At 45.7% G+C, this 244687-nt stretch overlaps 1 protein-coding gene across 1 annotated transcript; it reads left to right on the forward strand.

The window, feature by feature from the left end:
• Positions 1–37718: 37718 nt before the first annotated feature.
• On the forward strand, positions 37719–233082 carry PEX5L (peroxisomal biogenesis factor 5 like). The gene is made up of 15 exons (XM_056849561.1): positions 37719–37764; positions 162879–162944; positions 167806–167910; positions 182316–182427; positions 195231–195440; positions 198153–198279; positions 198819–198915; positions 207591–207686; positions 220203–220319; positions 222038–222181; positions 222883–222953; positions 226048–226245; positions 228010–228175; positions 228542–228699; positions 232878–233082. Exons 1-15 carry the CDS (start codon positions 37744–37746, stop codon positions 233080–233082), a joined length of 1893 nt encoding a protein of 630 aa, XP_056705539.1. The 5' UTR covers positions 37719–37743.
• Positions 233083–244687: the final 11605 nt, after the last annotated feature.

A 244687-nucleotide genomic window follows, 5' to 3' on the forward strand; every position in this document is an offset into this window, starting at 1 on the left:
GAGATAGGGTTGCCAACCTGCAGGTACTAGCTGGAGATCTCCTGCTATTACAACTGATCTCCAGCCGATAGACACCAGTTCCCCAGGAGAAAATGGCCGCTTTGGTAATTGGACTCTATGGCATTAAAGGCCCTTCCCCAAACCTCACCCTCCTCAGGCTCCACCCCAAAAACCTCCCACTAGGGGTGAAGAGGGGCCTGGCAACCCTATCTAGAGAGGGCAATTCCACACCACCCTCCACTCCATCTCTATTTGTGGAAAAAACACTGCAGGTCCAGTTATTCCGTAAGAAGCAACTATTCTTGTTGCTACTCTTTGACTTGTAGGCTGCTCTGAGTAGCCTAGCTCTCAGTCACTCAATTGTCCTTCCTTGGTGTGTGTTTTTTCTATATAGGACTTTAATTTCCTGATAGCATCTCAACCGCCTGCTTTGTTATCGCCAGCAATCTCGACCCACATTCACTTATTGTCAGTTCCTGTACCAGGAAGCAACCTGGCAATGCTCATTCAAAATTTGTACCACTTCCAACAGTCCCCATCACTCCGTTATCTTCAAAGAATGGTGACGCAGGAAATGCTCTGTGCAAAGAGAGGGATGTCATCTCCCTGGGAAGATGTGCATTTGAAATGGAAGGGACAGAGGAAAAAGGAGGAAAGGGAAAGAAAGACTGGCATGAAAAGTAATTGCATTTTTTTTAGGGTCAAAATCTGGCATGCTTATAACTAATCTGACTTTAATGAATCCTGTAAATTAAGAAGTCTCCAGCATTGCAGGGCACAACACATTATAACGGGAAAGTGCATTCCCAAGCCGTAGCATTGAACACATGATCACACGAAGCTGCCTTGTACTGAATAAGACCAGTGGTTCATTGAGGTCAGTATCATCTATTCAGACTGGCAGCAACTCACCAGGGTCTCAGGCAGAGGTCTTTCGCATCACCTATTACCTGATCCTTTTAATTGGAGATGCCAGGGATTGAAACTGGGACCTTCTGCATAACAAACAGATGCTCTGCCACTGAGCCACAGCCCATCCCCTTTCATCTGGTATGTACTACCATGAATTAAAGGGCCTCTATATGTATCGGAGCCCCGTGGTGCAGAGTAGTAAGCTGCAGTACTGCAGTCAAAAGCTCTATTCACGACCTGCTCTGCGCACGACCTGAGTTCGATCCCGATGGAAGTCGGTTTCAGGTAGCCGGCTCAAGGTTGACTCAACCTTCCAGCCTTCCATTTTGTGGCTAGGAACATTTGTCTGATTCTAAAGGATGAAATTAAAAACATTCTGCTATAAGAAGAACGTTGACAGCAAGGGCCTCAAAGTCTGATGGTTATGGTTGCCAGCCTCCAGGTGGTGGCTGGAGATCTCCCGCTATTACAACTGATCTCCAGGCGACACAGATCACCTGGAGAAAAATGGATGCTTTGGCAATTGGACTCTGTGGCATTGAAGCTCCTCCCCTCTCTAAACCCCACCCTCCTCAGGCTCCACCCCCAAAATCTCCAAGTATTTCCCAACCCAGAGCTGGCAACCCTACTGATGGTAGATATAACACTTGCCCTCCAAGAGCCGGCAGAGGTGTTCCCGAAGATTGACTTGAGAGACTACCCGATATACTGACTGCAAGAGGGAATGTGAAAACTCAGCATCATTATCTTTGCTCTCTGCCAAGTGGTGAGGTGGAAGAAAAATTAATTTCCCTGAAAAGCAGTAATGAGTCTGACACATCTGCTGATGAAGAAGGGAAGGACAAAAGTGAAGTGTAGTTCTGATATGTTACAAACTGGAAGACATTTATGGTCTGTTGTTGGAGTAAAAGTTGTATTGATTAGCTATAGCCTATACACAGAAGACTACTCTGTCTCTAACAGTGCAAATCTCATACCCTTCTAAGTCCGTTGATTTAGGAGGACATAACTGTCCTTATAATTGCATTGTTAAGTGTCTTATGTTCAAGACTATTGGCCGCTAAAGAAATGATTGACACATGACATCCACTAATTGGGTCTATTTTTGGTAAGAAGAAGAAGAGTTGTTTTTTATTTGCCAACTTTCTCTACCACTTAAGGCAGAATCAAACTGGCTTACAATCGCCTTCCCTTCCCCTCCCTATAACAGACACCCTGTGAGGTAGGTGGGGCTGAAAGAGTATGACTAGCCCAAGGTCACCCAGCTGGCTTAGTGTGTAGGAGTGGGGAAACAAATCCAGTTCACCAGATTAGCCTCCGCCGCTCATGTGGAGGAGTGGGGAATCAAACCCGGTTCTCCAGATCAGACTCCACCGCTCCAAACCACCACTCTTAACCACTGCACCACGCTCTTAGCCACTACACCCACAGTAAGGAGGTTGTAGCCAAATTTTCCTCTTGGGTCTACCATGACTGCCTAGCAATTTGGGACATACCAAGAAATAGCCACTCCCGGCCTTTTACCTCATGAGCACGGTCTCAGAGCAATGCTTAAGTACATCGCTGGGATCCCTTCACGGATCCCCCAGAAGGGCTATGCGTCCTTTCGATTTTATTTCTTAATTTGGCCTCCAACAAAGTTTGGAGTATTAAATTGGAATGTATTTCTCTAATTGTGGGGCCGAAGGGAAACACTGCACTGTCAATCACACCACTTCAAAGAGACCTCCATGCTGGGGGGGGGGAGGACACACAAATGCAAGCTCACCCCTCCCCCACCTGGGTGAAGGTGTGCCTGGGGGGAAAGTGTGTGTGTCTTTGCATCACTTCCGCCATCTGAATGCAGGCATTTGTAAAGATTGCACTCCTCTTTTTCACCTATGTGGCTTCCTCCTTTTGCCTGACAAACCTCATTGGACTTCAATCCCTGGACAAGGCTAATATACCTTTCTCTCTCCTTCTCCCCACCCCCCACTTCTCTTTAGACTCACTTTAAGTTCATACTCTTTGTTTAGGTTAGGATTTAGCAGAAGTTAGGACCTGTAGAACATCTCTTTAGTGCGTGCGCATGTTTCAAACTCTGTATTCAGTTGGCTAATTTCCTTTCCTATTATTCTTTTTCTTAATAAATCCTTAACGTATGCCATTGTCTGTTTATTCTGATAATCTGCAAACCCTTATGAGATGTCAGCTCAAGTCCTGGACTCTGGTATACATCAGAAAATACTTGTTATATGATATTGTATTCGACTAAGTCTATTTTTCCATTGAATCGGCTATATTGTTTTTGTATATCAAACGGTTTTTACCCTTTCCCTCTTTTCCCTTTTGTATCCCCTTAAATATAAAAATAAACCTTAAAAAAAGAGAAAAAAAGACAATATGATCCCAATAATATTTGCCCTAAGCCCAGATGTGTATAGGTTTCTGACCCCCTTAGAGGGAGGATGCTCCTTTGGACAAGGTATATGCACATTTGGGCCATTTGGGTAACAGGCCAAGACACACAATAGTCTCCAGAATGGCACAAGGTCAGTGGGCTTTTCTGAATGTGTTATTTTGCCTTTTGTATGTCCCTATTGCATTGTTTTTTTCTCTTTTCTGCATGTGTTTTGCTCCCTCTGGTGGTCGCTTTGATGTTTTATTACTGCATCACCAGTTTACTCCCGAGCACTTTAAAAGAGCAGGAGATACGGTGCTCTTATTGTGTAATAAACTGGAGATACGGTGATAAAATATCGAATCAACCACTAGAAGGGCAAAACAAGCATAGAAAAGCGGGGAGCTCAACACAGTGTGGACACACAAGTGATAAAAATAAAAGGTGCAGAAAAGTCCATTGTCTGAATTCAGGATTTAGTACAGAAATAACTTTGCTTTGATTTTGGTGCTATTTCTGCCAATACAGAGAGAGTAATTTCTCACCAAAATCAAATAAAATCTCCTCCCCATATATCTTTGTTAGAATAAACTATGAACGCAGACTGCTTATTTCGGTGAATGACAGAGGAAGGATTGCTGCTAATGATCCATGCCCGCTTTAGCAGGATTCTTATAAAGAAAAGAATCAAGATCTAGGGGACCATCCATCACAGTGTACAAAGAGATTTTGTTCAGATTTCCCCCCCAGAAAGTCCGGTGTTGTAAAAATAATTGCGAAATATGCCTTGGTGTGCTAATACTTCTATTCAATTACAATAAAATGTCATACTTCTAATATTAAATCTTCCAGCATCTTCCATTCTGAATTTAACGGTTCTCAAGTCATTGCCCAAATGTCATGTGTCCAATCTGTGTCCACTGGGTATCTAGCAGCTAGGACTGTATGTCCTTTTGGATAAACAACAGGTGCTTTAAATCTGCCTGATTCGTTGCTCAAGCCAAAGTATGAATTCAGAATCTGATGCAAACTGATGACGTCCCATGATGTTATTGAACAGTAAAATGAGACTCAGATTTGCTGGGGTTTGTTTTGTATTTCTATGACCTTCTAGGACTCTGCTTGCCTTTGACTCCGGTCTGCATTTCTTCCCTGCCTCTCCCACTAATGTTCCATTAAAGCAATCATGTGATGTCATTGAGCTCAGCATTTCCCCACCCCCACAAATGAAGTGACGTCATATCATGCTTGTCTTTTAGCTTGGCATGCAGAAGGTCCCAGTTTCAATCCCCACCATTGCCAGTTAAAAGGACCAGGCAATAGGTGATATGAAAGACCTCTACCTAAGAGCCTGGAGAGCTGCCACTCTACTCAGACACAATACTGACATCAAAATATTGTCGAAGGCTTTCACGGTCAGAGTTCATTGGTTCTTGTAGGTTATCCGGGCTGTGTAACCGTGGTCTTGGAATTTTCTTTCCTGACATTTCGCCAGCAACTGTGGCAGGCATCTTCAGAGTAGTAACTACTCTGAGTAGTTACTACTCAGTAGTTACTACTTCAGAGTAGTTACTACTCTGAAGATGCCTGCCACAGTTGCTGGCGAAACGTCAGGAAAGAAAATTCCAAGACCACGGTTACACAGCCCGGATAACCTACAAGAACCAATACTGACATCGATGGTCTGATTCAGTAGAATCTGTTGTAAGGGACCACCAGGGTCATCTAGTCCAACCTCCTGCAAAATGCAGGAAATTCACAACTACCTCCCCCCTCACACCCCCAGTGACCCCTACTCCATGCCCAGGAGTTGGCCAAGGTGCCCTCCCTCCCATCATCTGCTTAAGGTCATAGAATCAGCATTGCTGACAGATGGCCATCTAACCTCTTTTTTAAAAACCTGCAGGGAAGGAGAGCTCACCACCTCCCGAGGAAGCCTGTTCCATTGAGGAACTGCTTTAACTGTTAGAAAATTCTTCCTAATATCTAGATAGAAACTCTTTTGATTTAATTTAAACCCGCTGGTTCTGGTCCGACCTTCTGGAGCAACAGAAAACAACTCGGCACCCTCCTCTATGTGACAGCCCTTCAAGTACTTGAAGATGGTTATCATATCCCCTCTCAGTCTTCTCCTCTTCAGACTAGACATACCCAGCTCCAGAAGGTAGATTCATGTGTGATCATGTGAGATACATCAACTGGCAGCTTCATTTTTTACTTCTTTCCCTACTAATTCACTGCTGTATACATTTCTCATGAGGATGGCATGAATCTGAGTTAGAATTGAACATTATGTGTAGAAGCCCATGGTACGGACCTGTATGATTCCACATTGTAACATGCTATCTACAGAACCTTTTCCTATTGGTGAGTGAAGATGATCCCCTAAAAGGTATCACATTGATGACATTGTTTAGGGCAACCCAAACCCAAGATTCGGGCAGTTCTTCCTCTTTCCCTGCTGCTTTCAACTTTTCCTAGCCTTGTTGTCATTTCCAGTGACTCTTGTCTTCTCATAATGTGACCAAATTACAGTAGCCTCAGTTTAGTCAGTTTAGCTTCTAGGGAGAGTTCAGGCTTGATTTGGTCTAGAATCTGCTTATTTGTGTTTTTGGTGGTCCCGGTATCCATAAAACTCTCCTCCAACACCACATTTCAAATGAATCAACTTTCTTCCTGTCAGCTTTCTTCATTGTCTAACTTTCACACTCATATATAGTGATGGGGAATATCATGGTATGAATTATTTTGATCTTGGTCGCCAGCGACACAGCCTTACCCTTAAGGATCATTTCTAGCTCCTTCAAAGCTGCCCTTAAGAACATAAGAACATAAGAAAGGCCCTGCTGGATCAGACCAAGGTCCATCAAGCCCAGCAGTCTTTTCACACAGTGGCCAACCAGGTGCCTCTAGGAAGCCCACAAACAAGACGACTGCAGCATCACCATCCTGCCTGTGTTCCACCGCACCCTTCCCAGTCTTGATCTTCCTCTGATTTCTTGGTTGCGGTCTCCCTTTTTGGTTGATGATGGAGCCAAGGAACAGAAAACCTTGAACAATTTCTATTTCTTCATTGTCAACCTTAAAGTTGTATAATTCCCCAGTAGTCATTACTTTTGTCTTCTTGATGTTCAGCTGTAGTCCTGCTTTGGCACTTTCTGCTTTAACCTTCAGCGTTAGTTGTTTCAGGTCTCCACAGTTTTCAGCCAATACCGTGGTCCCATCTGCATATCTCAAATTGTTAATGTTCCTTCCACCAATTTTCACTCCACTTTAATCTAAATCTAATCCAGTTTTCCTTATGATATGTTCTGCACAGAGATTGAACAGATAGGGAGATGAAATACAACCTTGCCTGACCCCTTTGCCGATTGGAAACCATTCTGTTTCTCCATATTCTGGGGGTTACCGCACTTTGTATTCCCAGCAATGTATTAAGAGTTTGAAAATGTTATAAAAAACATCGCTTTAAAAAGGTTTTTGGATACTACGGCTAATAAATGGTCAGAAGACGTCTTCACAGCTAAAGGGGCCAAATAAAGTGCGAACTGTATTTTTTATAACGTTTTCAAACTCTTAATACATCAGTGGGAATACATAGAAAGTGCGAAAAGTATTTTTTATAACATTTTCAAACTCTTAGTACATCGCTGGGAATACAAAGTGCAGTAACCCGGGTTGTCCTAACAGTAGCCTCTTGTCCAGAGTATAGGTTGCGCTTCAAAACAATCAGATGTTGTGGCACACTCACTTCTTTTAGAAACAACCACAACTTTTCATGATCCACACTTTTCATGATCTGCGTAGGTTGCCTCTAATCCATGAAACACAAGCTGATTTTCTTCTGAAATTATCTCGTATGTAAATTTGCAACATAATCTCTAGTGCCTCTTCCTTTTCTGAATCCAGCTTGAACATTTCTCGTTCCATATATGAGTGATTATGCTAAATTAAATGGGGAAAGGTTAATGTTTAAGATTTTCATGGGCAGATTACATAGAAGCTCAACAGCATGCTTTATTTGATGTGTTTTGGAATACATTCAGGTCTTGACTGAATTTCCTGAGAATCTGAAACAATACCAGTCCAGCCTCATCACAGGATCTGGAACAAAACCAGTCGGTGCCAGCCATCTTTCGTGATCACTCACTTGCCCGGTTCATTGAGGCCTGGAAAAACGGACTGTTTTATAAATTAACCTAAAAAGAAATGCACACATAAGCTTTAAACCAAAAACAAAGGAACCCCTAGGTTACGATTTCACATCAGCAGGAAGAAGGGGGAAATCAGACTCCCTGTCTTTGAGTGGTTGAAAAGAGATGCTGCAAAATGCGTGATGTCTTCCAGTCTCTGGCTCGCAAAAATCCTATTTCTCAAATGTTTACCACTCTGCTCAGTACTGTATTGATTCTACTGCTTGGCTTTGTACTCATGAAGGGAGCTTGCCTTGAGAGCCAGCATGGTATAGTGGTTAAGAGCAGTGGTTTGGAGCGGTGGACTCTGATTTGGAGAACTAGGTTTGATTCCCCACTCCTCTACATGAGCAGCGGAAGCTAATCTGGTGAACCGGGATGGTTTACCCACTCCTCCACATGAAGGCTGCTGGGTGACCTTGGGCTAGTCACAGCTCTCCTAGAGCTCTCTCAGCCTCACCTACCTCACAGGGTGTCTCTTGTGAGGAGGGGAAGGGAAGGTGATTGTAAAGCAGTTTGATTCTTCCTTAAGTGGTAGAGAAAGTCGGCATATAAAAACCAACTCTTCTTTTTCTTCTTGAGTTAAGAGGACCAATCCTAGGAATGCTCAGTGTTGACTAGCACGATCCTTTGGGGAGGTTCATGAACACATGAATCAGACCATTGGACCATCAAGGTCAGTATTGTCTACTCAGACTGGCAGCGGCTCTCAGGGGTCTCTCCGGGGTCTCCGGGTCTTTCGCATCACCTACAACCTGATTCTGTGAACGTAGGCAGATCATGAGAGGGAGGGCAGGAAGGCTTGCTTCAGTGTTTGGCTCTCGTGGCCCTTTCTTGCATGTCCAGGGTAATGCTGATCACCACTTTGGGGTCAGGAAGCAATTTCCCTCCAGGCCAGATTGGCCAGGGATCCTGTAGGATTCATTTTGCCATCTTCTGGGCATTGAGTAGGGGTCACTGGAGGTGTGGGGGGAGGCAGTTGTGAATTTCTTGCATTGCACAAGAGGTTGGACTGGATGACCCTGGAGGTCCCTTCCAACTTTATGGTTCTAGGATTCTATAGCTTGGTCCTGCTGCGCTGTGGGCCTGATAAGGATTTAAATGGCCAAATTCTTCTCTAAAAGGACATTGGAGGCCACAGGTTGGATCTGTGGCAGCCATAACATCTCATTTCACTCTTCATTGTGCAGACCAGTAAGGAGTCATCTGTCCCACTCTTGCCATTTGGGTTAAGAAGATTTCCTTGGATGATAATGTACAACCCAAATTCCTGTTCACGTACAGCATGATCAGGAGGCCAGCTGTTTAACAGGCCAGTTTCAACATGTCATCAGGACACAGCCTGGAGACACTTGGATCAGTTTCAGAGGGAAGCCATATTGGTCTTCAGTAGAAGAGCTGGAATCCAGTAGCACCTTAGAGACCAACGAGATATTTGGGGTAGAAGCTTTCAAGAGTTAAAGCTCCCTTCAGCTCTCAAAAGCTGGGTTACCTTGGGCCAGTCACAGTTCTCTCTGAACTCTCTCAGCCCCACCTACCTCACAAGGTGTCTGTTGTGGGGAGAGGAAGGGAAGGCGATAGTAAGCCGGTTTGAGACTCCTTAAAAGGGAGAGAAAATAAGGGTATCAAAACCAATTCTTCTTCTTCCTCTTCCTCTATCCTATCCAGAAATGGAGTTCTTATAATAAATCAAATATATTAGCTTGAATAGATAAAAGGCTCTGAGTAATTCTGGTTCCTGGGCACACACAGAGACTAGATGGGCTTTGCTGCACTCAATAGCCTTTGAGCACTCTAATAAATTACTAAATTACCAGATTTTTATATTGAATAATCTAACAAGTTGCACACTTTATGTTCGCCTGTTTGCTTGTTACATTATCATGATGCATTTTTAACCACCGAGGGGCCTCAGGATCTTGACGAAGACCTTAATTTAACTCGGTGGCTTCTTGTGCTCCTGGGTGCTCCATCAGCAATCCCCCCACCGGACCTCGTCGTCATACAACCTTCATGAAGGCTGTGAAGTCTACAAGAAAAACTCGTCTTTGGGGTCAGGAATCGTAATGCTGTTTGGACTGGGGCCTCTCGCTTTTCCGCCCCAGCAGCCGGCAGCAACGTCTCCAGCACTCTTTAAATTATGAATGGTCGCGACCATAATAGATGAGGAGCTGCAGCTGAAATGCATTCAAGAATATAAATCACAGGGCCAGCGCTACTTAACAAAAGCTTTAGTTCATAATTCATGACGTGGCTTTTTTGCCCTCCTAAAGGGAAGATGTTTTAAAGTCTGTAAGAAAAGTAGTCAAGTAAAACCAAAAGCCCAGAACCAACATGGCTTTTTTAAAAATCATGGGGCAGAACTGGGCAGGTCTGGGTAGTGGGGAGCCAGCGTGGTTGAGAGCAGTAGTTTGGAGCGGTGGAGTCTGATCTGGAGAACCGGGTTTGATTCCCTGCCCCTCCACATGAGCAGTGGAGGCTAATCTGGTGAACTGGATTTGTTTCCCCACTCCTACACACATGAAGCCAGCTGAGTGACCTTGGGCTAGTCACAATCTCACAGCCCCACCTACCTCACAGGGTGCCTGTTGTGGGGAGGGGAAGGGAAGGCGATTGTAAGCCATTTTGATTCTTCCTTAAGAGGTAGAGAAAGTCGGGATATAAAAACCAACTCTTCTTCTTCTTCCTCCTCCTCCTCCTCTTCCTCCTATGTGAATCATTTACTCCAGTGCAGCTCTATTGCCTGTGTAGAAAAGCCCCCAATTCATAGGGAAGGGGGTCCCGCAAATCAGAGGGGCCAAGACCATGAAGGGCTTTGTACGTGATAGCCAATACCCTAAAATGAGCCTGGCAACTGATGGCAGCCAATGGAGTGTCTGCAGAATGGGAGTACTATGTATGCTCCATCGAGCTCCTGACAATAGCCAAGCCGCATAATTTTGCACCAACTGGAGTTTCCGAATTGATTTTGATGGGTGACCAGTGCATTACCGTAGTCTAGACTCGATCTTACCGTGGCATGGATCCAGGTGGCCGGATCAGCTACATCAAGGTGTAAGGTACTTCACCTAGGCAGAAACAACATAAGGCACAGGTACAGGATGGGAGAGAGTTGGCTTGACAACAGTACATGTGAAAGAGATTTGGGAGTCTTAGTGGACCACAAAATGAACATAAGTCAACAGTGTGATATGGTGGATAAGAAGGCCAATGCAGTTCTGGGCTGCATCAATAGGAGTATTGTGTCTAGATCAAGGGAAGTAATACTACCACTGTATTCTGCATTGGTCAGACCTCACTTGGAATACTGCGTCCAGTTTTGGGCTCCACAATTTAAGAAGGATGTTGACAAGTTGCAGCGTGTCCAGAGGAGGGTGACCAGAATGGTCAAAGGTCTGGAATCCATGCCCTATGAGGAGAGATTTAGGGAGTTGGGTTTGTTTAGTTTGGAGAAGAGAAGGTTGAGGGGAGACATGATAGCCATTTTAAATATTTGAAGGGATGTCATGTTGATGAGGGAACTAGTTTGTTCTCTGTTGCTCCAGACTAGAACACAGAGTAATAGATTTAAACTAAGAGAAAAGCGATTCCTAAACGTTAGGAAGAACTTCCTGATGGTGAGGGCTGTTCGATGGTGGAATGCACTGCCTCGGAGGGTGGTGGAGTCCCCGTCTTTGGAGGTCTTTAAGCAGAGGCTGGATGGCCATCTGTCGGGAGTGCTTTGATTGTGGGATCCTGCATGGTGGGGGGAGGGTTGGGGTCACTGGAGATGTGGGGGGAGGTAGTTGTTAATTTCTTGCATTGGGCAGGGGGTTGGACTAGATGACCCTGGTGGTCCCTTCCAACTCTGTGATTCTGTGATTCTATGATTCTAAGGTAAGAGGCCATCTTTTGGGCTAGGCTGAGTTGGAAGAAAGCCTTTTTTCGCAGCTGCATTAACTTGCTTCTCCAGCAATAACTCTGGGTCCAGTATGACCCCAAGGCTCTTAACTTATTCAGCAAGGGTCAGCTGAACTCCATCAAAATTGGGGAGCAGCACGTCCTTCAAGATCTCCACCTTCCCAACCAGCATCACCTCTGTCTTTTCAGGGTTTAGTTTCAGTTTGTTCACTCTTAGCCAATTTACCACAACAGCCAGGCAGAGATTTAGGACTTCTATTGCATCACCAGGAGACTTGGATAAGGATACATAGAGCTGGGTATTGTGCACACATTGGTGACAACGAACCCCAAAGCTACGAATGATCTGTCCTAAGAGCTTTACATAGAAAGTGAAAAGCATGAGGGATAGAATTGCATCCTGTGGAACTCCACAGGTTAGGTCCCACAATTATGATAACTGGCTTTCAGTAGTAACCCTTTGAGTCCAATTCATAGAATCATAGCGTTGGAATGGACCACCAGGGTCATCTAGTCCAACCCCCTGCACAATGCAGGAAATTCACAACTATCTCCCCCATCCCACCCCCAGTGACCCCTACTCCATGCCCAGAAGATGGCCAAGATGCCCTCCTTCTCATGAACTGCCTAAGGTCATAGAATCAGCATTGCTGACAGATGGCCATCTAGCCTCTTCTTAAAAACCTCTAGGGAAGGAGAGCTCACCACCTCTCGAGGAAGCCTGTTCCACTGAGAAACTGCTCTAACTGTTAGAAAATTCCTCCTAACGTTTAGACAGAAACTCTTTTGATTTAAGTTCAACCCATTGGTTCTGGTCTGACCTTCTGGGGCAGCAGAAAATAACGCGGCACCATCCTCTATGTGACAGCCCTTCAAGTACCTCTCAAGTCATCCGGGGAATGATTTGAATAAGTTCAGCACTCATTCCCTGATACCTACTTCTGCCTCCAAACATCCCAACAAGATGTTATGATCTACTGAATTAAAGGGTGAAGATAAGTCCAGAAACAGCAACAAAGAGGCATGGCTTTTGCCTACACTCAGACAGAGGTCATCAACAAAAGCCAGCAGGGCTGTCTCTGTCCCATAGCCTAGTCTGAAACCAGACTGAAAAGGGTCTAAAGCCGATGAGTTATCCAAGAAAACCTGGTGCTGTTCCACTACTGCTCTCTCAATCACTTTACCTAAAAAGGGCAGGTTAAAGACCAGGCAATAATTGTCCACATAATTTTTCTGTAAGGATGGCCTTTTTAGGTAGTGGACAGATAGCAACCTCTTTGAGTGTCTGAAGGAAGGTGGTATACATGTTCATCCTGCTATTGCCTCAAGTGAAACAGTGTTTGCAGGTTTTTGTAGTGCTTCAAAACCTGCTTCGAAGGCTTGCAAAACCTGTTTGTCCAGGGGTTATTGGAAGACAAACAAATGAATGTGTCCACTATGGACACAGATCACATCATATACCATTAACTCTTTAAGAAGAAGAAGAGTTGGCTTTTATATGCTGACTTTCTCTACAACTTAAGGAAGACTCAAACCAGCTTACAATCACCTTCCCTTCCTCTCCCCACAACAGATACCCTGTCAGGTAGATGGGGCTGAGAGAGCTGTGACTAGCCCAAGGGCACCCAGCTGGCCTTATGTAGGAGTGGGGAAACCAACCCAGTTCACCAGATTAGCTTCTGCCACTAGGGCTGTCGATTCGGTTCCATCCGACAAGAAAAACAGCCGAATTTTCCCTGATTCGTCAGTTTCTACTTCGGATAGAGCCGAAGTCAAAAAAGGCGGGAAAACGATGAACCGAACTTGGTGAGTTCGGGCAGACGCCTGATAAATTCGTACAAGTTCGGCGCCCCCAAAGCAGCATTCTCTCGTGGCCAATCGGTGGCCAAGCTGGGTCTTCTTCTGGCCAATCAGTCGTGGATGAGTGCGTGAGCCCAGCCGCTGCACGCCCGGGGGGAGAGAGAGAGAGAGAGTGTGTCTGTTTGTGTGTGAGAAAGATCCCCGTGGGTGGGTGGGGGTGCATGTGCACATTCGCGGCTTTCCGTGGCTCGGGGGGGGGGCATTTTTGGAGGTAGAGGTCCCAAACCTTCAGTGTAGCTTGAGGGGACCCTTCTTGCAAGAACCCCCAAGTTTTGTAAAGATTGGGTCAGGGGGTCTCGAGATATGGGGCCCAGAAGGGGTCCCACCCCCAAAATCGCCAATTGGAATAAAGGCATTAAAAACACATTTGCGGCTTTCCATGGCTCAGAGGGGGGTATTTTTGGAGGTAAAGGTCCCAAACTTTCAGTGTAGCTTGAGGGGACCCTTCTTGCAAGAACCCCCAAGCTTTGTAAAGATTGGGTCAGGGAGTCCCGAGATATGGGGCCCAGAAGGGGTCCCACCCCCAAATCGCCAATTGGAATAAAGGCATAAAGGCGTAAAGGAGGTAGTTGCGAATTTCCTGCATTGTACAGGGGGTTGGACTAGATGACCCTGGTGGTACCTTCCAACTGTATGATTCTATGATTCTATCTGTTGGGAATTAGTCTACGAGTTTTGTCTCTGCCAGGATTACAAAAAGAGTTAAATGTTTGTGTTTCGTTTACATTGACTCGGGGGATGGTGCTAGCCACCTAGTAAGTGTTGATTGGTCAGATCAAGAGCTATTGGTCATGTGATGTTCTGGCACGGCCCTAAAAGCTTCAGTTGAACTGCCATTTTGGTTAAGAAAAGACTTACTTCATTTCACTTCTTCTTCCTCAAGTAGATAATGTTAACTATATTATTTACTGTGTTTTAAGCCTTAGAGCCTGTTAGCCATGTGCTGGCAATAGTTTAGGAAAGGAATTGCAGATAAGAGTTATTAATTTATATTCCAAGTTAATCCTCTTTTGATTAGTAAACCTCTATGTTTTGTGAAGGAAAGCAATGTGTCTTGAATCTTTGTGTGTGTGTCTAATTTATGATCTACAAGATCATGATTTATCGCAATCTATCTAAACACTATCCCTCTGGAATTAACTAGTGGCGGGTAGTGGCGGTGGTGGAAAGATGACTTATAGTGACCCTGTAGAGTTTTCAAGGGAAGAGAAGAACAGAGGTAGTTAGCCATTGCCTGCCTCTGCATAGCAACCCTGGACTTATTTGGTGGCCTCCCATTTGGTGGTCTGACCATGCTTGTGTGTGTTGTGTGTTAAGTGCTGTCAAGTCGCTTCCGACTCATGGCGACCCTATGAATCAAAGTTCTCCAAAATGTCCTATCTTTGACAGTCTTGCTCCTATCTTGCAAACTGAGGGCTGTGGCTTCCTTTATTGAGTCCATCCATCTCTTGTTGGGTCTTCCTCTTTTCCTGCTGCCCTCAACTTTTCCTATCCTGATTGTCTTCTCCAGTGACTCTTGTCTTCTCATAATGTGACCAAAATACGATAGCCTCAGTTTAGTCATTTTAGCTTCTAGGGTCAGTTCAGGCTTGATTTGATCTATAACCCACTGATTTGTTTTTTTGGCCGTCCACGGTATCCGTAACACTTTCCTTCAACACCACATTTCCAAAGAATTGACTTTCTTCCTATCAGCTTTCTTCACTGTCCAGCTTTCACACCCATACATAGTAATAGGGAATAAGATGGCATGAATTAACTTGATCTTGGTGGCCAATGACACATCCTTAGGTTCTGAAATTTGATGAGATTGGGCTGGCCTGGGCCATCCAGGCCACGGCCTGGGAATTAAATAGGATAGCGCAAATTGAAGACCATTCCTGCACAGGCATCTCCATTCAGTTCACTGGAGAAGACAGATCCATGAAGGCCAACCCCTCCATTGAAGTGAATGGAAACATCTTCTGAAGAAGCTCCACGTGTGCATTGGATTACTTCACAGGAAACGCCCCCAAAGAAACAGGCTGAACCGTCTCCTGTGCAACTTTGATAAACTACAGATACAAGCAGAAATGTCATGCCTCTGGCACAGCTACAGGGCTCAAATAAGTGAAGCCTTTGGTTTTTTATTTATGACAAAAGAAGAATGCTAGTGTCCCAGCAGCAGCTGCTGGGGACTGGACTTCTAACCAAATGCCAGAATGATAAAAGTCTCTCCACCCCAGGAGGTATGGACATAGAAAGAGGACAGGTTTCCTCAGCAACCAGACACTACCCACTATTGACTGCTCACAACTTGTATGCAAGACTTGTTTTTTCTTGTGAGATTATTTTTTCACTTCAGAGAAATGGACCATGTCTAAGAAGAAAAACAAATGCTGCTCTTCTCTCCGAATGGAATAGATACTTTAAAGGGGGTGGTGGTGACAAGATATTATTAGGCTACACGTTTGTTTCAGCCACAACTAGTCCCATGCAACAATATCCACAGCCCAAGAGGAACGTAGATCCATATTGTGATGCAGAGAGAGAAAGAGAGAGAGAGAGATGCACATTCATTTCAGATATTTCTATCTTGCCCCCGTGAGTTCAAAAAAACCCTCACAAGGCAGTTTATGACAAAGAAGAGTCAAACTACAAGGTCGAACAGTACTATTGTCCCGACTGCTGCTCAGTTAAAGGACCCAAATCAAATCAAATACTTTATTACGGTCAAAGACTAGCATAATTAAAGGACCCACAATTCTTTCTTCCTCTCCTATATAGTGCCAAGGTATTCATAGGGCATAAAGGGAAGGAGCCACATGAATGTCCTATAGAAAGAGCCTTCTCTTCCATTTCTTTTCTTCTGTAGGGTGACCTGCCAATGATGGGGTCATTGAAGGGAAGGCCCAGGGGAAAGCCAGGATAACCTGTGGCAGAAGCAGAGTTCTCTCCTCATCTCTTTCTATAGGGTGCCTGATATGAAGCCACCGAGAGGAAAGGGCAGGAGAGAACAGGCCAAATGGCAATGGAATAGGGTTGCCAGCTCCGGGTTGGGAAATATCTGGAAATTTGGGGGGGACGGAGCCTGAGGAGGGCGGGGTTTGGGGAAGGGAGGGACTTCAATGCCATAGAGTCCAATTGCCAAAGCGGCCATTTTCTCCAGGTGAATTGATCTCTGTCGGCTGGAGGTCAGTTGCAATAGCGGGAGATCTCCAACTACCACCTGGAGGCTGGCAACCCTACAATGGAAGGCAAATGGAAGCAGTCTTGTTCTCTCTCCCTCTCCTTCTGTAGGTTGGCTGGACTGGATGGAGGAAAGGTGTTGGATTTGACGAAGCTTCCTATAATGACAGTAACAATAATAATCGGCTGTCGAGTCCCAGCTGACTTATGGCAACCCGGTAGGGTTTTCAAGACGAGAGACATTGCTAGTTTGTCATTGCCTGCCTCTGCATAGTGATCCTGGACATCCGTGGTGGTGTCCCATCCAACTACTAACCAGGGCTGACCTTGCAAAGCTTCCCTGCATAGCGCTAGGCCATCCAGGTCAGGATAAATAAGCGAGCGCTGTCAAGTTGCAACCAGCATATGTTGACCCTTCATGGTGCCTTTCTCTGCATAACAATCCAGGTCCTCCCTGGTGGGTCTCCCATCTAAATACTAGCCATCCAGGTGCTCATTTGCTGGGCACACTTCAGACGTTCCAGTCACCTTCCAACTCTATGATGGTCCCTTCCAACTCTATGATTCTACCTTGTTGTCTGTGTTTTAGAACAACCCCTCAAAATTTAGTAACAACTTTAATCCCCCAGCAAGCAATGGAATGGGATTTATAAATTGTGATGACTTTGAATCCCATGGATTTCAACTGGAATCTTGGGTCATTCATTGCATTTCAGTGGGACCTCCTCCCAAGTAAGGGTGCATAAGATTTCAGACTTGGGTGATGACTGTCTTTTGCTAGCATCCACCTTTTTCTTTGATGTAATGTTGGAAAGAAATTAAGAAGGTTGTCAAGACCTTTGGAAGTTCATGTTTTCCTTCAGCATCTGTGCAAAAAAACCCCAAAACTGCTAGTTTTAAAGAAGTGTTCATACTGGAGAGGCAGTGTGGTGTAGTGGTTAAGAGCAGTGGACTCTAATCTGCTGAACTGGGTTTGATTCCCCACTCTTCCACATGAGCAGCGGACTCTAAACTGGTGAACCAGGTTTGATTCCCCACTCCTCCACATTAATGGTGGACCCTAATCTGGAGAAGCAGGTTTGATTCCCCACTCCTCCACATGAAGCCTGCTGGGTGACCTTGGGCTACTCACAGTTCTCTCTCAACTCTCTCAGCCTACTTCACAAGGTGTCTGTTGTGGGAGAGGAAGGGAAGGCAATTGTAACCCGGTTTGAGACTCCTTAAAGGTAGAGAAATTCAGGGTATAAAAACCAACTCTTCTTACTCCTCCTCCTCTTCTTCTTCCTCTTCTCCTCCTCCTCCTTCTTCTCCTTCTTCTTCCTCCTCCTCCTCTTCTTCTTCTTCTTCGTCTTCTCCTCCTCCTCCTCCTCCTCCTCTGTTGCTGTTTTTACCCTGTTTTGTCTTTGATTTGTCTCTGGAGATCAATGTGGACAGGGTCCAGAACAGATGAGCAGAGGCAGCCAGCAAGTTCAGTGTAGGAGGCACCGGAACAGAATAACAGGAATCAAAAAGTCAAGGAACAGCTTGTGTACATGCCTTAACATTAACATTATTCTTTGCATATGTTTGATTTGCCTCTCTCAAATTAGCTGAATTTCAGTGTCTGGAGCTCATTTAATTGGAGCCCAGAGGTTGGGCGTCTGGTGTCACCCCTTGGCCACCCCTGGGAAAGGGGTGGCTGAGTGCCAGATTGGCGTGAACAAAGTCCCAGGTTCAATCCCTGCCGTCACTGGTCAACAGAATCTGACCTTTTTGCCTACTGCACCTTCAGGTCCTAGCTCTTTCTCTTCCAGCTCCAATCTCAAACCCTGGCACAATTTCCCAATTGCGGTAGTGGACATCAAGGCACCTGAATCAGAACTGGACCCCCCCCCTCCCACACCCAGCATCCTTGGCCTGCATCTGAGCATGATAGCCAGTCCAGACAGAATTCAAGAGATCTGCAATTAGGGTCTCTCAAAAGTATTCTCCGCCCCTTTCCCCACCCCTAGCAGAGAGCCAGCGTGGTGTAGTGGTTAAGAGCAGTGGTTTGGAGTTTGATTTCCCCACTCCTCCACATGAGTGGCGGATGCTAATCTAGTGAACTGGGTTGGTTTTCCCACTCCTAAATGAGGCCAGCTGGGTGACCTTGGGCTAGTCACAGCTCTCTCAGCCCCACCTACCTCACAGGGTGTCTGTTGTGGGGAGGGGGAGGGAAGGTGATTGTTAAGGGTTTGGTTCTCCCTTAAGTGGCTACAGTCCTTATTAGGACTGTAAGATGAACAATAGAGAGCAGAGAAAGCTTTTCCATCTTCGATCGAGACAACCACGTCCCAACAAAAGGTCAGAAGATATGGGAACAGGGATCTACAGTAATAGCCTATGGCATCAAGGACTGAGTGTGGCCAAAAACAAGAAATTGTAATCGAGCAAGTTCCTGTGTACTTGCGGGAGGACCTTTTGCCGAAGACATTGTATAAATGGCAGTGTTGGGAAAGGTCCGCTGCGGTTTTATGGCACGAGAATATTAATTAACACAGGGGAGTTCCCATCAAGTTAGCCATTTTTATAAAGGTCAGGCGACATTTACGCATACAGCTGACCAGGGCCAGTTGTTCATTAATCAATTTAACCCCCAGAAAATAGCAATTTTGAGCCTGCAGATTCTGCAGGCTCCAGATTCTGATGCATCTTAATTATGATTTGTTATCTGCTCTGATTACAGCTTTTGGGTTTTTTTGTTTTTTTTTTACTGTATATAGATTTGGGACTAAATTTCTTCTAGTCTTAATAGAAATGTATGGGTAGGGATGTATGAAGATATCCTTTTTCATTTCTCCATGTATTTCTGTGTTGTCATTGCAGGTCTTTCCACTTCACACATTTTTCTTGCTGGCGTTCCTGATCTGTTAGTTTCTTATACTACAGTTTTGCCACATTTATTTGCCATTAGACATTATGTGCCATTGCAGCATTATCCTAAGTGGAGAAGAACCTTCATCCTAAGTCAGGGGTGGGGAACGTCAGGCCCGGGGGCCATATAAGGCCTGCGAAATCATTTGGTCTGGCCCTTCGTGAGTCCTGGCAGATTTCTAGCTCAGAAGGATCTAAGATTGGCGATTCGCCCCCTCCCGCAGACAGGAATAGCCTCTATTCAAGGTGGATGTGAGTTTGTTTTGCTGAGAAAGGAACCTTTTTTCCCCTTGCAGAAGAGTCGTTAGCTATGGAGCTGCTAGGACTGCCCAAGAAACTGTGTTAACCTTTTCCCACCCGAGCCATGGAGAAACTACGTGGCAAACACTCAGAGCCATCTCTAGTCGTGCCACTTGGCTAAATGTTTGACCGAATATAGCAGGCTAATTTTTAAGTTGATAATTTTGTATGGCCCACAAATGATGTTATAAATATCCAAATGGCCCTTGGCAGAAAAAAGGTTCCCCACCCCTGTCCTAAGTGGAGAAAAACCTATCTCAGAAACTTGAAGGGCTGTCATATAGAGGATGGTGCCCAGTTGTTTTCTGTTGCCCCAGAAGGTCGGACCAGAACCAACGGGTTGAAATTAAATCAAAACAGTTTCCGTCTAGACATTAGGAAGAATTTTCTAACAGAGCGGTTCCTCAGTGGAACAGGCTTCCTCGGGAGGTGGTGAGCTCTCCTTCCCTGGAGGCTTTTAAGCAGAGGCTAGGTGGCCATCTGTCAGCAATGCTGATTCTATGAACTTGGGCAGACCATGAGAGGGAGGGCATCGTGGCCATCTTCTGGGCATGGAGTAGGGGTCACTGGGGGTGTGTGTTGGGGGGGGAGGTAGTTGTGAATTTCCTGCATTGCGCAGGGGGTTGGACTAGATGACCTTGGTGGTCCCTTCCAACTCTATGTTTCTAAACTAGGATGTTTTAATCAGAATGCAACGTTCATTAAACTGTCATCCTAAGCAGAGTTATATTGTTCTACGTCCACCTGTCTATCCATGTCCTTGCTCAATAACACTGGCTGCTGGTGGTGGTTGGTGGGAGAATGGGGAACCACAGAACTTTGTGACATGAGGACATGGCTAAATTCTACTGGATGCTACAGAGAAGGAGAGGTAATGGGAAGGGCTTTTGGCTCAGTGGGAGAGCATCTGCTTGGCATGCAGGAAAGCACCTTCCCGAGCCCTTCCTTTATACCATTGCCCTACCCCCTTCAAAACCAGCATGTTGTACTGGTTAAGAGCAGCGGACTCTAATCTGGAGAACCGGGTTTGATTCCCCGCTTCTCCACACGAGCGGCAGACTCTAATCTGGCGAACCGGGTTGATTTCCTCACAGCTATGCATGAAATCTGCTGTGGGTGACCTTGAGCTAGTCACAGTTCTCTCAGAAAACTCTCGGCCCCACCTACCTCGCAAGGTGTCTGTTGCGGGGAGAGGAAGGGAAGGCAGTTATAAGCTGGCTTGATTCTCCTTAAAAAGGCAGAGAAAATCAAGGTATAAAAACGATCTTACCCATGTGTAGGCAAGGTACCTTCAGAAGGCTTTCCTCAGATGAGCAACGCTGTCAAGTTCTACCACTATTTCTGAGTAAATGAATGCAATTTATAGTGAGTGGGGCACAACCTTCAGCGATGTGTTATTGTGGCTGAGGGAAGCCACAGGGATAGGTTTGCCAAGTCCCTCTTTGCCACCGGCAGGAGGTTTTGGGGGCCGAACTTGAGGAGGGCGGGGTTTGGAGAGGGGAGGGACTTCAATGCCGTAGAGTCCAATTGCCAAAGCGGCCGTTTTCTCCAGGTGAACTGATCTCTGTCGGCTGGAGATCAGTTGTGACAGCAGGAGATCTCCAGCTAATACCTGGAGGTTGGCAACCTGACACAGGGAAGGTGTCCTCGGCTATAAGAACAGGCCAGTTAAAGGCATGTACCTGTTTATATCGGTGAGATGTTAGAAGGCACGAGGGGAGATAAAATCCTCACAGTTGCCAAAATCTTGGCATCCCTGTGTCTTTCGTAGCAGTGGCAATATGCCATGTTTTCAAACTGTTTTTTGACTCATAGCAGTGTGTTGTAAAACTCTACCATGATAAGCACTAGCCTGGTCCAGAACGCGGGGTGGGGGGAGAAGGGACACCCCCAACTCTGATTACTCATGGAGTTTTTAATTCTCTCCAATCCCACGTGATTCATGTGCTCATTTACAATTAACCCTGAAAGTTCTTACTGTGGAGGGAGGGGAAGCTCATTATTTCCATGGTTACTTTTTTTTCCTAAGAGGCCCATAATTTATATTAGGCACAAATGACAGATCTTTAATCTATTATTAAATTAAATGTACACTCGGTATCTTTAGCTCAGCCGACCGGAGACTCGTAAATCACAACCCCTAATATACAATATCTGGGAACGCCGACAATTTAATTCACTTAAGGGTTTTTGTTGTCGTGCTGAGCCAACAGAACGAAACATTGAGTCAGGAGAGTTGGTGGCAGCAATGCAACGAATTGCGGGCATGACAGGATTCCATTGTCGGCTACAGAAAAGTCAAGCGTTGCTCTATATCCTTTCTGAGCAGCCATTTAGTACCCTGCGTAATGTTCGATTGTGGTCTTCATGCTTCTGGCCAAGAAAAAGAAGGGGGGATACACTAGGGTTGCCAACCTCCCAGGTACTAGCTGGAGATCTCCTGCTATTACAACTGATCTCCAGTTGATAGAGATCTGTTCACCTGTAGAAAACGGCCGCTTTGGCAATTGGACTCTGTGGCATTGAAGACCCTGCCCTCCCCAAACCCCCATCCTCCTTAGGCTCCGCCCCAAAAACCTCCCGCCAGTGGCGAAGAGGGACCTGGCAACCCTAGAATACACACAGAAAACAAAAAAGTACCCCAGAATAAATATTCAATACATCCAGAGTATTTTGTGCATCATGTAAGGGTGGGGATGCCAACTTCCAGATTGGTGGAAAACAAAGGCTCAGTGCTGTAAAGATAATTGGAGCAACCAAAACAGCACAAAATACAATTTAGGAAAAATTGTGAAATTTATATAAGTGAATAAAGTGCAGAAAGTGACAATAAATATATACAAATTGTTGTACTTCATTTGTATATATTTATTGTCACTTTCTGCACTTTATTCACTTATATAAATTTAGCAATTGTTCCTATATTGTATTTTGTGCTGTTTTGGTTGCTCCAACTTCCAGATTGGACCTAGAATTCTCCTAGAATTTCAACTGATCTCCAACTACTGAGGGAAATTCCCCTGGAGAAAATGGCAGCTTAGGAGGGTGGAGTCCATTGCACCACATCCCCACTGAGATCCCTCCCCTCTTCAAACTCCACTCTCCCTGAGGCTCTGCTCCCAATTCTCCAGGAATTTCCCCAGTTGGAGCTGGCATCTCTACTTAGGGGGTGCCAACCTCCAGGTGGGGCCTGGAGTTCTCCTGACATTACAATGGATCTCCGCACTACAGAGATCAGTTCTCCTGGAGTAAATGGCAGCTTTGGAGGGTGGACCCTATGGAATCACATAATCGCCGAACTCCCTCCCTTTCCTAAACTCCACCTTCTCCAAATTCCATCTCTAAATCTCCAGGAATTTCCTAGACTGGAGTTAGTAACCCTATTTCACCAGAGCTAACTACTATTTTGTGTAGAGGGCTACGCATGTAAACTTGTGGACTCCTTGAGAAAAGGAGCAACTTGTGTTCTCAAAACAGGTCAGGATGAGTTCAACTATTTGGAGAACAGTTTGAGATTTTCCTCTTGTTTGTTTCCTTCAAGAGAATCCCCCCAAAAAAATTGTGGGACAAACTTTACTCTTTTAAAATGTGCACAGGGCTCATCTGGTGGAAGAATTGAACACTTGACTGAGACATCAGCCATGAAAGAAACCCCCCCCCCTAAAAAAAAAACTCCAGGAAATCCCTCAAAAAACTCTCTAGGCAGGGTGGTAATTTTTCCAGATGTGGCCAGACCTTCCTCCAGCCAATTAGCATTTAGGGGGTGAGGAGCTGGCGATAAGGGCAGTTCTCTGCTGGAGCCCCCAAACTCCTGCTTGGATTACCAAGACGAGGAGACCGGTGCCATGAAGTCAGAGCTTGGCTTGCCAGGGGCTGTCAATGGTGAAGAAGGAGGTGATGAACGGACTCTATGCCCATCGCCACATCCTACCATGTTGAACATTAAAAATCTACAACCTATTTCACTGGGTGATCTTGAGTTCTAAAGAGAGAGGGAGACAAATTTCTCTAAATCTATTTTCTCCCCACCATGCGTAATTTCATACTCCCTTCTCTTACACTCCCCTCCCCAAAACTAAAAAGCATTCAGCTCTTTTCTTCATAGACTTTTGTTGGCCAGCTCCAGAAATGTCAAGGGTTAAGCAGATAGGAAGTTAGATCTGGAATAGAGAGCCAGCGTGGTGTCGTGGTTAAGAACAGTGGACTCTAATCTGGTGAACTGAGTTGGTTTCCCCACACCTACACATGAAGTCTGCTGGGTGACCTTGGGCTATTCACAGTTCTCTGTGCTCCCTCAGCCTCACCTACCTCACAAGGTGTCTGTTGTGGGGAGAGAATGAGAAGGAGATTGTAAGCCGGTTTGATTCTCCTTAAAAGGTATCTGTAAAAATGGGAGTAACTATTGATCAGTATGGGAATTCCCATGTTAACCATTTTGAGGGATAGGGCAGGTCCTATGTCTAAAGTTAAAAATATCATTAACTTAAAATTTAGATTCAGAATAGTGTTGCTGTCCTGAAAAGGCACTTACTGAATCAGATTAACTTCTGAGATCTGATGAGATCAGCCTAGCCTGATCTTTCTAGGTCAGGGTGTTCTCATTCGACATTTCCCAAAACAAGGGAACGAATTGTGTACAGTTCATAGGATCAAAAATATATCCTACAGACTTGAAAGGCCATCTGATAGGCCGGGGGAAAATATTGAGAGGTTATTTTGTTCCACCCAGGGCCATGTCCCTTGCCGTACACCCGATTAATTAAATATGGTGGCATGCCACTTTCCTCTTTGCAAGAGATGCTTTTTAGACTCTCCATTCTTGATTCATGAAGGTTTGTTTTCCCTTCTGTGATAAACAACACTGCTGAAAAGCCGGTCACATCAGTGCCTTCAATATCAATGTTGCCACACAGCTAGCAAACAACAGCCAGGGAGACTTTCAAGCGCCGTCTGAAAATAGAACTGTTGACAATCACAACAACATTCCCGGAGATAAAACGGCCCCTTGTTATTTGCAGGATCAAACAGCAAGGTGGATGGGATTGGAAAGGTGCTTTTCATTTTTGAATTCCAAGATTGCATGATTCTAACATCAGCACAATTGTGTATGCGTGTGTATGAAGAATAAAGCATACGCTCATTTCACACTAGGGACAGATGAAGAAAGAAAAGATCTTGATGTTTAGTAAAGGGAGAAAAAAGAATTCCAAGGGACTGAGGGGGTCAATATCTATCTATCTATCTATCTATCTATCTATCTATCTATCTATCTATCTATCTATCTATCTATCTATCTATCTATCTGTATATGTGTGTATATGTGTATATATGTGTATATGTGTATGTGTGTGTATATATATATGTGTGTGTGTGTGTCTGTGTGTGTATATGTATGTATGTATTTATATGTATATGTATATGTATATGTATATGTATATGTATTTGTGTATGTATGTATGTATGTATGTATGCTTCCCCACTATTACTCATATATATGCTTCCCCACTATTACTCCTTACTTACAAAATAGCTCATCTCCTAGCAGTGGTGAACAAGACAGAGTGAAGTGGATTTGGGGTGTCATGCATGGTCTCAGAGTGGAAGACAGGTGGATTTGAGTCCCTTGACACAATTCACAGGGAAGTTAAGTCTCCAATCGAAAGGGCCAGGAATTGGGAGAGTAAAGGAGTGACTCAGCAGAAAATAGACTAACACAGCTACCCCACTGGAATGACTGAGCAGAGGGCAGTTTCAGGTATTCATCTATCTTTGCTGGGTGGGTCTGTGACTCAGTGCCTGAGAAGAAGAAGAAGAGTTGGTTTTTATACCTCGATTTGCTTCTACATTTAAGGAGAATCATACCAGCTTACAATCTCCTTCCCTTCCTCTCCCCACAACAGACACCTTGTGAGGTATATGGGGCTGAGTTCAGAGAACTGTGATCAGCCCAAGGTCACCCAGCAGGCTTGATGTGGAGGAGTGGGGAAACCAACCTGGTTCACCAGATTAGCGTCCGCCGCTCATGTGGAGGAGCGGGGAATCAAACCCAGCTCTCCAGATTAGAGTCCACTGCTCCTGACCACTATACCACGCTGGCTCTCGCTTTGCTTCACGCTGCATCTGCTTTGCACGCAGAAGGCCCAAGGTTCTGATCCCCAGCATCTCCAGTCAAAGAATGAGGTACCAAGCAGGTGGATGTGAAATACCTCTTCCCTGAGACCCTGGAGAGCTGCTACCAGTTAACACAGACAATACTGACCTTTATATGATGAGAGGGAGATATGGGGCCTGGAAGGGGTCCCCCCCCCCAAAATCGCCAATTGGAATAAAGGCATAAAGGCGTAAAGGAGATAGTTGTGAATTTCCTGCATTGTGCAGGGGGTTGGACTTGATGACCCTGGTGGTCCCTTCCAACTCTCTGATTCTATGATTTATAGACCAAGGGTTGGACTCAGTAGAAGGCCGCTTCATGTGTGTTCATTATCCCCATGCTAATAATGTTCAGCAACTCTAATTTATTCCATGGAATGAGCTGGAGACTTTCCCAGTGGTTTGTGTGGGAGCCTGTTCTTTGGGAGAGCATGCATTTAACTCTGGGGGGTGGGGGGAGCGGGTAGCTTTGGTTGAACACCATCCTTCTTTTTTACCTGAAATTGCACACATTCGGTTTCTGAGCAGCCTCTCTTTAATTCTGCCAGTTTTGATATGTTTTGATACCTAAAAGCTTTTTTGGATGAGATCTGATGGTATTCAAGGGTGAGGTTGTTGCTGGGCCCTGCTCTTAATTGGTGAGCACAAGCTCTCTCCATCTCTCTCAGTTAATGACTGTCTCCCTGACAATATCGCTGCTTGTTCTTCCGAGTGCTTTTTTAACAATGCGGGAGGGGAAGAAAGGGATGACAGCAGCATATTGATTTATTAAATGTAATTAATCAAAATATTTATACCCTGCTTCTTTTCTTGGTTCAAGGCAGCTTCGCCTCTAGAAAAGGCAAAAGAGGGGCTAAATATATGCAGAAATGGTAGTGTGTGTGTGTGTGTGAAAAGGAACTTAGGATCTTAATAGACCAAACACTGAACATGAGTCAGCAGAGTGATGCGGTAGCTAAAAAGGCAAATGTGATCTTGGGCTGTATCAACAGAAGTATGGTGTCCAGATCACTCGAGGTGATGGTATTGCTTTACTCTGCTCTGGTTAGACCTCCCCTCGAGTATTGTGTTCAGTTTTGGGCACCGCAATTTAAGAAGGATGTAGACAAGCTGGAACGGGTCCAGAGGAAGGCAACAAAGATGGTGAGGGGTCTGGAGACCAAGTTCTATGAGGAAAGGTTGAAGGAACTGGGTATGTTTAGCCTGAAGAGGAGATGACTGAGAGGGGATATGACAACCATCTTCAAGTACTTGAAGGGCTGTCGTATAGAGCATGGTGCCAAGTTTTTTCTGTTGCCCCAGAAGGTCGGACCAGAAGCAATGGGTTGAAATTAAATCAAAAGAATTTCTGTCAAACATTAGGAAGAATTTTCTAACAGTTAGAGCGGTTCCTCATTGGAACAGGCTTCCTCAGGAGGTGGTAAGCTCTCCTTCCCTGGAGGTTTTTAAGCAGAGGCTAGATGGCCATCTGTCAGCAATGCAGATTCTATGACCTTAGGCAGATGACGAGAGGGTGGGCATCTTGGCCATCTTCTGGGCATGGAGTAGGGGTCACTGGGGATGTGGGGTGGGGGAGGTAGTTGTGAATTTCCTGCATGGGGCAGTGGGTTGGACTAGATGACCCTGGTGGTCCCTTCCAACTCTATGATTCTATGGAGCAAGATATGGGAGAAAGAACTATTGTGTGTGTGGTTACATAAAAGTAAGAGCAGTCCATTTTAGCTCTTGCAACCATTGTGTGACTGTGATTGGGGCTGTGGCTGAGTGGAAGAACATCTGCTTGGCATACAGAAGGTCCCAGGTTCTAATCCCCGTCATCTCCAGTTAAAAGGATCAAGCAGTGGGTGATGTGAAAGACCTCAGCCTGAGACCCTGGAGAGTCGCTGCCAATCAGAGTAGACAATACGTGATGGACCATTGGTCTGATTCAGTATAAGATCGCTTAGGGTGTGTACTTACTTCTAATTGGGCAATTGGTTTCACCGGCAGAGTTGGAGCAGACAAGCTTGTGGAAGAAGGTCTGTTCAAATGATAGCTCACCCTACCTTGTTAGGTAGCATCTCAGTAAGTCCGAGATAATACAGTGATCCATTCTGAGTGCACAGGTCTAGAAGCAGAGGAGCATTTCTCTGAGATACCTTGTACCAATATATCTGAGATAAGCTTGTACTGCCTTCCTCATACCTTCTGGGGAGAAGGAAATCTTGAAGATGAAATGAACCAGACACTGACGAAGGAAAGCCTAGGTGTTCACCAGTCCTCCAGTCGAAACGTACAAGTCCTAAAAAAGAAAACAACTTATCTTATTCCTAATATATCAGACACAGTGCTAGGTGCTAAAAAAATTCTGTACCCAAGGCAGGACTGAAGGGGGCAAGGAAATCTACAGGACAATGTGGATGCGTCTCCTGACCATTGGGAACCTGAACCAGGCAATCCAGTTTCTAATATTTCTCCGGGAATTCTTGCAGCCGGAAGGGCTAGTAACATGCTTTTTTGATGCTGATAGAGGACCTTTACGTTTGCAACTTTTATCCCCAGGGGGTCATGTCAGTGGCACAATTGGAAACGCATGAACACATGAAGCTGCCTGATACTGAATCAGACCCTCAGTCCATCAAAGTCAGTATTGTCTACTCAGACCGGCAGCGGCTCTCCAGGGTCTCAGGCAGGGGTCTTTCACATCACCCACCTGCCTAGTCCCTTTAACTAGAGATGCCGGGGATTGAACCTGGGACCTTCTGGAGTGCTTAACCCCTTTCCTAATGCTAGTGTCCCAGTCCAAACTGGGTTTCAGCAACAGTAGTTTAAAAGGGGGGGGGAACCTTCTGGGACTCCATGGGAGCTGCATACATGGAATTCCTTTTATGAGGAACTTAGATCACGTTCTATTTCCCCCCTTTCAATATATAAATCTAATGCCTCTGTGTCCGATATAATGTCTTTTTTATTAAGCGACAGGGATCCCAAGGCTACATTGTCTGTGGCAAGATTTATTTCACTCCTTATATTTCACTTCAAACATTAGATTTAAAATTATGCTGTGGATCAAGGAGCTTCTAAGGGATAAAGGAAAGGAATTCCCTAATGCAGGGGTCCCCACCATGGTGCCTGCGGGCGCCATGGAGACTGCCGGCACCTTTCCTGGCGCCTGCCAAGTGCTTTTAGAAAGTGAGTGAGACCAGAGAGGGCTTTTGCCCAGCAAGACTTCTAGTTGGCCTGGCCACTGAAGGTTGGACTGGCTGTGCAGAATTTTTTAAACATTGCTGAAGCAGCAGCTTCCACCACTGCACAAGAACCTTCACTGAGTGACAGCAGTTTTCTGGCTGTGCCCTCTGTGTCATAATCCCAAAAGTGCCCGCAGGCTCGAAAAGCGTGGGGACCCCTGCCCTAGGGTTTCACCTGATTTTGCTGTCGTGCCCAGGAAGCTGGACTTCAAGGCCAGCAACCACTTCTTGTACGTTTTATGTGGAAATACACCTAGGGTTGCCAACCTCCCGGGACTAGCTGGAGATCTCCTGCTATTACAACTGATCTTCAGCTGATAGATTAGTTCGCCTGGAGAAAATAGCCGCTTTGGCAATTGGGCTCTACAGCATTGAATCATAGACTCATAGAGTTGGAAGGGACCACCAGGGTCATCAAGTCCAACCCCCTGCACAATGCAGGACATTCCCAACTACCTCCCCCCCCCACACCCCTAGTGACCAGAAGATGGCCAAGATACCCTCCCCAAACCCCGCCCTCTTCAGGCTCCGCCCCAAAACACTCCAGGTATTTCCCAACCCGGAGCTACACTATAGGCACAATCCTGAGTTTGGGTATCACCTAAGCCAGGAACATCGAACTCAAATGTTACGAGGGCCAGATGTGACATAAATGTCACTTGGTCGGGCTGGCCATGCCTCGCCAGCCCAGACTGGAAGTGAGGTGGTGGTGGTGGCTGCCTCGGCTGGCTCCCAGGCTGGATAAAAGCTCTCAAGGGGCCGGATCCGGCCCGCGGGCCTTATGTTTGACACCCCTGACCTAAGCCTTTAAAACGGAAGCATTCTCCCTAGTATGTTGGAGTCTGCCGGCTTTTAATTGTAGCATCCCAAATGCTTGTGTTAAGTATAACTTTTTTGTGGGGGGGAACATGAGTCAGCGTTAGGCAGGTGGCCGCTTTAGATTAATATAGCCAGAATTAGATTCCCATATGCAAAAAAAAATTAAATGAGCAATCTCTGGTCTGTCTGCTTTAAAATAAATAAATGCATGAATCCTCAAAAGCGCAGCAGAGTTGCTAGCTCAGCGGCTTAAACTTTCCAGAGCTATTAAACAAGTCTCCCACACTGGGTTGATCGAACACTGCCACAAAGCTGAACGTGAAGGAGAACGGTGGGAGAAACTGCAGTGGGAAATGTAATACTGGGAGACTGTTGTGGGTTTGGAGGATTCAACCATCTGAGAGCCATCCTAAGCATCACAGTTTGCACAAGCAGCCAAACATCTGACGGTAGAATGGCTATAAGTTCAAACTGGGGGGAGGGGGGAATACCATTTTAAAAATGTTATCTTATGTAAAAGCAAGAACTTGCTAGAAGAAAACTAGTGAATCAAGTAGAGAGGTTGCTGATGATCTAGTTTGTTTTTCCTTGGAGGAATTTTACGTTTGTGTTACATAGGACAGCGTTTCAAAAACGTGATACCTGGCTTTATTTAGAGTTTCATCCTGCTTTCCTCCCCATTGGGTTCCCAAAGTGGTTTACAACAGCATTCTTCCCTCTGCCAGATTACCCTCACAACAAACCAACGAGACAGAGAGAGTGACTGGCCCAACATCACCCATCAGGCTTCTTTGGCAAAACGGGGACTCGAACCTGGTTCTCCCATGTATCTAGAACGCAATGCCTTTTTAGATTTAAAATTATGCTGCTCAAGATCTGTGGATCAAGGAGCTTCTAAGGGATAAAGGAAAGGAATTCCCTAATGCAGGAGTCCCCACCATGGTGCCTGCGGGTGCCATGGAGACTGCCGGCACCTTTCCTGGCGCCTGCCAAGTGCTTTTAGAAAGTGAGTGAGACCAGAGAGGGCTTTTGCCCAGCAAGACTTCTAGTTGGCCTGGCCACTGAAGGTTGGATTGGCTGTGCAGAATTTTTTAAACATTGCTGAAGCAGCAGCTTCCACCACTGCACAAGAACCTTCACTGAGTGACAGCAGTTTTCTGGCTGTGCCCTCTGTGTCATAATCCCAAAAGTGCCCGCAGGCTCGAAAAGCGTGGGGACCCCTGCCCTAGGGTTTCACCTGATTTTGCTGTCGTGCCCAGGAAGCTGGACTTGAAGGCCAGCAACCACTTCTTGTACGTTTTATGTGGAAATACACCTAGGGTTGCCAACCTCCCAGGACTAGCTGGAGATCTCCTGCTATGACAACTGATCTCCAGCCAATAGAGATCAGTTCACCTAGATAAAATAGCCGCTTTGGCAATTGGATTCTATGGCACTGAAGTCCCTCCCCTCCCCAAACCCCACCCTCTTCAGGCTCTGCCCCAAAAACCTCCAGGTATTTCCCAACGTGGAGCTGGCAACTCTAAATACACCATAGGCACAATCCTGAGTTTGGATATCACCTAAGCCAGGGACGTCGAAATCAATTGTGACGAGGGCCGGATATAACATAAATGTTACTTGGTCAAGGCAGGCCATGCCTCGCCAGCATTCCTCCCTTCGCCAGATTACCCTCACAACAAACCAACGAGACAGAGTGACTGGCCCAACATCACCCATCAGGCTTCTTTGGCAAAACGGGGACTCGAACCTGGTTCTCCCATGTAACTAGAACACAATGCCTTTCATGAGGACCAGCCAAACGACACTGTTAAGTATCATTCGGTTGGTCCTAATTAAAATATTATGTGGATTGTGGTTTTGGTTTTTGGGGTTTGCTTTAGGACTAGCAGTGTCATAAAGAATTTCATTATCCTAGATTGTAGTCTAATACCCTAACCACTACGCCACACTAGCTCTTGCCTTTGGACTTGGGAGTCTGAAGTAGTGCATTCAGGACTCGTACCGTTTCATTCGGACTTCATTTCGCATCATATAGAGAACTAACCAGACATTCAGCAGAATGAAGCATAAATTTCTAAGACACTGTTTAAAAGGGATCTGTTAAAGGTCATTTTGAAATGAAAGCTGCGGTCCCTTCCATTGACGGTCCGATGCCCTTTTCAGCACTTCGCTGTTCTATCACCTTCTTCTGCTCCATGTAGAGCAGTGGTTCCCAACCTTTTTTTGACCAGGGACCACTAGGACTTTTTTGTTCGGTGCAGGGACCCCAAGGTTCAAAATAAAAATTCTGAGAATTTGAAAATAAACTTTAATCATAACTGTTAGTTAAACATTAAACTTAGAATAATATTTGAATATATTTTTTATAATAGAGAACTTTTAATTGAAAATATTAATTTATTATGGGTTTATAACTTTGTTTCGCGGACCTTAATTTTGTTCTCGCGGACCCCTGGGGGTCCATGGACACCTGGTTGGGAACCAGTGATGTAGAGACAAGGGAAGATGATAAAAAAGGAACAGCGTGTCGTGACTACGGCAGGAAAACTGGTGCTGCTGCCCCCTGTGTGTGTGTAAAGTGCCTTCAAGTCGCAGCCGACCCCCTTTTTGGGGTTTTCATGGCAAGAGACTGACAGAGGTGGTTTGCCAGTGCCTTCCTCTGCACAGCAACCCTGGTCTTCCTTGGTGGTCTCCCATCCAAATACTAACCAGGGCTGACCCTGCTTAGCTTCTGAGATCAGGCTAGCCTGGACCATCCAGGTCAGGCTGCCCCCTAGCAGTTGCATAAAATAAGACTACCATGCTTTTGTGAACATGCGGTTGGGAATTCTGGCCCAGTCAGGGTTCCCAGATATATTTCCATTGGGGGAGGAGTAAGAGGAGGAGGAGGAGGAGGAGGAGAAGAAGAGTTGGTTTTTATATGCCGACTTTCTCTACCACTTCAGGGAGAATCAAACCGGCTTACAATCTGCTTCCCTTCCCCTCCCCACAACAGACACCCTGTGGGGTAGGTGGGGCTGAGAGAGGTCTAAGAGAGCTGTGACTAGCCCAAGGTCACCCACCTGGCTTCATGTGGAGGAGTGGGGAAACCAACCCGGTTCTCCAGATTAGCATTCACCGCTCACGTGGAGGAGTGGGGAATCAAACCCGGTTCTCCAGATCAGAGTCCACTGCTCCAAACCACCGCTCTTAACCACTACACACTGCTGGCTCTCCAGAAATTGGCATTATTAATTAGTTTCTTGCTCCACCTTTCTTCTGTCATAGAATTCAAGGTGAGCTGAGACTCTTTTGGGTAGTTTGAGTGTCAGACTAGGATCTGGGAGGTTCAAACCCCCACTCTGCTATAGAAGCTGGCCAGGTGAACTTGGGCCAGTTGCATACTCTCAGCCCAAGCTCTCACAGGGTTGTTGTGAGGAAAAAATGGAGGACAGTGATGTAAGCCTCTTTGGGTCCACATTGGGAAAGAAGAAGAAAAATAAAAAGAGTTGGTTTTTATTCCCCACTTTTCTCAACCAAAAGGAGTCTCAAAGCAGCTTACAATCACCTTCCCTTCCCCTACCCACAACAGACAGGTGAGGCTGAGAGAGCTCGAAGAGAGCTGTGACTAGCCCAAGGCCACCCAGCTGGCTTCATGTGGAGGAGTGGGGAAACCAACCAGGTTCACCAGATTAGAGTCCACTACTCATGTGAAGGAGTGGGGAATCAAACCTGTTTCTCCAGAGTTTGACGCTCTTAACCACTACACCACGCTACCTCTCACGCTGGTGGGGTATGAATGAAGTAAATAAATAACTATTATAGGGTCAGAGTAGGACTGGGGAGACACAGGTGCAAATCCTCTGAGGGTTCCCAGAAGAAATACTGGGAGTCTGATCAAGGTGTCTGATATGGGTACCTGTTTATTCCAACAGCGCTCATAGCAGCTCTTTGGGGCTAATTCAGGTTGGGAAAATGATACAGAGTGTCATGCCTGACTTTTGGCGGCAGAAAGTGCTGTCAAGTCGCAGCTGATTTATGGCGACCCCATAGGGCAGGGGTGGGGAACCTTTTTTCCACCAAGGGCCATTTGGATATTTACTACATCATTTGCAGGCCATACTAAATTATCAACTTAAAAATTAGCCGACGAAGCCCCAAGAAGGCAGTTGCCCCAGATGACCCACCCCCCGGCGCAGGCAGGCATCCAACCGGCAGCGCACTTGCCCACCTGGTGGCACAAGATGGTCTGTTGCACCAGCCAGGCGTAGCTGTCCAGCCACATGCTGGAGTTGCTCCTGCTTCGCATGGTCGGGGCCGATTCTACAGCCAGCTCCTGCTACCTGTGCCTGCAGGGGTGAAATGAGGACACACCGGCTAAGAACTTGCCCTCCCCCGGGAATTCTGGCCCTGCCTCCTTTAACCCCTCCATTGTCGCCACTTCCGCCCCCAGCCCTCTTGTAGTACAGAGGGAATACGTTTCTCCACAGCCCGGGTGGGAAAGGGTTAACACAGTTTCTTGGGCGGTCCTAGCAGCTCCATGGCTAACAACTCTTCTGCAAGGGGGAAAAATGGTTCCTTTTCTTGGCAAAACAAACTCACATCCGCCTTGAATGGAGGCTATTCCTGTCTGTGGGAGGGGGCGGATCGTCAGTCTTAGATCCTTCTGGGCTAGAGATCTGCCAGGACCCACGAAGGGCCAGACCAAATGATTTCGCAGGCCTTAAACGGGCCTTAGACGTTCAGAGGTGGTTGGCCGTTGCAACCCTGGACTTCCTTGGCGGTCTCCCAAGTACTAACCAGGACTCACCCTGCTTAGCTTCCGAGATCGGAGGAGATCAGGCTAGCCTGGGCCACCCAGCCCTCAGCCATTCAACCTTCAGCCATGAAGCTCAGTGGCTGCTCATACTGTCAGCCTCAGTAGCCGACCTTACAGGGTCATTGCAAGACTTAAAGGAGCCACCGATGCTTTCCTGACTCCTTGGAGGAAAGGTGAGATAAAAATGTCATCGGAAGAAAGAAGATGGGGGGGGGCGGGGGGTCTCCTGATGATGCAACGTGGGCCCAACCATGAAATGGTTAAAAGGATTTGCCCTCTCCCCGTCTCTGCTCTTGTGTCCTTGACGGCTGCCCCTCAAGCTGAGATTTGGCATTTGCATTGCTTTCCTCATCACGGGGATAAAGCTGATAGGAAAAGCTTGGCTGATGAATGTAATTGTGTCATAGAATCAGAGCTGGAAGGGACCACCAGGGTCATCTAGTCCAACCCCCTGCACAATGCAGAAAATTTACAACTACCCTCCCCCCACACCCCCAGTGACCCCCACTACATGTCCAGAAGTTGACCAAGATGCATTCCCTCTCATCATCTGCTTAAGATCATAGAATCAGCATTGCTGACAGATGGCCATCTAACCTGTGCTTAAAAACCTCCAGGGAAGGAGAGCTTACCGCCTCCCGAGGAAGCCTGCTCCACTGAGGAACCGCTCTGTTAGAAAATTCTTCCTAATGTCTAGAGTCTAGACGGAAACTCTTTTGATTTAATTTCAACCCGTTGTTTCTGGTCCGACCTTCTGGGGCAACAGAAAACAACTCGGCACCATCCTCTATGTGACAGCCCTTCAAGTACTTGTCCTGCAGGAGCAGGGCCCTGCCACACGAGGCCCCTGCATGCTGGAAAAAGCAGGGCCTTTTGCCAGAGGTTAAGTTAGAGGGGGTTTGGAAGAAGCGCACTGCTGAGGACTGCCTGTGCTGGTTGCCGTCTGCCATACATAGTGCAAAGATCCCCTGTGGACCTGAGACGCTCAGTTATCCAGTCATCCGGTGGGACACGCTCAACATCGCCGGGAAGGTTGATGTTCAGCCAGCATTTTACCAGCCCCAACCCGAACAATTAGCCCGTTGGCAAGTTGCCAAACTCAGAAGACGCAAAGCTAGAGAAAGCCACCGCTGATCCGTCGCAGGTGCATGAGCCTGTCCGATAAGGTGCCAAGAGGGTGTGACTGGTTGCACATTGGAATGCTAGCGCATGCATGTTCTGCTGCCACATTGAAGGACTGCGGCAAAGGCTGGCTCCATTTCGGGGTGTGTGCATGTGCATTTGGTAACACTGCCCCCGTCTCCCGGCCCAGACTCTTATTCTCACTCCTCCTTGGCGTCTCCCTTCAGGCCAGGCCCTCAGGAGGCCCAGAATCCAACACTCCAGGCAGAGAAGGTGAAGGTCAAGTAGAAGAAGAAGAAGAGTTGGTTTTTATATGCCGACTTTCTCTACCATTTAAGGGAGATTCAAACTGGCTCACAACCACCTTCCTTTCCCCTCCCCACAACAGACACCCTGTGAGGTAGGTGGGGCTGAGAGAGTGTGACTAGCCCAAGGTCACCCAGCTGCCTTCATGTGGAGGAGCGGGGAAACAAATCCAGTTCACCAGATGAGTCGGAGGAGCGGGGAATCAAACCCGGTTCTCCAGATCAGAGTCCGCCACTCCAAACAGCTCTCCCATGTCAAGGGGTCTCGGTCAAGTGTTTTTGACCATTTATGCACGGGATGGTTTGCCTTGGGTTTGCCGCTCTCTAGATGCCCATTCCCCCCATCCGAATTCTCCAAACTCTGCATGGGGGGGCTTATGGTTGAGCTTTGAGACTATGGATGGGGAAATTGGGAATTATTAAGGGATATGAATTAATCTAATTCAAAGTGTCAGGAGTAACCAAATTACCAAAGTTAAAAAAATGTACTGTAAGATTGACAGCTTTGATTTATTATAATGAATGAGAATTGAATACAAAGAGAGAAACATGGATATTAAATGGACTGAGGAGGGGAGAGGGGAAGTTAAATATATGCATTTGTTTAGAGATAAGACAGGAATCTTTTATACTATGTACTTTATGAACTGAAAAAGAACTAAGATTGTAAACCAATCTGAAAATAATAATAAATTTTTTAAAAAAAGAGAATATGGATGGGGAAAATGTGCATCTGGAGGGCGGCAGACCCTAGGCAAAACCTCCCGTGCAATGGCAAATTTTAAATCAATGGGCAAATGTTGCTTTCCGCCGCGCGGGGGTTCTCGGCTCGAGGGCGAGCCGCCTTCCTGGAAGGGCGGGCCCGGGGGAAGGCGGCTCGCCCTCGAGCCGAGAACCGCCGCGCGGCGGAAAGCAACATTTGCCCATTGATTTAAAATTTGCCATTGCAAAAAAAAATTGCTTTTAGGAAGCAAAATTTTCCCATTGGTTTAAAATTTGCCATTGCAAAAAAAAAAAATTGCCTCCTCCTTTGCACGCCGGGCTTTGCCCTCTGCAGCAGCCAGCCAGGCAGCCGGCGGCCGAGCGCGCGCGCCGGGCTTTCGAACGAGGCCCGGATGGCGCGCGCTCCTCTCTGGGCGGAGGGGCGGAGGGAGGGGAAGAGGCGCCGTCCAGCAGCAGCAGCAGCGGCAGCAGCAGGGGGCGGGGGGAGGAGGAGGAGGAGGAGGCGAGGAAGAGCCATGAAGGAGCCAAGGAGGCCGCTCAAAAGAGTCCGCCTGAAAAAGCAGCCGGCAGAGTTCTGAAGGAGGCGGCTGCAGCCGGAGTTTGCATTGCAAACCATTGCATTGCAAACCCTCCTCATCCAAGAGGCTGCTGCTCCTTTTTTTTGCTTCTGCCTGCCCGGCCGGCTTCCTCTCGGGAGCCCCAAAGGACAGCTCGCCGGTGCACGGTTGCACGCCCCCCCCTCCACGCAAGAGGGGAGCCGGGCGAGCAGCAAGAAGAAGAGGAGGAGGAGGAGGTCACCCGCGAGCAACAGAGGCGGCCGGCTCCCCGGCTCCCGACCCCTCGCCTCTTTTGCACCCAGGACTCAGGCTTCTTTATTTTTTTCGTTTCTTGCAGTTGCAGAGGAGGGGGGGTCCAGCGCCCTCCTACTCTCCCCCCCCCCCAAGACCACGCTCCGTCGGCCTCGGGGGGACCCTGAAGCAGGCGGAGCAGAATGTACCAGGGACACATGCAGGTAAAGCCGGCCGGCGGGGGAAGTTTCTCCGGGGAGGGGAAGGGAATCGCGGGGGGGGGGGAGAGAACCGGCGTCGCCTTTTGCTGCTCCGTGCAACAGGTGCAAGAGCCCGGCTTCGGGGAGGTCAACTTTGCAAGCAACTTCGGGGGGGGGAAGGGAGGGGAGGCCGTCCCCCCCTCCTGGCGTGCACCCGCTGCCCTTGTCGCCGGGACGCACGTGGGGACGGGACGACGCGTCTCTTTCCCCGCGCCGCTTGGGAGGGGGGGGGAAACGCGATGGATGTCAAGTGAAGGGCACCGGATCCGGTGTGCGTGTCGCTTGGCCAGGGCTGCACGGGGGGGGGGGGGGGCTCCGGAGAAACTCCGCTTCGGGGTCCGGGAGGGGGAGGGGGCGACAGGGCATTGCAACCATTGCAACCCCTTCCCCCGTCTCTCGCTCAGACGGCCCAGCAAACAAACCCAACCCAACCCAAAAAACCCCAAAATGACTTTGGGAAGGGGTTTGCGCTTGCAAACGCTTGGGGTTGCCTCCCGATTCTCACGACCCCAAAGCCAGGGACGGCTCCTGGCTGACCCTCTGCCGGGAGAAACCGCTGTCCGCTGTGCCTGTAACCTTGACTCCCCCCCCACCTTCCCTCTTCACGTGGTCCCTTGTCCCTTAAAGAAAACCGGTGTTTTATTTATTATTTTTTATTTAGGGCGAAAACGCACGGGAGGTTTTGCCTTGGGTTTTGCAACTCTCGAAATGCACGTTTCCCCCCCCCCCCCAGCCAGATGATCAAAAGTCAATAAGCCCCCGTTGTTGTGTATGTATGACTTAACACCCATGCAGAGTTTGGAGAATTCAGATGGGGAGAATGGGCATCTTGAGAGCGGCAAAGCCAAGGCAAAACCTCTCGGGCATTTTTGCCCCCAGGAAGAAAGCCCCAGGATTGCTTCTCCTTTCCTGGACAGCCGATCATGTATGGTTCCATCTCCCCCTTTCCCAAAAGCAAATACTTCCCCCCCCCCACCATGACCTTTCCCCTGTGGCTCCAGATTTATAGGGAACGTGTGGATGTGTTTGCAGAAAGAGGTGGAGTAGGGGAGGGGGGAGATCTCGGTCCTCTTCCCCTCTTAATGGGCTGTCATTCGGGGCCATGCCTAAGCTTGTCCATCAGCCTTTGACCAGGGCGGTGTCAGCCTGCGGGATGCATAGGGAGGGTGAGGCGGGAAAGATGAACCGGCTTCTTGACTCAGCACATCTGGATTCGTGTAAAAAGGAGGACGCTCGGATAAACTCTCGTCTCAGCTAGGACGCTCGTATAACTCTTGTGGATAACATAAGGAGCGAAAATGTGTTGCGTGGGGATACTTACGGGAGGTCTTCCTGAAAAGGAAGCCGAAACGAGAATAAAGAGAGCCGAAATACCGGTCGTGTGTTAGGTTGTAGTTTAAAAGCGCTCCTTGCTTTGGCCATAATGAAAGCCTTCTCCGCTTGAAATCCTGCTACAAACCGGAGGATAGGCCTGCGTGTAGCACTGTAATAATTTAGACAAACCCACAAACTAGTTAAGCAGAAGTTTGTCTTTTTAAGCACATGGGGTTTTGCCTCACTGAACTCAGCGGGACTCTCTTCGTACAGAATCATGCCGCCAGCTAACATATTTCTGTGGATTTCAGTGGGTTTCAGTGGGTGTGTGTGTAGGGGGGGAAGTAATTTAACCACATTGGAGTTAGGGGTTGGGTTCGATATCTTGAGTCTGTGTAAACTCTTGTGAGTAGAGCATAAATCCTATTGTGAACTGAGCACATGGTATAATTACAGAGAGGAAATCTCATTATGTTAGTACATCTTAATTTAGTTGCCGTGAGAAAAAATAGTATTTCCTTCTTTTAAATGATGAGCATCTAGGTGTGCAGACCTGAATATATTCTTAACAGTTGGTAAACGTCAGCTGTTTTAAGTCGTAACCTATAATCCAGGTCTCAGAGGCATTTTTTTCTGGCGTCCAGAATAGTCTCGCTAAACAAATCGGATATTAAATTTTTCCCAAAAAAAAGTCAGCTAGGTTGAAAATGCCAGTCGCTCCCTTTAATGCACAGAAGGCAGCCGGGGGGTGGGGATGTAGTCTTTCTCAAAGTTATAGGCTGCCAACCTGTCGTGTTTATTGAGAAATGAGCAAGATTCTGGTGGAACTTTCTTCCGAGTAATTAAACTAACATTCGCAGCCGTCATTTATTTGTTTTCAGTTGTTGACCCAATGTAAAATGTTCAATAAACTGGAATAAATCTGCTACTTTAAAAAAATCCTTTCCCCCCCAGTTCATGTATAATGATACGTTCTTTAACTGTATGGTGTGCAGCTTCATAGCTAATTCATTTCCTGTAAGACAGTAATTGCCTTGTGCTTACCAATGCTGTCCTGGAATTGGGACTTCTTAACAGTTGGTGAGAGATTTGTGAAACCTCCCGTATATTTATCTCAGCCAGCCACAAATTCCCTGAGGAAAGGCACGTGGCTTCTAGGATCCAGTTCCTTTCAACAGTTTTTAGGTATTGATCCGTTCAGATAACCCAGATCCTTTGGGCTCCATCCATTCTTCCCAGTCCTTATTGCATACACAATCGGGCTCGGTTCTGTTTCTGTGGAGACTTTTCCGGAGTACCATGCTTGGTTTGTGCTTCGTAGTTCTGAGAGGAACAGGGACAGAGGATGTCGTAAAAAGGGCCCAGAGGAAAAATCCCGTGAGGACTGATGGGTTCCACCGCACGGCTGGGATCTAAAGGACGATCTCAGTTGGGCCTGGCCCGATGGGGCTTTTAACTTTACGAGAAACCCTCAAGATGTGCCATGAACCGCCCTGAGCAGGGGCTTGAGACGCACAAGTCAAAACCTTGGCTGGGTGTGCTGTGCTTGTTGCGCGGTCTGTTGGATCTAGGCACCGTGTTTAGCCTAGAAAGCTGGAGAGATGCTGGGTGTTTTCAGATACTAGAAAGAATCTAGATACGAGAAAGAATGAGGGCCAGCAAAGAAGCAGCGGCTCGAATTAGGGATGGGTAACTGGAGATCTGATGCACCTTTCTGTAAAGAAGGTGTGTTGTATCTGGTTCTCCAGTATAGTTCCAGATACCAAGTAAGCCACTCTTGGGCTCCTGCGTTCTCCCATGTAAGCCAAGACCTAGCAAAGGACTCGTGAAGTCTTTTTCCTCCATACAAACAGCAACAGAGACACGGAAGCCATCATGATATAGTGTAGTTAAGAGTGTCGCACTAGAAGAGAGAGCCAGCGTGGTGTAGTGGTTAAGAGTGGTGGCTTGGAGCGGTGGGCTCTGATCTGGAGAACCGGGTTCGATTCCCAACTCCTCCACATGAGCGGTGGACGCTAATCTGATGAACCAGGTTGGTTTCCTCACTCCTACACATGATGCCAGCTGGGTGACCTTGGGCTAGTCACAGTTCTCTGTGAACTTTCTCAGCCCCACCTGCCTCAGAGGGTGTCTGTTGTGGGAGGGGAAGGGAAGGTGATTGTAAGCCGGTTTGAGTCCCCCTTTAAGTGATAGAGAAAGGGGGCATATGAAAACCAACTCCTCTTCTCCTAGAACTGGGGAGGCCCGGGTTCAAATCGTGCTCAGCCATGAAGTTCACTGGGTGGTTTTGGGCCAGCCCCTCTCTCTCAGCCTAACCCACTTCACAGAGGTGTTGTGAGGGGAGAACAGGGTGTGTGTGTGCGCTTGTGGGGGGAAACCTTGTACGTCACCCCGAGCTGTTAGGAGGAAGGGTAGGATAAAGGTGTGATGGATCTGTGAGGGTTGGTCCAGGTTTACCTCAGACAGCCACGACTGAGGTGAGGCGGATTAGGAGGGACTCTGACCGAGCCTTTGTTTCCCTTCAGGTGGTCTTGGGTGGTGGTGGGGGGTGCCTGCCAGTGTATTAAAGTGGGATTGAGAAAGAGCCCTTTGCCTGTGCCTTGAAGTATTTTGCCAAAGGCTCTCCCGCTGTCCATACGGAAAGGGTTAAAGAGACCTTTGGCTGGTTCAGTTTGTGCTGCAGTGGGCAGAGTCAGTGTCAAGGGGGGGGGGTCCTTTCTCGGTTCGTAATGTGGCCCCCGTGAATCATTAGACCGGATATTTAAAGTAAAGGGATTGCAGATTGGAGTAAAGACTACAAAGAATGTCTTGGCACCAAGAGCCCTCCAGCGCTGGAATAAGATGCCCTGGAAGGTTGTGGAAGTTTTCAAGGAAGGTAAGGCAGATCTTGGGACGCTTTCGATATAAAATGTACGATTTTCTTTGCTCTGGTTTTAGTCCTGTTTAAATCGGTCGGATTAACTTTTATTTACATTGCCTCGACTGAGCGGATAAGGCTGACGGCGTCATTCTTCTTGGCTTGTGGAAAAGCTCTCCTCTGCCCCGCCTGTATTTGTTTTTGAATGGCTACGGTTTCTGAGAATGAACACCATCGGCTAAAAAGGACCTCATCAAAGATCTGCTTGCTGTCTTCATAAACTTCTCCAAAGCCTTCCAATCTGCAAGAGAACCATCGACTTAAAAAAAAAAATCCTAAGCAAAGTTAGACCTTTCTGAGCCCATGGATTTCAGTGGACTCTTATTTAGGATTGCACTCTTAGGCTCTTTAGTGTTAAGACTGTTATGATTAAGAGAGAAAGGAAATATGCATCCTCGACAGGAGATGAAGTGTTGAAAGAAGCCCATTGTTTACACAGATGGGTTGGAGAGCGAGCGTCAAACACTAACTTGGGGATTGGAAACTAATTTAGAAATCTTGGTCCGGCAACGGATTTGGGGGCAAGTGAGTATCTCTGGAAATGACACCCATCTTGATAAGCTGAGCTGTTGTGTGTAATCTCGCCTTATATTTTCAAAAACCCCAATTAGCCTGGGGGGACAGCAAATATAAAGGAACTGTAGGAATATTAAGGGATGGTAAAATTCCTTCCACTCTAGCCATTTTTCTGCTCAAAGTCCACAAGCCGTTTTTCTGTTTGCAGGGGAAAGAGACCCTCTTCCCACCACCATTATGTACATAGAATCATAGAGTTGGAAGAGACCCCCGGGGTCATCTAGTCCAACCCCCTGCACAATGCAGGAAATTCACAACTACCTCCTCCCCACACCACCAGTGAACCCTACTCCATGCCCAGAAGATGGCCAAGATGCCCACCCTCTCGTCATCTGCCTAAGGTCATAGAATCGGCATTGCTGACAGATGGCCATCTAGCCTCTTCTTAAAAACCTCCAGGGAAGGAAAGCCCACCACCTCCCGAGAAAGCCTGTTCCACTGAGGAACCGCTCTAACTGTTAGAAAGTTCTTCCTAATGTCCAGACGGAAACTCTTTTCATTTAATTTCAACCTGTTGGTTCTGGTCCGACCTTCTGGAGCAACAGAAAACAACTCGGCACCCTCCTCTATATGACAGCCCTTCAAGTACTTGGGAGATGGTTATCATATCACCTCTCAGTCTTCTCCTCTTCAGGCTAAACATACCCAGCTCCTTCCACCTTTCCTCATAGGACTTGGTCTCCAGACCCCTCACCATCTTTGTTGCCCTCCTCTGGACATGTTCCAGCTTCTCTACATCTTTCTTAAATTGCGGTGCCCAAAGATGAACACAGTACTCTAGGTGAGGTCTAAACAGAGTAGAGTAAAGCGATACCATCACTTCATATGATCTAGACACTATACTTCTGTGGATACAGCCCAAGATCGCATTTGCCTTTTTAGCTGCTGCATCACACTGTTGACTCATGCTCAGTGTTTGGTCTACTAAGATCCCGAGATCCTTTTCAGACACACTACTGCTCAGACAAGTCTCCCCCATCCTATAATTATGCATTTGATTTTTCCTACCTAATCGCAGAACTTTATATTGATCTTTGTTAAAGTGCATTTTATTTGTTTTAGCCCAATTCTCCAGCCTAAATGCTGTCAAGTCTCAGCTGACCCCAGCAAGGGACTTTCAAGGCAAGTGAGAAGCAGAGGTGGTTGGCCATTGGCTTCCTCTGCAAAGCCTTCCTTGTTGGACTCCCATGCAAGTACCAACCCTGCTTAGCTTCTGAGGTCTGAGACTGGGCTGTACCAGGCTACCCTCTCCCATCACCATTAGTGCCCCTTAAATTTGAAGCTTACAAAGGCTGCTTTTGGTTTAAGAAAAATGGCAGGGGAAAGATATGCAGTCCAGCCCCTGACCTGGTTACACTAGAACACCTGATTTCGGACCAAGGTTTCTACAGACAAGAAGTCTCAGTGGCTGGCACTTAGCCATTCCCATGGAGAAATGAACTGTAGATCACAGAAGCGGCTGGCAGCAATTCTACTCATTGCTTTTAAAAAAAATCTTGATGGCTAGAAACCGCTGCTGGCTGTTCCGATGACTGGGCAGTTATACAATATGATTTCTGCCTGAGATAATGGCTATTGAGTAATTTTAGCAGGGTGGTTAAGCCTGGAATCATGCACTGTGGAATAAAAGTATGAATCTTGGCACACTGAGACATTACCCATATGAATTATTTTTTGATGTGGTTCCTGGTAAGCCAAACTCCCTGATGGGCAGAAAAGCGAGAGGTATGTATTTTTGTCATAGGGTGTTTTTTTTTTCTTCTTGTTCTAACCTTATACTTTAAATGAAACTAGGGTGGCTAAGGTGTGTTAACTCTGCTCACTTCCCCAGGCTACGAGAGTGTTGTGAGGTGGGGAACTCCCAATCCAAACGCTGAACTGTATTGCCTATGGGGCTAGGATTGCTTTTTGGGAAGCCTGCAGTTATCTCTCTTAGCCTGCAGGGAGCGCTGCCATTTTCCATAGTTTGTGATTTAGGGTTTTCTGACAAACTACGGTTTGTCACAAAGGTAGCAGCGTTCAGTCATTGAACTGAGCACGAGGGAGCTGGAAGAAGTTCATGAATCTGGGCTCAGACTCATTCATTATGCTTGTATCTTATTTACATTGTTTCTAGTGAACGACTGGCATATTAGGTTTGCCAGCTCCAGGTTAAGAAATTCCTGGAGATTTGGGGGGCGGGGGAGCCTGGGAAGGAGTGGGTTCAGGGAGGGGAGGGAGTACAGTATAATGCCGTAGAGTCCACCTTCCAAAGCAGACATTTTCTTCCGGGGAACTGATTTTGTAGTCTGGAGACCAGTTGTAATTTTGAGAGATCTCCAGGCCCCACCTGGCTGTTGGCAACCATACGTGGCACACATATTTATGTTATTTTAAATGACATTGGGTGAGATCCATCATGGTGTAGCGGTTTGTGTATTGGACTAGGAATGGGCAGACCAAGGTTCAAGTGCCACCAAGTGCCACCTGCTAAGTGACTAGGCCAGTCATTCTCTGTTAGAGTAACTTACCTTGCAGGGTTGTTGTGAGGATGAAACAGAGGAAAGGAGAGCCCTGAGTTCCTTGGAGGAAGGGTGGGATAAAAATGTAGTTAATAAATATATGATTCTAAACTTTGTTGTGATTATTCACTTCCCTTATTTTTACTGTCTACGCATGCACATTTTATAGTTGTCATCTAATTTTGTTGGGAGCCTACAAACACTGGCCCCTTATGCTTGGTAATTAGCAGCGCATTCCAGGCTGAACCGTCACTCCAGACATCACTGCGAAGCCGGCGCATACCTGCTTCGCTTTTCTTAAGAGTCCCTTTAACCCAGTCTTTCGTATTTGCTCTGCCCCCGCATCGAGGCAGTCACTGAAGGAAGCATGCAGAATCACAGCTGCGGCTTAGCTATGCAAACTACTATTTTTAATGGCTATGCAAACGAAGGGGGTGGAATTTGTTTGACTTTCTCCTCTTGCATTCCGGACAGCGAATGGTCATTTTAAAGGTCGGGTTTAAAAAAGGAGCTTTGAGCGAGCATCAAAATCGACACTGCATAAATGGCCACTGTTTTGTGCCTCCTCTGTATGTAGCTAGTGTCCATAAGAAAACTGGGGGTGGGGGGAACAAAACTCATTTATTTCAGAGCAGGATTTAATGTGAAGATGGAACTGTATTATCTGACAAAGTGAGCTTTGACTCACAAAAGGTTCCAACCTAGAAAATGCTATTGGTCTTTAAGGTGCCACTGGACTCCAGTGTTGTTCTGCTTTTACAGATTAACGTGGCTACTTGCCTGAAACTGGATCCATATTAGGAAAGGTTTAAGGATTACCAATAGAGCTGTATATTTAGGAATTACCGCTGCACATCTGCAGCAAGTTTGATGCATTTAACCAAAAGTGCTCAGTTTGGTCAGAATTTGGTCAGAAATTCTGGCTTATCTTGCAGTGTACACTTGCAATGTACCTTTTCACTTTGATTCTAAATACATGTTGGAGAAAAATGCCATTGAAACCAACGGGATTTATCTCCAGTTTTCTTGTTTGACCATGTGGTATTAATTTACAACTTTGTCTACAAATGCTCTGCTCTATGTAATTAAAGTTGAAACCTTTTGTTGACCTTTTGTTTGGAATTAGATTTTTCAGTTACAATTTTCCAGTTGTTCAATTTGAGGATGTTTTGGGGGTAAAGGGATTTTTACAGTTGCTGTATTTGAATGCTTACTGCAATCCAGAAACAAAACCGAGGAGATCCCTGGTTATGCCATGTACAGGGCTGGTTCTCCAGCCACACCACCCAAGAAACTGCTTGGGGCAGTACAGTGAGTGGACACGGATGCGCTGCTGGGGTTCAACTTGCCCCCAGCAAGCCTGTGGTGCGGGAGGCGACGGGGTTTGCCTCCTGGACTTGAGCCACCACTGTCGATATTCAACCTAAGCCTCTGCATAAGAACATAAGGAAAGCCATGCTGGATCAGACCAAGGCAGTCCAACAGTCTGTTCACACAGTGGTCAACCAGGTGCCTCTAGGAAGCCCACAAGCAAGACGACAACAGCAGCATTACCCTGCCTGTGTTCCACAACACCTAATATAATAGGCATGCTCATCTGATCCTGGAGAGAATAGGTATGCATCATGACTAGTATCCATGGATAGCCCTCTCCTCCATGAACATGTCCACTCCCCTCTTAAAGCCTTCCAAGTTGGCAGCCATCACCACATCCTGGGGCAAGGAGTTCCACAGTTCAACTATGCATTGTGTGAAGTGTTGGACCCGGCCAGCAGAAGCATGGGCGGAGCCACGGGGGCAGGGTTACCTTGCTACGAGCCACAAAATACTGTCCTTGGCTGCTTGTCGGATCCCAGCCTATATTCTGCAAATAAATAATACAAATTTATTCCAGGATGATGCTGCAGTTAGTAAACACAAGCGCAATCCAGCAAAAGTGAGAAATTCCTGACTCTCATGGAAAGGAGTGGAATGGGTTTTGCGATGAACTAAAGAGTGGTGCTTTCAGTGGGACCGGAATCGCAACTAACCTTTGCTGGAGAGCAACCAAAATCCAACCACCGGCGTGGTGTAGTGGTTAAGAGCGGTAGTTTGGAGCAGCGGACTCTAATCTGGAGAACTGGGCTGGTTTCCCCACTTCTCCACATGCAGCCAGCTGGGTGACCTTGGGCTAGTCACGGCTCTCTTAGAGCTCTCTCAGCCCCACCTACCTCACAAAGTTGTGGGGAGAGGAAGGGAAGGCTATTCTAAGCCAGTTTGATTCTGCTTTAAAAAAAGGTAGAGAAAGTCAGCATATAAAAACCAACTCTTCTTCCTCTACTTTCCTGTCACCACCTTCAGATTCCTCTGGTATTTTGCCAGAAAAGAAACTTCCAAATCGGCCTCACCGTTCCACTTTCAGTAACACTGAATGGTGATTCTGTAATACACGTGATAAATAAATAACCTGATCTGTCCACAGCAGTAGGCTCTTGCGTGGTGCCCGGCTGGGAAGGAAAGCTGACTCCTCTCTCAGGGGAGCGAGTTGCATCAGCCTTTGTGACTGATTGAGTTTGCACTGCCCGCCTGCCAGCTAAGAATAAACCCGAAGGAAAAAAGGCAACTTCAAATGCATTATTTCGTGACCCTTGTCGGAGGGCGTTGTTGATTTTTGAACCCCTATTTTGAGGTGTGAGTAGATCAGAATTCAGCTGCCTTGCAGTTTGTCAGATTGTGCGTTGCGGGGAGAACAGGAGGGACCCTCTGATAAGAGCGGCTGATCCCAAGGGTCGCCTGACCTTCCCAAAGCATCCCCGTTGTCCTCCTCTGTCTGCCTCATTTCCCAATGGATGCTCGAGCATAGGAGGACACTGCTGGCCCGGGGCAGGTTTCCCCCCAGGGCTTTGGACATTGTGTTTCATTGCTGACTGCCTGCCATCTGCCTGCCCCGTCTTCTGTTTTGCGTATGAGAGATGACATTGGCACTGTGGTTAGCCCTTCTGCAGCTCTGGAAATGGCTGCGGTGCTCCGGCTTCCCTCTCTACCGCTCCCACTTGACCAAACGCCGCCAAGGACATCCGCGTGCGTTTCAGCTGCCCCAGGGGTGCCCCCACAAATGACCTCACAGTAACAAATCGTTCGCTCCCCGGTCTGTAACATTTAGCATCACTTGCCAGATGATCCTTGGCTGTCTCGTTTGTGCTTCCACGCTCCCCCCGCAATGATTCTTTTGGCAGTAAATTTGGGGGGGGGCGCTCATCTTCACCACAGAGAGGATCCCTGGGAGGCGAACTGGGTTTCGTAGTCTGGGAAAGCCTGTCAACATAACCATCATTCAAGTTTATGCACCAACTACAGATGCTGACGAGGAAGAAACGGAAAGTTTTTATGCAAGTGTTCAGGAAGTAATTGATCACACACCTAAATGAGATGTACTGATACTCATAGGTGACTGGAACACAACAGTAGGAAACAAAGCAGAATCAAACGTTGTTGGCAGATTTGGGCTAGGAGCGCGGAATGAAGCAGGAGAACGACTCAGAATTCTGTGAAGACAACAATTTGTTCATTGCAAATACATGTTTCAGGCAACCAAATAGAAGAAGAGTTGGTTTTTATATGCCGACTTTCTCTACCACTTAAGGCAGAATCAAACCGGCTTACAATCACCTTCCCTTCCCCTCCCCTCAACAGACACTTCGTGAGGTAGGTGGGGCTGAGAGAGCGTGACTTGCCCAAGGTCACCCAGCTGGTTTCGTGTGTGGGAGTGGGGAAACAAATCCAGTTCACTAGATTAGCCTCTGCCGCTCATGTGGAGGAGTGGGGAATCAAACCCGGTTCACCGCTCCAAACCACCGCTCTTAACCACTACACCACACTGGTGATGACTACATACATGGGCATCACCAGATGGCCAGTATGGAAATCAAATCGATTACATAATTGGAAGCAGAAGATGGAGATCAAGAGATAGATTGACTCTAAAAAGGAAGCCACGGCCCTCATTTTGCAAGATCTGAGCAAGGCTGTTAAAGCTAGGACGTTTTGCAGGACATTGATTCATAGGGTTGCCATGAGTCGGAAGCGAGTTGACAGCACTTAGCACACACACAGTCGAAATTTCCTCCCCACTCCTTTGACCCTGGAAGAATCCTTGCGACAGGAACAGGTTCGGCTCCGAGGAGGCTTTCTGGGTGTCGGGGTCCTTTTGGTAGTGAAGGGAGGCCGATTCCTTGCCCCCTTCACCGAAAGTGAGTAGGTATCTGGTGGACTGGGTGATCTACCTGGTAGGGTTGCCAGGTCCCCCCCCCCCCCGGCCACCGGCAGGGGATGGGGGGTAGGGCTGGCAGATCGAGGTTGGGAAACTCCTGGAGATTTGGGCATGGAGCCTGGGGAGGAAGGGGACCTCAGCGGGGTACAATGCCACAGAGTCTGTCCTCCAAAGCATCCTTTTTCGGCAGGGGAACTGATCTCTGTAATCTGGAGATGAGCTGTAATTGACACAAACCGTATCTGCTGCAATTCAGGAACTGATTTTAGAAACTGATTTTAGAAATTCTCATAATTAGGCAGGTGTTAAGTAGAATGTAGCTGAGGGAGAAATCCTCTTAACAATAACGGATCAGATGTTGGGAAATGGGCTCATTCCTGTCAAAAACATCACTCGGAAATCTTTTCTTTTTTCAAAGAAACTATGACAGAGGTGTCCGCTGTCTGTCTAATGGTTTGAAAATTAGGTTTGACTGTTATGGAGCAGGTTCTGGCTTGAAGGCGCAGTATGACGGAGCTGCAGAATGGGGTGATAAAATTTTGAATTGGTACAGTAGACTAGGCATCTTTGCACTACAGGTGGATGTTCCGTTTTTTTTGTTTTTTTCCTGTTCGTCTGGGTCAAAACCTTCCTGCGAGCTACAAAACAAAACAAATTTAGCCCTGCGAAACCAAGGAGAAAGGCCTGTCCCACTCCCAGCTGTATTAGTTTTCCACTTGCAAGGATGCAGAAGGAAATTTGATTTCCCTCCCTGCGGGCGGAAGTGGTCCAACCAACTCTACCCTCTCAGATCTTTACATGCTCATTCTGATGCAGGTGTGCAGCGGATCTCAGGCCTGACTTAAATGTGATGCCAGCAAAGAAAGAGAACTAACCTGTGGGTTGCTGCTGCAAAGCGTCTCGTTTGAAACCGACTTCTACCCTTTGCCCTGGTTCTTTTGCCTTACCAGTGTCACGTTTAAATCAGGCCATAGGGTGGGAACTTACAGAGCTAATATACAAAGACCGGGGTACACATTAAGTTTTAACCAGTAGGACCCCATGCTGAAGCTGGAGGGTGAGAGATTCAAAACAGGTAGAAGGAAGTATTTCTTCACACAACACGTAGTTGAATTGTGGAACTCCCTGCCCCAGGATGTGGTGATGTCTGCCAACTTGGAAGGCTTGAAGAGGGGAGTGGACATGTTCATGGAGGAGAGGGCTATTCATGGCTACTAGTCAAAATGGATGCTAGTCATGATGCCTACCTATTCTCTCCTGGATCAGAGGAGCATGCCTATTATATTAGGTGCTGTGGAACACAGGCAGGACAATGCTGCTGCAGTCGTCTTGTTTGTGGGCTTCCTAGAGGCACCTGGTTGGCCACAGTGTGAGCAGACTGCTGGACTTGATGGACCTTGGTCTGATCCAGCAGGGCCTTTCTTATGTTCTTATGACCCAGGTCAGCAATTAGTGTTTTTGAAGGACCACTATGGAGGAATGATGGGGTAGTGTTTCTACGGCTACTCTGCTGGCAGACTCTCTTAGTGCAGATACTACTTCATATTTTGTGTGTCTCCAGGACAGGGTCCCCCAACCTTTTTAAGCCTGTGGACACATCTGGAATTCTTATTCAGTGTTGTGGGCGCGGCTACAAAACGGCTTCCATAAGTGGCGGAGCCAACCACGATGTCAGAACGTGAGGTTATGCATAACTCTAATACAGTGGTTCCCAACCTTTTTTTGACCAGGGACCACTAGGACTTTTTTGTTCGGTGCAGGGACCCCAAGGTTCAAAATAAAAATTCTGAGAATTTGAAAATAAACTTTAATCATAACTGTTAGTTAAACATTAAACTTATAAAAATATATATTCAAATATTATTCTAATAGAGAACTTTTAATTGAAAATATTAATTTATTATGGGTTTATAACTTTGTTTCGCGGACCTTAATTTAGTTCTCGGGGACCCCTGGGGGTCCACGGACCCCCGGTTGGGAACCAGTGCTCTAATAGCACCTCTTCAACACTGCAGGCAGAAGCTCTGTTTAACAGGTTGCCTTTTAAAATGAACGTACTGTTTAAAAACATTTTTTTGCATATTCACACAGCTTACTTTTAGCCACTCCATGAAGATCCACCAGTTGTGACGGCTGTTGCTCCCAAACGATTTTTAAAAATCCGCCCAATCTGATCTCTAGGGGCCAATCGGAAGCCCTGCTGGGCAAAAGCCCCATCTGGCTCTGCCCACTTTCTAAAAAATACTTGGTGCTAGCAAAGGTGCTGGTGGGACCCCTGCTCTAGGTTATCAACAGTGTCATAGGGTTGGGGTGGGACAGGGGACAATTCTCCAGGGACCGTATTTGGCCCATGGACCTTCAGTTGCTAGCCAGCTGCGGGGGGGGGGGGGGAAGGAAACGGGGTGCAAAAAGAAAACAAATCAAGAAATTTAAAATAGCATCTAAAGCCACTAAATGCCGTAAAAAATGTAAATCGGGCCCTTCTGGGAAGGCTTGACGTCTTAAATCCTTTCTGTGCCTCTTCAGGTCTGTCAATTAATTCTCTCTGGAGCCGAGAGCTTACAAACTGCTCTGTGTAGCTTTCACAGCTTAGCTCTGGCACAGCTTATTTTGCTTCTCCTGGATAAGGTAATCTAGGGAGTCTCAGTGAAGAATGGTTTGGGCCCCAAGCCCGAGAAACTTAGCCGAGCCCTGTGTTTTTATTAAAACATCCGGTCATAGAATCATCAGTTTGTCACCTGGAAATATATCGCGTCCCATAAAACCCAGAGGCAAAGTGGAAGGCGGTTTCTCTCCTTCCTTCTTTCTACCATCTTGCCTCCTATGAGCCAAACCTGGAATCCTTTCACTACGTTTGGTGGGAGAGAGGGAGAAGTAGATGAAAGATCCCAGGAAGACAAGCCACAGTGGTTTTTCCTCTTGTTTCATTAGCAAATTCAGAAGATCACTGGGTTTCAACCTGGCAACTTTCCCATGTCGCAAAATTAAGAACAAGCTACAGAACTGATTTGGTGACCACGCAGCTTGTTCATTCTTCAGAAGGGAGGGGGAGAAATCAGATTTATCTGTGAGACACGGAGTTTGAAGTGGAAAAATCAAGGATAAAGTGAACTGCGGAGGGGCCGTGGCTCAGCGATAGAGCCTCTGCTTGGCATGCAGAAGGCCCTGGGTTCAATCCCCAGCATCTCCAGTGAAAGGGACCTGGCAAATAGACACATGAACACACATGAAGCTTCCTTATACTGAATCAGACCCTTGGTCCATCAAAGTCAGTACTGTCTACTCAGACCGGCAGCGGCTCTCCAGGGTCTCAGGCAGAGAGAGGTCTTTCACATCACCTGCTTGCCTGGTCCCTTTAAGTAGGTGATGTGAAAGACCTCTACCTGAGACCCTGAAGAGCCGCTGCCACTCTGAGTAGACAATACTGACCTTGATGGACCAAGGGTCTGATTCAGAATAAGGCAGCTTCATGTGTTCAAATGTGCATTAGTCACCTGGTCTTGGGCTGTATTTTCTGTCATGAGAGTGATGGGTAACAATAAAATTCTTTCAGGTAGAGGATCAGAGCATCACTGGTATGAAAGGCAGGGCAAGTCTTGATGTAGCAGTGTTAGCTTGCAAGATTTACATGCTGGAGTTAGATTCAAGTCTAGCAGCACCTTAAAGAATGAAATTTCTTAGGGTTTAAGCTTTTGAGAGTCAAAGTTCCCTTTCACAGTGGGTAGCCGTGTTAGTCTGTTTGCAGTAGTCAAAAAGGGCAAGAGTCCAGTAGCACCTTAAAGACTAACAAAAATCTGAATAAGTGAGCTGTGGCTCACGGAAGCTCATACCCTACCAGAAAATATTTTTGTTAGTCTTTAAGGTGCTACTGGACTCTTGCCCTTTTTGACTAAAGTTCCCTTTATCAGTAGGGTTGCCAACCTCCAGGTACTAGTTGTGATCTCCCGCTATTACAGCTGATCTCCAGGTGACAGAGATCAGTTCACCTGGAGAAAATGGCCGCTTTGGCAATTGGAATCTATGGCATTGAAGTCCCTCCCCTCCCCAAACTCCGCCCTCCTCAGGCTCCACCCCAAAAATCTCCAGATATTTTCCAACCTGGAGCTGACAACCCTATTTGTCAAATACTTTGTCTCTCAAAAATGTATGCCTTGGGCATCTTGTTGGTCTATAAGTTGCTGCTAGGTCCGAATCTTCTTTTTCTGCTGTAGGCCAACATGGCTTCGCATCTGAAACTATGCTGCACAGGGCTTTTTTGGTGTGATTTTTTTTTTTTTTTGCCATCAAGTCACGTCTGACTTATGGCGACCACCTAGGGCAAACCACCCCGTTAACGTAATCTGCCTTGGAGACCCAGTGTGATGTAGTGGTCAAGAGCAGTGGACTCTAATCTGGAGAACCTGGTTTGAGTCCCCACTCCTCCACATGAGCGGCGGACTTTAATCTGGTGAACTGGGTTGGTTTCCCCACTCCTCCACGTGAAGCCTGCTGGGTGACCTTGGGCTAGTCACAGTTCTCTCTGAGCTCTCTCAGCCTCACCTACCTCACAAGGTGTCTGCTGTGGGGAGAGAAAGGGGAGATTGTAAGCCACTTTGAGACTCCTTAAAAGGGAGAGAATGTCGGCATATACAACCAACTCTTCTTTTAGTAAACGTCGTGATGTGACGTCACCCCATGGGTCAGTAATGACCTGGTGTTTGCACAGGGGACTACCTTTACCTAGGGTTTTCAAGGCAAGAGATGTTCAGAGTTGGTTTGCCATTGACTGCCTCTGCGCCATGACCCTGGTATTCCTTTCTCCCATCCAAATACTTGCCAGGGTCAGTCGCTTTAAAAATAAAAAAATGGCCCTGCCTTCTGTGCATGACGATCAGAAACTTGGCAGGCACACTTTTCCTTACAGTGGAAGGAGAAGTTTCACATATTCATTTACTGCTTGTTACCCAGCTGATAAAGTTTTGGGATGCAGACAGTATGGAGAGAGAGAGAAAAGGTTCTGCTCCTTTACGAGAGGCTTAATGTGTGGAAACAGGCAGATGAAGTTTTTCCTGGCATGGAGGTAAATAACATCACCTGATAGATTATATGCCAATAAACCCTATTAAAGGGTCAGGACATTCTTACCAAGGCCTGTTGGCAAACTTAGTAAAGGCACAGGAGACCTGCAAGGAAAAAAAAGGTTTGGAAACCTGACGTGTTGTTTGGGAGACAGAGGTTGTATTTCTTGCATGCAGCATGTGGACGTACACACATTAAGAGAGAGAGAGAGAGAGAAATGCAAACAGGACGGGACTATTTGAAAAATTCAGCATTTTCTGGCATACACCCGGTGAAAAAGCAGGGACCTTCTTTTGAGCCTCATATCAACATTATTCCCCTTTGGATTCAGAAGAAGAAGAGGAGTTGGTTTTTATTCCTGGCTTTTCTCTACCTTTAAGGAGTCTCAAACCGGCTTACAACTCCTTCCCTTTCCCTCCCCACAACAGACACCTTGTGAGGTATGGGGGGCTGAGAGAGTTCTGAGAGTACTGTGACTAGCCCAAGGTCACCCAGCTGGCTTCACGGGGAGGAGTGGGGAAACAAACCCGGTTCTCCTTAGTGTCTGCTGCTATTTACCACTATACCACACTGGCTCTCTACTGTGAAATCTTTCTCCTTTCTGAAGACACCTGTTATTCTCAGGACAGTGATAGATTTCTTAATATAATAAGAAGAGTTGGTTTTTATATGCCGACTTTCTCTACCACTTAAGGAAGAATCAAACCGGCTTACAATCACCTTCCCTTCCCCACCCCACCCCAAAACAGACACCCTGTGAGGTAGGTGGGGCTGAGAGGGTGTGACTAGCCCAAGGCCACCCAGCAGGCTTCATGTGTAGGAGCGGGGAAACAAATCCAGTTCACCAGATTAGCCTTTGCCATTTATGTAGTGGAGTGGGGGAATCAAACCTGGTTCTCCAGATTAGAGACCACTGCTCTTAACCACTACACCACGCTGGCTCTCTGGTAGGGGTGGGGAATACTTTTGTCCCATCACAGTTGGATTTTAAGAGAACATTTCTTTTGGCTCTGAACGGAACTCCTGCTGCTTCCACCAAAAGACGCTGATTGCAGCATCAGCTAATTTATAGCACTGATGGATGGGCATTGTTGAAAATTACATCCTGCGTTTGGCCTAGTTCTCTCTGAGCTGGTAGATCTCTGTCTGGGCTGTAGCACGTCCGAGTTCCAGTTGGGACTCACATGCTCAAATGGTGCTCCATGCCAAAATATTCCCAGCACAGAGAGAACTTGACTTCTGAGAGAAGGCTGTCTGCTCCCTGACCTGCCGACCTACGTTGAGAGGGGGTTTGCCATTGCCTGCCTCCGTGCCACAACCCTGGTATTCCTTGGTGGTCTCCCATCCAAATACCAGCCAGGGCTGACCCTGCTTAGCTTCTGAGATCTCAGGAGATCAGGCTAGCCTGAGCTATTCCTGCCAGGTACCCAATAAAAAGGTAAAGGTCCCCTGTGCAAGCACTGGGTCATTCCTGACCCATGGGGTGACATCACATCCTGACGTTTACTAGGCAGACTTTGTTTACGGGGTGGTTTGCCAGTGCCTTCCCCAGTCATCTTCCCTTTCCCCCCAGCAAGCTGGGTACTCATTTCACCGACCTCAGAAGGATGGAAGGCTGAGTCAACCTTGAGCCGGCTACCTGAAACTGACTTCTGTCTGGATCGAACTCGGGTTGTGAGCAGAGCTTTTGACTACAGTACTGCAGCTTACCACTTTGCGCCTTGGGGCTCCCATTGGAGAGAAAGGCGGGGTATAAATCAAGCAAATAAACACCACTGCCCAGACCATCTCAGCAAGAACACAGCCCTTATGATCCACACCTCCCAAGCAGTCACCTTACTCCCTTTCGCTTGCCATTGGCGTGCTCAGCCCCGGTGTTAACTCGCTGAGAAGGTGGAATTCATGAGGGGGCATTTTAAATATGTTGGACTTCTTCTGTCCTAATGGAACCAAACCTGGTTGGGTGCCCCCACCATGTGGGGAGGGGCTGTGGCTCAATAGAAGAGACTGCTTGGTATGCAGAAGGTCCCAGTTTCAATCGCCTGCATCTCCAGTTAAAAGGCAACATGGAAGACGTCTGCCTGAAACCCTGAAGAGCTGCTCCCAGTCAGAGTACACATGAACACATGAAGCTGCCTTCTACTGAATCAGACCCTGGGTCCATCAAATGCAGTATTGTCTTCTCAGACCTGCAGTGGCTCTCCAGGGTCTCAGGTGGAGGTCTTTCACATCATATCACCTATTGTAAGATCCTTCAACTGGAGATGCTGGGGGTAGAACCTGGGACCTTCTGCATGCCAAGCCAATGCTCTGCCACTGAGCCACGGCCCCTCCCCAAGAGACAAGCAGAGGTGATCAGCAACCCCTTCCTTCCTTGGTGGTTCCCCCATCGAAGTATTCACTGTGGCCAACCCTGCTTAGCTGCCAAGCTGCGCTGAGCTCAGGCCAAACTATTCAGGTGAAGAGCAGACAATATAGAACTTGATAGAACAAGGGTGTTATCACTTCCTCTTAGGTTATATATCATAGATGCTTTCACACATGCTGAATAATTCACTTCCAATCCACTTTCAGCTCACTCTGCAACTGTGTGGAACAGCAAAATCCACTTGCAAATCATTGCTAAAGTGAAATTTAAGTGCATTATTCGGCATGTGTGAAAGTGCAGTTTCCAGCCAGTAAACTTGTATTATGTTAGCATCATTGTGGTCACCCCCCCCCTTTATAACTTGTCTCTTTCTCAAAATTTGAAATCCAAGCTCAATTCAAAGCATATGGCTGAATTTAAGCAAGAGTTGTTCTGGCTACAAAAAGGAAGACAGAAGAATGTCCAGATGTAGAGAAATGGGAGAATAATGGGTAGGGGCTGTGGCTCAGTGGTAGAGCCTCTGCTTGGCATGTAGAAGGTCCTGGGTTCAATCCCTGGCATCTCCAGTGAAAGGGGCTAGGCAAGTAGGTGATGTGAAACACTCAGCCTGAGACCCTGGAGAGCCGCTGCTGGTCTGAGCAGACAATACTGACTTTGATGGACCAAGGGTCCTATTTAGTATAAGGCAGCTTCATGTGTAAACTAGCAGAACATTCATTGATGGTGTGGCTGGCAAACCAAGTGAATAAAAGACCAAATGAAGAATTTCAAAACAACTGGAAGCTTTATTACTCATATGTTTGTTAAAATGTTATATAAGCAAAACTGAGTTATATGCTTACGTAAAGGAAGAAAGCAATAGATATTAAATTAAAAATAATGTTAAAAAGGTCGAACCAAAAGGTTGAACCAGAAACAATGGGTTGAAATCAAAAGAATTTCCATCTAGACCTTAGTTTGAGCGGTTCCTCAGTGGAACAGGCTTCCTCTGGAAGTGGTGAGCTCTCCTTCCCTGGAGGTTTTTAAGAAGAGGTTAGATGTTCATCTGTCAGCAATGCTGATTCTATGACCTTAGGCAGTTGAGAGGGAGGGCACCTTGGCCATCTTCTGGGCATTTAGTGGGGGTTTGTTGGGGAGGTAGTTGTGAATTTCCTGCATTGTGCAGGGGGTTGGACTAGATGATCCTGGTGGTCCCTTCCAACTCTGATTCTATACTCCCTGGAGGTTGGCAACCCTATCCAGGAGATATGCTTTGAGATACCCTGACTAAGCTGTCTGTGAAAGGTATATGGGCTTTTGGGGTACATAGTAAGTTTTCTGCTTCCCGCCTCACCATCAGCATTTTGTCTCGCCTTTTTTCCGTCTTGCTGAAAACACAGGCCCGTTCCTTCCCATCCCCAGGTTGCAGGCAGGTTAAACGTTGCACGCCGTGACCCATAGAGCGGGCAGAAATGAGAATGGTGCAGCGCGTTTTGCCTACACGCTCTATTCGTTTGGAAGCAGATGACCCAGAAAGATCTTGGGACCAGATAACCGGCTGCCTGGCACTGCATTCCGACACAGCCCCTGTTCTCGCCTGACCGGCTGCCTGTTGGTAAGATGCCCCGCGATTTGCAAACCCCCTCCCCTGCTGCCAGATTGGAAGTGATAAGTCAGGGCTGGTTCTCCCCCTGAGACACCCAAGTGACTGCTTTGGGCAGCGTAGAGAGGAGGCACCGATGCACCTCGGGATCTCCGCTGGCTTCCAGCCCTCGGTGACATGGGTGGTCGTTGGCATCTGCCAGAGAATAAGCTAGCAAGTAGAAAACAAAGAGGACCATATATTAAGAGGGTAGAGATGTGACATAATATACTATCTAAGTAGGATAGAAAAATAGTATGAATGAGGTAGTTTTATCAAAATGTTGTATTTCCACCCAGAACTTTTCTGTATTATTTTATTTTTAATTTCTGCTTATATACCAAAATGAAGAATAAAATATAAAAAATAGTAAATGGCTGCATTTTAGTTAAATTTGGTGAAGGACAGTTTCCATCTCAGTGAGAGCTAGGATTGCATACTGGTTGAGTGTAGCTGAAGGGTGCTTAATCATGGGAGTTTTACGTGGAGTTCGATGCTTGCTCGACCAACACTTTTCTGTTGCGAATCCTATGCACCAGCAAAATCACCCAGCTCAAATCCGAATGCATGAATCCCCACTCCTTGAAAACGCTGCTTTGTAATTGGCTGTAGTGCTTTCTGTGAGAAAAACGGCCAGTTCCCCTCTCCCCCCAGTGGAAACCCAAGTGCCATGTTAAAAACCACAAATTTTAAAAAATTTCTTTAAACGGAACGGAACCGGGGGGGGGGGGGCGGGAAGAAACCCAAGTGTAATTTTAAAATCCAGTACTGAGGCAAATGTCTGCTCAGAAAGAACTCCGAGTAGGAGAAAAAAATCAGGAAGCATTTGAGTCCCCAGCCCTTGAAATGCTGCTTTGTAATTGGCTGTAGTACTTACTATGAGAAAAACGTCAAACCCCCCCCCCCCGATTCCCTGCCCTGTGCTTTGGCTTATGCATGGAGATTTCACCTGGGCTGATCTCAGGGGAGATTGGACAATCGGGTTATAACAGGAACGGGAAGACCTGGGATTTGCAAGGGCTGGGCACAAGGTGGACAGAAAACTCATGCATAACTCCAAGGAACAACTGAGACAGTCCGTGGGCGAACGCGAGTGCAAGTATCCATGCATAAAGGATCGAAGTCTCCAGTTCAAATCTCACTTGGTTCAGAAAGCCATTGGGTGGCTTTGGGCAACCTATTATCTCTTGACCTCTTTGCAACATGGATATTATAATGCTAGCTGACATTAGATGGTTGGTGTACAGATGACTGGTTTGAACAACCTTGGTGAAACAAAGGAGGCTTGGGTTTTGGTTGCTGAGCATCAGGAGACTGCCCCGCGAGCTTTGGATGTGTTGCCTGAGAAAGACACAATGGAAATTTAGTAAATGAACAAACTTAAAAGACCTTACAGATGCTAAGTGGAGATGGGATGATAATTAAAATCCTGGTGATTAAAAAAAATCCTCCCCCGCCCCCATTTAATTGGATAGCAGATTAAACTCTTTAAACTCTTTTAATTAACTATTTTAATAAAAGCAACTTCCTTGGTGCCATCTTAGAAGTATTCCCCCTTCTCACAGAGCAGGGAATGTCTCTTTGAAGATGTAACCTGTGTCTGCAGGCATCATCAGAACTACCGGGTTATATCCTGCCAGCCACGAGTGCAGTGTGTTGGCGCATGCTGATCTCCCCTGTGTTCCCTTTCCTCCACCAACCCACTTTGACCCCCAGAACGCCAATGCTGGAAGTTACAGGACCCACATGGCTATAGGGATCAGGAGTCCGCAGTGAGGAGGCAATCTCAGGCAAAATTGTCCCCCTCTTCACAACTTCCATCCCCTCTTTATTTCGTGCCCCCAACCCATGAGGCTTTTTATCCATGTAGGTTTTGTGGACTCCAGGATCAGCTCTGGGAGTGGTGGTGGTATGAAAAGGAACAGTGTGGTGTAGTGGTTAAGAGTGGTGGATTCTAATCTGGAGAACGTGGTTTGGTTTCCCACTCCTCCACATGAACGGCAGGCTCAAATCTGGTGAACGGGGTTGGTTTCCCCACTCCTAAACATGAAGTCAGCTGGGTGACCTTGGGCTAGTCACAGTTGTTCTGAATTCTCTCAGCTCCACCTACCTCACAAGGTGTCTATTGTGGGGAGGGGAAGGGAAGGAGATCGTAAGCTGGTTTGAGACTCCTTAAAAGGGAGAGAAAGTTGGGATATAAAAACCAACTTCTTCTTCTCCTTTGAGAAGGGAAATACAGGGAAGATCTTGGCCTAGGTGTTTTTATTCAAATGCAAATTCAGATTTAATAATTTCATCAATTAGATGTTCAAAACTCATGATTAATCATTTGATTGGATTAATTGCACATTTTTATAAATGCACGACAACCTGAGTGCCAAGGATGGTGGTGATGATTTCACAAAAACCTGAATAAACTTTTGCAAATCTTCAAAATATATTTTAGCAGAAGCAAAATAAATATTCAAGCTGTAGTCTATATTATCTATAGCAACGAGGGCCCGTTAAAACTTCAGTCCTGTAGATCAGGGGTGCCCATGGATGCCCTGGCACCTGCTGACACCTTTCCTGGCGCCCACCAAGTGTTTTTGGAAAGTGGGTGGGGCCAGGTGGGGCTTTTGCAAAGCGAGGCTTCTGATTGGTGGTTGGAGAGCCAATTGGCCGGGCAGATTCGAAACAACAATGGTTCAGTGGCAGCTGCCACCACTGTGCTGGCTTTATTTGCTCTCACTCCTCTTTCCCACTGTATTTTTAAAATTACTCCTCTTCTCCCCTGCACCCGGGGCTTTCTTTATGTGGTTGGCTTCCTCCTGCAACAGCCATGTTGTGATTGCCCCCAGCACCCAGCAATTCCAAAGGCGCCCACAGGCTCAAAAAGGTTGGGGACCCCTGCGTAGATAGCACGGTTTTAAAGTTTTTGTTTGCAAAAAAGGAGCTGTTTCATCAAACTTTGGCGCACCTATCTGCTGCTTGCGTCACCAGGCAGGACGGCCTATTTTTGGAAGAGCTGACATTACAGAATGGACTGGAGTTGACGCCTCGTTCCAGATCGGGTATTATAAATGTAAATTGCGATATCTCCTTCTATCGCAGCAAATGTTTCATCAGCCACTGGTACTGTTATTGCCCGTACAATTCTAGTGTAATGAAATTCACCCTGTACAGCAAATTCCATGACAGTGACAGAGAACCCAAAGGGAACCGAACGATTCTCAAATAAAATAGGGACAGCAAGCTCTTGGAATTCTAGGTCACGATCGGATAGAAAACCAGTTCTGACGATCTGTTGGCCGTTTTAGTTGCTCATGCATGCGGCATATTAAAAAAGGGAATTAGGGGGATCCCAGCTGCTGTTTTCTGGACTAGAAATGCTTTTTGGAATGGTAGCCATGATCTTGTCCATAAACATTAATGCATGTAGACTGTTTGCTTGGGGAGTGATTTAGGTGAGTAAGATCGCTTACAGTACTGTCTCTGGTGTCATCAAGGCCGCCTAACCTCTATAGTGATATTCTAGGTGATTGTGTATAACACACATGAACACATGAAACTGCCTTATACTCAGACTGGCAGCGGCTCTCCAGGGTCTCAGGCAGGGGTCTTTCACATCACCTACTTGCCTAGTCCCTTTAACTGGAGATGCTGGGGATTGAACCTAGGACCTTCTGCATGCCAAGCAGATGCTCTACCACTGAGCTACGGCCCTATCTGACTTTTTTCCTCCTCCTCCTGATTCACTTCGCCAGTGTGGGTGGGTAAGAATAATCTCTGAAAGCCGACAGGCAGGGGGATCTAATTGTGTTTGGGGAACCTGCCCCCTTTTACTTGAGATAAATCTCCCCCAAAGCCCCTTCGCTCTAGGAAGTACATTGGGGGAACACAGGAACTTCTCAGTGTCTTTCTGAAATCACTGGTCCCTACCCTCATGTCAGAAACATTTGGATTGGTAACCAAGGGGTGAAGAGAGCCATCTTTAATAAAGCCTCTCTGCCACATATCAAGGATGAATGTGGGTGCAGAGTGGTAAGCAAAAATCAGCATTCGGTTTATCTTCATGGGTATATTTCTTTGCACGTCCCCACCATTTGGTTATTTCATTCACTGGTAAATTGAAGTAGACCAAAGCATGAAATAAGAAGAAGATGAAGAAGAGCTGGTTTTTGTATGCTGACATTCTCTACCACTTAAGGAAGAATCAAACCGGCTTACAATGACCTTCCCTTCCCCTCCCCACAACAGACACCCTGTGAGGTAGGTGAGGCTGAGAGAGTGTGACTAGCCCAAGGTCACCCAGCTGGCTTCATGTGGAGGAGTGGGAAAACCAACCCGGTTCACCAGATTAGAGTTCTCTGCTCATGTGGAGGAGTGGGGAATCAAACTCGGTTCTCCAGATTAGAGTCCACTGCTCTTAACCACTACACCACGCTGGCTCCTGTAAGGCCAAAAGATGATCGTAGCGGTTCCGTTTTCTCTCGTCGTTGGATGGAAATCCTTTGTTTCTTTCCAACCCCTCTCCAAATAGTTACCACCCTTTTATCATTTCAAACACCTGTTGTTTTTCTCCTGCGTCAACTCGATCCGTTTACCTTTTTCATCTCCTTTGTTTCTCTTGGCCTTTACCTTTGTTCCTCAGATCAGGGTCGTATCCTTGCCCGTCCTCATGACACTTCATGACGCAGGACTGGCCTTCCACATCGGGCGCCTCCCAATTGCAAAACTCAGTCGTGGCGTTATCAAGTCTATATCCCTTTGTTTGCACAAGATCAGAAGGGAGGGCCAAAGGAGAATTTGCGTGCTGCACCCAAGCATCAGCCTCTGAACAGCTTGCTCTTGGTTTCATGAAGGCAGGCTTGGAGGCTGAGATCTGATGCAGAAGTGTAGCTTAGTATTGAGGGAAGAGTTTACTTTTGGTTATTTGTCTACTCACTGTTAGATCAAGCAGCAGCTGGACAAACACTTGTCAAGGATGCTCTAGGCTGATCCTGATTGGAAAGTGAGTTGGACTAGATTGCCTGCATGTCCCCTTCCAACTCTATGTATGAATCTGTGCATAGGGAGGCAATGGCAAACCACCTCTGCTCATCTCTTGCCTTGAAAACCCTCTGAGGTTGCCATAAGTAGGTTGTGACTTGAGGGCACACATTATTATTATTATGTTTTCCTGATCACCTCTCAATGCTCCTGTTGTTCTTGTTTAAGTAGACTGAAAGAAACTCTTTTGAGATATTTTGCAGCGTGGTGTAGTGGTTAAGAGTGGTGGTTTGGAGTGGTGGACTCTGATCTGGAAACCCGGGTTTGATTCTCCACTCCTCCACATGAGCAGCGGAGGCTAATCTGGTGAACTGGATTTGTTTCCCCACTCCTCCACATGAAGCCAGCTGGGTGACCTTGGGCTAGACCTTGGGCTAGACCTTGGGCTCTCTTCGAGCTCTCAGCCTCACCTACCTCACAGGGTGTCTGTTGTGGGGAGGAGAAGGGAAGGTGATTGTAAGCCAGTTCGATTCTTCCTTAAGTGGTAGAGAAAGTCGGCATATAAAAGCCAACTCTTCTTCTTTCTTGGAAACAGCTTTGGGTGAGCTACCAAGTGTCAGACCTTAAGGATCCTTAGGTTTTCTTGGGTGTGTGTGTGATTTTTTACCAATTCCCCCCTTCCACTGCAGACCCCCATTATGCTGTTCCTAAGGATCTACTGACCCCCAGGAACAAAATATCAAGGGGCTCAGAGGATTGCAGTAGCCGTGGGGGTGGGAATAGAAATCATTGTCCCCTCTTGAGAGATTGTAAGGGCAATTAAGGTATCTTAACTGCATGGGAGGATTCAGGTTCACCCCTAGAACAGCAACAGAATGACGAGAAGTTTGTACCCCTGAGATCTGTGATGGGTGAGGCCGAAGCCGGGAGAGGGAAATTCCAAGCCCTGCCTCATGCCTGCATCAGGTTGCCAACTAATTTTTTTTAAAAAACCACAAAATTTCTAGCTCGCTCTTATACTTTTAGCATCAGCTTGATCAGTCGGTAAAGGATTTTTCAGAGCACCAAGAGAACCTCATCCTTTCGTTAATATCTGCAGCTCAGCCTGTTTGTCAGGGCAAATCTATCCCTCCCCGTAGGGAGCATTTCAGATGTTGGCAGCCCTATTCCTAGAAGGGCCAGGCTGAAGGCTTCTGGCGCCCCGAGCCCCCGAGAAATCCTTAGCCAGCCACTTGCGTTGATTAAAATTGTCAACTCTTCTTTGCGTTGGCCCAGGCTTTTATTTGCAGCCTGGCACATAGAAATGTAGTAGGTAAAGCATTTCCTGGCATGGAGACAAAATGAAGATAAAAGCTCTATAAATGCTCCGTCAACTGAATTTCTGGGTATCGGGCAGCTGTTAAAGGCGCCGGAGCAGGACCGGCGGGCCTGTCCTACTCTAACGCAGCCTACTTTGGTTGTGGAAATGAAGATCCCAGCATTCTGTCAACTTGCCCTGCTCGTCTGCTTTTCTGTTTGTCAGAAGGATGCTTTTGTGCATAAAAAGCCATCAAATTACATCCGACTGATGGTTACCCTGTAAAATTTTCGAGGCAAAAGATGAACAGAGGTGGTTTGCCATTACCTGACTCTGTGGAGCAACCCTGCTCTTTCTTGGTGGTCTCCCATCCCAAGTACTAACCAGGGCCAACCCTGCTAACTTCTGAGATCCGACGAGATCGGGTTAGCCTGGGCCATCCAGGCCAGGGTGAAGAATGTGTACTGCAAGAAAATGCTCTGCAGATGTAATATTATTCACATGCAGGGTTAACTAGTAGAGATCCCAACTGAAAGGCTCTTCTTCTTGTTTCTTCCTGTTCACTAATGAAGATATATTGTGCCTCCTTGTTCCTGATATCATAATAAAACGGGTTTGACCTTGTGACAAATTTCATGTCATTAACTCAGACATACAGAAATCCACCAGGCTACTTCCCTGATGGCCTTTAAGATGTTTAATCTCGGGGGCTGTTGAAAGAGGGAATAGGATACCAAGGACGTTCCATTTTGTTGTCTCTTCTTTTAAAGCAGTGCCATGTCCTACTTCAGCAATGAAACAAAACACTTTCCATCACTTCCTTGGTTAGCGTCCGAGTTAAGTCGCACAGTACAAACAACAGAGATCTGGTATGCAAGGAAATGGCTGGTTCTGGTCAGAATCTAAAAAACAGTGACGGGAGCCTAGAATATGCTTTTTTTCCTAATAAGCCATCTGTCTTTATAAAAGCAGGTCTGTCTCTTGGTCACACTGTTCTATGAGTGATGGGCACCTCCTTTTCCTGCAGGGCACGTGCAGGGACAGTATGTTTATGATAGGCGTGGAAGAGTAGAGAGCACAGAGACCCATTGCCTCTTCCCCATAGGATCCCTTGTTATTTTTGCAATATCTTCCTGTATGAAGGGCTGAATTTGCTTCCTCCAGTAGAAATCAGTGACCCTGCTTACTTCTTTCAGGAGGGTAGCTGTGTTGGTCTACAGTAGAAGAGCTAGATTCGAGTCCGCTAGCACAGGGGTGTCAAACATAAGGCCAGAGGGCTGGATCCATCCTGTTGAGAGCTCTTTTCTGGCCCACGAGCCAACAAGGCATCCACACACACACCACTCTCAATCTGGGCTGGCGAGGCATGGCATGGCCTGACCCGACCAAGTGACATTTATGCCATATCTGGCCCTGGTAACAATTTCACTAGAGATGCTGGTGATTGAACCTGGGACCTTCTGCATGTCAAACAGATGCTCTGACACTGAGCCATGGCCCCTTCCTGGCTCAGCATTTTCAGGACTCAGCGAGGATGAGGGAAGGGCAGACGGGTTTCCCATTCCCCAGGTTGCTAGGGCATGCAGCAAGGAAGGGAGAGGGGAGAAACAGGACCTTGAAGAACCAAGGAAGGGTTATACCCTAGGAATGAGACCCTGGAGGGCCATGGGGAAGAGCCGGGGCTCAGTGGTAGAGCATCTGCCTGGCATGCAGAAGGTCCCAGGTTCAATCCCCGGCATCTCCAGTTAAAGGGACTAGGCATGTAGAGCCACTGCCAGTGTGAGTAGACAATACTGACTTTGATGGACCAAGGGTCTGATTCAGTAGAAGGCAGCTTCATGTGTTCATCTGAATTTTGGGCTGGGATTTAAAGCAAAAGATATTGTGAATGCAGATCATCACTTCTCATTCTAGTACAATTGCAGGGCAGAATCTCAGACATCGAGAACAACTTGTTGAGAAGATGTAAATAAAGTACTCCAAAATTCCCATCTGTGGAATTTGCATCGCTCAGGTTTATATTAAGCAGGCAGCGGTAATCAGGAGCTAATTTAAAAGACCTGACAATGTGGGGAAACTATGACCGTATGTTGCATTCTGCCTCCTGTAGCATGGCACCAGAGAGATTCTGCTGTAAGCTGGGAAGTTTCTAGTTCAAATCTCATCCCTTCCAGGTGGGCGTGGAAAGTGCCGTCGAGGCGCAGATGACTCATGGCTACCCCATAGGTTTTCAAGGAAAGTGACGTTGAGAGGGGGTTTGCCATTGCCTGCCTCCGTGCCACAACCCTGGTATTCCTTGGTGGTCTCAAATCCAAATACTAGCCAGGGCTGACCCTGCTTAGCTTCTGAGATCTGACGAGATCAGGCTAGCCTGAGCTATTCCTGCCAGGTACCCAATAAAAAGGTAAAGGTCCCCTGTTCAAGCACCTGGTCATTCCTGACCCATGGGGTGACATCACATCCTGACGTTTACTAGGCAGACTTTGTTTACGGGGTGGTTTGCCATTGCCTTCCCCAGTCATCTTCCCTTTCCCCCCAGCAAGCTGGGTACTCTTTTACTGACCTCAGAAGGATGGAAGGCTGAGTCAACCTTGAGCCGGCTACCTGGAACCAACCTGTCGGGATCGAACTCGTGTCGTGAGCAGAGCTTGGACTGCAGTACTGCAGCTTACCACTCTGCGCCACGGGGCTCCTCAATAGGAAACCTGAAAAGAGCTAATAGCTCTCAGGCCCATTTGCCCCTTGCAATACAAGGATATTAATACTTCCTTTAGACAAAATTAAGAGTATGGTGCTCGCTGCTAAAGTGGAGACTCTAAAAGGGTTACGCCTGCGTACTTAGATGGGGTTGGATTGAAGGGAATCACCCCGGTAAAGAGTGTAGGGGCATTGTTTGGTCATTCATTTCTTTTAGAAAAACAGGTAATCGCTGTGGCGAAGAACACCTTTTACCAGCTACATTTTCCCTTCCTCTGTGAATCTGGCTATGCTGATTCATACTAATGTATCGATCAACCTTTATTAAAACAGTCATAGACCAACACAGCACAATTTACCACTGAAACCCTTAGTATAACACTCTACCCACAGGTTTGTTCAAATTACTCTAATGTATCTATTCATCATTTAGGATATTTCTATACTGCCTCTTCCGAGCCCTGCTCAAGGCGGCTCACGATAAAAAACATCACAATATAAAAAGCTGTTAAAAACAAGCCCTTAAAAACAAGCCACTGGACATGAGCAGCATAAAAAGTGCCATACAACAGACTGTTAAAAAACTGGTAAGATAAAATCTAATTAAAAGTCTGGGTAAAAAGGTGTATTTTGGCCCGGCACCTTAAATTAGGTGTCAGGTGAGCCTCAAGTGTTCCAGAGGTGAGATGCCGGCACAGAAAATGCTCTGTCTCTGATTGCCTAGAGGCTAGACTGTTACAATGTGTTCTGTGTGGGGCTGCCCTTGAAGACAATCTGAAGTCTTCGGCTGGTACAAAATAGTGTGGCTCACTGTTGGTTGGAGCATGTGAACAGGAGCCTACTACTCACATCTTAGAAGAGTTACACTGATCACCGGTATGTTTCTACATCCAACTCAAGATGTTGGCCATGACCTTTAAAGCCCTACGCCATCTGAACCGGCTTAGACGAAAGACGGCCTCTCCTGGCATGAGCTCTTTGCCACCCCAGGTCCTCACAGGGTCTCCTCCTTGTGAAACCCTCCTTCTGGGTCATTCAACTGGCCACACTGCAGGCCTCTGCTTTGGCCATGTTGGCTCCACCCTTGTGGAACACCCTGCCTGAGGAAGTGTACCAGCTGAGGCGAGCAATTTTTCATTCAAAATATAAAGCTGCCCCTTTAGGGCAGTTAATGGACAAGGAGAGCTGTTTTCGAAGGGAAAGTCTGCAGTTTTTCTGTTTAAATATTGGGCAGTTTTCTACCCAGAAGGCCAGGGGTTGTTTTTTGTCAGCCATCGAGGCCATGGGGGGAATCAGACCGATTAATAGAGAATAGGTCCATTTGTGCCTAACTGGGATGAATGAATGGGACTTCCATGGTTGGAGGTCTCATTATGGGGGGGGGGGAACAGTGAGGCCTTTGTGCTGCTATAGGTGTTGGTCCGTGTGTGAAACCGGATCACATGGACCATCAACCTTCTCCATCCCTGCTGAGTAAGGCTTTTCTTATGTTAAACATGATATGTGGAGCAGGATTGTTATAATCGCTACTTAATGTGCGTACATTTCTTTGAGCTCTCGGTCCCTATGAAAATACAGTGACCATTCCAATAATTTAGGAACGGGTGCAAGGGGGAACCGCCTTTCTCTGACTGCCTCCAGCGAGATTCCCATGACCGTTCGGGCATGTTACGACTTGGCTTAGCGTCCTGCGAGCCGGCCTGTCATAATGAGGACCTTTCGGCTGTGGATTTAATGCATTCCAGTGCAGATTTGAAAGCTCCCTCGAAAATCCGCTCTGTGGCTCTGTGCCATCAGACTTCCAGGTGGATTTTGCCAAAGTGTTGCTGGCGGTTCACCATCGCAATAAACTAAATGGATCCTGAAAAGTTGGGAGTATCTTTTCTCAAATTGCCAGAGTATTCATTTTAAAAACAGAGGATGGTCAGAACATTTTCTTGGAAGTGTCTTCTTCATGTAATCCCAAGGCATCATCTAAATTCGTAGCATCATTGAGGTTCTCGCCTGAGGGTCCCCAGCCTTGTGCAGCCTGTAGTCACCATTGTAATTGTGCAAAAGGGTGGTGGGCGCAGCCACAATATGGCTGCCACAAGAGGCAGAGCCAACCACAAAATGTCAAGGAGTGAAGTTATATGTACTTTTTCCATCTGTTGTTCCAGCTTGCTGAAGTGGTTAAAAGCGGCAGAGTCTAATCTGGAGAGCCGGGTTTGATTCCCCACTCCTCCACATGAGCAGCGGACTCTAATCTGGAGAAATGGGTTTGATTCCCCACTCCTCCACATGAGTGGCAGACTCTAATCTGGACAACTGGGTTTGATTCCCTGTTTCTCCGCATGAGTGGCAGACTCTAATCTGGACAACTGGGTTTGATTCCCCACTACTACACATGAATCCACCTGGGTGACCTTGGGCAGTCACAGTTCTCTCCAAACTCTTTCAGCCCCATCTTCTCTACAAGGTATCTGTTGTGGGGAGAGGAAAAGAAGATTGTAAGCCTGTTTGAGTCTTCTTAAAAGGTAGAGAAAATCGGGGTATAATAACCAACTCTTCTTCTCCTCCTCCTCCTCATTCTTCTCCTCCTCCTCCTCCTCCTCCTCCTCCTTCTTCTTCTTCTTGAGCCTACCATCCCAGGGAATAATGCGAGCACCAGCTGGTGTGAATTATGTACCAAGGAGCTGAATTCACAACACATAGTTAAATTGTGGAACTCCCTGCCCCAGGATGTGGTGATGGCTGCCAACTTGGAAGGCTTTAAGAGGGGAGTGGACATGTTCATGGAGGAGAGGGCTATTCATGGCTACTAGTAAAAATGGGACACTAGTCATGATGCATACCTATTCTCTCCAGGATCAGAGGAGCATGCCTATGATACTAGGTGCTGTGGAACACAGGCAGGACAATGCTGCTGCAATCATCTTGCTTGTGGGATTCCCAGAGGCACCTGGTTGGCCACTGTGTGAACAGACTGCTGGACTTGATGGACCTTGGTCTGATCCAGCATAGCCTTTCTTACGTTCTTATGATATTCATATTTTCTAACATTTCCAGAAAGACTCCTTTCCCTTCCTTTTAAGTTACAATGCTGGAGTGAATCAAAGTTTTAATGAATATAATTGACCTTTCTATAAAGAGGTTTCAGTTCAACCAGATTACTTGTGACTTAATCCAATTTCTTGTTAATTTTTTTGAGAATTTTGGCTATCAAGAATGTCTGTTTTATCAAAGTTTGGGAATAAAAAGACTCCCTACAATCACTATCAGCCCCATGCAGTGAAGCTGTTGAGTTGTTTATAGGGAGAATACTTGCAATTCCCTGTTTCAAACAGAGGGTCAGAAGGGGATGGAATCTTCACATCTAAAACTTCAAAAGGATTCATAGTAGCAATAGAAGATTTGGGAGATTCATCTAGTCTTTGTTTAAATGGTACTGGTTCTGGGGAATTATCTTCAGTTGGCCTCCTTTTACCCATACTTAATATTTTAATCAAAACCAATTCAATTAGTTTTGCTTTATATTACAACAGCCGGTTAAAAATCGATTAAGGGGAGACATGATAGAGGTCTATAAAATTATGCATGGTATGGAGAGAGTGGACAGGGAGAAGCTTTTCTCCTTCATAATACTAGAACACGAGTTCATCTGCTGAAGCTGGAGGGTGAGAGATTCAAAACATAAAAAGAACTATTTCTTCACACAATGCATAGTTAAATTGTTGGACTCCCTGCCCCAGGATGTGGTGATGGCTGCCAACTTGGAAGGCTTTAAGAGGGGAGTGGACATGTTTATGGAGGGTATGGCTTTACATGGCTACTAGTAAAAATGGATACTAGTCATCCATAATGGCCTTTCTTATGTTCTTATGTAGTCAGTCCTTAGGAGAGTTACTCCAGTCTAAGCCCATTCATTTCAATGGGCTTGGACTAGAGTAACTGCATAGGATTTTGCAGTGGTGGCAGCTGTTGCTGAATCAACTTTTACAAACTCTGCACAATCAGATCTTTAATGGCCCTGCTGGGCAAAAGCCCCACTGGACCCCAATCACTTTCTAAAAACACTTGGCAGGTGCCAGGAAAAGTGTTAGCGGGTGTCCCACCTCGGGCCCCACGTTGGGGACCCCTGTCCTAAATTCATTCTTGCAGAGCCTTTTCAGACTTTGTTGTTCTTATTCTGCACCCACATAAATATCATGCCGAATAACCTGATGTTGGTCGTCCTTCAGAAATAGTTCTCATTATGCCACTTCTGATGCCTCCGTTCCTGCCGGTGGTAGCTTTATTGCTCACTGAAGCATTTGTTTAGTTATTATATCTCCGACACGCAGGAGCTACGACAACAAGAGGTTTCAGATATGTGAGATTGCTACCTAATGACTTTTCATGCTCCTGGCATAAGCACAGTGATAAGAAGCCCTCCGCTTTATTAAAATACTAATTTAATCCAGCACATATCCAGAAGGCTGGAAGTTCTCGAAAAGTTCTGTTCTTATTTTCCCCCTCCCCTTCCTTTTTAGCAATAGCTGTGAGAACTATTAGTAATAATAACTGGTTTTTAATGACTCAGCAGTGGTTGTGAATTGGCGTTAATAGACTGGAGATATTCACCTTGAGGTCTTGTAATATATTTTACAGTGGCTGAGATCCTGCAGTTATCAAAGAATATAGAGTTGATATGTTGAGAATGGAAATTAGGACTTGGATACTGCTGAAAATCTCTGTGGATGGATTTCCGCCTGCAGAGCACGATTGTCTCACCTTTCCTACCAGCTGCGGGCCAAAATGCACCCCCTGCTGCTCCTGAGGGACGGGGGACCACTGAGGCAGCGTGAGCGAGAAGTCAGTGGTCTGCTGAAGGAGGGCAGAATTGGCAAAAATGATCTCCGCCTTGTGGATTTGATCGGCGGTATTGAACATGTTGCTTTTCCGGATCACATTCAGGTCTGTGTAGGTTTTATTTAGCGATCACGGCTAATAACCATTGATTGACATGGCTTCTCTGAATAATAAAGTAATGCATATATTTAGCTGCCTTCTACTGAGTCTGACCATCGGTCCATCAAGGTCAGTATTGTCTGCTCTGATGGGCAGATGCTCTCCAGAGTCCTGTGTAAGAGGTCTTTCACAGCGTGGTGTAGTGGTTAATAGCATCAGACTCTAATCTGGAGAACCAGGTTTGATTCCCCACTCCTCCACATGAATGGCGGACTCTAATAGGAAAAACCGGGTTGGTTCCCCCACTCATCCACATGAAGCCTGCTGGGTGACCTTGGGCCAGTCACAGCTCTCTCAGAACTCTCTAAGCCTCACCTACCTCACAAGGTGTCTGTTGTGAGGAGGGGAAGAAAAGGCAATTGTAAGCTGCTTTGAGAACCCTTAAAGGTAAAGCAAATCGGGGTATAAAAGCCAACTCTTTGGAACACAGGTGCTTTGGAACATAAGCAGGATAATGTGAGTTTCCTAGAGACACCTGCTTGGCCCCTGTGTGAACAGACTGCTGGATTTGATGATGAAGAAGAAGAGTTGGTTTTTTTTATATGCCGACTTTCTCTACCACTTAAGGATAACTCAACCCGGCTTACAATCACCTTCCCTTCCCCTCCCCACAACAGGCACCCTGTGAGGGAGGTGGGGCTGAGAGAGCTGTGACTAGCCCAAGGTCACCCAGCTGGCTTCCTGTGGAGGAGTGGGAAAACCAACCCAGTTCACCAGATTAGTGTCTACCGCTCTTGTGGAGGAGTGGAGAATCAAACCCGGTTCTCCAGATCAGATTCCATCGCTCCAAACCACCACTCTGAACCACTATACCACGCTGGCTCTGATCCAGCAAGGCCTTTCTTACGTTCTTATGTTCTTCATCACCTACGGCCTGAACCTTTTTTTAACTGGAGGTGCCGTGGATTGAACTCGGGACCTTCTGCATGCCAAGCAGAAGCTCTGCCACTGAGCCGTGCCCCCCCATTGCCTTCGTCTTGTCATAATCTAAGCCAGTGGCCACTATCCACATCCCGTTGGTGTGTGAACCTTGTAATTTAATAAGTAAAGAATTACTTTTCTTTGTCAGTCCTTAATTTATTGCTGGTCGGGTTCTTTATGCATGTGCTGACTTCTTTGACAATTTCCTCATATCTCTTCTGGCTGTGAGGTGGCTCAGTGGAATCCATTTTGTTAACACCAACAATGAGCTGTTTTACACCCAGAGGGTAGACCAGAAGGGCATGCCCATTCTTAGCCTTTTTATGCATGGCTGTTTCCCTCACGCTCACCCCTCTGACGACTGGGTCTTTGTTTTGATTATGCATGCCGTTTCCGACCGTCAGAGGTCGCCTCGCTCTCCCCCTGCGTTTCCCCGTGTTTTGCCCTCGTTTTCAGGGACCTGTTTTATCTCGAATTTGAAAACTTGGGCAAAACGCGGGGAAATGCAGGGGGAGAGCGAGGCGACCTCTGAGAGTTGGAAATGGCATGCATAATACAAACAAAGACCCGAAGTCTTCAGAGGGGTGACCGCGAGGGAAACAGCCATGCATAAAAGACCATAGAGATATCAGCTTCAAATTCACCAGTACCAGCAGCAACAATCAGGACAGCACAGTGAGCTTGGGAGATACCAGTAATCACGTTTTTGATGACGTCTCTGGGTCCAGGGGCATCAGTGACGGTGGCGTAGGATTTGCTGGTTTCAAATTTCCACAGTGAAATATCATCACATTCATGATCTGCCTTCAGCTTGTCCAAAACCCAGGCATACTTAAAGGAGCCCTTGCCCATCTCAGCAGCCCCCCTCTCAAACTTCTCAATGTTCCTCTTATCAGCGCCACCACGTTTGTAAATCATATAACCAGCGGCGGTAGGCTTGCCATAGTCTACATATCCAGTGTTGATGTTGATATGGGTCTTCTCCTTTCCCATTTTAGATATTTAGTGGATGATTCTCTTAACTTCAGATAGAATACCTCCGAAGCGGCAGCAAACTCGTTGCGAAAAAGCGTCGGTTGGGTTCTTTGGTTGATCCTGAGGTTCTGGTTTTATGGGCAGAGAAAGAGGGGGGAAAACCCTTCCTTTCCATGTTCCACACTCCACTTTGCACAAACTGCCTTCTTGAAATATCCTCATGTTTCCCAGCAGGCTGACTTGCCCTGTTTAAGTGGAACAGGGCAAGATCAATCTCGCTCTTTCCTTCTGTGAGAATCTTGTCTTTTGGCTGTTTCATCCAAGAAGACATTTTGTCCCCTTCTCAGCTGCAGAATCCAAGAAGTGCGTCCTGGGACCCTTTGCAGTATCCTCCTTTCTAACCCAATTTCCCTAGCATTTAAAAAATCACATTCCTTCTGCAGAGTTTATTTAGCTTCCGTCTTGCTACTGGGAATATCCTCCTTTGCAGAGACCGATGGTTAAATGCAGTTGAGATTATTGGCTATTTTGTCAATTGAGGAACAGGCTTCTCACTTGCTTGGCTGGGTACCCAAGGCTGGGTGGGATGAAAAAAATATAAATAATGAAAATATATAATTTATTAGAAGCGCTATATCAAGATTAAAATTATTTAAAAACCGTTAAAATAGCACAATGGCATTTACTAAGGTTGATGTCTGTCACCACAAGCCAAGTGCGTTTTGGCTTTTATGGCTTTCCTCAGTTGTCTGTTTGAATCACATGTAAAACATGCACACACATTACAAATATATTTACATGTACAGGCAATATACAACAGGCTAGGCATGTAATGTGTGTGTGTTAAGTGCCGGCAAGTTGCTTCCGACTCATGGCGACCCTATGAATGAAAGTCCTCCAAAATGTCCTATCTTTGACAGCCTTGCTCAGATCTTGCAAATTGAAGGCTGTGGCTTCCTTTATTGAGTCAATCCAAACTCTTGTTGGGTCTTCCTCTTTTCCTGCTGCCCTCAACTTTTCCTAGCATGTAATAGGTTGTATATATTACCAATTACACCAACACCTGGTAAGATTGTCTTAGGTTTTTATGCTGGGCAGTATATGTCTCCCATATAAGTTGTGTGCAACCTATTCAAACAATGCTTCTAATAAATTATATGTTTTCATTATTTATATTTTTTTCATCCCCCCCAACCTTGGGTACCCACCTTCTGTTCTCTAGGTTGGGTTCTATTCCCCTCTTTTTTTTCCTACTCACTTGCTTGGTCCAAGGCTCTCACCCTTCCAGAACTTTGTCATCTGCTGAGGAGCCTGTCACACCTGTGAAAAGGAAATTAATGGCCCTAATGAGAATGCTGACATCCTTTTTTGAGGCCTCAAGAGCTCACTTTGAGAGCTGAAACGATATCGGGCTGCTCATGCCAGGATCAGGCTGGTTGGAAAAAAGAGCTTGCTCAAGAGGAGCTTAAGCACGGCCTTATCGTCATCGTGTGAGTTAGGTTCGTTGTGTAATTGTGTTGAAGACGGAGTCCATAATTCACAGAACATTGTGTGCCGGTTGTACGGAAATTAATACATTTTTGACCGCACAAAATAGCAGCCTGAATAGCCCAGCTTAACCCGGGCTTGTCAGAACTTGAAAGCTAAGCAGAATCGGCCGCAATTAGTGCTTGGAATGGAGAGTACCAAGAAAGACTGGGATTGCTATGCAGAGGAAGGCAGTAGAAGGTTAACCAACGGGTTGGAATTAAAACAAAAGAGTTTCCATCTAAACATTAGGAAGAACTTTCTAACAGAGCGGTTCCTCAGTGGAACAGGCTTCCTCGGGAGGTGGTGGGCTCTCCTTCCCTGGAGGTTTTTAAGCAGGGGCTAGATGGCCATCTGTCAGCAATGCCAATTCTATTACCTTAGGCAGGTCATGAGAGGGAGGGCATCTTGGCCATCTTTGGGCATGGATTAGGGGGTCACTGGGTGTGGGTGGGGGGGGAGGTAGTTGTGAATGTCCTGCATTGTACAGGGGGTTGGACTAGATCACCCTGGTGGTACCTTCCAGCTCTATGATTCTATGATACAAAGAAGGAGGGAAATTTGTTCCTACAAACACCTCAGTGCCCTCCCATTTCTTCCCACAGGAGGAGCCCAAAGTTGAAGCAAGGAAAGCATCCTCCTGGGTTCACACAGTCCCTTGCTGCATCGGTCAGCCAGTCTGTCTGTCTATCAATGAGCCACATGTCTTGGCAGAATTTTATACTCTTGTTTTTCCACTTCAAGGACTGGTTTGCACAGGCATGAAGAAGAAGAGTTGGTTTTTATATGCCGACTTTCTCTACCACTTGAGGAAGAATCAAACCAGCTTACAATCACCTTCCCCTCCCCACAACAGACACCCTGTGAGGTAGGTGAGGCTGAGAGAGTGTGACTAGCCCAAGGTTTGATTCCCTACTCCTACACATGAGCGGCGGAGGCTAATCTGGTGAACTGGAATTGTTTCCCCACTCCACGTGAAGCCAGCTGGGTGACCTTGGACTAGTTACAGCTCTCTTAGAGCTCTTTCAGCCCCACCTACCTCACAGGGTGTCTGTTGTGGGGCGGGAAAGAAGAGGTGATTGTAAGCCGGTTTTATTCTTCCTTAAGTGGTTGAGAAAGTTGGCATATAAAAACCAACTCTTCTTCTTCTACTTCTTCTGGACTGTGGCCAACCCCTAGGTACTAGATCAGCTCCCTTGGAGAAAACGGACGCTTTGGCAATTGGTCTCTATAGCATTGAAGTCCCTCCCCTCCCCAAACCCCCCCCTCCTCAAAAACCTCCCACCGGTGGCAAAGAGGAACCTGGCAACCCTAGCATCAGCTGAGAGGGCCACAACTCAAATGTACTTAGGCTCATCCATAAATGGGAAATTAACAAAATGGTTTGTTCGGTGCCAGGGCACTTATCAAGTAGGCTTTGTTTTGTGCTTTCTTAGGAAGGGTGGTATCTGAAATTTCCATTTTTTTAAAAAGAAATAAGAAGTGTCCATTAGGGAATGTCTGATACTGCCCGTGTGCCTTTTTGAGGAACCTGAAAGCTGTATAGAGCCAGCTCAGCTTCCAGTGCAAATGTGTGATTTCTGGATTCGCTGGGTTTGTGAGGCAGTGACAGGTGAGGGAGTGCAGAGGTTGGAGGGCGCATCTGTTTCTCTTTCTTGTTTCTCTTGTTCCCTCACATGAATCCTCAAAGTCCTGCCAGTAAAAGAGAAAAGTATTCCAGAAAATAGGCCAAAGCTTCTCCCCCCACCCCTTCCTCTTTTTGCAACTCTGTTGATCGGTGGCCAGTTTTTGGAAACGCGCAACATTGCACAGTGCGCTGTTGGATGACTAATGTTGTTTGGACGTTTGGGAGCAACTGTGAGCTCAGGGTTGGTTCACTAATGCATGCAATTCATCTGTTTGATTCACAGAGAATCACACTGAAGTCCTGCATCTTTGAATGAGCCCTCACAGATTAATCACAGCTAGTAAAACATTTACATCTTTCTATCCCAGTTTCATCTTATGCTTCCTCCAGAGAGCCCAGCCTATGTGGTTCTCTCCCCCTTTCCTTTTACTCTCACAACAACTGCTGAGAGGTAGTTTAGACCAAGAAAGAGTCAACTGGCAGTGGGTTTAGCCCAATAAGGCTCAATGTGGAGGTTGTATAAACCAGGGGTGGGGAACGTCAGGCCCGGGGGCCATTTAAGACCCACAGAATCATTTGGTCTGGCCCTTCATGGGTCCTGGCAGATCTCTAGCTCAGAAGGATCTAAAACTGGCGATCTGCCCCCTCCCGCAGACAGGAATAGTCTCTATTCAAGGTGGATGTGAGTTTGTTTTGCCAAGAAAAGGAACCATTTTTCCCCCTTGCAGAAGAGTTGCTAGCTATGGAGCTGCTAGGACCGCCCAAGAAACTGTGTTAACCCTTTCCCACCCGGGCCGTGGAGAAACGTATTCCCTCTGTACTACAAGAGGGCTGGGGGCGGAAGTGGCGACAATGGAAGGGTTAAAGGAGGCAGGGGCAGAATTCCCGGGGGAGGGCAAGTTCTTAGCCGGTATGTCCTCATTTCACCCCTGCAGGCACAGGTAGCAGGAACTGGCTGTAGAATCTGGCCCCGACCATGCGAAGCAGGAGCAACTCCGGCATGTGGCTGGACAGCTACGCCCGGCTGGTGCAACAGACCATCCTGTGCCACCAGGTGGGCAAGTGCGCCACCAGTTGGATGCTTGCCTGCACGGGGTGTGTGTGTCATCTGGGGCACCTGCCTGCTTGGGGCTTGGTCGGCTAATTTTTAAGTTGATAATTTTGTATGGCCCGCCGATGATGTTATAAATATCCAAATGGCCCTTGGCGGAAAAAAGGTTCCCCACCCCTGGTATAAACAATGGCTCATGAGCTTCAGACTGGTACATCTCCCCCTTCCTGCACTCATCAGAAGAGCCCTGCTAGATCAGACCAGTGGTCCATCTAGTCCAGCATCCTGTCTCATATAGAGGACAACCAGTTGTCCGGAGGGTCAACACACGGGACAGAGAGGCCAAAGCCTTCCCTTGATGTTGCCTCCTAGCCTTGGCATTCAGGCTTGCTGCCTCTAAATGTGGAAGTCCCCTTTAGTTACCATGGCTAGTAGCTAGGGTAGCCACGTCCCTCTTCACCACCGGCAGGAGTTTTTTGGGGACAGAGCCTGAGGAGGGCGGGGTTTGGGGAGGGACTTGAATGCCATAGAGTCCAATTGCCAAAGCAGACATTTTCTCCAGGTGAACTGACAGTGGCACCTGGTCGGCCACTGTGTGAACAGACTGCTGGACTTGATGGGCCTGGGTCTGATCCAGCAGGGCTTTTCTTATGTTCTCATGGACTTTGTCTTGTGGACAAGAGGACTACTCAGCCTGAGCATTTGTAATCGAATCTGGCCCCTTCGCATGCCCATTCAGAAATCGGCTATGTGAAGTCAATTCATTTCAGCAATTAGAACATGCTGTGGGGTGTACATAGAGACGGAAAAGGTCAGTAGCGGGAACTTACTGACTGATGAGGCCTACGATTGTGAAGGGATGCTTAACATCATTAATTTTAAACGATGTTGAAGGTCACATTTCCATGGCTGGGAGTCATTATCTTTTTTCCCTCCCACGGAGGAAGACGGTGGCATGTGAAATACAGAGCGCTTTGTGGCTGTATGGATAAGAGGAACCATTGACACCCGACCAAGAATGGATTTCTTTTCTGCATGACTTTTTTTTCCCCCTCCTGGAAAGGAATGACTTGAAATTGCCTTCTGTGAGGCCGTGATAGTGTGTGACTCAGATCATTTACTCCAAAATTAGTTCTATCGATTTCAATCGGGCTGTTCCAGGACAAGACAGAATTAGTCACCTGTTAAAGCTGCGGTTCTCACTGAAAGCTTGTTGAGGGATCTCCTTTGGGAAAGGCGGGAGAGGTCCCTTATCCCCTCCCGTTTGTCATGCATAACCTTTCTGAGGAGTTGCCGAATGTAAGAACCCTCTTTAAAAAACAACAACCACGCTTTTTGGTGTCATAAAGGTATACAAATAAAAGTCAGTGTGGGCTTCACAAGGCAACAACTATCAAAGCCAAAAAACCACAGTCAAAGGTTGCCCAATTGGCATGTATCTAGGGTTGACAGCTCTGGTCTGGGAATTTCTTAGAAAATTTGGGGATGGAGCCTGAAAAGGGTGGCGTTTGGGGAGGAGAGGGACCTCAGTGGCGTATAATGTTACAGGGCCCTCCAAAGAAGCCATTTTCTCCAGGGGAAGTGATCCCTAATCTGGAGATCAGTTGACATTCTTGAGATCTCTCTTCCATATTGACTAGCCAAGGCGGGCTAACCAAACGATAAGAGTGTTGCTGAATTTCATGAACACATGTCATTGATCAGTAAAATTCATGTTCTGATGAGGGTTTTCCCCACTCAGGAAGAAGCGGTTACGATCTTTTTCCCTCCAACCACTTCAGCAACATTTGATTGAATTCTTACAGTTAAAATCAGCGCCTGTTTTCGTGTCCGTTGCATATAAACAATGCCTAAAATAAGGTATCTATCCCACCTGTCTACTTTTTAAAATGTACTCAGTGTGGTGTGGCCTACACACAAAAATAGTATAAAATAGCATCATCAAATGAATAAAAATAATAATTTATTAAACCACAGTAATAAAAATAGATGGACAAAGTGAGCAAAAGAGACAACTGTAAAACGGGACTGAGTGAAGTCACTTGCCCTACCCTTCCAATTCTAGCGAATAAATCCTGGAACCAGAACAAGCAGCCGTACTAAAAATTATAAAAGCAATAAAAACAGCAGCATTTATAGAAACTCACAACATAAGGCTTGCTAAGAGGAAAATAAAGAGCCTCGTAGTGCAGAGTGGTAAGATGCAGTACTGCAGTCCAAGCTCTGCTATGACCTGAGTTCGATCGCGACGGAAGTTGGTTTCAGGCAGCCGGCTCAAGGTTGACTCAGCCCTTCCATCCTTCCGAGGTCGGTAAAATGAGTACCCAGCTTGCTGGGGGTAAAGGGAAGATGACTGGGAAAGGCCTTGGCAAACCACCCCGTAAACAAAGTCTGCCTAGTAAATGTCGGGATGTGGCGTCACCCCATGGGTCCGGAATGACCCGGTGCTTGCACAGAGGACCTTTACCTTTAAGAGGAAAATGGCATAAAATGGTGCAAAAGCAACAAACCCATTGGGGACATGAGTGGAAAATATGGAAAAAAACAAAAAGGCATATGATAATGTTTCATAAAAACAAGAAATGGAAACAGACATATTTGTACAATTCTGCTGGATGCTTCCGATCGCTACTCCGTAGTCAACGTGCGCCTCTCTCTGCTCCCCTCTGGTGAAAAGCAGCTGTTCTCTGGTGAGCAAGTAGGTGGCAGGCTGCAACTTAATTGATCAATTAATTAACACATCGGTCCATAAAATTAAAGCTGTGGGCTTTGATTGCCAGACCAGTCAGCTCTATCCTATGCATGTTTACTCAGAAACAAGGCTCACGGGAAGGGGAGACTTCCTCTCCAGTAAGTATGCATGGTTTTGCAGCCTGAAGCTTTAGTTTATTGAATAATGGGGCCCACATTTAGTCAGCGATAAGTTTTATTCAGTGGGTATTAAAGCGAAGGGTGCCCGTGTTTTGTTTGACTTTAATTCTGGTGTGTTCCTGTCCTACCAGGCAGAGCTACAGATGAAATTGGCTGCTCCCTTGCTGAGACGCTTCCCCTTTTTTTCTGCACTCTCCCTAAATACCCCTGAAGAAGGAGATTGGATGCTGGAGCAGCACTCCTGTAGGCTCAGGGGTCAAAACAACCGAGTGACTGTTGTCCCTCTCAGGGGCAGGACAGCCTCTTGTCTCTTCCAGAAGCCCTTAACACATTTTGGGTAAGGTGGCCCTTCAAATGATTTTTGGAACCATTCCGGAAAATCCCTTGAACTTCAGCAGGAAAGGAAAAGTCACATCATTCCCCCAGAATGAACTGCAGAGGTGTGGATTGGGAACCGCGACTCGCAGCCGTGTTAATAAAGCTTCAGTCCAACACGATAGCTCGAGAGGGCTTGTCTGCAGTTGTTCTCCGGAGGCGTATTGAGACGCCGAGTCATTAAAAAAAAAGGCAGGCCCTATTAATTCAACACCTGTTCATAAAACTGCCTTGGCTGCCCCCCAAGCAGGTTAAATAGCTGAGCTTTACACTGTACTGAGAACCCATCTGGAGGATGTTTAGTGACAGGGAGACAGAATACAGGGTTTGAGCAGAGAATCTGTACATTTTTTTTTGTTATAAGTGCATCCGTTGGGAAAGAGGCATTATTACATTACTGTGTGGTGCTTAGAGCCTGACCTGTGGGGGAAAGGGGCCCTTATTTCATAGAACTGATTGTGTGAACCAAGAGCACCACACCATTCACTTCTGTTTATAAAGTATTATAGTGAAAACAATAAGGAACAATTCTGAGCTGCCTTTTTCTTTCCTTTCCCAGTTTATGTAGTTCCTTAAAGACTCTTATCCGATCTCCCAATGAAAAATATATAACAGATGAATGCCAGATTTGAGTTCCCTGAGACTAAGAGCCAACTTACATGTTATTGCGAACATGAGTCCAACTCAGTGCCACCAATGCCATTTTAGAGGATAATTTCACTGTTTAAAAATTGCCACGAGCCTGCAGTTTGGTGGCAACACATGATCTTGTTTCCCCCATATACGCCTTTTAAAGTTCTGAAACAGCACCCCCCCATGGGTGTTTTGGGACTTTAAGAGGCACTGGGGTGGGGGAGCACAAGATTGCTTGGTGCTGCTGCACTGTTGGACCGGTGTCCGCCATAAGGTGTAGTTTGACCTCAGATGTTGCATTTCGAAGTTTATACCAATCAATCCTTTTTTTCTTTTCTTTTTTTTGCAAAACTAGGTTCCTAACATACACTTACAGACGTGAAAGCAGTCAGGTTACAACATCTTCAAATCAGCGTAAATACCAACACACCAGATAAGAGATGCAGCAAGGTGGACTCTGGCCCATTACTGGTCACATGAACACATGAAGCTGCCTTATACTGAATCAGACCCTTGGTCCATCAAAGTCAGTATTGTCTACTCAGACCGACAGTGGCTCTCCAGGGTCTCAGGTTGAGGTCTTTCACATCACCTACTTGCCTAGTCCCTTGAACTGGAGATGCCGGGGATTGAACCTGGGACCTTCTGCATGCCAAGCAGATGCTCTACCACTGAGCCATGGCCCCTCCTCTGATGGTGTTAACTGGGCCAGGCTTGGGGGAAAAAAACTTGTGTCAGATGGTTATAGTCTAACTTTATAGGAAACTGGACCACTGACCCCCTGACCAGTATAAGCCAATCAAGAAGGTGATCCAAAAGACAATTCCCGAAGAGGAGCAAGATTCCCTTTCCCATCTGACATTACTGAGGGAAGTTAAGCCAGAACACTTTGAAATGCAAAAGTTCAATCTCAAGCTTTTCAGGGGAAGGAAGAGTTTATAGCGTTTGACACGGAACTGTCCCTGTGTCATTTTTTAACGCTTGGAGGACAACAGCAGGAAACAGACGATCGCTTTAAATTTATGACATAGCCAAACGCTGATGTTAAAGCTGTCAGGTTGATTGATAACAGAGGTGACTATCTCTCTTGACAGATATGGCACCCTTGTTCCTGAATGACAGGGATTGCCTTAAGCCATATTCTGTGAGACAGTTTCATTGCTTGGTGGAATCCTCATACACTGAATATCTTGCTTTTGGAAGCACATTTGAAGCCAGCACATTTGTTCAAGGGTCCCAAGCTTGCAAAATATTTTTATAGCTTGTTCTTCATCTTAAAATGTGTACTCTGTGTTGTCACAAGTTGAAGTAGGATTGTCTGTTCCAGTACGACAAACACGACTTGATCAACAGGGATCCACAGGCCCAGCTGGGGCAGACGTGTATCTGGATGGCAATGGCACTTTAGAGTGCACATCCAAACCCCACTGTAGTTAATGGAGACATCTGAAGCGCATGAGGATTTTAATCCATGCTCTGGATTACTAGCTGTGTGCATCGATCTTCTGGGACCTTCTGCAAGCCAAGCAGTTGCTCTCCCAGTGAGTTACACCTTTCTGAGGCTATCAATAGCGTTGCCAACCTCCAGGTAGTAGCTGGAGATCTCCCACTATTACAACTGATCTCCAGCCAATACAGATCAGTTCCCCTGGAGAAAATGGCCACTTTGGCAATGGGGCTCTTTGGTATTGAAGTCCCTCCCCTCCCCAAACCCCGCCCTCCTCAGGCTCTGCCCTTAAAACCTCCCGGTGGTAGCAAAGAGGGACCTGGCAACCCAGCCATCAAACTCAACGGCCTTAGGGGGATGTAACTCAGCTCAGGATTGCACTGTATGTGGCTTACCCACTGTGTCTGAATGTGTGCAGTTTACAAACCTTGGGGGGGGTAAACTTTAGGCAGGGGTCTCCAACCTTTTTGAGCCTATGGACTTAATTGCGATCAAGGGTATCAGATGCTCTGCTTTACGCTTTGAGTTTGCTTCATTGCTTATCTGAGAGTTAGCTGCATGTAGAGTGCTGGGAAGACGCAGGTTCAAATTTGCATTCTGCCATGAAGCTCCCTGAATGTCCTTGGGCTAATCTAACATACCTCACAAGGTTGTTGTAGGGATTCAAAAGAGATAAAAGGAAATTCAAAACAGATACAAGGAAGTATTTTTTCACACAACACATAGTTAAATTGTGGAACTCTTTGCCCCAGGATGTGGTGATGGCTGCCAACTTGTTGGGCTTTAAGAGGGGAGTAGACATGTTCATGGAGGAGAGAAGTATTCACTGCTGCTAGTAAAAATAAATACTAGTCATGGTACATACCTATTCTCTCCAGGATCAGAGCAGCATGCCTGTTCTGTTAGGTGCTGTGGAAGACAGGCAGGATGCTGCTGCTGCTGCAGTCTTCTTGTTTGTGGGGCTTCCTAGAGGCACCTGGTTGGCCACTGTGTGAACAGACTGTTGGACTTGATGGACCTTGATCTGATCCAGCATGGCCTTTCTTATATTCTTATGGGATAGTATGGAGGCAGAGAGAACCACATAGGTCACGTTGAGCAACTAGGAGGGATAAAACATAATATATAAATGCTCCCTTGTGGACATTTTTTTTTGAACTGAAAGGGAAGAATTTACAGGATAGAATGAGGCTGTATTGAAGAGTGTGAGGTTGTGCTATGCATGGGCAGACTCTGCCCATTTTACCCCCTGGCAGTCCCAAGGCAATTTTGGGAGAGTTGCAAGGATGTATTGAACAGACAGCCTAGCCCCAGATGCTGGGGAAGATAACATCTAAATTGAGTACCAGTTAAGACATCTGGCAACAAAAGCTGGATTCTCTTTTGCTGAGTGCAGAAATATAGAACGTGCCGCTCGCGTCTTAAAGCCATTAAGAACCAAAAACGATTCTAAGATAAAGCCTGGCAGAGGGAGGGTGGGGAGGGAACAGAGAGTACGGCCGCCAGCTAGATTTCGGTTAATTTTTCATGCGAATTTATGGCTGTGTATAAGAGATTGAATTAGTAGCACTGACAGGAATCAGGCCACGGTAAAAGCTTCCTGCCGCTCTCAGTGCGTCTCTCCGCCCATGTGTACCTCGGCCTCGCTGTGTGCAGCGTTCCTACGGTACTAAGACCTCTAGGGATATGCTGAGAGCAGCAGAGCGGAGTATGCCAAAGTAACCAGCGGCCCTGTAATGTGGCCAGAGCCGTCGCTAGCAGGAGCGCGAGCATGAGACCCCTCACTTGCTTCTCCGCTCGCGATTCCTGTCTGGATTTTGTCCCACGCTCCGGATGTGACCTGGCTGCCCTAGCATGCTTCCAAAATACTGTAAGGTAAGTACAGGAAGTGACTGGAGGGGGGTGTTTTGCTAAAAACAATGTTTTGGAAGTCGAGGCACAGGAAGAGATTGAGAATAAGCTGGGGAAAGCACCCCTCTGGGCTCTTGAGGTGCACTTTGGAGCCTGCGGAAATAGCCACAAGAAGCGGTTTCCAAGTAGCTGTTGTCTCCTCGGAGGGACTCAGTGTCACATGGGGTCTTGGTGCGATAGCTCTCTTCATAAACAAGTTTCAGAGGCTAGGCGTGTCAGTCTGCAGCAGAACAGTTCGATTCAAGTCCAGGAGCACCTTCAAGACCAGCAAGATTTTGCAGGGGGAGCTTTGACTCTTGAAAGCTCATACTACCCCACCAAAGTCTTGTTGTTCTTTAAGGTGCTGCTGGGCTCGCATCTAGCTGCCTTAACAACCAAGAGAAGCACAACTTTGCTGATCCACAAATGCAAAATCATCCCTGCCAAATAAAGTGGTAGTTCCAAACACCGGGAGATGAAGTTTCCCTCCGCAGGGAAATGATGCTGCACTTTTAAGAGGTCCTGTCTCGGCTGGGCTAAAAGGAAGCTTAGGTAGGGACTGAATGGTCCCGACTGCTGGCCACCTGCCATCCTTCAGCTCCAGGCACGTTCTGTAAGATGTAATTCAGAAAGTTATCGGAGTAGTTTGGAGGTGCTTCTATGTGACTGGATCCCACAGCGCTCCAGGAGTATTAACTACTTAAGAGTCCGGGGCAATGAGGAGGGTTAAATGCACAGCCAGAACTTTCCACAACTCCCCACACTGGCATAGAAAGGGGGAAGCCAGGCTTAAACTGAACAATGGCTTTCCTCTTCTGCAATTCCAACTAATAGTAGGAACTTTGACTGATTCACAGATACCTCCTAGCTGGATTCTCCATTTCACTGGGGATCGTGTGGTGCACTTCTAGATTAGCCAGATTGAGGGTTTGTTTTAAAACATGATATTTGGAGCATGTCTTTGTAAGTTTCATTTAGGGGTGGTATTTGTAATTCATTTGTAATTTCAGTCCCCTATAAACCTTGTTTTAATATTTCCCCCCTTCGTTGAGTCACTCTGCCGCTCTGCTCACGGCATTCGGTTTGATGAATTTCTGTACTGTCTTCCTTGCATGAAAGATTACAGTGTATATTTGTGTGCGAGTGGGTGGGGGGATAAACTCCAATAAATTACATTCTGATCCTGTGTAACAGCATATCTGAAGCGAAAGACTAGAGTAGTTTTGGAAGCTCAAGTCTCGAGAGAAATCTAAATTTTTTTTATCGGATTAAACTTTTTATGTGCGCGCGCACAGGTGTGCAGTTGCTTGCGGTTACAGAGTGATTTCCATTGGTCTCCCATGAAAAAGAAGGCGGGTTATTGTTACAGAATGCTTAAGGGAGCAGGGTCTGTCCTTTGAGGTTTTCCCATTCTCATTCATGTGAGAAAATATGCTCAGATCATGTAGTGGGGAATATGTTTTAAGGACTCTGGATCAGGCCTAATTGTTCTTCGTAACATAGTTTAGGGCCGAACTAGATGTGCTCTTTTCTAAACAGCTGGGGGGGAGTTATTTCCCCAATTTTGCTGGTCTTTGTGGTCTTTTCTGCACACGTGAAGAGCAAAACGGAGAAATAACTTCCTCCCGCCACCATTCTGACATGGGAAAATGACTGGGGGCAGGGGTGGGGAGGCAGGAACCCATTTTCTCGAATGGCTGACCTTTCTTGTTTTAACAGACATTTGCAGCTATGAATTTTATAACTCTTTAAAAAGAGATCATGATGGATAGTATGTCAATTGCGGCAGAAAAGAGCAAGGGTCCAGTAGCGCCTTTTTTATATATAAATTTTTATTATTTTTTATGATAATAATAAAAAAAAGAAAAAATTATAATATACATAAATCAAAACACAAAAAACATATAAAAGTACAAAAAAGAAAAAATGTGTTATGAGCTTTCGTGAGCCACAGCTCACTTCTTCGTGGAAGAACTGAGCTGTGGCTCATGAAAGCTCATACCCTGCCAGAAGTTTTGTTAATCTTTAAGGTGCTACTGGACTCTTGCTCTTCAAAAATAGTACATCTAGTTTGACCCACAGTGTGAAATTTAGTTCTGCATAGATCCATCAATTACACAATGCGATATTTCCCAGGTATATCCCTGGTTTGGGTCCACAGTCCAGTTCTGGAAGCTCCCTGCTTTTCAGACATGTGAGGGTTGGGGACCGCTGAGCTACTCGTGACGTTTCCCCAAAGGTGCAAATAGCCACTCCCTGGGGCTATTCATTGAACCGAAACTATGGCATTGAAGTCCCTCCCCTCCCCAAACCCTGCCCTCATCAGGCTCCACTCCAAAAACCTCCTGCCGGTAGAGAGAGGAACCTGGCAACCCTATTAAGTATACAAGAAGTTTGTTCGTAGAGTTGGCCATGGACTGCAGTTTTGCTGGTTGGGGTAGGTTATTTCCAAGTGGCGCCTCTGTGTTGGTTAACTGAAGCCCTTTCCTTTTCTGCTTCTAGACCAAATTAGAGATGACACCAGAATAAGATAGAGAGCAGCCATTCACTCATACCAGCACATTGATTGCCATTTTTATTTCATGAAAGCAGTTTTTCTTTTTTCCAACTAGATCGGAAGCCGACTGAGAGCTGCCCTGAGCGAGGCCTCCTTATATGCAAGGACGCTGGACCTGAGTGAAAACCTCAGGTCCGGCTGTAAGGAGGCCCACCCCCCTTCTGGGAGCCCGAGCCTGATTGGCTCGTTTAAACTGGCTCCCAGCCAATCACTGGCCGGCACGTGGCCCGACACGAGACGTCGGGTTCGACACCGCATTTCCCTGCCACCATCGCCCAGGACAGCTGCAGAGGAACCCGGCTCTGGCCAGAAGCCCTGGGTTCCCCGTGTTTTGCGCCGCCTGCCCCTGGAGCAGGGGAAACTGGCTAGCCCTGCGCCCTCCACAGCCCAGCCCAGCAACTTTGGGCCCTTCGATGGGGTGAGTCGGTGCCCCGTTTATCAGAGGTACCTGTGCCATCCATTAGCATATTCCCTTAGCTTCCAGATTAGCGTCCGGAAGATGTGTCCTAGGTCTCCTTGTGACCGAGCAAAGGCAGCAAAGTTTGCTGTTGGGACTTTGGCCTGCTGATTCTGCATGTTTATGGAGCACAGCACATTTGTTTTATTTAGATTGGTCTCAGAAGGTTTGAGGGTTGTACATTGAATCTCTACCGCTCGATGACCGCCTTCATTTGCTGTTACATTGGATAATTCATCGGCTAGAGCTGGATAGCTCAGAGGAGTGTATTGTAGTGGCAGAAGCTATGGAGCTTGGATGAGGAAATTCACATTCAGATTATCTCTGCTCAGCTGTGTAGCAGTCTGTGTGGCCCTGGGTACATCACTCTCAAATGGTCTGCCCTACCTCTTACAGAGGACCATTTCATGCCTCTGATACGTCTGCCCCCATCCATGCAGGGGAGCCACCAGAAGGATGGCAGGCTGTAGATATTCTCAATGGAAGAGAAGCTACAGGTCCATAGCTTGGGGGTGCTGCTGGACCCAGGCCTATTTTGGGATAAAGCAGATGGTGGTGGTGTCCAGGGGTGTCTTTTACTGGTTAGCCAGCTGCAGCCTTTTCTGGGCAGAACCGAACTGGCCACTGGGGTGCATGCCTTTTTTAACATCCAGGTTAGACTACTGCAATGCTCTCTACATGGGGCTGCCCTTGAAAAGTGTTCAGAAACTTCAGTTGGTACAGAATACAGTAGACTGCAGTTGGTTGTAGGGACCGTGTCAATCCAGTCTTGGTCCATCTATACTGACTTCCAATTTGTTCCCAGGCACAATTCAAGGTGCCTGTGTTGACCTTTCAAGCCCTATACCGTTTGCGACGAGCATACCTTAAGGACAATCTACTTCCATAAAAACCTACCCAATCACTACTGTCATCTTCTGGGGGCCTGCTTTGAGTGCTACCAACTTCTTAAGCTAGGTAGGTGGTACCCTGAGAAAGTTACTTATTTATACTCCACTTTACTCCTCAGTGGAGACTAAAAGTGGCCTACTACAACAGTCTTCCTTTCTCCAGTTTATCCTCACGACAACCCTGTGGTGTAGGTTAGGCTGAGAGCATGTGGCTGGCCCAAGGTCACCCTGCAAGTCTCCATAGCAGAGTGGGGATTAGAACCTGGATCAGACACAATGCTGGCTCTCAGCCTAGGCCATGGGGACCATACGAGGGAGATGGGAACCCAAGACATCACTCCTAGGTCATCACAGTCTTATTACTCCCCTACATCCATCAACGTAGTGTGGGCGTCTTATACTTTCTTCAGGAGCCATGATGATACTCCTGTTTCTTATTTCAAGAAAGGGTTCCTCACTTAGGACTAACAGAAATACTCCTGGAGAAGAAGAGACACACCGTAAGGGCAAGAAGCAAATTTAACTTACTGCATTGCCAAGATGATATATTCTAGTCAAGCGCTGATAAATATTCTGACACGTTTTCTTATGGTCATACAGTGGGCTCCCTATATTTTGGAGCCCAGGGAACAACTTGAGTGTATTGTGGAGTAAAACCTGTGTGTGTGTGAGAGAGAGAGAGACAGACAGACAGACAGACAGACAGGCAGACAGAGAGCAATGTCTTCAGTTGTTGGACAGTCTAGATATGCCAAAAAATGCATGTGCAAAATAGTTGATGCAGCATTGCTACATGTTTGAACATGTCGAATGCACAGTTTAAAGGCCAAAGCTCCCTTTATTATGAAGGCAGGCACTGTGCCCCAGAACTGGGCCTCTGTTTTAGAGCTGTCGTCCTCTGTAGATACCCAGTCACCTGTGACTGCTCAGGACAAAAATAAAAATTCTCTTGGGGTACCTGTGTCAAGATGATCTGCGTGTACGTAGCAGGAACCAGCTGCTCCAGAATCAGAAAACAAACAGCAGCGCTCAACTGGGAATCCCGTTTAAGTTCTGCCAAACATATATTTATTTATTTTTGTCAAATTTCCGAGCCCCGTTTTTTCCAACTCAAATAAGCTGTAAGGATAGGCTGCTTTAAAAAAGGGGTGTGTGTGTGTTAAAACCGTTACAAACACAATCCAGTCAACGTTGGCCACTCCGAAGCATTGCGAGTCTTTTAATGAGGATTTAAGCTTAGCAGCCTGAGCTGAAATCTCTGTGATTGATACCTGTGCAGCTAGAAAGTGCAGAACGTCAGCTGGGTCACGCCTTAAGTAAAACCTATTTCAAACAACATTAAAAGAGCTGTCGATACAAAGCAGCAGAGAGAGGACTCCAGCCCTATAAATAATGGAAACGCAGCCAGTTAACAAAAGACGGGAAGTGCTAGAGAGGATGAAAATGTTGTAAAGATGAAGGCGAAACATGTACGGGGGGTAGGGGAACGGGTCAAGCAAGTTCCCTCAGCAGAGCATCCCAAAGGGTGGGCCTCAAAATTGCAAAGGCCTGACTTGTGTTTTTATTTTATGTTAATCTGTAGCTTTAGATGGTTGAAGTGAGACAATGTTTAAACAGAGAGGTGGAATAGAGGATGGAGCACAGGGGTTGGTTGGTTGGTTGGTTGGTTGGTTGGTTGGTTTTGATGAGGTTGAAGTCAGAGAACGGATTTGGAATTAGCAACCCGCTTCCTGGGTGAGATCATGGCCATTTATGCACGGGAGGTTTTGCCTTGGATTTGCTGCTCTCTAGATGCACATTTCCCCCATCCAAATTCTCAAAATTCAACAGTAAGCCCCCATGCAGAGTTTTGAGAATTCAGGGCCCATGTGGCCCATTGATCTCATTTGGCTTTAAGAGGGGAGTGGACATATTCATGGAGGAAAGGGGTATTCATGGCTAAAATGGATACTAGTCATGCTGCATACCTATTCTCTCTAGGATCAGAAGAGCATGCCTATTATATTAGGTGCTCTGGAAGACAGGCAGGACGGTGCTGCTGCAGTCTTCTTGTTTGTGACTTCCTAGAGGCACCTGGTTGGCCACTGTGTGAACAGACTGCTGGACTTGATGGACCTTGGTCTGATCCAGTAGGGCCTTTCTTATGTTCTTATGTCTGTGAAGAGAAGGAAGTTACCCTGCTTGTGATCTATAAGATTTGCTTTCTGACTCAATACAGACACCTCTGTGTCGGTTTCTGTTGTTGTTTTCTGTTAGCCTCCATCCTATCCACAGGGTTGCCAACCTCCAGATAGTGGCTGGAGATCTCCCGGAATTACAGCTGGTCTCCAGACAATAGAGATCAGTTCCCCTGGAGAAAATGGCCGTTTTGAAAGGTGGACTGTATGGCATTATTTATTTTATTCTATTCAATTTATATCCTGCCCTCCCCAGCAAAAGCTGGGCTTATACCCTGCTGAGGTCCCTCTCCCTCCAGACCCCAACTTTCCCAGGCTCCACCCCCAAAATCTCCAGGAATTTCCCAACCTGGACCTGGCAAACCTAATTTATGATTCTACGTTGTCTGTCTTCCAGTGTGGAACTCAAGGTGATGTGTGCGGGGTCCTCATGAGGTCACCTGTTAGGGTTGCTAGGTCCCTCTTCACCACCGGTGGGAGGTTTTTGGGGCAGAGCCTGAGGAGGGTGGGGTTTGGGGAGGGGAGGGACTTCAATGCCATAGAGTCCAATTGCCCAAGCGGCCATTTTCTCCAGGGGAACTGATCTCTCCCGGCTGGGGAACAGTTGTAATAGCAGGAGATCGTCAGCTAGTACCTGGAGGCTGGCAACCCTATCACCCGTCCAGGTACTTAGATCTGCTAACCTTCACAAGGTGGCTGTGCCCTGAGCTGGTTTAAGGTATTTTGTTGCTCCATGCTAGATATGCCCTGATCCAGGCCAATCTGAGCTGGTGGTACAGGTCCAGAAGGGGATATCCTTCACTTTCCTTGCTCCTGGTGAGCAAGAGTGAGCTGAATCTCCTTGTAGTGGCAACCCTCCCTCGTTGCTTGCCTAGAGATTCGTCCCTGGCTGCATCAGTAGACCATTACCCTGGGGTCTTTTAGCGTATTTTCAGGGACATTGTGAGGAAGCTTTTACTGAAAAGTGCTCTAAGAACTGGAAAATCCCATTGTCACTTGTCAGCTCTTCATGTTTGTGGGGTGCGCAGGCAGTGCCATTGAAGGTAGTTTTTCTCAGCAGCTTGAAGGGCAAGCTGAGTCATATATTCAAAATGTAGAATGGGAGGAATTCCTTTCAGTAAAATATATTTATTACAAGTTTTTACTGAAATGGAGTAACAAAGGGGGGGAATTAAATTTGTGAATTGGAGAGGTAGATTACAGGATCAGTGTATGTAGTGTTCAAAATAATGTATTTGGGAGCTTACAAAGGATTACGTGTATTTATAAATATCAAATTATGCAGTCATGAGATCAGACCAGAAAGATTTGTGTTGGAAAGGAGGTCAATGAACCAGAGTATCCTCGTTTACATGGGAGATAAATGGATACCATTTTGCATAGGCTAAGCCAAGCCTTTGGACAGGCGTGTTTGATGGGTCAGGTTTTACATCAAGATAGGATTGTATGTATTTTGATACTACTGATTAAATTCAAAAGATCCCACACACTTCCATCACATACCACTGAAAAACACAGAAATTGTAATGCATCTGGGAAGATGGTCTGGGTTTGGGGTTAATGGATTTTGGCTTGGCTTTCTGTTGTCTTCTTGATAAATTTGGGCCTAGAATTCATATAGGATAGAAGGAGCTTCCTTCCTGGCAATCTCACCATGGTAGTGAAGGACTTTAATATGCGTAAAGGACTTAGGGGAGTGAGTTGCCAGGAATGAATTAACTTTATCTTTGCTTTTTAGTATTTAAAGTATGCTTTGGGAGGGAAGGTGGCATGGTGTAGCCTGATCTCATCAGATCTCCGAAGCCAAGAAGGGTTGGTATTTGGAAGGGAGATCACCAAGGAAGGCTGTGTAGAGGAAGGCAATGGCAAACCACCTCTGCTTTTCACTTGCCTTGAAAGCTGGGGGTGCCATAAGTTGGTTGTGACTTGATAGCACTTACATACTAAAGTAGTCCTTATTTACTATTTTTGCCACATAAATAGCCATCATTCTGGTTGAATTATATACCAAATGTCTGCTTTTCACATTTCTCACAGACTCCATGATTCCGCAGGATGGAAGAGTCTTAAGACATTGTACATTGTTGAGCTATATAATATTAGTTTCTTAAATTTAGTAAGAAGTTGAGTACCCTGCTATAAGACCATGGGGTTTGTTTTAAATTATTTAAACATGGAGATCTGAAACCAGTCTATTTTTATACCTTGTGGTTTTGCTGAAATTTACAGTGTCATCCTAAATACAGTTACACACTTTTAAGCCTATACTTTTTGGTGGATATGGAAGGGCATATCTCTGTTTAGGATTGCTTTGTTAATAACCTAAAAGTGGTTTAGCTTCCTCAGAAAGATTTTTTTTTAAATACTGCTGAGTGAACCAGGACCAGCCCAGAATTTTTTTTTCTGTCTTCCCTGAGAACTCTTAACATTTAAATTATATCTTTTATATGTTTTGAAAGTTTTTCTAAGCCACCGCAGCTCTTTGGGAGAGAAATTGTATATGAATGTCTTAATGAATAAATAATTTTTTAAAAAGTATAACATTTCAATTATGAATTTTTGCCTTTATCTTACTAGTAAACATCATACTTCATACCATTATTAATTATTATTTTACATAACCATTCTGTTTCCTTGACTGGGATGAATGTTGAAGAACCTGTAAAATAAGAAATGTGCAGCAAAGTGGCCAATTTTTTAAAAAACAAACAGAACAGGAATATTAGTTTAGGTCGCCAGCTCAAGGTTGACTCAGCCTTCCATCCTTCCGAGGTCGGTAAAATGAGGACGCAGCTTGCTGGGGGTAAAGGGAAGATGACTGGGGAAGGCAACGGCAAACCACCCCATAAACAAAGTTTGCCTAGTAAACGTCAGGATGTGACGTCACCCCATGGGTCAGGAATGACCCAGTGCTTGCACAGGGGACTACCTTTACCTTTACTGCACTTTCATCCAGTGTTGGGGTCTTGTGTCCCGTGATCCTGGATTAAGTTGGCTGTGGTAAGCAGCCTTCCAGTAGGCCTCGCTTGCCAGCAAGTAGGGTTGCCAGCTCCGGGTTGGGAAATACCTGGAGATTGTGGGGGCAGAGCCTAAAGAGGGTGGGGTTTGGAGAGGGACTTCAATGCCATAGAGTCCAAATTGCCAAAGCGGCCATTTTCTCCAGGTGAACTGATCTATATTGGCTGGAGATCCGTTGTAACAGCAGATCTCCAGCCACCACCTGGAGGTTGGCAACCCTCCTAGCAAGAGATAAGCAAGAGCAATAGGAAGGAAAGGGTTTTGTTAGACCAAGACCACCAATTAGTTACAACGAATGCTTCCCATTTCTGTTTGGGAAGTCTTTCAAGCTTTACCCTTTACTGTTGGAATTTCCACCGCAGAATTTGTGTGCAGTCCTTTAGTGGTAGTTCCATGTTGCTTTGCTTCGCTTTATATTGAAAGATATAGCAGAAGTTACATGCTTCGTAAGCGAAGCAGTATTACTGGGAGCCTCAGGATTTTAATCCCCCTGTACATAAGAGGTTTGGCTACACTTCCTGCATCATCCCCTAGAAATCCTGAACATGTGCTTCAGGGTACTCGAGGCAATAGGGAGGGGCGTGGCTCAGTGGTCAAGCATCAGCTTTGCATGCAGAAGGTCCCAGCTTCAGCCCCTGGCATCTCCAGTTAATCAAAGGCTCAGGTAGTAAGTGATTTGATAGACCTCCCACCTGAGACCCTGGAGAGCAACTGCTAGTCAAGAGTAGACAAGATTGACCGTGATAGATAAGTGGTCTGACTTTGTATAGTTGCAGTTTCATGTATTCTACAGACAGAAGAGATAGCCATCAAGAGTTGGACAGTAGAGTCTGCGGGACTTGGGAAAGCTTCCACCATGCATAGATGGTGCTGGAGCAAAGCTAAGCTCTTAAGCAGTGGACGGAGGGGAAACCAAAAAGCCAAAAGCTGTGTGTGTGTGTGTGTGTGTGTGTGTGTGTGTGTGTGTGTGTGTGTGTGTGTGTGTGTGTGATAGTGTTGAAAACAACCGTGACACAAAATCACAAAATGTCCACATGGGGAAGGGGATGGTCTAGTTGATTTAATTAATGCCAAACCGCAAATCTGAAAGTCCCCAGAACGAATTAATCAGAGACCAAGCTAAATGATGCTCTTTAATTAATTCTGAGGATTTTCCAATCTGTTATTAAATTAATTAATGGGTGTGTTTTTTTTTAGCCCATGTGGACATTTTGTGATTTTGTACTATGATAGTTCTCAGCAGTTCTATAAATGAAGATCCTTTATATTTAAAAAATTGATGGTTCTAATTTTGTATTTGAACCAAAATGTTTATTTTCATTGTTGTTTTTCACCTTTGGGGGGTTTCGGAATTTTAAAGAGAGGAGCGAATAAAACATGAATAAAACATGGGGAAGCCATGTTCACCCTGCAGCGAAGCACAGCAGCATTTATCTGTATGTATGTCTATATGAGTCACTGAAGGGTGACTCAGCTCTCAGCAACAGTTACCTGTTGGGTCTTCTCCGGGATGGCCTGCTGATGTGTCGTCTTCAAACCAGGAGTAGGTGAGATGCCCAAGTCCAGTTCCTCACAGCCGACATCTGTATCAGCTCCCTCTGCCTCAGAGTCATGGTTCAAGATGACCATGGTTCAAGATGACCAGAACCACTTGCCTTGAATATGGCTTGCTGCATGCTGCCTGCAAGCTGGTTATAGGCTAAATACTTCCAGAAGTGCCCACAAGGCAAAGGAGATGCAAACAGAGAACTGGGAGTAACTAGAATGCAGCCAGGCAAAGCAGAAACAAAGTAAGAACATATGAACATAAGAAAAGCCATGCTGGATCAGACCAAGGCCCATCAAGTCCAGCAGTCTGTTCATACAGTGGCCAACCAGGTGCCTCTAGGAAGCCCACAAACAAGACGACTGCTGCAGCATAATAAAACAGGCCTGCTCCTCTGATCCTGAAGATAATAGGTATGCATCGTGACTAGTATTCATTTTAATGAGTAGCCATGGATAGCCCTCTCCTCCATGAACATGTCCACTTCCCTCTTAAAGCCTTCCAAGTTGGCAGCCATCACCACATCCTGGGGCAGGGATTTCCACTAGCGTTGCCAACCTCCAGGTATTGCTGGAGACAATCTGCTATTACAACTGATCTCCAGCCAACAGAGATCAGTTCCCCTGGAGAAAATGGCCACTTTGGCAATTGGACTCTATGGCATTGAAGTCCCTCCCCTCCCCAAACCCCACCCTCCTCAGGCTCCACCCACAAAATCTCCCGCCGGTGGCGAAGAGGGACCTGGCAACCCTAAATTCCACAATTTAACTAATAGGTGACACAGGACCATAATCTGATACAGTTATGGTAGGAAAAGTAGGTAAATGCAAATGAGCTTGCATATTTGTGAGCCCCCAAAGGTCTTAAAATAACAGGGCTTCATGGCATTGTAGAGTTAGGTTTGTTACTTAGGTCTTATTTTAAAGGGTGCTTGTTGTTTTCGTGAATTGTTTATGAACCAAGAACATCAGAGTTGGATAATCTCCTTCTTTCAAATAATCACAGTTCACTGCAATATGCTAGCTTTCCCTCCCTCGTGGCTACTTCTCGTTCCAGAGTATCAGATGTTCGAAATACTGGATCTAGCTGCCTAGAATTTTGTTCTTGTGCATCTAATGAAAGTTCTGGTGGGACAAGGCCAGGAGGCCTGCCCTGATAACGTTGGGCGCCAATGAAATGCCTGTAATATTGTATCAATACCCAATGACAATAAAACAGCAGGAGGTTGAAGATTCAAAGCAGTTTGTTTATTGGCCCAATACACAAAACACCTGGTGAAAATTGCCCAAAGCGTCGGACAATTCACACACACATCAAAGGATTGCAAGCACGAATATAGTCTTTGGTAATGGGTGGTACAAAGAAGCAATACATAACGTAGAGACTCAAATACCCAATACTAGGGACTCCCGGATTAGCATACCCTATTAGCGAATCGGAGGCGTTGCATAGAAAGTGGTGATCTAATGCTCACTAATGAGCAGAGAAAACCCACCATTGTCAGGTGTTTCTTCGTTTGATCCTAAGTTACTGCCATCCTTATCTTGGAACTTGGTTCCTGCCAAGGCTAACTAAGGAGGTTCCTAGCTGGTCCTTTATCTCTGGAAAACCAGCTTATGAAAGCATACTAAGACCATCTATGGATTCTTTAATTAGCTTCTAACTAAGGAGCAAAACTGGGCCTCTTATACTTGAGGCATGTAACATACACAAGTGCTTGGTGTGACTATAGTAATAGATGCCAACTCATATACTGAGTGTGGCATGTTTATAAGTGCAGATATACTTTATTGAGTACAAAGAATATAATTCAAATCAAAGAATACATTTCCCATAGCATATAATTATTTCAGGCATTACACTAAGACCCTCACTAGAAACCTAGGGCTATAAGATCTAGCTAACTGCCTTATATTCAGTCAGTCCCAGTGGTCCATCTAGTCCAGGATTGTCAACTTGGGCAGTAGATCTCCAGGGTAACAAGGCATATGATCTATGATGCTTACCTGCCAGTATAATTAAAGGCCTTAGCTTACCCTCAAATTCTAAACTAAAGGAGCCGTGAAGGGTCGCATAAGTGGTGATCACTGAATCATGAAGGATGCATTCAGAAATCGTGATAAACCATTATGGTTAGAGTGAGCTTTAATTAGTTGTAACATCTGAATGTCGATGGTCCAGCAAAGTCAGTTTTGTTGGTTGACACCAAACTGGGACTCAAACTACAGCTTTTAGCTAGTTTATTAACCACAGTTGGTGCTAACTGTGTTTTGTTGTTGTGTCTGAAGTCACAAACCATGGTTAGCTGGGTAGTGCTACCCCTTGTGGCAGTCTGGTATAGAGGTGACAGTAGCGAGGGTGTTCTTTCTATAGCCAAGTGAGAAAGAAGGCAAGAAGCAGGCCAACTGAGGTCTACATACAAACTGGGGTTTGCTATTTACATTTTGTAGATCAGAAGTACAGTCCTAAGCAGAGTTATGTCCTCATAAATCAATGGACTTAGAAGGATGAAACTCTGTTTGAAATGGCATGGAAACTAGAATATGTTACATGAACTATGGTTTAATGAAACCACAGTTTATCATGACACTGGAATCCTAGTGATTAATTTTCATACATGCAAAAGCACAGTTACCAGTTATCAGGTGATGAGAACCCTAGGCTGGGATAGAAAGTAGGGTACATAAAAATTTGTTACTCTGCCACAGTTGTTCATGTATGTATGTACAGTTTGCCTTCATGGACTTGTGTGCATGGCATGTGGTGGTTGAAATGAACTATTAACTGGACTATTTAAAAAAAAACCACCCTTCCATTAATCAAATTGTACGGTATTCAAAATGCAATTTTAGGGACTTATTAACATCCATATAATTAACCTTAGTTTTCCCAGCTGCCTTTCAGTTAATTAAATTTACAGACAGGATTCCAGCTGCCCTTTAAAAGCAGAAAGATCTTTCTAAACTGCATTAATTAGTAGATCACTTGGGATTTTTTTTGTTACAAATAAAATATATCAGATGCCATTTTGACAGAATCTGCCCCAAGTTACCACTCTCTAAATACATCTGAGTTCAGTTGTTTGTATAGGATCCATTGGCATTAATGTAAATATTAGCGAGAGGGGTGAAATCCCAAAGGGGAAGGGCTCAGACACTCATTTTCGTGAATCTGCCTCGTCCCCCAATTCCATTTTGTACTGGACTTTGGGTCCAAACTGATCCTAAACAGATCCAAGTTTGGTCCCCTGCCCCTCCTGAAATCCTCCAGAGAACCAGTGTAGTGTAGTGGTTAAGAGCGGCAGACTCTAATCTGGAGAACCAGGTTTGTTTCCCCACTCCTATATGTGAAGCCTGCTGGGCGACTTTGGGCAAGTCACAGTTCTCTTCGAACTCTCTCAGGCCCACCTACCTCACAGGGTGTCTGTTGTGATGTTGGGAAGGGAAGGCGATTGTAAGCCTCTTTGAGACTCCTTTTTTAATAGAGAAAAGTGGGGTATAAAAACCAGCTCTTCTTCTTCTTCTTCTTCTTCCCCAACGGTACTCACTCAGCAGCTTATGGAGAACCAAGTCTGCAGTTACCCTCAACCAAAGGAGCCACATTTACTTCCATCCCTGGCATAAGGCCTGCATCTCAGGGAGACTCACAGCTTACCCGTTCTTCTGGTGGCTGTTTGAGGTGGGAACCACCTGCCAACCACAAACCCCACCAGGCAATGGCCTTGCCCACTTTCCTGAAATATGGGGAAGCTGCCACATTGGGGAATGGTGCTCAGAAGAGCCACAGATGGCGTATTCAAAGAGCCACATGCGGTCCTAAGCCAATGAGTGAGTGCTCTACCTTTTTGAAAAGCTTTTGAAGGCAAGAGGGAGCATGTTGCAGGTGGAGTAGCCTTGTTAGTCCGTAGTCGTAGATGAAAGTTCAAATCCAGTAGCACCTTCAAGACCAACACAGTTTTCTAGGGTCTAAGCTTTCATGAGGCAAAGCTCACTTCATTGGGGGAGCATGGAGAGCCAGCATGGTGTAATGGTTAAGAGCGGTGGACACTAATCTGGAGAACCGGGTTTCTTAATAAAAGGATTGCAGGAAAGATTTCCTGGGATTGCACACATGTGCCTTGTTTGTCTTGCGACAGCCATGCAAGTAGTCAGCTTGGTGTAGTGGTTAAGAGCAGTGGTTTGGAGCGGTGGACTCTGATCTGGGGAACTGGGTTTTATTTCCCACTCCTCCACATGAAAGGTGGAGGCTAATCTGGTGAACTGGATTTGTTTCCCCACTCCTGTGCATGAAGCCAGGTGACCTTGGGCTAGTCACACTCTCTTAGCCCCACCTACCTCACAGGGTGTCTGTTGTGGGGAGGGGAAGGGGATTGTAAGCTGGTTTGATTCTGCCTTGTGGTAGAGAAAGTTGGCATATAAAAACCAACTCCTCCTTCTTCCTCTTCTTCTTCTTCTTCATTGTCTGTTCATTGTTAATGTTCCATCTTGCGCTGGGGTTGTCTTACACAACCGCTTTGTTCTTTCTCAGCTGGAGCACCCAAGGGGAGCCTTTGAACAAACAGCCGACTCATAGCTGGGCACCAGAGTATATTTAAAAAGAGGGGGAGAATACCTCCACGGTTACTGTATCATTAAACCGAGAAGACAAAAAGGAAAGAACAACAGCACTCACAGGAATTATCCCATAATGAGAAATGGCTTCTAAACCATCTTCAGCATTTCAGCCACGCTGTTGACAGTCCAGGCTTCAGGAAGATTTAGCAACTCTGTTTATTTGCATTTCTGCATTAATTAGGACAGCGAACTTGTAAATGCAACGGGGAAGTCACTCAATCAGGATTATGCAAAGCAATAAACTGATCAGAGTTGTGTTCAAAACAGAAGTGGGCTTTGTTAAGAAAGGGATGGATTTTACTGTTCTCCTTGGCAATCTGACACAGCTATATCACTGGCAGGAAGGGTTACCACCTTTGGCTTACAAAATCCTAATACTTGAGGGCCCAACTACCCATTACCAAGTTCTCAGGTGTGCTTGGGTTCGCCACAAAGACTTTCAGTCAAATGTATATTGTGAGCTCTGTGCTCAGTACTCTATTCCCAGGCATTCAAGGGCCCGATTCAGATCAGGACTGCAGCCAACAGGAAGAGAGTGCTTAAGAGAGTGGTAAGAGAGCCTGCGTGGTATAGTGGTTAAGAGCAGTGGTTTGGAGCGGTGGACTCTAATCTGGTGAACGGGGTTGATTTCCCCACTCCTCCCCATGAAGTCTGCTGGGCGACCTTGGGCCAGTCACAGTTCTCTCCGAACTCTCTCAGCCCCACCTACCTCGCAAGGTGTCTGTTGTGGGGAGGGGAAGGGAAGGCGATTGTAAGCCCGTTTGATTCTTCCTTAAGTGGTAGAGAAAGTCGGCATATAAAAACCAACTCTTCTTCTTCTTAAGGCTACTCCGTGTCATTTTCCCAATCTGGAACACCTGGAGAGGGGGGGATGCTATTTGCTCCACTGGGGAAACCCATACGTAACCCTGTCACCCCCGCCCATGGCCATTTCAGGTCAAGAAAACAGTGCCAGGTAGGACTGCAAAAGCATCCTTTCCCTGGCCATCATGGTTCCAATTCTAACTGGGCCTCTGAATACCTGGGAACTGAGCGTGCTTCTCGGCAGGAGCAAAGCCTTCCTGCCTCAGTTGTGAACGGAGTGAAATGTAGGCTCCAGTCTAGGAGCCCAGTTCTTTGCAAAAGAGCTGCAAAGTGGTGAGAAGAAGGTGAGATTTACGGAGAAGTGGCGGCAGGAGGTTGCTGGAAACCCATGCTGTTTGGCGGCGCAGCTGTTTGGCCGAGGCCCGTGCTCCCAGCGCCAGCCGAGTCTCTGCTGAACATGTAGTTCTCTCCTCCAAATCGAACAGTCTTATTTAGCAGTTCCATCTGATCAGGCCCAGTGGAGAGACGTTTCCGTGGATTAGGAAGCATGAGATCCTGCAGCCGAATTCTGATCGGTTAAACAGCTGGGCTTCAGGATGCGTTCTGAGCGCTGAACCATTTCTAAACGTTTGTACGCGTTTTAAAAAGTTGTGCTCCGTTTCCCCGGTTCTGTTCAAACGGGGTGTTGATTTCAACAAGTGCAGTCAATCAATGGGAACCCTACATTCAAAAGCAAATCAAGGAGAGAGCCATAATAAAAGCTAGATTTGAGTTCACTAGCATCTTAGAGACCAACAAGATTTTCAGGGTATAAGAGTCAAAGCTCCCTTGGTCAGATTACCCACATCTAGGGTTGCCAACCTCCAGGTACTAGCTGGAGATCTGCTATTACAACTGATCTCCAGCCCATAGAGGTCAGTTCACCTGGAGAAAATGGCCGCTTTGTCAATTGGACTCTATGGCATGGAAATCCCTCCCCTCCCCAAACCCCGCCCTCCTCAGGCTCCGCCCCAAAAATCTCCCGCCAGTTGCGAAGAGGGACCTGACAACCCTACCCATATCTGGGCCCCAGTTAAAAGTTGTACACTGTACCATGAACTCAGGGAGTAACGCAACGCCCGTGTGTTTTGTCGTTCGGGTATGGCTCGTACCATTCCTCTTTGCATTCTTTGCATAGGGTAGGGTGTTGCCTACCCTATGTGCTAACTGGAGGTATTATCTATTTTATTGTTTATATTTGTAATATTATAATGTTTTAAGTCTTTTAAGATTTTACCATGTTTTGACATTGTTTTATATTTTATGTGTTCTTCATGCTCAAGATCTTTGGTCGTGTGAGCTTAATAATAAAGCAAAGGCAACACCCACCCAAATTTCTGAAGGGGCAAACAGAGAAAAGAACTGGTAAGACATTGGTTGCCTCTGTCAACTCCAGTGTAAATGATTAGTTTTGACACCAGTGGCGGCCTTTCATTTCCCCTCTAGGATGCCTCATTTCCCGCACAGGCTGTGGTGAGATTAAAGACCAGGAGTTAGTCGTTTCATGTGGAGAGATGATAGCCTGCCATCTCTGAATGGCTTGATTATCTCGGGACATGCTTGGGAGGAAAAACTCACTCATTCCAGCAATTTCCTTATTGAGATTACACTGTGCGCAGGCTGCTAGTTACGTTCTGCAAATGGCTAAGTCTCCATTCTTCCTTCAGGAAGAGCAAAAATGCTATTTCCATGTCCAGGTTTATGCCTTTGCTCATCAAAAAAATAATTAATTTTGCAATTACCTTTATTCTCTTTGAATGGCTGCCTGGCCATAAAGAACACTCAGTAAAACACTGCATCTTACCGGCTCTGTCATTGTGTTCAGAATCTTTTTTTCCCCCAGAGTAATTACATCTGATTCTACTCCTGAGTTAATGTTCATGGTAATAATTTGCTTCTCTTTCATCAGCTCTTGCTGGAATTATTCCTAAAACATTTGTTCATTTTGCCTTTCTTTGCTGGAAAAAACACCCCCTGAGATAGCTAGCAATTTCTCCCGAAGTACAATTTCCATGTATTTGAAGTGGCAAAGAGTACATTCTATCACCAACACTTCGTATAGAAATTATCTTGCTTCCTAAGCTCCACAGACCTGGCCCACAGATCTATGCTTCTAAAACGTCAAGGCTAGACTATTGTAGTGTATTCAATGTGGGGCTGCCCTTGAAGACTATCTAGAAACATCAGCTGGTGCAAAATAGGGCTAGTCACCTATTGGTTAGAGCCTGCAGATGGGAATCTGTTAGTGAGGAAGTTACACAGGCTACCAGTATGCATTCAGGGTTCAATCAAAGTGTTGTCTTTAAAGCCTTACAAAATCTGGGTCCAACATTATGAGTCTTTGAACCACCTCAGGTTCTCTCAGAACCTCTTTCTGGCTTTCCACCTCATTTTCAGTGGAGGCCCAAGCTTTATGGAATGCCCTTCCTGAGGATGGGTAAAGGGCTCCTCCATTAGCCTACTTCTGGAAAAAATGCTGGGCTGTCTTTTTCAGATGGCCTTTTGTCAGGTAATTAATCTGGATGCTATTATGATGAAAGTAAGAGGGATACTTGCTATTCTTAATTGATAGTTTGGTTTTAATCACCTGTTGCCTTTGTAAGCTGCCTTGAGAACTGCAGTATATAAATATATATCTAATTCTCAACATGGCCCCATCTGTGGATACTTAAATCTAGAAACTGGGGCCATGGACTGGCAAAACAGGTCTTTCTACAACCCTGTTCTCCAGATTAGAGTCCACCGCTCCAAACCACTGTTTTTAACCACTACACCACGTTGGAGAGAAAAAAGCAGGAGATGGGGACAGGCTATGGGGGCTGCCAGGGAATGAAAAGAGGAAATAGCGGGGGAGGGTAGAGAGAGATGCCTCCCACAAGTCGTTGCAGTTCCCATACTTGTAAATGTATTATAATAATCAGACCAGATCTGTGTCCTGGGGGGTGGGGAAAACACTCGATGTTCAGGTTCTGGCTTTTCCCTTACAATTTATGTACAGATTGTCTGTTGCATATTGTCTTAATGAGTGTTCAAGCCTGCAAAGCTTGATGGGAATGAAATGATGGGTAGATATGTCTTGAACTGTGCTTATCACTGAAGCAGCTCATGGTAAAACAATTGAGTTTTCGGTGATTCCTAGAACTATGTGATACCACTTCTGACTTTTCCTTGGTAGTGATGTCATGATGGTGCCCTGCATGATGCCAGTGGGTTTTTTTTTATTTCTCGTTTAAAAAAATATTGCCACCACTCCATAATGTTTTGTGTTTTTATTATGTCTTATTTTGTATGCTACCTTGGGCAGGTCCCCGGAGAGGTGGCATAAAATTTGCTAAATAAAATAATTTGCTAAATAAAATAAATAAATAATATTAGGGATACATTTGTGCTATGAAAAGCATGTGATTTTCTTTTCTTTTTTATAATTTTTTTTTATTTTTATATATGGGGATACAGAAAAAAGAAAGGGAAAAAGAATGGGGAAACTCCGAATTAGGCTAATGCATCAGTGTCCGAGCTTCAATGCATTAATGGATATATAAATCCATCATCAACTATAAACTTAGATCTTATATTAATTCTAAGTTACGTATAACAAGAAACTAAAGAGTTGGGAGCACTTAGTTGATTATTAATAATCAAATAGTAACTATTACAATACTTTTAATATACACCCTTCTATATATCATTTATCTAGAACTACAAACTTTGCATGCTAATTACTGATTTAGGAATCTACCTCTATTCTCATAGAAGAACAGATAAACTTGAAACACACAAAATACTTAACATATAATGGTTACCATTTTAACGTGAAATCATCTATGGGCTTCTTTTTCATCAAGTGTGTTAGTTTTGACATCAGGGCAAACTCAAATAGTTTATTGGTCCATTCAGCCGTATCTGGGGACATGGTAGACGTTTTCCAGTAAGTTGCATATAAAATTCTGGCAGCAGTGGTTTCGAAAAAGCATGTGATTTTCATTGCGTTGTCGATCTGTAATGAGGGCTGTTACTTGGCTGCTGAGAAGCAAGGATCTTGTACTCTTGCGTTAGCGCTCCTTCCCCCTAAACTGATGTCCGTTGCCCTTTGAGATTCTGTAAGGATTAGGCGTCTGTTCAGAAAGCATGACCACGGGTGTCTGAAAAATCCTTGGACTGGAAGTAGGCACTTTGGCCTGCTCCAGAGTGTGTTAGAGCGGCAGCATCTTATACGACGGCTTTGACTTGTGGCAAACACTGGCCACCCGTAAGCCAGAAGAACCACGAGTTGCAGCTTGTCTTCCAACAGCATACTTGTTTTCCAACTGTCAGCATGCCGAAGACTGATGGTTGAGAGAAGATTAAATAACAGAGGTTCTACAGTTTGTTACAGCAACCCCGAGTCAGCAAAGTTCTCCGTTTTAATCCACCGCTTTCACAATCCAAAAGGGAGCAACATCTAGAGAGCATTGCTCTCCGAGCGCTTGACTTTTTAGAAATGCTGATCCGGCTCCCTCCTGACTGACGTCCGGCTGTGAGAGGCTTGTGACAGCTTAATACAAGACAGCGCATCATTCCGTCTCTGGCCCTGTTCGGGATGAAAAGAATTGAAGTAGACGGAGGGGAGCAAGTGGAGGAGAGATTGGCAACCTGCAGGTGACACGGCCTAAGTCTTTACCTGAAAGATGAAATAATCATAGAGTTGGAAGAAGCTTTATAAACCATCTGGTCCGACTCTTTGCCCAGGTCGCTCTCCAGCCTATTTGCTTGCAAAATCTCTGGCACCAAGTAATTGGTTCCAAATGAGCAGTCCCTGGATTTCTTGGAGCTTTCACTCAGCAGTAATGAACATGTCAACCTTTGCTGCCAGCTTTGCAAAATACATTTTTATGCCGAGGTTTTTATGCTTTGTTAACCTTAGTGATTTTTTGATTTTATTATTTGATTGTGTTTTACTTTCTGAGGACTCTGGAGAGGCAGTGTATACACATATACCATTTGCTAAACAAATAATCTACTGAATGTTCTTGGGCTCGATAGGGGAGGGCCCGTTGCTCAGTGGTAGAGCCTCTGCTTGGCATGCTGAAGGGTCCCAGGTTCAATCCCCGGCATCTCCAGTTAAAGGGACCAGGCAACTAGGTGATGTGAAAGACCTCTGCCTGAGACCCTGGAGAGCCGCTGCCGGTCTGAGTTGACAGTACTGACTTGGATGGACCAAGGGTCTGATTCAGTAGAAGGCAGCTTCCTGTGTTCATGTGATATCTGGTCTTTTAAGAGTTATAGAGATGCAGTGGGAAGTGCTTTTTTTAAAAAAAAAGGTATCTGTACTTTCAATGAGGGAGGCTGACCAACCAATTTGTATTGCTGTAGTAATTCTGTTCCTCTCCCAAACGACGCAAGCAGACTTTGCCCTTCCTGTTCCCATCTCTTAGAATTCTCCAGATCTTCAAAGCCTCCTGCCGCTTGCAATAGTTGGCAATAGGTGAAAACTATTATTTTTAATTGGATCCCTTCTCTCACTCCTGCAAGCATTTGTGCACTTTTTATTTCTGTAAAATCATGCCAGTTCCTTTGCCTGACTTGTACTTTTCATTATCATTTAAGTTAGCATGGAGATACAAAGCAAGTCAAAAGACACTGATGAGTCTTGAGATTCCTCAGGAAGTTTCCACTTAAGTTTTACAGAAACTGATAAGGGATGGAGCTCAACTCCAAGCCTCTAACCTCATCATTTCCTTCCTTTCTGTGTAAACAGTTTGAATCCAATGAAATGTACTTCACAGAATCATAGAATCATAGAGTTGGAAGGGACCACCAGGGTCATCTAGTCCAACCCCCTGCACAATGCAGGAAATTAACAACTACCAACCCCCACATCCCCAGTGACCCCAATCCTCCCCCCGCCATGCAGGATCCCACAATCAAAGCACTCCTGACAGATGGCCATCTAGCCTCTGCTTAAAGACCTCCAAAGACGGGGGACTCCACCACCCTCCGAGGCAGTACATTCCACCGTCGAACAGCCCTCACCGTCAGAAAGTTCTTCCTAATGTTTAGGTGGAATCGCATTTCTATTAGTTTAAATCCATTCTCTGGAGCAACAGAGAACAAGCTAGTTCCCTCATCAACATGACATCCCTTCAAATATTTAAACATGGCTATCATGTCTCCCCTCAACCTTCTCTTCTCCAAACTAAACAAACCCAACTTCCTAAGTCTCTCCTCATAGGGCATGGATTCCAGACCTTTGACCATTCTGGTCGCCCTCCTCTGGACATGCTCTAACTTGTCAGCATCCTTCTTAAATTGTGGAGCCCAAAACTGGACACAGTATTCCAAGTGAGGTCTGACCAATGCAGAATACAGTGGTAGTATTACTTCCCTTGATCTAGACACAATACTCCTATTGATGCAGCCCAGAACTGCATTGGCCTTCTTAGCCGCCATATCACACTGTTGACTCATGTTCAGTTTGTGGTCCACTAAGACTCCCAGATCTCTTTCACATGTACTGTTGTCAAGGCAACTATCTCCCATCCTTTACCTGTGCCTTATGTTGTTTCTGCCTAGGTGAAGTACTTTACACTTCTCCCTATTGAAATCCATTTTATTGCTTATGGCCCAGCTCTCCAGTCTATCGAGGTCATTCTGAACTCTGACCCTACCCTCCGGGGTATTAACTACCCCTCCTAACTTGGTGTCTGACTGATTATTAACTCCCTGCCAAAGCTGTCCCTTACCTTCTCTGTCTTCTTCCAGCCAGGTGTGTGCTTCTGTTGTGGAGCTCACCATCCCCATTGGTAAGACCACAATGCTGGCTCCTCCCCTTCCTGTCATGGGACTGTGATGTCACATGGCGTCCTGTCATTTGGTTGCAGCTGAGTGGATCTTATGTGGCCAACTTTGTGCTAAAGGTGGGTTTGAAGTCTAGTCAAAAACACATCATTTAAAGAGGTTGTATATCAGACTGTACAGCTAAGAAATTAGAAGCTTTTCTCCCCCTCTCATAATACTGCTGAAGCTGGAAGGTGAGAGATTCAAAACAGAGAAAAGGAAGTATTTCTTCACACAACGTGTAGTTAAGTTGTGGAACTCCCTGCCCCAGGATGTGGTGATGGCTGCCTACTTGGAAGGCTTTAAGAGGGGAGTGGGGAGAAGGCTATTCATGGCTACGAGTAAAAATAGATACTAATGATGCATACCTATTCTCTCCAGCATCAGAGGAGCATGCTTATTCTGTTAGGTGCTGTGGAACACAGGCAGGACAATGCTGCTGCAGTTGTCTTGTTTGTGGGCTTCCTGGAGGCACCTGGTTGGCTACTGTGTGAACAGACTGCTGGACTTGATGGGTCTTGGTCTGATCCAGCATGGCCTTTCTTATGTTTTTATGTTTCTGTGTTGCTCTTCCTTAAGTGAGATCTGCTCTTGACATTCATTAAAAAAACCTGCATTGATAAAAAATCTCAGTTTGCCTTTTAAACATACCACTGACGGCATTCAAGCAACTGTAGTAGTTTATGAACGTTGATTTTCTTGAGGCAGATCATGGCTGTATGGAGGGGGTCTGGAAAAGACGAATGAGGCACCTGCAAAAAGCTTCCTGGTTGTGGATAATTTGTCTTTGCAGAAGAGAATGTACCTGGGATAAAGGAGGTCAGTATAATGAGAGTAAGTGAGGGGAGAGGCTGCCATTATTTTCAACTGATAGATGTGGGAATTTGGCCGGGGGGTGGGGGCGGGTTGGGGCTTAGTTAGTTTCATCTCTGTTCTTAAAAAGGAATAGTAAATGCAGTGCATTGGGTTAGGTGGTTACTGCTGGAGCTGATGAAGCGTGGAGACTGAGGAATGGGCGTGTTGTTGTTGTAGTAGTAGAAGAGGAGGAGGAGGTTTTCATACCCTGCCTTTCTCTACCTTTAAGCCATCTCAAAGCAGCTTACAGTCACCTTCCCCTACCCACAACAGGCACCTTGTGAGGTAGGAGAGGCTGAGAGAGTTCGGAGAGAACTGTGACTAGCCCAAGGTCACCCAGCTGGCTTCGTGTGTAGAAGTGGGGAATCCAACCTGGTTCTCCAGATTAGATTCTGCTGCTCATGCGGAGGAGAGGAGAATCAAACGCAGTTCTTCGGATTAGAGTCCACCTGTCTTAACCACTACACCACGTTGGCTCTTCCTGAACTGTCCCTAGAAGCTAAAATTACTAATCTGAGGCTATCATATTTTGGTCACATTATGAGAAGACAAGAGTCCCTGGAAAAGACAATCAAGCCAGGAAAGGTTGAAGGCAGCAGGAAAAGAGGAAGACCCAGCAAGAAATAGATGGACTCTATAAAGGAAGCCATGGCCCTTAGTTTGCAAGACCTGAGCAAGGCTGTTAAGGATAAGATGTTTTGGAGGACATTGATTCATAGGGTCGGAATGTCAACATTCATTGAAAGGCAAAGACACATTACTTGAGCTTGTCGCTCTCCTGATCAGGCAATTTGCATTCGCTGCCCTTTCCCTTTATCCATACAACCAACCTGATTCTGTACAGTAGTTAAACCTAGGGTTGTGGGAAAGAAATTCAGTAAATGTCAGGTTTATTGGGCCCGATTTTGGAGTGTGAGGAGGAAACCTGAAATAAGCCAAATATCCATACCAGTAAATATGGGCATTTGGCTGATTTTGGTTTTCCTGAAAAAAATTGGCCCTGGGGAGGTCATTTTTTGAGGCAGGGCCCCCAAATACGCAGCGTAGCTTGAAGAGACTCTCCTTGCACGAACCCCAAAGTTTGGTGAAGATTGGGTCAGGGGGTCTGATTTTATGGGGTCTGGAAGGGGTTGCCCCCCTCCATAGAGAATCATTCTAAACTTCTCAGTGTTTCTCTATGGAGGAGGGGGTGACCCCTTCCAAACCCCATAAAATTGGACGCCCTGACCCAATCTTCACCAAAATTTGGGGGTTGTGCAAGGGGAGTCTCTTCAATCTACGCTGTGAATTTGGGGGCTCTACCTTGAAAAATGCCCCCCTATTTGGCTTTAGCTTTCTCCCCATGTTTGTGCATTTGGTAAACCTGAACTGGAAATTTACCAGAATGGCTCATTTCAGGTTTATTTTCGGTTCCGGTTTATCTAAATGTACAAGCCTAGTAAAACCTTGCACAGGGATCGCCATATAATTCCTTCTCGTTAGTTCTTCTGTCCATTGAGATGGGGCTCTGCTAGTGCAGGCCTCTTTCTGTTTTTAGAGGCAAGACTGGAGAATGACAGTTCTTGGCATTCTGCTGAACAGAAATGATGACGCTTGGATTGTCAGGCTGGCTGCAAGGAAATCGGAACACCTCCCCTCACTGATTTCGAGCCAGGCAATACAGGAATTATTTATTATTAGTATTAAGATGGAGACAGACAGGTGTGCTTCCTCCCCTCCGGGAATAGAAAGTGGTTTCAAACAAAGATTGTGGTCTGTCTCCATTTATCCCACTTTTGCCTCCTGTAAGTGAGTTGTGTGTGTGTGGGTTCCTTCCAAACCTGCAAAACCTGTTAATCCCCCCCCAATAAATAAATAAAAATTAAAAATGTATGGGAGCCAGCATGTATAATGGTTAGAGTGCTGGGGGAAGAGCCGCCTGTCTATCTTTCACGTGTGACTTTACTCTGCCTTTCCTTTTGTGTCCTCACAACAGCCCTGGGAGGTAGGTGAAGTTGAGAGCGAGAGCAAGCGAGATCATAGTGAACTTTATGGCAAAGTATGGATGGATTTGAACCTGGGTCTCTCCATTTCTAGTCCAATACCCTGGATACTACTCCATGCTGCAGCTCAACTGTAGCATTTGAAAGCTTAGAAATAAGATTTTATTTATTTTTTTGCACCATTTCTAGACAGAAGGGGAGTGGCTAAATTTTAGTTTAGTGGCTAGACAGTTTTAATTTTCGTTTTAGTGGCTAGACAGAAGGGGAGTGGCTAAATGTTAGGACCCAAAGCGACTTGCATTGTTTTCCTTTCCTGTATTTTATCTTCACAACAACCCTGTAAGGTTAGGCAGAAAGTATATCTGACCCAAAGTCACAAAGCAAGCTTCAACGTGGCAGAGTGGGGATTTGAATCCAGGTCTCCCAGATCCTTGTCTGATGCTCTGACCTCTACACCACACTGGCTCTTGCCAGTCTGGAAGGGACTGAATGGTCTTCTTAGTTTGTATGTATTGATTGTTCATTCCCCGTTTCCCCGTGGAAACGGAGAATCCTTTACACTCTCAGGTGTACAAAGGGCTGCTTCAAAAGGGTTTGGAATATGAAGGAATTTCCCAGAGCCAGGATGCAACACGGGAGGATCCAAGGCATGTTCCATTTTGACATGTCTGCATTGTCAGGTCTAAGAACGAAGAAGAGGAAGAAGAGTAGTAGTTGGTTTTTATATGCTGACTTTCTCTTACCACTTAAGGAAGAGTCAAACCGGCTTACATTCACCTTCCCCTCTCCACAACAGACTGAGAGAGCTCTAAGACAGCTGTGACTAGGCCAAGGTCACCCAGCTGGCTTCATGTGGAGGTGTGGGGAAACCAACCCGGTTCACCAGGTTAATGTCCACCGCTCATGTGTAGGAGTGGGGAATCAAACCCAGTTCTGCAGATTAGAGTCCACCACTCCAAACCACCGCTCTTAACCACTACACTACGCTGGCTACACCACACTGCCAGATTGTCTTCTATTTAGCTAGTAGGTGCGTAAGGCCCAAGAGCAAACGTTGCATTAAATCCTCTCAGAGTGTGCACTAGGGTCTTCATTTATTATTTACAGCTTTTGCAAGAACATAGTATACAACTACAATCTTTAAAAGGATTTTAAAAGGGCAGGTATCAAATCAAACGTATCTCCATAGCTTAACACATTAAAATGCTAAAATAGTTGCAATAAATATATTATACTAAAATTTACCTAAAAGTTAGTTATGACCAATATTGACATTACCATTAGTGGTCTCTCTCAAATGGACCTTAGTAGCCACTGAGCAAAATTTAGCAACTTGGGAAAGACAAAAGGTGTCCCCTTCCCACAGCAGAAATTTCATTTCCCCTTCTTAACACTAGGGTCATATAAAATTGGCTACTGCTGACTCAGGCCGCTGGTGCTGTCCATTTTGACTGACGGCAGCTCTCCCGCATCTCAGGCAATTCTGATTCCTACTCCTTCCACTGGAAAATTTTTAAACTGGAGATGCAATATTGCATCTAGGTCCTGACGTGCAAAAATATGCTCTTCCGTTAGACTGTGGCCCATCCTCCAACTGTGCTTCTTCGGCACCTCCACAGGTATCACCTCCCCAGACTGCATTTCCGGTTTCCTTCTTCCATCTACGTAAGTCTGCAAGATGAGTGCAGACTTAGGGAAAACGACAGCAGCTTGGTGTGTGGGCAGGTGGGTCTCTTTCTCCCTCTTGCATTGCTCAGTTTTAATTTGGAGAACCCATGTAATCTTTTAGCAACATCTGGCTTAGCTGGTGGTTGGACTTGATGGTCTTACAATGCACTTTCAAAATCCAGAAATAAAATCCATGCGTTATATGGCAGTACATGGGCTTTGGGGGGGGGGGGGGTTTGGATTTTGCAATGGACCAGCATGGTTACCCGCCTTTTTTAATAATAATAAATTTTATTTGCGGCTAATATGCCAGATAAAACAGAAACTGACCGTACAGAGTAGATGTTTACAACCAAGGCCAACAAAATCAGGAATCACCGAATTTTACACACCCGCCTTTGTAAATGCATTTGCAATTCTACAGTTTAATTAGCCCAAGCTGTAGAATGTTTGAAAACATCTACTGATACCAGAAAACATTATTTCCTTCTTACAGTCCATATGGTTGGCTATCACTGAGGTCAAAGAATAAGCCCCGTGGCTCAGAGTGTTAAGCTGCAGTACTGCAGTCAAAAGCTCTGCTCACAACCTGAGTTCGATCCCAACGGAAGTCGGTTTCAGGTAGCTGGCTCAAGGTTGACTCCGCCTTCCATCCTTCTGAGGTCAGTAAAATTGAGTACCCAGCTTGCTGGGGGGAGATGACTGGGGAGATGACTGGGGAAGGCACTGGCAAACAAAGTCTGCCTAGGAAACGTCGGGATGTGACGTCACCCCATGTGTCAGGAATGACCCAGTGCTTGCACAGGGGACCTGTACCTTTTTGGGACAAATCTCTTTTAGTTTTTATTAGTTGCAATAGCTTTAATCTGGAGAACCGGATTTCAGTCCCCACTCCTCCACATGAGCAGCGGAGGCTAATCTGGTGAACCGGGTTGGTTTCCCCACTCCTCCACATGAAGCCAGCTGGGTGACCTTGGGCTAGTAACAGCTCTCTCTGAACTCTCTCAGCCCCACCTACCTCACAGGGTACCTGCTGTGGGGAGGGGAAGGTGATTGTAAGCTGGTTTGGTTCTTCCTTAAGTGGTAGAGTCGGCACATAAAAACCAACTCTTCTTCTTTTCTGGAACTGTCTCACCTGCTTCGATGCAGAGACTTGCATCGATCACGGTATTATGTAAGAATATAATTTTGCTCTGGGCGTTTGCCATTATTCACTTTCCATGCGTTAAGCGTTGTGGCAAAAGAAGATGATGTTAGAATTATAGGTTTAATATTCCAAACATTGAGGCTGTAAGAAGGGGAATAAAGAGATTTAGTGATCAGCAGTACAGCTTGCAGCGAGGGGGCGTAACTGGATAAAAAAAACATAAATAAGGTTTCCGCTGTGCTGGGTTCTGCAGTGAGAGTGTTGCCTTGGCCATTCCTGACGTGTGAGCACAAAGTTCTGTCAAGTCACAGTTGACTTACGGTGACCCCTGGAGGGGTTTTCAAGGCAAGAGACCAACAGAGGTGGTTTGCCATTGCCTTCCTCTGCATAGCAACCCTGGTATTCCCATCCAAGATCTAGCCAGGACCGACCCTGCTTAGCTTCTGAGATCTGATGCTATCGGGCTAGCCTGGGCCATCCAGGTTGGGGCATTCCTGACACGTAGCTCTCCATTTAATGCAGGGAAGTGCTTTTCCCCCACATGGAGTATTAAAAACTCCCCCCATCTGCACTCCAAAGTGGTTGTCCAAACTTCTAGCACTCATGCAATATAATATGCAAATAATTTCTGAGTCACCCCAGGGACGGCTGGGGATCACCTCTTGTGAGAGTAGAGCGGCTCTCTACGTGTGAGGAAGTGGACCATGGCCGAGGCTCAATGATAGAGCATCTGCTTGGCATGCAGAAGGTCCCAGGTTCAGTCCCCGGCATCTCCAGTTAAAGGGACTAGGCAAGTAGGTGATGTGAAAGACCCCTGCCAGAGACCCTGGAGAGCTGCTGCTGGTCTGAGTAGACAATACTGACTTTGATGGACCGAGGGTCTGATTCAGTATAAGGCAGCTTCATGTGTTCATGGACGGATCGTGCCATAAATACTTTTTAACATTGTATGTCTTTTCCTTCTGTGTTTTCCATCTTTTTTTAAAAAAACAACCTGCTTCTCAGCCTGCAAAGTAGGTTGAGATAATCTAAACAGAATAGCTGTTCTTCTGGGTTTTCGGCCCTCGCTCTGCGTAACAAAATGCACACTGCACAACTTATCGTTTCCCACTGCCAGGAGAGAAAAATGGGGCTTCTTGCAATGAAGACTAATTGGAAATGAATCAACTCGGTCCCTAATATCTTCAATCTGTACATCCTTCGCTGTTGATAATGCGTTAAGGGAAAAGGAGGCTTTTGTCAATGATGCTCATATTGGATTTGTGGGGTGGCGTAATAAATGGTGTGCTTTTTCAAACCTTGGCAATAAAGCAATAAATGAAACTATGAGAAAAATAACCACGTCTCTCCCTGCTCTTACAATACTCTTTTTTTTTTGCATGAGGAGGCAAAAGCTGAATAGCCAAAAAGCAATCAATAGCTGCTAGTAAATTGGGATACACCAAGATGCTGCAGCTTTCTATTTGTGAACGAAAGCAAACAGGGAGGGTGTAGGTCATCTTAGCGTTTAGAAATTATGGGAAGTGTAAATGCTTGGTGTTTTTTACAAAATCCATACTTTATTTCCCCCAGGATTTTGAGATTCTGAACTAGTTCACATGAACACATGAAGCTGCCTTATACTGAATCAGACCCCTGTTCCATCAAAGTCAGTATTGTCTACTCAGACCGGCAGTGGCTCTCCAGGGCCTCAGGCAGAGGTCTTTCATATCACCTACTTACATAGTCCCTTTAACTGGAAATGCCAGGGATTGAACCTGGGACCTTCTTCACGCCAAGCAGTTGCTGTACCACTGAGCCACAGCCCCTCCCCTAAATGAACACATGAATGCCTTATAATGAATCAGACCTTTGGTCCATCAAAGTCAGTATTGTCTACTCAGACCAGCAGGGGCTATCCAGGGTCTCAGGTAGAGGTCTTTTCACATCACCTACTTGCCTAGTCCCTTTTAACTGGAGATGCTGGTGATTGAATCTGGGACCTTCTGCATGCCAAGTAGATGCTCTACCACTGAGCCACAGCCCCTCCTCAAAAGAAGCACGCTATGGCCACACATGAAGCTGCCTTATACTGAATCTGACCACTGGACCATCAAGGTCACTATTGTCTATTCAGATCGGCAGCAGCTCTCCAGGGTCTCAGGCAGAGGACTTTCACATCACCTACTTGTCTGGTCCCTTTAACCGGAGATGCCGGGGATTGAACCTGAGACCTTCTGCATGCCAAGAAAGATGCTCTACCAGTGAGCCACATACCCTCCCCCCAGAAAGGTTTTCCAGAACAGAACTCATCATGTTAGAGTTACCTTCCAGATTTGGGGACCCCACTTGTGAACCAGCGTGGCTCCCCAAACCATTTACTATTTGCATCTGCAACCACACACAATTCAACCTTGAAACAACCTACTGATCCCTTTCTGTGTTGGAGTAGTGCAATACTGAACCTTTGCCTGTATTAGAGAGACAGTCTCCTCCAGCAGCTGATGCTTTCAAAGAGAGAAAGGATGGCACCTTTGTCCTCTTTCCAGACTCCGTCCTTTCCCCAGCTCCCCTGTTGACCCGGCTGCTTCATCCGCCAGATGTTGACATTGGGGAAGGGCTGGCCAAGCTGTCGGCCGGTAGCTCTGTCTCTCTCTCCTCTCTGGTCCTTCTCCTTCCTGATAACAGCAATGAGAGTTGGAGGAGGCTGCTGCTATGTCATTGTGTTGAGCCCAGACCATGTAAGGCTGTGAATGAATGAATGAATATTTATTAATACAGCACAAGCCAGACAACAATATATATAAACTCTTATAAAATACAAAATTAAAGGACGCCTGGGATACTTATAAAATTTCGACCTTATTATAACAATATAAAATTCCGTGCATGGCAAGAGGTTAAAAGATTAGCGTTCATTTAAGTTTCCAAGTCCCACTCTTAAGTGGGACTTACGGTAAGTTTTGCAAATAAATGCACAAAATCTAGCGACCTGCTTTATGGCTAGGGCAACCCCCTCCCAAAGTAAGTACTTGGTTTTTCCCTCTTTGGAGCTAGCAGTAGTTTTTTTGAGTAAGGGAACTATGAACTCTAGTCTGGCTTCCTCATTAAAGGGACACTTAAGGAAAGCATGTTCAACTGTTTTTATTTCTCCCGACTTGCAGGGGCAGAGTCTCTCTGATCTTGGTACCTTCTGTATCGCTGTGAACGAACAGGCTGGATGGCTCCTTGGGCTGTGATAGTAGAATTCACTTCCTAATTTGCTGCCTAATTAACTGCCAAATGAAGATTTGTTCGCTGGTTCAGTGGCATGTTTTTTCCAGCATCTGTTTCTCACCTGGCTGCTTGCATAATCTAGGAAACTTTTTTTGCCGTCAAGTCACAGCTGACTCATGGCGACCCCGTAGGGTTTTCAAGGCAAGAGACATTCATGGGTGGTTTGCTGTTGCCTGCCACCATGTCAGGACCCTGGTATTCCTTGGACCCTGGTATTCCCATCCAAATACTTGCCAGGGTCGACCCTGAATGGGCAAGGGTCCCCAACCTTGATGAGCCTTTGGTCACTTCTGCAATGTTGAGCACATGTTGTGGGGGTCAACAACAAATGATTGCCTTGGGGAATAGGTGGTAGAAAGTGCTGTCTACCTGAGACCTTGGAGAGCCGCTGCCGGTCTGAGTAGACAATATTGACTTTGATGTACCAAGGGTCTGATTCAGTATAAGGCAGCTTCATGTGTTCATGTGCGCTAGTTCAGAAACTCAAAATCCTGGGGGAAATGGAGTGTGGATTTTGTAAACAACACCAAACTCTGACACTTCCCATAATTTCTAAATGCTGAGATGACCTACACATTCCCTGTTTGCTTTCGTTCACAAATAGAAAGCTGTGGCGTATCCCAATTTACTAGCAGCTATTGATTGCTTTTTGGCTATTCAGCTTTTGCCTCCTCATGCAAAAAAGGAAAGTATTGTAAGAGCAGGGAGAGACGTGGTTATTTTCCTCATAGCTTCATTTATTGCTTTATTGCCAGGGTTTGAAAAAGCGCACCATTTATTACAGCCAGCTTATGGCCGATTCTGTAGGGTCAAGAGATGAATGGAGGTGGTTTGCCATGGCTTGCCCCTGCATCTCAACAGTGATCGTTCCTGGTGGTCTCCTATCCAAGTACTAACCAGGGCCAACCCTGCTAAGCTTCCGAGATCGGACCAGATGGAATTAGACTGGGCCATCCAAGTCAGGGGTGGCTCTTTTCTCAGCCATTCTGGCCTTCCCCGAGTCTGGGGAGCCAGCGTGGTGTACTGATTAAGAGCGGTGGTTTGGAGCGGTGGAGTCTGATCTGGAGAATCGGGTTTGATTCCCTTCTTTTCCACACGAGCAGCGGAGGCTAATCTGGTGAACTGGATTTGTTTCCCCAGTTCTACACACGAAGCGAGCTGGGTGACCTTGGGCAAGTTACAGCTCTGTTAGAGCTCTCTCAGCCCCACCTACCTCATAGGGTGTCTGTTGTGGGGCTGAGAAGGGAAGGTGATTTTAAGCCGGTTTGATTCCTCCTTAAGTGGTAGAGAAAGTCGGCAAATAAAAACTAACTCTTCTTCTTCTTCTTCTTCTCAACCTTGCCTTCCGACCACACCCATTCCTGCCATTGCCTGGGGCCCAGCCTTGTTCTTGGTGGTGGAGCAATCTGCCTGGGTCCCCGCCTGGCTCCTGCCCTCTCCTGGCCTTCCTCACATGGGTGGGTCAGGCCGAGTCGGGGCTGGGCATCGGTGCCCGCCAACCTGCTTAGGCTTGCTCTGTCGATCGTGGCTCTTGTGTGTTTTACTCCCTCCTGATTCATCCTCCTAAGTGGATATGTGCTGTGAAATTGGCATTCCACTGCTTTCTCTCTCCTTTTTAAAGGGAAAAATAACCCCTCGGTTTTAGTGGAGGAAAAATCTCTGCCCCCCTAATTCCTTCTCCTTTATTATTTTGATGTGGTGTCTTCCCTTTCAAGTAGCAAGTTATCTTGTCATTCACTTTTAACCACCCCCTCACTTCCACAGCGAGGTTTCGTATCTGGCCCATCAAAGGCGGCTTCTCTCCGCGGTTCCTCGTAGTACTTTATAGACTGTACGTCCCACCCATGCTGCTTACCACAGACCTCTGTCTACATGGAGCCTTCCAATAGGAATCTAGTACCAAGTTCTAAGTTATGTTTTTTTTATGAATGAGGACTGGGTTCCATGAATCCAGTTTGCTTCCCTCACAGCAGCTGCAGGTAGAGGTGTTTGTAAAGTCGATTGGGCTTAGGGCAGTGGCGTGGTGGAAGGGGGGTGAGCCCATACCCAGTTTGTCAAAAAATGTAACATGTAGTTTGGCCTTAAATGTCCATCACAGCAACTTGATGTCTTCAGTGCCACGGGACAGTTTTCCAGGGAACATTAGAAGATCTGTATCCGGGCAGGGGGATGGATGGCTGAACTTCAGCCTTTCCTCACAGGGCTTGGTCTCCAGGCCTTTCATATATTGCTTTTATCGTTTCAAAATAACAACCGTGTGATAATTTTTTTGTGGGACCAGCCAAAATGACACAAAGTAGTGTACAAGCTGTCATGTTCCCCCAGAACTCTTCATCACACTAGCTGTTTTTTTTAAAAAATGGAGAGGTGGAGAAAAAATTGGTATCTGAAGCCATGCAATACTTACAAAATCTCAAGTGGAAATAAATGTTCTTATTCTTTAAGGTGCCACTGAACTTCTGTTTTGTTTTGCTACAATACCGCAATCCCCTTTGCAATCATGATCTTAAGACCTCGTGTTTGTTATTGTTGCTGCTTACTTTGGGTCTTAAGTTTTCCGGGACAAAGGCAGGCCTGTACACGTGGCAAATAAAAGAAATAATAATCAGCAGAATGCCTGAATCGGTCGCTGGAGCTGACCCGACTCAGAAAAGATTATTCAGAGCTCCCAGCGATAAGGGATTTGTGGTGTTCTATTGTGCTCAACTGAGTCAATTTTACAAGGATTAAATCCGGTGGTCTAAGAGGGAGCTATTGTGCTAAGATGTCACTGATTCTATCGGCACGCAGTGTCCATGCTCAAACCACGAGGAGTGTGCCTTTAGGGACGGAAGAATTTGGAGCAAAAACTCAGGCAACATTTTTAAGAAGGACTGGTACTCCCATAATCTTCTTTGTCCCCTTTCCACATGGCGACTGTCCCATTGGGGCTGATCATACAGCATCTCTGAGAGCCAGTGTGGTGTAGGAGAGCCAGCCCGCTATAGTGGTTAAGAGCGGTGGTTTGGAGAGGTGGAGTCTGATCTGGAGAACCGGGTTTGATTCCCCACTCCTCCACATGAGCGGCGGATGCTGATAAACACAGGATAATGTGCAGCATGGCGGAGCATCTCCTAGGTCCAACTGCAGCAACTAATTTGTAATCCATCTCCCCTCCCCAATCCCTTCCAGTAATACAATTTCATAAATCTAAAAACAAAAATTTCCATTCTATTTCTAAAATGTCATAAAAACTATTTCATGGTAATGGGGCCTGGATCAGACCCCTCTGGTCCTGGTCAAGTTCAAGAGCCAGTGTGGTGTAGTGGTTAAGAGCGGTGGTTTGGAGCGGAGGACGCTGATCTGGAGAACCAGGTTTGATTCCCCACTCCTCCTCATGAGCAGTGGACGCTAATCTGGTGAACTGGATTTGTTTCCCCACTCCTACACACGAAGCCTTGGGCAAGTCACGCTGTCTCAGCCCCACCTCCCTCACAGGGTGTCTGTTGTGGGGAGGGGAAGGGAAGGTGATTGTAACCCGGTTTGATTCTGCCTTAAGTGGTAGAGAAAGTCAGCATATAAAAACCAACTCTTCTTCTTCTTCTTCTTCCCTCATCAGGGGATGAAATCCCTATGATGTGACGTGCGTCTGCAACATTTCTGGTTGCCCCCTGGAAGGGAATTTTCCAGTGTTATATGAAGTTTCCATATAGCAGAGCTAGTGGTGCTTTTCACAAGTAGGAATGGAGTAGAAAAGGTGGTCTGCCCCCAGCTGTTAGTTCAAGGTTGGGGTAGTGGAGAGGATGGATATGTAAAAGGGTTGAAGTGTTAAAATCTGGGATGGGAAATGAGAAGAACGTAGGCAAAGGGAAGCGGCTTTGGTTTCCGATCTAGAGACAATCTTGCCTGAGAAGTAACAAACCCAGTTGTGTTGGTAAAATCTCCGGTTCCCTCTGACATCTCTACACAGCAAAGCATCACAAGGGAATAAGAAGAGAAGGAAGGCTGAATGGAAGGGAGGAGGAGGAGGAGGAGGAGGATTTTCTCTACCTTTAAGGAGTCTCAAAGTGGCTAACTCTCATCTCTTTCTCTCTCTGAAACTGCAAAATCATCACGTTCCCAGAGAGAAGCTTCTGTGACTTTACTAGGCTCAAAGCCTGAACCAAAGTATGAAAACTAAAACTGAAAGCCCAAAAAATGGCTAGGAAGGCTAGTTACTTGACAGCTCCACCTCTAGCGGCAGCCATATTGTGGCGACACCCCCCATGGCGTGTTGGGATTCTGAAGGTGCCTGCAGGCTCAAAAGGTTGGGGACCCCTGTGTTAAATGTTTATGATGCATATATTATTCATGCATGTAGGTCAAGGCCAGTTTTCCTTCTTTTAATGGAAGCCTTTTGTCACTGTAGTGATTTCTTCATATAGACCCGGATCCTTGGCACCATTAATCTTGGACCATGTCAAAGATGATGGCATTGGGATCACTGTAAGCCGACAGACCGATCTGAGATCATTAGGCCTGGTTCTGGAGTGTGCTCTTTTGCATATTAATCAAAGTGACAGAAGACTTGAAGAGCAGAAGATTAGACTGAAGGAGCGATGAACAGCAATTAAAGAAGTCATTGAGGACAATACCTGTATTTCATAGACAAAGGAGCAGTATCCATCTGAAAATAAATGGGATAACTACCGTGTTGCTTGTGGAAAATAAAGAGATGCAGAGCAGAACGTTGTGATGCTAGCTTGGTGTCAAACCAATTTATTTTGGAAAAAGTGTTGGATTCAAATCTCCACTTACCTATGAAGCTCACTGGGCGACCTTGGGCCAGTAATCTTTTCTTGGACCCATCTACCTTACAGAGTCGCTGAGAGAACAAGATGGGAACATTTTACACTACCCTTGTCACCTTGCAAGAAGAGGTAGAATAAAAAAGGATGGATGGACAGATAGGTACGAGAATGGAACCAGAAAGTGAGAACTGATGTAACTCCTTCTCCCTTCAGGCACTTGGTTTCGGACAGTAAATGGGGCTCTGTGATGACCAGGGACTTCAGCTGTTGAGGCCTAGATAGTCTCTCTAGGAGGACTCATCTCCGAGCTTGCAAAACTGGACCTTAAACAGAATTTGGTCTATGGAGCTTGATGTACTCTTGCTTCCGGCAGGTGAAGTTCTGCAGAACACAGCTGTAACTTGAAACAGAATAATACAGTTATATCTCAGGCTTGTAACAAGGATCTTGGCAGAGAACCACAGGCCTGAAAGCAAGCAGGGGTTTAGGCCTTTGGGGTTCAATTCCTCAACCTGAAAATATTAAGCAAGTTACTAGCCCTTAAGGCTGTATGGATAGGCTTTTTCGGCATGAACAGAAGTAGAAGATGGCTGGTGTGATCACAGAAGTTGGAGGAAGGTCTGAGTAGAATTTGTGATAGTTGAGAAAAGGTCTGGATTGCTCTTTGCTCATCCACATGTTACATAAAGCTGAATGAAGGGTGGAAAATTATACCCCACAAAAAAGAGAGGCCATTGTCTTCAATAGAAGAAGAAGAAGAGAAGGAGGAGGAGGAGTTGGTTTTTATACCCCGATTTTCTCTACATTTAAGGAGTCTCAAAGCGGTTTACAATCACTTTTCCCTCCCCTCCCCACAACAGACACCTTGTGAGGTAGGTGGGGCTGAGAGAGTTTGGAGAGAACTGTGACTGGCCCAAGGTCACCCAGCAGGCTTCATGGGGAGGAGTGGGGAAACAAACCCAGTTCTCCAGATTAGAGTCCACCACTATTAACCACTACACCATGCTGGCACTTCAGTAAAAAGTTTAAATATTAAATTTTGGCAATGGGGAGGAGAGAGAAGAATGGCTTAGAATTATTACTTGTATCTTCTCCCCCAACACAAAGTCTAAAGGGCTAGTCGCAATTTAAGAAGGATGTAGACAAGCTGGAACGTGTCCAGAGGAGGGCAACAAAGATGGTGGGGGTCTGGAGACCAAGTCCTATGAGCAAAGGTGGAAGGAGCTGGGTATGTTTAGCCTGGAGAGGACTGACAGGGGGTATGATTATCATCTTCGAGTACTTGAAGGGCTGACATACAGAGGATGGTGTCAAGTTGATTTCTGTTGCCCCAGAAGGTTGGACCAGAACCAACAGGTTGAAATTAAATCAAAAGAGTTTCCATGTAGACATTAGGAAGAATTTTCTAACAGAGTGGTTCCTCAGTGGAACGGACTTCCTCGGTACGTAGTAAGCTCTCCTTCCCTGGAGGTTTTTAAGCAGAGGCTAGATGGCCGTCTGCCAGCAATGCTGATTCTATGACCTTAGGCAGTTCATGAAAGGGAGGGCACCTTGGCCATCTTCTGGGCATGGAGTAGGGGTCACTGGGTGTGTGTGGGGAGGTAGTTGTGAATTTCCTGCATTGTGCAGGAGGTTGGACTAGATGTCCCTGGTGGTCCCTTCCAACTCTATGATTCTACTTCGAAATGAGCACATTTCACTTACTTGGCATAATTTATGTGGGCCTCCAGTTTTTTGAGCATCCCTGTCTGCATGCCTCTAGGCAGCTAGTGGCGCAGGGCCATCAAGAGCATGGGAGAATGGAGAGCAATGGTAATTAAAACTTGGCAGCTTGCTTTGCGCCTCTTTGAACTTCTTGAGACCAAAAGACAACGTCTTCCTTTCAAAAAGGGGACCATCACTTCATTTGCATCGTGGAGACAACTGACAAGGAAATCAGCGGGCTGTTTCGGCGGCTGCTTTGAAATGAAAAATAAGTGACAAAATCCAACTGGTGGCTGCTTTGAAATGAAAAATAAGTGACAAAATCCAAGACTTCCCTCCTCATCCTCTCCACTTTTGCTATTGCGTTAAGAAAAAAGAGTCCTTTGAAAGTCACCAGCGTAAGGAAGATGAGAACAAATCGAATGGGAAATCCTTTCCCAGCTTTTCAAAGAATTGCGCAGCTAGTTCTGTGCAAAGGGTGCCACAGTTGCGTATGCCAGGTGCACAAAAACCCTGATCCCACAACTTTTGCGTGTTGTATTGTATTGTGCATAGCAAAATCCAAACTTTGAAAGGCTCGTTGGTTATGTATAAGCTGTATTTATAGGGCATGGCCCTCGTAACATGTAGCAATTCCTACTGATTGGATTCAGACATACTTAATTTTATCCCTACGAGTGGTTTGCTTCTGTGATTTGCTTTATAGGGTCCCCTGTGAGAGTCGATTCCAAACAGTTTGCAGCAGATATTTTCAGAACCGATTCCGATCTCGCCTGTTTGTTTCTGTCAAGGAAGTATGATTTGATTTTCCTTTGCAAAGAAAACTTCTTTGCTGCAGCATAGAAAGATTTGCCATCTCTGCAAATCTGAAATGGCCCAGGAAAAGTCAGGTGTTAGCAAGGTATTAAGGCCTTTCCGATGGAAAGCATGGATTCCCAGGTGGCCCTCTGCCCCGAACACCTGAGCTTCCTTTAAAAAGCACCTGCAGCATTGATAATAAGCAGGAAGGCAGCGGAGCCCATACCGAGCGGGGCGCCAAGAGACCCAATTAGTTGCCAAAGCAGCTTAAGAACAGGAAGGAGCCAGAGATAACCTTGGAAAAAACCGTGAAAGTGCTTGTCTGACGCTTTAAAAATATACCTGTATTGTACCTCCATTATGAACTCTAATCTCTGTTAAGGAGCTTGTGTCCGAACAAAGAACGGAACCAATATACCACCGAGAGAATCTGCACAATGTAGGCCAGTGTGAATGACCCTTGACCGGATTATCTTCCTGATACTTCTTTCTAGTTCTATATAAAGAGCCAAAGCAGTGACATGGCCTTGAGAAATGGAAACCAATGGAAGATGAGGAATCCCTTTTAGCCACATGCATCCAATTCTTAGGCATATTCCCTTTGTGTCATGCTGGTAAGAGAATCCAGATTGATGTTGTGTAGCGTGGTGTAGTGGTTAGACTGTCAGACTAGGACCCAGGAAAAGGAGAGCCAGACTCAAATCTGCCATCTGGTATGAAGTTTACCAGATTGTCTAGGGTTAAGTTATTCTCCCAACATGCCCCATAGGGCTGTTGAGAGGATAATATGGGGACTGGAGAAACATGTATGCTGCCCCAGATTACTGAGGGAGATATAGGAGGATAAAAATGTACTAGGTAGACAGATAAGCACCTGGAAGACAGACAATTGGAAAATGTAGTTCCTTGACACAGAAGTCTTCTTCATACCTGTGTCAGATAATCAGAGCTAATAGGGGTTGCTACGCAGAGACCTGGATGCCCTGACCTGGATGGCCCAGGCTAGCCTGATCTCGTCAGATCTCAGAAGTTAAGCAGGGTCAGCCATGATTAGTATTTGGATGGGAGACCACCAAGGAAGACCAGGGTTGCTGTGCAGAAGAAGGCACTGGCAAACCACCTCTGTTAGTCTCTTGCCATGAAAACCCCAAAAAGGGGTCGCCATAAGTCGGCTGTGACTTGACGGCACTTCGCGCACACACACACACACGCAGAGAAAGTAGAGAACCAGTGTGGTGTAGAGGTTAAGGTGTCAGACTAGGACCTGGGAAACCCAGGTTCAGCCCACTCTCTCCATGGAAGCTTGCTGGGTGACCCTGGCCCAGTCATACACTCTCAGCTTTGACCATGGCTAGTATTTGGATAGGAGACCTCCAAGGAATACCAGGGTCATGACGCAGAGGCAGGCAATGGTAAACCACCTTGAAAACCCTACAGGGTCACTGTAAGTCAGCTGTGACTTGATGGCAAATAACAACAAACCAGAGAGAAAGTACATATGGACCTGCCTTATACTGAATCAAACCACTGGCCTATTAAGGTCTATATTTTCTACTCTGGCTGGCAGCATCTCTCCAGGGCCTTAGGCAAGAGGTCTTTCACGTCACCTACTACCTGATCCTTTTACCTGGAGATGCCGGAGATTGAACCTGAGGCCTTCTGTCAAAATGCTAGTCAAATGCTAGTCAAAATGGATACTAGTCATGATGCATACCTAGTCTCTCCAGGATCAGAGGAGCATGCCTGTTCTATTAGGTGCTGTGGAACACAGGCAGGATGGTGCTGCTGAAGTTATCTTGTTTGTGGGGCTTCCTAGAGGCACATGGTTGGCCACTGTGTGAACAGACTGCTGGACTGGATGGGCCTCGGTCTGACCCAGCATGGCCTTTCTTATGTTCTTATTCAAACTCTACCAAGCAAAGGCATTTCCCCCTCTGTTTAAAAGCAGTATTCCCACCCCCTTTATTTACACGAAGTGGTAGGCAGTAACTGAGTGTTATAAATCAAATGGACTCTGTAATGAGGAGGACTGCTTTGCTCTGCAGAAACCTTTCTGTCAATGAGTCCTTGTGGGTATATTTTGGGGAAAACGCACAACAAAAGAATGTTTAGGAAAAGCAAAGCAGTCGCAGCTGACTAGAAGCAGAGGAGGCTTGTACTTTTTATTAGTAGTATAAGAGAGCAGGGTATGAAAAGTGCTAGTTTCATGGAATGTGTTGGTTTTGTTCTGCTGCAGTTATATATTCTTTTTTTTTAATGAAATTTGTTGCTGGAGGATTTAACTGCAGTTTAAAAAGCCATGTTACAGAAGGCAAACCAGTCATTTGTTAACATTATAATGTTTTGGGATAATGCTTCTTAAGCTGTACAAAGAGGGTGCACGCACAAAAGGAAAAAAAATATATATGTGCAGATGGGATGGGCAACATGAGATGTTCCGGCAAGAACAGCTGGAGGAAATGAAGCCTGACTGGCTATAGTTTAAAATTCCCTTTAGTATTGATCAGGGCAGGAGGGATCCTTTAAACTCACTACTAGCTGTGTTTACTGTTGTTCACAAAAATCCGTTGCCGAGTACAAAATGCAGAGTTGTGTTCTTAGCTGCAGGTTTGAAATGCACAGCACTGTAGCAAATTACCTTGCTGGATCAGACCAGGGTCTATCTAGTGAAGCGTGCTGCTCCCATCCACCAGGCAGATGCTCTGGGTGATCAGGAGGGAGGATGAAGGTGAAATGCCCCAGTAAACAGTATCTTGAGGTATATTACTCCTGGCTGAGGAAGTTCCACTGAGCTAGCCTGTGACGGATGGGTAAGGTTCCACCTCTCCCTAAGAGCAACCAATAGGAGCTGACTGAATATTAGGGAGACAGCTGGAAAAGAGCAGTGGGGAGGGGGGGAGTATAACTGGCTGAGTGAAGCTGTGGCTAAGATCAGTTTAAATCTAGCTGACTGAAAAGAGTCAGTCTTTAACCCAAGATCCCAACTGCTGGAATTGGGAAACAGTTCAAAAATTCAATAGAAAAGAAACTTTGCAATCTCTACCTTAGTTTCTGCAGTGTTACGTTCAAACCATACATAGAAGTCAACACCTTTGTTTAATAGCCCTGTGGGCTGGTTATCGCAGGGGGAAACACACAAACAGGCTAACGTCTTGGTCTAAACATATGTGTTTGGGGGTATGAATAAATAATGGCAGCGTGTGAGTGGAACCATGTTTGAGTCCCCAACCCCAATAACTCTGTGGTGTTTGATGAAGGGAAGAGTATTTACGAGTCACTGGAAAAGACAGTCATGCTAGGAAAAGTTGAGGGCAGCAGGAAAAGAGGAAGACCCAACAAGAGATGGATTGACTCAGTAAAGGAAGCCACGGCCTTCAATTTGCAGGATCTGAGCAGGGCTGTCAAAGATAGGACATTTTGAAGAACTTTCATTCATAGGGTCGCCATGAGTCGGAAGCGACTTGACAGCACTTAACACACACACACACACACTATTAAAGGGGGCAGAGCTACCCTATCTGCTGATGTCTCTGTGAGTGAGAGAGAGGACCTGAGAGGTGAAATGACCATGGCTTTCTCTCTATTTTAAAAGAGGCAAGAAGGGTAGCAACACGGGATGGCCAAAAGTACTAGTAACCATGAACCTGGGAGATAAAGGTTGTGGAGGGTGGTAGGCCCTCTGTACGAGTGAGAAAGGACCATCATTATAGCCATTTCAGATAAAACTACAAGGCTGATAGAACAGCTGTATTCACCCGTAAACATACTCTGGTTTCTCACTGCAGCAATGAGGTTTGGAAATCCTCAGGCCTGAGTGGTTCCTTTGCCTCCGAATCAGAATTACAAGGCTGGATTTAACCATGGCTTGAGTTCCTGCTTTGGGAGCCAGTGAACAAAGCATACTTTGTGATTGGGACAAAATGGGAAATGGTGGTTTGTCATTAAGGGCATAGGATTGTAGTTTGTCGCTCTGTTTTTTGGGGGTTTTAAAGATATTTTTTAATAAAATACAACATACATGATCAGAACCAGTATACAAAGCAAACAGCGCATCTGGTTCACAAATTAAAAACAGATGAAGGGAGAGTTATTCCTTGCTTATCCATTCATTCCTAACAACCAGGGTGGATTCAATTTAAATCAAATCAATTTAATCCACGATTTAAATCACTAGTCAGTAAGACTTGATTTAGATCATGGTTTTAATTGATTTTAATCATGGGTTGCTTCTGTGTACATAGATTTGAAAAGGAACAATGGGATTAAGGTTTCTTCCTCAACTCTGTATGTTTATTTTATAACATTTTTGCTGTGAAGAAGAGGAATGTTATCTCTGCAGACACAAATTCAGTTTTGAGAACTGAAAAACTATCTGTGATAATATCTTCTTGATGGAAAAACTGCCCAAAATAATCTTACAGAAACCTCTGGAAGAGCATGTGAATGGTTTAATGGAATTCATTTACCAAAAAAATGTAAACATTATATGAATATACAGTCTCATGCTACATAATTAAAAACTAATCCTTCTTTCATGCTGAATAACCTTTGGACTATAATATATCTTAAACAGAAAACTATTTAAACTCTCTTTAGATAGAGTTTTCCTCAAAAAGCATTTTATTTAAAAAATCCAATTTAAATCCTATTGCTTGTGAGCTTCTTAGAGGCACCTGGTTGGCCACTGTGTGAACAGACTGCTGGACTTGATGGGCCTTGGTCTGATCCAGCAGGGCCTTTCTAATGTTCTTATGTTCTCTTTATTCTCAAGAGCTACTGAGCACTGGAAGTGCATTTCGACATACAAACGGACCCTGTTATAAACTGCCAAGCTAAATATTAATATTTTGTGCTCTATAAATTATCAGAAAGTTTATCTAAGAGTTTATACCTATGTTCAATGATTTTCCTCTCTCCTTTATGTCCCCTTTTCTTGTTTCATGGCATATAGTATCTTGTATGTGTTAGTTTTAATAGACTGCCTTGAATGCCTTGGCAGGAAGGTGGTATATAAATGTAGCCAAAGAGGTAAATATAATAAAGTAAATATAGTGACGTTTGTGCATTACACAGTTATAGAGCATTTGTACAGAGGCACAATTACTGTTGTATGTAGATGCACAGAACATACATGTCACATGCGAAATCCAAAAGAGAGGCATGTCATTAACGTTCACCTTTGCCAGTGAAAATGTGGGTGATCTTCGGTCTGTACCTTGATGAAAATGTGGTAGGGTTTCCGGGTTTGGTGACCTGGGGAAGGGACGAAGGTTGAAAAGAGCTCCCCACCACCACCATGTGTCTGCATGGGCGGGAATGTTCAGTATGCCATCCACAAATGTTTTAACTTAACCAGATGGTTGTAGTACCTCTGTAATTTTATTCAGTACCATGGACAGATACCTGCCTGGATTCTGAGATGACGGGGAGGAGAAGAAACCCTTAGGCTGATTATGCATGCTTACTTTACCCTTCTTTATTCCCCGTTATTTTATTTTTATTCCCCAAAAAAACAAATCAGTGGGTTATAGATCAAATCAAGCCTGAACTGCAAGAACAAAACAGGCAATTCAGATCTACAGAAGCAAGAGAGAAAACATAAAAGAATAATCATACGCTTACTCAATACATCTCGCTAGTCACTCTAAGATAACTTATTTCCAGTTAGGAATGGGGGTGCAGCCTTCTACATTCCTCCAGCAATAGTTAGGAACGGGGGGTGGGGGGGAATCTCGGTGCCGAGCTGGTGCTGAACCACTGTGTACTTCTAATAAAATAAATAAATATAGTGGGAAACTGGGGCTCATCCCCATCTATCTGCTCCCATGGGGTTTCCTAGGCCAGTCAAAAGGTGTGGGGCCAACTTTTCATAGATCATTCTTCCACTATAAGAACTTACAAACTTGTGGGGTCACCCAAATTCATCCCCGTGTCTGGGTTGTCATGTGAAGAGCATCCCCAACACTTGAAGAACCAAAGCATGAGTCCCAGGGTAAAAAGGGGCCATTTGAGAGCCAGCGTGGTATAGTGGTTAAGAGTGGTGGTCTCTAATCTGGAGAACTGGGTTTGACTCCCCACTCTTTCACATGAGTTGGAGACTAATCTGGTGAGAGCCAGCATGGTGGCAAACTCTAATCTGGAGAACTGGGTTTGATTCCCCACTCCCACACATGAATCCTGCTGGGCTAGTCACAGTTCTCTCAGAACTCTCTCAGCCCCACCTACCTCACAAGGTGACTGTTGTGGGGAGGGGAAGGGAAGGCCTTAATCGAGAGACCATGCCTTGATGTCAAAATGGATGGATTAATTCATAATTTTAGAAGGCCGGAGGTGGTGGTGGAAAGTGTCATCGAGTCACAGCCAACTTGTGACGACCCTGTAGGGTTTCCAAAAACAAGAGTTGCTCAGAGGTGGATTTGCCATTGCCTGCCTGTGCACAGTGACCATGGACTTCCTTGGTGGTCTCCCATCCAAGTTCTAACCAGGACCGACCCTGCTTAGCTTCTGAGATCTGACAAGATCAGGCTAGCCTGGGTCATCCAGGTCAGGGCAGAGGATCTTGAGGTCCAAATAAAATGGATCTCAGTGTCAGTGGGTATTTGGGGGCAACAGGGGGTGACTGTGGCAATCTTTCCAGGTTGTGAAATCCACCCCCTCCCCACTGTGAAGCCTTCCTATCAGTTTAAGCATTTCCTCACTTGGCGATACAGAAATGCCATTTCAGCAGATACAGTGGAGAGTTTCGGTACAGTGTTGGTCTGGGGATAATTTAAATTATTTCAGGGACTTCTTGTGGCCCAAAGACAGCCAGTTGATCATCCCTGGGCTAAATGTTCATCCTGCTTTTAAACTGTTTTCAACCTCTCCATCCCATTGTAAAAATCTGGCCCAACAATAGAGACCCCCAAAGTTATTCTAGTAATCCTCTTGTCTAGCATCACAAAGGAATTAAAAGACTTCATCTGTCTTTTCTTTTTAAAAAGACACAACCTTTGTTTGCTGAAGTTCTTTCCTCTTTTCTTCTGTCAACACACTGAAGATATTCAGCATCCCAATCAGCTGTGGCATCTGGATGAACTAGAGAAACACATGAATACATGAAGCTGCCTTCTACTGAATCAGACCCTTGGCCCATCAAAGTCAGCATTGTCTACTCAGACTGGCAGCGGCTCTCCAGGGTCTCAGGCAGGGGTCTTTCCCATCACCTCCTTGCCTAGTCCCTTTAACTGGAGATGCCAGGGATTGAACCTGGGACCTTCTGCATGCCAAGGAAATGCTCTACCACTGAGCAATCTGCTCTTAGCATGAGTTTAAGAGCAGATTAACACCATTGGTCAGGCACTGTCCATAAACAGAACATTATGTTTAGCGCTTCAAATTTAGGTGGTGGACCGACTAGAATAGAAAAGCGTAATTGGATCGGTGGACTTACTGGATTTAGACTCGCTGTATCATTTGAGGCCAATCCTGCATTATAAGATGTAGGTCTTAACTTTTGCTTTTAGATCACATACCTTTGAATAGAGCACAGTGTATGGAAGTAAATTGGGCTCTGCAGTGTGCACATTCCACGTGTGAGTTGGTCAGGTTTGCACACACAAACAATACACTGTTGTACCGGCAACTGTTCTTTATTGGTACATTTAAATAGCAGCTAAGCAGCTGCTGAGCAGCTAAGGGAAGAGTTACTGTCAACATTTGCAGTTCTGTGGAAGTGGAATAGTATTTCAAAGCAGGTGGCAGGTTGACCCCAAATGCACACTTACCCATCAATATGTTCATAGAATCAAAGTTGGAAGGAACCACCAGGGTCATCTAGTCCAACCCCCTGCACAATGCAGGAAATTCCAAATTACCTTCCCGCCCACACACACCCAGTGTCCCCCTACTCCATGCCCAGAAGATGGCCAAGGTCCCTCTCATGACCTGCCTAAGGTCATAGAATCAGCATTACTGACAGATGGCCATCTAGCCTGTGCTTAGAAACCTCCAGTGAAGGAGAGCTCACCACCTCCCGAGGAAGCCTGTTCCACTGAGGAACCGCTCTAGCTGTTAGACCAGTAGGGATTTATGGACCAGTAGGGATTTGAACCTGGGTCTCCCAGATCGTAATCCCACACTTTAACCAGTGCACCAAGCTGGCTCTCAGTTATTCAATAATTGAAACTGCTGCGTCGCCTCTGTGCTTCCTTAGCCTAGTTGTGCTGTGATAGAAACCCTTCCCCAAACCCTTGCCGCTCCCTGCCCCCGCTGCCGCCACTGTCTTGCTCAGCTGTCTTGTCGTCACCATCACAGTGACAATATCACTTGAGATGTTTGCTTCAGGGTGTTGTGCCTGACCTGGCATCTGCTGGATCTTAAAGCTGTTGCTGTCCCTTGGAGCCGGCCGGAGTTGCAGTTTGCTGACTTCTGATTTTTCTTGATTTGTGGCCATCAGGGCATGCTGTCTACTGACTCTTTCTCAGCAGGTCAGCAGTGCCTTGGATGCCACCCAGGGGGAGCCAGCGTGGTGTAGTGGTCAAGAGGGGTGGACTCTAATATGGAGAGCTGTGTTTGATTCCCCACTCCTCCACGTGAGCGGTGGACTCTGATCTGGTGAACTGGATTGGTTTCCCCACTCCTACACATGAAGCCTGCTGGGTTACCTTGGGCTAGTCACAGTTCTCTCAGAACTCTCAGCCCCACCTACCTCACAAGGTGCCTGTTGTGGGGAGAGGAAGAGAAGGCGATTGTAAGCTAGTTTGATTCTCCTTAAAAGGCACAGAAAATCGGCACTTTTTCTTCTTCTTCTTCTTCTTTTGTTTCAAGGTGCTGTCAATTATTATTTCCCCCAAATATTGTCCTCAGAAGAGGAGAAGGGTAATGTTTTTAGCAGGGGTGCTTGCAAAATCTGATTCGATCAGAGGTGGCTGTTGAAACAGGGTCCCTTTTCCTTTGGACTTCTCCTGTTCCGAGAGACTTCTGAAGAACACTCCAACTGAGATCTAATCCAGGCAGGCCCTTTTAATTGCCTGTCTCCTCTTCTCGAAGACCTGAAGTGCACACTTCTAGACTCACAGAAGCAATCCAGCCACTTGAAAGGACCATTTCCAAGTGCCTAACTCACTTCTGGAAGATTGGAGGTATGCATTTCTGGGCTTGGAGACGTGAGTCGAGCCCTCTGAGACCCATCTCTAGCTGTGTAATCCTAAACAGAGCTACTCCCTTTTAAGCTTATTGACTTCAGTGAACTTAGAAGGGAGTAACTCTGGTTAAAATTACACTGTAAGTACCTGGATTGCAAACTGCTTCCCCGCCCCCCCGCAAGCGTCTATCTTCTCTGCAGGCCGCAGGAGAGAAAGTAGGTCAGAAGAAGAAGAAGAGTTGGTTTTTATATTCTGACTTTCTCTACCAGTTAAGGGAGAATCAAACTAGCTTACAATCACTTTCCCTTCCCCTCCCCACAACAGACACCCTGTGAGGTAGGTGGGGCAGAGAGAGCTGTGACTAGTCTAAGGTCGCCCAGCTGGCTTCATGTGTAGGAGTGGGGAAACAAATCCAGTTCACCAGATTAGAGTTTACCGGTCATGTGGAGGAGTGGGGAATCAATCCTGGTTCTCCAGATCAGGGTCCACTGCTCCAAACCACTGCTCTTAACCACTACACCACGCTGGCTCTCTGGTTAGCAATGAGTGGGGGACCGTTTCTCCTCACTCTTATGCTTCTGCTCAGTGGAAGTTTGCAAATGGAAGTTTTTCAGACTGAATTCGCAGGACTGGAAAACGACCAAACCCTTATTTATTTGTTTTAGAATCATTCAAGCCTGCCTCTCTCTTGCCCAAGGTGGCTATCAACAAATAAAACAATGTGGTTCATTTAAAACTATTAAAATAGTAAATAAAAATCCAGCAACAATTTTCTCAGCAACCCTAATCTGGACGAAGCTGTGCATATTCGCTCGTCCCTAGCTGCTAGCTGTCATGCTGAATTGGAGCCGCTGTTCTGAAATCGGACCACATGCTAAATAGCTGACCTCTTTTTATCAAGCCTATGGGGCCCATAAAGCATGAATCAGGTGTATTTTATGCAGACAGCTTCCATTTTTTATCCCCAGTCTAGATCTCTAGCAGACAATACTCAACACCCCACAACATCCAGAACTGACAAATGAACACGTGAAGCTGCCTTATACAGAATCAGACCCTTGGTCCATCAAAGTTAGTATTGTCTACTCAGACTGGCAGTGGCTGTCCAGGGTCTCACGTAGAGGTCTTTCACATCACCTGCTACCTGGTTCTTTTAACTGGAGATGCCGGGGATTGAACCTGGGACCTTCCGCCTGCCAAGCAGATGCTTGACCATTGAGCCACAGCCCCTCTTTGAGGGGAAGCCATGGAAGATTTATGTATTTTTGTTAAGTATTTACAACCTGTACTCTCTGCAAAAAACAAACGCTCAAGGCAGCGCACAGTGACTTATTTAAAATAATAAAAACACCCCCCAAAAAAGCAAAGTAATAAATATTCAGCATAAAAATTAAAAGAGTTTGAACAGCAGGACGTTAAACATTAAAACACAACAGGAAAGATCTAAACCAAATCAGTTGCCTTGTTCAGTAACAAAAACTATTTTTAGCATGAATGCTGGGAGCAGATCTGTACACAGCATCTGCTAGGACGTGTACTTTTCTATCCCCTGTCTAGGGATGTGACCAGATTTAGAAAACAGTCCAGTTACCAGCTTCTAGGTGGGGCCTGGAATTACTACCTAGATTACAACTGATCTCCAGACTACAAAAATCAGTTGCCCTAGAGGAAATGGCAGCTTCAGAGGCATACCATAGAGTCTAGGAGACACACAAGTCCTAGAGTGACATCACACGGCCACTGAGCTACCTACCTTCCCCCTACTCCGCCCGTCCCAGGCACTGTCCTCAAATCTCCAGGAAGTTTCCAAGCCAGAGTTGGCAACTGTAGGATTGAGCTGAATATCTCCCATTCAGTTTTGTTTCTCCTTTTTTGAGAAAAGAATGCTTGAGTGGACAGGGAGAAGCTTTTCTCCCTCTCTCGGGATCATCTGCTGAAGCTGGAGGGTGAGAGATTCAAAACTGATAAAAGGAAATATTTCTTTATACAACGCATAGTTAAATTGTGGAACTCGCTGCCCCAGGATGTGGTGATGGCTGCCAACTTGGAAGGCTTTAAGAGGGAAGTGGACATGTTCATGGGAGAGAGGAGTATTCATGGCTACTAGTAGAGATGGATGCTGGTCATGATGCATGCCTGTTCTCTCCAGGATCAGAGGAGCAGGCCGAATATATTAGGTGCTGTGGAACACAGGCAGGATGGTGCTGCTGCAGCCGTCTTGTTTGTGGGGCTTCCTAGAGGCACCTGGTTGGCCACTGTGTGAACAGACTGCTGGACTTGATGGGCCTTGGTCTGATCCAGCGTGGCTTTTCTTATGTTCTTATCTTGGCAGCAGCTTTTCTTTCTTAATGCTGAATTTCCCCCCTTAAAATTAACACAATGGGAGTGGCTGCGGCTCAGTTGGCTGCCATGTATTCTGAGTCTCCCAGGTTCGTTCCCCGGCATCCCAGGTAGCAGGGCAGGGAAAGACCTGTCTCTTTCTGAAATCCCAGGAGAGGGATTGTAGCTTAGTAGCTGAGCATCTGCTTTGTATGCAGAAGGTCCCAGGTTCAATCCCCGGTGTGACAGGCAGAGCACAGATATGTACTGCAGAGACAGACTAGTACTCTGAATCAGCCAATAAGATCTGTAGTTGGGAAAGTTAAGATTTGACAGTGAGGTTGTTAGAGGAAGGTAAGTTTTGAAGGTTGAGACAGGTTGAGTATTGAGGGTTACTCTAACAGGACTGGGAATTAGAGATCCAAGAATATATTAGAACTTTGGGTTAAATTTTCTTGTTGAGAAAACAGAGTGAACTCTGGAGAAACGGCGTCAGACTCAACCTCCCGTTCTATTTCTGCGTGACAAAGATATCCTACTTCCTGCAATGATTAAGAAAACCCTTTATTTCCCTGCATCCCTGATATTTCTATGGCCCTTGCCACCTGCTTAGAAAACGCTGGTGACGATGAGCAATGCGAAAAAAAAGATGTGCTTTGAACTCTCCTTTCCACAAACTTCATCCCACTGGTAACCATCCTTTCTTGATAAACACATCTCTGATGCTGGGGAAGTCTGTGCATCAGTGCATCAGGAAAGAGGGCAGAAAAATCTGCATAGCCGCATACTCCCTATCAAAGCTGTCTGGGCCATATATGGTTTGCTGGGTGTCCTAAGGACAGTATAGGACTGGGTGGATATACTTCCAAAGGTGGTAGCCTATTTGCGTCTGAATTAAGCTGTATTGTCAGCATAAAATAGTCCAAGTGCTGGCATGCACTCTGATGTGCTAAACCGGATAGGAAGTGGCATGGCTCTGGGGTTTCTCCAGATGCCAGTGTGGTGTAGTTGTTAGGAGCGGTGGACTCTAATCTGGAGAACCAGGTTTGATTCCCCACTCCTCCACATGAGCGGTGGACTTTAATCTGGTGAACCAGGTTGGTTTCCCCACCCCTCCACACGAAGCCAGCTGGGTGACCTTGGGTTACTTACAGTTCTCCCAGAAGTCTCTCAGTCCCACCTACCTCACAAGGTGTCTGTTATGGGGAAGGGAAGGAAATTGTGTTTAAGACTCCTTAAAGGTAGAGGAAATCGGTGTATATAAACCAACTCTTCTTCTTCTGTGTGGGCCAGTCACAGTTCTCTCTGAACTCTCTCAACTCACACAGAGGCAGGCAATGGCAAACCACCTCCAAAGAATGTCTCTTGCCTTGTAGTTGCCACAACTCAGCTGTGGCTTCTTGGCACTTTCCCCCAACACAGAAGCAGCTGGTGAGGCAGAGGGGTAGGAAAAAGTGTGTAAACCCTCTTCATGCTGCAGTGATCAATCCATTTAGCCGCCCCTCCCGCATCTTCCACGGCTACAGTTTAGAGTCAAAGACCTTGTCTTGAGTTCCAGTTGCGGAACTCCAATGTTGAGTGTGGTTTGACCCTGAGCTTCTTCCGCTGTGTGCATGTAGCAGCCTCAGGCCCGGCAGTCTTTTCTTCACAAGGTTCTTGATGGCCAAGGGCTTTACAGTTCATAGAACAAAACATCAGCTATACAAAACAAATGAAAATTTGAGTGATATACATGATTTGTGCAGTCACGGGATTCCAGTTCCCTTGATACAGAATTTGGGAGTTGTCTTAGCGCATAATAATAATAATAATTATTATTATTATTATTATTATTATTATTACCCCATACAGCTCTGTTTCCTTATGTATGCCTTCATTTGCTTGTGTGAAGCTGGGCGATATTTCTGTTGATTCCCCATTTACTCCAGCATCCAAAATCAGATTTTCAGCCGCCTTTTAAAACCTGCGATTCATTAGCCTGACCTCCACAGGCAAATGGAAAAGGTGTTGTGCTTAGAATCTCAACAAGTGCTAAGGCGAAGGAGAGGAAGTGCAAAAATCAGCAGCAATCGGCTGCACTTTCAGAAGGCACAGACAGACGCTCTCCTCTGTTTCTGCTAGTGCTGGAACGTCCAAGAACAGGAGTTCTTCTCCATCATTTTCAGGCTGCCGACTTGAAAGGAGCATTGTGTGATGGGCGAGGGGCCGTCTTGAAAGGAGCATTGTGTGATGGGCGAGGGGCCGTCTTGAAAGGAGCATTGTGTGATGGGCGAGGGGCATGAGAAGAAGCACTGGAACAGTCTCTGATTGCTTTCCTAGCAACGGAGGGGGCCTATTTTAGCTCAGGAAATGAGCAGTGTTTCCTACGTGTGGATCTTTTGACTACCAACCTTGTGTTTCCTAGATGTGGATCTTGTGACTACCAGCCCTTCCCCTCCCCACAGCAGACACCATGTGAGGTAGGTGGGGCTGAGAGAGTTCAGAGAGAACTGTGACTAGTGGGAGTGGGGAATCAAACCCAGTTCTCCAGATTAGAGTCCACCACTCTTAACTATTACACCATGCTGGAAATCTTGCAAGTTTAGACATACATTCTGTATGTCTAAATATGTATCTGAAAAAGTGAGCTGTGGCTCACGAAAGCTCATACCCTGCCAGAAAATATTTTTGTTAGTCTTTAAGGTGCTACTGGACTCTTGCTCTTTTCTTCTACTGCAGACAGACTAACACTGCTACCCACTGTGAATTATCTAACAGGTTAGTGAGACAGGACCAACCCTTACAGAAGCCATGTTGGGTTTTGCCCAGCAGACCTTGCCCTTCGATATGCTTGACAATTCTATCTTTAATAATGCTTTCCACCAATTTATCCGGAACAGATATTAAGCTAACTGGCCTGTAATTTCCTGGGTCCCCCCTGGAAACTTTTTTATAAATGAGTGTTACATTGGCCATTCTCCAGTCCTCTGGTACAGAGGCTGATCGAAGGGACATATTACATATCTTTGTTAGAAGTTCAGCAATTTCCCATTTGAGTTCTTGAAAAACTCCAGGATGAATACCGTCTGGTCCCTGTGACTTGTTAGTTTGCAGTTTGTCTAGACGTTCTAGGACTTCCTGCCTTGTTACCACTATTTGCCTCAGTTCCTCATTCTCCCCTCTCCAAAATCTCTGTTCAGGAGAAGGAATCTGCCCTGTATCTTCAACAGTGAAGACAGAGGAGAAGAATTCATTTAGTTTTTCAGCAATCGCTTTATCCTCCCTTAGAGTTCCTTTATTCCCATTGTCATCCAGTGGTCCAACCGCTTCCCGAGCTGGTTTCCTACTCCTAATATACTTAAAGAATTTCTTATTGTTTGTTTTGATGGGTTTAGCAATATGCCCCTCAAAATCTTTTTTTGCATCTCTAATTATTTGCTTGCATTTCCTTTGTGCAAGTTTGTGTTTGCTTCTGTTCGCCTCATTTGGGCAAGCAGTTCAGAGAGAACTGTGACTAGCCCAAGGTCACCCAGCTGGCTTCATGTGGAGGAGTGGGGAAATCAACCCGGTTCACCAGATTAAAGTCTGTCGCTCATGTGGAGGAGTGGGGAATCAAACCCAGTTCTCCAGATTAGAGTCCACCGCTCTTAACCACAACACCATGCTGGAAATCTTGCAAGTTTAGACATACATTCTGTGACAATACAAACACTGAACAATTCATTGGAAAATGGCCCTCTTTGTGTAGAGGATATCATTTCTTTGATTCGTTCATGTTTGTGTTGTTGGTTAATAGTTTGAGAAGTTATTGGTGAAGAGCATTTGCTTGCACACTTCTGAGATCTGAAAAGATAGTGTTTTGTTAGCACCCTGTCAACTGAAGCCAAGATAACAGAGAAATTTATTATACAGCCTTCCCAACTTGAAACAAACTAATTCTGTTCAGGTGGTATTTGGACCCTGCCTTAAAATGTTATGCCAGCAGGCTCAATATCCGTGCTACTTGCCTCTCGGCATCATGTTTGTCTCCAGAGACCTAATCTAGCATCAACTCATTAGATATCCAGTTATCTTTCCTAACAAGGAAGCAATTTGTTCTTGCCTACGGTTGGTAGTTTGACTACAACCGCCCAGCCTCCTTTGACCGAAATTGATTTTGATGGATGAGAACAATGCTTCCTGGACAAACCTGCTCTTGCAGAAAGACGCACAAGCAGAGTGTGCAGAACACAACTACCGAGTGTTTTGAAGAGAAGCTGGTTTGACAACCGCTGTCACTCAGTTTAACCTCCCACGCTACAGATGATAATGCCTTAAACTCTGGACAGGATTCAAGTTTGCTCTTAACCGCACCGGACAAGTCATCGCCAGATTTGCTATCCTTGCTGCTGATTCTCCTAATTAGAGCTACAGTTCATGCGAGGGATTTTCCATGTACTGTAATCCAATTTGGAAACACAAGTAGTATCACTTACATTCCCAGAAAGCAAAGCTCTGAAGACCCTTCCGGGCAGGTTTAATTGCTGCTGTAACAAACTTATGAGCCTCAGATAAATGTAGTCAGAATGAACATTCAAGGGCTATTACCAAGGGCTACTACTGACATAATGTGCTTATACTGGAAATCCATTTTTCTAGGGCATGGATTTCTAGCCAACATCTTCTGTTCATTCATTGGTGCTCAGAGTCATAATGGGTTTCCCCAAGGGATTGGATCAAGTATGTTGGGAGGGCTCGTGTACTTAGGGATAACCAGATTTTTAAAATCATGGACTAGATTAAAGTGGGAGTTCAGGCACCTTTAGAGGAGGGTGCCGAGTTATTTTCTGTTGCCCCAGAAGGTTGGACCAGAACCAGCGGGTTGAAATTAAAAGAGTTTCCATCTAGACATTAGGAAGAATTTTCTAAAATTTAGAGTGGTTCCTCAGTGGAACAGGCTTCCTTGGGAGGTGGCAAGCTCTCCTTCCCTGGAGGTTTTTAAGAAGAGGCTAGATGGCCATCTGTCAGCAATGCTGATTCTATGGCCTTAAGCAGATGATGAGAGGGAGGGCATCTTGGCCATCTTCTGGGCATGGAGTAGGGGTCACGGGGGGGGGGGAGGTAGTTGTGAATTTCCTCCATTGTACAGGGGGTTGGACTAGATGTCCCTGGTGGTCCCTTCCAACTCTGTGATTCTATTCTAACATGCTTTCCTATCAAACTTTTTGCTTTGATACCTTTAAAGGTAGGTAGTTACCGCATTGATTTGCAACATTAACAATCAACACAATTTATTGTACTCCGCCCATAGGGAAGTGTCTTTCATCTTTTGTGAATCACTGCTCAAGTGCCTAGCAACGTTTTTATGTTAGAAACAAATTCCCACAATAAATTGTGGCAGTTTTTGGATCCAGATAACAAAATACGCCAATGTTTGGTCAGCATCCTTTATTTTTTAATATGTTCCTCTGGATTTGAAGAGCTACATAAGAATACTATGAGGATATAACTTCTCCTTAGTCTTGTATTATTATGGCTCTTGTTGTGTTTGTCCCACGTGCATGAACTATCAAGAGGTTATTGTTTTCTTCGACTGGTTGATTGTATGGACGTGGTCCGTATTCTTCATTCAAGCTGAAGAAGATGTCAGAAAGATACTGAAACAATTTTGTCCCCAGGATCTCTTCATATTATCTGTTATATATATTATCTTGTATATTTCATAATACGTGTTCATATATATTATGGATCCAGGTTACCCTACTGCAAGTAGTTCTGGTAAAATTATGCCTCAGTTTTGGCTCATACTTCATTATATTCTTCCATCTGGGATTTATACTTTCCAGATAATTTTGCTTGATAATTCCGGCCTTTTGGATGTTCTAGATGATCCTGGCTCTGCTCTAGACTTGGTTTTCTGGAGACCTCTTCTTCCTCTTTTGCTCATGGTATGGATATAGGTGCTTGAGATATGTCTCAACTGAGGTGGCTCTGTTTGCGACACAACACTCACATCATGAAAAACACATTAAGCTTCCTTATATAGAGTCAGCCCATTGGTCCATCTAATATTGTATTTTGTACTGTGATTGGCAGAGTCTCTCCAGTGTCTCAGACACACCAAGTTCTTTCCCAAGTGTCCTACCTGAGGTCCTTTGAACTGGAGTTCCCTGGGGATGAACCTCCATGTTCTACATGAGAAACATGTTCTATCACTGAGGCATAACCTCTATGCAAAAGAAGTATTATGCACCTATTTCAGATGGAAGGTTAAGGCAAAAATAGAATAATTTTCCTAAGGACCAGGAATCCAATCATAATTCAGTCTCGTATCCACTAGACTACACCATCTTCTGATGTTGCTGACTAACGAAACTTGAACTGCTGCTTGGATCTTATCTGTGGAATTCCGCTCACTTAAGAGCAAAGCTGGCCCTGGACAAGAAGAAGAAGAGGAAGAGGAAGAGTTGGTTTTTATATGCCGACTTTCTCTACCCTTTAAAGGAGAATCAAACCGGCTTACAATCTCCTTCCCTTCCTCTCCCCACAACAGACGCCTTGTGAGGTAGGTGGGGCTGAGAGAGTTTGAAGAGAATTGTGACTAGCCCAAGGTCACCCAGCAGGCTTCATGTGCAGGAGTGGGAAACCAACCCGGTTCACCACATTCGAGTCCACCGCTCATGTGGAGGAGTGGGAGTCAAACCTGGTTCTCCAGATTAGAGTCCACCGCTCCAAACCACGCTGGGCCAAGGGGTTTGGACTTGATAACTTCCTGGTACCTAGAGCTTTGTTTTCAAATAGCTGAACCTGCTTCAACCCTAAAAACAGGACAACCTAAAAATCAAAAGAAATTAACTTCCTTTTGTGTGTGGCAAAACACAGTTCTACTTTCAGACATGCCATTCAGGATTCTGTTCAGACACACCCAAGAAAAAAGATAACCACCGTGATCAGGCCTCAGATTGCAAACGTAATATCAGTGGAGTTCTCATCATGTGTGCAAAAACTAGGGCTGTTATCATCATGCAGGTTGTTTCCTGTCTAATTTTGTGCCACTAAGACGAGAAGAATATCATTGAGTTGGATCTAACTGAGCAGCATGCGGCTTTATTGAACAACATCACGAATCCAAACTTCTAAAGCTGACTGGCTTCCTGCTTGGTGTCTCAGGACTGTGACTTCCTCGTCCTGATTTAATTACCATGATGGAATCGCCAGAGATTTCGGCGCCTCTGAGGTTTTCTCTGATAAGTTAAAATGATGTGGTGGAAACCTACGGGTGACAGCACAAAAAGAAACACCGAGACAGCGGGAACAGGATGACAGCCTTTTTACTGACATTTGGTTGCAAGCAATTCATTAGGAAGGGTAGTGTTCATGCGACTATGACAAGTGATTGCATTCCTGGGCTACCTGTCGCTTATCCCAGCAATGGGATGTCTTCTGTTTTCACTGATGCCAGACCACTTGAGCTCACTGTGCCATTGTGGCTTGTCTTTCCTTGACCCATGTTGGATTTGGCTATTGCATCTCTCCTTGCCTAGTGTCAATAGGTTATAGTTCCACAGTGCTTTCCCCCTCACATGAAGCTGTCTTATACTGAGTCAGATCATTGGTCTGTCAAGATCAGTGTTGTCCACTCTGATCGGCAGGGGCTTCCAGAGTCTCCGGTGGAAATTCTTTTCACAATGCTGGTTAGCTGGTCCTTTTAACTGCACACATAAAGCTGCCTTATACTGAATCAGACCATGGGTTCATCAAGTTCAGTAATGTCTACTCAGAATTGTAGTACATTCCAGGGTCTCTGGCTGAGGTCTTTCACATCACCTACTATCTGATCCTTTTAACTGGAGATGCTGGGGATTGAACCTGGTATCTTCTGCGTGCCAAGCAGCTGCTCTGCCGCTGAGCCATGGCCTCTCACCATGGCTGGAGGGGCTGGGGATTGAACCTGGGACCTGCATGCAGAGCAGGTGTTCTAGCACTGAGCCATAGTCTGCCCACTTAAAGGACAGGGAGCATACTAACACATGTTGAAAAGCATTGGTCTAGTGGTCAGAAAGCAGATAGAAGCCAGCTTATAGAAGCTAAGAGTGGAAGCTGTGTTTTAGAGGTATCTCCCTGGACATGCTTAGTTTTGTTCATGGAAATTAGCCTGTGAGATGTCACTGATTCCATCCTGTAAACCATAGTTAAAATCTCTATGAAGATACTGGGTGAGTTCTTTCATAGAATCATGGAATCATAGAGTTGGGACCACCAGGGTCATCTAGTTCAACCCCCTGCACAATGCAGAAAATTCACAACTACCTCCCACACACACACCTCCAGTGACCCCTACTCCATGCCCAGAAGATGGCCAAGATGCCCTCCCTCTCATGATCTGCTTAAGGTCATAGAATCAGCATTGCTGACAGATGGCCATCTAACCTCTTCTTAAAAAATAATTTCTGTTTTGAAGAGAATAAAAATAATTTACAGTTCAATATATAAAAATTAAAACTTATCCAAGACTCTGGAAGGTTAAAGTATACATGTGGTTGTGGGAGGAATGTGTTACATCTTACAACACTTGCAAATAAGTTTTTAATTGGCTAAGTTCAGGAGTCATGTGAAGTCATGGTTTGTTTTAACTATAGTTAGCTTGTAAAATGAGAAATTGGCTAACAGATGATCACTCAGATTCTGGCTTGCTGGATTTGGAGTACATGGAGCTTGAAGGGTGCTTCTCACAGAATATCTTCATTTGTTTTATTTAAAATATTTATGTGCCACCTTTCCACCCCAATAGTGGAAGGTGGCGTATCTTAATATGTCACTCATCAGCTGAAACGTGCAGTACAAACAAGATGTTCAAAGGCTCTCACCAAGTGTAACACTATTTTAACATTCAAGGCAGGAGCACAGGTGAATTTCCTGATGTTGGTATGTTTTGGTTATTCTTAAAATTAAAAAGCTTCCACGGGGGACAAATGTAATAAAAGCAAGGTATTCAAAAGCTAGAGCCCCATGGCGCAGAGTGGTAAGCTGCGAAACTGCAGTCAAAAGCTCTGCTCACGACTTGAGTTCGATCCCAACGGAACTTGGTTTCAGGTAGCCGGCTCAATGTTGGCTCAGCCTTGCATCCGTCGAGGTCGGTAAAATAAGACCAAGTCCTATGAGGAAAGGTTGAAGGAGCTGGATATGTTTAGCCTGAAGAGGAGAAGTGATATGATAACCTTCTTCAGGTACTTGAAGGGCTGTCCTGTAGAAGATGGTGCCGAGTTGTTTTCTGTTGCCCCAGAAGGTCGGACCAGAACTAACGGGTTGCAATTGAATCCAAAGAGTTTTCGTCTAGACATTAGAGCAGTTCCTCAGTGGAACAGGCTTCCTCGGGAGGTGGTAAGCTCTCCTTCCCTGGAGGTTTTTAAGCAGAGGCTAGATGGCCATCTGTAAGTAATGCTGATTCTATTACCGTAGGCAGATGATGAGAGGGAGGGCATCTTGGCCATCTTCTGGGCATGCAGTAGGGGTCACTGGGGGTGTGCGGGGGAGGTAGTTGTGAATTTCCTGCATTGTGCAGGGGGTTGGACTAGATGACCCTGGTGGTACCTTTCCAACTCTATGATTCTATGAAATGAGTACCCAACTTGCTGGGAGTAAAGTGTAGATGATTGAGGAGGGCAATGACAAACCACCCTGTAAACATAGTCTGCCTAGTAAACGTCGGGATGTGACGTCACCCCATGGGTCAGGAATGACCCGGTGCTTGTACAGAGGACTACCTTTACCTTTACCTATTCAAAAGCTAAACAAATGCAAGAGGAACATCAAAGATGTCCTCTGCCTAGGGTACCATTTGGACCAGGGCCCTGACAGTAGCAGAGGTTAATTGTTGCTGTTATCTATCAAGGTAGACAACACCTTGTCTGAAGGTTTATACACAATCCAGGTTAAAAACATTCTTAAATGTAAGCTGGACCTCTGCTTTGCAAAGAACACGAGGAAGCCTCGGCCAGAGAAAGAAACCAGACCTATCCAATACATGCTAATAACTCTCGCAACCTGTCTCTTAATGTTTTTGAAAGAGACGGGGCCTTTAAAAGAGAGTTAACACACCAAAGAAGAAGCGCCTTAAGGAGACGTGTTATAGAAAAGAGGAGAGCAAGGAAAATTTCCTAAGAGATTTAACCGTGACTACAGGTATCCAACTTAGAAAACGCCATATGACTATTCTGTTCTCTTTACAATTCATCAGCTGCATGCGCACCTTTTAAGAAGGCGGGCACTGAGAATTTGTTTTGGTGTTGTACCACAGAGAAGCAAGAATCCCACTCTCGTCGTGAACGAACTTAGCCAGTTGTGAGCAGCACAATGCCCGGTTTTATGAATTATGAATGGCAGACTTTGCATATGACAGACAAAGGCCTTTACGAAAAAGCCAAGCATGGAATACCTCCTGAAATGTTCCGCATTGCCTTTGTCGCTGTGATGAGAGATTCGGTTTGGAATGCCTCCATCTGGGGATAGGTCTGCTGAATTCAGTATTAAGTTTAGGACAGCTGAAAAGGAATACCAAATCCTCTGATATTGCCACATCTTTTCCTTTCCCCCCCATTTTTCTCTTCTGGTTAGAAAACAACCCAGTCTGTTGCGTGTGCAGCGCTAGAGCTGTGTTACCGAAACAGAAACGCTTTGACACGTCCTGTCACTTTTGTTCCCGAAGGACACCACATATAAACGGCTAGTTGTGCACAAATCTGTCCTGAATGGCCTGCTTATTCGGAACAGTAGGTAATATTTCAGCCGTTCTGAGGATCTGAACTGCTGCCAGGCGGGCGACAGGTAGGGCAAAAAGACCTCGGCCTGTTTCTCACTATAAAAGTGTGTTAGAAAGAATTTGTTGTTATTTTACCTGTTGAACACATGAAGCTGCCTTATACTGAATGAGACCCTTGGTCCATCAAAGTCAGTATTGTCTACTCAGACTGGCAGCAGCTCTCCAGGGTCTCAGGCAGGGGTCTTTCACATCACCTACCTGCCTAGTCCCTTTAACGGGACATGCCGGGGGATTGAACCTGTGGCCTTCTGCATGCCAAGCAGATGCTCTACCACTGAGCCACAGCCCCTCTCCACTGTTGCACAGTTTTTAGACAATAATTGTAAGTACGGCATATATGTGTGTAATAATATATATACCTAATGGCCAAGGGCTGACCGCTGTGAGCCAAACTAAACATGACAGCAGTCTATCTAGTGGGCGCCAGTGCCATTTTAGAAGCAGTTATACTACTTTAAAAATTGCCGCGAGGCCCCAATCCATATCGAGTGCACGGCACAGCAGCACCATGCGCCTTTTCAAGAGCCAAAAGCTGTTTATTTTGTCACATTTAGTTTGGCCCTGAGTGGATCAAAATGTCTGCAAAACGGGACCGGCTCTGTACTATAGTGTAGGATTCTGCAAACTTAACATAAAAACCAGGTTTGCAGTAAAACATGACATTCAATAAAAACTGAAAGTCCTTTGCCTGCAACAGTCTTGCAAGTAAACCTCACAAGATCTCAGTTCCCAAGTGGAGTTGCCAAGGCAACCCTCCACAACACCTCTGTCTTATCCTATGTTGCAGGGAATTGACTTCAGGGTTTAGTGCCCCATCCCAACATTGGATGCCGGGTGAGTCGCAGGGTCAGTTTTGATGCTCGCTCAAAGCTTTTTTTAAAAAATGTGACCTTAAAATGCCTATTCACGGTCCTGACGCAAAAGGAGAAATTCCACCACCCTCCACTCGCCTGCTCCTTCGTTCCTTCCATTAGCAACCGCCGTTTGCATAGCTAACGTGCAGCTGTGACTTTGCATGCTTCCTCGAGGGGATTCTTCAAGGCGGGGGCGGAGCAAACACAAAAGGCCGCGTTAGAGGGGCTCTTAAGATAATGTGAAGCAGGTATGCACCAGCTTCGCAGTCACTTCCTGAATGATGGTTCAGCGTGAATATATATATATATATATATATATATATATATATATATATATGCGTGGCACTTCAGCCTGGAACGCGCTGCTAACTACCAAGCATAAATGGCCACAGAGTGCTGAAGCTGATTCCCTGAAACACAGTGTAAGGGGGAGGGGCTCGAACTGATCACCGGTGGGGAGATGGGTGCTGATACCACTGCAGGTACAAGGGGTTGGTGGGGGAAAATGTGTTTTTCTTTCCTCCATGTGTCCTCATGAGTCCATCTTATACAGATTGGTTTGTGTGCTAGGAGCAAGCGTGGTGTAGAGTGGTGGTTTGGAGTGGTGGAGTCTGATCTGGAGAACCGGGTTAGATTCCCCTCTCCTCCGCATGAGCGGTGGAGGCTAATCTGGTGGACTTGATTTGTTTCCCTGCTCCTACACATGAAGCCAGCTGGGTGACCTTGGGCTAGTCACAGCTTTCTCAGCCCCACCTCCCTCACAGGGTATCTGTTGTGGAGAGGGGAAGGGAAGGTGATTGTAAGCCGGTTCGAGTCTCCCTTAAGTGGCAGAGAAAGTCGGCGTATAAAAACCAACTCTTCTTCAAACCATGTTGGAAAATGCCTACATTTTACAGCCAATTTTCAGTGGACTGGAAAAGAAAAGGGGGAGAGAAGAAAGAAGCGAATTTGAAATTGATTGGGGGGTAGAAACACCAGGGATGAGTAGTTTGAAAAGATCTCTAATGAGCAGTACTTTAAGAAGAAGGGTTGTATTGGAGGACAAAAGCCTATGAAAGATAGCTTGCCCACCACAAATTGTCTTTCCCTGAAATCTGTGTCCCCAGGGAGCATTGAGTGTGTTCTCAGTGCCGTCTGTGTTCGTGTCCTGGAAGACATCTCTCACGAACTCTGTACCACCTAGAACACTCCCAAAGAACCCTCTGGAATTTAAAGGGCTTCCTTCCTTGGCAATCCTTGGATTATGGGCTACCGTATATACCCGTGTATAAGCCGACCCGCGTATAAGCTGAGGTGCCTAATTTCTCCCAAAAAATGGGGAAAAATTAGGCACCCGCGTATAAGCCGAGGGTCGGCTTATAACCCCTCCCCCTCCTCCCCCCCCCGCAAACTTACCTGGGCTCCCAGCAGCATGCGGCGCGGGTCTGGCGGTGGCGGCGGCGGCGGCGCGGCCCGGCGGGGGCAGCCTCCCTGCAGTTGCAGGGGACCTCCCCGGCTGGCGAGAAGCAGCAGCGCGGCGCGGCCGGGGGCAGCCTCCCTGCAGTTGCAGGGGACCTCCCCGGCTGGCGAGAAGCAGCAGCGCGGCGCGGCCGGGGGCAGCCTCCCTGCAGCCGCAGGGGGCCTCCCCGGCCGGCGAGAAGCGGCGGCGCGGCCCAGCGCGGCCCAGGGCAGCCCTGCAGTTGCAGGGGGCCGCCCAAGGCCTCCCCGGCCAACGAGAAGCGGCGGCGCGGCCCGGCGGGGGCCGGGGCAGCCTCCCTGCAGCTGCAGGAGGCCGCCCCAGGCCGGTCTCAGCAACAGGAAGCGGCGCGGGCCCAGCAGCGGCGGCGACAGTAAGTTCCCCCCTCCCTCCTCCCTCCTCCCCCTCCCCTCCCCTACCGTATTGACCCGCGTATAAGCCGAGTTGGCTTTTTTCAGCCCTTTTTTTGGGCTGAAAAACTCGGCTTATACGCGAGTATGTACGGTATATCAACAGAAGTATAGTGTCCAGATCATGTGAAGTGATGGTGTCGCTTTACTCTGCTCTGGTTAGGCCTCATTTAGAGTAATGTGTTCAGTTCTGGGCATCACAATTTAAGAAAGATGTAGACAAGCTGGAACGTGTCCAGAGAAGGGCAACAAAGATGGTGAGGGGTCTAGAGACCACGTCCTATGAGGAAAGGTGGAAGGAGCTGGATATGTTTAGCCTGAAGAGGAGACGACTTAGAGGGGATATGAAAACCATCTTCAAGTACTTGAAGGGTTGCCATATAGAGGATGATGCCGAGTTGTTTTCTGTTGCTCCAGAAAGTTGGACCAGAACCAACGGGTTGAAATTAAATCAAAAGAATTTCCATCTAGACATTAGGAAGAATTTTTTAATAGTTAGAGCAGTTCCTCAGTGGAACAGGCTTCCTTGGGAGGTGGTAAGCTCTCCTTTTTCCTGGAAGTTTTTAGGAAGAGATTAGATGGCCATCTGTCAGCAGTGCTGATTCTATGACCTTAAGCAGATGATGAGAGGGAGGGCATCTTGGCCATCTTCTAGGCATGGAGTAGGGGTCACTGGGGTTGTGGGGGTGGAGGTAGTTGTGAATTTTCTGCATTGTGCAGGGGGTTGGACTAGATGACCCTGGTGATCCCTTCCAACTCTATGATTCTATGAAACAAGGGAAGATGGGAAGGGTTCCTTTTGGGTGGAAAGTTTAAAAAGCATTGACCCAACTTTCCAAGTTGTCAACACTTTCTCAGTAAACAGCGTTAACTTCCTGTGCCAAAAAACTCATTAAAGTCGGGGGAAAGTATGCCTGCTCTCCGAGAACTGGATAAGAGAAGAAAGCATTTTTTTTTTAAAGACGGGCCAAGAGTATGAAATTTCTCACTGCAAAAGTTCCGCTTTCTTGAATAGCTTTCCAGATTAAAGACCTTCTGAGATCAAAGAAAGAGAGCCAGATACATATCTTACGGTTAGACAGACACGAATTTGTTGACTACCCGGGGGGTCACAGGACTAATCAATCTTTCGCCTGGAATCGGTATCAATTTAAGCCTATCTGGTGGAATGTCGGTATCATGTTGTTGCCTTAGTATCTTAGCAGTTAAAAGGATACAATACATTATTGAACAGGCTTATTTGAGCTCAGTTTCTTTTTAAATGTTAATGTAATCCATACTAATGCATTTTGGAAGATTATGAAAATAGAAGCAAGAGGGGTTAATGCTGCCTGTTTCTCGTTTTGCTGTTGTGACATCTTTTCATGGAACTGTGTTTTCCTCAATGTGTTTGGTATTTAGATCATAGAGGCGAGCGATATTACAGAGAACTCTTTTTGCAATATGCAAATTTCCTGTACATTTGAATAATTAAACCGTTAATTGTTGACAGACCTGATGATTCATAAATTTTAAAAGTAATTAACAAGAAACAACCTTTCATCGATTTGCAGTCCTATTGATGACATTTCAGGGGTTTTTTAAGCACCTTCTAGGGGATTCGTTCCTCCCCAAATCTTGTGAAAATGTTACTAGAACATGGCTGAATCTGTTCCAGTATTGCCATTAAAGGCCAGATATATATTTGGTGGTTCAGAACTTGAGACCAGATATTTCAGCCAGAGTGGTGCGTGACCCACTTAGCCGCACTGTGGGTGTCGAGAAACTTCCCGGTATCCAGATCGATCGAGCTGTCGCATGCACAGCTGTGAGTACTCTGCTTTAAAAAAAAAACACAAAAAAAAAAACAGCTTCACCGAGGAAATTTAGATTCTTCCCTCAAATATAGATGCGCAAAATGCTAGTTCGGTGGTTTTCAAACGTGGCCGATACAATCAAGAGCCCGGAGTAAACTGAAGAAATGGCTCTGTGTTTGAGCTAGAGTCAAGTCCAGTAGCGCCATAGAGACCAATGAGATTTGGGGGGCTTTCAGGAGTCAAAGCTCCCTTCGTCAGAACTGAAAACTAAATTTTGCCTGGTGGAGGGAACTACTTCTCATAGAACCCCCTGGGAGCCAGTGTGATATAGGGCTACCAACTTCAAGATGGGGCCTGCAGGTCTCCTGAAGCTACAACGAATCCCCAAACTACAAAGATTAGTTCCCCTAGAGAAGAAACGGCGGGTTTGGAGGGAGGACTCAGTGGAGAAATAGAGCTTACAGAGTGACATCGCATACCTGCTGAGCTGCCTCCCTTCCCCAAACTCTGCCCTTCTCAGGCACACACACCCCAAATCTCCAGGAATTTCCCAAACTAGCTTTTCAACCCTAGTGTTGTGTAGTGGTTGGAGTGTCGGACTAGGATCTGGGAGAGCCAGGTTTGAATCCCCACTCTCCCCCGGAAGCTCACTGGGTAACATTCAGCCAGTCATTCTCTTTCAGCCTAGTCTACTTCTCAGGGAGAGGGGCTGCGGCTCAGTGGGAGAGCGTCTGCTTGGCAGGCAGAAGGTGCCAGGTTCAATCCCCGGCATCTCCAGTTAAAGGGACTAGGTAAATAGGTATTGTGAAAGACCTCTACCTGAGACCCCGGAGAGCTGCTGCTGGTCTGAGTACACAATACTGACTTTGATGGACCAAGGGTCTGATTCAGTATACGGCAACTTCATGTGTTCATGTATTCATGTGGTTGTTGTGAAGAGGAAATGTAGGAGGGAAGAAGTAGAAGTAGAGAAGAGCATGCCATTGAGTTGCAACCGCTCCAGGCAAGAGACAAGCAGAGGTGGTTTGCCATTGCCTGCCTCTGCGTAGCCACCCCGGTCTTTCTTGAGGGTCTCCCATCCAAGTGCTAACTCTGGCTGATCCTGCTTAGCTTCCAAGCTCTGACGAGCTCAGCCTAAGCTGGGGTATCTGAGGCTGCCTTGAATCCCCACTGGGGAGAAAAGCAGGAGATAAATGTCCAAATGAATAAATACGTAACATTTTAAAGAAAAGAAGTTGTGGAGGGGAAAAGATGTGCTGATGGGAGGTCTCACTCCCCCCACCTTGCCCAACTATGCTGAGTTTGAAAGTGTTTGAAAGATTTGGCAGTGACCCAATCACGACACAATCCAGGAAAGAGAGCTCTACAGAACACCTGCTAACTACTTCCTTGATATATAGACCATAATGCAATAAGGATTTCAGGGTTTTTACTTGCAAATCAGATCTCTGTATGCCAGAATGCTTTAGGCTTGTTGGGGATATAAGCAACCAATTCTAGCTCCTAGGTAACCTAGGAACTGCCTTCTCCTCCTCCTTTTTCTTCATCTTCTTCTGGAAGCATTGACCCCCCCTCCACCCGGTCTCAAATCTCAAAAGCAAGCAAGCTCAGGAGTCTGAACTCTAGATAGTTAATTTTATATCTTGCAACTGAGTGCCAGGTTATTTTTTGCTGAGCGAGACAAGCGGTCTTATTGTCTCCAACTTCAAATTAATATTCGGTTGCGGTAGCTTAATTAAACTCTCATTAAGTAGCACCATATTTCTTGCAAGTACCAAGTCTTGGCCTGAATCTAATTGCGAACGGCTCGGTACAAACACCAGCTGCTAAAAAAAGCGCACACCATTTCCCCCCACCCACCCGTGGCTGAATCCTGCAGTAATGATTGACATCAGGAACTGGCAGAAGGTAAATGGGGGACCGATTGGTGGATAATTTCTGGTGGGGTACCTAGTTTCTGTTTGCTGCTCTGATTCTCTCCCCCACCCCCAGCTGTACAAGTAGGGCTGCCATCTCTGGGTTGGGAAATACCTGGACATTTTGGGGGTGGAGCCTGAGGAGGATGGGGTTTGGGAGGGACTTTAAAGAGGTAGCATGCCATAGAGTCCACCTTACAAAGCGGCCATTTTCTCCAGGTGAGCTGACCTCTGACAACTGGAGATCAGTTGTAATAGCAGGAGATCTCCAGCCACCACCTGGAAGTTGGCAACCCTAAGTACAGGCAGATCTTATTGCCTGCCTCAAGTTCCTAACTACCCATACACGTTTGTTATGTGCTGTTAAATTCCTTCTGACTTATAGTGATCCTAAGAATATCTTCCAAAAGGTTCTATCATTGACCAGCTTGCTCAGGTTTTGCAAACAGAAGACCTTGCCTTCCTCAGTTGAGTCAATCCATCACATGTTGAGTCTTCCTCTTTTCCTGCTGCCTTCAACTTTTCCTAGTGTTATTGTCTTTTCCAGTGTGTCTTGTATTTTTGTCTTTCAAGCATACGTACTTGGCTGCATTTAACTCAGATGAGTTAAACTTATACTGCAACTATAAAGAGATCCCATTTAGCTTTGGAAATTTAAAAGACACACGGGATTATGACATGGATAGAAAAAGGGTCGACTCTGAAAGATTGAAGTCAATCAATTCTTGGTTTCCCTAATCTGTGGGAAATATCTGTTTTGCTTGGCCCACAGATGGTCCTGTCTAATTAGGCTTTCAGCTTATGTTACCTACAGTTAGGGTTGCCAACCTCCAGGTACTAGCTGGAAATCTCCTGCTATTACAACTGATCTCGAGCTGATAGAGATCAGTTCACCTGGAGAAAATGGCTGCTTTGGCAATTGGACTCTATGGCATTGAAGTCCCTCCCCTCCCCAAACCCCGCTCTACTCAGGCTCTGCCCCAAAAAGCCTCCCCCCTGTGACAAAGAGGGGCCTGGCAACCCTAGCCTCGAGAACTGCCCAAATTACAACTGTTCTCCTGACTACAGAGATCCGTTCCCCTGGAGAAAATGACTGCTTTGGAGGGTGGACTCTATGGTGTTATACCTTGCTAAGGTCTCTCCCCTCCCCAAACCCTGCAATCCCCAGGCTGAACCCCCAAATCTCTATGAATTTCCCAACTGGAATTGGCTGCAACCTTAGATAGAAGTAGTGCAAGATTTTGCAGTGGAAATCTATGAGAGTTGCTTCTAGAGAAAAGTGTTCTGGAACCTAAAGGGTTATACATTTGCTCTCCCTATAAAATATCAGGTAATGCTTCCAATCTCACTTTTTACCTTCTTTTGCTCTGTGTGATACTCCCCAGCGCACAGAGAGGTGTCCCAGTGATGCAGAATATTGTGCCTGTTGCTTTATATCTGTCAGTGGATGTGCAATAATGATAGTATTTAGTCTTGATACAGCATTTTCAGTCCTCAAATAACATCGCATACATTATCTTATTGTAATCCTTAAAAGCGCCCTCAAGGCTCTCAAGGACTGTATTCTTATTTCCATATTGTAGGTGGGGGGCTGTGAGAAAGGATAGCAGCTTCCCTAAGGCCACCTAGTGAATTTTGTGACAAAAGGAAGGTTTGGGGACCTCCCTCATCACCGCTCATTTGCTCAGCCTCTTCAAAACACTCACAAAGTGGCTTTCAGTTAGCTAAAAACCACAAAATGGCAATGTCAAAAGGAACTGCCAGCTCCAGGTTGGGAAATACCTGGAGATTTTTGGGGGGCGGAGCCTGAGGTGAGCGGGGTTTGGAGAGGGGAGGGACTTCAATGCCAGAGAGTCCAATTGCCAAAGCAGCCAATTTCTCCAGGGGAACTGATCTCTGTCGCCTGGAGGTCAGTTGTAATAGGAGGAGATCTCTAGCCGCCACCTGGAGGTTGGCAACCTTAGTCCCCAAGCATTTGGTAAATAAATCAATAGGAAAATACTAGCCAATTTCAGGGGGGTGGGAGCGAGAAACATCACACAATCCAAGTTCAAATACTGGCAATGAAGTCAATTAATAGCAAAAGTCCTCTAGAACAAGGGTTGCCAGGACCCTCTTCGCCACCAGTGGGAGATTTTTGGGGTGGAGCCTGAGGAGGGCGGGGTTTGGGGAGGGGAGGGACTTCAATGCCATAGAGTCCAATTGCCAAAGCAGCCATTTTCTCCAGGGGAACTGATCTCTATTGGCTGGAGAGCAGTTGTAAAAGCAGGAGATCTCCAGCTAGTACCTGGAGGTTGGCAACCCTCTCTGTGAGGTAGGTTAGTCTTTGGATGGGAGGCTACCGAGGAGGACTAAAGATGCTTCGCGGAGGAAGGCACCGGCACCGGCAAACCACCTCTGCTCATCTCTTGCCTTGAAAGTCCCATTGTCCTGGGATCCTCAAGAGTTGGTGCCAACTTGACAGCTCACAATTGTCATGCTATTATAACCATTTATAACGACTGCACCTGTACCATTCCCATCCCTTTTTTGAAGCTGGCGGTGGGTGGGCCACAATTCCACAGCCCATCTGTGCTTTAACTAGTTTGGAGAAGGTGCAAATAGCTTTGGAGATGTCATGACGAAGAGCATAATTGCCCTGGGGCGAGGAGCATTATCTCTTCTTATAACCACAGCCGCTTCATACTTTATTTTCAAGCGGCTTTTACTCCCTTGCAGTGCTATTCTAGAATAATCGTTCAGTGGAGAGAAGGCCCTGTGTGTCTAAAGTTTTGTTCAGCTCTCCGGTGAAATCTGAGTTCTAAACAGGACCATTTTATTCCCGCTGTTTTTTTGTCTGTGTAAAGCGCCATCAAGTCGCAACCAACTTAAGGCAATCCCATAGGGTTTTGGAGGCAAGAGACAAACAGAGGTGGTTTGCCATTGCCTGCCTCTGCATAGTAACCCTGGTATTCCTTGGTGGTCTCCCATCCAAATACTAACCAGAGCCAACCCTGCTTAGCTTCCGAGATCTGATAAGATCTGGCTACCTTGGTCAGGTTGTCTTTATATCTACCTGGAGTAATTTTATCCTGTCCATCCTCCAATGCGGTACATGGTTCTTCCTTGATCTGTTTTATCCTCATAGCACTGTTGTGAGGTAGGTTAAGTTGAAGGAGTCTGTTAGGTTTTCTTTATCCTGTCCTTTCTCCAGGGAGCTCAGAATTATACTTGCGGTGCTTTCTTCTTCCATTTTATCCTCACAACAACCCTGCAAGGTAGCTTAAACTATCTATCTAGTACATTTTCATGGAACTCAGCACAGCATACATGGATTTCTCCTCTCCTTCATTTCATCCTACCAGCAGGCTCAGAGAGCATTACTGGCTCTCAGACAGCATGGCTGTCCTAAAATCACCCACTGATCTTTGGGGCTGAGTGAGGATTTGAACTCGGATCTTCCACATCCTAGTATGCATCTGTCTGCTACATTGTACTGTCTCTCAGGTATGCTGATGCTGTCGCTAAGGACTTTTGCATCATACAGGAGAAATTTTAAAACATCCTTTATGTAAGGGCTAATTTGGGCATCACAGTTTTAATTGGCAGTTGTCACACGCATAGCAAAAAATCATCCCATTCTAAAGGTCTTTTACCTGTATCTTCTTGTAAATACAACACTGGTATGCCCTGATGTTGCTGGGATTTTTCCAACATTATAACTTAGTCACAGCAGTGATGTTTGTGGTGTGCTCCAGCCGACGAAAACTGGAATATCAGAAACTGCTCTCTGTGTGAAGATCTGTTCTCTGAAAGCAAGTCTAAGCTTTGCCCCGCTTCTGTGTACAAGAAAACCCAGCCCATCCTTTATAGCTCAGTTTGTGTGTCCTGCATGTCGGTTTTAAAATTTGCACGTTGCAGACAAGATTTGCATTTGTCAACCTCATGCACCGAGTCCTCCGAGGTGCGGCATTTATGAAAAAAAATTATTTCCCTTGCTTCTCCAAGCGGTGCTGATCTATTCATTACGAGAAGCTAGCAAGTGTAAAATGAGCCGATCCAGAGCAAAATGCATCCTTTCTGGATTGCTAAGCTACAGAAAGAGATAGCAAGAAACCTTCAGAAAAAACCCCGAACACAGATGAAGAAATAAACAGAGACAAAAAACCTACTTTTCACTATTATTAATATGGAAATGCATGATAGTATCATTAAAAAAACTTACGTATTATCAGTTGTGTTACATTTTCCAAATAATGATAAACTCATCCCGGATTTGGGGAGCTAAGTATAGAGGCACTGTGGCTCAGTTCAGACAAACTATGGTTTATTTAAACTTATTTTGTGAAGCCCAAGAGTTGGTTGGCAGACAGCCGTTCGAATCCTGCTTTGCCTTGACCCAATGCTACTTCGTCGTCTTTTCTGTTGCCTCTTCTGCAGAGATCTAGCTTGTATCCTGGCTTGCTTTGTAGCACAGGGCAGTGCCGGAGAACAATGTAGAATTAAACTAGGAAGTCTAATAATGAACACAGGCAGGACAATGCTGCTGCAGTCGTCTTGTTTGTGGGCTTCCTAGAGGCATCTGGTTGGCTAGTGTGTGAACAGACTGCTGGACTTGATGGGCCTCGGTCTGATCCAGCAGGGCCTTTCATAGGTTCTTATATTCTTATAGTGCCTGCTGTCACCTTTCCTGGTGCCCACTAAGTATTCTTAGAAAGTGGGTGGGCCAGGTGGGACTTTTGCCCAGCAGGACATCTGATTGGCCACTGGAGATCGAATTCGTTGTATGGATTTTAAAAAACATTTCAGTGGCAGAGGCCACTAGTGTTGGTTTTATTCTCTCACTACTTTTTTTAAAAAAGTTACACCTCTTCCCCCCTTGCACCAGGGGAGAATACACTCCCCTGTGTAATATGTGCTTGTGTGTCTATGTTTGTATGTGGCTCTGCCTCCTGCAGCAGCCATTTTTGTTGTTGTTGCCACCTCCCATGGCAGCCATTCTGTGGTTGCGCCCACCACTCTGTGTCACAGTTCCAAAGGTGCCCATGCACTCAATAAGGTTGAGATCCCTGACATAGGGATTAGGGGAGTGTTGAGGAACTGCACTGAGGGGAGTGTTGAGGAACTGAGGGGAGTGTTGAGGAACTGAGGGGAGTGTTGAGGAACTGTACTGCAGTGCTTACATGTTTTTAGTATCATGGCCAGGGAGCCTGGAGGGTTGTTGTTTTTTGGCCATGTTCTGGGCATGAAGTAGGGGTCACTGGAGTATAGGGGGAAGTTAGTTGTGAATTTCCTGCATTGTGCATGGGCTTGGACTAGATGACCCTGGTGGTCCCTGCCAACTCTATGATTCTATGATTGCAAGGGAGAAAGATAAGAACAAAACCAGAATTAGTAGACTTTTGGCACCGCCTATCTTGCCCTTCACAAGACCCAACAGGTACCAGCGGCCACTGCAAGCATGAATATGTCCACTTCTTTCTTGTAAATATACAGTTACTTAAATAACAAAGAAGTATACTCATTTGGCACTGTTCTATTGAATGTTACAACAAATTCCAAATTATAAGGTACCTTGGGTAATTGAAAGCCTGAAGTGGTGGCAGTTTTCTGTTGACAACCCTTTTGTCGCAGTGACAATCACCCGATCTCATGGTTGTGAATTCCGTAACTTGGTTCTGTATTGCTTTTGTCTATTCAGAACCTACTACCAAACAGTTTCAGTGGCCCACACCAAGTTCTAATGCTGTGAGAAAGGGAGAATTGCAACCCTCTCCCTCCCCAGCGTTATGACCCTAGAGAAATCTTCATCATGTCCCCTACTCTTAGTTGTCTTCTTCGGAAACCCCCAAATCCAAATTATTTAGCTCTGACTCTTTTTGGCTTTCCTTGGTGTAGCGTGGTGTAGTGGTTAAGAGTGGTGGTTTGGAGCGGTGGACTCTGATCTGGAGAACCGGGTTTGATTCCCCACTCCTACACATGAATGGCGGAGGCTAATCTGGTGAACTGGATTTGTTTCCCCACCCCTACACATGACCTTGGGCTAGTCACAGCTCTCATAGAGCTCTCTCAGCCTCACCTACCTCACAGGGTATCTGTTGTGGGGAGTGCAAGGGAAGGATATTGTAAGCCGGTTTGATTCTTCCTTAAGTGATAAAGTCGGCATATAAAAATCAACTCTTCTTCTTTTCTTATGCCCTTCTCTAGGGCTGTGATCTTCTAGTTCTGCTGCATAGACCTGTCAACCTATCCAAGGAACAAGGGTAGGTTGGGCCATTAAAATAGGTCACAGGGCCTGTTTGGCTCAGGCACAGCCGGTGGTGATAAAAGGTCATCACCATGGGCCAGGTCCAAATTGAGTGACCCCTGTGGGGTAGCCAGCAGCAGTGGGGCTGGTTGGCTTGCTCCTCAGCTGCTTGTGGCCCTCCCGGGTAGCAGCCCAACAGGATATCTCCCAGTAAATGAAAGCCCCAACAACCCATGCTCAGGATAATTGATTGAGAGCATTATTTATGCTAGAAAACATGGTGAAGAATAAATTACAAGAGAGCAGCTGAGCTGAAATTAACTTATGTTAGAGCTGATTTAGTAGGAATCACTCATTAATACCTCTTTTCCTGAGCCATCTACATCTTCTCGCAGTAAATGTCTGATCTGCTCAGAATGTTGCATTGGGATTTGATAGGTCTCCACCTATTGTCATTGTCTCAGTTGCTCTATTGTAACGTGGGGTGTAGCTTAGGAATAGACATCAGAACTCTATCAAGCGCTTTTAATTGGCACCTTGTCGGTACAAATTACTTGAATTACTTGGAGTCTTTCAGTGGTCTATAAAATTATGTATGGTATGGAGAAAGTGGACAGGAAGAAGCTTTTCTCCCTCTTTCATAATACCAGATTGCGGGGTCATCTGCTGAAGCCAAAGGATGAGAGATTCAAAACCGTTAAAGGAACTTATTGTCGAAGGCTTTCATGATCAGAGTTTATCGGTTCTTGTAGGTTATCCGGGCTGTGTGACTGTGTTCTTGGTATTTTCTTTCCTGACGTTTCGCCAGCAGCTGTGGCAGGCATCTCCAGAGGAGTAACACTGAAGGACAGTGTCTCTCAGTGTCAAGTGTGTAGGAAGAGTAATATATAGCCACACCCTCATTAGCACATTATCTTGATACTTACAGGACAATAATTAGCACATTACCTTTAATACTTTGCAGGACAATGACTCAGCTCAAACCCAACCCCCTTCTGACTGTATATTACTCTTCCTACACACTTGACACTGAGAGACACTGTCCTTCAGTGTTACTCCTCTGAAGATGCCTGCCACAGCTACTGGCGAAACGTCAGGAAAGAAAATACCAAGACCACGGTCACACAGCCCGGATAACCTACAAGAACCGTTAAAGGAACTATTTCTTCACACAACGCATAGTTAAATTGTGGAACTCCCTGCCCCAGGATGTGGTGATGGCTGCCAACTTGGAAGGCTTTAAGAGGGGAGTGGACATGTCCATTGAGGATAGGGCTATCCATGGCTTCTAGTCCAAATGGATACTAGTCATGATGCATACCTATTCTTTCCAGGATCAGAGGAGCATACCTATTACATTATATACAAGCAGGATAATGTTGCTGCAGCCATCTCGCTTGTGGGCTTCCTAGAGGCACCTGGTTGGCCACTGTGTGAACAGACTGCTGGACGTGATGGGCCTTGGTCTAATCCAGCATGGCTCTTCTTATGTTCTTAGTGGGGGGGGGGGCATTGATTGCAGACAGACAGCAGCACATACTGCTTATGGCCTGCAATATACCAGCTGCCAGTGCTATGTGTGCCTATACAGTGGGGATTTCTACAAGGACAGCCATCAGTTTGGTACCATCTAGGATAAAATACTCCAGTGCTTTTAAAGGTGTTTGTCTGTGGAGCTGTAAAGTTAACAGTCACCCAAGGTCATTTTCTGGCGGAGTTGCTCATAAAATGCAAAGCAAACGTGATATGGAAGTCACCTTGATGGGAACATAACAGAATGCTGTCATGCTATTAGAATATTCCCAGCCTGATCTTCAAACTCAGGTTGAAGCAAAACATTCAGCAGATGTTTTAACCTTGTACAAGCCAATTCTTTAAGTATTGCCCCCATTCCCAAGTTACTGGCAGCTGTTTTTAAGCTGCTAGAGGGGCTATACCTGTGTACAAAGAGGGATGAAAGATTGCTAAAACTCTGTGCTGTAGTGCTGCCTATTCCCTAGCTCCCAAATACTAGTCAGATTGGTAGCCGTTTTAGTCAGTCTGTAGCAGTAGAAAAGAGAAAGAGTCCAGTAGCACCGTAAAGACTAACACAATTTCTGGTAGGGTATGAGCTTTTGTGAGTCACAGCTCACTTACTCACGAAAGCTCATACCCTACCAGAACTTTTGTTAATCTTTCAGGAGCTGCTAGACTTGCTCTTTTCTACTAGTCAGATTGGGAAGAGGTTTATGAAATCTATTTGTGTAGTGTGTTTGTGTGTGTGTAGTGTATGTTTCCTCCAAGGAGCTTGAGGAAGCGTACATGGTTCTGTCCTCCAAATACCCTCACAATAGCCATGTGAGGGAGGCGATGCTGAGAGGGAGATTGAGCAGAGCAAAATTCAGTGAACTTCATGGCAGAGAGGGGGTTGGAACTTGGGTTTCCCCGAACCAAAGGCCAACACACTTAGGGCGCTTTCACACATGCCGAATAATGTGATTTCAATCCACTTTTCAATGCACTTTGAAGCTGGATTTTACTGTGGCCATTTATGCAGGGTCAATTTTGATGCTCCCTCAAAGCAGCTTGTTTAAATCCTCCCTTTAAAATGACTATTCACAGTCCTACGCAAGAGGAGAAAGTCAAACAAATTCCACCCCCCACTCGCCTGCTCCTTCGTTCCTTCGTTTAAATAGCCATTAGCAATGGTCGTTTGCATAGCTATGCCATGGCTGTGATTTTTCATGGTTCCTTCAGTAAATGCTTTGATGCAGGGGCGGAGCAAATACATTAAAGGGGCTCTTAAGAAATGCGAAGCAGGTTTGCGCCGGTTTCGCAGTGATAGCTGGAATGACGGTTCAGCGTGAAGAAATCAATCAGATATGCGGGGCACTTCAGCCTAGAATGCGCTACTAATTACCAAGCATAAACGGCCAGAGTAAAATGGCAAAATCCACTTGCAAACTATCGTTAAAGTCCATTGGAAGTGGATTGAAAGTCCATTATTCAGTATGTTTGAAAGCGCCCTTGCTACTACGCCATACTGTCCTTCCAGTGAATGGTTGCACCATCTTTCCCCTACCTACTTTGTGCAAAACTAAAGCAGAGCTCTTGACATCAGGGTTGGTTCATGGGTGATGTTCATAAAAGCAGTGGATCTTTTATGTGACGACCAGGGCGATCCAATTGATTTATCGTTTAGGAACCTGATCTCGAGCACTAATGTGAGTATCATCATGACTCTTTTCAGGCAGTAGGTGAGACATTGAAGAGAAAATGGCTCTGGCTTCAAAAATGTGAGCTGATCTTTTCCTTGGTGGGTTTTCCCTCCCTCCTGTGCAAGAAGTTAAAAAGCGCTGCATGCCTTCCAATGCATCCTTTCCAACGGACAGAACATGCTTCCCTCCGCCATTTAACACAACAGGGCTAACTTCTTTTGCCCAAAGCCGCATGACATGTCCTGCTAGCGCAAGGGTAGATCCACATGGCACATCCGAGGATATCATAAATGTTTGGGCTTTTTTAATTAACACGGGGCCCGAATCACAAAGGGAAGAGTGCTGCCTTGGCCTCTTTCTTCCGCTTTGCAAGCAGAATGTGCTTCTCATCATCTGAATCGCCACACCCTAATTTGTCACGCCATTCACCAAATTGCATTTTGCAGTTCTTTGGATGTTTTGAGAAATCGAAAAACTGAGCATGCGTACATTTTATGACTCTTGATACGAGCATGCACTGTCGGATAACCGCAGGGGCAGGGCATTGAATGAATTTTGTTGAACTATTGCTATGATTGCAAGCATCCGGTCAGAAATTAACAGCATTATAAATGTGTTTTGGGTTTCAGGAATAAAATGTCGTAATACAGGTTGAGCATCCCTTATCCGGACTGCTTGGGACCAGAAGTGGTCCGTATTTCGGATCTTTCCGTATACTGGAATATTTTGGAATTTTTGCATATACATAATGAGATAGCTTGAGGATGGGACCCAAATTCATTTATGTTTTATATACACTTTGTACACATCAACTGGATGTAATTTTAAACAATATTTTAATAATTTTGTGTACATTGAACCATCAGAAAGAAAAGTTGTAACTTTCTCACCAGAATACCTGTATCATCTGTTAAACAAGAGCAACAACAAACTAACAATGGCAGGCTTTCAGTCTCCACCTACGATGCAGTGTACACTGTATTATTATTATTTTTAGTTGAGAGGAAACATTGAAAGCAGGCGGCACGGATCTGCCTGCATGCTGGCTTGAAGGGTCCAGATATGGGATGTCCAGATAAGGGATACTCTACCTGCAGCATCACAGGATGTATCTTGCACCTGGCAGAAAGAAACAGGACAACATCATGAACTGGGCCAGAAAGATATTTCAGATATGTAGGTGCCTACATCAAACTTTTAGATGCTACATGTACCAATATCAAGTTGTCAGGCCCGCAAAGTGAACCATGGGATTTTCCCAACTCTGATTAATTGCACTACCGTACCATAGCTACAGGGGAAATGGTCTATTGAAAAGAGTCTTCATGAATAAAATAATGGAAAATAAGGGCCAGATTCTGCTCATGTGGCCAGTTTTTACACATATGTAAGTTCAGCTCTTGTACAGCACAGCAGAAGTAAATCCTTGTGTTACCCCAGTGAGGGAGACTCGCCTCTCCATTGGGCAGGCCCATGTACCATAGTAATTAGATCTAGAGCTGTTAGACTTGACTTCTGGACTATCAATGTGTGCTCCTGCTCTAGGGTTGCCAACCTCCAGGTACTAGCTGGAGATCTGCTATTACAACTGATCTCCAGCCTATAGAGATCAGTTCACCGGGAGAAAATGGCCACTTTGGCCATTGGACTCTATGGAATTACAGCTCATCTCCAAACTACAGAGTGTTTGGGAGGGAAAGGAAATTACGGTAATCCAATCCCTTCTTGTGGGGTAATATCCCAGCACTGACTAGATGCAGGATATTCCACCTCTTTAACAGCAAAGTCCTTAAACAGCCAATTCTATGAATGTGGAGGAATTTTGAATAGCACATGTACCAAATGTTTAAGAAAAAGTTTTAATAAATGTTCACAAAGTCTTTCAAAACAAACAGCATTTTCTTTAAGAAGTTCTGTAACTTTTACCTCTTCTTGACTAAAACAGTATAACATCTTGAGAGAGAGTGTGAGGCTGATAGAGACAGGCAGTTGTCAGTGGCAGTTAGCAGCGTCAGTTAGTTACAATAACTGTCAAGAGAAGGGAGGGGCTGATTCCGGAGGAGGAAAGAGACCTCTGTCACTCAAATCAGGCTCCAGAGATTTTTCCAACAGAGATCAGTTCCCCAGGTGAAAATGGATCCTTACCCCCCCATCCCCCTCCGATGGCCAGAGGGAACTTGCCAACCCTACTTCCGGCACACACTGCAAGTGGTGTCATTGTATGAAGCTTATCTCTGATCAGAAAAACCCTAATTATAGCACTAAATCTGGGGCCACATGAGCGTAAACTGGCAGAGTTCCATAGGTATACACTGGAATGTACGGTACTAAAATACAAAGTAAAATTGTCTGCAGTGATACGGCAGAATTGAGCCATAGCTATGATCCATAATTCTGTTCAGAAATTACTCTGAATGAGCAGGCAGCAAAATGACCAAGTTTCAACTCTGTTTATCTCAGAATTCAACATTCTTTTGTAGTTTTTAAAGAGAAACTATACATTCTTTAAAAGAAATGCTTTTAGAAACCTACATTCTTACAATCAATGGGACCAAGTCCAGCTTCCACTGAGATATCATATCCAGTGGGAATTAAAAGAAGCTTTTTACTCATGAAAACTTGGAACATTTTCTTTCCAAATGCAATCCAGTGACCCTTATTTTAAAATGCCATTCATTTTATAATTGCTTTTTCTTATAAGGCAATGAATATTTTTGTGTGTGCTCTGTTTATGTATGTAAAGAAGAATTCATTACGCTCTCTAGAGAGCGTAAACCTCTCTTCAAACAAATTTGGGTGCTATATTTTATTTGGTTTTCTTTTGCTTTTAATTGCCCGTTTTGACATTTATAATTTCCACTCAACAATTAACCAAAACTTTATGCCTCATTTTATCAATTCACGTTCAGAGAAATATTTTCTTGATATAGTGTCATATCCCAGTGGGCCAGTTCTATCTCCGTGGGAAATTATTTAAGGACATTTTTAGCTTATGGTACTATTTGCTTGACGGTTGCAATTATCACATGATAGCCTGGCTGAAGCTTGTTTTGTCACATGGTGACTTGACATGAGATTGATGTTTTGTCTCCCACGGACAGGAGCCATCATTGAGAATACCTGACGAGATTATCAACTGGTTAATGGGTTGTTACAGACTGTCTGAATGAACTTTAGGACTACCAACAATGGAAGAGTTTGTCATGATGTTTGATTTCATAAATGAAAGCAATACAAATTGTTTGTGCCAGTTGCTTCTGTTATAAACGATATCATACCCGGTGCCCAATCCTACAGCTTTAACTTCAAGGTAGTTTTGTCCCAATGGCAAGGTGTCGACATTTAATTCATAATAGTAACACTTATCATTTACACATTTGAGCACATTGTGTTATATTCTTTACAAAAATATTGTACGGTAGACCGCTATTCTTCTCATCCCCAGATTGCTGGTTGGGGGAAGAGCTAGGGCATATCACCTAAGGGGAAACCAGAGGGGTTGAGCGAAACACTATCTAGTGTAATAACCAATAAATATACTTTTGTTGCATAGTGTGCACAACTATATTTAAAAACACAGGGGCTAAAATACAGGCTTCCTAAAAAACACAAAGAATAAATGGTCACAAATATTACAAACGCCTACACAGTTGATGCTAATAAAATGACCAAAATCTGACCAGACACATTTCGGCCTTTCAGAGGTCTTCCTCAGTGGTCATGCATAATTTCACAATACACATCCTGACATATACACAAACATTGTTCAAGATAAGAAAAAATTAAAAGCTTTTTATCCTTTGGGGCTTTGTGTAAAACACAGTTACTCCATGTGCCTTATAACATGGCTTTCGTCTCACACCTGGTATATAATGTGTATTACATCAACTAATGTGAAGATAAGAATGGCATCAATAAAAGTATGTTTATTTGTTGTTACACTAGATAGTGTTTAGCTCAACCCCTCTGGTTTCCCCTCACGTTCAGGTTGAGTTTCTTTTTTTGCCCCTTTTTCTTTAGTTGCATCCCACCTAAGGGCATCTAGAAAATTCCTTAGGGAAGCACCATCTGAACGAGGGACCTCTTGATGCATTAGTTTGTCCCTTAGCCACTGTGCTGTGCCACGTAGACAGGGGCCATCTCAACAGCATCATAGGCCCCCGGGCAAAGCAATGCAATGGGGCCCCTACCTACACAACCACGCACAGGAATAAAAATGTAAATGGCCGATACAATTAAAGATATATTTATTGGTGCTTCCATAATGAACAAATTAACATTGATATTGTTCATTATCTTTAGTAAAACATATTCTAAAGATGCATTTTCCAGTAACAAATATTTATAGTTTAGTATAGTATTTATTTATTTATTTATTTATTTATTTATTTATTATTAATTATCAAGTCACAACATACATAGGTTAGCATGGGGCCCCTATGCTCGTGGGGCAACTGCCCAGCATGCCCATGCATTAAGATGGCCCTGCATGTAAACATTCAGTTCAGTGGGCTTAGACTGGAGTAACTCTCCTTAGGAATGCACTGTTAGAAACAAAGCACATATATTGGGGTTTTAAAGCTGTGGCTGTAGACAGTATGTGGATAAACCAGTCCTAATCTGCTGGATCTTATGAAGGATCCTGACCGAAACATCCTTCCTACAGGAGAGGGGGGGAAATAACATGGCAAGGAGATTTCCTCAAAAGGTTATCATGTAGTATTGGGCACCAACTATATTCTCTGTTGTTCTTAACAAATTCAGATTTATTTCTCTCTTTTTTTTTGCCTCAACTGAATTAGTAACTTTGTTTTCAACGACCTATGACTTAACACCTTGATTTAATTTCTGGACTTTTTTTGGGGGGGGATCAGTATTAATGATAAGATATTGATATATCTGTAACAGGTGACTGAAGTTTCCTCCTGACGCAAGTCATTGTTGATTTCACTGTTATAGGGGAAAGGCTCTAGGGCGGCAGATAAGGCTGTTGCAATGGTGATGAAGGAGATACCGAGGGAGGAGTCTGCCGAGGAAAAGCCCCTCCTTACTATGAAATCACAGGTGGGCAGAATGGTAGGATCCCAAGGAGGAAGCTGACATATGGCGGTTTTCATGGAGGCCACAATTCGCCGAGAACCTTTACTGTCCTCGGAGCCGACCCCTCTCCCCAAGGGAGCTTTTTTCACGCCTGGCTACTCAGAATCCCAAATTACGTTGGGAGTGTGTTGGCCAACACAAAACAATGGTCAACGTTTCGTTATCGCACCTGTTGCGGTCTTAGCTTTAGCTAATCTACTGCAGCTTGGCCCCTTAGAAAATTTCTATTTAAATATACAAAAAAAACGCATCGTACATAAAGTTATACATACCCCCCCCCAAAAAATCACCCGCACTTCACAAATGCACTGATTGTGCATTCAAGTTTGGGAAGTTTTTTTTAAAAAAATGTCAGATGTTTTGAGGGAAATGATTTACAGAGCCACGGTGTACATATGTCAGTTACCAGCTGAGTATCTAAAACTGATTGAAATTGTCAACTGTGATTCATGCTGTCCATAGTTTCATGATACCGTATATATAAATGCGCATAACAAAAGAGATATTGTACGCACCGCACCATACATAACAGCACTTCTAGAGAAGTGTTGTTCTTGCACAGTCCATTGTGTTCCTTTTCAATATGTCTCTCTCATTTGACTTGGGTTTCCGCTCTCTTCACCATACTTGTGTGCTTCTCTGTATTGTGATCCCTCGTGGCTGTGTGTGAGTGATGATTGTGGCAACATGGGTGAGGCTGGCTATGCGGATGCATCCTATCAGACTGGAAATCAGAGCATCAGAGTTTGAGGAAGCAACTTTCATGCTATTGCAGCTACACGCGAAAGGGGTCTTCTGGTGACACCAACACTGATCTTTTGTAAACTTAGTAATTGCCATGGTACAAGCCCATTACATGAAATTAGAGGGTAGTGGTTAGAGGCAGCGTGGTATAGTGGTTAAAAGCGGTGGTTAAGAGAGGTGGAGTCTGATCTGGAGAACTGGGTTTGATTCCCTCCACTCCTCCACATGAGCGGTGGAGGCTAATCTGGTGAACTGGATTTGTTTCCCCACTCCTCACACAATGCCAGTTGGGTGACCTTGGGCAGGCGGAGAGCTAGGAGACCTCTGACAGTCGAAAACAGCATGCATAATCAAAACAAAGACCCGTAGTCGTCGGAGGGGTGACGGCGAGGGAAACGTCCATGCATAAAAGGCCTAGGCCTATTGTTCGTTCAGTATGGTGCCCCTGGCACTTTACACAATACAATGGTACAGGTCCCTGCCCCAAAGCACTTATGATCTAAATTTAACATAATAAACTCCAGTTTATTTTATTTGAAACTATGTATATTTGTTCTTGTTCTGGCCAGATTGGAAGATTTTGTTTTTAATGGAACTGTTGTGCTGTGAATAGTGAAAGTCATGCTACTGTACATTCACTGGATAAGATTACCTAGATTTAATTCCAGTAACACCCTAGAGACCAAGAAGATTTTCGGGGTGTTAGCTTTCGAGAGCCAAAGTTCCCTTTGTCCGATACGAACATTATGACAATTTTGATTGAGTCTCTGACTCTGGACATGTGACTCCAACTTATATTGTGCCAGGCCGTTGGTCTCCCCATGCTTTTGGCTGCTCTCCAGGGCTTCAAGCCCATCCCCTCTACCTGAGATTCTTTTAACGAGGGATTGAATTTGGGACATTCTGCATTCAGAGCATGTGCTCTACCACTGAACGGTGTCCTTTCCCTCACTTCTGTGGGAACAAAATCTATCGAAATCCCCACTTTAAAAAATGAACGGGAAGGAACCCGTTATATTACACAACCGTTCTGTGATCCTAGGCACATTTCCTTGGCGGAAAGCTGCTCTGAAACAGCGTGACTTGCTTCCTGGTAAATAATGTCAGCCTAGTGATATTTATCATTTACAGGAATAAACTCTGATCTGGATGGCCCAGGCTATCCTGATCTTGTCAGATCTCGGAAACTGAGCAGGGTCGGCCCTGGTTAGTACTTGGATAGGAGACCAGCAGGGAAATCTAGGGTTGCTACGCAGAGGCAGGCAATGGCAAACCTCTCCTGAATGTCTCTTGCCTTGAAAACCCTATGGGATCGCCTGAAGTCGGCTGCGACTTGACGGCAGTTTCCACCACAAGGACAGATTCAGGCTCACTCTAAACGAGATGCCAACTTAGAGCATATCGTTGTAAAAATTAAGATCTATTAACTTTATTTATAGCCCTCCTTTCTCGCTGATGCTCAAGGCGGATATTAAGATTGTTAGGTCCGTCACAGTACAATCCTAAGCAAAGTTAAACCAATCTTAAGTGTTATTGAGCAGAATCGCTCCAGTCTAAGCCCATCGAGTTCAACACATCTTCATTAAAATTCCAAGTTTATTTCCATCTTTTTCCAGAAATCTCACTGTTCTGTAAGTATTAATTGATTTATTTGAAACAGTTTTATGGTCTTATACAAAAGGCCAGCGCATGCTTTGCCCAACGACTCCCCGGTTTACACATCAGCACTAAAATTAACTAGTCTTATGATTAACAGCTGTCAATACTATCCTTACGCTTTCCAAGTCATTTTCTCTGGATTGCCTCTTAAAGGTTTGTAATGCTGCATTATATATACAACTGCTCAAAATGTGTTAGTATTGCTTCACACAAGACAATTTTCCCAAATGGGATTTCTTGGAATGTTTATATGCTCAGATGCACCGTATATGAGATGGTGTCTGTTTTTGTCCATGTGTACATACGCCTTGGGAATTGAGTCTGATTGCTGCTTCCCAGCACATGGTAAAGCAACACTGAACATTTATACGCAAAGTGGTTCGCATATATTATCCCTGTTACAATTTTTACAATAATCTTGTAATGCAGATCAATATTATTGTTTTCCATATGGGAGGTGGTGCTGAGGCTGAGAATACCTCGCCTGGGAAGTTCATGGCAGAGACAAGATTTGAACCTAGGACTTCTTGATTTGTCTCTCAGTCATGATATTGTTATTGTTTTTTAAATTTATTTATTAGAAACATTTAATCTTACAATAAAAGAAAAAAAGGGGGAAAACCCTAGATATAACGTTACTTATAAAAAATCAAATTCTGGTGGTACAAATTATTTTAAAAAACACAAAACTAAAACAGCACTAATATAACTAAAATACCCATAGCACTTAATCAAATAATACTCTATTTGTCTATTTAACTAAAATCCGCATTATTATTACATTACTCCCTCTCTACAATGTACACTCTCAGTCATGATATTGTGTCCAGACTCAGATTTTTTGTACACATGGCAAAATGGACACGTGTGGCCTTTGCACATGAACTTTAACAGAGGGAAGACGTAATGCGTGAACCAGCCTTCTCCTGAGACATGATTGGATGATGCAATAGGATGTTTTCTTTGATGCATCCTATTCCGGACTGTTCGTAAACCCGTTTATGAACCATACATGTCGAGACACATGATTCATAATATGCTTTGTGCCCCCATTTGTATTGGCTATCCTGTAACATTCACCGGCCACCATTTGTGATCCAGCTTTTCAAAGCCAAATGTCTTGTGTGTGTTAGCCTGTGTACAGTTCTTTCCCTTACTGTGTACAAGTTGAACAGCGTCCCTGTTATGCACCAGTTGGTTGCACAAAGCCTACAGGAGGCAAAATCAAGTGGATGAGTGAGTATTTTCAATCACCGTCTCCTGCATTCGTGGTGTGTCTTGTTTGCCGTCTTTGGGTTCCTCTGTCACTTGCATATCTGTCGCACAAAAGTCACTTGCTGCTTTATGACGCCTTTGTCCTTCAGCCTGTGTGTGAGTGTGCCTTTGGTTAAGAACATTTGTCTGGAGGAAGTAATGAAAGGACTTGGGGCCCCATTTATGCACCCCCTCTATGGCCTGGTAGACACCCAACCTACAGACTGTCCTGTGGTCGAACTCCCATATTGCATCGATAACGTGCGTACACTTTGATCCGGATTATGGTATTGCCTGGATTTGGTGGCCATTCCGTGGTGGTGTACCTCTGTCAGAGACTGCTGATGCCACCCATAAATACCACCATGTGATCTGGGTGACAGACGGAGCCAGCATTTTACCATTGTAACGAGGGAGTCTGACCACAGGAAATGGGTACAGCGCCAGAGAGCTGTTGTTTGAACTGAGGCTTATAGCACTGGGAGGAAGGCCATTCAGAGACCCACCCATGAACACATGAAGCTGCCTTATACTGAATCAGGCTCTTGGTCCATCAAAGTCAGTATTGTCTACTCATACCGGCAGTGGCTCTCCAGGGTCTCAGGCAGAGGTCTTTCGCATCACCTAGTTGCTTAGTCCCTTTAACTGGAGATGCTGGGGATCGAACCTGGGACCTTCTACATGCCAAGCAGTTGCTTTACCACTGAGCCACGACCCAGTGCAGAACCATTCATCTTTCAGCCACAGTTACTGCCTTTATTCTGATCTTTGTCCGTGAATGATGAGGCTGGATGAGACCTGTGAAGAGTAAGGAAGCAATAGAATCTCCAAGGCACATTTCTGCCATTTGTAGGCAAACCGCTGAATTAATTTCCCAGATCAGATCAAATCCGAAAAAGGAGGTTTTTCAGTAGTCTAGTACAGAGTTTGCTCTTGCTTTTTTGGGGTGTGTGTGTGGGTGTGTGTGTGTGTGTGTGTGTGTGTGTGTGTGTGTGTGTGTGTGAAGCACCCAAAGTACCATTTATCATGAATTTCCTTGTATCGGGGACTTTGTGATAACCAAAAATGCTTTGGGGCAGACTGGGAGATCGCAGAGAGCCAGGCACATGCTGAGCTGAGCATCCCCTGCAACTCGGGCACCACGGCAGAGGCTGCTCTTGCTCAGACTCGACCAGCAGTGGTGGCAGTTGGCATCACTGTTGTTGGCTGAGTTGAGCCAAAACTGCCACCACCCAGCACCCCTGGAATCGCCTCAGTTCGCTCCTGGCTGCCAGCAACCTCCATGGCAAGGACACACTGGAATCTCTCCCGGCATGTTAAAAGGCCAACCTGCCCCAGAAAGCATTTGTACTATTGTGTGCTGTTTACACTGGGATATACTGGCAACTTGTCAGCGTTGCGGGCTTTAAAGTGAATTGGCTCTCGAATGTGTGTTTTCGCTTCATACATATGGCACAAAGCGACCGACAAAAACACCTCTGCAAAAGGGCTGTTGTATATATAACACCTCAGTATGGTGTAGTGGTTAAGAGCAGCGGACAAGTAGGTAATGTGAAAGGCCTCTGCCTGAGACCCTGGAGAGCCATGGAGAGGGGTTGTAGCTCAGCGGTAGAGCATCTGCTTGGCAAGCAGAAGGTCCCAGGTTAATTCCTCGGCATCTCCAGTTCAAGGGACTAGGCAAGTAGGTGATGTGAAAGACCTCAACCTGAGACCCTGGAGAGCCACTGTCGGTCTGTGTAGACAATACTGACTTCGATGGACCAAGGGTCCGATTCAGTATAAGGCAGCTTCATGTGTTCAATATTGTCTACTCAGACTGGCAGCGGCTCTCCAGGGTCTCGGGCAGAATTCTTTCACATCACCTACTACCTGGTCCTTTTAACTGGAGATGCTGGGGGTTGAACCTGGGACCTTCTGCATGCCAAGCAGATGCTCTACCACTAAGCCACAGCCCCTGCCCAAAGCTCTGCTACCTCGAGTCTTTTTTGCAAGAAATGCCAGGGGTTAGACTTTCGCTGTGTAAAGAATGAGCTCTGCTACTGAGCTAAAACGAGAAAGTCAGTTGTAGTGGGGTCTGATTAACTAACGGGGGGAAGGCCAGATTCACAGTTCAGCAGACTCCAGCATGACAGAGAAGATGAATGAGCTGGCAGAAACACTGTCATGGGCTTTGTACAGCTGAACAGCGTTTAAGTCGCTGGCAAAAATAATAATAATCTCCAAGCAACCAGCCACAAGCATTTATGAGGCCATAAAAAGTATTAGGCTGTGAGTGTTATTAGATAAACGGAAATAATTAGTGAGTTAAGTATTGTTAACTCTGATGTTTGTTTTTAGCAGAAGGCATCTGATTTCTTGCCGGAGTATCCCCATGAGAATGCTGAATTTTAATTGCCTTGATGAAACAGGCCTCCGAAATTGGCTGCTGGCCTGAACGTTAAACTAACTTCCCTTTGTATAAATAAAACAGATTATTGCCTCGCCGAACCGAATTTGTCATAAATTACAAGAAAACAATGATAGGGTCATAATTGTTTTAAAAGTAAGCCTCATTCAGTACAGCCTACCCAAAGAAGGGGAGGGAAAAAAACCTGAACAGGAATGTAATGCTCTTCTGTCTTTAACAATGACATCCTTCTCTATTTCGGGCATCCACAAAAGGCTTCTGATTCGCCACTGGAGATTTGATTGGCTGGGGTGATGTTTAAAACGTTGCTTTGGCAGCAGCTGTCAACGCAGCACAAGGATCTCCAACGTGTGGCTGAAAGTAAGCCGCCATTTTGTGGCTAGCTTCGCCTCCTGTAGCCACCATGTTGTGGCTGCGCCTGCCCCGCCGTATCAGAATTCCAAATGTGCTCGCAGCCTCAAAAAGGTCGGAGACTTGGGTCCAGCAGCTTTCCATGGTGGGGTTTTTAGTTTTTATTTATTTGTTTGTTTTGTTGCCCGAACAGGAACTCTCAAATGTGAGAGCCTCCTGGAAAAGCGGCATCCCACAATCCTGCTGTGTGCGTTGTTGGGCTCTGAGGGTTTGGTCAGGCCATCAGATCGTGGGCCAATCCTTTGCTGATGCCCTCATTAATCAAGACTTCTGAACATAAACATCCCATCACAATCAGCCTGGAGCCCTGGACATACCTTGAATTCTTGGCAAGAGAAGGATTTGGATACACACCACCACAGACGTCTATACACAGCAGCAAAGAGAGGCCTGCCAGGTTAAATTAGTTTGTGTGTGTGCGAAGTGCTTTCAAGTCGCAGCCGACTTATGGCAACCCCTTTCGGGGTTTTCAAGGCAAGAGACTAACAGAGGTGGTTTGCCAGCGCCTTCCTCTGCACAGCAACCCTGGTCTTCCTTGGTGGTCTCCCATCCAAATGCTAACCACGGCTGACCCTGCTTAGCTTCAGAGATCTGACGAGATCAGGCTAGCCTGGGCCATCCAGGTCAGAGCTAAGTGAGTTTACACGCTAGTTTAATTTACTCTGCATGTGAGTGCAAATGATGTAGGGTAGTCTGGCCTATAAGGCACGATGACCCACCCAAGATCTTATGCCCTGTTTTTTTCCTGGAAAAACAACAACACAAGAGGGAGGGCACACTTCTCCAGGGAAATCTCACGGCCCATACACTTTCAGCCAGCCTGGTGTGTATTTTGGACAACTTCCCCTCCCCATGGGACACTGGTTAGTTCTTGACGAACCACAAGATCTGCTTTTGGGGTTACTGTTGGTTTACTGATGGACTGGTCTCTTGCCTTGAAAACCCCATGGTACTGTGGTCACCATGAATCAACTGTGACTTGATGGCACATAATCATTAGAATGCATAATCATTACAAGCTGGAGGGTGAGAGATTCAAAACAGATAAAAGGAACTATTTCTTCACACAACGCATCGTTAAATTGTGGAACTCCCTGCCCCAGGATGTGGTGATGGCTGCCAACATGGAAGGCATTAAGAGGGGAGTGGACATGTTCATGGAGGATAGGGTTATTCATGGCTAGTAGTCAAAATGAATGCTAGTCATGCTGCATACCTATTCTCTCCAGGATCAGAGGAGCATGCCTATTCTATAAGAACACAGGTAGGATAATGCTGCTGCAGTTGTCTTGTTTGTGGGCTTCTTAGAGGCCACTGTGTGAACAGGCTGCTGGACTTGATGGGCCTTGGTCTGATCCAGCATGGCTTTTCTTATGTACTTTAGCGTTCAGTTCCTGCAGCCCTCTCCCAGTCCATCTGACTAAAATTGGTAGGTCTGGAATAGTGCCCTGCAGCTCTTCCAAGGCAAATAGGGAGGCCGGCTTAGCCAGAGAAGTAAAACTCACACCATCGACTCATTCTTGGAGAAAGGATTCAAGATCACCTCTTCAGCTCCCTAACAGAAGTTATCCTTATAGCTAGAGGCCACATTGGGAATCACATTTTTAAAAATTGCATTCTGCATTCTGCAATTGGGTTAAATTAGTAAAAGGTAAAGGTAGTCCCCTGTGCAAGCACCGGGTCATTACTGACCCATGGGGTGACGTCACATCCCGACGTTTACTAGGCAGACTATGTTTACAGGGTGGTTTGCCATTGCCTTCCCCAGTCATCTACACTTTCCCCCCAGCAAGCTGGCTATTCATTTTACCGACCTCGGAAGGATGGAAGGCTGAGTCAACCTTGAGCCAAATACCTGAAACCGACTTCCGCTGGGATCGAACTCAGGTCAGGAGCAGAGCTTTTGACTGCAGTACTGCAGCTTAACACTCTGCACCAGGGGACTCTACATACATTCAGTTAATATGCAGAATTTAGATAATGTTTTTGTTACAGACAGGCAAGGAGGATTGGAATAGAAAAAGCCCACAGAATTATGTGGGTGGAAGCAGAAGTTTTAACAGCGTCCTCTGGTTTCTAAGCATTTAGCAGAAACGGCTCATACTTGTTTTTTTCTGAAAGCGTGAGAACTAGAAACTTGCTGTTTTCAAAGTCTAACCATGGATTCCCCAACTCCCTTGATAATTTTTTGCAAAATCCATAAAATGCAAAATGCCGTTCATGCAGCCTGGATTTAACTTGGGGCTGTACAGGAAAGAGAGAGAGAAAGCTCGAGCAAGTGCCCCTCAGTCTCATCAAAAGCAGCTCCCTCCCAGCACTCTCCCATTAGCATTTTAAAGGGGGAAAGTCATCATTTTTAAGGGCATGTCTTTCTTTCTTTAAAATGCTAATGGAAGAGTAGTGGGGGGGGGGGAGCCCATTTCGAATAGCAAAACCAAGTGGAGGTGGAAAACGGCCCAACTTCCCAGCACAGCCCCAAGGCAAATTGAGGATACAAGAACCTGCAATTTGCATTCTCTGGGAAGTCCAAGGCCTGCGATCTTTTATCTCATACTGTCCAAGGCCTCAGAAAGGAATATTTCTCCCCAGAAAGAAATATTTCTAGACATCCTTGGCACCTTCTACCAGCAGTTTCTCCCACAGAAAACCCGTTGAGATGCTGTCAACTCGGAGCGCTGCGGTGCGTTTCGTACATCTCCCTTTCAGGTCAGTAGTGCTTGAACAGGAGAACTTCACGATGGATGGTGCCGACTGTCTCCATTACCTTCTGTACAATCAGGAAGAGAACAAATGTGCTGTTTTGATAAAGATCAAAGAACAAAAAAAGAGAGCCAAACATTTCAAAGCAAGCTCAGGATTAATGTCATCCAGTGGTCAGGGTTGCTTTCAGATGCGACACAGATCTAACTTGGCAATCAGAGCAAATAAGCTAGACCAGAGGGTGCTTAGGTGGAATGGTTTTTATTCTCAACTCTGCCGTACTGATTACTGTTCAGAAACTAATAGTTTCCCTCTTGGACTGCAACTTGAAATCAGATTGGTTGGGTGTTTGTTTTTTTCCAAAACCCGCCTAGTAAAAAGTTTTTAAAACTTCTTTAAAACGCTGTAAGCTACAATAAGGCTTTTATAGATATATTTTCTCTCCTGGCATGAGCTACTAGGAAGCTGTGTTTTTTAAAAAATTACACCAGCAAGCAAACTTCATTTCTGGTGGTGCGACGTCACAGCTAGATCGGTTGCCTTTATGCATAAATGCAATTCCAAGTCACAGTCCTGTTACTTTGGGGGAAACAGGCTGTTTTTGCAGGTGGAGAAGATTCTGTTTTCAAGGAAGCAAAAGGCTACATGAATAGTATTTTAAAAAAGGATAGAGCACTTTCCAGCCGTGCGTGACACCTCTTCAGTATATCGCAAGTCATGGATTTGCCACTCTGAATTCCTTAACAATGTAAATGCCATTCCCTCAGGATAGTGTGGAGAGAAAGCAGGCGAGAAATAAAGGGTTCTTCCCCCCCAAAAAAGATATTCATCCTGACCTTCTCTAGAGACATCTGGGCAGAGTACTTTGGGTCCCCGTTAGGGATAAAGGGGGTATAAAGTAAATAAATAAGCTTCCCCTGTTTGTTTGGATGAAGGACCCAAGCATCCACGAGGCTTAGGGTAGCCAGTTCTGGGTTGGAAAATACCTGGAGATTTTGGGGGTGGAGCCTGAGGAGGGCGGGGTTTGGAGAGGGGAGGGACTTCAATGCCATAGAGTCCAATTGCCAAAGCGACCATTTCCTTTTCTCCAAGGGAACTGATCTCTGTCTTCTGGAGATCAGTGGTAATAGCAGGAGGTCTCCAGCCGCCACCTGGAGGTTGGCAACCCTAACAAGGTTGTCCCTGCCATTGAAATGAATGGGGAAGCCCCTGTGGATGGAAGTGGATATTGGCATATCTGTGTCATGCATTCACACGCACACTCTGGATTTGGGCATCATTTTTGCGCTTCATTGCGAGGGATGTCTCTTCAGCCCAAGATCGTTTTGTCGCAATGTGCTGTTGAAAGAGTGTGTCAGGGGTCTCCATGGGCACCATGATGCCTGCTGACACCTTTCCTGGCACCCACTGAGTGTTTTTAGGAAGTGGGTGGGCCTCTTACCTAGCAGGGCTTCTGGTTGGCCCTTGGAGATCCGATTGGCTGCGCACATTAAAACCACACTGTTTCGGTGGCAGCTGCTGCCACCACAGTGTTGGTTTTATTCTCTGTCACTTCTCTTTCCCTTTTGCATTTTTAAAAATTACGACAATTCTCCCCTGCACTGGGGTTTCCTCTGTGTGGTTGGCTTAGCCTCCAGCGGCAGCCGTTTTGCAGTTATGTGCACCCACCCTGTGTCAGAATCCCAAAGGTGCCCACAGGCTCAAAAAGGTTGGGGACCCCTGGAGTAGATACCCCTTTTCCTTTTTTCACTACTGAGCTTAGTCTTAGGGACTATTCTCTCAAGGCCACTCCCTTCCCCATCAGGGCGTTGTCCCCATCATTCTATTTTTATTTTATTTTTTAATTTTAAAAAATGATGTGTTCCAAAACTCTCAAGCCTAGTGGTATCCAAGGTGGTAAAGCGTGGCGAGATTCTCAAGCACACACATGGAGAAAATGATATATACCAGAACAGTCGCCGCTGAGAAAATGCCTGAAATGCCACTGTGCAGTTCCCAGTTGAACTGTCATGACTTTTCTTCCGTACTTCCTGCTTTAGTGAGGATGCTAAGAAGTCTCTTTTGGGGTTCCCTTCGTAGAAGTTCCTGGGGTCCCATGGGGAGAAGGACCGTTGAATCTCTTTCTGACCATGACGATGCAACCAAAAAGAAACAGACGTAAAACAAGGGCTGGTACAGCACTTGTATTCCCAGCGATGTATTAAGAGTTTGAAAATGTTATAAAAAATACTGTTCGCACTTTCTGTGTATTCCAAACCGATGTATTAAGAGTTTGAAAATGTTATAAAAAATACTGTTCGCACTTTGTTTGGCCCCTTTAGATGTGAAGACGTCTTCCAACCATTTATAATTTTAAAGCGATGTTTTTTACAACATTTTCAAACTCTTAATATATCGCTGGGAATACAAAGTGCGGTAATTACAGATCTTCCCCACACCTTGAATATCATGTGCCTTTGAAGAATCCGTGCCCTCAGTCTGACAAAATTTGAGGTTACCGTCGGAATATAATCTCATTGCTGTTATCTTGGTGACTATCTTTCCAAGATGGATGGATTAGCAAGTATGTTTTTATATATTGACCGATTGACATCATTTTGAGGCCAGGCACTTGAGGAGAGAAAGCTTAGGGCTGGGGGAAGAGAGGAAAGAGAAGAAGCAAGATGAGAAGAGCAAGCAACTTGTTGAAAGGAAATATTTAGTAATGGCATTATTGGGCTGGTGTGGTACAGTGGTTAGAGCGTTAGACTAGGACCTGGGATGACCGGATTCGAATCCCCCACTCACCCTTGGAAGCCTGCCAGGTGACCTTGGGCCCGTCAGAATCTCTAAGCCTAGTCTACCCTCAAAAGGTTGTTTTTGTGAGGATTAAATGGTGGAGGGGAGAACAATGTGAAAAGAAAATTTGGGTCCCTGGTCAGGGAGAAAAGTGGGATATCAATTTTAAAAATAAGTAATAAGTATGTATACAGGATAAGCCGGTTGTTGCCGGCTGGTTTGCATATGGACCCAGCATGTAGGATTTAAATGACACAAATCACAGAATTGAGCCTTGGCCCATTCATGCATGGCTGTTTCCCTCGCGGTCACCCCGCCGACTGCTTTGGGGTTTTGCTTTGATTATGCATGCATTTTACAACCGTCAGAGGTCGCCGCGCTCTCCCCCCATGTTTCTGTGCATTTTGCCCGGGTTTTCTGTGTTCGTTTTTAGCCAGCATCCAGAAAACGCAGGCAAAATGCGCGGAAAGGTGCGGGGAGAGCGAGGCGACCTCTGATGGTCGGAAAAGGCAAGCATAATCAAAGCAAAGTCCCGAAGTAGTCGGTGGGGTGACCGCGAGGAAACAGCTGTGCATAAATGGTCTTGGCCATGGAAACGTGCTGGGCGACCTTGGGCCAGTCACACACTCTCAGCCTCGACCCTGGCAAGTGTTTGGTTGGGAGACTTCGAAGGAATACCAGGGGCGTGTGGCGGAGGCAGGCAGTGTCAAACAACCTCCCAACGTCGCTTGCCTTGAAAACCCTCTGGGTGGTTGGCGTGAGTCAGCTGTGAATTGACAGTTGGGGAGGGGAGCAAAGTGCACCCATCATCTCCTGAGCCTGCCCTGCCAATGACCATGTCCAAGTCTTTGGAGATGCTACAGGTCACTTCCTGCGTTGTTGATGGCCAGGGATAAGCTGAACTCCTGCAGAGCGTCGGCTCCCTCATTGTTCTGTGGTTATTTGCGTTGCTTGGTCCGAGAACCTGTCCTGCGAGTGAGTGTGGGAGGGGCCCTTATGCTGGATAGTGGGGTGGTCCCTCCCCACTGACCAAAGGTGGAACCTTCCTCCAAATTAAGGGGCTTTTCCATGGGAGGACGAGCGGCTTAAGCTCCTTCGGCTGGAGGAAGGCTCCGTGGAGCATGGCTGGATCCGCCCTGCTATATGACAACCCGTGAGCAGATTACGTGGCTAGGATTCCCTCTTCTGTTTGTGGAGGCCAGCTTGCTCCCTGTTCTTCCTCTAGTTCTGGTTAGGTTTTGCCCTACCCAGGGCTGGCATCAGAGTACCCTGAGGTGGGGCGCAGCTGCCGGGGCCCATGGCGTCTGGTGGGGCCCACTGCCTCTGACCCTGTGCCTAGACACCTCCACTACTACCTGTCTGCATACCTTTCCCCTTTGTTTGCTTTAATTGTTTCACCATCTGTGCTCCCAGCTGTTCAACATCATCGGGGAAGGGCATGTAGGTGGTATACACGTGGTATCCTGCATACACACATGAAGCTGCCTGATACTGAATCAGAGCCTTGGTCTATCGAAGTCAGTGTTGGCTACTCAGACCAGCAGCGGCTCTCCAGGGTCTCAGGCAGAGGTCTTTCCTATCACCTACTTGCCTAGTCCCTTTAACTGGAGATGCTGGGGATTGAACCTGGGACCTTCTGCATGCCAAGCAGAGGCTCTACCAGTGAGCCAAGGCACCTGGGCCTGTGCTGGTTGGGGAAAGGGTACACAAGTGGTACAGGCAATGGAGCATAGGCCACAGGTAGGCTTGCAAGCGGACGCACAGGCAAGTGAGGGCATGCATTTGAAGGTGGAAAGGGGGAGGCATGAGGGGGCACATAGTGGCAGGCAGACGGGCACTGTTTGCAAAGGGTCCTCCAACACCTGGAACAAGCCTTGAATCACTGGATCAGTGCCGGTTAGTTGGACTTCCCCAAGAGATCTCAAATTCCAAAGTGGGGTGCTTTGACTTAGGCAGCTATGCAGCCTCATCCTGCTGGTGCCGGGGGGTGGGGGGTGGGGAGGGAAGGGACTGGAAACGCATCTGATAGCATCTCTTGCCTTTTGAGCCAGAGCTGGATCTCTCGGTGCTTTTCCACCTAAACCCCAGGGCATGTTTCAGATAATAATGGTAGGTCGAAAAGGCAAATGCCCCTACTGGCTACAGAGATGTTAAACCAGCCATGGTTTTAACACTCTCCCCAGTCATGTTCAATGCATCTTCAGAAACCTACATGTAATTTTTTAGCCTCAGAAGAAGGAAAATACAATTCCGCACAAAAAGCGTAAACTCCTCTGTATTGCTTCCGCTTTTTATCGCCTGCCTTCCACCCGGTTGCTATATCCATTTTGTTATGTGCTTAAAAAAAACAAACATTTCGTGCCCGTTTCAGGAATTTGACCCCCTTCTCTTTTCTCCACCCCGCCCCCAACCCTAGCTGGTGAATGAGCAGCAAGAAAGCAGACCCCTCCTGAGCCCTTCGATCGATGACTTTCTCTGCGAAACCAAATCGGAAGCTATCGTGAGACCCGTGACGTCGAACACAGCAGGTATCAGCATTCATTCATTCTGATCCCGTTACCAAATTCTGTGTTGTCATATGTTCGTCCTCCCCCTGCCCCACCCCATCTTTCTGAAGCCTATTTACTTATTTATTGAAACATTTATATCCCACCTTTCCTCGTGGTTCAAGGCGGCTTACAATAATAGCGGAAAATATTTTCAGTTAAAACCAAAATAAAATTGCAAACCCCAAATCTCAGATTTGTATGTTGTGCCCAGCTCTCCAGTTCAATCCTAGCAGGAAGAGAGAAGAAGGGGGGAGGGGAGCATGGCAAAGGAACTGGCAAGTATAAAATAGCTTTAAATCATTGGACAACCATTGCCTCAACAAAGGCGGAGAGGATTCCCCTCTTCCTTGCTCCTCACTAGAAGAAGAAGAGGAGGAGAAGGAATAGGAGTTGGTTTTTATATACCGACTTTCTCTACCACTTAAGGAAGAATCAACCTGGCTTACAGTCACCTTCCCCTCCCCACAACAGATGCCCTGTGAGGTAGGTGGGGCCGAGAACTGTGATTAGCCCAAGATCACGCAGCTGGCTTCATGTGTAGGAGTGGGGAAACGAATCCAGTTCACCATATTAGCCTCCACCACTCATGTTGAGGAGCGGGGAATCAAACCTGGTTCTCCAGATTAGAATCCGCCACACTTAATCACTACACCACACTGGTTTTCATTTTGAATGAAAACAAAGGAGTCTGAAAAGCTGGGTTTGAAAAATCTATACCATTTCCCCTTTAAAATCTACACCATTTCCCCTTTAAAATCTACACCATTTCCCCTTCAGTAAAAGCACTGGGAGGCTGTTTCAGTTAACAAAAATGAATAGGGGTTGAAATATCCTCTTTGCTTCCCACATGGCCCAAATGCAGATCTCAGCTTTATGCAAGCAAAATTTACCTTTAGCTGACTGGGAGACCATTGTTTTTTTTACCTCTGCTACAACGAAGAAGCAGAAGAAGAAGAGGAAGCTGAAGAAGAAGAAGAGATGGTTTTTATATGCCAACTTTCTCTCCCTTTTAAAGAGAATCAAACCGGCTTACAATATCCTTCCCTTCCCCTCCCCATAACAGACACACATGTCTTCTGAAGTTGCCTGTGCAAAACATCACTCACATAAAGATGCCAGTTTTACTGAATAAGGCCATTGGTCTGTCAAGGACAGTATTCTTTCCTCTGGCTGGTCCTGGCTCCCCAGGTTCTTGGGCAGAAGACATTCACATCACCGGCTACTTGATCCTTTTAGCTGGAGATGCGGGGGGATTGAACCTGTGACTTTTTGTATACAACGCAGGTGCTCTGCCGCTAAGCCACAGCCCCTCTCCAAGGTGCCACATGGCGGCTGTTTGGTTCATGCTGTGACAGACTTACGCTGGCTATTCCTCTGGAATTAGAGTCCTCTCTAGTGTACTTAAGCTGATTAACACCTAGAGCAGGTGAGAAATAACTGATCGATAATTTCCCAAGTGTGCCTGCTGTTGCCATAGCAGCTTGTTTTGCTGCCCTCCCCTTTGATTCCTCGAGCTCTTTGCTTCCCAAACCACTTAGCTATTATTCTCTCCCCTCAAGTCTCCTGGTGGAAAAAAACACTTCCAAATTACAAATATGTTCCTGTTTTCAAACCAGGATTCATCACCAAGAGCCCATTGGTACGTGATTGAATAGGGCTTGAAAAGACTGGCTATAGCAGCCAGGTATTTCAGTGGCTTTTAGCAATCATGGTGGAGTTGCATCAAATGCAGGAGGTGTCGCCGTTCTCAAAATGCCTATAAACTTTAGAGGACTGCTGCATACTATTGCACATTTCTCCTGGAAGAGCTTTTTATCAGAAACAAGATTCTGGGTTGAATGTGTTATTTGTCCAACGTACTCAGAGGGTTCTTATGCTAAGAGCCAGCGTGGTGTAGTGGTTAAGAGCGGTGGACTCTAATCTGGAGAATCATAGAGTTGGAAGGGACCACCAGGGCCATCAAGTCCAACCCCCTGCACAAAGCAGGAAATTCACAACTACCTCCCACTCCACACCCCTAGTGACCAGAAGATGGCCAAGATGCCCTCCCTCTCATCATCTGCCTAAGGTCACAGAATCAGCATTGCTGACAGATGGCCATCTAACCTCTTCTTAAAACCCTCCAGGGAAGGAGAGCTTACCACCTCCCGAGGAAGCCTGTTCCACTGAGGAACCACTCTAACTGTTAGAAAATTCTTCCTAATGTCTAGATGGAAACTCTAGACGGAACTGGGTTGGTTTCCCTACTCCTACACATGAAGCCAGCTGGGAGACCTTGGGCTAGTCACTGTTCTTTCCGAACTCTCAGCCTCACCTACCTCACAAGGTGTCTGCTGTTGGGAGAGGAAGGGAAGGAGATTGTAAGCCAGTTTGATTCTCAAAGTCGGCATATAAAAACCAACTCTTCTTCTTCTTCTAAGTTGAATTTGCTTCTGTGTAATAAAACTTAAAATGGGAATCGAAGGGCACAATCCGAACAGCCATAACCTCAAAGACTATGCAGAAGTAGGAGTGCTTTGTCCTGATCGCACATATTATATCAAGGCCTGGCTGGAAAAAAGACATCCTCATGTTCCGCTCAGCACAAGCAACTTTCAGAAGACTGATAAAACCTTTGATTCTCATTTAGCCCCATTTGGGAAATATTTACTCATCTGAGCAAGCCAGAATATTGTAGCTACTTCACATATGGAAGCTTCTTTGCCTGAAGTTGGGACATGGATAATTAATTGTCTTTTCTGTCACTAGAGAAACAGACATTTATACTTTTGATCCACCGCCAGTAGCAAAATCACCATGAAATTTAGGATTTCCTCCATCAAAACTACTGAGCCATCCAATGTGTTTGTTTTTTTGGCCCTGGAAGATAGCAGGTATCCCGTGCTCTTGAGAAAAGGACACATTATAATCCCATCTTTCCTCTGTCAGTCCTTCCCAGTTTCCAGGAGTCCCAAAGGTCTGGCAACATCTTGACTGTGTACCTTCTGCTCAAGTCCTTCATGGACTTGTTGAAATCCTCTTGTGCCAAGTTGGCTAAGCCGTGCTGACCCAGATGTTCAAACATTTGAAAATTGAGTGATCAGAAATCTGTGGCTTCAGCAAAGCTGGTTGAGAGGCAGCATCAGGACGCACTTGAGAGAAATTCTGTGTCCAAATGATACTGGGGTGAAGGAAGGGGTGAAGTGACAGCCACTGTCTGGATACTGGAGGTCGCACTTCCAGCGTTCCTTTTTGTATTGACGCAGCTCTTAAAGCCTGTGCCGGTACTTAGAATCGTAGAATCATAGAGTTGGAAGGGGCCATAGAGGCCATCTAGTCCAACCCCCTGCTTAATGCAGGATCAGCCTAGAGCATCCCTGACAAGGGCTTGTCCAGCCTCCGTTTAAAGTCTGCCAGGGAGGGGGAGCTCACCACCTCCCTAGCTAGCTGATTCCACTGTCGAACAGCTCTTCCTGTAAACAATTTTTTCCTAATATCCAGCCAGTACCTTTCCTCCCGCAGTTAGATCCCATTATTGCGAGTCCTATCCTCTGCTGCCAACAGCAACAGCTCCCTGCCCTCCTCTAAGTGACAGCCCTTCAAATACTTAAAGAGAGCAATCATGTCCCCCCTCAACCTCCTCTTCTTCTTTGAGAAAGGTGACGTACAGGTCGAGATCGTTTCCTGCAACCTTCTGGGCCAAACTATCATTCAGGGTTTCTTGTCCCCTGAATTTAGTGAGATCGAAATGATATTTGCCCATAATCCCTTCAAAGTCCTTAAAATTCACACTCGGGAATAAAGCGCTGTAATCATTTTTAAGAGTTTTGGATAAATCACTGTTCTGTTTACTTCAGATCAGACAGATGTGACCCTAAGGTCTTAGCTATATGATACATTCTTCCCAGGATTGTCCCTGTGTCCACCTTGGGGGCTGTAAAGCAGATGTGCTCTGGGAGTTCCTGGGTACAATTTGGATTAGGCTATGTGTATAAAAGATTAGGCATTTCAGATTTGGGTTGTGGCGCACAGAGAAAGAGGGCATAATCATTTCCTCCTGCATCTTTTTAAAAACCTGAAACAGCCCTGGGGGAGACACTGTTTGCCTTATTACTGGCCCATGTAGCAACAGGCTACGTATAAGTTCGCCCAACAGGGCAAAAAACAGCTCCCTGGGGCCATTTCAGCTCCCTGGGGCTCTACCACAGAGCCACAGCCCCTTCCCAGTAGAAGTCCCACTGCATTCAGTAGGGTTAATTGTAGCTAGGATTGCAGCCTTTGGTGTTTTCTTTCATAACCCCCTACGCCTTGTGCATGAAGTACCCTGTTTACAGCACTCCTTCTGCTATAACCATGCTGTTCCTTAATTTCATTTTAATTTCATGTGTTTTTTATATATATAAAAAGAACACTCCTAATATGCATGCAAACAGATGTGCGCTGCTTATGCATTATTTATTTTTTCTTGGAGAATACAAAATCTGGGGAAAGAAAGTGAAAGGAAGTACTAGAAAAGGCATCTATGTTTTGAAGGGACTGCAGATGGGTGGGTGTTTTTGGAAACAAGAAAGCAATGTTGAAAAGATGCTCGCAAATAGTAAAGATTGGTGGATAGGCTGACAGTCCAGTCCAGATATCGATGCAAGTGGCAACTTCCATACTACTAGAATCAGTAGCTGGGAATATACATTCCCTTTGCATGGTAGTACAGGTGGAAATGCGCATCCGTGGCTGGCAGTGTGAATCAGGACCTCAATGGATTACGCAAATTCAGATTTGCCCCAGAGGCTCCAGGATCTCTCCATGGTTTGAGATCCAGCAAGGCTCCACATAGGAAAACTACTTCTGCATGCAGATCTAGATAAAAGAAGAAGAAGAAGAAGAAGAAGACGAAGAAGAAGAAGAAGAAGAAGAAGAAGAAGAAGAAGAAGAAGAAGAAGAGTTGTTTTTTATATGCCGACTTTCTCTACCACTTAAGGAAGAATCAAACTGGTTTACAATCACCTTACCTTCCCCTACCCACAAGTATAAAACCATCCCAAACCAGCCATTAAGGAAAGTTGCACACCATTCACGATATCTGATTGCTGTGAGGTAGGTGGGGCTAAGAGAGCTCTAAGAGAGCTGTGAGTAGCCCAGGATCATCCAGCTGGCTTCACGTGTAGGAGTGGGGAAACAAACCTGGTTCACCAGATTAGCATCCTCCACTTGTGAGGAGGAGTGGGGAATCAAACCCGGTTCTCCAGATCAGACTCCACTGCTCCAAACCACCGCTCTTAACCACTACATCACGCCGTCTCTCTTAAAAATAAACAACATTTTGAGTACAAATAAATAAAATTGGATAAAACCATCCCAAACTAGCCATTAAGGAAAGCTGCACACCATTCACAATATCTGATTGCTAACTGTAAGAACCTCGCAACTGATTCAGTTATTTTTGGGTTTTGTGTGGTCATACGATAGGATGTCCTGATTTCATCAGAAAGCCATTCCCTGTTTACAAACAGCAGGTCAACGAATTGGAATCAGCTAAAAGCATAAAAGGAACAATTAAAAAGGACACGTACAAGTGATTCAATTTCACCATTCCCGCAAGGGCAAACTCTATCCGCAAATGGGCTTTAAAAATTGTGATTTAAAAAATGACCCACTTTTAAGGTCTCCAAATTAGGATGGATAGCCTATAAGATTAGGAAAACTTGGGTAAGCCATATATAGGCTTCTTAGTAATAATTTTAGCCGACAAGACTAGGAAACTTGGGTAAGCCATATACAGGCTTTTTAAGATAATGTATAATTCTGTGAATTTATAATTTTAAATGTTTCTTTACTCAGGAGTTATTTGATATTCTGGAAGTTTGAATTATTGTATTGATTCTATATATTTTTTTGGTCTTGGACCCAATAAAAATTATTAACATGGCAGTTTGGCAGTGGCCAGAACAGAAGGAGTTGCAAAGATTGGTCTGAATTATTGAGCAAGGCCCCGATCCAGTATGCATTTACTAGGAAATGAGGCTTAACTGTGCAGTACTATGCAGGGTTACACCAGTCTAAATCCATTGAGGAATTGTAGGAACTCTGCTTAGGATTGCGCTGTCAGTAGGGTTGCCAGGTCCCTCTTCACCACCGGCGGGAGATTTTTTGGGTGGAGCCTGAGGAGGGTGGGGTTTGGGGAGGGGAGGGACTTCAGTGCCATAGAGTTCAATTGCCAAAGCAGCCGTTTTTCTCCAGATGATCTGATCTCTATCGGCTGGAGATCAGTTGAATTAGCAGGAGATCTCCTGCTACTACCTGGCAGTGGGCAACCCTAGCTGCCAGTCACCTTACATGTTCATTGTCGGCCATGTGTATCAGCTCCCTGTGGATTTCTCTGATGTGGTTGGTTGTTTAGATGTCTCTACTCTGCCATTTCTCCTTACCCTGTGGGCTGCCTTGTTCCAGTCTGTCCTCTTCTCCTGTCAATCTCAGTCCGTTCAGCCCTCCTCTGTAAGTTTTAACCCTTTCCCCAATTCACACAATCTCCTTTCTTCCCCTCTCTGGTTTTTAAGGAGCTCTGTGCCACCTTAAGGGCAGGGAACAGAGGGAAGCAGTTTTCCCACACTTCATCAGAAACCGTGGTAGGTAAAGAATCCACAGTGATAATAATGCAAATTTTAAAAACTTCCTGCCGATCCAGTCTGTTTCACCCAACCCATCCCAGATGGAGGGTTCTCTGAGGAGAAGCGGAGACCCATGGATATTTCAGCTGAGTGTGTGTTAAGTGCCGTCAAGTCGCTTCCGACTCATGGCAACCCTATGAATGAATGTCCTCCAAAATGTCCTGTCTTTGACAGCCCTGCTCAGATCCTGCAAATTGAAGGTAGTGGCTTCCTTTATTGAGTCAATCCATCTCTTGTTGGGTCTTCCTCTTTTCCTGCTGCCCTCAACTTTTCCTAGCATGACTGTCTTTTCCAGTGACTCTTGTCGTCTCATGACGTGACCAAAATACGACAGCCTCAATTTAGTCATTTTAGCTTCTAGGATCAGTTCAGGCTTGATTTGATCTATAACCCACTGATTAGTTTTTTTGGTAGTCCACGGAATCCGTAACGCTCTCCTCCAACACCACACTTCAAAGGAATCTATTTTCTTCCTATAGGCTTTCTTCACTGTCCAGCTTTCACACCCATACATAGTAATAGGGAATACGATGGCATGAATTAATCTAGTCTTGGTGGCCAGTGACACATCCTTACACTTCAAAATATTTTCTAGCTCCTTCATGGCTGTCCTTCCCAGTCTCAATTTCCTTCTGATTTCTTGGCTGCAGTCTCCCTTTTGGTTGATGGTGGAGCCAAGGAATAGAAAGTCTTGAACAATTTCAATTTCCTCATTGTCATCCTTAAAGTTGTGTAATTCTCCTGTAGTCATTACTTTTGTTTTCTTGATGTTCAGCTGTAGTCCTGCTTTGGCACTTTCTATTTTAACTTTTAGCAGTAGTCGTTTCAAATCTTCACTATTTTCTGCCAATAATGTAGTGTCATCAGCATATCTCAAATTATTAATGTTCCTCCCTCCAATTTTCACTCCACCTTCATCTAAATCTAATCCAGCTTTCCTAATTATATGTTCTGCATATAGATTGAAGAGCTAGGGAGATAAAATACATCCTTGTCTGACACCTTTGCCAATTGGAAACCATTCTGTTTCTCCACATTCTGTTTTAACTGTGGCCTCTTGTCCAGAGTACAGGTTGCGCATTAAAACGATCAGATGTAGTGGCACACCCATTTCCTTTAAAACCAGCCATAGCTTTTCATGATCCACACAGACAAAAGCTTTCCTGTAATCTATGAAACACAAGCTGATTTTCTTCTGAAATTCTCTCGTATGCTTCAGTAACCAGCGTATATTTGCAATATGATCTCTAGTGCCTCTTCCTTTTCTGAAACCAGCTTGAACATCAGGCATTTCTCGTTCCGTATATGGTAACAGCCTTTGCTGTAAGATTTTGAGCATCACTTTACTTGCATGAGAAATTAATGCGTTGGTCCGATAGTTGCTGCAATCTTTGATGTCTCCTTTCTTGGGAATTGGAATGTAAATGGATCGTTTCCAGTCTGTGGGCCATTGTTTTGTTTTCCATATCTGTTGGCATATTCTTGTCAAGATTTTGATGGACTTCGTTTCTGTGGCTTGGAATAGCTCTAATGATATCCTATCTGCTCCTGGTGATTTGTTTCTCCCAATTGCTCTCAATGCAGCTTTCACTTCACTTTCTAAAACTGTAGGTTCTTCTTCAAAAGATTCTTCTTGGAAAGAATCTTTTATCCTTTTATCTCTTCTATATAGTTCTTCAGTGTATTGTTCCCACCTTTTCTTTATTTTGTCCTGTTCAGTTAATGTATTTCCATGCTGATCTTTCAGCATGCCTAACCGTGGTTTAAATTTCCCTTGGATTTCTTGGATCTTGTGGAACAGATCTCTTGTTCTTCCTTTTTTGTTGTTCTCTTCTATTTCTTTACACTGGTTATTATAATAGGTCTCTTTGTCTCTACGTGCGAGTCGCTGGAACGTTGCACTTAGACTTTTGATTCTATTTCTATCACCTTCTACTTTTGCTTCTCGTCTATCTCTGGCAATTTTAAGAGTTTCGTCAGACATCCATCGAGGTTTTTCTTTTCTTTTGGCTACAGGAATAGTCTTTGCACATTCTTCCTTGATAATATCTCTAGTTACCACCCATAGTTCTTCAGGTTTATATTCACTTGAACTCAGTAATGCAAATCTGTTCCTTCCATGGTCTTTAAACTCTTCCGGAATATTGCTTAGATTGTATTTTGGTGCTATGAATGTTTTAGTATTTTTCTTAAGCTTTATCTTGATTTTAGATATTAACAATTCATGATCTGTACTGCAGTCGGCTCCTGGTCTTGTTTTGGCTGAGAGAATAGAGCTTCTCCATCTTCTGCTTCCAATTATATAATCTATTTGATTTCTATACTGGCCGTCTGGTGATGTCCATGTATACAATCGTCTATTTGGTTGCCTGAAACATGTGTTTGCAATGAACAGATTGTTGTCTTCACAGAATTCTACAAGGCGTTCTCCTGCTTCATTCTGTTCTCCTAGCCCAAATCTGCCAACAACATTTGATTCTGCTTTGTTTCCTACTTTTGCGTTCCAATCACCTATGATTATCAGCATATCTTGTTTAGGTGTGTGATGAATTTCTTCCTGAACACTGGCATAAAAACTTTCAATTTCTTCCTCATCAGCATCTGTAGTTGGGGCATAAACTTGAATGATGCTTATGTTGATAGGCTTTCCCTGAAGTCTGATTGATATTATTCGGTCAGACTTTGCATTATAGCTCCTGACTGCCTTTGCTACATCTTGCCTCACTATTAAAGCAACTCCGTTTCTTCTCTTTTTGTCATTCCCTGAATAAAACACTTTGTAATTTTCTGATTGAAAATGTCCTAATCCAGTCCACTTTAATTCACTTACTCCCAGGACTGAAATGTCCATACGTTCCATTTCTTGTTTAACAATTTCAAGCTTACCCTGATTCATGCTCCTCACATTCCATGTTCCTATTATATGCGTCGAACAGCTTCGGATTTTCCTTTTGCATCTATTCATGTCAACCACTGAACATCCTTTCGGCTTTAGTCCAATTGCATCGTTAAGAACAGCGCTACTCGTACTTGTCCTCTGCTCTATCCCAGTAGCAGATTGAGTGCCATCTGACCTGGGGGTCCCATCTTCCAGCACTATATCTTTTTTCATTTTGGATTGTCTCATCATAGGGTTTTCAAGGTAAAGGTTGGTCAGAAGTGGTTTACCAGTGCCTTCTTCTGCGCAGTACTAACCAGGGTTAGCCGTAGTGGCACTGCCGTTGTCTATGAAAGATCTTCCACCAGTGTCACCTTCCACTACTGCTGCTGCCCAGTAGCTAACCTTCAGGGATTCCTCTACCCCCATCCCCATTGGAACTGCCTGTTCTCTTCTGCGGATGTGGCCATTGATCCCTTAAGGGGGTAGATGCATCTTCGTCTGGTGTCTCAGCTGTGACCATCCCGTCTTGAGTGACTCTGCTAGGAGTTTAGTCTCTTGATAGAGTCTAGACCCCTTACGGTATTTCTCTCAGCTTCCCTGACACACACAAACCCCCTCACCACGTTAAGGTGTGCATCCAGAAGGGGGTATTTCAGCTAGAGTTTTTTTTTAAAAAAAAAACCATAAATAAACTAGCATTTATCCAATCACCATTACCACACAAAAATGAGCTGATCCACAGATTTGTCTGAACATGTAAAAGGGGTTCTTGCTTCCCAGGAAGTGTGTTTAGGGTTGGCAATCTGAGGCCCTGATCCAACTTTAGTTCTGTGCCGTTCTGTGGTTGTAATACAAAAGACACATAGAGTGTGTTGAATGGGGTCCAGTTGAGTTTCACAATGCAAACCGCCTCTTGGTGCATAGATTCCCCCATTACCGACTGGGCTGTTAATAGCAGACAAAAAAGATGGGGGAGAATGATGAACTGTAGCATTTATTAGCAGCATAAGAACATAAGAAAGGCCATACTGGATCAGACTAAGGCCCATCAAGTCCAGCAGTCTGTTCACACAGTGGCCAACCAGGTGCCTCTAGGAAGCCCGCAAACAAGACGACTGCTGCAGCATTGTCCCGCCTGTGTTCCGCAGCACCTAATATAATAGGCATGCTCCTCTGATGCTGCAGAGAATAGGTATGCATCATGACTAGTATCAATTTTGAAGTAGCCATGGATAGCCCTCTCCTCCATGAACATGTCCACTCCCCTCTTAAAGCCTTCCAAGTTGGCAGCCATCACCACATCCTGAGGCAGGGAGTTCCACAATTTAATCATGTGTATATATAGCAAATAACATAAGAATCGCCTTAAACTGAAATAGCAGAGTAGACCCAAAGGAAAAGATCCAGCCAGAGTTAAGCACTTCCAGGCCTCGTTGGTTTGGTCATTGGTTTGGAACCCCTGACACTGTTCCTCTTACATTTCTAGGCATTGTGGTGCCAACTCCCCTTGCCACTAGCACTTCTACTTGCGCAAGAGCTGCTCGAAAAACATTGGTCTTGCACAAGCAAACACTGAAGCAAACTTTCCTGCCCTCCCTCTCATGATCTGCCTAAGGTCATAGAATCAGCGTGGCTGACAGATGGCCTTTGCTTAAAAACCTCCAGGGAAGGAGAGCCCACCACCTCTCAAGGAAGTTGGATTAAAAAATGTATGTCGACTCAAACTTCAATACTCACGAATTTTACCATTATTGCTGGCTGATTAACTATGTCTGCATCGTTAATCAGTGAACATGCCAAAACAATATGCAGAAATGGAAGATTTAATTAAGAGTTCACAATAGGATATAATAAATGTCTCTTGATAAACCCTGGAGGCTCATTTGCAATGTAATTTTTTTAACAATGGTATTTTCTAGTTCGTTGCTAGGTTCTTTCTTTTTCCTGCTACTTTGAAATAAAGCTGCAAGAGGACTAGATTAGACATGACAGTGGGTGGGAAATTGAATGTCCACTCCCTACATGTAGAAATCTAGCAGATCAGGAGGAATTTTTTGCTAAAATCATAAGACTGGCTCTCAGTTTGCAGAGAGGTTTTTTGTTCTTTTTTTAAAAAATACAGGCGATGGCTTTTAACTACACTGGAGCCTTTATCCTTGAAGTTTTAATTTCCTATACAAAGAATTTTCTACACACGTAAAGTTTTTTTAGAAAGGGAATGAAATATGTTTCTCCGCTGCACTTTGAGCTAGCATGGCCTCTGGAGGGCTATCTTATTTATTGATTACTATTTTATCGTATAAGATTTTATGGCCACTCTTCCAGACTAGGTCTGGCTCAGGTGTAGCCCAGTCTGTGGATATCTCAATCTATGGATTGGGGCCACACTGACATTAAACAGCTTCTCCTTCAAAATTGGGGGACCCCCCAGGTCTGCAGAAAAATCTGAAAGATCTTTTAAAAATGCATTGAGGGGAGGACTTAAATCTGCAAGGGCAGAGAACGCTGCCTACCTTCGGCATCATATGTTAAGAGTCAGATAGCAGCTCCGGGCCTTTGGTGGCTGCGGAAAAGCCTGGAAGCTGGGCCCAACAGCAATGGCCACAGAGCTCAGGAGCTTCTCCGGGTCTGGTGGCGGCTGCAGTGGAATGCTGGGAGCTGCACCAGGTCTAGTAAGCATGTAGGGGGAAGATGGGATCCCCCCGGTGAGTCTCGCAGGCCTCCACTTGTTGCCTCCAAAACCGGTAGCTTGGCTTTTTGTTACACTAAAACTCTTACTTTTTCCCAGGAGACTTAAGTTAAATTGCATAGTTAAATTGTGGAACTCCCTGCCCCAGGAAGTGGTGACAGCTGCCAACTTGGAAGGCTTTAAGAGGGGAGTGGACATGTTCATGGAGGAGAGGGCTATCCATGGCTACTAGTCCAAATGGCTACTAGTCATGATGCATACCTATTCTCTCCAGGATCAGAGGAGCATGCCTGTTATCTTAGGTGCTGCTACCATAGTCTTTCTTGTGGCATTCCTAGAGGCACCTGTTTGGCCACTGTGTGAACCGTCTGCTGAACATGATGGGCCTTGGTCTGATCCAGCATGGCTTTTCTTATGTTCTTATAAGACTAAGAAAGTTTAGGAGTTGAATCTGCGTTAAAATACAGCACGAATTCACCTGGGTGCATTGTAAAAAATTGAAAATATTGCAGAGCGGCCATCATATTTGAGTGAAAACAGACCTTTGATGCTGAGTCTGCTATGATAGTTTTGTCCACAGGGCTGGATCTCTTGGACTTGAGCGAGCCTGTCTCGAAAAACCAAAGCAAAGCTAAGAAGTCGGAGAATTCCTCCAGAGGGGAAGGTTTAAAGGCTTTGACCCACCGAAAGAAGGCAGACAATCCGGACCTTATCAGCGTGGATGCTGAGCAGAAAAGCCAGTCCGCCAGAGCTCCTGAAAACTCCTCATTGGATTTAGGTATCTTTGATCTTGGGCTGAGCGGATTTTTTTATACTTGTTTAGGTTTTTGTCAGTGGTTTGGGGGGGGGGTCATCTTTTTATCCCTGGCTTTGTAGATTTGTCTGTGTCATGTCCATATACTGTCTACTGTCTGAGAGCCAGCATGGTGCAGTGATTAAGAGCTGTGGTTTGGAGCAGTGGACTCTGATCTGGAGAACCAGGTTTGATTCCCCACTCCTCCACATGAGCGGCGGAGGCTAATCTGGTGAACTGGATTTGTTTCCCCACTCCTTGTTGTGGTGCAGGCAAGGAGCGAGGGCTGGAAGCGTAGTCTGGGGAACAGTCCAAGGTCATTCACACTTCAGGCAGAGTCCAAGATCTCAGTACAGGCAAGGGAAGTCCGAGGCGTTAGTCAAAGTCAGTCCAAGAAGTCAGGATACCAGGAATCCAAAGGATAGCAGGGAAACAAGGCTGGTACACAAGGAGGTTGGTGACAAGTTGCTTGCACAACAGCCAAGCCTAACTGATGGCTTAAATCCCTTCTCCTGCTGCTGTAGCAGAGCCAGCTGATGCTGAGTAGGCTGAGTTCACAGGTGGTGCTTCAGCCGTGCTCTTCCTCATCATTGCTACTGAGGAGGTTCCTCTGTAAAGCCTTCAGTCTAGCACTCTGCCATCTCTGCTGCATTGCCAGACGGACCTGTTTTCTTATCTGCTCCAGTGGCCTTGGTGAGGCCTCTGGAGACACTGCATGTTGCAAGGTGTCAGGTCCAACTGGAGTCCTTGAACTGGCAGGCTGCAGGCATGGTGAGTCATCTCCTGACTTTGGCTGATCCTCTATTCTGGCAGGCTGTAGTCCCTGTGGTTGTTCCTGTGGGACTTCTGCCTGAGGATGTCCCTCTGTTCTGGCTTCTATTTCCCCTTCGTCAGAGGAGGTCACTGCAGGCTGACTCATGACACACCTACACACGAAGCCAGCTGGGTGACCTTGGGCAAGTTACAGTTCTATTAAGAGCTCTCTCAGCCCCACCTACCTCACAGGGTGTCTGTTGTGGGGAGGGGAAGGGAAGGTGACTGTAAGCTGGTTTGAGTCTCCCTTAAGTGGTAGAGAAAGTTGGCATAGAAAAACCAACTCTTCTGCTGCTGCTTTTAACATGCCATTTATACATCAGATGATGAAGATCTGTTCTGCTAGTGGAAATGCTTTCCTCCGATGGAAGGAGCCTTTGAGCATCTTGCATCGGGCAAAGTGCCTCTGCTTGTAGGGGCCAACTCGTATAATCTCTGTAAAATTGTGATACCAAGAGCCAGATCCAAGTCTAGTAGCACCTTAGAGACCAACAAGTTTTTCAGGATATAAGCTTTCAAGAGCCAAAGCTTCTTCCATCAGATACCTTCATCAAAGCTTTGACTCATCAAAGCGTATGTCCCAAAAATCTTGTTGGTCTCTAAGGTCCTGCTGCACTGGAATCTGGCTCTTCTACTGCAGACGAACACAGTTCCCTTCTGAAACTGTGGAATACCAATTTATTGATGCCATTTTCTCCAGGGGAACTGGTCTCTGTCGGCTGGAGATCAGTAGTAATAGCAGGAGATCTCCAGCTAGTACCTGGAGGTTGGCAACCCTAATCCTAAAGTTAGTTGCAAGTATGAAGTCTGGGTTGGCTAGGCCTGGTATAAGAACCTGGGTTTTGCCTAGTCAGTGGGGTTATACTATTTGGTTGCTGGTCCATCTTCTAGCTCAGATCCATTAGGTCTAGAGTTGGGTACAACTGCCCACAACTCCAGCTTAGCCCTGATACATTTTTCCTCATCTCCCTCCATTCCCTTATATGCTCAGAACACAGCTTCTGCTAATGTATCTGCCAGCCTCCCTCAGTGCCATCTTATCACAAGCTCAGTCCTTCATGGTGTTGGGGATGGCTCCTGAAGCCACATTTTATCTGAACACATGAACATATGAAGCTGCCTTATACTGAATCAGATCCTTGGTCCATCAAAATCAGTATTGTCTACTCAGACCGGCATCAGGTCTCCAGGGTCTCAGGCTGAGGTCTTCCACATCACCTACTTGCCTAGTCCCTTTAACTGGAGATGCTGGGGATTGAACCCGGGACCTTCTGCATGTCAAGCAGATGCCCTACCATTGAGCCAGGTGTCAGGATGGCTGAAAGGAGCAGCTTCTGCAGTTTTGAGTGTGGACAAAAAGACACTTAAAGTTTTGAAGCTAGGTGAAAAGGTTTGTGACACGTTTTCCGCTTGGCCTTTTAGGATCTTGGGTTTTGGCACTGATGCTGCTTTGAGGCCATCGCAGCCTGTGTCTATGCCTACTTGCTTCCTGTCTACCCAACCTGTATACTTTGGGCCAAACTATACATTGCACTCATTGGGTTGTGTCTAAATTCCCCAACCTGATCAGTACTTGTGAAGCCTCCCAGTGATGCCGATTGCACCCCCCAGGGCTGCTTCAGGTTTGGTAGATGATGCAGGGGGGAAGGCTGAAGCACCCCACACGCTGTGGTCCTGGTCCAGATTGGGCCCCACACACTTGGGAATTGAGAAACACTTGGGAAATCCACTGTTGCTCTGACAAGTTTGCATTGCTTGAGCAGAAAATGCAGTCTGGATCCAACCCAATGTCCTTCCCAGCCTTTCTAGGATCTGGAGGCAAAGAAATGTATCTCTGAGCTGTGGTTCCCTCACGAGATCTCATTTTTCTCTTATCTTTCTCAGTCAATATTCAGGCGCAGCTAGAGAAATGGGATGAAGTGAAGTTTCACGGAGACAGGGCCAGAAAAGGCTTCCCGCCACCTGAGAGAAAACCTTCATCTTCTAGAGCTCCGTCGAAAGAATTGATCTGGTAAAACACATTTGTTGGCCTTCACTCAGGGGTGGGCCCTTCTGCTAGGCTAGGGGAAGCAGTCCTCCTCAGGCAGCATCAGTTGAGTTATCATTCAAAGGGCAGCTGATTTGTCAGTTATTTACGTTGGAGGGGGCCAACTGATAGCCAAGGCCTTCTGCCATCCTAAGAGGGAGAGGCCAGTGCAGTAACTGGGCTCCCGTTCTCAGGCTATTCACCACAGAAGTTGACTAGAAAGAAGGTGATGTTGGTAAGCAAGGAGACCTCCAAGACAAACACTGCTGCCATGAGGATGATCGGGGCCTCCCATGAATAAATGGTCTCCCAGTCCTGCTGCCCTTTGAACAAGAGATTGAACCCTGGACCTTTTGCACACGGCACTCTGACTTACGGCCTCTCTGATTGGCTTTCTCTAAGATTGAGGTCCCAGTTGCCACGCTCTGGCTGCATTTGGTTGGATCAACCCAGGTTACTGGGCATTTGTTCTCCTGTCTGCTGTGCTGATGTTGCGACGGCCTGTGCCAATATGTTCTTTGTAGGTCCGCAGAGAACAAATCCCCATCAGAAGCAGCTGGCGTCAAGGCTACGGTGGAGCCTGATTCAGCCTCGGATTTAGAGTTAGCACCTGCACCAAAGGTAAGAGGAGAGCATGACCCAGCCTTGTGTAGAAGAACACTGATAATTCAGAGGAGGTGGAAAGAAGTGTGGCTTCGGTGGGAAATTTGGGGTGCAATATTGGGGTACAAATGGCCCAGGCCAGCCCAATCCCATCACGTTTCAGAAGCTAAGCAGGGTTGACCCTGGTTAGTATTTGGACGGGAGACCACCATGGAAGTCCAGGGTCACGATGCAAAGGCAGGCAATGGCAAACCGCTTTTGTTAGTTTCTTGCCTTGAAAACCCTACGGGTTCGCCATAAGTCAGCTGTCACGGCACTTTCCATTGGAGCGTAGTTGTTCTTGAAGATCTTTCCCCCAAGAATTGGAATTCATACGTAGTGACGGCCCTACAAATGCTGTTCCGTAAGCCAGTTGTGACTTCGTTATGAATGGTTGTTCAGCCTTTCATAGCTCAGTTTCAGTTTATAGCTCAGAGAGCCAGCATGGTGTAGTGGTTAAGAGCGGTGGTTTGGGGCAGCGGACTGTGATCTGAAGAACCGGGTCTGATTCCCCCACTCCTCCACATGAGCGGCAGACACTAATCTGGTGAACTGAATTTGTTTCCCCACTCCTCCACATGACGCCAGCTGGGTGGCCTTGGGCTAGTCACAGCTCTCTTAGAGCTCTCTCAGCCCCACCTACCTCACAGTGTGTCTGTCGTGAGGAGGGGAAGGGAAGGTGATTATAAGCCGGTTTGATTCTTCCTTATATGTTAGAGAAAGTCGGCACATAAAAACCAACTCTTCTTCTTTTTCTTTATTTATTTACGGTCATTTGACCAGCAGAGCCATTCATAGCTCAAATTGAAGGTAACACATCTCTTTACGGTTACTATATAAGACGTGAGTTGATTAAAAACCAGCCTTACCGGCTGTAAGACATCATAAATACATTAGAACTTACACATACCAAGCAGGTGTGGTCTCCCACAGGGCAAGAAAGAAATGTCCTTCAAACCTCTCTTGACTGTGGTTGGAGGAAGCAGACAGTGGTAATCCATCAAAATGACAGTGGAGAATGTGACTTTACTGAATTTTACCCCATTTCCTGATAACTCTGGTTCAGTCTAAGTTCAGTTTCTTTTATGGTCTTCTCCACACACAGGACAGAGCCAAAGATGTCCCTTTTTGTGACTGTGCTAACAAAATTGGGCAGAGATATTGCAGTTAAAATTGCCACCTGCTTTTGCATCAGCTGTGAATAAATGATGTAAAAATTCAGCTAGAGATAGGACATTTCCGGAAACTTTGAAGCTTGGGTGGGGGGTATTTTGAGAGGGGTGGAAAGCCAGACATTTTGAGAAAAATTGAAATATACACAATACTTTTTAATCATTTATTTTACTGTACTTACTTTACTGCTTTATGCTGATGACACTACATTATTGGCAGAAAATAGTGAAGATTTGAAACTACTGCTGAAAGTTAAAAGAGAAAGTGCCAAAGCAGGACTACAGCTGAACATCAAGAAAACAAAAGTAATGACTACAGGAGAATTACACAACTTTAAGGTTGACAATGAGGAAATTGAAATTGTTCAAGACTTTCTATTCCTTGGCTCCACCATCAACCAAAAGGGAGACTACAGCCAAGAAATCAGAAAGAGATTGAGACTGGGAAGGGCAGCCATGAAGGAGCTAGAAAATATTTTGAAGTGTAAGGATGTGTCACTGGCCACCAAGACTAGATTAATTCATGCCATCGTATTCCCTATTACTATGTATAGGTGTGAAAGCTGGACAGTGAAGAAAGCTGATAGGAAGAAAATCGATTCCTTTGAAATGTGGTGTTGGAGGAGAGTGTTACGGATTCCGTGGACTGCCAAAAAAACAAATCAGTGGGTTATAGATCAAATCAAGCCTGAACTGACCCTAGAAGCTAAAATGACTAAATTGAGGCTGTCGTATTTTGGTCACGTCATGAGACGACAAGAGTCACTGGAAAAGACAGTCATGCTAGGAAAAGTTGAGGGCAGCAGGAAAAGAGGAAGACCCAACAAGAGATGGATTGTCTCAATAAAGGAAGCCATGGCCTTCAATTTGCAAGATCTGAGCAAGGCTGTCAAAGATAGGACATTTTGGAGGACTTTCATTCATAGGGTCGCCATGAGTCAGAAGCGACTTGATGGCACTTAACACACACACACATTCCTTGGTGGTCTCCCATCCAAGTACTAACCAGGGCTGACCCTGCTTAGCTTTTGAGACCTGATGAGATCAAGCTAGGCTGGGCCATCCAGTTCAGGGGCGGGATCTATGAACACTACCCTGATCCCTTTGGATGAAGGTAAAAGGTAAAGGTCCCCTGTGCAAGCACCGGGTCATTCCTGACCCATGGGGTGATGTCATATCCCGACGTTTTCTAGGCAGATTTTGTTTACTGGGTGGTTTGCCAGTGCCTTCCCCAGTCATCTTCCCTTTACCCCCAGCAAGCTGGGTACTCATTTTACCCACCTCGGAAGGATGGAAGGCTGAGTCAACCTTGAGCCAGATACCTGAAACCAACTTCCGCTGGGATCGAACTCAGGTCATGAGCAGAGCTTGGACTGCAGTACTGCAGCTTACCACTCTGCGCCACAGGGCTCCTTGACTAAAAATATACAGCTAGGAAGGACTTAACTAAAAATATACAGCTAGGCAGAAAGATGTCCTTAAACAGCCTGAGCCTGCAGCCAACAGTGATCTCTAACATGCCAGGAGTGGTCTCACAGGGCTCCTAGTCTGAGATGTAAGACAGCTGATGTCTTTAAACAGGGATTCCAGGTGTCTGTCGGTCTGGGTGTGGGATCGATGTGGTTATTCCCAATAGCAGCATTGCCTCCTCCTCATAGCTGATGCAGTGGGGATGTGATCGCACAGGAATGGCCACTGTGCTGCTCAGGTAGTCTGATGATGATGATGATGATGATGATGATGATGATAAAGTGCCATCAAGTCACAGCCAACTCATTATGACCCCTCATGGTGTTCTCAAGGCAAGCAATGAACAGAGGTGGTTTGCCATTGCCTGCCTCTGCATAGCAACCCTGGTCTTCCTTGGTGGCCTCCCATCCATGGCTAACCTTGCTTAGCTTCTATCCAGGCTGTTAGTCCAAAAGTACCAGTCTAATGCCATTGAAGGCTGCTCCCCCCAAAATATTCTCTGGGCCTACTGCAGATCTTCTCCTTTGGAGAGTGCAGGTGTTAGAAGGATACTTTGGAATGGTCCCCGGCCACACAAGTAGTCCAGTCTGTTATTGTTCTTATAATTTGTGTGTTTCAAGTTTGCCTCTTGAAGGCTATTCGAAGAAATCACTGGCCTGTCAAGCGGGAAAAAAGAGAAACAGCCCTTAGGTTCTTGGAAGAACTCAAGTTATTTTGACACAACACTTTCTCACCCATAAATACTCTCCAGTCCATAAATCAGGGCAAGCTCTGCTAAGCTTTTAGATACGGACTCCAAGAAGATCGATATCGCAATAAAACGGCGACGTGGGAAAGACAGCCCAACCAAACATTGGCACATTTCCTAAGTGGCCATCTGGCGCTTAAATTTAATTTTCGATGGGAGCGAGCCTAGAATTCTACTTGCCTCTCACAGTTGTATAGATTTTTATTCTAGACTTTGAAGTCTAAAAACATCTATATACAAATATTGTATTATAAAAATATAACAAAGGTGTTTTTAAAATACCTTTGGTCACATGACAGGATTGCCAAGAACCATGCCGCAGAACATGTGTGGGTGATTAGTTAAATGGTGGAACTCCCTGCCCCAGGATGTGGTGATGGCTGCCAACATGGAAGGCTTTAAGAGGGGAGTGGACATGTTCATGGAGGAGAGGGCTATTCTCGGCTACTAGTAAAAATGGATACTAGTCATGATGAATACCTATTCTCTACAGTATCCAAGGAGCATGGCTATTCTATTAGGTGCTGTGGAACACAGGCAGGATAATGCTGCTGCAGATGTCTTGTTTGGGGGCTTCCTAGAGGCACCTGGTTGGCCACTGTGTGAACGGACTGTTGGACTTGATGGGCCTTGGTCTAATCCTGCATGGCCTTTCTTATGGGTTGTCATTCCGTCATACATGAGATGCTGAAATCCACACACATGAAGCTGTTTTATATAACGAGCGTTCTTCTCATTAATATAGTGGTAAGTGTCCCCGCCTGTCATGTGGGAGAAGGAGGTTCGATTCCCCGATGGGGAGGCTACATTTGGGAAGGGTCCGTGGCTCAGTGGTAGAGCATCTGCTTGGCATGCAGAAGGTCCCAGGTTCAATCCCCAGCATCTCCAGTTAAAGGGACTAGGCAAGTAGGTTGATGTGAAAGACCTCTGCCTGAGACCCTGGAGAGCCGATGCCGGTCTGAGTAGACAATACTGACTTTGATGGACTGAGGGTCTGATTCAGTATAAGGCAGCTTCATGTGTTCATGTGTACTGAATCAGACCATTCCCATCAGTGTCATTATTATCTACTCAGACTGGCAGCGGCTCTCCGGGGTCTCAGGTAGAGGTCTTTCACATTGCGTACTACCTGAAATCCCATTGTGGTATTTAAGCAGCTCTAACTGGGAACAGGATCACAGTCTTTTAAAGACAGGATCTGCTACACCCAATACCCAACATCATGCATTGCCATCAGGAGTCCAACCTGTTCACTTCCTATGGCCCTTGTTTTTCAAGTGGCTTCGTAACCTTATCACCCCCCACACAAACGCTGCATAAAAGCCAACCCCTCTCTGACCTCTTCCATCCCTTCTTTCACAGAAGCCTTTAAAACAATGCTCTAATGAGCCGCCTCTTTTTGTCCTGATTGCTCATTTGCATCTCTAAGGCAGCGCTGTGCCCTTCACATTTAGCTGCAAACCTATTGCATATGGATCATCATCTGGCTGAGCTTGTCAGGATGACTGCGGTGCACCATCTGCTATTCCTTAGTGATCATTTTTTGCTCTTTTTTTCCCCCCCAGTGCTGAGCTATTGTGCCTTTGTTAGACTCCTGGAACAAGGAGATCCTAAACAAGTGTGTCATCTTTCTGTTTTATCTTCTAAGCAATAGTGCACGTGGAGGACCCTGGAAGAAATTAGGTGCAAACAGTGGACCTCTTTTCCTGTCCAGATAGGGTTGCCAGCTCCATGTTGGGAAATACCTGGAGATTTTGGGGGGTGGCGCCTGAGGAGGGCGGGGTTTGGAGAGGGGAGGGACTTCAATGCCATAGAGTCCAATTGCCAAAGCAGCCATTTTCTCCAGGCGAACTGATCTCTTTCTCCTGGAGATCAGTTGTAATAGCGGGAGATCTCCATCCACCTCCTGGAGGTTGGCAACCTTACTGGAGATTTTGGGGATGGAGCCTAGGAAGGGTGGGGTTTGGGGAGAGGAGGGACCTCAGCAGAGTATAATGAACATAAGAAAGGCCCTGCTGGATCAGACTAAGGTCCATGAAGTCCAGCAGTCTGTTCATACAGTGGCCAACCAGGTGCCTTTAGGAAGCCCACAAACAAGACAACTGCAGCAGTGTTCTGCCTGTGTTCCACAGCACCTAATAATAATGCCATAGAGTATGAACACATGAAGCTGCCTTATACTGAATCAGACCCTTGGTCCATCAAAGTCAGCATTGTCTACTAAGACCGGCAGCAGCTCTCCAGTGTCTCAGGTAGAGGTCTTTCACCTCACCTACTGAGCCATGGACCCTCCCCATAATGCCATAGAGTCCACCCTCCAAAGTAGCCATTTTCTTCAGGTGAACTGATCTTGGTTGTCTGGAGAACTGTAATAGCAGGAGATCTCCAGGTACTACCTGGAGGGGGGCAACCTTCACTCCAGAGGGGAGCCCCATTGAGTCCTGTGGAGACTTTTCTGCCCCTTTCCTTACTGGTCCTCAGTCTGGCATGAACACATGGCACTGCGCATGGCTACCACATGTTTTGGATTGCCAGTACGTGCCTCTCCCATGTAGATCCACACAGCTTACATGTACTTCGAGCAGGAACATGAGAACATAAAGAATAAAGCTTTGCTGGATCAGATAGAAGGTTCATCAGGTTCAGAATCCACTTCCTACTGTGGTTGAGCAGATACTCTGAAAACTCCCCCAAATGAGGCACAAAGGCAAGAGCGCTGCTTTTGCCCCAGGCAACGGATGGTCAGTGGTACATGTGCCTCTGAATCTGCAGGCGCCATTCAGCTATCGAGGCTGATAGTGACAGACTTCTGTTTGGATTTGCTTCACCCCCTTTTAAAGCCCTGTAAAACGAACAGCCGTCACTCCATCTTGTGTCCGAGAATTCCATGAATGAATGATGAGTGGCATGAAGAACTGTATTGTGTGCAGTTCTGGAGGCCTCCATTCAAAAAAGATGTGGACAGAATCGAGCGGGTGCAGAGGAGAGCGACGAGGACGATCAGGGGCCTGGAGACCAAGCCCTACAAGGGAAGGCTAAGGGACTTGGGACTGTTTAGTCTGGAGAAGAGGAGGTTGAGGGGCGACAGGATTGCTCTCTTGAAGTATTTGAAGGGCTGTCATTTAGAGGAGGGCAGGAAGCTGTTCCTGTTGGCAGCAGAGGATAGGACTCACAATAATGGGTTTACATTGAGGGTGGAAAGGTACCAGCTGGACATTAGGAATATATTTTTTACAGTAAGAGTTGTTCGACAGTGGAATCGGCTACCTAGGGTGGTGGTGAGCTCCCCCTCACTGGCAGTCTTTAAGCAGAGGCTGGACAAGCACTTGTCAGGGATGCTCTAGGCTGATTCTGCATTGAGCAGGGGTTGGACTAGATAGCCTGTACAGCCCCTTCCAACTCTATGATTCTAAGAAGCATATGACCTCCAACAAGGAGTGGGCCATTTGGATGTGCTGTAGCCATGGGAGGAAAGAACGTGCCCTCTGTGTAAAAAAGGTGAAAATGCCACTTCTGTTTGGATTCTCAGTTTTTAATACCATACAGATTTTACGTGCCACAGATTTCCAGATAGTCTGCCTTCAGTTTTAAATCCCAGGATTAACAATTATGAATGTTAGCCTTGTACGTCCGAAAGACCACATGCTTATGCTCTCATGCTTCATCTGACAAACTCTAAAGCGCTCCTGTTATAGTCCAGTTCATTGTAATGGGATTTCAGCGGTGCGTAGGTTGAAAACTGCAGCGCGCCCTTACCCTAGCACTCAGATACAGAAAATAAATAAATAATCCCTTGTCTGGATTCAGTCTTGATTTCTGATGCAACAGAAACTAGACCCAGCATGAAAAGCGCTTACTGTAACTGAATATCCCCAAGGTTCGTAATAATCAAAAATATAATAATGTAAGTAGGTGCAGTTGGGATCCGCTGTAGGCCAGATTTGTGGCTAATGAGTTTAACCTCAGACAACTGTGAGGTCAGGAGCTTAGCCGACTCAACATTTTTAGGTCACCGCATTGCTTTCCCTTGCCGTGATAGGGGACCATTCTTTTTGTGGCATTCATGGGTTTAGAAGTTTTGGATAAAAAGGTTGCTCATAAACTCAGATTGGATTTTCCTCCGGGGGCGAACAAAGGATGGAGCCAGGTACAGGGGAGAGCTGACAGACCACTTTCTGTGTAGTGAAAGTTGCAAGGGACAGCAAATCTGTGCTTTCAATCCATGTTCCGTTAAAGAAGAAGAAGAGTTGGTTTTTATTTGCCGACTTTCTCTACCACTTAAGGAAGAATCAAACTGGCTTACAATCACCTTCCCTTCCCCTCCCCACAACAGGCACCCTGTGAGGTAGGTGGGACTGAGAGAGCTGTGACTACCCCAAGGTGACCCAGCTGGCTTCATGTGTGTAGGAGTGGGGAAACCAACCCAGTTCACCAGATTAGCCTCCGCCGTTCATGTGGAGGAGTGGGGGAATCAAGCCCGGTTCTCCAGATCAGAGTCCACCACTCCAAAACACCGCTCTTAACCACTACACCATGCTGGCTCTGAACCAGTTCAGAATATCCGCCTCTGTTCGTGCTGCCGTTTTGGAAAAAGGTGCTGAGTGGTAACAATTGGACAAATACAAGGGATTTAAATAAGATATCCTTCCCCTCGAAACAAAACTCCCAAGATGGGATCAAAATGCTTTATTCTTGCGAAAGACCCGCCCGGGCCTAGCAGACATTTACCAGCATGAAGTGCAGCATGCCTTCCCATAGGCCTTGAACTGAGAGGGGAGGGAATTTCATCCCCCCTGGTCCTCCGCCTCCCACCTGACCCTGCTCCGTTCAGCCTAAGGAGCAAGAACCAGCATTTCCTCCTTGGCCAATCTCCTTCTGAATTGCCTAGCCTGGCCCTTTGGTGGTCCTGCCCCTCTGAACAGAACAGAATAATTTATTACGGTCAAAGACCAGCAAAAATAGACAAGCTAACAAAAGAATTTTAAATATATATTTATATACACAATAAAAAGTACAATACAGAGTGTAGTAAAAGTATACAAAATATAAAAGTATACACTAAGTCAGCACTATACCTTGGTAGACTATGGAGCCTGCACAGAATCTTGCGACTGTGTCTGAGGTTTAGGGTGTGAAAGATGGTCGTGGGCTCAGTGAGCTTTACGGTTACTTGAATCTAGGTCTCTTGGTTTAACCACTGCACACCCCCGCCACCCTCAATTAACACGGAACCCTGCTTACTGCATATATTATTTTCCTTTCAGGCACGATCTACCAAAGAGAAACGCTGGGGGAGCACCCTTCTCTCACGAAACCATTCCATGGAAGAGGAATTTGAAAGAGCCAAAGCAGCAGTTGAGGTATCGGTTTATGTTTTGGTAAAAGCTCAGAGCTCGTCTTTTCAACCCGTTTTCTGGTGCCAGGGGGTTTCCTATCAACAGAGAAATTAAAAACACATCCTGGCATTGTGTGTGTGTAAAGTGTGTAAAGTGCTATCAAGTCGAAGCCGTCTTATGGCGACCCCTTTTGGGGTTTTCATGGCAAGAGACGAACAGAGGTGGTTTTGCCAGTGCCTTCCTCTGCACAGCAACCCTGGTATTCCTTGGTGGTCTCCCATCCAAATACTAACCAGGGCTGACCCTGCTTAGCTTCTGAGATCTGACGAGATCAGGCTAGCCTGGGCCACCCAGGTCAGGGCCCATCCTGGCATTAGGTAGCCTAATATAAAGAAGGTAAAGGTAGTCCCCAGTGCAAGCACCGGCTCATTACTGACCCATGAGGTGACATCACATCCCGACATTTACTAGACAGACTATATTTACAGGGTGATTTGCCATTGCCTTCTTCAGTCGTCTACACTTTACTCCTTGCAAGCTGGTACTCATTTTACCGACCTCAGAAGGATGGAAGGGCTGAGTCAATCTTGAGCCAGCGACCTGAAACCGACTTCTGTCAGGATCGAACTCAGGTTGTGAGCCATCCAAGAGAGCAGCCGTCAGCACATTCCACGTCTTTCACTGCTACCGTGATTGAGGATCCTAGGGATACTCCCTCCCACTCTCATAATGCTATAACACGGAGTCATCTGCTGAAGCTGGAGGGTGAGAGATTCAAGACAGAGAAAAGGAACTATTTCTTCACACAACACATCATTAAAATGTGGAACTCCCTGCCCCAGGATGTGGTGATGGCTGCCAACTTGGAAGGCTTTAAGAGGGGAGTGGACATATTCATGGAGGAGAGGGCTATTCATGTCTACTAGTCAAAATAGATACTAGTCATGATGCATACCTATTCTCTCCAGGATCAGAGGAGCATGCCTGTTATATTAGGTGCTGTGGCACACAGGCAGGACAATGCTGCTGCAGTCGTCTTGCTTGTGGGCTTCCTAGAGGCACCTGGTTGGCCACCGTGTGAACTGACTGCTGGACTTGATGGACCTTGGTCTGATCCAGCATGGCCTTTCTTATGTTCTTATGAGTGGACCTCGTTTCCCCAGCCCTCCCCATAGGACAACAGATTCCATTAGAACACCAAATCCAGCCTGGAAATGGACTGGAAATGGACTTAGGCTTATACACACATGACATAACATGATGTTGGGAGCTCAGTTTAGAAGTGGCTTGTATCTAAGGTTGCTGAGTTTCAGCTGGCACCTGGGGATCTCCCTCTATTACAACTGATCTCCAGGCAATCATGATCGGTTCCCCTGGAGAAAACGGCTGCTTTGGAGGGTGGACTCTATGGCATTATACCCTGCTGAGGCCCCTCCCCTCCCAAACCCCTCCCTCTCCAGGCTCCACCCCCAAAATCTCCCAACTCATAGCTGGAAACCCTACTTGTATCAGCAACAGTCACGGAAGCAATCGCATCAATGACCGCAAATCAAAATGAGGCAGCATTTTTTCCCTTCTCTCATTTTTATGCAGTCATGCTTGCTTGCATATGCCTGGCTGGAATCCAAGAGAGAGAAGGCTGATTGAGTGGCTGTCTGGGCTGTCTTTTTCTGCTATCTCGAAACCTTCCATCTAAAATTTGTGTCACCCCATGCGCATTTCTCTTGATATCCTTGATATGCCACTCCTGGGCTTTCTTTAGCTCAATGAGAAAATGATTTATCAGCCTATATGAAGCTTGAGATGAATCCCATGTTCAGATTTTTGCAAATTGCTGTAAGGCCAGTCTGCCCACCCACAAAGAGGTCCAGCATAGCACAGTGTTTCGGGAAAGAGTAAGGCTGAATCGGAGTCTTGCTGCTTTTGGTTTAGACTACAATTCCCAGCAGTCTTCATGGCTTTAAGGGCTGATCTCTACCTGTATCCAAGAGAATCACATGATAGCGTGGTATAGTGGTTAAGAGCAGTGGTTTGGAGTGGTGGACTCTAATGTGGAGAGCTGGGTTTGATTCCCCACTCCTCCACATGAGCGGCAGACGCTAATCTGATGAACTGGGTTGGTTTCCCCACTCCTACACATGAAGCCAGCTGGGTGATCTTGGGCTAGTCACAGTTCTCTTAGATCTCCCTCAGCCCCACCTGCCTCACAGGGTGTCTGATGAGGGGAGGGGAAGGGAAGGCGATTGTAAGCCGGTTTGATTCTTCCTTAAGTGGTAGAGAAAGTCAGCATGTAAAACCCAACTCTTCTTCTTCTTCATAACAGCCTTCTCGGACCAAGAGGGATGGGAAGAATCATGTGATTCTTAATTTTTCCTAAGGCAAAAACTACCCACCTGTAGAAAGCTGGCCTGTCAATGGAAGGGTTCTAGTAAGCATTCTCTCTGACATGCTAGTTTTCTATATGCAAGGAATTTTTTGCAAGTGCCAAGAGAATAAGGATTAAACATCTTGCAAAGCAGGATAATGTGTGACAGGATGTGCATTTAGGAATGCATGCTGGCCACTGTGAAGCTCAGGCATCAGGGAGAACTATGGGCCACCCTGCATTTCCAGTGGTCTCCTCAGAGATGTGATGGGACCTTGAAGAGCTTGGGTGCTTCTCCCTGGCACTGATCAGTCCCCTCCTGCCTCCAAGGGGGCAGGGGAAGTGGGGAGGGCCTGATCTATCCCAGGAAAGGTGTGGCAAGCTCTCAGTGCTGTTTGTGCTCCAGCTAGGTTTGCCAGCCTCCAGGTGGGACCTGGAGATATCTTGGAATTACAGACTACCAAGATCAGTTCCCCTGAAGAAACAGTTGCTGTAGAGGGTAAGCTTTGAGGAATGATACCGTGCTGAGGTCCCTCCCCCAAACCCTGCCCTCCCTAGTTTCCACCCCCAAATCTCCAGGAATTTCACAATCCAGGGTTAGCAACTCTAGCTCCAGCTGACACATGTAGGACTGGAAGCCTTCTGGTCCTTTATCAATCTACACCCATAGCCAACGTGGTATAGTGGTTAAGAATGGTGGTTTGGAGCAGTGGACCCTAATCTGCAGAACCGGGTTTGATTCCCCACTCCTCCACATGAAGCCAGCTGGGTGACCTTAGAGCTCTCTCAGTCCCACCTACTTCACAGGGTGTCTGTTGTAGGGAGAGGAAGGGAAGGTGATTGTAAGCCAGTTTGATTTTTCCTTAAGTGGTAGAGAAAGTCGGCATATAAAAACCAACTTTTCTTCTTCCAAAATTTGGTGCAAAATCTTGGAAATCCTCCTATCTGGTCGGCAAACCCAGATCCCTTCTGGATCCACCACCTTCACTAAAAATAATAATGTGTGTGTAAAGTGCCTTCAAGTCGCAGCCAACTTATGGCAACCCCTTTTGGGGTTTTCATGGCAAGAGACTAACAGAGGTGGTTTGACAGTGCCTTCCTCTGCACAGCAACCCTGGTATTCCTTGGTGGTCTCCCATCCAAATACTAACCAGGGCTGACCCTGCTTAGCTTCTGAGATCTGACGAGATCAGGCTAGCCTGGGCCATCCCATACTGCTCTGCTATTGTGTGTGTGTGTGTGTTTTAAGTGCCGTCAAGTCGCTTCTGACTCATAGCGATCCTATGAATCAATGTCCTCCAAAATGTCCTATCTTTGACAGCCTTGCTCAGATCTTGCAAATTGACAGCTGTGGCTTCCTTTATTGAGTCAATCCATCTCTTGTTGGGTCTTCCTCTTTTCCTGCCCTCAACTTTTCCTAGCAGGATTGTCTTTTCCAGTGACTCGTGTCTTCTCATATTTCTATCGTACAGATTATTTATACCGTAACCTCCTTGGGGGCGAGAACTTTTCTTTTCCTTGCCTTACCTGTACAGCTTCCTGAATTATTAGCAGTACATGAATAGTAAGTATTACTGAGGTAAATTCCAGTGACTTGCTTTACATTCTTGTAGTGAGCTATATAGGGAGACCTTGGTTGTTGTTGTTGTTTTTTTCAAGCACAAATTTTGTGCTAATGGCGTATTTTAAGTTTTTTTCTGGTGATTTAGAGCTAGGGGGAGGCTTTTTTTCCTGGTATGAACGGAAGCTGAGCTTCAGTTATATATAAAATGCTTGCCGCTCTGCTGTTCAATTATGAAACATTCAGCCGATGCTAAGGAGACCCTCCTAAAGAGAGCATCCCTGCTCTCAAACGTTTCCCCTGGAGAGATAATTAAAACAAGTTTATATTGGGAAGGGGGTGCAGCTGTTAGCAAGGAATGTAATTTAAAGACCACTTTGCTAGAAGTAACTGCATTTCTTTCTACTTCATAGAGAAATTTGCACTGAGGTAAAAACAAAAGAAGAAGAACCTGTTGCAGTTGATTGTGGGTATTTTTCCAGAACATTTTTCTACCCAACTGGAGAAAGAAAATGTGTTAAATTGTTACTGCAGGCAAAGAGGCTGGGAAGGTTGATAAGCAAAGGAAGACAGAAGTGAAAGGATTCCAGTACTATCAATGAGGATTTATCTCTTGTAAGGATCTCCTTGTGAGACAGATTTACAATTTAACAATTAAAAGAGCCAATCTGAATTAAGCTTTGTGTGCCTTCATACACCACCGGGCTGGTGTAGTTGTTAAGAGCGGCAAACTCTAATCTGAAAAACTGGGTTTGCTTCCCTGCTTTCCCACATGGGTGGCAGACTCTAATCTGGAGAACCGGGTTGGATTCCCCATTCCTCCACATGAAGCTTGCTGGGTGAACTGGGGCTAGTCACAGTTCTCTCAGAACTCTCTCAGTCCCACCTACCTCACAATGCCCCGATTGTGGAGGGAGGGGGAATGGAAGGTGACTGTAAGCCCCTTTGAGACTTCTTAAAGGTAGAGAAAAGTGGGGTATAAAAATCAGCTCTTCTTCATTTTGCCTGTATGGCCCCTTCCAACTCTATGATTCTAATTCTGTGCACACTGGAAGGGGTAGGTGCTACATTTATCTGAAGGCAGGTGTTCCTTGAGCATGTGATACAGACATGTGCAGTCTAGACCTGTCAAGGTTTAAATCACAGGGTCAGGGTGAGCCCATGGTTGAATAAATCTAATATTTCCCCGTTCATTGGTTCATTGGTGCTATGTGCAGTAAAGGGATATGTGTGCAAAGCTGAGATCTACCCGAGATCTCATTGCATACTGTGGTGTGAGAATCTGCAGGATTTTTTAGTTTGGATCCAACTTTCCTCAATCAAAATAGCCTTTGGAGAATCTGACCTCCACTGTTAGGTATGAACACATGTTGGAGATATCTGCTGACTTTAGTGAACACATGAAGCCGCCTTCTACTGAATCAGACCCTTGGTCCATCAAAGTCAGTATTGTCTACTCAGACCGGCAGCGGCTCTCCAGGGTCTCAGGCAGAGAGATTTTTCACATCACCTCCTTGCCTAGTCCCTTTAACTGGAGATGCCGGGGACTGAACCTGGGACCTTCTACATGCCAAGCAGATGCTCTACCACTGAGCTATGGCCCTTCCCCTGCATGGCTGCATGCTTGCAGAATGGTGGTCCTTTTGTGATACACACAACTTTGAGGCTGTCTCTATAGCTGTTGGCTTTCATTGCCCACAAAATACAGTTGAGCTACAGTGAACCTTGCATCACTAAGAACAGGTGCTGCCTTTGAGATAAAGGACTTCTTGGGTAATGAAACCCATTTTGGCATGCGAGACAAAATCTTAATTATGGAAGCCTCCAACTGGTTGGCGGAGGAGTCATTTCAATCAGCAGGTTTCTTCCTTGTACAAACAACTGAAACAGAATTCAGCTGTAATGGAATAGGGCAGATTGAATGTCCCTGAAAGTAAATTAAAGGGCCCGGAAAATGAGCATGGATGGGAATATACAGATCTAAGGCTTATCTGATCTAAGACTTGAGTGTGGAATTGAATGGAACGGAAAGGTTGCCTGTATATTATACTCACCATGTGAAAAGCAGTCAGACTCCCTGATGGTTTACAATTCTGAAAATTTTAGCATGGCAGGGAAAATAAAGGAGAAATTTGATTTATGAAGTGCCATGCGTATAAAGGTCGGCTGTGGTTAGTACTGGGATGGGAGACCGCCAAGGAATACCAGGGTCTCTATGCAGAGGAAGGCAATGGCAAACCATTTCTGTTAGCCTCTTGCCTTGAACACCCAACTGCAGGGGTGTTGAACTCAATTGTTATGAGGGCCGGATATGATATAAATTTCACTTGATCGGGTCATGCCTCGCCAGCCCAGATCGAGAGTAGGGGGAGGGTGGCTGCCTTGGCTGTCTCATGGGCTGGATAAGAGCTCTCAAAAGGCCGGTTCCTGCCCGTAGGCATTATGTTTGACACCCCTGCCCTACTGGGATGCCATAAGTCAGTTGCGACTTATGTACATAATATAACATGTACATAATATGCGTGTGTGTGTGTTAAGTGCCGTCAAGTTGCTTTCGACTCATGGCGACCCTCTGAATCAATGTCCTCCAAAATGTCCTATCTTTGACAGCCTTGCTCAGGTCTTGCAAATTGAGGGCTGTGGCTTCCTTTATTGAGTCAATCCATCTCTGTACATAATATAACATCTCTATATATGTCTATCTAGTAAAATGTCCGATCCCTTTAATAGAGATATAATTGGATGTTATTTACCAGGTGATGTCATTTACCAGGTGTTATCCATGCCATGAAAAGCTTCAGCTGTTCATTTGCAAATTTTTAGTCTCTATTAGAGGGCCAGGATATTTTTTTCTCCTGGCCACCTAGCAACTCCATATTTATCTTTATATTACACTGCATGTAATGTATTTAAATTATCTCAGACTATCCTTCCCTTGATCTGGACAGCCCCATCATTCATATTCCAACCTTATTCTTTTTACTCATTTTTTATTAAAAATTGTGCTGTCCGTGTGTGTGATTGGATTGTCGTCATTCATTTCTCCATTTGGGCTGCTGGCTAAATTGTAGCAAGTCATTCCTACATTACTAGGAACATTTTTTGATTTCCAACATTTTGTCAACATATTTGCTAATCCCAACAAACTCATAACAGAGTTGACCATGTAAGCTATTTCGATTGCTCCTACTCCCCGTGTATTTCCAGGATTAATTCAAGGTGTTGGTTTTGAACTTCTAAATCTCTAAACCGCTCAGGTTTGGAGCGACTGAAGGTGAAAATTCATAACAGCCTGCCTGAGCTCTAAGAACCTTCCAGCGTGCTTTTAGGCAGGAACCAGTCATAACTGGGGTTAGGCTGACTGTATTGGAACCCCGTAGGACCCAGTTAGCCTATGACTAGTTTGTGTGTGTGTGGGGGGGCTTTTCTGCCACCTCCCCCCGATCTGTGGAATTCCCTTCTGCTGGAAGAGAGGTTGGCACCATCCCTATTGAGATTCCAGATAAGTCTCTTCCAGAAGGTAATTGAATTGGATTGAAATTGGGACTGCGAGTTTTTAAATTGGGTCTACCCCCTGCCACCTACCCCCCCCCACCTTGCCACTGTCTCCACCTCTTCTTCTCCCTTCCCCACAGTCTTGCTCCGTTCTCCCCCATCCTCCTGTAGTCGCTGTTGCCTGCTGACTTTAGTTGCTCCTTATTTTTTTAATGCCCAGTTGTAAAGTCCACTGTGATCTTGCTAGATTCTCAGTGACAAATTTCTGTTTGAGTTGGATTGTCTGCACAAGTGCAGAAATTGTTTGTCCTGTTTGGGTTTTAAAAACTTTATAAAAACTTTCTAGATTTTTTCTGCAAGCACAAGGGCTCCCACAGGTTGGCAGAAAAATCTTCCCTTTCTGTACCTGGCCACATTATGTGGATTTGGCGATCCACATTCTAGGGCAAAGTTCAGAATTAGGTATATGGGTAAAAATGAGGAGAATTCTTTAACTGCCCTTCCAAAAAGATATAATCCAAGTGATTAAAGTATGCTGATCGGGAAGGACTTTGCATGAATGACCTGGAGTATGTGGACCTTTAAGGGCCTGTGGAAGACAAGCCTCAAATCAACCCCCGCACATAGTATGACGGCTGTTGGAGGATTTCTGGATCTTTGTTGAATCAGCAAAGTACTTCTGTTGTCAATGCAGGGAATGCCAAGCTTTAATTAGCCGGATCTAATTTTAAGACCCCACAGTGCTGATGGATTATTCCTGGAGCTTCAGTAGAAGATTTAGTACAATCCTGTTTATGATTCAGCTTTTTAAAAAACCTGCAAACAGGAGAGGGAGAGCACAGCAGCAGACAAGAGTCAGTAACCTCACATTGCTCCCAAATGTTCCCACGTAAAACTGTATTGCTTGGTCCTTATTTGCAGGGAAGCACATAGAGCAGGGACTGGTTTCACTTTGCCAGTTCCGACAAATTCCTGAGAGCGCTGTTACGCAACTGTAGATTCAAATAGAACAATGTTAGCTATTGCATAAGATAAAATCGAGAGGAAGCCTATTATTGTCTGACACCTGGATCTTAACGGTCCCTGAGTTCTAAGTTCTTGCTGTTAGGTGTAAAGTCCGCCTTGCATAAGACTGGAACATGAGGAAGAACCCTGCTGGATCTTCTACAGTGTCCTGTTTGCACAGTGGGCAACCAATTGCCCTGGAGGGCAAACCTAACACTGCTTATAGGTAGGGTTGCCAACCTCAACGTACTAGCTGGAGAGCTCCCGCTATTACAACTGATCTCTAGCCAATAGAGATCAGTTCCCCTGGAGAAAGTGGCCGCTTTGGCCATTGGACTCTATGGCTAGGGTTGCCAACTGCCAGGTAGTTGAAATTACAAAAACAGCATGTAGACTCAATTTCTATGCAGTGAATTTACTATACACAATCACAATGGATTCTTAAAGACAAATACTTATTTCTAATACAAAAAACTACTGCCTATAGACAATTACACAGACAATACAGTGATACAAAAATATGTACAAATTTCTCACAGAGCGAGAGGCTAGTCGCTTCCCTCATAGGGGCACTTAATCACAATGCGTGGAGTCTGCAAAGTCCTCTATCATTAACTTAATAACAGGGCAAGTCTTGCCCATTCCTATGCAGTGAATTTACTATACACAATCACAATGGATTCTTAAAGACAAATACTTATTTCTAATACAAAAAACTACAGCCTATAGACAATTACACAGACAATTCAGTGATACAAAAATATGTACAAATCTCTCACAGAGCGAGAGGCTAGTCGCTTCCCTCGTAGGGGCACTTAATCACAATGTATGGAGGCTGCAAAGTCCCCTTCATTAACTTAATAACAGGGCAAGTCTTGCCCAAAGTCCATCATTTCTCATAAGTGAAAGAAAGAAGATCTTGGCAAAAGAGGCGTAGCGGTCAAAACGCTTAGGGCTGTTTAGCTTAGAAAGAAGATGGTTAAGGGGAGATATGATAGAGGTCTATAAAATTATGCATGGTAAGGAGAGAGTGGACAGGGAGACATTTTTCTCCCTTATAATACCCGAATGTGGGGTCATCTGCTGAAGCTGGAGAGCAACAGATTCAAAACAGATAAAAGGACATATTTCTTCACAAAACACATAGTTAAATTGTGGAACTCCCTGCCCCAGGATGTGGTGATGACCTAGTAACTCTAATTCTGAAAACACAGCTAAATACTATAGTGTTCCTAAAGTGTCCACATCTCAAATTACATTCACAGAAAATGACTTTTTCACCTCTTGAGTTGCAATATTGGGCTTTGCTAACCCAGGACTAACAAGGCTTGTGCAATGACTTGGGATGTCCATTCTCTGCCCTCCCTTCTGAAGGCTTGGGATTCAGAACAGCCATCCAAAGTAGGGTTGCCAGCTCCAGGATGGGAAATACCTGGAGATTTGGGGGTGGAGCCTGGGGAGGGTAGAGTTTGTGGAGGGGAGGAATCGCAGCCCGGTACATGCGGCCATAGAGCCCACTGCCCAAAGCTGCATTTTCTCCAGGGAACTGATCTCTGTAGTCTGGAGTGATAATTCTGGGAGAACTCCAGCCCCCACCTGGAGATTGGCAACCTTAATCCAAAGGAAGGAAGGCGTTATTGACAGCTGAGATTGGTAGTGTTATTTTGACCTCCACTGCTTTGCAAGTTGCTGGCCTTGAGGCACGCACCCTTCCCCTCCTGGTTTTTAAGCTTGCTGCGGCGTGTGTTTTTTCTTCCGCTAAGATGCTGGGAGTGAGAAATGGTGGTCCATTTGGTTAGAGCATCGTTCCCTGGTGAGACTCTGCAGGCGTTCATGTTTGATAAAGCTCTGTGTATTATCTACATAAAGAAATAGTCTGTTAAGCCCAAATGGCTCAAAATGGAAATCAATCAACAGGGAGTGATTATGAGCGGCAAATGATCCAGTGAAAGAGGAGTGAAAAAATATATCGTGTTTGTTTCAAGTCTTTCTATGCTGCTTTTCTCTGTAAGAAAACCTCTCTAAAGCGACTCCCTTAAAATGCAAAATCCAAAGCAAGTAAAACCAATGAAAAGATGACTCAGATTTAAAACGGGAGATAAAAGAAATAAACCCACAGAACAAAAGACAGTAAAACAGCAATAAGTTCAACAGCAGAAGAGCATTTACCTTGGCAAGGTACGCGGCACTTCCTTCTGCCATTCTGGTAGGGAGATTCAAAAAGATCCCATACTCAGAAAGGTTATGTTTATGCTCAATGGGGGAGGTGGAAACTACAGAGCACATGCTTCTGAGATGTCCACATCACAAGGAGGCCAGATCAAAATATCTCCAGCCAGTGTTAGTTGGATTTCTTGATGAATCTGACGTGGCTAAACTGGAATATCTGTTGTCTGATAGAAACGACTGGGTATCCAGACAAGTAGCTAAATTCTGTCTTGGGATATATAAGACACGGGGAAATGATATTAAAGCTGATGCAGAGTTTTAAACCTATTTGACTAACTCAAATGTTCATGTAGCTATTTTTGTTGTTGTATTGAACTATTGTTGTTTTAATGATGTTTTAACTTTGTAATACGGGTCAAGGACCTCAATAAATTATACTACAACGGGAAATTATACTACAACAACAGTAAGTTGATTGGATAAAAAAACAGAAGAAGCGCAACTTAACCATTGCCGTTGGTGGATAAGGAAGTTTTAACCAGGTGCCAGATTGTTAAAAAATAAATAAATGGGTGTATTGCAGATGTATATGGAGAGGGTATTCCATAGAGTGTATTCCCTAGTAGGTTGCCATGAGCTGGCTGCAACCTGATGGCACTTTCCACCACCATTCCATAGTCAAGAAACCTCCTTTTTGAGGAGTGGCCACGGTTGGATAAAAAGAGCCCCGTGGCACAGAGTGGTAAGCTGCAGTACTGCAGTCAGAAGCTCTGCTCACGACCTGAGTTTGATCCCAACGGAAGGCGGTTTCAGGTCGCTGGCTCAAGGTTGATTCAGCCTCCCATCCTTCTGAGGTCGGTAAAATGAGTGCCCAGCTTGCTAGGGTTAAAGTGTAGATGACTGGGGAAGGCAATGGCAAACCACCCTGTAAACATAGACTGCCTAGTAAATGTTGGGATGTGACGTCACCCCATGGGTCAGGCATGACCTGGTGCTTGCACAGGGGACTATCTTTACCACGGTTGAGTGGTGGAATGCATGCAGAAGCTCCAACATTCATTTCTTGGCATCTCCAGTTTATGGATCTTGAGTGGTAGGGCAGATTAAGTGCCACCTCTGCCTGAGGTTCAACTTCTGGACACCTGTTAGGTTAGACAACCCAGTGATCTGACTCAGTATTAGGCAGCTTCAGATGTTCCTATAATAAAAAACTGCCCAGCACCAGAAGGTTGATACCCAAAGCACCTGGGGAAGAGATCCTAAAAGTGTGATAAGCTGGTGTGGAAGAAAGAAGTCCTTCACATAGCCTGCTCCCAAAGCTGCTTTGGCCTTTATTTATCAAAACCTGCACCGTAAATGGCCTAGCCTAGACTAGCCTGAGCTTGTCAGAGCTTGGAAGCTAAGCAGGGTCGGCCCTGGTTAGTACTTGGATGGGAGACCACCAAGGAAGATCAGGCCTGCTAAGCAGAGGAAGGCAATAGCAAACCACCCTTGCCCATCTCTTTCCTTGAAGACCCCATGAGGGGCCACCATAAGTCGTTTGCAACTGGACAGCACTTAATTATTATTACACTTGGAATTGTGTCTGGAAGTGAAAGATCTGCATTGACAATTGGTTGAGTATGGTGAGGGGTTTTACATTGAAATGTCTCAATTAGCAATCTAACTGCTGTACTCTAAACCAGTTGAAGTTGTTGAACACTCTTCAAGCCCTGCTCCTCATGCATTACAGTAATCTAACTTGGATGTTACAAGACCAAGGACAGCAAAGTAAGAATTACTTTCCATCTTCACATGCAAGTCAGAAGAGATCTTGCAGTCCAGACCAGCTACGTACAGTGATCAGCAGGAGCAATTTGAAACTTGGCCTTGTTCATTCATCCATTTTATTTCTTTCTTGCTCATTCTTTCTTCCGTTTTCTTCTCTGTTTTATCTTCTCCCTAGTCAGACACAGAGTTTTGGGATAAGATGCAAGCAGAGTGGGAAGAAATGGCTCGCAGGAACTGGATTACAGATGGCCAAGAAGCACCTGGCCAGATAGCCATCTCCATCAATGAGAAGGTAAGGCTGGTGATGGATGTTCAGGAGAAGGAAAGAGGGCTATGTAGGTGATGAGCTTGACAAGAGTGTTGGGAGCTGAGAAGTTCAGTATGTGGTCGTTAGGAAACAAATGGGTCAATGCAAGAATCTGACCCACATGCGATTATGAAGACAATCTTGAACTTGTGAGGCAATGTTTGGTGACCTCTCTGATGTCAGAGAGCTGCAGTGGCTCTCACTGCAAATAATTTTAAAAATATACCCACCTTTCTCGGGACTTTAAGGCAGGTAGCAACAGTCTAAAACAATTGAATAAAACAATAAACATTAAAACAACAGTTATGAAATACATTAAAACCACAGTGTGTATTTTAATTTGTTAGCCGCCTTGGTGCTCCTTGTGATGACAAAAAGATGGGATATAAATTTTGTAAAATAAAATAAAATGAATAAAATATTTATAAAGCAGTCTGCAAATACTTGCTGCCCCACATTGTTCTGACCACCGTCTGTGTGTGTGTGTGTGTGTGTGTGTGTGTGTGTGTGTGCCATCACTGACTTATGGAGACCCTGTAGGGTTTCAAGGCAAGAGATGTTCAAAGGTGGTTTGCCATTGCCTGCCTCTGCATTGGCTGAGAAAGTTCTGGGAGAACTGTGACTGGCCCAAAGTCACCCAGTGGGATCATGTGGAGGAGGGGGGAATCGAACCCGGCTCTCCAGATTAGGGTTCACCACTCTTAACCATTATGCCACACGGGCTCTCTTGACCATCGTCTAAATAGAGTGAATTCAAAGCACTGCCAACGAAGTAAAGCTGGTAGAGGGATTTCCCCGCCCTCTTTCTCTGGCTACAAGCCCACATTAGCCCAAAAATTTTGTTCTTGGGGGTCAAGAGACCCCCAGGATCAGAACAGGGGAAAGTTGGGGGTCCATGGTAGAAGGGGGGAATAATTGAAAATTATCCTCTCTTCCTTTGCCGACGGAAATGGTATTCCACCAGCATAATAGTAGTTACGTGCGGCATAATGATGCTTCTGTTGGCAGAGGGACAACCCTTTTGGATCTATTCCAGTGTGTATAGTAAATGAATATATGTAAACTATACATTTTTCAGAGGAAGCCAACCTATCTGTCTCCAGCACTGCTGTTGGAAAGTGCCATCAAGTCACAGCCGACTGATGGCGACTCCGTAGGGAAGAGGCATTCAGAGGTGGTTTGCCATTGCCTGGCTTTGTGTAGTGTCCCTGGACTTCTTTGGTGGTCTCCCATCTAAATACAAACTAGGGCTGACCCACCTCAGCTTCTGAGATCTGACGAGATCGGGCAAGCCTGGGCCATCCAGGTTAGGGCTGCTGTTGGAAATAGTCGTCACAATTTTCAAAATAGTAATAATCATCTTCTGTGTTCATGTTTATGGCAAAAGAAGAGGAAGTCTTGCACCTAAACATTAGGAAGAACTTTCTGATGGTGAGGGCTGTTCGACGGTGGAATGCACTGCCTCGGAGGGTGGTGGAGTCCCAGCCTTTGGAGGTCTTTAAGGCAGAGGCTGGATGGCTATCTGTCAGAAGTGCTTTGATTGTGGGATCCTGCATGGCAGGGGGTTGGACTGGATGGCCCTTGTGGTCTCTTCCAACCTTGTGAACTTGTGAACCTGCAGGGGCAGTAATGAATAAGGTTTGATCGGCTCACCATCTCTGGAGCTGTTTTCTCACTGTCATCCTGTTCGTTATCTGTTCCAGGGCTATTATTTTCATACCGAAAACCCTTTCAAAGACTGGCCGGGCGCTTTTGAAGAAGGCCTGAAGAAGCTGAAAGAAGGGGACCTGCCACTCACCATTTTGTATCTGGAGGCGGCCATTTTGCAAGACCCTCATGACGCCGAGGTATCCTTGCCTGTTGTCTTCTGGAACTGCTTGAGCTTGTGGGTCTATATATAAAAAACGGTGAAGGATCAGCATCTTGGGTTGGATCTACCAGTGCATTCCTATGAATTTCCACCCATGGAAAGTGACTTTCTCATCTCCACCCTCATGTCGCAGCCCCAGATTCTGCCCTAATGTTGTCCTCGGAAGTTTCTTGTGCCCCGTAAGCGAAATTTTGGGAGGGGATTTTGGATGGTAGCAGGAGGGGGAGGTGAGAAAGATGCACTTTGTGGGCAGATACACTTCTGACCATGGAAACGCTTTGTTGGATTCATGCTCTTGGGCACTGTGCTTGATAGAATGGGCATTAGACACCGTCAAGCCAAAGGGGAATTTACCCCTATAGGGAAAGGAAGGGTTCATCAATAAATACAACTAGGGATGCCAACCTCCAGGTGGGGCCTGGGGATCCCCTGGAATTACAGCTTATCTCCAAACTACATAGATCAGTTCCCCTGGAGAAAATGGATGCTTTGGAGGGGGGACTCTAGGGATTGTCCCCCACTGAGGTCCCTGTCCTCCCCAGGCTCCATTCCCAAATCTCCAGGAGTTTCCCAACCTGGATCTGGTAACCTTACCCCCCGCATCTCCCATTGGTGGCTAAGGGGGACCTGGCAACCCTAAATACAACAAAATTAACCCTACCAATATCTTTGTTGCAGGCCTGGCAGTATCTTGGTATAACCCAAGCTGAGAACGAAAATGAGCAAGGAGCCATTGTAGCACTCCAGAGGTAGGTGGTGGTAATTGCAGGGGTCAGTTCGATGTTGGTTGCCATGTTGGTCCCAAAGAAAGGTTATCAGGAATTCAGAAGTTCCTCAGCTACGTTGCTTTTGACCACTGGGGTGGGTGAGGTCGAAACATTTCAAACTGCACAGGAGCAATTATAAATGAAAGATACTACAGTTGCTTCTTAGTGTCCAGCTCACAAAGTATGTTTGGGGTTACCAGCATCCCTTAATTCTCTAATGAATTTGACACTGAGCATAATATCCGGCTTCCTAGAAATCTCATTTTTAATGTTCTTAATTTAGAAAGCAGGTTTCTAGCCCTTATGGGTAAGAAAATAGACTGAAACAAGGTTGTGGCTTAGTGGGAAAACCGAAGGTCCCAGGTTCAATCCCTGTTATCTCCAGTTAAAAGGACCAGGCATTAGGTGATGTGAATGACCTCTACCTGAGACGTTGGAAAGCTGCTGCCAGTCTGAGTAAATACTGACCTTCATGGACTAGGGGTCTGATTCAGTAGAAGGCAGCTTCATGTGTTCAACGTCTGGATGGGCAACACTTGGTGTAACACTGGGGTGTCAAAGATAAGGCCCAGGGGCCAGATCTGACCCTTCAAGCGTTGTTATCCGGCCCGCAAGCTGAGGCAGCTGCCCACCCCACCCCCTGCTCTTCTCCCGCTCCCAATTCTGGGCTGCGGGAACTTCCAATCCACCCCTCTTGATGGTCCAAGCGCAGAGGCAGCGGGGATTGGAAGGCGGGGACTTCAGCCCAGCTCATAGATCGCACTTCTTCTCTGCCCCTGAAGTAGGGGGCTGCTGGGGAGGGCGATGTGCATGCTGGGCTCGCCAGCTGAGGAAGCCACCCCCCTACACACACTGCTGGTCTGGGCTGGCGAGCCTTCTGTGGGCTAGTACACATGGCCGATCTGGGCTGGTACACAGGGCCCAGCCCGATCAAATGATATTTGTGTCATATCAAATGATATTTGTGTGGATAACCGGGTTTGATTCCCCTCTCCTCCACATGAGCTGCAGAGGCTAATCTGATGAACTGGATTCGTTTCCCCACTCCTACACACGAAGCCAGCTGAATGACCTTGGGCAAGTTACAGCTCCGTTAGCCCCACCTACCTCACAGGGTGTCTGTTGTAGGGAGGGGAAGGGAAGGTGGTTGTAAGCCGGTTTGAGTCTCCCTTAAGTGGTAGAGAAAGTCGGCATATAAAACCAATTCTTCTTCTTGATATCTGGCCCTTGTAACAATTGAGTTTGACACCCCTGGTATAATAGAAACTGGGTTTCTATTGATTGGGATTGAGATTGAGATGGACTTTCAGGAGCCAGGTGGCATATTTTAGGTGCACCTTGTATCTCCTTACCCCTTCCCAGGACTAACAGTAGCCAAATAAATTATACAAAGTAAGGCCCTATGTAAATTATCTTTATTTGCATTACTGATAGAGGTCACCGCTCTTCTGGTGCAGAATTCAAGTTGACCTAGTATAAAAATTTGACTTTTTAAAAAAGGAGCTCGGGCTACTCCCAGATTTTTAAAACCCTGCATCCGTACAGTTACTTGCAGTACTTATCTAGTCCTTTACCAAACCAAACAAAAGGAAACATGAGTCAACGGAGCCCTGCGAACACCAGCTAGGAGCTATGCAAATAAAAGATCTCCTTGGCACACGTGGCACCCGTCCGCTTTCAAAAGGTTTATCTCTTCATTATAAGTGCTTCTTAATTGAGCCGAACAGCTGCATGCTAAGTACATGGAGATCTTTGCTGCCATCGCTGCTGTTCTCAGGCAGGCTATGTGCTTGTGTATCAGGAGCAATCGAGACAATAGATCACCTTCTACTACTCTGTGATCAACAGTCTGCACCCAGGGGCCTCTGGATTGCTCCTATCCTATCAAGACACCATCTTCCTGCTGACCCCTGGGTGGTTTAATTACTGATGGGACACATGGACCCAAGAATAACAAGAGGTGTCACCAAATATCTGGCAGTAGTCCTGGCTTTAAAGTCACGATCAAGTTTAACCGTGTGCTAAACAGAAATAGTATCTATGTACTGTCTATATTGCTCCCTATAAAGATATTTATTTATTCTTATATTTGAAATTTTAAAATAATTTATAAATCTCAAGATTTTAAAGCCATATTATCACTCTACGGTGTTGCACATTTTGTTTTTATCTTATGTATCTTTTTAATATTTTAACTTTCTATTATGTTGTAAATTTTGTATTTTGTCTTATGTATGTTGCACTCAAGATCTTTGGTCAGATGAGCTTGAAATAAAAGGAAAGGCTAGGCGGAAAACCATCATGCGGGGCCTTGCCCCGAAAAGATGGTTTCTATCAGCTGTGCCTTTACAGCAAAGAGGGGCCGTGGCTTAGAGGTAGAGCCTCTGCTTGGCATGCAGAAGGTCCCAGGATCAATCCCCGGCATCTCCAGTTAAAGAGACTATGCAAGTAGGTCATGTGAAAGACCTCTGCCTGGGACTCTGGAGAGCCGCTGCCGGTCTGAGTAGATAATACTGACTTTGATGGACCGAGGGTCTGATTCCATATAAGGCAACTTCATGTGTTGCCACTCACAGAATACAGACTCTCCAAACCTCAGTACATTGGTGGTTCCCAGGTCCATTTCAGGTTAGGAATATAGGGAACTTTAAAAAAATGCTAATGGTACTAGTTGGTTCCCTCCATGTGTGATTTGTAGAGAGGGGAGAAACCTGCTGGGAGATTCACAGAACTCCCAGCATTGTGCATAGGTGAGCCCTGTGCCCAGCCATGAAGAGGTACTTCCAGTTATTCACAACACTGAATGGGATGGACCTCTAATGTAGCCCCAGCTGTTTGTACATTTACAAATCGCTTCCCTATAAGTGCCCAAAGTGATGAAGAATTACGTAAAATCCACTGGGAATCCTCACATTTGAAACTGTGCTTTAAAGCCTTCACAGCAGCTGGTTCCCACCTTTGAGAGCGAGGCTGTGTCAAGGAACTGTTCACAGCCGTTGTCTCAGTCCCTCCTCGCATTCTGCTGAGCGGATCTTCTCTGCCCCTTTGAGAAGGCTTTCTCCTCTGCTCTGCTCAGGTGCTTAGAGCTTCAGCCGAACAACCTGAAAGCCCTCATGGCCTTGGCAGTGAGCTTCACCAACACGGGGCACCAGCAGGAAGCCTACGAAGCGCTTCGGAACTGGATCAAGCAGAACCCGAGGTACAAGTACTTGGCCAGGAGCAAGAAAGGGTCCCCAGCGCTGACCAGGAGAATGTCCAAGGCATCAGAGGAAAGGTAACCGCCGTGGTCGGAGCATTCTGATAACTGGGGCTGAGAACTGGGTGGTGGCAGTAGTGTTGCCAGCTTTGGATTGGGAAATACCTGGAGATGTTGGAGTGGTGGAGATTGAGGAGGGCTGGGTTTGGGGAAGGGAGGGACTGACTTCAGTGGGGTACAATACCACAGAGTCCACCCTCCGAAGCAGCCATTTTCTCCCGCTGAACTGATCTCTGTTACCTGGAGATCAGTTGTAATCCCAGGAGATCTCCAGCTACCACCTGGAGGTTGGCAACTTTTTTCCTTTCTGGACCCTTTACTGCAGATTATATACAGAGTGCCAGTCCTCTGGGTCATTCCAGTGTCGACTTCTTAAGGATTCACAAGAGGTTTTTCATTTGCATTGTGTGTGTGGCTTTACAGCTGGCCTGAAACACATGTGTATCAGCAAGTCGAACAAGGGTGAACCTTCAGATCTTGCCTCTTCCCTTGCATATCAGGCAGGGTGAGGCCTAATTACCTTTTAAAAGAGTTTCGTGGGTGTGTGTGCACACTCTTCATCCTACTCCCCAAAATAGGGTTACCAGCTCCATGTTGGGAAATACCTGGAGATTTTCGGGGCGAAGCCTGAGGAGGGCGGGGTCTGGGGAGGGTCCTCAACGCCATAGAGTCCAATTGCCAAAGTGGCCATTTTCTCCAGGGGAACTAATCTCTGTCACCTGGAGATCAGTTGTAATAGCAGGAGATCTCCAGCTAGTACCTGGAGGTTGGAATTCAAAATATAGCACTTAAACAAAATTATCCAATTCAGGAAAATTTACAATGCAAAACTTGCAGTGAGAATAATGTATTAGAACATTAGAAACAGAACCACTTCTAACACAACAATTATAACATTAGAACAAAGTTCCAAGACAAATACAAATTGTAGCTTATGCTGGCAGAGCTCAGCTAAATTCAGTTCGTAGTCTGTGGTATATTTTACAGTCACATCATACAGCACCAGGAACCATGAGTTGAGTGGCAATGGAAGTCCGGTAAAATTCCATTTCGTATAGACAAATCGTCCTAAGAAAAAGGAAAGGCACACTCCTTCAAACTTTGAATGAAAGTTGCACGGAACAATCTAAAGGCTTGAGAAAGTCTATACGAAATGGAATTTTACCGGACTTCCATTGCCACTCAACTCATGGTTCCTGGTGCTGTATGATGTGACTGTAAAATATACCACAGACTACGAACTGAATTTAGCTGAGCTCTGCCAGCATAAGCTACAATTTGTATTTGTCTTGGAACTTTGTTCTAATGTTATAATTGTTGTGTTAGAAGTGGTTCTGTTTCTAATGTTCTAATACATTATTCTCACTGCAAGTTTTGCATTGTAAATTTTCCTGAATTGGATAATTTTGTTTAAGTGCTATATTTTGAATTCCACACTCCTGCAAGCACTTATTAGCTGTTAAATTTTGAATAGTACCTGGAGGTTGGCAACCCTACCCCAAAATCACATAGCAGCTGCAAAATTACTTTGCATGGGAGGTGGGATTATATTAGTGACTTTATGGGAGCAAGCCAATAGGTGCTCACCACAGCTGACATGACCCTGGTCCAACCTAAAACCCCAAAGAGACACAGGACTGGTTTTGTCACGCTTCACTTCCTGGACAGAACATAGCACATTTTGTTTCGAAGACAGCAGTAACTTTTTCAGAGGGGTAGAGTTGGTGTGGAAGTGATCATCCCTTTCTTGGCCACCCCCTTTGTGGTGATTTCCCCTGCTAGTTCCTTGCTGGAAGAAGTGAAGGAACTGTACCTGGAAGCAGCTCACCAGAACGGCGAGATGATAGATGCCGACTTACAGACAGGCCTCGGAGTGCTCTTCCATCTGAGCGGGGAGTTTAACAGAGCCATAGACGCTTTTAGCGCGGCCCTCACTGTCCGGCCAGAGGTGCGTTTTATGCTTTTTACGGGAAAGTTTCACATGTTGCTGTTCTGTCCATTCTCATTCCTTGCAATACTGGCCAGCCTTAATGGGCTGCCGCTTCACCCATTAATCCTTTAATACCTGAAACAGAAATGTTAATTGCCCGAGCGTCTCAGTTTCAGGCAGATTTATTCTCGCCCCACATTTGGCCTGCCTGCTGATGAGGGAAATCAGTTTTATAGGAGTTGTCTATAACCGCAAGTCACAGTTCCGTGCGACTGCTTTTTGGGTGTGTAGCGGCCGTTAATTTGAACAGACAGGCGGACAAATGAAAAAGATGACCCGTGGGAGGATTGTGCCAATACTAGAAGATTGTCGTTGTGTTGTCAGGATTATTCATTGTGGAACCGTCTAGGTGCCACCCTAGCAAACGGGGATCGGAGCGAGGAAGCTGTGGAGGCCTACACGAGAGCTTTGGAAATCCAGCCTGGCTTCATCCGGTCCAGGTACAATTTAGGAATCAGCTGCATCAACCTAGGAGCCTACAGGTAAGGTTGGACAACTCAGCACCCGTGTGGAGAAAAGCTGGTGCTACACTTTTCCTGTCATGTTGTCATGTGACTGAGAGAAAGACGCCCCATTAGAGGGTGGTGTGGATAGAAGGTTTTCCCCTACTTGGGGTGCAGAGGAGAGCGACGAGGATGATCAGAGGTCTGGAGGCCAAGCCCTATGAGGAAAGGCTGAGGGAGTTGGGAATGTTTAGTCTGGAGAAGAGGAGGTTGAGGGGGGACAAGATTGCTCTCTTTAAGAATTTGAAGGGCTGTCACTTAGAGGGCAGGGAGCTGTTCCTGATGGTAGCAGAGGATAGGATGCTCAATAATGGGTTCAAATTGAGGACAGAGAGGTACCAGCTGAATATTAGGGAAAGGTTTTTACAGTAGGAGTTGTTCGACAGTGGAATCGGCTACCTAGGGAGGTGATGAGCTTCCTCTCACTGGCAATCTTTAAGCAGAGGCTGAACAAGCAGTTGTCAGGGTTGCTCTAGTCTAGGCTGATCCCGCATTGAGCAGGGGGTTAGACTAGATGGCCTGTATGGCCCCTTCCAACTCTATGATTCTATGATAAAGGGTGTCCTTGGAGAACACCAGTGGGGGAGTGACTATGGGCTCAACCACACATTATGATTTATTCTGTGTTTAAGTGATTTTTTAAAAGTTTAGCTATCAGGATTGCATTATCAGGGAGGAGAACAGTGTCCGGGGGGGGGGGGGAGACACGTTAACCCTCCATTCCCTGCCATTATCTTTCTGAAAAGCTACCCTCGAGCTGCTTTTACCCCCTTGAGGGAAATCTTCCCAGTATCCTGTTTTCATCCCCAGTGGGGTTAACAGCAGTTTGTGGGCCAGTGAGAAAACAGTCGTGGAGGAATTTTGGCTGGGAAATAACACCCAGATTTTGTGAGGTGCGCAAAATTTAAATGTGGACCATGGACAGTGTAAGGGCTTTACAACACTGCTTCCCAGTCTCTGGAAAGCAACTGCCCATCTTGTGGGACAGATCACCGTATCTGTCTGTTTCCGAGATCCTCAGCATTAAATCTCCGCCTCATGGACCAGCGTGGATTTAAAAAGAAAGGATACCAGTATCAGAAATAAGGGGATCTATTCCCACTGCAGGCTTCCATTCCCGAGTAAAAACATAACAAAGAGCCACAAATCTTTTTTTACTAATGTAATTTTTCTCCGTCTCATTTTCCCATAAAAGGTCTTTTTTTTAATTCAATCTGAACATCACCTGGTTCTCCCATAGACATTTCCACTCCCCCTCACGGCTAATGTTTCATTAGAATTCAATTCTAAGTGTTTTGAGCGGAGGATAATTAGTTTTCAGTGATGACTGCAGGATGGCGTAGAAGAAGATAAACAAACGGTAGGGCCAGGACAAGTTTTTATGTTTTGTTTCCGAAGAGCTGAAAGTGGTTTAATAGAGCCCATTGCGCACACAGCTGTTTCACTGTAATCTCTGGCTGGATCAGATATTTTTGGTCAGTCGTAACAACACCCCCCCACACACACACACACACATAATTTGATATAAAGTATACAGAATGTCAAGATTTATCCGATCAACAATAATTAAAACAATCCTTAGACATATAAACTTCATTTCTCAGTTACTTTTGTATCGCTGGTGGCTACTAGAAATCATCTCAAAGGTTTTCTAGCGCTTGAAAAACCTGCGGAGCCTGTTTGACCAGAGACAGGAGCAGTGTTGGGAAAAGGCTTGGTTGTCCCCATTCTGTCTAGACACATGTGGTGGTGGTGGAAAGGGCCGTCAAGTTGCAGATGACATAGCAACTTGTTGGGTTTTCAAGGCAAGGGACAGGCAGAGGTGGTTTGCCATTGCCTGCATCTGCGTAGCAACCCTGGATTTCCTTGGTGGTTGGTCTCCCATCTGAGTACTAACCAGGGCTGACCCTGCTTAGCTTCTGAGATCTGACGAGATCAGGCTAGTCTGGGCCATCCAGGTCAGGGCAATGTGTGCATGTAAGGTGCTGTTAAGTCACAGCTGACTCATGGAGATGAACAGAGGTGGTTTGCCATTGCCTGCCTTGATGTAGCAACCCTAGACTTCCTTGGTGGTCTCCCATCCAAATACTAACCAGGGTTGACCTTGCTTAGCTTCAAGATTGGGCTAGCCTGGGCCATCCAGGAGAGCACCCAGACACGTATAGTGGTATTCTTATGATCTAGGGTAGTGTTCTTCAACCTTTCCAGACCCAGGACTCACTGAGGAGCACACATATGAGAGGAAAGTTGTCACCTGACAGGAAGAGGGGGAGCCACAATTATGACACCAGTGTGGTCAAGGCCAGGACCAAGGCAACAGACCAGTGACAAGCCAAGCAGCAAGAGATGTAGCATAAGGATGAACAAGCCAAGGGTCAGACGCTGGAGGAATCCTTCCCACCATCGAGTGGCCTTGCGTTGTCATCCTGCTATGGGAAACGTGGCTCTCTGTACATGTAAGCCAGCTGCAGGTCCTTGCAGAAGGCAGCCTCCCCCAAGATGGCGGCTCTGAAGGGGCTTGCACTGAACAGATAGGACTGTGTGGTCCACCTCAAGGGCCCAACCCACGGGTTGAAGACCACTGGTCTAGGGCGTGGGACTGTCCAGTAGTAGCAACTGGAGTAGTAGCAATGGAGATATTCATGGAGGAGAGGGCTATCCGTGGTTACTAGTCAAAATGGATACTAGTCATGATGCATGCCTATTCTCTCTAGGATCCGAGGAGCATGGCTATTATATTAGGTGCTGTGAAACACAGGCAGGATGGTGCTGCTGCAGTCGTCTTGTTTGTGGGGCTTCCTAGAAGCACCTGGTTGGCCACTGTGTGAACAGACTGCTGGACTAGATGGGCCTTGGTCTGGTCCAGCAGGGCCTTTCTTATGTTCTTATGATTTCCTCCCGATGGAAGATCAGACAGACAAGAGAAATACTCTAGAGGCTGTAAGTAAAGCTTGGTCAGCTTTATTCATAGGATTTCATCTAGAGACCGGGACACGAAATGAAAGTCAGAGGTGTCAGTTTTTCATGTTACAGAATGGTTTGGGTCAGGTCGTAAAATTGGTAGCGACTGTCTTCAGGTCACACAAAACAGTAATCGCCACCTGTTTACTTGTCTGGAGTGTCAGCCCGGTGACTCCTGCTCTGAAACCCGACATTCAGGATTCTTGATTTGTATTGGGCAGTGATAGCAACCTGTCATTGCCTTTTTGACAAAGTAAGGGCTTATGTCCAACGGAGCCTTTCTACAGGTGGAAGGATTTCCGTCCACAGAGTGTGACTCCCTCGCCTCTTCCTTTCCGCCATAGCCCCCTCTTGCCGAAATACTGTCCCCCATTTTTCAGCAAGAGGAGAGAAAGAACGTCACATTCCACAGATGGACATCCTGCCCTCAGAAAAGCTTCATTGGATCCAAGCCAACATCATGTTGCCAACAGGACTGCTTTATATTATACAGATGGGTATTAAACGCAGACCTGCAGGTGACAAGCAAGAGAAACAATTGTATACGCTGCAGGCTACATGAATTCTTATATATCAAACCACCATCAGCTCTCTCTTAAGAAACCTAGCCCCTGTCTCCAGCATAAGAGATCATCCAATTGTCCATTGGGAAAGAGAGCTGTCATCAACTTGAAACGTATCAGGTTGTGTTTCCATGGATTATGAGGGAAAGCAGATTTATAGGCAGTTGTCTCTAAATAGGTTACGGGAAGATGGAATATTTGTAAGCAGTTGGGTGACATTTCAAGTGGATGGCCTTAGGCGAGGAGATTCTGGAAAGGAATATAGTGAAGAGAATATAGAAAAGGGGGTTAGACAGATTCATGGAGGAGAGATCCATCAATAGATACAAACTGGGGTGACTTAAGGGAACTTCCACGTTCAGGGGCAGTCAGCCTAATCCCAGTGGTAGGAGGCAACGTCAGTGGAAGGACTTGGGCCATACGCCTCGTTGGCCCTCAGGGGCAAATGTTTGGCCATGTTGTGAGACAGGATGCTGGACTAGAGGGACCTCTGGTCTGATCCAGCAGGACACCTCGTATGTACTTGAGAGACATTACTCATAACCACGTGTTACAGATTGCCACCTGGGATCCTGATCTTGTAGAGAAGTTGACCTGTGTTTTTGTGTGTTGCTCCCCTCTTCCGCACCACAGAGAGGCCGTCAGCAATTTTCTCACAGCCCTCAATTTGCAACGAAAGAGCCGGAATCAGCAGCAAGTCCCTCACCCTGCAATTTCAGGTAATATCTGGGCAGCTTTGCGAATCGCTTTGTCTATGATGGACCAGCCGGAACTTTTTCAAGCTGCTAACCTGGGCGACCTGGATGTTCTATTAAGAGCTTTCAGTATCGATCCCTAACAGACACACACTTATACAACCGAGCCATCCAAAAATAAAAAACTATTCAACTACATACAGAAATGTAAATGTCTTTCGATTCCCAGTTTGACCAAAAAGACAGACGCACAGACGTTCTCTAGCAGAAGACGGTTCTGCGGGATTTCTCCAGGTCTCCAGATAGGAAGTTTAAAAAGCACAAAACATTGTAAATACCACCTTGCCCGAATTTTTGTGGTGGAGTCAAGTGAATGAGAGCTTTCGTGACATTGATGGGACTCAGGGGAAACATTACTGGAATAAACTGCATTCCTTGTGACATATACCTGTACAAAGAAAGTATTTCTCTTAAAAAGTCGTGCTATATCTTCGGAAGAGCACCCAAGAATGTATTTAGGTAATATTTCCTAAGGATCCATACAGGTCCATTGGATATGCAGTTTTGGAAATGTACGTCTGCAGTTGGGGGATGCCTCATCAGCTTCCCTCTTCCAGATCCTTTCCCCACAGAGGCAACCATCGATGTATGTCCGGAGCATTGCGCCCCTTCTCGTCAGTGTATTCAGTTGTTTACCCACCAGGGCTTAAAATTAACTTCGCTGAATTTTCTTCCTTCTGGAGTCTGATCACGTGAAGCCTTCCGAGGTGGAAATGGAGAATTTGCCGGTCAAATGACATTTTTGTAGAGCTGTGTTGTGCAAGCTTAGAGAGCAGTTTGCACTAGTGGTTGGGGTCTGTAGGAGTAGGGCTGGCCCTAACAGGTTGGGCCCCCTGGGCCCACCCACACCCTTTTCCCCTTCCTGAATCCACACCTCATCTCTCCAAGCCCTCCCTCCTCCCTTCGAATGATAGCCTGCTGCTGGTCTTTAGCGGTCAGCCATTCGGTTTTGACTGTTCCAGAGGCACGTCACCATGGGAGCAATTTGGTATTGCCTAGCGATACCATAATGTACATGTGGCCACTTCTAAGTTGACCCTAAGTGCAGAGTTGTTTTCTGTTGCCCCAGAATGCAGACATGCCCCAGAGAGCTGCGGACATGCCCCAGAAGGTCGGGCCAGAACCAGCAGGCTGAAATTAAATCAAAAAGTTTTCCAGCTAAACATCAGGAAGAAATTCCTGGCTGTTAGAGCGATTTCTCAGGGGAACAGGCTTCCTTGGGAGGGGGTGGGCTTTCCTTCACTGGAGGCTTTTAAGCAGAGGCTAGATGGCCATCTGTCTGCAATGCTGATTCTGTGACCTTAGGGGGATCATGAGCGGTAGGGCAGGAAGGGTGGCATCAGTGTTTGGCTCTCATGGCCCTTTCTTGCATGCCCAGGGTAGTGCCGATTGCCACTTTGGAGTCAAGAAGCAATTTTCCTCCAGGCCAGATTGGCCAGAGATCCTGGTGGGTTTTTTTGTCATCTCTGGGCATGGAGTTGGAGTCACTGGGGGTGTGTGAAGGGAGGTAGTTGTGAATTTCCCGCATTGTGCAGGGGGTTGGACTAGATGACCCTGGTGGTCTCTTCCAACTCTATGATTCTGTGACCCCCTAGGGTGGTCAGGGAGTGTTTTAGGCAACTGCCCCAGGCTTCCTCCCCCTCCTTCGAAGAGGCAAACACCTCTGGCCACAGGCGCTGTGGCAGCTGGTCCACCAGCTTGGGCACCAACTGGTGGACCAGCGTCCCAGAAGTCCATGCACACCGCTGAAGACCTGTTTTGAGCAGAGCTCACAACAGAATCAGGATCTACGAACGTAATGCACTTTAATCTAGATTTCTTGTTTTTCTTTTTGGGCAGGGGTGGGAAGATACCACTCTTTCTGCACTTTGACTGTAGGAGCAAAAGGTACGGATGCCGCCTGCATTGACATCACGGACCTTTTGATCCAAGGCGGAGCTTCCTTCTAGCTGAGACGGTTTAAAAAATGCAAGGAGCGATAACCAGGTCACAGCTTGGAATGGAGAAGGTATCATTGCTAGTCCTGCTACTGTGGAATAGCAATAGGGGATGTACGTCAGCCGTGAAAGGACAAACGTCTGTTCCTGCAGCCTCCTGCAAGGAACTGGAAACAGAACTTACCAAAAAGCATTCCAGATCGAGGCTGGATTGCAGCATCCTCTTAAGATCCTGGATGCAAAGGACCCTCAGTCCTTTGGGACTCAAAACACTAACTCAAGAGTTCAGCCTTCCCCCCCGCCCTGCCCCCGAGACGTTCTCTTGCACAAGCCCTGTTGAAGCGAAACGGGGCCAGGCAGGGGCACAGAACTCTGCTCCAGTGTGGTGTTGTGGTTAAGAGCGGCAAACTCTAATCAAGAGAAACGGGTTTGATTCCCCGCTCCTCCCCATGCAGCCTGCTGGGTGACCTTGAGCCAGTCACAGTTCTCTCTGAATTCTCAGCCCCACCTACCTCACAAGGTGTCCGTTGTGGGGAGGGCAAGGGAAGGTGATTAGAAGCCACTTTGAGACTCCTTAAAAGGTAGAGAAAAGTGGGGCATAAAAAGCCAACTCTTCTTCTTCTTCCTTTCAGCAGGGCCTCCACAAGAGTTCTCTTAAGCCCCGAGATAACAAGTGCCTCAAGCAAAATCCCCTTAAATACTATCGATTTCCGAGAGCATGAACAAAACTGGGACACGCGCGCTACATTTTTAGCTGGAGTTTGATAGTTCCATGGAACATCATTCTTCAAGAATTTGGGGGCAAGGTTAACAAAAATGGGCAGGGGGGCTCCTTCATCCAAACGGGATGTTTCGAAAAATAAACAGGGATCTTGTAGCACCTTAAAACATTTCCAGTATAACTTTCCATAGATGTCTTCAAATGTGATGAGCGTATTCTCATTATGCTGTCCTTTTATGTAGCAGGTATTATTATTATTATTTTAAAAAATGTTATCGAGAATCTCATTTTTCATTGTCAGTACTTTTCATTTTTTTTAATTGATCTTGAACAAAAGTAGTTATATAAAAATGACAAGTAGCAAACAGTGCTCTGTACTGTCAAACTTCGGTGGCCGTTTTTGAATCATGGTTTTGCTCCTCATCAGCAGGTTTTAACAGGGCGTCGTAGGGATATTTATTGGCGCCGCAAATTGTAGGACCTGTCAACCGAAGCAGAGAACGTTTCCTAAATGTGATTTCTTTGTAGTAATCCCCCCCCCCAAAATGGCACCCAGAAATGTTACCTTGTGGCAAAAGCTTCCAATAAAACAAACCTTTGCTTGGTGATTTCCCTCTGAACTCGAGGCAATGTAGGAATTGCAAGAGACCAAAAATTCACATCGACTGCAGAGATCGTCTTCAGCAGCAGTTAGTCCAAGGCCCCTCCGGGAAGCTGTATAAGCTGGGCGTGAAGGGGACATCCCACCCCTATAGTCAGCAGGAGCTGAAAGATATACTGCCTCTGAACATGGAGGTTCCGTTCAACTATCCTTGCTAACAGACCTTGATAGGCCTACCTACGAGATCATCTTCTGCTGTGCCCAAGACAGAGCACTGAGGCCACTGAATTCCAGAAAAGGCAGCTATTGAGTAGTAATAGAGACCTTACACAGCCGGCAATAATAAAAAATTACATTTTTGTAGAGCTGTGTTGTGCAAGCTTACAGAGCAGTTTGCACTAGCGGTTGGGGTCTGTAGGAGTAGGGCTGGCCCTAACAGGTAGGCCCCCTGGCCCCACCTGCACCCCCTTCTCCCTTTCTGAATCCACACCTAGTCTCTCCGAGCCCTCCCCCCTCTTGAATGATAGCCTGCTGCTGGTCTTTAGTGGTCAGCCATCCGGTTTTGGCTGTTCCAGAGGAACATCGCCAAGGGAACAATTTGGTATTGCTCTCCAAGCTTTCAAAGTTCTCCCAGCTCTAACTGGACATGCTAGGGATGAACCAGAGACCTTCTGAATGTTCTAAGCCACACATTCTCCATGGTCTCAGGCGGAGCTCTTTCACATCACCTACTTGCCTAGTTCCTTTAACTGGAGATGCCGGGGATTGAACCTGGGACCTTCTGCATGCCAAGCAGATGCTCTACCATTGAGACACGGCCCCTCCCCAAAACCCCTTTTGCCCTGGGAACCAGACATTTTGCAGGCGTCCACCTGCAAAATAGCTGGTGCAGCCCCGTGGAACGCAAGGGGCGTGTTTCACAGGGATGTATTTTAAATGCTTTTTAAATTTTATTTTTCTGGCAAGGGAAGCCTCTCAGGAGGTGGTTCAGTTGTGCCATTCCTGGCCATACCCAACTACCCCCCCTTCAGGAATGGGCTACCCAGGTAGATCTGCAGCATCTAGCATCGTCTCTCACTTTCCATAGTCAATGCCCTCTTCGGGCAGAATTTCTTTTTCCTGTAATTTCAAAGGCTATTTTTAATTTTTCCTGACCGCAGTCCAATTTCTGCTCTCTTTCTTCCCATTCAAGAGACTATTTTTATGGCTAGCCAGGGAAAACATATATATATATATAAAGCAATGTTTAAAATTAGGAAATGTAATCTCTCTATATTTTTAAGGATGCTTTTTTTCTAAGAGTAGAGCGAATTTGTAAAACAATTCCTTTTGAAGAAACACATAGCCTCAGGTATCGGTGCATTGCATGCGAGCGTGACTGTCTTGGTTGCCTAAAAATTCGCACATGCATGCAAAACAAACCGTCCTCTAAATGCAAGTTTGTGCTCTGCATGGCGAATGCTTCAACCTGTCTTTTAACGAAATCCGCATGCCAAAAGCATCCATTGCTTTTAATAGACATCCAGGGTGCGATTTGGAAAGAGACACCTGGTGAGTTTAAAATGAGAGGTGGGCCACTTTGGTTGCTGCATGAAAAATCGCACAAAACTGTGAACGATACCAATCATTTTTAGTGAGCTGCAAGAATCTGGCTCAGGGCTGGCCCTAACAGTCCAATGGGGCTTGCTCCAGGACCCACACACTCTCTATAAGCTCAAAAAGCCACATTATGATATGCCCTATGCGTGCATACACACACACACCAAACACACACATCTACTAGTTACATATTAAATGTAACTAGTAGAAGAGCCAGCGTGGTGTAGTGGTTAAGAGCGGTGGTTCGGAGCGGTGGACTCTAATCTGGCAAACCAGGTTTGATTCCTCCTCCCCATGAGCGGTGGACTCTAATCTGGTGAACCGAGTTAGTTTCCCCACTCCTACACATGAAGCCAGCTGGGTGGCCTTGGGCTAGTCACAGCTCTCTTAGAGCTTTCTCAGCCCCACCTACCTCACAGGGTGTCTGTTGTGGGGAGGGGAAGGTGATTGTAAGCCGGTTTGGTTCTCCCTTAAGTGGTAGAGAAAGTCGGCATATAAAAACCAACTCCTCCTCCTTCGCCCTGACCTGGATGGCCCAGGCTGGCCTGATCTTGTCAGATCTCAGAAGCTAAGCAGGGTTGACCCTGGCAATATTTGGATGGGAGACCACCAAGGAATTCCGGGGTCGCTACGCAGAGGCAGGCAGTGGCAAACCTTCGCAGGGCAAGAAAATGTGCCCCTTTCTCTGAAGGTGGCACGATCACACGTTTGGAGTGAGCCATTTCAAAAAAGGCCAGAATGAAGAGGGTTTCGGAAAGAGCATGTTGATGATGGGGAAAAGGTTGATTTTGTGTGGATGTTCAGTTAAGCCAAAGCAGAGATAAACCTCGGTGTGGAGGCAGCCCAAAGCGGGTGCCTAGGCATGCCACTAGTTTCTCGGGCCGGTGCGTCAGCAAGTTTTGATGTCAAAGGACATCGTAGTATACTGACAGGCACTTTGGGGAAGTGGTGTGTGGTCATATCAATGGGAAGAGGGAAAATGCAGGACTGTTGTCTTAACGGAGGTATTCAGTGACACCCTCGGAAGAATGTGTGTAGCTGTTTCTATAGGTGGCCCGTGTGGTTGCTGAAGAGGCATCGCAACATGGAAGGAATGGACGAGTGCATATGAAAATAAGGGTTCCATTAATGAGCCTCAGCATTTAACCAGATGTGTTTGCACAGTGGAGTGGTGAAGGCAGAGGGTCATGGTGATGCAGGAACCACCCCATCTTCAAACTTGCCCTAGCGCCCCTTTCCCTTGGTTCTTAATCCGTCTTTCCCCCCATCCTTAAGCTGATTTCAGCACAGGAGCAAAACAACCAAAAGGTACTGAATGCCAGTTCAGACATGTGTGTTTGTTTCTCAGTGTTTGCAAACTTGCATGGGGAACAGAGCCATCGCAGGTTACATGGCACTTTCAGTGCAGTTTAGCGATTGTTTGCAAGCGGAATTTGCTGTTCCACGCAGTAAAATCCAGATGCAAAGTGTGCGTGAAAGTGCCCGGTGTGCTGGATCTATCCTCAAATGAAATACTTCTTCCAAAGGAGGCATTCAGATATTGAGCTGCGAGCCACAGCCTGAAGAATTACTGGCAGGTTATGTGCATGTGCGAATCAGTCCCAAGTATCAGATCTGCAAACACACAAATGTGGTTCAGCCTCTTTGATGCATTTGCAAAACAGCCTTAACGTGTGCTTTCTGTCCCTCCAATCGTACTTCATAATGGCCATCGCAGATGGACTAAAAATTGTATTTTTAGGTTAGCAGCTTTTTAATTACTATATATATAAATAACTGTAATCTTGAAAACTGTAAATTTAGGAAAGAAATGTTTATAAATATATATTTTATATATCGGGTGCAATATATCTAGATGAAACTAAGAGTCTATATAGTTTTTGAAAGGAATCATGTGCTGCCTCTGCTGTGAGATGATGAACATTTGAAATTGTGTTTGGGGCTTTTAACACTCAAGTAGGGTCAGGACAACCTTGAGATCGGCCCTCATTTACATCTCAAAAGTCCCCTTTGTTTCTCTGGGCACCAATCCTGCAATGACTTTCAACCTAGTTGGACCAATTATTACATCTAGTGGAGGGTTGAGAAGGGTATTGAGAGCCAGCGTGGTGTAGTGGTTAAGAGCGGTGGTTTGGAGTTGTGTACTCTGATCTGGAGAACCGGGTTGGATTCCCCACTCCTCCACATGAGCAGCGGAGGCTAATCTGGTGAACTGGGTTGGTTTCCCCACTCCTACACATGAAGCCAGCTGGGTGACCTTGGGCTAGTCACAGCTTTCTCAGCCCCACCTACCTCACAGAGTGTCTTTTGTGGGGAGGGAAGGTGATTGTAAGTTGGTTTGATTCTTCCTTAAGTGGTAGAGAAAGTCGGCATATAAAAACCAACTCCTCTTCTTCTTCTTCACACAACCTCCAGCACCAGAATGGAACTTTCTGATCAAGTGTTTCATCCATCAAATAGGGTTGCGGCTTATCTTGCCTGGCTGTAGGGTTGCCAACCTCCAGGTGGTGGCTGGAGATCTGCTATTACAGCCAATAGAGATCAGTTCACCTAGAGAAAATAGCTGCTTTGGCAATTGGACTCTATGGCATTGAAGTCCCGCCCTCCCCAAACCCCGTCCTCCTCAGGCTTCGCCCCAAAACCTCCCACTGGTGGTGAAGAGGGACCTGGCAACCCTACCTGGCTGGCTAGTTCATCTTTTGCCAAGTGACCACAGGGCTGCCAGCCTCTTTTGTTCCCTAGTTGGAGGAAAACGTCACCATCCTGCTTAACACAGCCATCCCCGGTCGAGCTGAGAGATGTGGGCAGGTCCATGGACAGCCAATGGCTGATGTGAGATCTTCTGCAGATTGGCTAGTTTCTTTTCCTGACAGTTCTTTGCAACTGACTAAATTGCTCTACTGTGCATGTAATCTGCCTTGAGTCCCAATGAGAAAGGCGGACTACAAATGCAAATTAAAAAAAAATACATTTACAAAGCAGAGGTTGGGCAATCCCTTTTTTTAAAGTAAATTTTTAATGTTTTCCATATCATATAGTCCAACATAACAATAGCCAAAAGAAATTATCATTTAAAAAACAAATATTGTTGCTGATGATAGTCTTTAATTTGTAATAAAAACAAAAACTGTTGACTTCCCCTTCACCCCCTCCATCTAAAAAATAAATTGAATATTCTTTTGCATATGTTTACTAATCCCAATATTATATTAAATGATAAAATATTACTATTTCATTCATTATTAAGAGGTTACCTAAAAGTAATAGTAAAAATTTATAAAAAGGGATCAGATCAATGAGTAACCCTTAAACATCCCCATTTGAAATTCATTTTCACAATAGCTTCTCCAAGTCTTCCATTCCCCCATAAGAGGTTAGGCAATCACTTGGCAGGGATGCTCTAGGTGGACCCTGCATTGAACAGGGGTATTGGACTGGATGGCCTGGATGGCCCCTTCCAACTCTATGACTCTAGGGTCCGCTCTACACAATGATTTCACCGATGCCACTTGGAATGCTGGACTACCGTGCCCTGGGGGGTCACCACCTATCTTTTTCCTTAACATGTTTTGATATCAAAGCATAAACTACCACAAATTCTTTATCAGCTCCAAGGTTCATCAAGAGATACATCACACAAGCAGGTCTTTGCAGGATCAGAACCCCAGAATACAAAGAATATGAGTGTGAGCAGAATAAAGCCCCATGCTTGAATGTTTACATTCAGTTTCAAAGGTTCAAAACTAACCCAGACTGGGTTAATCTCTAATATGGGGTTTAAGGTTAGTTTCCAAATAACGGTAACTTTGCCTCTATATACCTAGTGCATTATTAGCTGCATTTAATATTTAAACATGGATCTAATCATTGACTGAAGCTTGAAAGTGATGTCGCCATGCTCTGCTCTTTTAACGTATAATTTACGTTCTTGAAACTATATGGCTATTTGGTGTGTTTCTTAGGCTGATTAAAAAAGGTAACATTTGCAGAGCGCCACAGTAAATGTATTTTTGTATGGTAACGGCAGCATGCCTTCTTGTGATTCATTTCCCACTTATTAAATTGTATTTATTTTCCTGTATTTATAAAACCGTGCAATTTTTAAATATGTTTTAAAATAAACTTCTGTCTGTGGCTTCAAGTTATTTTGCCAATTGGAGAATCAACTGATTTATATCTGCCAGGGAGGAAGGAAATTGGTTTGGATCCTGCCAGCTTCTCCCGTTATGAACCCATGAAGCTGCCTTACACTGAATCAGACCCTTGGTCCATCAAGGTCAGTACTGTCTACTATTGGCAGTGGCTCTTCAGGATCTCAGGGGGAGGTCTTTCACATCCCCTACTACCTGATTCTTTTAAACTGGAAGGATTGCCAGCCTTCAGGTACTAGCTGGAGATCTCTTATCAGCTGGAGATCAGTTGTAATAGCAGATCAGTTCACCTGGAGAAAATGGCCGCTTGGGCCATTGGACTCTGTGGCGTTGAAGTCCCTCCCCTCCCCAAACCCTGCCCTCCTCAGGCTCCTGGTGTTGTGGGCCAACCCTATAAACCGGAGATGCTGGGGATTGAACCGGGGACTTTCTACATGCCAAGCAGATGCTCTACCACTGAGCTAATGCCCCTCCCCAGTTCCACTCCTCACTGTAGCCATTGTTCCGTGTAACCTTTCTCCTTGTGGGTTCCACATTCTCTGCATAACTTTTGTGGTGGTTAAGTCTTATTCCTCCCTCTTTTCCAAGTGTAATGACTAGTACGGGAACCTGCTTCATGGTGTCCCAAATATCTACTTATTTGAAGAGGCTGCTTTTAGGAACAGGAGAGGTACTTCGGTTTCAATTCGTTGCCCTACATACGGTGCCAGACAAGCCTTGCCAAATTGCTTGGAAACCGTGACCACAAAAAAAGACCCCTGGAATCAAAAGATATGAGAATTTCTTTTTTAATTCAAAACAGTTGCAACAATCATTCGTATGCCTTTATGTGGCAGGCAAATTCTCTCCAAAACTTGAACAGTGTTTCAAGCAAAACCACTCTGAATGGTGCAAAACACTCATCCGCTTTTGCAAACGCTTCCAGGATACAGTAGTCCATGTCAAGAGGTGGGACGGAGCTCATACAATGATTCTGATCCGATTTGGGGAGCGGGGAAGGGCAAGCGAGAAGAGGTGACATCAAAAAAGGCACATCCAGTTCCGCCCTAATTTTGCATAGTCATTCAATGCCTCGGCAGTCGAACTTCACAGAAAACAGTGGAATTGCCACAAAGGTGGAAGACAAAAGGCCATATGCAGGAGACCCCATTTTTTAATATAACTGGCATCTAAAATATCCACCTTACATGTTTGTAAAGTAACGGGCCAGTCCAGATTTCTTAAAATCCTCCCTGTGACCACCAATCTGTACGGAAGATCGCAGAGGTGCCAACATGAGTTGTGGTGCTGCGTTTTTCTAACCAGTGCACTTCGGTGGGGAAGCAGTGCCTGTATCTGCCACCATGTGCTTCTTCCACAGAGCTACTCTGTATGGAAGATGTTGTGGCCCTGTGTTGACTCAATAGCTTGAGTTCCTAAACAGTTATCTCATCAGCGTGCACATGAAAAGTTACTCGGAAGCAGATATTCTAGGGAATGGCACTGGATAATTGTCCAGTAAGGAGATATGCTCATGACCCATTCAGCTGCAGGTTATATGTATGCACTTGTCACTTTAAAAAAAATACTTGCCTCAAAAGATATCATGGAATAAACCATTACTGTTAATGGGATTAAATGCTTCTATAATGATCAAGATGTCACAAGTGACCCCTGCTTGGACCACCGGCAGAGAACAAACCGGAAAAGCCCAGGTCCCAGAAAGCTTTACCTTTGATTCCTTTCCCATTCAGAAGCTACCCACATTTCTAACTCTGATCCTGCATCAGCCTATGTGATTACAACCCTGATCCTTATGGCTTAATGAAAACAAATAGAAAATATTTAGAAAACTTTTGACTTTTTTCCTTCCTGAGTTTGCATACGTCAAACAAAGAGCCAACCAAACTCTGAGTTTTTTTAAAAAAGATATTCTCAAACACCCCCAATTTTGCAAAAACTGTGTATGTTCAAAAAGAGAGCCTTTGAATTGTTTTCATATTGAGTGGAAACTAAAAGAGGATCTTATTTTTCACCATTCATTGGTCCTTGGGTCTATAATTCACTACATGTATGTAAGCTTCGTGGAATGAATGGGAGATACTAGCTTTGCTGGTGCATGTCTCCCGTTTGTTTCAATAGAAGCATGCTTAGAAGACCATCCCAATGGCCTGCCTCCTTGTTTGAGAACTGCCAGTGTCAACAAGGAATCAACTAGTGGCTGCGGTGAGCACAAGATCTTTTTTTTTTCCTCCCGGTAGAGGCTGGGATTACTCAGTAAAACTCTGCTATTGGAAGGGAACAAGATTTCCTCGCACAATAAAATCTGGTCTTTGCAAAAACCACAGGAATGAGATGAACACTCTTGGCATTTTGCTTCAAGGAAATGAGGCCTGGCCACCCAAACCAATCCTCTGTGGCAAAAAAGATGCCTCTCTGACACCAATTTGGTTCCAGACTAAATCTTTCCTTTGCTCACTCTTCTTTCTTTTTTTCTAAGTAAAGACCTAAAGGAAGCCCCGGAGAGCTCCAAAATCCCTGACTCCGTCACCAAGGCGGGAAGATTAAGAGGGCAGGGTCTAATCTCCCAGGGCAAATCAGATACGGTCTGCCTTATAGTTCCCGGAGACAGGACGACAAAGGGAGAAGGGGCAAGCTGCAGAGCTTGCCGGTAACAGTTTTGTAACTGAAGCCATTCTC

The sequence above is a fragment of the Euleptes europaea genome, chromosome 5 (assembly GCF_029931775.1).
Source record: "Euleptes europaea isolate rEulEur1 chromosome 5, rEulEur1.hap1, whole genome shotgun sequence".
NCBI lineage: Eukaryota > Metazoa > Chordata > Lepidosauria > Squamata > Sphaerodactylidae > Euleptes > Euleptes europaea.

Excerpts from the sequence above, each read along its gene's own strand:
- PEX5L (XM_056849561.1), top strand. The coding sequence starts at position 37,744 with ATGTACCAGGGACACATGCAG. Across the intron at positions 162,945-167,805 it reads GTGAGCTGATCTTTTCCTTG|GGGAAAGGCTCTAGGGCGGC; the intron begins GTGGGTTTTCCC and ends TCACTGTTATAG. Across the intron at positions 222,182-222,882 it reads AAGACCCTCATGACGCCGAG|GCCTGGCAGTATCTTGGTAT; the intron begins GTATCCTTGCCT and ends TCTTTGTTGCAG.